At 41.2% G+C, this 288,358-nt stretch overlaps 3 protein-coding genes and 1 pseudogene across 5 annotated transcripts in view; all 4 read left to right on the forward strand.

Annotated features, from left to right (window-relative positions):
* Positions 1-1,547: 1,547 nt before the first annotated feature.
* On the forward strand, positions 1,548-137,838 carry VAT1L (vesicle amine transport 1 like). The gene is made up of 9 exons (XM_016136928.2): positions 1,548-1,884; positions 24,040-24,169; positions 28,197-28,412; positions 61,821-61,963; positions 71,065-71,168; positions 73,320-73,375; positions 76,973-77,167; positions 133,463-133,546; positions 135,261-137,838. The coding sequence occupies exons 1-9, from the start codon at positions 1,655-1,657 to the stop codon at positions 135,357-135,359; spliced, it is 1,257 nt and encodes a 418-aa protein (XP_015992414.1). The 5' UTR covers positions 1,548-1,654; the 3' UTR covers positions 135,360-137,838.
* A 15,470-nt stretch (positions 137,839-153,308) lies between these two features.
* On the forward strand, positions 153,309-153,427 carry LOC118611934 (annotated as a pseudogene).
* Positions 153,428-164,779: 11,352 nt separating this feature from the next.
* CLEC3A (C-type lectin domain family 3 member A) lies at positions 164,780-171,508 on the forward strand. Its single transcript, XM_016136920.2, has 3 exons — positions 164,780-164,894; positions 169,301-169,384; positions 171,117-171,508. Exons 1-3 carry the CDS (start codon positions 164,780-164,782, stop codon positions 171,506-171,508), a joined length of 591 nt encoding a protein of 196 aa, XP_015992406.1.
* Positions 171,509-207,053: 35,545 nt separating this feature from the next.
* WWOX (WW domain containing oxidoreductase) overlaps positions 207,054-288,358 on the forward strand; it is an 887,845-nt gene continuing 806,540 nt past the window's right edge. For 2 of the 3 annotated variants that reach the window (XM_036232114.1, XM_016136929.2), the window contains exons 1-5: positions 207,054-207,462; positions 213,230-213,294; positions 214,137-214,194; positions 215,797-215,975; positions 254,390-254,496. In XM_036232114.1, the coding sequence (XP_036088007.1) occupies positions 207,356-207,462; positions 213,230-213,294; positions 214,137-214,194; positions 215,797-215,975; positions 254,390-254,496 (516 nt within the window). In that variant the 5' untranslated portion in view covers positions 207,054-207,355. The remainder of the gene's footprint in view (positions 207,463-213,229; positions 213,295-214,136; positions 214,195-215,796; positions 215,976-254,389; positions 254,497-288,358) is intronic. The other variant, XM_036232115.1, reaches the window with a different exon arrangement.

The following is a 288,358-nucleotide window of genomic DNA, read 5'->3' on the forward strand; positions in this document are numbered from 1 at the left end:
AAGACTTCTCCAACTCCCAGGGTTCCCTCCTCTGGGCTCCCTCAGTAGCATCTGCATTCGGTGACTCATTCTTTCATTCAAAAGCATTTTCTAAGCATATCCTACTATATACCAATCATGTGTTATGCCCTGGGGGGAAACCATGCTGGATAAAAGTAGAAATAGTTCCTGTCATGCAGATCTCATGGGGAAAAGAAACAGACATTATTAGGTAATCAAATTCATGTTTGTTACAAAGTGGCACTAAAGTTTACCTTATAGGATGCTGACCCATCCCGGGGGCTAGAGAGCCTCCCACAGGAATAGTTGCTTGAGTTGAGAGTGAAATAGGAGTTATCACCAGATGAAGGACATGCGTTCCAGGCCTAGGGACAATAGGAGGCAGAAGGGAACAAAATATTCTTTGAGAATTAGAACTTCCAGGTGTTTAAAGCAGAGAGGCACAGAGAACATGGAGAAGAGGCACTTATACCATTCATTACGCCTTGTCTGTTTGTCGACTGTGTCGTCCCTGCCTCATGCTCCCAGAACGATCTCCTCAAAAGTAAGGACCAAAGAGTCATTGAAAGACATACTCACCCCAGCACTCAGCATAATGTAAATTAACACAATTAATGTACCTGCTTCATGAATGAGGGAGCTGAGGCTCAGAAAGGGTGCATGAGTCACCCAAGGTGTCAAGGCTGAAAATGGCTGCACAGTAACTCAAATGTACACCTACTATTCCTCAACTATGTTTTTTATACTGGCACAAGGCACCCACCTCCCCCCCCCCCATCTTTTTTTCAAAATCCTAGTTTTTCTGTGAGCTCTTTTTCAAAGGGCTGGATAATAAAAAATGAAGCAAAAAGGTAGGTACTAGTGTGGGTGTGCACGCGCTGGGGGTGGGTGGGGTGCTGAAACTGTTGGGGAGATAGTGCACAGGACCCTTTTGTGGTACGGGACTCTTTTCTGGAGCCTTTACAATAGGCTGAAATGGTGCAGGTGGTGAGAATTAGCCACCGCAAGATCTTCCTGCTGATGCTGAGGAAAAGAGCACCGAGCTGACCCTGGATGTCCGAGCGAAAAGACTCTAGGTTTGGACTCTTCAGGGCGGTGAGTGGGATCTCTAGCTTCTTGGTTCTAGAACCTCTCCGCCTTTCCAGCCAAGACGGGCGCTTTGGGAAAACAGCCCAATTTCCTTTCAATCCCGTCTGCTCCCGCAGGTCCGTGAGAAAGGAGGCAACCCTGTCGCGGGGAGGCATCCTCCAGGCCCAGACATTTCATCTCTGTCCATTTCAAGGCGCCGAGTGTGCGCCGTATATAACCAAGTACTGCGCCCATAACCGAGGACACAGCAGCCGCTGTGTATGTTTTGTTCACGAATGTTGGGCAAATCTGGGCTCTGAGGCTGCAATCAAGAGCCTGATTTAGGACTTGTTCAGGAACTAGAGTTGAGGCTTCGCTCGGCAGGGAAGAAAGGAGGGGAGCGGGCTGGGGCGTGGCTCTTGTGAGGATTACGGCGGAGGCTTTGGACAGCGGCGCCGCTCGCCGAGGCTGCAGCCATTGCACAGCCCAGCATCCCACATTCAACAGGAGGAACCCGCCGGAGAGGAGCCCCGAGCCCCCAGCGTCGCAGCCGCCGCAGCCCGTGCGCCCCGCGCCCCCGCGCGCCATGGCCAAGGAAGGCGTGGAGAAAGCGGAAGAGACGGAGCAAATGATTGAGAAGGAGGCAGGCAAGGAGCCGGCGGAGGGCGGCGGCGGCGGTTCGCACCGACTCGGGGACGCCCAGGAGATGCGCGCGGTGGTGCTGGCAGGCTTCGGGGGGCTTAACAAGCTGCGGGTCACCAGGAAGGCCATGCCCGAGCCACAGGACGGCGAGCTCAAGATCCGCGTCAAAGCCTGGTCCAGTATCCGCGCCTTTCTCGCTTTCTCCCTCTTTGCGCGCTCGGCGCTCCGGGGGCGGGGGGTGGCAGAACCTCAGAGGCGAGGTTTCCCTGGGTACAGCCGTCGCGGGTGCCCCCCTCCGCGCCCTGACCCGGGTCTCGGGGCTTCCCCGCACCCGCTGCTGCTGATGCTGGGGACGATGCCGAGAGGTGGCCCTCCCTCTCCTCAAGCGGGATCTAGGGGGTGACCGGAGGAGACTGCGCTCTCGGGAAGGGAAGGGAGGGGTGGGTGGTGGCGCCCAGCGCTCAGGGTTTGGAAGATTGCGCTGCGGAAGTAGTCGGTCGGGTAGGACAGCTCAGCTGCCAGTGTGGGGGGCTGATGATAACACGGTTAAAAAATAATAATCGCCGGCTTACTCTGTACCAGCTATCAGTTTTAGTTTTCCGTATGCGATCTTATTTCATACTTCCTGGGACCCAGTGAGTTATTTACTTTCAGTATCCCCTGTTACAGGTGAGAAAACTAGGACTCAAAGAGTGATTTGTTCAACATCAGTCTGCCATCCCTAAGTGGCACGGCCAGGAACTGATCATCTATCTTTTTAACCTCTGTGTGATGTCATGATGGGGCTGGGGATAGGGTGCAGGGCCGGGAAACATCCCTTTTCCAGCTCCCGCAGGCTTTCTTCCCTGTAGCCTGGTTTGGGCAAAGGAACTGGGAAGTAGGAGGCTAGGCACCTAGCTTGGTGAGGGGTGAGGCCAAGGCTGCAGCTCAATCCTTCCTCTTCCCCATTAGCATCTTCTGTTTCTTGGAAGAGGGGAAAAACAAACAAAAAACTGATCGATCTTCTCCAAACTCCTGCTCCCATCTCAGAAGGAGCTCATCAATCTGAGTTGCCGTCTAATCCCCACTGCTCCTGCAGGAATGTCTTCAGACCCACACAGAACTGGGATTCTCCCTTGTGTGTTTAGGCCTTTGAGTGCTGTCACTAAATGGATTATTTCCCTGAAGTTCTTGAGAGGGAGGGCTCACCCAGGAATGTCCATTGGACCCAACACTCTGAGTTCTCTATGCAGCAGTCTGGGAAGCTCCTAAGAGGAACTTGCTGTCAGCACAGTGAGAGGGGCCTATCCCTTCCCATCTTTATGTTTTAAAGCCCCCAACAGACACTGCTCCCTAAGGCAGCAGCCAGCTCACCAGTTCCCACATTAGAGCCCCAAATCTGGAATCTGGGATCCTATCTGAGGCAAGAAAAATGCAAAGGAGATTCTCCTCCCCTTGCTACTTTGAGAGCAGGCGCAGGTTTCATTTGCCAGACTGAAAGGCAGCCCGTGAGAGAAGCAAGCACAGATCGCTGGCTTGTTCTGGGTTTTTGGCTCTCTTTGCATACATGTAGCTGGTCATGCTTGATTCTAAACACTTGGACCTTTCTCTGGGAAATTCAGGGTCAGGGAACAGGCTTTAGCAAGCTGGGGCTACTATACGGTTCTATTTGGTTAACTCCTGCTGAACTGAGCTGATTGATCCCAGAAGGTAGAGCTTACTCATGGATAAATTCCCGATGCCCAGCACAGTACATCCTAAATAAGTTATCACTGAATGAATAAGTTATTGCTGAATGAATGTACTGAGGAAAGACACTTGGAGGGGGATTATTGTGTCATTATTTTTCTTCACTTACCAGAGGAAGAATGTCTGCCTAGTGAAATTAAAGCCATGTACTGATAATTCTCCTTCCTTAACTACCAATGAAAAATATCTTATATGTGCGTGTATAATTTATGACCCTCCATCCAAATTGGGGACTGGGTTCTAGGATGCTGTCAGAGTACATACGGAGAGAGTGAAAATGTTGAAGCTATTTTTTAAAGAAAAGAGCAACATCTGCAGTATAAATAGGTCTGGGTTTTCTAGCTTTATGCTAAGTGCATAAATGATGATAAGGAACTGAAGCATTTTGAAATAATAAATGTTAAGATGAAGGCCAGAAGATCGATTTTCAAAGCCAGACATACAAGCCTATTCTTCATTGGAGATGTATACACCCCCCCCCCCCCGCCCCCACACACACACAGACTCACTCACTCACTCACTTACTCAGTCACTCACTCACTCACTGTGGAATCACTACAGATCCCCCACCTCAGTTGTTCAGAAAGCCAGCCAGGTCTGGGTAAACATTTGGAATACAGTGTTGCAAAGAACCTAGATTGATTTTCATTTAACCAAGCTGGAAGCAGATTTAATTGGTTTTGCAAGGGGGGCCTGGAATAGGTTTGTGAAGATTGCCCGCTGGGCCCATCCTCCTCCACTGGGCTGGGATTGGCTAGTCAAAGATGCCCATTGATTGAGTTTAGCCTTGAGAGCCAGGATGACTCATTCTGTATTTTTATGAATCAGTTGATGGTCTCCTAGATAAAAGTCCATCTTGTATCTGCTCTCTATTTTTAATGGAAACCTTTAATCATCAAAGAGGACATGCTCTTGGGAATAAAGCATAGTCTATCTGAACTAGTTTATTCAGACCTAGAATGAAGGTCCAAGTTGATTACTCTATACATTTTATGAAAATGGAAGAGAAGAGGTGGGGGAAATACATATTTTTTCTCATTTACACTCTTTCATTTATGAGATAGGTATTACGTATGGTAGAACAAATTGAGGTTTGGAGATGTTGAGTAATTTACCAAAAACACCACATAGATAGTAGAGTTAGAATTTGAATCCTGGTCTGTCTTTCTTTAAGGCTCTGTTGTTTTCCTTTTATTTTGTTTTGTCTTCCTCCGTGGAAAGACAGAAGAAACGTGATTTAACTCTCTAGACCTTTAACGTGTAAGCTTGCTTTCCTTTTTTTCTTGAATGAATATGGCGTGGCTCCTTCGATCATTTTATGTCTGTCTTAAGGGAACATTCTATGGCTGTTCCCAGAGTAATATGGCTTCCCCCCACCTCTTCTCTATACATTTATGAAACTTGGACCTTCATTCCAGGTCTGAATAATACTAGTTCAGATGGACTATGCTTTATTCCTAAGAAAAGAGCATGTCTTCTTTGATGGCACCATAGTCACATGCTCAAAAAGAATCACCTTGGGGAGTGCAGAGCGGGAAGGATAGCAGAGTTGTCTAAGTTATTACAAGAACATCAGCTTCAACAGGGAACCTATTTTATCAACCATTCATTGAACGATTTACATAGCAAGTGATTTAAGTGGCCAAGGAGAAGTGTGCACAAGCTTTGGGGAAAGGTGGACCTGGATGGAAGCCCAAACTTTCTATCTGTGTAACAACAGTGGACATCTCTCTTAATTTCTTCAAGCTTTCTGTGCCTCAACTGCAAAATGAGGATAATAAGATGAACCTCATGTTGTTGAGAGGATCAGATATAAGAAAGAGACTGGCCCACTGTCGGCACTAAATAAATAGTAGCTATTGTGACTGTCGTCAGTTTTGTTGTCACGTCTATACCTATGTGACATATTTTTTTTGGCAGCTTGATAAATTGAGGCTATCATTCTAATCATATATGTAATTAGGCAATATCATGTCATAGCTGCTTAATGATTAACGATGAGACATTCCTAGACATGAGTCCCAGCTCTGCCACTTGCTCGCTAGCTGGTTGTCTTAGGTCTGGTCCCTGGAAGTGAGCCTGAGACAGGGATGCTTTTTTTAAGTGGTCGATTGAGGGTGCTTTCAAGAGAATAGGAGCAAGAGAAGAGGGCTGGGGTAGGGGTAGAAACCAAATAAGGATTTGGTTTTAGCTGGATCCCACCAGGAGTTCTGGAGCAAGAATTGTACCAGAGTCAGTCTAACCCCGAAGCAGTAGGGAAAGCCTTTTGTGCTCCTGTACTCCTCTCCCCATCCCCGCAGCCTTCAGCAGTTAGCTATGGGCTGTGGGCTACTTCCTGAGTTGGGGCATGGAACCTCTCAAACAGAGGCGGCTTCTGCTGGCCTGAGGGCGATTCCCTTGGAAGTGGAAGCAGGGAAGGGGACTGCTCTGAACCAGGAGCAGTCAGCATTCCCAGCAGTTGGGGGATGGGCGCACTGCCCAAGAGGTGGGGTGAGGCACACTAGTTGACCTTGAACATGTTGCTTACGCCTCTAAGCTTCCTGGTCTATGAAATGGAGATAATAATAGCCGCCTCTCTTTATAGCATATAATGGAGTTTAAATGAGATACAGTGCATAAAGATCTTTTCGATGATCAGTAAATGACAGCTATTATTATTTAAACTATTATTTTTGGTTTCCATAGACACTTTCTATAGTTTTTCATTCGAACTGGAACTCTTTTAAAAGGGATGCCAAAATAATCATTCTGGGACAACAGGAACAAACAGGAACTGTTTTAGCCAAACCAGGTCCATGGGCCCCCTTAACTGATAAGGATCAAATCTATGCCTTTTCTGTCAGCAGTCTTGTCACAGTGGAGCTTCTCTTGAGCAGGAGCTGGTAGGATTTGAGGCTGAGGATCTCCAGGCTGGACTGCAGGAATGTATTTAAGTGGCCATTAACAAGCCTTGTCTGGTTTGTGGCTCAAATTGGCTTGCAGTGCAAAGGCACTAATGGATTGGGGACATTTATTTCCCAGACTGATTTATAGTGAGAGGCTGCATGAAACTGCTGGAATGAGACCAATTGGATGAAAAATGGTTTCAGCCAGTCGTGGCTCCATTGGCTGATCTGAAAATAGGCCGAGGGCAGGCCACACTAGAGGAAAGCCAACAGGTTGATGGGATCCTATATATCACAAGAGTAAAGTATATTGGAGAGGGAGAGGGAACTAACATCTATCGAATGCCTGTTGTGAGCCAAGAGCTGAGTTGCCTAATCTATACTCTTGGTTTCATTTTATCCTAATGTCAATTCAACAAGACCAATATTACTATGTCCATTTTAAAGATGGGGAATGACATTCAGACATGTCAAGATAGCAAACTGCAAAGTGAAAGAGCAGTGTGATGATCCAAGTTCTGCCTTGTTCCCGGGTTCTTTATATTTAGGAGTCAGAAAATCAGAGAGACACAGTGACAAAGGTATGAGAGAGAGAGAGAGAGAGAGAGAGAGAGAGAGAGAGAGAGAGAGAGAGAGAGAGAGAGAGAGAAACACAGAGAGAGAAACCAAGAGACACAGACAGGCAGACAGACACAAAGACTGGAATCAGGAATACAGAGAGAGACATGAATGCATTCGGCTGATTTGAAGTATCACTGATGAGACTCAAAATTGCACAGTGCTGTCTTGCCCCCCGCAAATTGGCCATTATGTTTCTGCACCACATTCATTTTGCTGTCATTTCCGAGTTATGGGATGCTTTGGGGATCCACCTAGGATCAAAATGCTATCACTTCTGGACCAGAATATTCATGCTAATTAAACACAATTGTCACTCCTTGGATCCATCCACTCAAGACATCTGAGTCCTTCCTCTGCCCCTTTGCCTCAGTTGGGCCATTGCTACACTGGCAACTGGAGTGCAGGATGTCCCAAAATAATACTACATTAAATTGTCACTGACAAGGTCAATCCAAAGGAATATGACCAATAATGATCTTCCCTGTTTATCAAATAAACAAATGAAGTGCATGAGGTTAAGTGACACAGATGTTTCTAAAATTGAGAAATTGCTTGGAGGGTGTCTGATACCCAAGCCAGGAGCCACTCTGGCACAGAGATCAGGATAAAGTGTTCTGAATCACTCTGAGTTGGATGGAGATACCAGGATTTGACAGGAAAGGATGACACGGCGCTGAGTCACATTGGGCCCCATTTGGTGATGAGAAGATGCCGATGCTACCTCAGGGGTCTTTCTTATTCATTGAAGTCTGCAGTTTCCCATTAACTGTGTTCTCCTTGGTGAGGGCTGGGGATAGTGATCATGTCTGCTCTTCAACCACTGATGGAATGAACTTCTTGTGTCCCCACAATTTGAGGAAGAAAGGAAGCCCAGAATCAGTGATTCTTGTATGTCATAGAAAAAGGAGGTACAGAAATCTTAAAGAACATCTGACACATAGTAGATTCTCATAAGCAGCAGCTTGATCTTAATTATACAGACAGTAGTCAGAAATCGAGGGCAGGTGGCTCATGATGGGCAAAGAGAATGATGACTGATGATCATGCTCACCCTGCCCTCCAGGGGCAGCATCTTGGTAGCAACAAAGCCTAATACCCTTGTCTGCTTTTCATCTGACCCTCACAAACACATGAGGTTATCATCCTTACTTCCTAAGAGGGGACACTAGATGAGAGGAAGAGGAAAGATTGAGAAGCTACAACATATCTGAATGCTTCTACCTCACTATGGCGGAGTGATCTTAAGCAACTAACACTCTCTACTTGTGTACATCCCCACCTTGGTAATAATACCCACTTCTTGGTATTGTAAAGACTAACTGAGAGTCTGTGGAAGTCCTGACTGTTCCTTGAATATAGTGGGCACTCAATAAAGGCTATTTTCCTTCCTAAGTCACTTGGGCTGTAAAAGACAGACTTGGGCCTGATGCCATACTCTTGTTCCTTGTCCTACTACCAAACTACATTGTCCTGCTATCCTCCCACTAATTTACATAAGATGCTGGCTTTTGAATCTCATGCCCAGGGTTGGTAATGGATTTGAACGGATCTCTTGCCATACAAGCCCTCTGCATTCCACCCATGAGTGGCAGCAGAGATTTCTTTGGTAGCTGGGTGTGCGTAGACTATCCAGGCTCTAGAGTCTGGTTAGCTCTCATTCAAAGGAACCAAAATCCATGATCTTTTGGCATATTACTGACATTGAACATGGGCAACAGAGCTCACCCAGGCACGGGGAAATAGCACCCTATGATCCCAAGTGCCTGGTGCTTCTCATTTTTAATAGGGATCTTTTTTGGCATCTTGGCATTTATCATAGAAGAAAAAGTTTAATTAGAAGCAAGAAGAGACTCTTCGTAGGAAAGGTCAGTGGGAGTGTAATTTCAAATTAGTTTGATTCCTCCGTATGTGATCTCACACAGAAAATCAGTTGGAGCCATGGCATTAAAATGAGCAAATTTAATGTGTGAAGGCCCAGGAGACAAAATAGATACTCCAGTGAAAGGGGCTGTTTCACCTTTGAATGTGATAGTCTCTTGATGAGAGCATGCAGTGAGCTTCTCTCTTCAATCTCCTTCTGTTAGTGACCCTTGGCCCCTTAGCCAAGCCTCATCCCCAGTTACGAACATGCTGTCCAGTGCCTTCCCAAACAGAACGCCCTTGACAAGTAAAACATTGGGTCTTCTTACTCCTGATTTCTCTAAATGTCCCCAGAGCCCAGTGTGGAATAATTATCTTCTGTGAGAGGAACGATAATGAGTGATTTCATGGACTGACACTGACGATACACTCAAACTGGGTGGGAAGCAGTATGCTTTTCTTGGTTATAAAATAGTTAGGGTTGGAAGTGAAACAGACCTGGATTCAAATCTTGGATCTGATAGTTTTAGCAATCTCTATAACCTTAGGAAAAGGATTTAGTCTTTTGCAACTTCAGCTTGCTCATCTGTAACATGGGTATAATAATAATATCTATGGGGCAAATTTTTTATGCCTGAGAATAAAATAATGCATTTAAAGTACCTAGTAATGATGTTGCACATTTAATATTTGTTGAATGAATGAAATCTTTGTCAGATAATATATGTTTAATATATATTATGAGGATGCAAAGAAATAGGACATTAGAAAGATGCTCCATACGTCATAAAGTTTGGTCAATGGGGTCCTTATTCAGACTCCATATGTCTCCCCCAAAGAGTGTAAGACCTTAATATCAAAAGTAACACAGATAGGATGTGCCACCATGTTGCGACATGAGCAAGATCCAGATGAATTTCTGAAAAAAACAAGAGGAAACAAAAGCAAAATGCATTGTGCTCCAACTGTGTGCCAGAAACTGGGCTAAGCTTAAAGATCTTCAAAAGGAAGATCAATTACTTCTGCCCTGATTCTCTTTATTTCAGCCATGCCAACCATCATGATGAATTTTTCCTTGGATGTCTAGGCTCTCCCTTTCCATTCCCTTCCACCTTTTATCTATTCTCTTCCATGAGTTACCTTTAGGTGCCCCTGCTGAAATAAGCTTCCTTCTGGATACTCTGAAAGATGGAGTCCTTTTGCTCCAGCTGCCTGGCTCAAACTTAGCAGGTCCCAGTTCGAAGAGAACTGTGTTCTCCCAATTATCATATATCAAATAAGAAATCTGATTGTCCCTTTGCGTATCACATACCGGTCCCTAGTTATCTCTCGATCCCCTTCCCCCTCTCCCTTCTTTCTCTCCAAGAGAATGAAGTGCTATGACTGGCCGAACGTGTATCTCATGCCTTGCTGCCCTGACCTGGAATAATGGGGCATCATCATGATTGATGGCCCTACCAGAAATGCATGAAGGTGTGTGTGTGAGTGTGAGTGTGTGTGTGTGTGTGTGTGTGTGTGTGTGTGTGTGTGTGTTGGGTGGGGTAGATATTCCAAAAGGAATGGAGAGCAGTTTCCACAAGACACCAGTAAGAAACATGCTGGATTGATCAAAATGATAGGGTAAGAGACTCTTCTTCACCCAAAAAAGCAAAGAATCAGAGAGCAAACTGGAGAAGGCAGCTCCATTCCCTATCCTGGGACCTTACATTTTTCAGCACAAAGTTATTGAATCATATGAAATAATATATATAATATTTTCAACTTCAAGGATCATCTCCTTTTAAATCTCTGCAATAATCTTGGACATTCCAGAAACTATCTATTATCATTTAACTAATGAACACCAAGCCCAGTGGTTGGTCAACAGTAGGCACTCAATAAATTTTTGGAGGATGAGTGAATATATTATCATATCTTCCCCAAATGCTAGGTGTACATTTCTGCAGAAGTTGCCATTTTACTCATAAATGCGGCTTTCTTCATACAAACAGTGGCCATTCCAAGCTGGTGTGGGTTCAAGCTCCCCTCGGGCATCCCAGCTTTCTCTGACAAGAGGCCTAAATCTCTCCAGCAGGCAGGTCTTTTAGGGGGAGCTTGAAAGAATACCAAAGAAGCTATGTTTTCAGAGGGATTTACCTGCCCTTAACACAATCTGTTCTCTGGAAACTGAAAGTTCATCTCTAATAACTGTTTTCCCTAGGCTGGGAAATGTGGTTCTCTGACTTCTCAGGATGCTCTGTAATTTTCTCCTTATCAGCCTCGGATTGAGTGCTGGAGGCCAGGGCTCTTGGAGAGAACCAACTGCTGCTGCTTCTAATGACTGCTATTCCAAAAGCACTTACTCCAGCATTCCTGCAATGCTTACCCACCTGGGGACCCCAGGCCCCAGCAGCCTGGATAGTAAAATAATATTTAACTAAACTAAACTTACTGTGGTAATCATTTTGCAATATCTGCATATATCAGATCCTTATGTTGTACACTTTAAACTAATACAATGTCAATTATATCTCAATAAATATTTCAAACCATTAGGGGAAAAAATACTTTAAAACAAACAGTATGCCCATGACTCTGTCTCTACCTTTCTTTGTAGGTATCAGGACCCCCAAACCTTACCCTGCAATACCGCCCAATAGTTGCAAGGTTTCCTAGGGGCTGTGGCAGGGGCACTCAGAAACAGTGCTTCTGGTTCCGCCATTGATTTTGACCCTCTCCTATTGCCTTCTCCTGCGCCTCCTACTTTGCACTGAAGCCATAGGTGTGTTTCCCATACCGCGTCCACTCCGGGCGGAGCCCGGCCCTCTCTTCAGCGGTCGCCCCCTTCCACCCAGTATAGGTTACAAAGCAACATGTGCCACCTATATTTAATGTGCTTGATGTTCAGAGTTAATACTAATGACACTGGGTACTAATTATTTATCACCTTCACGGAATACTTTCTGTGTGCCACGAGTAGCGTGTGAAGCGTTTTAGGGGGATTTCTATGATACCAAACATTTTACAGATAAAGAAACAAGATCAAAGAGGTGAGGCAACTTGCTAAAGACCACAGAATTAATAAGGCAAGGAGAGCGGTGATGTGATGTGAGCCAAGGCTCATCTCCCTCCGGGGCCTACGTCTGCACTCATTTTGCACCCACCTTTCACTGCTCTGTCCTAGACACAAGCTCCTGGAGGTGAAGGGTAATCTGAGTAGTGGCAAATACCACATTGAGAATCAAGCCTTCCTCTGGTGTTGCTATAGCCTTCTTCATCCAGGCTTATATTCTGCAACTCACATTTCCCTTAGGATGAGTTTTGTTTGTTTGTTTACTTACCCCCAGAAGACTTATCTACTCTTCATGCAAATAGATACATAGTGGGGCAGCCCCACTGCCTGGAATAGTCTGAATCCCGCAGTGAACTCTGAGGCTTTCAAACTGTACTCTACATAGAACCCTTCCCTTCCTCCCAACACAGGCACACTTGCTTCTTTAAATAGATTCTCCATCAAGTCACAGATTTTCAAAGGTCCCTTGTTTAAGATCAGAAAGAATTGCTTTTCATTTATCTATGCTATGTCTAGCTCAATCAGCTAATGAGGCGCTATTAAACCTACTGTTCCTGTGATTGATTTGAGTGATTTTGTGATTGGATTCTCTTTATCCTCCTGGCTAAACTTGCTAAACTTTTTCTCATCAAGGACCTTGTGACAAGCTCTGACTCAACATTTTGCAGTCAGAACCAGAACCAGGGATGTGTAACACGGCTAGCAATGTGCCCACCTTCTTAAAACAGTGCTTTCACGTTTATCCGCATGCAGATCCTCGAGAACCCTCCCTGTCTGGCCACAGAGGAGGAGGTTTATGCCTCTGGGACTGCTGCTTCATATGAAATAAAGAGCAAAGGCGATTTTCACCCTCTTACCCCCTGGGAGCCTCACCTCAGCTAGCAGCACTTGAGGGAAACTTAACTTCTTCCTGTTGCTCTTTTAATGCTCCTCTTTTCCTATTCTTTTCTTTTTTCTTTTTTCCTTTTGTGTCCTTGATGTAGCTGGTCTGGCTCACTCATGAATAGGAGCCTGACTTCCAACATAATTGAAAAGCACTGTCAAATTCTGTTTGGTCCTTTAGAAAACACCAAAGCTGGATCCATTCATGCGGCAGAGAAAATTTCCTCAAAAACGTTCTCTTCCCGTCTACATCCCCCAGCACCTCCTGTTCCCTCCGCATTTTCTCCCTGTGCTCTTCAAGCTCCCCTGGCCTCCCGATCCCTGCCCTTGCTATCTCTTGTCTTTTACACCTATCTTAGCTCACCTTTCACATCTATTCTTTTTGTTTATCAGGAGTAAATCTTTGCTCTTTACATAACACATACATCAAGCAGGTCTTTGATCTTAGTTTTTTCCCTGACCACTGCTCACAAGGCTGCCAGCCATGCTTGGCTAAGAGATAATTCCCTTTAGCAAAAAGAAAGAAGAACCACTCCTAAGTATTTTACTACTACACTGTCAGTGGAGGAACTATTTTTTTGCGAGATTAGAAAGTGCCCTGTGCTAAGCAGTGAAATTGAAAAATGAATTTTAAGACAAACTCTCTAGAGTTACTCATGGTGTATAGTGAAGCCAGCAGGGTAGTGATTCTGCTACTGCCTCCTTCTCAGGCTAATTAAATTTAAATATTAATAAACTAAGATGAAGAGTTCAGTCCCTCAATCACACTAGCCACAGTTCCAGTGTTTTGTGACTGCGTATGGCTGGCAGCCCCACTTTGGAGCACAAGTACAGAACGTTGCCATCACTGCAGAATGTTCTATTGGACAATGCTGCTTCGTCTTCACCTCATTTTTCCTACTGAAATGACTGTTTTTACTAAACACTGTTTTAATCAGCAGCAATGATTTAGGAGATAGTTGTCATGTTATAGCAAAAATGGACTGTTTCTTTATGGGGACCCTGCCCCTTTGAGTCTCCTGTGAGGAGTCAGTGATCACTTTACACTGTTGGACACTGCCTTTTCCCCTCCGTGGGAAGGCTGGGAGAACCAGAGCAAAGGGCATACCCATTCCTCAGTGATACTTTGCTGTGGAGGCCCCGTGATTCCTGCAAAGTGAGTTAATAACTGCCCTCTCTGTGCAACCCATGGCCCCTGTACTGCCTCCTGTTGGGGAACTGTCATACCATGTAGTCGTTTATTTATTTCTGAACTCCTGGGAAACAAAGATGTCATTGTCACTATTTTAACATTAGCACCGAGCAAAGCCCCAAACCAGGGAGGGTCTGCTGAATTTAAATAGAATTTGAATATTTTACATAACCGATCACTGCCAGGCACCTGTTTGACGGCAATGACTTGGTCAACATCTAGTATGGAGCACAGAGATTTTAACCTTTTCAGTAAACTTCTTAAGAATGAATACCTGCTGTGTACCCAGGAGGGGTCGAGAATAAATAAACAACTCCGGGTTCAAAAATCAGCCAGTTAGTCTTGGTATCAGCAAGAACTTATTCTGAACCCATTTGTGCCATGCTTTTCTGTTTCTGTTGAAAACCAGCTCTTGATATTTAGATTCTCTATATATCTACTTGGCCATTCTGTTCTGTGTTTGAACTACTATCGAAGTGTGTTTTGAATGCTAATTTGGATGTATGATCTCAATATATTTTCTCTCTCAGAGGGAATAAAACCGACTTGTATAGCTATAGCCCGAGCTGTGGCGCCCTCATCATCAGTCCAGATTTTATGGCTAACGGGATTCAGGTGGGGCAACAGCAAGCATTGTTAATAAGTAAAGTGGTAGATCATGAAAAACATCAAACGTGTAGGAGAACGTCATATGTCTTGTAGAGCTGCAGTGGTCTGTTTAACTAAAATAGTGGTTAGGGTGGCTATGACACAGGTTCTGTGGAGCTGGACACCAAGGGAAACAGTGTCGGGAGAAGAGAGTCTGAGTATCTATAAAACGCTCCTTTCTAGCTCTGATGGAGCACAGGTGACTTCTCTATCCTGCGCTCCATCCAGGACAATTTTGACTGTTCTCAAATCAGAAGTGCCATTTGAGATTTGCATAAAAGGTATCCTTGTTTTAGATGAGTGTTTTTTCCTTGCATAGCAGATTTGTATCAGTCTGTTCTCACGCTTTGAGATAAGAAAATGGAAACGTAAACAAAGAAAAGAATTGGGAGCAAGATTTTCTGACATCAATGCCTATTGTCTTAGGTATTTTCAAGTTATCAGCTGAGATGAACAAACAAAAACGAAAACTTCAGTTCTGAGGAAATGAGAGAAGGACTCAGACATCTGCTTCTTTGTCCCCACTTGGATTCGGAATTAAATGCTCTGATGAACACAGCAGTAGCAAGTCTCCAGAAGAGTAGAGAAAGGCACACACCTTCCTGGGCCCCTCCTGCTTAGAACGAAGCCTCACATTAGCCCTCTTGCTCTTAATTAGAGCAGGCGGAGGCTGCCATGGATGCTGGCCATGGGTATTCGCTTTGACAGTGTTCTCTTGGTATGCAGGTCTCCTCCAGCATTCTGTAATCTGACTTTTCATGAACACATAGAAAGCTTTGAGCTACTATTTCTTCATGAACGTCCCCAAGCAATTTACCAATCCTGCATATATTTTTTAATAACTGAGAATTGTTTATAAGACTATGTAAAAGGCTCTTTTTGCCTTCAGCGTTACTGAGATATGATTGATATATAACATCTTGTAAGTCTAAAGTATACAATGTATTGATTTGATAATTTATAAATTGCAAATTGATTACCACCACAGTGTTAGCTACCACCTTCATCCCATCACATAGTTTCCATTTCTTTTTTTGTGGTAACATTCAAAATCTACTCCTGCATGCATTTTGACAATTCATCTGTCTTTACCCATCCCTTTGTTTTTCAAGTCTCTGTCCCTTCCATGATTCTTTGATCTCTTCGAGTACACCATTTCCCTTTGCTCTTATTCTTTTGGGTCCCAATTTAAAGGCCATATTCTCCTTTTTGCCTTCCCAGCATTAGTTCTCAGATCCCCTTGACCTTTTCTCCTCAGGGACCACTGTGCAAAGGTGCTCCATAAATATCCACCATCATTGACCACTGCTTGGTGACTGTGAGGAAATAAATCCCTGAAAGAGAGATGACACCACCCCTTTTGTAGTGGATAATGGGCACACCACTCAGAAGAGCTTTTTAGGACCCGGGTGCTCATTCTCGCTCTGCTGGGAGCGAGGCTGTTGAGAACTCACGCTCCATCCCTCCTGAGGAATTGCCCTCAGCTGGGACACCTCCTTGCCCAAGTTTGCACACATCCCTCCCCAGGGGCAGCTCTTATCTGATGACTAGCTGATGCAAGGGGACAAAAGCCCCGGCCCCTTGCCTCAGTTCATGATGACTTGAGGAATCAACCTGGCTAGGAGGATTTCCATTGATAAATTGAGTGCTTTTTACTCCTACATCAGTATTCAACTTCTTCCTTTATCAGTTCAGCTTGCCGCACACCCACAGACATGTTGTTCCCTAGACCCCTCCCTAACAGAACTTCTGCATGCAAATCTCAGTCTCAGAGTCTACTTCCCAGGAGACCTGACCTGTGGCACCTTCTTTGTGTGAGGAAGATGATGATAATGGTGATGTGGTGGTGAGGACAATAACAGCTTACTTACACTTATTGAGCACTTACTGTGTGTGAGGTTCTCCATTTTACATGTACTATCACATGCAATCCACACCAACACTCCATAGTTGTTACTATTACATTTAAGAAAAGTGTTACTATTACATTTAAGATAAGACGATTGGAAGTTCAAAGAAGTCAAGCAACACACTTGAGGAGGAGCCAGAAAGCTAAAGCTAAGAATTAAATTCAGCTTTGGTGTTTGCAGAAGACCACTAGAACCATTCTTTGGGAAAACTTTGTTTTTGACTTCATGATTTCCTTGTGCACCTGGTGGCTGTGTGAGCACCTGGCCTATACTTCTGTAAAACCACAGCTTTGAAATGGGCCTTTCTGATTCTATTTCCCCATGGGAATATTGAGCCTCTGCTAACTTGGATAAACAGTACATACTATATGTTCAGTGTATAGCAAGTGTTCAGTGTGACAGATGATTTGAGAAGTCCCCTCCTTGTAACTGGGCAAACCGAGTGATAGTCTCTTGAAAGGAGAGTGAAGCCTCTGGAGTCATGTCACTGGCTTTCATACCTTGGATTTGTGAACCCCTATGTGCCTCGATTTTTTTCTCTGTAAATGTGGGTAATATCATTCATCTCTTAGCATTGTTATGATTGTTATAAAAATTAAATGATATCATCCTACTAAAGCACTTAGCGTGATGCTTGATACATAGTAAGCACACCATTAATGTTATCTATTACAATTACTAGCTGCAAATAATTACCATGTACCATCATTAGAGAAATTAGAATGGGGGTTTCTAAGTGTCTGCCAGCATCCTGGGAGCTCTTCACACAGTCACAGACCCTGTGTGAGAACCCTTCTCAGAAGGGGTCCATCTCTTCTAGGACATTCTTCTTCATGGGTATAGCCGACATTGGGCTACTAGAGCAGTTTTTCTCAATCCTATGGCACATGAGTGTGTGTGCTGGACTGAAAAGACTCTCAAAGCTGGGGCCAGAATGTGCACATAGAGAGAGGAAAAAAAAGGAATAAAATAAACACCATGATAATTCTGACATGCATCCAGAAAATTGATTCTACTAGAGGCTCAGTCAGGCTGCACCCCATGTGGTCAGCAATTACTACTATGAGGGGAGGGGAATTAACTGCCATTGTACACAAGGAGTCCTATGGTCTTTACTGAGTACTTGTTACACATGAGTTCAAAGTATCTTAGAGATATTTCATAGAATCATAAGAGCTCATGATTTAAAGAAACTTAAAACATGTCAGCTAGTCCTGTGTTTTAAATTCCCCCCATGGCATCTTTCATGGTCTTTATAAATACTCTAGTAACCATGAATGTGTCAGCTTATCCAATATTTTTATCAGCAATTTGGACATAGAAGTCAATGGCCTGATAATTACATTTTCAGAGAATACAAATGCAGAAGTAAGAGCCAAATTTTTGGATGAAAATAATTAAGATCCAAGAAAGAGCCAGGCAATTTGGAATGATGAATCTAATCTAATAAGACCATAGATATGACCACATTTAACAAGAGTAAATAACATCCTTTGGACTAGGATCAAAAAATTCAAATGCCTTAGAGGATAAGAGGGCTTTTCATTTTGCTATCTATTTAATAATCATATATTAATTTTTGTCTTGCCTGATTCCAAAAAGAAGTTGAAATAGTGTTTTTAAAAAAATGATACAGCAGCGGTTCTCTAAGTGTTCCCCAGACCACCATCAACAGCATCACCTGGAACCTTGTTAGAAATGTAGTCTTGGACCTCACCCCAGACCTACTGAGTTAGGAACTCAGGGATGGAGCCCAAAATATCTGTGTTTTAACAAGCCCTCCTGAAAATTCTGATGCACTATAAAGTTTGAGAATCACTGTAATAGAATTTAAGATTTAAAAAAATGGAAACTCCAGTGCATTCAGAAAATTAAGAGGAAGATATGTGTTAGGATAACACAGAGAATGAATGACTAAAGCCCTGCAGTTTTGAGAGCGAGGTGGTACAAATTTGGCTCAAAACTTCCTAATAGCCAATGTCAAGAAAGAAATATAATCAGCTTATACACTGTACCGGGCCTGTAAGATTCCTCTGTCTTCATGAAGAAGCAAAAATACATTGTAACAAAGAATATGCTTAACAATATCCCTTCGGCAAGTAATGGGTTTCTGAAGGTTTTTTTTTTTTTTTTTTTTTTTTGGCCATTTATCTCTTAATTGAACCAGTGATGGGGCAGCAAGTCTTGGAACTGCTGTTGAGTGTGAGATCAAAATATGTGATGGAGCTGTATTCATCTGCATCAACAAAGAAGAAGGCACTGGAAGAGGGTAATTTTCCTCACGCTGTTCTTTGTGCAATGGTCTGACAATGGTTTGGATACCCATGGTCAGTGCTGAAGAGGCTGACAACCTGAGGAAGGAACGAGATGGCAAGAGATCTAAAATGAAACATCCCCTTTCATATAAACAACCTCTGCTCTCCTTTCACCTGAAGAATAAAAGACAAGAGACTCTTTTTATCATCTCTTCTTTGCTTTTCTTCTTTGGGTCAGTTTTACCTCAATTTAGAACATTAATAAACTACAGCTGGGCTAGTTCTGTCATCCACTTAGCAATGTCCTTTAAGAAATCATTTGTGTCTTCTTTAATATTATTAGTGTATCCAAAAGAAATTAATAGACCCCCAAACCATGATTTATAGAAGCCTACCATGATTTATAGATAACAGAATGACAGCCTAGCAGTCAAAAATGCAAGCTTGGAAGTCATATGAAAAGGGCCGACATCCCAGTTCTGGTACCTATTTGCAAAAGGTGCTTTATCTTCTCTAAGCCTCACCTTCCTCTTGCATAAAATGGAGATTAAAATGGTCCATACATAATACCTAACATGTAGCATCATCATCATGGGAGATGATGATTCTTGTATACTCCAGCAGACTGACTACTAGAATACTAGTGGAACACAAAATGAAAAGAGCTAAATATCTCAGGAGACTTCACAGGGTTGACATCCATCGCTTAATAGAAAATAAAGTATAGTGGCCAAGCCTAGCTTGCCTCACTTCAGCTTCTAGATAGAATATAAGTATCCCAAGTCAGTGTCTTTTATCAAGAACACCAAGCATCTGTCCCTCCCTACCTAAGCTTTGATTTTGATCATCTTTTCAGCAGAACTCACAGGACAAAGGACCATCAAGTGACCAGAGTATGAGAGCTGGGAGTGCTGCAGAGACTCTGCCAAGGCGCCACAGTTTACTGATGGCAGCGTAGGACCTGGGCCCTGCACCCTGCATCTGTTTCCTTTTGCCCTTTCCTTTTAGTCTTCTTGTTCCTGAATCTTGAAAGCATTGATTTTTAATAACATTTGATTTACTGCATTTGAGATTTCATAATGTCATGGGCCATACAATAAGCAAGGAGTTTGAAGACATTAATTCAAGTCTCAGTTCTGCCAGGTACTAATTGCGTTGTCTTCGACAAATCGGTTCCCTTATCTGAGTCTCAAAGTTCACGTCTATTTAATGGGAATAATAATATCTGCACTTCTTGTCTTTCTGGAATTGTCACAAGGTTTAATGGGATGTATATGAAAGCACACTGTAAACTGCATTATGCTATGCAAATGTGAGAGTGTTATTATTCAAATAAACTGTCCTCAAATTTCCTTATATCTTCTATTATATCCCTCATCCTATGATTTGAGTTTTTCAGAGTTCCTTTCTCAAACCTCTGCCTCCATTTTTTTCAGAAGGCTGTGTCTCGGTAATAACCCTTTAAGACTAGCCTTTGACTAATAATTTAGTATGGGAGGAAAAAATAAGGCTTATTTAGTAAAATTATACCAATCCTGGAGAAAAAAAAATAGGATTACCTAAAAAAACATTATGTGAAGTACTTTCCAGTACTATTTTTTTCAAAGATCTCAAATGTTTAAGAACCACATAAAAATTGGCTAAGAGAGACATCTTAATATCACCTGCTATGTCGGTCTGAGTCATCAGGTAGTCATTTGCCACCCTCCAAAAATTTCTAGGTGAAAATCAAATTACCTTAGAGAATATAGGAAACTATAATTTTGAAGATATATAGCTTGATATGCCCCTGCTCTTTCCTTGTCGTGATGGAAAAGAAAAGTGTTAGACCCAAGTTTAATTAAGTCCATGGCTTAAACCATTCACTGCTTGTGGGGTCTTGGGCAAATAACTTATTGTCTCTAAACAATGTTATTTGTTTTGTCTGAAAAAACAATGAAGTCAATAATGTCAGTCTAGTGGGTGCTTTAGCATTATTAATTACGGTATTTATTTTAGTTTGTATCTTTTGGTTTTCTGCAACCGACACCACACACATAACCCAAACCAAGAGGTCCTATTATAAAGACATGTGAAGTAACAAAACAAAACTCTTGGAAAGGAGAGAGCAGGAGGCACTGGGCCTCACCAAGTGTGGAGACTGGGCCCTCCCATTATTGGTGATTCAGCAGCGAAACTTGTAAGACCTGCCCCTGGTTCAGGCTGTTGTGTTGACTCTACTGCTCTTTGTGTTTTTAATTTGTGATTCCCCTACCGACTGGCTTTTTCACTTATGCTTCCCCAAAGCACAGGTCAACTAGGTCCCTCGATCTCAGTTCTATCTTTTGACATCCTTTCACATACTAAGTTGTTCATTAGCTGCATATTTCCCAGTACACAGTTTTTGAGAAAACATCCAGTTCTAAGACCAGCTCATTTAATTCATGAAAAAGGAAGAGTTTTTTGCTTAAATTATGAATGGTCACCCCTCCAAAATTGAGTCTCCCGGCTGTCAAAGAGATAAAGAGTTATAAACATGGTACCTTGGACACTTGCCTCTTCAGCAAGGATGGTGAGTTAAGTTCCCATAAAGAAGTAGTACGTGCTGTGTGTAATGGCTCGGGTTCTAGAATTTGCTTGAATTCAAATCCTGACTTTGAAGGTGTCTAAAGATGTGAACTTAAGCAAGTTACTTAATCTTGCTGAGTCTCAGTTTCCTCATCTGAAAAATAGCTATGTAGTTATACCTCATAGGAGTATCATTGAATTTTAAATAACAAAAGCAAAGCAGTAAGCATAGTCCCTGCTACAAACTGAACTCTCAGTAAATGCTAACTATAACCATATCAAGAGGAGGCGTGTGGGCAGGCACCATGAAACAGGTCTGGTATAACACATAAAAGTGTCCTATTAACAATCGTTCGCCTCTTCTTTGTGTTGCGATAAACACTGACCCATTCCCCGTCCCCCAGGACATATCTGCTTCATATTTCTTTCCTGAAGATGTATGGTATTTTCCGTAACCCTGGTGAAATCACTGCATGCCTTACTAAGGAAATGGGATGCTACAGGCTTTTGTAAAGTGAGTCTTATCCCTTCTCACTGGAATTGGGTAGGAGGATCTCAGTTTACCATCACTGTGCCCATTCTATGCTGGATGGAGACTGGATGCAGCCCTACTGAGCAGCATAATGAATGATGGAGAGGAAGCCTTCGCCAGCGGCTGGCATGTTTACAGAAGTGTCAAGTAATTTCTTCTGGCATTTCTCCATCACAGTCTTGGGAAATCATAGGTTTTCATGCAAAAGAAAACACAGTGAGCTAAAATATGTGTGAGAGGAGATGCTGTGTTTGATTTGGAACATAGAAATTCCTTTTATTGTTACACAGTGATGTTTTATTTATTTTGTTGTGTTGGAAAATAGCCTATTTCACAGAAATGAAACTTCTATATAGCTGAAGTTTTCCCATTTCAGCTCTGAAACTATTTTTTATCCTTCTTTAATGGGGGTCTTCCCAAAATTTATCACATACTTCTGCCTTCTTAACAGAATTTGAGAATTTAAAGGTTAGCTAACATTTATTGAGTACTTACTATGTATGTAGCAATATTAATTCCTTCCAGAATTCTGTGAGATAGTTACTGTGATAACATCCATTTTACAGATGAGGAGATTGAGACTTAGAGAAGTTAAGTAACTTATCCAAGGTTACACAGGTAGAAATGATGGAATTGGTAGTCTTGTCTGGGTCTTCCCAAGCTCTTTACAACCTGGCCGTGTTATTGGAGAACATTTTGGTTAATGAATGACCCAATAACTATTAACCTCCCAAGTTAGATCTTTGAAAATCTACACATATATTTCAGAAATGTGTGCATTACTCTGAGCATCCCTTGAACACTTTTTAAAAGGAGTTCGTATACAAACTGGCATCACATATTTTTGAGTATTCATATTTCTTCATTCAGCAGATGTTACTTGAGTACTTACTATGTTACTTACTGTGCCCGGCACTCTGGAGGCAAAGAAATATAAGGCACACAACACAGCTGCCTTCGAGGAGGGCATGCATTAGAGGTACTCTAATGGGGCAATATGTAAAACCTGCCTGATTTGTAGTCAAGAAAACCTTGATAAGGTGGTGATTTTTGAAACTATTTTTCAAGGCAGTTATGCTCATCACCAAAATAAATTCTCTATGGATGAGACTGATGAATTGAGACCAGGTATAATTAGCTGCTTCCTTTGCCTTCAAAGATGCCAAGGAAGAAATGGGTAAGCTGTACTTAAGAAGCTGTGGTCAGATGCTAGTGGGCTTTGGGCCAGAACGAGGACTTTGGTTTCCATAACTGAGCCTTTATTGGATCGTGGCTTATGAAAACAGGAAGTATATTAGAACCACACCTGGTGGGGAAAAAAAATACATGTTCAATGGGATGTGTTTTCTCATTTGATTAGTAATTGGGTGTTAAATGCAATTCTCAATTGTAGCTGTTAAAAAATACACATTTTGGAATATTGGTAGCATCATTAGAAGCAAGTATATCATTTTCTAAGGCAATGACTTCGTCATATGTAATAATTTTCTTATTTTGAAAGTAATGTTAGTAGAAAATACCTAATAACTTCTCTCATCCAGAGATAATTAAACATTCCGAAACAAATCCTCATCATTCCCATTGGTTCATGGCTTTGATCTCTTTTCTTCAAGTCATCCTCCTCCCGCTGGACATGATGTTTTCTCTTGATGCCTCATATTCCCCATACGGGGGCTGTTGATGGCACAGAGCTGGTGTAACTTTGTGTGATGATTTAGGTGTGATGATTGTTTTGAGACCTTTTAAATTACATCTTTTCTCTTTCTCATAGATTGGCTAATGGCCATTGTGTCTGGCTGTTTTCCATATATCTTCTTATAATTTCTTCCTAGTGTATTTTTTACCCACGATTAAGTGCTAGAATGGCTAATGATCAGGCTAGTCAATATATGTTTTTAATGTCAGAGTAAGGTTCTGAGAGAGGGAAAAGGGGCTATCTTTCGAATTAGAATGTAAACTCTGCAACTGCTATTTTAACTGCCAGGAAACCATTGCTTGTCAATAGAGATACTTGAGTCTTGTTGTATTGGTGACATTGAGCTAAGTGCCATTACTATTAGGCACACTTTTCCAGAAAGAAAAAAGAAAAAAAAAAAAAAGGAGAGCGGAACAGGGGGAGCCTGAAGGGGAAGGGTAGGGAAGAGAGAAAAAGCCAGGCCAGTGCTTTCTTTTGGATCTCATTTTGAATTTCTCTCTTTTCACATTTGCTGTCCACAGTGGTTTAAACTTCATTGACTTGATGGTGCGACAAGGGAATATCGACAACCCTCCCAAGACTCCCCTGGTACCAGGTTTTGAATGTTCCGGGATTGTTGAAGCTCTGGGGGACAGCGTGAAAGGATACGAGGTAATGTTTGGACTGGAATCCACTGACATAATAAAAATTAGTGAAAATGCTTGAAATAATCTATGACGTACTGTTATTGATGTCTTACTGTTTGGTTTTATTAGCAATGTTTGTATATGATAGGACTTTTCAAATGTTTCATGCCTTTCTCGTACACTGTCTTGAGGCTCTTGACAACAGTCTGGTGACCAGAGGAAATCTTGTCCTCTCCTTTATTCATATTATACAGCGATTAAATAAAAGTATTTGGCCTTGGGTTAATTAATTGTCCATACTTCCTTCTCCCAACAAGGCTTTTGTTTTCCCATCACCAGAGGCTCAAAAATCAATTACAAAACACAAAAGTTGGGGATAAATAGCCTCTGTATCTTATAATTTGATTCCTTTAAATATCTACTTAACTGATGCATCTAGGTGATCACTTATAAACCATTACTTCAGACATTGGCAAAGTGGCATTTTTGAATGAAGCCTAAGGGTAGAGGTATCTGACAATGGGACAAAACTGGCCATTGGTAGATGGACTTGGGAATAGGGCAATGGATATATAAGAAGGGTTATTATGTCATTCTGACTACTTTTTTATTATTTCTCCGAAATAATAAAAAAAAATTAATTGGTGAAAAGATGTATGACTCTTCCCACCAATAAAATGTAAATAAAATAGAATCCATTCTGTGAAAACTGAAAAAACTGTGGGCAAATCAATTGCACAAAATTACGGTAGTTTGGAGTCAGAAAAACCAATGGATATCAAGTAAAAGAGCTCTCGCTTACAAGTACTTCCCCAGGGAGACGTTTGGAGCTAACATTTGAGAATCCACTATAACCAGAAACATGGGCAAGTTATCTTAGTTCAGCCTCACCACAATTCTGTGGTAAAGATTATTATTGTCTCCTTAGAGATGAGGTGCAGAAGGGTTTAGTAATTTTCTGTGAGGTCTAAAAGGTGATAAGTAGTCGTTGCACCTGGATTCAAGTTATTAGAGCCTTTTCTCTCTTTTTAAAATTCTATGATCTTGACTCCTGCTCCCAATCTGCAAATGCAGTACTAAACGCAGGAGGGAAAATCCTATAACATGCAATGCCAAAATGCCCTTGGAGTTGAATTTGAGCTTGCTGCTTAGTCTCAGTATATCTGAGCCTCAGACTCTGAAAATATCAATATGCTCCAAATTCGTTATGGTGAATGTCTGGAAATCTCATCCTACCCATCAGTCTTTCTGTCAGTGGTTTCCAGATAATAGAGAAGAAAAAGTCTGAGAAAGAAGAAATAACTGTACTTTTTTTTTTTCTTTCATATGAGTTCACATTTTCTGTCCCTGGGTAAGCAATATAACCAGAGGCAGCTCGCGCTCGCTCTCTCTCTCTCTCTCTCTCTCTCTCTCTCTCTCTCTCTCTCTCTCTCTCTCTGAAAGTGCTGCATATAAGACACATTTTCTGCTCTTCACTCCTCCATACCATCCCAAAGGACAGGATCATACTGCAAATTGTATTAATCCTGAGCACAGATAAATAACCTATTATTTTAGAATATTAACAGTAGGTAGGGTTGTTGTTGGCTTTGCTTTAAAGGGAGAACTTACTATGCTTGATTATATATATTTTAATTTTACCTATGTATAATCTTTCTTTTGCTAGTTTGCTCTGGTTTGCTTATTGTCACACCTACCTTTCACCTCCCTCTTCTCTCTGGCAACTTTCGGATGCACAAATAAACGAAACCACCTACAATTTTCTAGTCAGGGTGTGATTTTGGAGAAAACCAATACTAATATTCCCTCTATAATTTTGACTTAAGGTTTTCGATCACATTGGAGATGGAATTCCATGCAGCAGCATGCTGAACAACTCTCTTGGTTGATCTATTGCAACAGAGGCTGGACAAATTGTTACCAGAGGCAGAGCCGTAAAGGAATAATTTGGGCTAGTTTCCATCAGTAATTTTTTTCATAATAGAATGAAATAATGAAGTAAATTGGATTATTTTTTAAGTTACCTATCTCTGGACTCTGAGACTGGGGCTGATAAGGATGGCTTAGCTACTTTTTCCATTTTTATAATGAAATGGAAAAGATGGAGCAAAGTTGAATGAGTAGCATGAAGCCTTACTATGATGACACTGACCATCACTGTCCATCAGAGTGGCTGTAATACTCTCTTCACTGCACTCCGTGTTTATACTGGAGGCCACTGGCTACTCTGGGGTACTGAGTCTGTATCTTTGGGTTTTCAAGATTCTATGCAAAAGAGGATGACAGTGTTAGACCTCTGGTCTAAGCCATTGCATTTAAGACAATAGTCCTAGCCAGCATGCATCATTTGGTCTTCAACCCTCCCAGGGATTAAGACACTCACTGCCAGTGGGACAGCCTCTCCTTTCCATCAGTTTCTTCATTAGACGGCTATCCATTCTGCTTCGTGAAATATGAGTCTGTATTTAGCTTTTAATCATTAAATTGTGGATTCCATGAGATCAGGAACCAATCTGTTCTTTTTAGGAGATAACTTGATTGCTCTTTCCTCATTTTACATGCACTGTGCCAAGTGCATTGCATGCATATTATGTTATTTAATCTTCGTAAGGACCCTTTCCTAATATTATACCCATTTTAGAGCTGAGAAAACCGAGACTGAGAGAGTCAAACTAATATTCCCAGACTTGGTAGGTTCCCCTGTTGTACACCCTTAATAACTATATGTCTTCTTTATAGCGCTTACTACAGGCGTAATGAATTAATTATTGGTATCTGGAGTCAGCCTACCTAGCTTCACATCTTGGGCTAGCTGCTCTCTAGCGACATGACATTGAGCAGGTGCTTTAATCTTTGTGTCAATTTAAATGTCCGTAAAATCTATGATCATTTATCTGTAATAGGGGACTCTTACAGAGCCCCTCTCATAGGAGGCTTTTGTTGTTTGTTGAGTAGGGGTAGAATAGAAATGCTAAGGTACAAAGAAATTAAAGAAGTAGAATCAATTTTAAAAATATATATAAACTAAAATGCATACATATATGAAAGCTGTTAATTTATTAAGAATTCACTATGCCTATAGCAATTTGAATATTATATTTGAAAGTATAGTACAAGCCACTAACATACTCAAATAGTGGAATGGTTCCCTTTAATTAGCACTTGGCAGCTCCTACAAGCTGTTAGTATTAGTTCACTTATTTGTATTTACTTTAGTCATGATATACTATAGATATAAAAAAACAAAACCAGCATACTATCATAACCACTCTAAAGGGATGGCTGCTCTTTTTATTTATTTATTTTTATATTTTTGCATAGTGTCTGGATGTAAACTATAAAAAAGAACACACTATTTAGCCATGCCTTAACCAGGGTTTTGTAAAGATTACATGAATTGAAACATGTGATACCCTTAGGACAATGTCTGCCATAGAGTACTCGTGCAATAAATGCCAGCTGTCCTTCACACCTGGTGGCATGCTCCTATTTCACTCTCAGCCTGGTTGCTCTTGTTTAGTCTCCTGCACTTAGATTTATATGGTCCTTCTGCTGCACCAGGTTCACATCCACTGTGACTGGTAATCCAGTGCTAAACTCTGATGCAAATACCACAATGAACTAGCCTGTCAGGGAATTTGTATGGGGTGGCAGAGACCAAACAAGCAGTTTTACTCCTAGCCTTGTCCCTTTAACCTACCTCGTGGCTCAGTTTTCCCCAGCTCCAGAACAGAGAGATTAGATAAGAGCTTAAGTTAGTAAAATGACCCTCTGACACTAACATTCCATAGTGTCTGATGTGATGTACTCTGTATTTATGCTCAGGAAGAGAAATAGAGAACCTGGCTTCCATAGCCCCTGGAAAGTTTTCATAGATGGGCTTCAGAGCATCCACAAATGCCTTAAAATTGGGAGGCAGTGGAGGGTGTGCATATTTGAAGGCCCCCCCCCCCCCCGAGAATCTATAGTTTTCATCAGATTATTATTTGAGAAATCCCTCAAAAAAGGTTATAAAACCTCTACTAACCCATTGCTTCTCTATATCCATCCAGATTGGGGACCGTGTCATGGCATTTGTCAATTACAATGCCTGGGCAGAGGTGGTCTGCACGCCTGTGGAGTTTGTCTACAAGATCCCGGATGACATGAGCTTCTCTGAGGCTGCTGCATTCCCCATGAACTTCGTCACAGCCTACATGATGCTCTTTGAAGTTGCCAACCTCAGAGAAGGGATGTCTGTGCTTGTGCACTCGGCTGGTGGTGGTGTGGTAAGTTGGCTGCTTGTGAGTCCTCTCCCTCGAAATCATTATGGTGAAAGCGGAGGGATGCTCAAGTGACAGTGAGATTCCTATGTAAGAGCTATGTCCATTAGGAGGGATGATCTGTGTGGTTCTGGTGAAACTCACATGGACAGAGGAGCTCATAGAGATGATTGTGTTGGGGATAGGGTGAGCCTCAGGGATGGTTTCTCTGGAGTTTGGGAAGGTCTCCAAGGTGATATGCTAGGACTTAGTGGGTCTTAGAGACAGTTTATGTCACGAAGCATTGTCATTCTTGGTGTTAATCACTATGAGATGTCTCACAGTGCTGTACCACTGTTATCTGAAATGCCAAAATGGTGGATGAGTTACCTTTTCAATAAATTGCCATGGATTCTAGATTGTTCCCATGTTAATGACATACTTATTCACTTGTATTCTGCTTTACTTTCTTGAGTGGGAGAGAGGTAGATGGAGATCGTACTAGCACAATGGGAATTATACATAAACCTAAGTATACTTATAGGGTGGTTGCACATGCAAATATCATCTGTCAGGTATGTTTTTGACAAGGCGGAAAATAATGGAACTAAAAGTTAATGCTCTAGAGTTCAGGGGTGGGAGAAATTTCTTTCAGGGTTTGGATGTATCTCAGAGCCAGTCAGTCACTCAGTACATATTACATGCCTGCCACATAGCAAGCATTATGTACCAGTCACAGTCTACTGGGGTGGGAGTATAACTCTAGTTTTTCTGAGACTGAGAGGTATTACTCATTAATTCAAGTATTTACTGAAAACATACTATATTCTGTACTCTATGGGTTAGATATAAGCAAGAGAATGTCCTGATATACAGTCTGATTTTTGAAAAGTTCTCAGTGTTGCTGATTCTGTGATTCGATGAACTCAGAGACGAACCCTTATGGTTGAGTCTAACTTGGATGTATTTTCACTGGAGGTTATGCTAACATTGATTTTTAAAAACCTTGGCTTCAACATTTCTCAAAACCTTACACAATATAGAGCACATTTCTGTTTTTCCTTCTGAGAAGACGAGCTCACATACAAAAAACAGGAAGGCAAAGAGCTGAAGCTTTAGAAATGCCAAAATAGGAATATCTTCAATCACTTTAGCAAAATTTGCTGATGTCTTTTGATCATGAGTAAAGATATAATAAAAGCTAAATATCCCTTAGAAAAGAAATGGATTCCAGTGCCAGGTAATCTGCTAATGGCAAAGAAGCCATTTAGAATTCTGGCATTATAATCTTAGTTTATTCAGCATCCAAAGCATTAGAGACTTGTTTTCATATTATCAACATAAGCTCCCATCTTTATGATGGTGCTAAACTCAGTTCTGCTGCGAGTCAGTGTTTAAACATTGGCACTGATGATGTTTCCTTTCATGTATTTTTTTTTTTTTCATTTGTTTGTTCCTGGAACAAGGGAGAATGTGTCAGGAGCATGTGTCTCACAAACAAGAAAAAAAGATCTTCAAAACTAAAAAAGTTTTTACCATGTCTTATTCTGGGCTTACAGATATTACAATAAGAACTAAAATGTGAAAAAGATGAAGGAACTTGGGGGGGAAATGAGGGTAGGAAAATAAATTGGCATATATAACACAGGCTATGATGTTCTAAAGCTTTGTTGAGGATGGACAACAATCTTGGCTTAGCTTCCTTATTTTCCAAATAAGACAAAATGACCAGCCATGGAGGTAGTGTTCATTTGATGGAAATAAACCAGTTGCTATTAAGGAAAACCATAATAGTACTAGGTTTTGAGCCCAAGGGAATATTTTTCTGTGGTTTCTCATAAGAAATGTATGAACATACTCAACAAAACTGTTACAGTAAATGCAAATATTACCATAATGTTTTTTCTTATGGTGTACCCCTAATGTACTAACAGTGCCAAAGTAAAGCAAAGTATAGTGAAAGCAAATATTCTGGGGCCAAAAGGATGTGGTTTGGCTTAATCTGAAGCCAGTTTAAAGGTGTGATTACGCATCTCTCAGGTGAGTAGCTCTCCCAACCAAGATTTGATAGGTAGTATGCAGCACTGAATTCAAGGTTACCATCAGAGGAAAGACTTGGCCAAGTTACATATCCATGTATGTGAATACTCAATCAGGCTGGGGTGGAATTGACATTGTCTCACAAAATCTAAGGAAAACCCAGACCGTTCCACCACCGGCAGTGGAAAGGCCAGTGAGTCACCCCCAAGCGGAACTGGATTCCTTCCAAGAAGACAACCAGCCACTGCTCTGTGGTGGGGGAGCTCCGTGGGGGCACTTTCATGTATTATCTTTGTTACCTTGGAGAGGAATGGATGTGCTTCCCACCACGGTTGGGCAAATCTGATAAGTGCTGCCATTAGCTGCAGGGTGCTGTGTCAGGCAGGATAATGACCCCCCACAGAGGTCCACGTCATAATCTTTGGCACCTATAAGCATGATTCCTTACATAGTACAAGGAATTTTGCAAATATGATTAAGGTAAGGACCTTAAAATGGAGAGATTAGCCTGTCTTATCCAGATGAGCCCACTGTAATCACAAGAGTCCCTAGATGGAAGAGGGAGGCAGAAAACTCAGAAAGAGATTTAAACATGCTGCGCTGCTGGATTGACAGTGAATGCAGGCAGCCTTTAGATGCTGGAAGAGGCAAGGAAATGGATTCTTCCAGAAGGAACATAGCCCTGCTAACACCTTGATTTTTGCTGAGTGAGACCCACTTTGGACTTCTGACCTCTAGAACTGTAACATAAATCTGTGGGGTTTTTATTTTTTTTTGAACCATTCACTTTGCGGTAATTTGTTACAGCAGTAACAGGGAGCTAATACAGCCATTTTGTTGGGCTGCCCCATTTTTCACTGTGGAGAGCCCACAGAGGCCTGAAGAAAGCGACGTAGCAAGTAACACGACTAGAATTTATACCCTAATCTGGCTGATTCCCAAACCTATTCTCTTTCCATTCCACAACCTAGAATGTTGGGAGAGCCCAAATCATTCATTCCTTCGTTTATTCATCTGTTAAACAAATATTTATTCAACTTCTGCCCAAAAGACTGTGGCTCAATAATGTTTTCTAACTTGATGTTGAAGAAGTGACAAGAAGATTAAATCTAATTAGAATAAAATTTCCTAAATTGATTTAATATTCTGTGTGCAGTTCTAATGGCACCAAGACTTCCATCCGATTTTTGTCTAAGGCTGGGATGGGGAAATTGCAGACGGAATGTGAGAAATGCCAGCCTAAACAGTAATTTTGAAAGAAACATTGATAAAGCATAGGAAAATAATTTGATTCAAAGCAAGTTTCTTTCTCAATGGAATTGCCCACGTGTCTACACATCTTTGAAGATGTTGTTTTTCTCTGACAATAGCACGACGAAAAGATCTGAAAGGGTAATGCCTCTAATCGAATCTTTCAAACCTAGTTGAAAATGGGCTTACAATCTCTTAAAGGAAAAGTAACAAAATAAGCAACCGGGCGTGGCTCATGTCAGGAACTTCAAGATGAGGGTTGTTCTGCCAATTCCGTTTAACAAGCTGTTGTGACTTTCAGTATCCTGACTGGACATGTGCTCGGTTTTTGAAGAGTAAAATTACGGTTGCTATGTGGTTATTTCCATCTATGTCTGACATTTGATGCTGTCCAGTTTTTAGAGTCTTTTTACCTTTTTCATAATCTCATCTGAACAGAGCAAGTAGCAGCCTGACTTGGGCCACAGATCTTGGAAAGGAAAGCAGAACTTAACTTTCAGACAGAGTTAAATTGCTACCACTCAATTATTAAATTCTATTCATTATGGATGGGGCATTTCCCAGTGCCATACAAATCACTTCAAAGGAGAAACCACAGAAGGGAGGGGTGAAATCTATAAAGGGGGCATCCCGAAGCTCCCCAACCTCATTTATGGGCCTGTGTGCTGATGGTCCTCCCTGAGTGGCTGATTAACCACACATAGTTTTAACACTAACTGTGAGAGCCTGCGGTAAGTAGGAATCCTCAGTGTGTTGGAAGATTTGGATATATTGGATAGTCATTTAATTTCAGCAGAAAAGACACAACCATCTGCAAAATCACTATGAAAGAATACTTTGTGAAAAACAAAAACCATCATTAATCATGAAAGGTACTACTCGTCTACCCAGCAACCTCAGAATCATGGCTATCTCTTCTCCAACATGCGACAAGTCTCCAAATCCTATGACTCACTCCTTTATTCATTCACTGATCTAACACATATGTAGTGAGGGCTTGCTCGGTTTGAGTTAGGCACTAGGTATTCAGTAGAGAATATGTTGGATTTTCTTCTTCCAATGAGAAGTCCTGTAAATCAAAGGTGGGCATACGAACCGAATAATCACATGAATAAAGGCCATGCGCTTTGAAAGGGAGATCCAAGCTAATATGAGTGCTTATATAAGGGACCTGACCTGGGATAGAAGTGAAGGGCATAATCAGGGAGAGCTTTGTTTTCTGGAAGTGGTGTTTTCTGGAAGTGGTGTTTTCTGGAAGTGGTGTTTTCTGGAAGTGGTGTTTTCTGGAAGTGGTGTTTGCACTCCAATTTGAGGCTGTGATAAGCAGGTAAATTGAACCAGAGTGGAAGAGGGGGTGGAGGGAGGGGCAATGGTGAGAAGTGGAGGTGGGGGGTGGGTATTCATGAGGAATGGAACTGGCGGTGGGCATTCATGAAAAGTAGAGATGGGGGTCAGATAGCTTTTCGTATAAAGAAATCCAGACAATAGGACATTTCTTGTATCTTCCTGCCGTTCCCTGTTCCCTCGACGGCTGTTTCACTTCTGGCCTTAGCGCCTCTCCCCCGGATTATTGCAGCACACATTTAACTGGCTTCCTAGCCGTAATTTCCTCTCTCTTAAATCAGATCTTTACTCACAGCCACAGTGGTTTTCCCAACACACCGATCTGCTCTTGCTTATAATTGACAGACTCCCATTGTCAAGAAAAAATTTTCCTTAGCTTCTTGGCACAAATAGCTCTCGTCATCTGGACCTTGTGTCCCTCTCTCTGTCTCTCTGTCTCTCTGTCTGTCTCTCTGTCTCTCTCTCGCTTCTTCTCCATATTCCTTTTATTTCAGTAATACAGAAGTGCTTGCGGTTTCTATAGGGTTGTGGCCAAGATGGCTGCCCACCAAGCCCTTTGTTCTCTTTCCATAGATAGTTGCTGCTGGTAGGTGACTGCCGAGCCAGGGATCACATTTTTAAGCCACTTTCCCTACCCCTTTCTCCTGTGTCTAGCTAGGGTCATGCACCTGAGCTTGAGCCAATGGGGCAAGGGCAGAGGCCATGTGATAGGTATCACTTCCAGGCCTGCCCCTTCTTATGAGATCCTCCATGCTCTCTTTCTCTTCCTAGTTTCCTGGCAGGTGTCAAGGTTAAGCTGGGGAGCACGTGTTAAAGACAGCAGAGCCTACACTCTCCCAGAAACTTTAATAACTGTACTTTCATTCCTTGTCCTGTCCCTGCCTTACTGCCATTTAGACTTTATGTAAGAAAGGAGAAGAAAGAAACTCCTATTATCTTAAGTACTGACATTCCAGGGGTTACCTGTTAAAGCCGCGAGCATTCCCTTTACTTCATGCACAGGGCGTCTGGCATTTCCGCCTCTCTAGGCTGCACCTTCTTCCTCCCTCTGCCCAACTAAGGGTGATGGCTAAGGCAAGGGCCCTGGAGTCCAACAGTCGATGATATATCCAAAGCTACTCAACTTCTAAGTTTCCTCTTCACATAATGGGGAGAGTAACAATACATTTATTCCTCAGAGGGTTTCTATGCACATTAAATGAGCTGATACTTAGGAGGCACTTAACATAGGAGAAGGCATAAAGTGTTAGCTATTATCATTATTATTATTACTTGTGATTTATTCATCTTTTTCTCTCCCCCAACCTATAAGCTCCTCCATCGGAGCAACTGTGTCTTATTCTTTTTGTGCTTGTTTCTTGCCACATAATTAATGCAGTAAACATTTGTGAATCAAACAGCTGTTGCAGGCCATTTTTCTATGCTCTAGAAAAGTTATTTGCTGAGCTAAGGAAGGCCCTGTCATTATATTAATACTGGAAAAAAAAATTATTCTTAGTGATCTTACACAATTTTCATCTATTAAGCAGTCATTGGGGCCTTGCTCATACCCTCCCACATTCTGAATATTCTTACCAGATTCTGTCTGTACCCAGTGTGCACTATTAGTTGAACAAGGCCCCCTCTTCATGGCCCCTGTGGCTGTCTCACGCAGCACCCCCTCCATCATCCCATGGTCCAGCTATGCTCAGTCTGTATCCTTCAGCACCCCAGCTGGCAGGAGCATGCATGAGATCTCAGAGTAGGGAAAAACAAAGACCGACATCAACCAGTATGAAATACTAGCTATATACCAGACTCTTTGCAAACATTTCATCCTTAAATAACCCTTCTCCCATTGGATAATGAGACAGTGAAGAGATTAGACTCTGAATTCTAGAGCGAGACTCCATGAGTTTAATCCCAGCTCCAGCTTCCCAACCTCTCTAAGACTTAATTTCCTCATCTGTAAAGTGGGGTGATATTAGTGCCAGCCTTAGGTGGTACTTGTGAACTTGGAGCATACTTGGCACATGATAAATACCCAGTGAAACTTAGGTATTATAATTTCCAGGTTAAGAGATTCAGGGCTGTTTCCAAGACCGCAAAGTTCATTAGTAGGGAGGTTATATTCGAACCCAAATATCCAGTACCAGGGACTCCTGATCCAGTGTCCTCGACACTACACCACAGCAGTAGCCTCAGAAACATCAGCACCTCCCTCATTTATTCTGTTTGTCCCAACCTGAGCCCCTAGATAAGAGGGATTTCACTATAGCAAGAGTTTGTCATCCCCAGGGGCCTATAACTGTAGGAAACGGAAGCTCTGAAAATTTAAAGAGAACAAAGTGGCTCTATCTTATCCTTCATGAATAATCAAAGGGATAAGGATTAACTATTTCTTGGCATCAACAGGAAGGGCCGTGGCCTGGGGACCCACTGGAATTGTTAAGATCCTTGTTCTCTAACTGTTGACCTCGAGAAACTGGTCTTCACCTTCCTAAATGTCAAAGATACTTCAGAGACATGTCATGTAGCAAGGCCCCACCTCCTTGTTTCTGGAAACCTCTGCTGCTGGCAGCCAGTGCCTGGAGTCCTCGCAAGTCAGAAAAATGCCTTAGGTTGAAAAAACTATATCTAAAAACACTTCTTCCAAGCTATGTCTATGCCTGCAAAAGCCTCGCTTGATCTTTATTCTAGATCCTTTTAAATTCTTTAGAGTAAATCATGACTGGGCCATAGAAACAATCTTTATCATAAACATTATAAAGGTTGAATTTGGCCTCCGAGATAGGATTCATTCATTTAATATTAGTTGAATAAATATTTCAGTCCACAAGGGGATAAGGGCTAAAATAGATTGAGCCCAGTAATTTTCACATACTCTCTATGAGGTAGATACGATTACATCCACACTTTAGTGCAGGGAACTGAGACACAGAGAGGTTAAGTAACTTGCTCCAGGTCACACAGCTATGAAGAGAAAGAGCTGGTATGTGAATTCTCTGAATACAGAGCCATGTTTTTAAATACGGGGCTGTGCTGACTGGTAGGCAGTGCTGAGAGAAGCCTTGCTCTTGCTTAGAGTGAGCTGGAATGGATTCCACACCATGGATTTTGTTGGTGAACTTTTCTTCCCCACATACTGAGGACAACTAGGGATTGCCCAGGAGCTGAGGGAGCCTCAGGATGAGGGGAGGACCTTCCATTAACATGGCTGACTTGAGAAAGGAAAAAGGAAGGGGCCAAAAAGGTAGCATTTAAGCTATGGAGACAGTATGGAACTTAAGGGACCAGATTCTGGAGCCTAGAGCTAGTTTTCATCTTGTTCTCTGGTTTTCAGGTGAGAAACCTTGAACACGTACTTTAACTTCCTTGGACCTTGTTTCTTCATCTGTAAAAATGGGTATAACACCTAGCTCACAGTTTTTATATGGTGCTTTAGAAGAGGGTTCTGTAATGGGCTTAGAATGCTATCTGGCACGAAGAAAACTCATATGTCAGTTGCTATTATTACTATTATTATCATCACATTGTTATTATTATCTGGTTAGAAAATATTACTCAGTGGTACTCTGGCATTCATCGCCAGAATCAAAAGAGCAGCAAATAGGGTAGCCCACTGGTTGCTGGCTGTTGAGACGTGGAGCAGGGAGCAGATGAAGCCAATCTCAGCTCCCTCTGTGTACCTTCCCTGACAGCCGGCTGTTCAATGTCCTTATGTATTAGTGGGGTAGTCACACAAGCCCGTTTCCAAACATCACTTTCCTCAAACACATAAGATATAATTAGACTTTAAGGAAGATTGAGCTCTATAGTTCCAGCCCTTAGATGTGCACCAAACAATCTAAACCCAAGGATTAGTCTTCGCTGAGTTGATATGACCCCAGGGACTCATCCACTTCCCCAGCAGCACACCCTCAAGACTGCAGTTCCTTTTTGGAATATTATTGCTCTTATTAAGGAAAAAATATCAGTTCAGCCAGGAAAGATGAGATGCATAGCAAGAAACAGCCTGTCTGTTCTCACGGGCACCCACCAGGCCATGAGCCCTGGGTACCCCAACCCCCAGGCTGGCCGCTGATGGTGTCCGCCCTGCAGCCCACTCCATGATAAACTCAACAGTATCCCTTGTGATGCTGTCGGTCTCTACCTCCTAGATGAAAACTTCCTTACCTAACACTCTTGTCATTAGCACCCCCTCCTCTAACCCTTTGCCCCTGTCATGATCCTCTTTTTTAAATTCTTAGAGAGTCAGAGAAACAGTTAATACCAGTTGCTAAGCATTCAGTCTTCAGAACAGACTTCTTGGATTTGAATCCTAATTTCCATGACTTATTATTTAGCTGTGCTTTAGCTTCCTCAGGTATATTATGGTTACTATAGTTAGTTAACTCATAGAATTTGGAGGCTTGAGTGAATCAATATTTGTAAAACATTTAAACAATGCCTAACATAGTAAGCACGCAATTAATGTTTTTTTTTTAAGAGTTCTAGTGGGATTTATTAAGATAAATGAATAAAAATAAAGATTTCTATCAACCACCTTTTCTAAACTTTATAAACTCAGCAGACTCTGGTCCATACGTGTGCATACAACATAACGTGTCCCAACAAAAACAGAGCCACACAGAGCCCCACTGGAATATTTACCAATTAGCAGAAAGCCAGTGTTTCCTTTCCCTAAATGTTTTCAAAATTTTGAGTCCCTGCTGTACACTTCTCAGTGAAACTGGTCCCTTGTGGCTAGGGGCATTGAAATTCTATCTCATTTTCATTCGACAAAAAAATCATTATTTTCAAGTGTTAGTTTTGTTTCAAAAAAGGAAGGGTGACTTTATTTTCTCCAGGTGCCCCTCCCCCACAACCTTTGGTTAAAATGCAGTAGCCTTAAAACTCCACCTTACCCTCCCTTGCCCTGCCCAATATTGTCTCCTGGATAATTTAAATACACTTCTGTTGGAATCTGTCAGCTGTGGATGGGCGGAGTCCAGGTGCCAGGCTCGCACCCTCCGACCTCATGAACTGTTATAATCTTTGGACACTTAACTCTTTACCCCAAAGATGAGTTTTTAGATCAGGAAAGCGGATTTTCTTTGTCAGTTTAAAAAAAACGATCTTTAAAGATATAAAGTAGAACTACAAGCTCACCAAAGTCCATTTAAGTTCACCTAAAAGTTGACTAACTTCAGTTCTCACAAGGCCAATATTTTGCCTGACAAAGAGATTTTGCCAGAAATTGACTCCACAATAACAATTTTTAAGATACACAGAATGCTGAAAAAAGTAGCACTTTAAAATAACATGGCTTGATTCCCTAGAATTTATTTCACCGTTATGTTACTCATCTATAAAGTCAGGACCATGGCAGTTTCTGATGAGGTTATGAACTTCCAAAGTGCTTCCAAATTCTTAGTGCAGATACCCTCCTTTTTGGGGTACAGTAATCTCCCTCCCACCCCTATTTAAAAAAAGAAGAAAAAATAAACCAAGTGATCAGAATAAGATGTTTTGATTCCAACCCTTTACTCTCAAAACTTTGTGCCGAGTTGTCTGATTCCAACCCAAGCATGATATTAGCAAACATAAAACACATAGGAAAGGAAAGGTGCTTCTCCCTTATTCCAAAATAAATATTGATAACCAGTTGCCTCTCCCCTATCTCCAGCCTTTGGGGCCAACCCATAGTATGATTCAGGGCCAACTTGAAAATAGTTATAGACATATTTAGGTTTCCTTCTCCCTTATTTCTTCCCTTAAAAGATCACTTTGGAATATATTTGTTCCATTCTGAAGAGAAAAGCAAGAACGTGTCTCCATCGGAATGTATGGGAAGAGAAAGACAAAACAGGCACAGAGGCAGCAATGTGGGTCACAGTCCAAACCCATTACACAGCTATGCAACCACGAGCTCCACCCCGAGCCGGACGTTATTTAAACAGCAAAAATAGGGAATAGTTTTCGTGAGATGAACCACTAGAAAGGTATTATTACCGTTACTTAGTATAAACACCTGATACTGGAAGAACACGAAAACAACTTCCAGTAGTACCAAATACTCCTTATTGTGAGGGGGATTAAAATGAGAAACAGACACTAGGCTTCGCCCTAGTCCTTAGAGCATCTTTCCATTTAGCAATTCCTATTCCAGAGTCAAGCACAAAACTGGGCAGCTGCCCGTACAAGGCTGTCCAACAGTGGGGCCCACACAGTTTAAGTGCCACTTTCTCATCCTTTAAAGTCTGAGCTTTAACAGGGACCCACGAGCATGTGGCACCAACGAGACACAGTCTGAGGATGGCAAAGAGGACGGTGCTGTTTAGTCACCCACATCTCCTGGTGAGATACAACATTGTGTTTATTAGTGTTTCTTGCTTTTCTTGTATAATGAATGTTCTCTTTCATCTTGCCAGATGTGGGGGAGAAAGAGAGCTGCATCAGTACAAGGGAAAGATTTTTTTGGTCAAAAGGTGATGGCTTTTAAATTCCTTCCCCCATCCTTCCCTGGTAAAGACTACTTCCTTAATTAGTGGTTGTATTGGGTAGCCAACAATGGCTGGATAGAGGAACCTATGTGGCTTGAATACCAAATAAATGTGCTTATTCTTTTTTGGGATTTGTACCGTGCAGCTCCTACTACAATGTTTAAGGAGGTGGGGCTATGTCTGATCAGGAGGCACCTGCAGGATTTAGATCCTCAAGAAATTTTGAATGAGTCACAAATAGTTTCTGCTTGGAACTAGACAGAGCCAAAAAAGCAACTTTGAATAACTGATTTCTTTATCCAGATGAGTTGAGCGTGAACGCATATGCAGGACTTATCTTGTAATATTTCAGGGCTAGCGCTGGAATATAGAAATCAAAATACTTTTTATTTTTATTTTTTTAAACCATAGATGCCTTCTGATTGATTTAGCACGCTGGGTTAAAAAGGAATGCAAAACATTTTTTTAAAAAATAGTTTACTGGTTTTTGTTCATCTCACTCCTTTTGTCTGAGGATCAGGAGAAACATTGAGCATGATGGGAGGGGCACATTTAAAGTAAGCCGTTGACTGTAAAGTATTTGCCAGCAATTGACAGTGCAAAAGGGCAACTAATTCTTGTCACTGAGGACAGCAAGCAGCTGTCTGCATCATGAAAGTTAAGGCTGTCAGTGGTGGCCTATTCCTGCAAGTTTGTATATCAAGGTGGGCAGAGGGCAACGCAGTTACACAGGAAGGGATCCACACAAATTAAGCCCCAGAACTGCTAACATTACCGAAGTCTGTCCTGGCGAATACTCTGAAATGCAGATCCATGCTTTATACAGATACTGCTCAGATACTGCCATTCAAATTCCCACACCGAAAGGCAGATAAAATTTTGCCCCTTTTTGCTGAGCTTGAAAGGTTCCTTAAACTTTTAAAAAGACGGGAGAAGCAAAGTCAGAGAGAGCTTCTCAAAAATAACACCTTGAATTATAGGGTTTTGCAGTTTTCTTGCCCCCTCTGGCAGGCCTCCTTCAAAGGTACTAGATGAGGTAGTGTGCCAGCAAACAGTGAATCCCAGACTTCCAGGCCTCTTTTCCAATACAGGGTCTCCATAGAGGTCTGTGTTCGCTGACCTGGATGCAAATTTGACTGACCTGTAAAGCGAGTTCTCTAGTGGGAACAATCACCACTGCTTGCACATCGTCCTTCTTCAGGTCTAGCCGTTCGAGTAAGGGAGTTAGGTGGGCACTGCTCCTGCCTGTTGCATCGTTTGCTGTAGCTAAAATATCCCTACTCGATGAAGCAATAGGAATTTGCTTCCGAATAGGAGATGGCTTTTCCTAGCCCATTTTGAAAATTCCCGTCATTAACTCCTGTTTCAGACAATAACCTTCAAACTCACTTCCTTCTGTGGAGGGCACATCAGAAGTTTTGATTCTTAGATCCTTTGGAGGGACTTGTACAGTCTTTTCACAGTCATTGCCAGGTTTAACAGGGGTGGTCATCCTCTGTGCTTGATGCCGAAGGGCTGTGTTTGTGTTTTTCAGCTGGTTCCTGTACTGCTGAATCTACCGCCCTCCTCTTCCAGGGCCACCACTGGGCTTCACAGGGCCCTTGGCCTGACCATTTTGACTGGATAGACCTATTGTAACAGGGTTCTCTGTTCTGGCCGTGCTCATGATGTATTAATTTTACAGATGTCCCTTTCAAACTTCAAGACTTTTCAAAGTCAATAGAGAAACTGTAATAACAGTTTATTAGGCTCTCTAAAACAAAGAGATAAATACATCTTGCTTGCTGCTGAGTCCTGTGTAAGCACTCGTTAAGTCTCTGAACAGCTAGCCCTCGTGCACCAGATCAACTTTTTAGTTTTTTAAAAAGCTCTCTAACAAGGTTGAGTTTTATATATATATATATCTGAATCCACGCATTTTAATCACTGAGGTCACTTCTGCTTAGCACCCTCGGTCCTTTGTTGATGACTGCAAAGTTCCCAAAATGGAGGAGGCTCCTTCCTTCTCCTTGAAAACCTCCACGCATCCCCACAGACGGCTGGCTGCTGTCTCTTCCGCCCATCCGCAAACCCCCACCCCACTCTGGGGGCCACTGGACCTAGCGCCTGGACCCGCCAGCCCTACCTCCTAATGTAGTGGATGCTGTGATGTGCCATCCAGAACACCCTTCAGGACTGAGGTACTCATGTCTCATTAGCTGCCAGGATTGTTAACTACTGATGATGCATAGCTGTATCCCTCCCTGCTAATCTCCCTCAGGGGAGGAGAGCTGCCTTGCTCAAAGTTTATGTCCCTTGCAGGGGCAGCCGACATCTAAGCACTGTGGGATGCAGGATTACAAAAGCCCAGTTCCTTTGCCTCAGTGGAGACAACTCTGAAGCTCCTTGTGGAACTGGCTAAAGCTTCTCTTGCAACAACTATAGCTCAACTCCTCCTTCTGCCCAATCCTCCTTCCCTCCATCCTTTGCAGATGCTGTTCCCAAGAGTACCCTAGTAAAAACCTTACCTGCAGATTTTCCATGAGAGTCCCTTTGCAGAGAACCTGGCCTATGAGAGTTATTATGATGACCATTATGATTATCAAGAGTCATTTCTGTAATCCATGCAGCTCTGCTTGCCTTCTCAATCTATTTGTTGAATTCCCCAATGATGGCCCTCATTTAGACCTTGGTTCACAGCCTTGTGCTCAGTTAGTTCAGGAAGCTTATCTTCTCCTTTCTGAGACTCCTCCCTGTTGTCTAGAACTCTGCTGAGTGCCCAGAAGAGGCTAATAAATGCTGATGGATTGAGTAAGCGTATAGTCAAGGGAGCTGGTGAATACTCGTTGTTTCCAAAACCATTTCAGTTCCTCATGGTATGAACAAACTCACAACATAAGCCAGTCAAAACAGCAGAACAACTTCACAATATGGCCCAGAGCTGGATCAACTGGGCCCTGGGCTTTAACCTCCTGTGGTGGGATTTGCAGCGGTGTAAAGGAGAAGTAAAGTTCTTCTGCCTCAGCTTAAAGAGGAGAAGCTCAAATAAAAGATTAAAGGGGTATTTCTCATTATTTGGGCAAGTTACTTTATCTCCCAGGACCTCAGTTTCCTCATCTGTATAATGAGGATTAAAGTGTTGATGTGAGTGTTCAGTGAGTTAATTCACATAGAGCAACAGTTTCCAAATTGCGGTCCCTGGACCATCAGCATCACCTGGAAACTTGTTAGAAATGCATGGTCTTGGGCCCCACCCCAGAATTACAGTAAAATCAGAAACTCTGGGGCGGGGCTGATGACCTGTGTTTTAACAAGCCCACCAGGTGACTCTAGAGCACGCTCAAGTTTGAAAACTTCAAGTGATACACAGAACTTAGAACAGAGCCTGAAGTTCGCTAGGAGTTAGATATAACCGTCACTGTGTGGTGGAGCTTTGCAATGTGTGACACACATTAAATGTAGATCTAAGGCATATATTTGTGTTCATTTCCATTCTCTGTAGTAGCACATGCTAGTTTATACTTATTACGGCACAGAAAGTTAGAGTCTTGGAAGTCAGATCAACCTGATTTTGCATCCCAGCTATAGCAACTTACTGGGTGTTCTTAACCAAGTTGCTTATTCTAAGTCTCGATTTCCTCGAGTACAAAATTGACATAATAGCACCATCCTCCTAAGATTGTGCAGTTAACGAGATAATGGGATCCTTAGCACAATGCCAGCTTTGAGTGAGCACACGGTAAATGGTGCCTGTGCTTATGTTCAAATTGTGCCCTATCTCGGAGATAAAAGGTAATAATTACTTTGTCCATGTTTTAGTGTTTGCTAATCAAAGCAGATATGCAACCCAGCTTATTGTGTGGGAAGGAGGGTGAACAAGAATATCCTCATAAAATGTCACCCGTCTGTGTCACACTAGAATGAATGGTTATTTCAAAGTCTCTCAATACCAAACTTGTTAACTCTTCCACTTTTGACCTTCTTGGATGCTCAGCCTCTCTGGCTGTTCACCCAGCTGGTGGAAGCGTTGACTTGTTGCTGGAGCATGACGTCAGTAGTTATAGAGTGCCATGAACATAGTTTAGTGTAAAATGACAAGAAAACCCATAAGAACTATTTGGACACTAAGGCTGCTATTTATCCTTCTTGGTTTTATTTTTTATTTTGTGTCCATAAGATCTGGCAATCATGCCTGCATTTCTCAGCTTGGAGCAGGCATTCAGTTTTGCATGCCAGGAGAAAATAAACGGACAGGCTGTTGACTCACGTAGTAATCTAGTGTAATGGTTAGAGTCGGTCTGGGTATGGCAGATGTGGGCTCAATACCTGATCCTCATTCTCATTTGTAAAATGAGAAAACTAATTTAATGTATATCAAGTAGACAGCACAGGGTCTGGCACATAACACCCACTTAGCTATTTTTAATTCTATTATTGAGAATGATGTTAGACTATCCAGCATGGATTTAAGGAAGCAGATATTCAAATTACATAAGCATGCTTGTTTTTGCTCTTCCTCCTCTCCTATGGGTGTGTGTGTGTGTGTATAACACATATATATATACACATATACATATATATATATATTTATACATGTATGTGTGTGTGTGTGTGTGTGTGTGTGTGTGTGTGTATTTTGCTGTCCATCTTCAGGTTAAATTGGGATTATAATAATTTCAGTCTCAAACCAGAAGCAAGCTACGTGGATTTAAAAGTTAATCATTAAATCAAAGGCCTTATATACAACAATAACATGCTTTTCATGAGTATTTCTAAATGGTCTTATATAATTCTGATATCAGGCAGGAGTGCCCATTTGCATTTCTTCCTTTCTGACCCATTGGACATGACAGATCATCTACCTACTGACTGCAGCATTGGGTCAGTGGAGGGGTAAACTACTACCTCCTGTTCTCTCTCATAAATGTCTGGGCCACATTCAGACTGTCAGGGGTACAGCAATGCGCTGTATGTCAGAGAGCTGACAGAAAGTTCCATCAATCTGGCGGCCCATCTCCTGGACTCCCTGCATTTTAGGGCTCGGGCACCATTGTTCTGACAGGAGAGGAAGGTGGAGGACTTCCTGTGTGATTGGCAGAGCCTGGAGGCTGTTTCCTCTGTCCTGAGCTCACCATGGGGTTGGGATGTAGTGTAAAAATAGGAGTCTCAACTAACGCAAGGAGAAGTCTGGGCTTCACTTTTTCTGAAAGCCAGTGTGGCACCCAAGATTGTATCCATCAGGGGAAGCTACCAAAGGCTTTCAAAATCAAGATGGCTGCTCCTTTCTAAGGGAAAAATTTGAAAACTCTTTCTGCGGCCAGATAAACCCAAGGGTCAGTTGAATAGAGCCATATAGAATTGGGTGCTCACTCGGTGCTTGGCGCTGGACAGTGCCCTGTGAAATGAGGATGGTGAGATACAGTCCTGGCTTTGGGAGGACTCTTGTGTTCCCTGGGGGAGGCTGATAAGCCACTAACTGTGAAGTAGGGTGTGGAGTGTGCAATAATAGGAGCAGTAAGAGTACTCTATCAGAAGAATTCGTAAGATAAATAGTTTTCCAGGTTGCCAAAAAACATGGGACAAAAGCCCAAGGAAAGCATGGAGCCGCAGGTATTGAGCAGGTAGTGATGAGTGTGACAGGTAGGCAAGAATAATTCCTGTAATGTTGGCTTCACCAGACTCTTCTCTCTATCTCCCAGATCCACTAATTGAATTTTATTCTTAACTCTGAATGGATAAATTCAGATTCAAGATAATACTTAGTAGCTATTTAAAACATTTTTTTTAATTGTCAAATTTCAATTTTTCAAATTTTGTAAATTTTATATATATGGTATATATGTATTATATATGTAAAACTAAGCATAGAAGTACATTTTTGCTATTTTTTATAAGTAAGCTGCCAACTACCTTGCACTCCTCATTTCACTTGTACTCACTCGCAACAACCCTATGAGGTATATACTATTATCATCAACCCATTTTGAGATTTAGAAAATTGAGGCTTACTGAAGTGAAGTCAGCTATCCAAGGCCATATGGTTGGCAAAGAAGATGGAGGTAGAATTCACACTCGGATAGCTCTTTCTCAAAACTTGTATTGTAAACCACTAACGCAGGTCAGGAAATGAGGGAGAAGACAGCAGGTACAGCTTTCCCCATCTGCTCACTGCTTCTGCCTACTTGCCTATTTTTGGAGCATCAAAAGGACCTTGCCACAAGCTGTCTTTTTCAGTGGCATACAGGGTCACATTGTCCTCTGAGGAGCCAGGTGGGCAGTAGGAGGGCAGGAGCACAGCTCGTAGTAGATAGAGCAAGGTGGTAGGTATGCACCTGGCTCCCTGCTACTTAGAGGGTGGGCACACTACTCGCGCTTTTCCCAGAGCTCCTACAGAAGCATGCCAGGAGATAAATTCCAGTAGGCTTGCCAGATTTAGCAAGTACAAATTTTATCTGGCAATCGTTACTTCCTAGGGGCCCCCCAGTTCTCCCGCATCTAAACCTTCCAGGGAATTAATTACACTAGTGAGGCTGAAAACCTGGATTTGAAGCAAATAGAAGACATATCCAGTCAGGAATGAATTAAGGAAGGCAAATATTTTAAGCCTCAAGAAAAGCAACTGAAGAGAGCCCTGTTCTTTAGAGCTCATCCCCGTGATGAGAAGATGGCTGCGTGTTCAATGCCAAGATCAGACCTCCCCTTCCCAGGGCTGAGCAAAGGCCAGTCCTACTCCCACCTGTTCGGAGATCTTCCCCAGCCACACCACCCTGCAGCGTGGAGCGATGATAGCGACCTTGAAGCCTGGGGCTATAGAAGAGAACAATAGAGGACACCAGTCTTCCTATGCCAGAAAGTGTATGAGGCGAGTGGTGGACCCTGTTTATTCACCCGACAGACCTTTATTGAGTGCTTACTATGCGCCAGGCAGCATGCTACTACGTGTCTAGAATGCAATGATGAATAAGTGAGACAGATAGGCATACAGCCAAATATCAAACAAATATATATACATATATACCTATTTTTGTATATATAAATAATGCACATGTATATCTGTGTATCTTTTATAAATGTGTATAAATATGTATGTGTATATATTATAAAGGATCAAGGATATATATATATATATATATATATATATATGATCAAGATACTATCACAGAGAATAAACAGGGAGAAAGATGAATTGTAAATTGAATCATCAAAGATGACCTCACTGAGTGGGTGACATTTAAGCAGAGACAAGAAGACAATTATATGAAAAAGCAAGAAAGAAACACATTGCAGGCTTTAGGAAAGAGCAAATACTCCAGGCAGGATGTGCCGATGGTAGTATTTGGAAGGAGATTGTTATTCTTGTCTAATCACAGAGTTGGCTTGCTGAGTTCTAGCCTGTTACCCCTGCTAGGTTCTGTAATCGACACCTAGATGCCCACCCATATACCCATCCCTGAGGTCAGTGCAAACAGTCCAAGTTTAATCCAACAGATTGCTGCAGCTTTTGACCTGAGGTCGTTTTCTGCATCTTGGCCCTTTGTTGGGGCAAGCTGGAAGTGTCCGGGGCTTAATGCCCCAAGAAGCATCCCTCAACTGTGAGTGATAGGAGTCAGGAGATAAACTACCTCAGCTTCCTCACTGGGTGAGAGAATTATGGGGCCTGTTCTACATGGTCTCTCTTACAGGCTTTCTTCCTTCCCTGCCTCACTGCCCCATTTCTTCATCTCACTTCCTGGGGTCAATTCTCAAACAAACTATATGCACACAAATCTATGTTTTAGGGTCTGCTTTTGGGGAAACCCAAACCCTCTGAGCAAGTCATTCACGATCAACCAAAGACTAATGCGAGCATCTCTCCCTGTCGCCTCTTCCCCACCCGTGTTTTTATGTCCAGCCGTGCCTGTCTGTACACCTTCCCCTTGCAACCATGCACTTTCAACCCGACAGACTTTGCTAGCTAGCTCTCTTTATTTCTCTGCCTTCGTCAGACCCCATCTACCCATCCATCCGCCCATACATCCATTAGATATGTATTAATTACCTCCATATGCCAGGCAGGCATTAGTGTACTGTGGTTGTCCACTAGTGTACTTCTTGTCTAGACAGACATTCCTGAGGTCCAAGTAGATCTTAGACATACTGTGCTTCCAGCACATAGTGCAGGGTCCAGGATGGAGAGGATGCTTGGCAACTGTTTGATTATATTAAATTGATGAACTTCACCTGTTCCAGGCAGATACCATCTGTGTAATGATAATGAGGTTCTTAATTACACAGAGGTGGATACATTTATTAACTATGTGAAATTAATACATGAGTTTTTTATCACAAAGTGTGAGTGACATATAGATAGTTTCATTACTTAAAATAGCTTGTAAGCCATTAAGCTATTGACTGTGTTTGATTTCCCAATACAAAATTAGTCTTTAAAGCAGATATGGCCTTCAGCAGGCTCTACTTTACGCCTGTGTGAACCAAAGAGTCTGGAATTCCTGCTTCGCCTCCCAAATCTTCTCTGTAGAACTATATGAAGCCATTTGACCTTGTAATTTCATGTTGGTAGGGTTGTCATGCAAAATACAAGATGCAATGTTATCTATCTACTGGCAATATCTTTTAAAGAAATAATCAGAGGGTTAGTGAAACAGGCAGCCAGTCTGTATGCAAACACTGAGCATCTATGGTTTCTCCTACAATGTGCTAGACACAAAATATGCAGGAACAGATAAAACAGATTTGACTCTGCCTTTTGAAACTTACAAAGATCTCTATATAAAAATGTTCACTAAAATATAGCTTATAACAATATGGCATTCTAATTTCCTATAAGACATGGATTTGTTAAAAGGAATTATAGTATATCCACACAATAGAATATTCCCCCGTCAGTCAAAATGATATTAAAGAATTCATCATGATCCATAAAAATGTTCACAATATAATCCACATGCTCATGATATAAGCTTAGAAAAAAATAATCAGGGTACACAGTGTTACTCTAACTCTGTGGACAATCAAATATTGATATATATATTGGAAAAGTACTGGAACGAATAAGCCAAATTATGTAGAGTATTTACCTCTGAGATATGGCATTGTAGTTGATATTTGTATAGTTGTCTATATTTTCAAAATTTCATTTTTTTCAATTGGCATGAACATGTGTCACTTTCATAATAATACTTTTTAAAAAGAGCTTAGTAGAGATCAGAATAAAATTTTCCACTGCAAAATGCAATATTTTATTCTCTCATCTATCAGAAGAACTTACTAAAATGTTCAGAGTCTGTTCTGTGCTTGGGGAAATAATGGCTTCAGTTTCGCCGAGAGCTTTTTAGGAATAAGGAAGCACACAGAAAACTCTGGAACTTTGAATGGTTTACTTTGAGCTCTTTTGACTGTGACTTATAAATATTTAGTGGCCAAAAGCAGTGGGTGTTGGAGGGAGGAAGGGAGACAAAAGACAAACCATCTACCACTCCCTCTGTCCCCCATGCTTCTGACATATAAATTTGCGGTCCTCAAATTGTGTTGCCCTAATATTGTATCAGCAATGCACCTCAAACCCGGGCAATAATTGAACCATGTGTACAGCTGACTTTTGCTACAACCGAGGACACATCTCCTGCCTGCTCACAGGAGGATGGACATATGAGAGCTCTAAAATGCAGCACAGCACATGACATAACTTGCTGTGAGTAAAAGGAAAAGCTTACACTACAGCTGTTGCCGAAAGGAGATTGCCTATTCCCTGGGCCATGCACGAGATTTGTCTTATATGTACACGTAAAAAGAGCCTAGTCAGGCCACTAAGCAGCTCTAAAATCCAGTGGCAAAACTAAAGGAACAGTAGGGTGACTGTTGTGGCTTTGCACACCGTGAGATGCTGCCATGCTGTGGCTGTGAATGGCAACGTCATCCTCCCCACTTTTTTAGTGTTATTTGGACCTTTTGATTCATTTAAGTGTGCTAATCAAAATTATGTTATACAGGAGCAGGCCGTGAACACAGAAATATCTAGAACTGCTAACACTTAAGTGGTGGGAGATAATCCCACCATGCCACGTTTAAGAGGATTTTTATTCTATAGGCCACTGTCCTCTGGATGTATTTTCATTTGCTAAAGAGAAGAGTTGAAGGGACTGAACATGATCAGGCTGGAAAAAAGAAGATTCTAGATGTGGGAGCAATGTTGGACATATCAATAGAGCAATGATAAGGGGTATAAGATGTACAAGTCTACTGTTTCGTGTGCCATGCCTCCTAGGGGCAAAAGCTACAGGGAGGCTACCCATAGCACAATATGAATAAGACCTTCAGAATAACTAGAGTTGCCCCCACATAGAATGAGCTGACTCGGGACATAATTCTCCATCTCCATCTCATTTGTTTTCTCCTGGAAACATACAGGAGGGAGCTGGGTCAGGCTTCCCGTGTCAGGTAGGAGATGGAGCAGGTGACCCAAGGACATGTGGAGGTCCTAGGTCTCCAAATCGATCCTCTCCATGCTCATCACCTTTCTCCCTTCTTATCCCACTGTGTGTGATCACCTGGTCGGAGATCTTGTAGGACAGACGGAAGAGGAGTCAAAGTTCTCAACCACCATGTGAGCTGGTGTTAGGCAGGATGCCCTGTCCTTTACAGGGTCTCCCCCTTTACTCCTCACAGCCTTCAGGAGAGCACTGTCACCCACACGTGTGTGAAGATGAGCGTTCTGAACGCTCACGTGACTTGCCAAGTTCCAGCTGGCTGGTAAATATAGTCAGGTGCACTCTACAGGGCATCCAGGTCCATAACCTGCCACTTACTATTCCCAGAACAAAGTGTGCACAGGGCACCATGACATACATACATACATTGATTTATGTGCGTGGCACATATATTTTCACTGAATGGAACAATAAATAAACACGTAAAATTTGTGGGACAGTATAAAGGATACCATGAAAGCAATAGGTTGTATCCTTACTGAGATGTATTAAAGAAGGAAAAACTGCCAAGAGATTATTAGTTATTCATTCATTCCCACATTTTATGAAAACCTGTGTATCTGGGGCTGTGATAAAGAGGTGATTAAAGACGAAGTTGGACCTGGTGGTATCGTTCTTTAAGTAAGGGAAATGGCTTGAGTGAAAATATTTAGCATATGTTGCATTGACAAAGAAAGTCAATTAACACTGAATGTTTTTAATATAAAACATCAGGGCAAAGCTTTGGGACATAAGCTGCTCTTTAAAAAGAGCAGGTGTGAGGGTGAAGAGGTAGAAAAGGTCGCAGATCAGGCTAAACATCTCTGTGGGAATTCCCATCTGGAGAGCAGGCCGTTGCACTTCTGTTCCCTACAGGACTGGATAGTTAACGAACTCTCATCTGGAAGCATTTGATGCCACAGCCTTCCAGCTCTGCACCTCCACTTCAGAACCTCAGCTGAAGGATTTGAAGTTGCAGAAAGAGTCCCAATGTCTGATCTCCCACAGCTGGCAGGGAAGAGCAGTGATTTAAGAGCTTGGGTATTTCACACCCAGGGCGGTTGCTTTCAGAGAAGTTGTTGATCATGCCAGAAGGGTGCTGAAACCTAAGTCAGGCTCCTGTTGAGAGGCCTGGTTAATGAGGCACCTTCAACGAAGAGGAACACTCAGATAAAGGAAGGAAGGCCAACTGCTGAGTGGAGAAAACCATGCCCAAGCAAGGGCACTTATTTCCTGCTGTTGCACGTTGGTTTCACAAATGCCTGTGTTCAGGGAGCAGACGATATAGTAGATGGGCAAAGACAAGAGTAGGGCAGCAAGCTTATACTTCCTGAGCCCTCACTTTGTGCTTGATCCTGTGCAGAGCTTTCTCCATGCGTGTCTGTTTAACTCTCATGACAACCCAGTGAGATAAGTGATTTTACCATAACTTTAGAGACCGGGCTGTCAGAATAATCGGGCCACAGCCCTTCAGGTGATGAGTGGGAGATCCAGGGATCAAAACCCAAATCTCACAGATGCCTATACCTTTGCTCTCCTTCCCTGGCCACCCTATTAGTTCCTTTCCTTGATTTAATATTAGGGTGGTCATACCCTGATAAGTAGGGTGATCTAATTTGCCTAGGGAACTTCCAGTTTATACCTGTTGAACAGGCAAAATTAATAATAGCATCCCCCTTCACTCTCAAAGAGTATCCTAATTCAGAGGATAAATTATGTGACCACCCTACCTAACAAGATTTTGGTTAAAATAGATGCATTTATCAAAACCACAGCTCTAAACTGTGGGTACAAATTGTAATTTGGCTGGAAATGTGAGTCCAGCACCCCACTATGCAAATGTAATCATCCAGGAAATTTATCCAGATGCACTGCGTGGAAGGCAGCCAGCCTGGAAGTGGCTCTGACCTACCATGATTTGGAGCCCTGATAAGGGGACTTTGCCATCTGGTGGGCTGGACTACCTCCCTGGCCAGGATTCCAGCCACGTGGTTGCTAGAGTCAAACTCTTGGGCAACATGGGAGTCTGTGGGCTATGAGTTGTCTTGTGGCCATCCATGGTCTCCATCAGTTAGAAACTAGTACTGATGGGAGACAAAGGTGTAGTCTGATCCCCACGAGGGCTGGTAAATAGTTACCACATACAGCTAGGCGAGTTGCACATTGCACAAAATCATTCAACCCCTGGGACAGGTGAAGGATGGTGTTTTATATTCTTCTATGGGATGATTAGTCACGTGTAGCAGAAAAGGAGAAAGAGAGAAGAGATAGGAGAGGGGAGGAAGGGAGAGAAGAAGAATCAAAGCTTAGAGTGAAAGATGGTTGCACAGTGATGTGTGTGAGTTTGGGGGCAAAGCAGGAGATATTAACTCTTCTGGGTATCTCCTGGAAGGCCTCCCAGAAGAGGTGGCTTTGGACAGTGTTAGGGAAGAAATGGCTTGTTGAGCATTTGCTCTGGGTCCTCCCTGGTGAGTCACATCATGTATGTTACCTTGGACTCACACTTGGCCTCATGGCCTAGACACTGTCATCCCTGATGAGGAATCTAAGGCTTGACCAGGTTACGTGGCAGCTCCGATGATGAATCAGGATGGGATTGAGGAGCTTTCCCTTTCTCTTCAGCCTCTGATGCGTCTTATTACTTTTGAATTGTTCTGGTGGCCAATAACAAAGTAGTTGGGTTTGGTAACCAGGAGGCTTAGTTTAATCCCATCATTTCCAGTTGCTTGTACTTAGCCTTTCTGAGTCTCAGTTTCTAACTATTAGCAGGATAACCTTGAATAAAGTCACTGATGTTTCTGAAACTCCATTTCTGCGCCTGAGCCTAAGCCTGATGGGAATATGATGCTGAGAGAGTAAAATTAGATGTGTGTTAAAGTGCCCGGCGCGGCACTTGACAAAGAGTAACTAGCAAGTATGAGCCCTTCCTTCTCTCCGTACAGACTCTAGATGCACTACTGTCCTGTAGCACAGGGCAATGGTTAAGATTGTGGATGCTGAAGCCAGATAACGCAGGTTCAAACCTCGTCTCTGCTATTTACTTACTGTGTGACTTTGTGCAGTTACCCAACTATTCTGTGTCTCAGTTATTTCATCTAAAAAGTTAGGATGAAATAGTACCTACCTCATGGGGTCATGATGCAGGTCTAATGAGTGGGAGTTTTAGAACGTGTAGAGAGCCCTACCTGGCACACAGGAAGCTCTCTGCAGATGAGATTCAATAAATAAACCTACAGTCTTCACTGCTTGCCTCTACTACTGCTTCTTTACTGAGCGACTGTGAAATGAGCTCAACATAGTCTGAGCAGAGGAAGAGGTTTCAATATTCACCCTTGCAGTCAACTGCAGAGCTGTGAGTGGCTGGGAAAACCTGGGGATTCAGCGGCACAGCTGAGGCCCAGGGAGCAGGGAGGCCGAACTTCTCCAAGCATTGAAGCTTCAGACCTTGCAAATGGAGATGGGGTGTTATTTCCTCTTGGATCTCTTACTCACAGGAGGCTAGGTTAGTCTTGCCCTGATCTAGAGGATCTCACTTACTGAACTCATATGCTGATGTCAACTTCAATTAGGAGAAGAGGCCATAACTGATCAAATTAGAAGAGGAAACATTTATAGAGAGCTGGATCTCATCACTGGATGCACATTAGAATTACCCAGGGAATTTATAAAATATACACTAACACTCAGGCTCCACCCTGGTTCTAAATAAAATATCTGATATTAAGATACTCTAAGCATCATGAGGGCCTTAGCATCTAAATCACATGGAGTGAAGTGAGTCCATTAAAAATGATCTACACTAGTGGTTCTCTCTTGATATAGAACCTCAGGTGCCTTAGAATCTCCTGGAAGGCTTGTTAAAAGTCAGGTTATCAGGCTGCATGCCCAGAATTTCTGAGTCTAGTCCATAGGTCTGGGGTGGAGCCAGAGAATCTGCTTTTGTAACAAATCTCCAGGAGATATCGATGCTGCATGTTGAGAAGCACTGATCTACAGAAAAATAAATGAGAAAAAAAAAAAAGATATTGTCTATTTAGTTTTCCCAAAGAACGTGTGTACTGCTTTTTTGGATTAAATAAACAAACAAACAAAAAAACTTTTCCATCCTTAAATCTTAAGCAGTTGAAAAATGCCTTTTCCACTCTCGACTTTTTCTCCTCCTTTTCTCTCTCCTCCCTAGCCATATGCCCCTGAAGCTTCTTGCCATTGACATTCTCAGCACATGTGTGTTACAGGGAGTGTCAAGTGTAGTTCAACAGTTTTGCAGTGACAAGATAAAGACAAAGAAAAGCTGACTGAGTCTCAGTGTGCACTAGGCGTGAATATAGAATATTCTTTGCTGCCTTTGATGGCGGGTCACATGGATCAGCCCACACGGTGGGATTTGAATTTCCTCTCCTTTCAACAATTGACTCAACTAAATTGTTGACAGGCAAATGACAGCACTGAACTAAAAAAGAAAATGTTTTTAACCCTGTGTCTAAATCCCCACATAGGAGTTTATATTGTTGGTAAGAAAAGCATAAATATGGCTCAGGTGGCAGCCAACGTACTAGATTTCATAACATTCAGTTGTCTTTTCTAGTCCAAGTGCCTCAGTGCATTAATGAAGATGAAAAAGTAAACTGACAATTCTTTGGAAGGAAAAAAGCTCACCCCACTATTTCCTCTAGGCATCTTCTGGGTACGTTCACAAGTTCATTCTGCTCATTCTTTTCCATTCTTTGACCACATGAATGGTCTGTGGTTTCCATGAGCTGCTTAAAAGTGAAAACAACATTTGGAAGAGACATACATAATTCTTTTTAAAAAGTGATCTCGGAAATGGTCAACTTAGCAATAGAGGGTTTCATTTTTCACCAGACTTAGGGAAATGAATAAACTTTCATTCTTTGAGGGCTTCTTCAACCAGACTTTCTTTAGCCTAGCTAAAGAACCAGTCAGTCAGTGTGACCTACAAATTGTAGAGCTAGAGAAACCGTAGAGATTAATACCAAGATCTGAGTTTTATCTGGTCTCTCCTGCTAGACGTCCATATAACTTTAGTGCCTGCCTCTCATTTTTTGAACATTTGTGAGAATACAGTGCACCAACATGGCCTTATTCCAGTCGTTCAGTGGTTGGAATTGGGGTTCTCACCCTAATGGTATAGGTGTATAATTGTACTTTTAATAGTATATTTATTTTATTAATACCTGTTGCCTCTATTAGAATGCAAGCTCCAAGATAACAGAGACCATATATGACTTTATTCACCTTTGTATTTTAAGTACCCTTCCTGGTGTACATTCTATTAGAGACATTCATTAAATAGCCCTGTCATGATAGAATGAATGATTCAATGAAGTAATAGAGAGGTTGAGATTCAAAGAATGAGTAGGAATTAGCCAGGAGAAAAGACAGGAGGATTCTGGGCCATGGAAACTGCACATGCAAAGGTCCCGTGGTGAGACAGGGGGTGGCCCTTAGGGAAGACTGTTTCTCTATCTGGTCAAAGCTAGAGTACTGGTATATGATGAGAAGCCAGGCTGGGAAGATAGGTAGTATCTGCATTGTAGATGCCCTTATAGGCCAACCCTTCTGTGTCTCTTAGTTGAATCTCTGATGCTGAATCCTGAAACTCAATGTACCAAAGAGATAATCTATTTAGATTTAGTGGCTGACCAGAATTTCAACTAGGCTCAATCCTAAGTTCAGGACATTTGTAGCTAACAAACAGTATTTACTGAGTACTTAACATAAACCAGTGTACTAAGCCTTCTATGTAGATGTATTTGGTCTTCTAGTCATTTGTCTGCTGCGCCCAGCTTTTCTGTAATAGTGTCTTGCTTTGAACTGCCAGTCTGTTGATAAAAGATTTCAGGCATGCAAAGGAGCTTTCTTGTATCTACTGTCCCCAGATTTCCCATTGTCTGTGGTCTGCTTGAGGGGACAATAGCCCTGGAATTAGGACTGAGCTAGTTGAAATATGTTCACCTGTATGAATCTGAGACAAAGCTATCCAAAGAGTGGATCAATGAAACCTTTCAGGTTGATGCCAAGGGTCCATGGTTTTTCTTTGAGACTTTTCAGTTCTATGTCAGCAACTTGAGTGCTTTGCCAGATGGATAAGAAGACTAACAGCAGAGGAGCCTTGCAGCTAAGTTTGACACCCAGATTTATCATTTTAAAGCCATATAACCTTGGACAAATTCCTTTCCCTCTCTGAATCCTTATTTTCAGGTGTAAAAGGGAAACTCAAATATTCTACGAGTGGTTTAAAGATTTAATGAAGCACTTTAGCACGTTACCTGGCACATGGTGAGACGAAAGGAACGGCAGCTGCGTTATTGCTGTACTGTTCGTCACAGAGGAGAGAAGCAGAGGCTTGCTGTGGAATTCTTACATTCTAAAGAGGGAAAGGAAAGTCAGTTAAAAACGAGTGCATGCATATCTTCATTTACTGCTGTTGCTGGGAGAATGGATTGTCTTGTTCATTTCATGTTCTGGGTCTGCAGGTAAATTGGAAAATCCTTTTTATTGAAAATTCATTTCGTCTTCCCCAAATGTTTATTGAGTCCATGTCATTCGCTAGGCATGTGGGAGAAACAAGGATAAATTAGGTGCTAATCCTGCGCTCACCTTGGGAGTTGGAGAAGGGAGAGTAAGATTTTCTAAAAATGTGAGGGAGAACACCTATCTGGTTAAAAACAGAATTGAGCATTATTTGCTTCAGAAAATCATTGAGGATCTTGCAAAGGGCTTCTCATTGCCTGATTGAATTAATACAGAGCTGAAAGGTGTGTAGCTGGGGAAGGCTGATAATAGATGTGCACTGAATTTGTATTTCCCACCCATTATTATTTGTATAATAACATAAATTATGATCTAACACTTATATATTGTACTAATTATAGTAATTATATGTTATGTATGCATATATAATTATATTAATTATTATATTACAATACTCCCCCCTCCTTATCCACAGAGCATACATTCCAAGACCCTCACCGGATGCCTGAAACTGCAGATAGCATCAAACCCTATATGTATTTTTTGCTAGATGTACATACCTAAGATAAAGTTTAGTTTATAAATTAAAGAGATTAACAACAATAACTAATAATAAAATAGAACAACTACAACAAAATACAAGTTACTTGAACGCAAGCACTGTGACGCTGTGACAATCGATCTGATAACCGAGACGGCAACTAAGTGACTGACAGAGAGGGACCGTGTACAGTGTGGAGATGCTGGACAAAGGGATGGTCCGTGTCCTGGGCGGGACGGCGTGGGATGGTGGGGCCTTTCTTCGTGCTACTCTGAATGGTGCACAATTTTAAAAACAGATTGTTTATTTCTGGAATTTTCCACTTAATATCTTAGAACTACAGTTGACTGCAGGTAACAGAAACCATGGAAAGCAAAACCTCAGATAAGGGGGACTGCTGTGTTAGTATACTAATTGTATATATTATAAATGGAATGTTATGTACTCATTAAGTATGCATGTATATGTGTATATTAATAATTATGTTATATAACATTGATATATTAATGTATTATATATTACATGTACAATACAGTATATGTAATATACTGTATAACATATATAATACATTATATTTTAAGTAATTAAATAATATGTAAGTAATCCAGTTACTTATAGCATTTCATTTTACTACCACATTTCTATTTCTCTTTAAAATGGAAATGATAAAGTTCTGCTTGGGTCAGAGACTAGATATATTGATTAAATCGATGCTTTATTCCCACTCTGCTATACTAAAAATCTGCAAAATGATGAGGGTGCTTCCCCATTACATCAAACTCCTCTAGTTTCTCCTGCATCCATTCAACAAATTTTAGTGAACACCTGCTATGTGCCAGGCTCTGCCCTGAGCGTTGGGGTGCAGAGCCAAACGAGATACAATCTCTGACCTCGTGGAGCTCACAGATGGGTCAGTTAGTAGCTACAGAGGCTGTGGTGGCCGCTGTCCTGGAAGAAAGAACCACGGGTCTATGGTGGCACAAAAAGAGGCGAGGGACTCTGCTTGGGATGCTGGGAAGGGTTTGTAGAAGACAAGATGCCTTAGGGGGAGTGGCTATGATCCGAGGAAGTGGAAGGACTGGCATGATAGGTAAGGGAAAAGCATATGAGAAAATTAGCGCTGAAGCTAAAATAGCATGATACATTTAGGAGCTGGTGGTGGGATAGTAGATATGCTTCTACCACTGACGGAGTAAAAACACTAAGAAAAACAGTAATAGTAGTCACAGTAGTAGCGACAGCAAATATTGATTGCTATTCACTGTTCTAAGCCCTTGGGTACATTATGTCATGTAATCCCACAAAAATTTTAGCATATATATTTATTACAATTTGCATATTAAGACGAGGGACTAAAGGAACTGATATGTTACTCAAGATTGCTCAGCTGATGAGCACAACAGATCAAGGATCTGTCACGTCATGCCCTAGTGGACCCAGTACCTAATCTCTGTAAACCTCAGCTTGTTCCTCAGCAACATAAGGTTAAAGGCTCATTCTGAGAACACCATGGGATGAGGGCTACAGAGCGCCATGCTCATGGCGAATGTCAATCAGTGATGGCTCAAGTTCTGTATACTGTTAGGGGGTGGATATTGGAAAAGTGGAGGGAAACTATGCTAATGATGTTAACTGGGTCAGATCGGGAGGGCTGTCCTTGTGCGATAAAGTAAAAGGTATTCATTTCATTCTGAAAGCCATAATAGGCACTGGGAAGCTTTGAAACAAATAATGAAATGCCCAGTGTTGTGTTTTAGAAAAACCGCTCTGCCCACAGTGTAAAATACATTTGGAAATAGCCAGGCTGGCTAGAAGAGTGTTGTCATAATCTGGGGAAATTATGACAGTGTATGGCCATGGCACCCCGAACAAGCCCGATCCTGTCTGATCTTGGAAACTAAGCAGAGTCGGGCCTGGTTAGTACTTGGATGGGAGACCACCTAGGAAGATCAGATGCTCAATGCGTAAAAAATAAAAAATAGGGGTTTGTAAACTGACAAGGCCCTTGCAATCTGTGAAGTCAACCAAGGGTTGCCTTGCCAAAAGAAAAAAAAAAAGAAGAAGAAGAAATATGACAACCTGGACTAAGAAGTGACAGTCACGAGAGAGGCTGAGTAGAAATAACACATTTGCTGACTCCTTGGATGTGGGAGTGAGGGAGACGAGGAGTCTAGGATAACCCCAGATTCCTGGCTCTAGAGAAGGGTCAATGGTGAGATTCTATCCACTGAAGCAGGAAATGCAGTGAGAGGAGTGTTACGGGTTGACTTATGAACTCCCCCCCTCCAATTTATATGATAAAATCCTACCCCCAACATTTCAGGATGAGCCCTCAATTAGAGGTCAATTCGGGTTAAAATGAGATCGTTAGGGTGGACCCTAATCCAATATGACTTATTTTATTTCTAAAATAAGGGCTAATGTTTTGTTTCTGTATTTATAAGGAGAAATTTGGACACAGTCACACATAGAAGGAAGACCATGTGAAGACACAGGGAAAAGACAGCTGTCTGCAGGCCAGGGAGACAGGCCTGGATCAAATCTGCCCCTCACAGCCAGTAGCAGAAACCAACCCTGCCAACACCTTGATTTCAGACTTCTAGCCTCCGGATCTGCGAAACAATAATTTCTGTTGTTAATCACCCCAGATTGTGGTTACTTTGTTACAACAGTCTTAAATTAATACAGAGAGTAACTCATTTGGAGATGGCCCTGAGTTATGTTTTAGATCAAGTGAGTTTGATGTGTTGTTTTTGAATAGTGAAGTGGAGATGGGTACCAAAATGGTAGTTCAATACACAAGTCTGGGACTCAGTAAAGGGTTTGGGACTAGAGATGGAGATTAAGGTGCGTCAATCATTTCTGACACTCCAGTATCTATAGCACAGTGTGGCTAGTACATAAGAGGAATTTGAAAATTACTTGAGTGGATAAATGTCATATTTGCTTAAGGACAGAAGGCAGGACAGACTACACAGATAGTAGGACTAGTTCTAATCTCCTATCCCAGCAATAACAAGGTTAGATCAAGTCCTGTCAAATTTCAGAACATTGCTACATTGTTTGCCAATGTTTACATTCACTAGTTAGGATAGTCCCCTCATTATTCTCTAAAATCAGGAGATAAAAAAACTTAACCAAATATCAAAGCTATTCTTAGAACGCAAAACGGGGAGCCTGTCTGGAGTCTTAGATTCATACCCACGTTCTGAAATGACCTCCAAGTAATTGAGTGCGTCAGTATTGTGTCTATTTAAGGTAGCAACTTAAAAGTCTGCTTAGCTTAAATGTCAAAATAAGCTGACAACATGATGTAATAGAAAAATGGCAATAACTGGAAATCAGGAGACTTTGCTTCAGACCTGCCTCTGAAGAACTGGGTCACCTTAACCTTCTTGAGTCCCCTTCCCTCATCCATAAAACAGTGATGGGAGGGGGTAATTGGATGATGTCCCAATTCTGACATTCTGATTCTCTCAGTGTCGCCTTTAATTGCAAACGGTAGAAGGATTAAATTTCCACAAATTGACTTGCCAACCTAATTTAGTCCACCAATATGAAGATATGTAAATAAAGTGATAGGCAGAAATTAATATCGCAGATGACTTTGGTGGAATAATTTTCCTCAATAATTTATGCCTCCTAAAGATGACAGTTGGAACACTGGAAAGAGACAGAATGCATCTTATTTACCAGCAAGTCGAGTTTTATTGGAAGGTCTTCAACGCACGTGGTTACAGTATTTTGTCCCATGAGTTAAATTTTTACCATATTGAAAAGGGGTATGGAAAACCATCCATTCCTAACTGCATTTGTGATTTCTCCTGGATCATTTCATACTTAAACCTCATACACTGGCCTTTTTAAAATATGCCTCGACATCTCAACCCTGGATATAATAAGTCACTAAGAGGTAGAAATGATGAAAATTTATCAAATATCAATTAAATGTCAACTTTTGGGCTGGGTGCTTTACCTGTGTTACATATTGCCTCATTTAACACCCCTGTAGCAAATGCTGTTGGCTATATAATCTTTTCTGCTCTCAACTAGACACGCTGAAGGGTTCTTGATTAGAGCTTCTGTCTCACTGTGGCAACGTGCTTGGCCCAAGAGGACATGTATAAGCGTTACTGTTATAGAAACAACCCTCAGCTGGTGTCAGATGGAAATTTGGTAGATAAATATTCCAGCTTCCTCACCATGTGGTTGGGATAACTCTGAAGTATATTCTACACTTGGTCACAGAGTTCTTCAGAGGGATTGAGTTCAAGTTGCCCACAGTGGAGAGTGGCTTGATAACACACTCTTTGTTGGCTGTCTTCTATTTGTCTCGATACCCTGGTATTTCTTGCAATCATACTCCAGATAAAGTACTTACACTCAAATCCTTGCCTCAAGGTCTGCTTCTGGAGGATCCAGACATCCCCCAAAATCCCTATGGAGTAGGTACCATTATCGTTAATTTATAGATGAGAAACCCAAGGCTCAGTATCGTTAAATAACAGTTGTTAAGTCTTGATGCTGGGGTGTTGCTAGCTCACATTGACTTTCTTCTACTCCAGTGGTTCTCAATCAAGGGAGATTTTATCCCCCAGGAGATGTTTTAAGATGTCTAGAAACATTTTCGGTTGACAAACAGGGAGAGGGATGCTACTGGCTCCTCCTAGGTGGTGGCCAGGAAGGCTGCTAAACATCCTGTAAGGCACAGTTCAGCTCCCTACAATAAAGACTAATCCACCCTAAAAATGGTCAACAGTGGCAAGGTTGAGAAATCCTATTCCACAGCAAGACTAGTGGTTAGGTGGTAGCTCTCTTGTGTGACTTGTCTGTTGTATTTATATTTCACTTCCAGGGCCAAGCTGTGGCTCAGCTCTGTTCCACTATCCCCAGTGTGACTGTCTTTGGAACAGCTTCTACTTTCAAGCATGAAGCTATCAAAGACTCCGTGACCCACCTCTTTGACAGAAATGCAGACTATGTGCAAGAAGTGAAAAGGTAAGGCGATGCTCAAAAGAGTGCCCGGTGAGCCCTTGCTCTTCTCTCTAAGAACAGTTGCATTCATGCAGAAGAGGACTAATACTACTAATGATAGTCATAATATTAAACATATATTGGAGGATTAGTATGACTAGCTCTGTGCTAATACTTCACATTTATTAGCTCATTTAATCCTCTCAACAACCCCATTATTATCTCCCTTTTTTTTTTTAAAGAGAATGAAACATAGGAATAAAGCAGTTAAGTAACTTGCAAAGCTAATTGATAAGTTGCAAAGCTGTTATGCTAGCTGCTATAACATTGCCTTAACACAGAGAAGTTTATTTTTTCATTCATTCGCATAACCGCCTAAGGAAATGTGGACTCTCACCTGGGTATGACTGAGAGCCACCCAAGGACCAAAGTGGTAGCATGGTCATATTTGGGTTTTGAACAGTCGCTGGTGGTGTGCAGAGAATGACTGGGAGTTGGGAGGCTGAAGGCAGGGAGATCTGCCTGCTGGCTATTGCAGTAACCTAAGGAGATGTATCGCCTGACCCATATTCCATCTATGGTCCTGAAGCTATTGATTATGCCATGTGCATGTCAATACAGAGAATCAGATGGTAAACCCAGATGCCTGCCATCACGCTCTCAGGTGATTTGTGTGTCTCACCCCTGCTGCTGCCCAGAGCTCAAGTCTAATTCTCAGGCTCTGCTTCATTCGCAGTTCCTGAGGAGATTCAGGCATATCCCAGGGCTAATGTTTTGTTTCTGTATTTTCATTCTCCAGCACTAAATGGTAAGGTATAAAGGAATTAAGTTGTTCAGCTAGCATCATGATAATAGCACCATGATTTTCTCCAAATTATACATTAAGATGGAAAATTGAAGGACTAGAGAATAGGAGATCTGGTTGTTTGAGATGACAGATTTAGACCAAATTAAGTGAAACTTGGGAAGTCTCTCGGAAATGAGAGTCTTCTGATGGTCTGAATTTTCAGAATTGTTTTAAAATTTTGAATGTAGACTTACATATAATTTAAAGTTGTGCCAATATTTCCAGTGGGCTAGATATTGGAAGTTCACTACCTGGTTCTCAGATGTCTAGAGAATGCAGGCATATTTTAAAGACTTCTGGAATCTACCTTTGCATATTTTTATAATTCTCAGGTAGTATTTCCTTCTTTTAACTAGCATCGCTCAAACTGTGGTCTGGAAAATGAACTATCATTATCCCTTCAGCAATCTTTTCTTTCATCCTCTGAATATTTTTGTATGCGTCCTTTCCTTTATTCATACATCAATGTGCTTAATAAATATTGAACATCTGTGATGGGCCATGATAGTGCCAGGGCGGGAGAGCCAGCAAAACCACCTTGAGAGTCAATGTTTTCATGGCATTTGAATCTAGTTGGGGAAGAGGGGACAAAATAAATACTTTAAAAAAATGTGTTGACTTACACTTTTGCTGTATGCTCTGGTGGAGAAATACAAGGTGCTAGAGAACATATTGCAGATGGAAGATCAGACACATCATTAAAGAGGGAAATTCGGGCTGAGAATTGAAAGATGAGGATTTGGTCAAAGAAAGAGCATTTCTGACCAAGGGGAGTAGCATGTGTTAGGGCCCAAAGTCGAAAAGGGCTTTGATAATGTCGCATCTGAAAGGAGATGAGCATGGCTGGAGGCGGGGGGGCTGTGGGAAGTATTGAGAGGAGAGGTCAGGAGGGGCGGCTCTACTAAAAAGTGACTACAGATGACCAGGGAGTTCCTGTCTTCCCCATTTCCCATGCAGCTGCTCCATCCCCTGTCCCCTCTCTGCCCTTAACCTGCTACCTGTAGCTCCTACGATTTCTACTGAATTTTTTTTTTAGATTAAAGGTCAAATTTATTAGGAGATTAAAAGATGTATAATACATGTACTGTAAATACTTCACAGCTGACTTTATTCACAGTCAAGCGTGGAGATGTCAGAAGAGCAGAGGGCAGCAGCTTCCGAGACCTACCTCACCACCACTTCCTTTCAAATGTGACTTCCAACAGTTCCTTATGTTTCTAAGGAGAGACTGGAATTAGACTAAAAACGACTGGGCATCTGCAAGTATATTTATACCCACTGTCCCACTAATCCCACCCTCAGGAAAAGATGAGAAAAGCAACAGGTCCACAGTCGCCTACTGCAGAGCCAAGCACTGCTTCTGATTCACTGTCGGTGCTCAGCATATGTCAACTGGGTGAATTATTGCATTGTCTGTAATAGTGAAAATGCAGAACCAGCCTCCATTATCAACAGAAGGGAAACGGTTCAGTAGATTACACTACGCCCACACGCTTGAGTATTATGCAGCCCCTAAAAAAAAGATAATTATGAAGACTCTGTCACAAAATAAAAAAATACCCGTGGTAGCATATTGAGCGAACAAAGCAGAATGCCAAATTCTATCTACACTGTGATCACAGCTTTGTATAAATTGTCGGCTCATAAGGACATAAAATGAACGGAACTGGAAAAAAATCCGACTGTTAGCATGCAATAGGAGTGGAATGTAGAGTGATTTCTGTTTATTTTTTTGACCATGGATATTATTTGTTACACTATTTGGTGTGTGATAAACTAGAAAAAATTCCTTGAGATGAAAACTCTTTTATAAACCAGTCAATCGGTAAGCTGGTTTTTAACACATTCTCAGCCTTGAGCCAGGCATTGTAAAGAGAATAGGGGGAAATTATTTATCATACAGACCTATCTTTACATCACTTTCTCCTTTGGGAGGAGAGAGATGACTACTTGAAAACAAGTAGAAGAGGTAGAAGCCTTAAATTGTGAGCATCTGACTGTAAGGGCCACAAAAATAAAGAGGAGAGGAAAACCAGAGAGAGCACGAGAAGGGACAGCCCCTAAAGGAGTGCTCGAAAGACAGAACTGACTTCGGGCGGTAGAAGGAGAAGTGGGGAGTCCCAGGCAAAGCGAATGAGCCCGGAGCAAGATGGATAATAGCACCAGGATTTGTTGGTCTCCTCTGACTCTGTTGAGCATTTCAGTTACACCATTTTATGTGTACCTCAAACAATCCTGCAAGGTGAAAATTCCTCACTCACAGATAAAGAAACCGAGACTCAGTAGAAATTAATGAGTCTAATTAGCTGGAAAGAACAAAGAGAACGTGATGAAGAAAGGACTCCTAGAGGTAGTGCTGCTGCTCAGTACACGTGGGAGTCATTAATAGTAAATATTTACTAAGAAGCACACTGTGTGCTAGGCACGGTGCTGGGCACGTAAAATAGCCTTATCCCTCTGTCACAAGCTTGATGGTTAAAGCTATGGCACAGTCACCTGAGAAAAGGGAATTTAGAAAGAGGAGAACTGAGTGGAGAGCCAAGGATCCAAAAGGAAATGAAAGTTACCATCAGGGGGATTTAATTTCTTAGCAAAGTGGAAGGGTTTAAACTCCCAGTAATGGCTCAGTGGGACCTGCCACCACACAAGAGAAATTCTTCACTGATCTATGTGGGTGGGAAGCAGAGAGGCGACATTCACAATAAATGGGTTAGTAAGGAATTAGGGACCAAGAAAGGACAGATAGGTAAGTCTCCGATCAGCAATTCCAAAATTATCTTGCTGCTGAATCTGGCCCTGAGACTCCCTGAGCTGGGGCTATTGGTGTTTGTTTCAAATCTGCAGAGATTTATGACAGGAGAAAGTATACATAGCAATCATAGCATTTGGCCCTCTACCCTCACCCTCTCCACATTTATGTAATTTTGATTATACACGTATGGGCAAGGCAGACACCCCCAGAAATTGGGGACTTAAGAAGTGAGGATGGCCCTGTGCTTCTGAGAAGCTACCTGGCTCTGCTTGTGCTTCTCATGATGATTCCACTTAAGAAGAGCTGCTAGGCTGCTTTTCAGTGTATGGCCGAGGGAGGACCCATCCCTAGGCTACCTGCAGGGCCAGCAGCATTCTAAATAGACCCCACTGAGTCCAGTTCCATTCATTGATTTGCTTGTAATGACTGAATGAGGGATAGTGCTCTTCAATTTTGAAGTCGTCACCTGAAGGAACATTGCTCACCTCAGAAGGAGCAACATCTGCTTAAATGTTTGACTGACATAGCAAAGCGTCCTCACCCATAGGGCCCAAGGAATGACATCTGCCTCTACCCAGCTTCTCTTCCTCAGAATCCATCTCACCTCCACCATTCCACTGACCTGCAAAAAAGATGCAATGACAGCAGGGCGTGGTAAACTTGTGGCTTATTTGACCCTGTGCATGTGCAAACCCTGTCTTACCTGATTCAGATATAGAAATGCCTAGATTGGTGTGGGGAAGAGCAGGCGGCCTGAATATGCAGAAGACCGGCAGTGGCTCCTTCCAGTGTGAAGCCCAGGGAGCAGCCCCTCACTTTGCTGAGGCCCCACTGGGAGCCTGCAAGGCCTAGAAGTGGGAGTGGTAGTCACCCTGGGGCTGGCCAAAGCTCACCCTGCAAAACTCCACTCTGCCTCTGGGTTTCCAGATGCGATGGATCAAACCATTGTTCTCCATTTGCCTGCAGTGGGCCCTGGGGTAAGTCGCCTGGCCTCATTGGGCCTCAGTTTCCTCATCCGTCAAATGGGATAATGATGGTCCCGAGTCACAGGGAAGGCATGAGTTGTCATGAAATGAGACTTAAGAAGTGCTCAGCACTGTTTCTGGCACATAGTAGGTACTCTTGAATGTAAGACATGCTCTGCTAGCAGAGTTAAGGGCATGAAGCTTCTGCTCTAATGGTTTCTGGGCTGGTGGCTCCACCCACCTTGAAGGTTGCTTAGGTTAGCGGTTGGGTTGCAGAGATTTTGCTCAATCTTCCTTTCATGCGATTTTCCCAAATCAAAAGAATTCTCTTTAAGATGAACCATTCTGAAAAAATGATAATAAAAGCTACCATGGACCCAGAGCTTATCGTGAGTCAGGTCCTCTGCTCCGCATGCATCAATGCATACAAGCTTCCCAAAGAACACCAGGGGCAGGTGTTATCACTATCATCCCCCTCTAGGGATGGGGAAACTGAGGCACAGGGGGGTTAAGTAACTCACTTGAGGTCATAAAACAAGTAAGTGGTGGAACTAAATGCTTAACCCTGAGAAGAAATTCACATTCCTAACCCCAGTGCTATGCTCCCTCTGTGCCACCCCCACTCCTGTCTGCTACCCCCAGTTGTCAGTCGTGGCAGCCAGTTTGGGGATCCTTCTGGAAGGAGACAGTGGCCAGGGTCTCTCATTGCAATGGTTGGTGTGCCAAAGCCTCCTTCGTGATTGCCTTGGGTCAGGCTGCCATACTTCTTCCTGCAGAATGCCTTCCCTTCAATACCTGGCCAGTTTCTGGTCATCCGTCAGCACTCGGCAGAGGATCAGCTCTCCCAGCCCCCTGAGTAGCTCTGTTGGAGCTTTAGTGACTCTGTGTTTGGTTCATTTGTTTATAATCTGTCTCCTAGTAGCCCAGGAGCTCCTGGATGGCAGGGATAAACTTGAGCTTGCATCTAGTAAGCATTCAGTGAATGTCCAGTTTCTGGAAATTTAGGGCAATTGTACACACCCGGACCTTGGGCATCTCCTATCATCTAGGATTTAAAAAGCAGCTTGAAAATAGAAATCTCATTGCCTACCTGTATGGAAGAAACATGGTCTAACTCTATTTTACAAGATAAAATTTAAGCCTGAATTCTTCAAAGAGTAAATTAAATTGACTGCTTCACTGAGTTGCTTGCTAAAGCAGTACTTCCATAATTATACTGAACATTTATTAAATCTTAAATTCAGAGTGGTAAAAAGGCCTCAGTGTTGCTGTTAAATGAGACCAACATTTAAATTCTAGCTGTGCTAGTTACATAAGCTTGGGCAAGGCACTGCATCTTCGAGCCTTCATTTCTTCATCAAAAACGTGGAGTTAAAATGCCCGCCTCATAGACTGGTCATGAAGATTAATTATGAAGTGCCTGGGATGGAGTAGAATTAGAAAATGATCCTTTGAAGGAAGCACACGTAGAGAGATATGGAATACCAGTCTAATGTTTTCTTCATTTGTTTCATTTATTCATTTACTTATCCACTTAGTCATTTGTTCATACAATTGGTCAGCATTTCTTGAGAATCACTGTTATGTCCAGCAGGTTGAGAAGGGCTGAGGATGCAACAATTAGCAGCACTAACATGGTCCCTGTGTCATGAGGTTTATATATTTAGTGGAAGAGACAGTCAGTGACTAAGTAAACAAATAAGAAGAAGAATTACAGTCCATGACAGATACTAAGAAATAGCTCTAGTATAGACACTAAATCATAAAGGGAGCTAAAAAGGAGATAATTTGGAGGGGAAGCTGCTATTTCAGGTGGGGTAGTTAGTTACAGCGTCTCTGGGAGGGTCACACGTGGATGAGACCTGAAGTGTAAGAAGGAGCCAGCTCTAAGTAGAGCTGGGGAAAGACTGTTCAAGCAGAAGTTACAGCATGTGGAAAAGCCCTGCAGTAGGGGTTTTAGGAATAGCCAGAAAGTCAGGAGGCCTTGAACAATTAGTGGGAATTGAGGATGGGGAAGTGAGCAGGAGCTTAAAGGTCACTCCTTGCAGTGGGCCTGCCTTGCATTTCTGCAGAGGATACAGCAACAGGCCCAGTTGGGGCAGCTAATACAAGGAGATGTGATTGGCAGGTGGTGGGAGAAAATGTGGACCCACAAGTAGAATATGGATATGAGGAGCATCAGGCAAGACATGAGGATTCTGGGCTGGGCAGGCCCATCAGGAGTGCCCTGGAAGGTGTGCACTGCCTGACATTTGAGATGCTGCTCCTGAGCACCGGTGGGCATTCTGCAGGCAAGGAGAGAGATTTTGGGGAAATAGAGTTCACAGGGAGGACTTGATGGCCCAGGAGGTCTTATAGAAGCAGAGCAGGGTCCAGCTTCCAGAGGAATGAGCAAACTTGGCAGAAAATGGACCTGGTAGAAGTGAGGAAGATAGGAGCATAGTTATCAGCCCACGATGTAAGGCGGAGACCTGATCACCAGGGGTGAGGCACCAGCTTAGAGCCCACCAACAGGGTCTGTATGTGTTAATTCCCTCCTGCCTCTCCAGCCTCATCCTGCAGAGAGCTCCCTCTCATCTTTTCTCCTCCAGCCCTCGCAACTGGCAGTTCCCCAGCCTTCCTGCTCACCTGGCTCCCCCCACCCAGGGGCTTTAGCACATGCTATTCCCTCTTCCTGGAGCACTATTCCCTCCATTCTTCACCCAGCTAACTCTTTCACCCCCCACTCATCACTTTTTCGGGGATGCCTTCTCTGGCATTCCCAACTGGGCAAATCCTTGAATTCAATGGTCTCATAATATCTTTGTGGCACTAGACTCCATTCACTTTCAATTTAATTTTTATTTGTGCAATTATTGGTTAATGCCTGCCTAATGTAAGCTCCAAAAGAGGAGAAACCAAATCTATTTGGGCTCACAACTCTATCCCCCAGTGCCTAGTGCTGATGCTAATAATTAATGAATAAATTAATTACTAATAAAAAAACAAATGCTGGCTTGACTCCTGAGTAACTGGCTTGGACCAGTGGTTCTCAAAGTATGGAGATGGAATCAGCACCATCAGCATCTCCTGGGAACTTGTTAGAAATGCTAATCCTGGGCCCCATCCCCTACTGACTGAATCAGAAGTCAGGGGGAGATAGGGAGAGCAAGTTGTAATCTGTGTTTTAATGAGCCTTCCAAGAGATACTGATGTCCTTAGGTTTGAGATCCGTTGGCCTAATTCCCTAGTTCTGAACTTAGAGGTGGGACTTGAAAAGACATACCTGTGCAGTTAAGGGCTCTATGAGGTAGAAGCTAAGCTGATAATGTTGGATGAGCCTTTGAAATGGGCTGGATGTTGGACTTGACTTGAGAGTTTTGACATGGATACTCATGTGAAGACTCAGCTGGCATGGGGCTGTTGACTTAGTGTCTGAACCCAAGAGATACATGTGAAATTACCTGTTTAATGACACTATGGACACAGCTGTTGACAAGCACGGCAGAGCCTGAACTTTTTGGGGGATGAGGTTGGGGATAGGAAAACTGAGCTATGTGTTAAGAGAAAATGATCCTGCTAACTCACAAATTCAAGAAAATGCTTCTCTGAGCAGAGCAGGGCCCAGCCACAGTTGGGAGCTCTGTGGGCATGAATATCATCTCTACAATCTTCGGAGCCTTCCTGTTCTACAGTTCCCTCCTCCACATATCTTCTACAGTAGAAGCCTGGTAGATGTTTTTAAATGCGTGAGTGAGTGAGTGAGTGAGTGAGTGAGTGAGTGAGTCAACGAATATATAAATAAATGAATAGAAGAAGGGAGCTTCTTCCTAACGGAGTACTGCCTCTCTAGTCTGGAACCGTCCATTGCTGTAGGAATAGCCTCTCTATTTAATCCTTTTCACTCTAAGACTGTGTTTTAGATTGGACCTGGAGATTAGGTGAATAGAAGTTTGCAAGTTAAATTAACATGCCTTTTTATAGCTTTACCGGGGAAGGAGGTGGCGAGGGAAGAAAGCCAATCCCTACAAGACTGGAAGCCCTACGAAGACAGAAACATGTTGGTTTGGTTCACCATTCTGTCTCCAGCACCTTGCACAGAGCTTGGCACATAACTCAAGCTCCACAAATATGAATTGCTGACTGACTGACTTATGGGGTGACTTGTGTGGCTGGCAATGGGCCGAACACCTCGTTTGTCACCTCAATCGATTATCTTGAAAAAAAAAATGCTATTTCCACTTTACAAAGGAGAACAGTAAGGCTCAGAGATGCTGAGCGAGGCAGCTAGATGCAAACCCAGACTGTCTGTAATGTCCATGCTTGTTCTCCTAGTCCAGGCTGGTGCTCAATATCAGCCACCAGGCAGGTTCTTAGCTGCCTCCAACTTTGTGAAATTCTCATAGTTGAACCCAGGAGTAAAAGCCCACCTCCCGGGCTTCAGCCCTATTTGTTGCTCCTCTGAGAGTATTCACTCTTCCTGATTCTGGGAGTTAGCTGTATGACACACAGGAAGGGAAGGAGATCGACAGTTTGGTCCCTGACAGGTTATAGTATTGCCTTTTGTCTCCTCATCATTTAGAATCTCTGCTGAAGGAGTGGACATTGTTTTGGATTGCCTCTGTGGGGACAACACTGGAAAAGGCCTCAGCCTTCTCAAACCACTGGGAACCTACATTTTATATGGTGAGTGATAAATAGTAGCAGGGGACCTGGTACTGACAAGAAGCGCCTCACCCGCTGACAGACAGAGGCTCTGACAAATGAAGTGTGTTGCTGTGTTAGAGTAATGAGATCAGGGTGTTTAATTTCTTAATGTTTATAATATTGATATTGCCATTAGTTGTTTTCGATAAAAGTAACATATATGCCTACTGTCCTGATATTTTCATGAATACTTTTCATTCCAAAAGGGATAAAGCCAAGCCAATGTAGCCACTTAGAGGAGATTCGGCCCTTGGAAAGTGGCACAGATGGAAAATACTAATGGTTTCAAAGGAACTTAAAAAAAAAATAAAGGAATGAAATATCGACAGTAGGATAGAAAGCAGTGGCTAAGATATTGGCGTTTCAAGGGAGGATCTTCAGTTTTGGAGGTGAAATCACAAAGTTCAGACTCTCCTTCCTCTAAACTACTCCTGTCTATCCCGATCAAAACAGAAGCCCTGGGTGGATGGAGCACAGGTCTGCTTCTGCATCTTGAGTTTGGCGAGGTTTATGAAAGACATCTGGGAGCAGGCTTTCTCCAGCAGAGTGAGACCCAGAGCCTCCTTTCCCTCTTTTTCTTTCATAGGTATATAAACTAATTTAACTATTAGTCTCTAGAAAGTAAAAAAAGCATATCTGAAGCCACACTCTAAAGCAGAATAATCCTGGAGTTATCAAACATTTGAGATTTTTGGCACCTTTGTGCTCCATAGGTACAATAGAAAATTGAACTTTAGCTCTGTATAACTACAAAAAAAATACTCATTTCCCTGCGATTAGCTGAGAAACTTATCAAAGAGAGATTTGAGCGGTGTAAATATTCAAGCATCTTTTTGTCATCGTTAGGTCATTATGAAAGCAAGAGAGGGAATGGGCTTTCCATTGCTGGAGGATTTCAGGATTTTTGATAGTCCATTTCAGTATATTTGAAATTCTATTTCAGCATATTTGGAAGTCTTTAGAGGCAGACACATAATTTTTTAAAATTATTACTATTGATAAGAGAAGCTCTGAACAGCGACGTGCAATGTGAGTATATTGGATGTGACGATGTGAGTCAGATGCCGATGGACAGTTTATTCATCCTTACTTATTTGCTGATTCTAATTTTACCCCAGTTCCATTTCATTTTGATGGAATACATCTTGATCATATCACATGTGTCTAATTTATTACACTGATTACTTGATTACTAAGTAGTAGAAGCCAAGTGCCATGATGCTTGGTGGTAGTTACGACAAAATCAGAAGCAGTGATTAACTAATTAACTAACTGCTGACTAGTTTACCCAAGTCAAATAATTACGTTTAAAACACACTTTTTTTTTCATTAAATAACAGTTCTCCCAATTTTGGAGGGGGGACAGGGAAGGAAACATCTTGAAAAGGCCACTCTGTGGCGTCTGAACTGTTAAGAACTCTTGTTCACTGCCTCTGGGAACATCACAAAGGAGTGTTTTCTTTCTGTAAGAGAACCTTAGGGAAACTTTCCCAACTTCATCTCCCATTTTCCTTCTAAATAGCACATATTCCAATTAAGAAGGCTCACTTTCTCACACCGTTTGTCTCAAGTGCTTTGCACTTTTCTGCCCAGACCTCTTTAGAGCCAATGCACTGCTCACACTGTTTCCGTGGCTTCTGAACCTGTTGCACCCTCATCTGCGCCTCTGGACTCCATTTTTCCGTCCATCTAAACTCTAGCTCAGGACAACCTCTCCCTACCACTTACATGTCCGGCCCAGGTTAGAGCCCCAAGACCCTAACCTGCTCAGGAATCAAATTCAAACCATAAAGCAGGCTCACATTGGAGCTCATTCCTCAGTCACGAAGGACAGAACCAAGATATTTCATTTTATTAGGATGTTGGATTATAACACATTTTTGCCACATGCCCAATTTTCCAAAGTAATGAAATGGTCTCCTTGAGAAATGTTGCTTCCTCTTTGACTCAGTGATATTTAGTTAAAATTAAGTCAACCTGACACCATGCACCCCCTCCATTATCCTCATTTTCTCAGGCTCACTCAAACTCTTGACAGTTCTAGACCAAACAACTGCCATTCTTCCATGCATAATACGAGATGTTGATTTTCATTAGCAGTTGCTTGATTTGGGAATCTTTCATTTTCAGGTTCATCCAACATGGTGACTGGAGAGACCAAGAGCTTCTTTAGCTTTGCAAAATCAGTAAGTATCCATGCACATCTAATGTACTATGGTGGTGTGGTGATTTGCATGTCGTGAGCTCTTCCATCTTAAGGACATTGACCTAATAACCTAAACCTTGTTTGTTTTTTGTCTTCATCATTTACCTTCAGGGAAGCCTGTATTCCCACTTTGCTCACTATGCATGGGCAGGACCGTGACTTGGGCTGCTTTTGTCTAAATGAGGCAGAGAGGTGGGAGTGTGAGTGAAACTCCATAAAGCCTTATTTTGATTTCAGCAGAGATTGCATAAGTGCTTTTAATCATTGGTCGAACAGAAACTTAGCATTAGTGCATTTTATTTGCTCCATCAAGAGGCCTGCCTTTTAGTATGGCCACTTACTCACCAGGTTTCTGCAGCTACTTGAGATTTCTGTGTTTTCTTATCCTTTTGAGTTGGAGATACCAATGGAACCTTATAATTTTAGCAAACTCTTGGCCTGATTTTTAGACTTGGGAAAATTTGTGAACCGCTATCTTAGATAATCATGCTCTGAACACAGTGGTTACTTTGTCTGCAAAGGAAAAGCCACAACCCTGGGCATTCACCCCATCATGAATCTACTTGGATCCACCCATTCCCACCCAGTGCTACACTTGCTAGAATTAAACTAATTTGGCCTTGAACTTCGATTTTACCCTCTCTCCCCTCACTCGCTTTGCAAGCATCTTCTGAATCTACTTTTTGTGGCTCTGTGTCAGACACCAGGTATCACAGTGAAAGAGACGGTGCATCTTAGGCCCTTGTGACTTTTACACTCTAATGAGGGAGACAACTGAAACATGTAAAACATATTAATAATGTGATCATAAAGTCATTACAATTCTGAAGGAAATAAAAATAGGGTGCTGAAATACAAAAGGGGAGGATGGGGTAAAGGCATTTTGAATAGGGTGTTCAGGACAAGCTGTGGTAAGAGGTTTAGAATTCATTCTAAGTGTGACTCCACATGCCTCCTAAGTGTCAACACTGGCTGACAAAGGCTTCATTTCCAAACATTCTCTGAATCTGGAATGATTAGTACTTCCTGCTCCATGAGATTAGAATTAAAGGATCTCTGTTTGCATTTGAACTTTAAGGTTCAGGTCAAGGATCATCTCAACTACAGAATAAATAGGGAGCAAGAATGGAGTCTAATGAAGGATGCTGTCTGGAGCATGTCCCCTGAAGATGGTCTTTGTGTTGCTGACAGCTGCTTTGTTGCCGTGGCTGTAATTAATGTGATGCCGACAGCCTGCTGTGGGTAACCAAATTGGTCACAAATTACATACAATTACAAAAAGTATTTTCTCTTTCTTTCTTAAATGCACGATCACAACACACAGTGTTAATGAAATAATTGCAGGGTACCCAGGTTTGGTGAAGCCGCTCACAGAAACACGGCCAGAGTGGAGGTTGAGATTCTCTCACTCAAAACAGGGGTGAGGATTACCAGAATGCTTTACAATTGGAAGTCAAAAATGAAGACTGCTCCCTTTCAGAGACCTGGTCTGATACTGGTTGGTCAGTTAGTAGTAAACTGAAGATAAGACATGCCAAGAAGTGGAATGATCGCTTGGTTCTGGAAGTTTCTAGAAAGGAAATTTTTTTCTGTACATTCATGAAAGGCTTAGAATTTAAAGGCATCTTTGGAATCATACAGGCATTGCTCACTCAGCTACCTTAATTATGTTCCACGTGAAAACTCCCACGGAGCTTGTGCACACTCTTTGTCAAACATGCAGCTTGCTTTTAGAGCATGACACTGATTATAATAGGTGAAGTTAACAGTAGAGAACAGCCTGGCTCTAGTCACTCAAGTGCTATTCACTAAATCAAAACCCTCCCTTCCAACTTAATATGATAGTGAAAAGAGTTTATATTTACAGAGCACCTAGTACATATCAGACACTGAGCTAAACACTTTGTATGTATTAACACATTTATTCCTCACAATGACCCCACGAGGCCCAGTTGGGAAACTGCGTCCAGAGAGGTTAAGTGACTTGCCTAAGTCACACAGCTAGTAAGTGGCAGAACTGGGATTCAAAACGAGGCATTAGAAACTAGGACTCACTTAACCAGAACTGTGCAGCAGTTGTAGATTCAGCAAGCCTTCATTTCACAAATATTTGTTGAGGGACTACAGATACAGTTTCAATCAAATTATCAATCATTTCTGTACCTTTGCTTTTGGGGCAAGTAGCCTGGGGCCAAATACTTGCCTCTCCTGGCAGTGACGCCCAGGCCCTTGGGAAATGTACATTGGTACAGAATTTTGTGCATGAACCTTATCCTGGTGTTTGGCCTGTCTTTCTCATACGTATTTTCCTAACAATACGATTTTCCCACTTTAAAAAAAATTAAAAATTCAAGATCTTTACTCTTTGAATCTCTTTCGTCCTGGAAAGAGGCAGGATGGATGTAAATAAACAGAGCAATAACACAAATATTCTCAGTATTCATAAGTGGCCACCATATTCCTTTTTGCCTTCTCTATTAAACTGATATTAACCATTTAACCTCTCAGAACCCTCCAGAAACTGGAAGTTTGGATTTCTAAATTCTACCTAGCACTAAAGGAAATACAATTAAATCAAAATAAAGCAGTTGGATAACCATGTCTGTAGTTTACTGATGGATTATTTACTTATTTTTATGTCTGATGTGAGGAAACAGCAGACTGGAAAAGAGGCAGCCATAGTTGCCAGTTGTGTGTCTCCCATGGAAGACTTTAGTTCAGGGTTTTTTTAACTTTAGTCATCTTGACATTTTGGGCTGCATAGTTCTTTGTAGCAAGGAGTTGTTCTGTGCACTGTAGGATGTTTAGCAGCATCCCTGGCTTCTACACATTAGAGGCCAGTAGATCCCTCCCCTACAATAAAAATATCCCCAAACATTACCAAATGTCCCCTGGGGACATAAAACTGACTAAATCCCAACACTATGGCTTCATCACTCCGTCATGCTGTTCCTTCCTCCTCTGTGACACTTCCTTACTCTTTATCTGATGCATTTCTACCCACCTCTCCAGCCTTGTCATTATTCCCCACTAGGAAAGCTACTTCTACAGTTAGAGTCATCACCTCCACTGTGACCTTACCACACTTTGTAAAATTCTCTGCCACCCAGTTCCCTTCGCCAGCCCTATCACCACCACCACCACTGTTCACTAAGCCAAGTGCTTTACACTAAATTCTCCCAGGAAAATGTCCAAGATGATATCCTGTCACTGCAGCTGAGTATAAGGAAGCATGGAGAATAGTAGGGAGCAAGTCGTAGAGCCAGGATTCAACTCTAGAGCTTATGATCCTCACCTTATGCCTCAGTGTCCCAGTTCCGTGTGGCCCAGTGGTTGTTCTGTAAGGGGTGTTCTCTCCCACCTTGATCCTGAGCCCTTCTCACGAGCATGCTTCGTTTGCTTCCCCATGGACTTGCAGCAGTGCCTAGCCAAATGGATGCTTAAAAAATCACACCACCAGGGCTATCTCTTGGCCAGCTAGAATCTGGCCCATTGCAGCCCCATTCTCTCTCCCACGATGCTGAGAACATGGCCTGGCACTGAGTCCTTGTAACCTTGGCACCTTTTCTCCTTCTAGTGGTGGCAGGTTGAGAAGGTGAACCCCATCAAGCTGTATGAAGAGAACAAAGTCATCGCGGGATTTTCCCTTTTAAATCTGCTCTTCAAACAGGGCCGTGCAGGGCTCATTCGAGGAGTGGTGGACAAGCTCCTTGAGCTCTACAACCAGAAGAAGATCAAGCCCGTTGTGGACTCCCTTTGGGCCCTGGAGGAGGTAAGAATGGTGATTTCCCCCAGCAAATCATCTCTTCTTTTTAGTGCAGTCAGGTTTGGGCAGCCAGATATAATCTTTGATTAAACGATTTTTCTCCAGGTTTCTTTGTTTTCAATGAGGGTTCTAAAAGTCATTGTCCCATACAGTGCTCTTTGGATGTAAGAAATACGTTAAGTTGCCTAACAGCCTCGCCATACCATTTATACCATGAACCCTTACCAAATAGGCCACCAAATTTTAATGGATGTATATGATTCACCTTGGTTTTAAGAGAGCGTGTATATTGTTGCAGCATCATTTATATTGTCACCTTGTGGGTATGTAAGAGATCAAGGTCGGGGCAAACAATGGCTCAGAGTTGAAATGGTTTGTGTGCTAAGCCCAGATGCTTGGGGCCCCTGCACTGTGTTGTTAGCTGTCACGATGGGCATTGTAATTATTGATGCATTGCTGGATCTACAATTGGACTGAGTGTTTTCATTAATTGATCTGTCAAAAGTTCTACTATTTGAAACCATTCCTTGGTCATGAAAATATTAAGAATCCTGAATGTCACCTTTGAAGACACTGAAGCATGAAATGGTTGTTTTGGTCCAGGCAGGATGTGCTAGGAGGAGGAGGCAAGGTCTAGAAAATCCTTCAGGCAAGGGAAGTTTGGGACGTTTGGGAAACCAGTCTTGATAGCTATCTGTGAAGCGAAAATGAAGAGATGCGGCCTAAGTTTCAGGGGCATTTCACTAAGAAGTCTTCCTAAGTCAGGACGTTTTTAATAACCTTGGCTTCAGGGAGCCGTGAAACCCCTGAGGAATGTTTTTAAATATGTGGGAATGTGTCATTTTTTTGTTGTTGCTTGTTTGTTTTTGCATTTTGCATGAATGAGTACCTTATAGTACGAATACTTTTCTGTACTTTTTGGAGTCATGGACACCTTCGAAAAACTTAACACACACAATGATCTGTGGTCCAGACAGTGGGCGGTCCTCCCGGCTAGAAAGCTGATGCTATTTGCCTAATGGACTAGGTTGGCAAAAAACCTATGGTTTTCCTAAGCACAGAAATCTCTTCTAAAAAGCTTTATGGGATTCATTGTTTAACCAAATAGGATAGGTCCTGGATCTATAGACTATACCTACCTCTCTGATACTGCAGTATCACGAATGGTCTTAAAAAACCCAACTACCAAAACTTTGTTTCTTATGATAAAAGAAATAAACGCTTATTGTAGGAAACTCCTACATCAACCAAAAGCATAAGGAGAAAATAAATTGCAAGTCTATATTCTAGAGATAGATAACATTGTTAACATTTTGGTTTGCTTTCTTCCTGTCTTTTTTCTATTGCAGATACTCGCTGTGATTCAATTTATTGCTAAATCAAATCAGATAATCATTCCTTCTGCTGTGTAATTTCCAAGATGGTTAGCCTATCATTATATTTTTAGAAAATGTTTTTCATTTAATGAGTCAGCCATTTGTATGGTATTCACTGCAGTGTCTCAGTGCAATAGAGTACAGCTAGACTACATGGCTAATGGGTTCTCAGTGGTCAGGGAGGAGAGAAAACTGACAATAGTCAAAACCAGGGACAAGCGATTAACTTGACCATGGGGGGGTGGGGGAAGAGGGCTTATACTTAAACTTGGTGCCCAGAAGAGGTTTAAGCAAAGGCTGAAATCCAAGAGGGATCCATTGGCCCAGTAGTTTCTTATTTTAGTACTTGAAATCAGTCGTTGGTCACAATGGTAACTGAATCACCAAATATGTGTTCATTCACTACTGTGTGCCTAGCACTGTGCAGATGCTGAGGATAGTGGTAAACAGATGGCCAAGTTCCCTGGGTTTCATGGAATTTATATTCAGAGAGGTAGGGAGGGGCAGAAAATACTGAAGTGAACAAAAATAAGCAGGGTATTCACCAATTGTAATAAGTTCATGGAAGGAGTTAAATTAGGGTATGTGTTGGCAAGTAAGTCGAGGGGGAGAAAATTTCCATTGAGCTGTGTTTTTCAACCTCTTTTTCATTATACCCCCATATAAAGAGACATTTTAGACCTTTTTCCTCCAAATAACCTCCCATGAAAATTTAATACCATAGGTATACCATCTATTTATATTTGTCTACCTATCATCTATCTATTTATGTCCTCTATATACATCTGTGTTTTATACATCAAAAGAGTAAGATTTTCTCACCTCTAAGAATCAGTTTTTACCCCTTTGTGGGTAGGATCACTCCCACTGAGAATGCATGCTGTAGAGTGACTTGAGAGAAGGAAGGTTAGGTGTCAGTTGAGCTGGGATATGAAAGAGGCAAAAAAACAAAAACAAACACAAACAAACAAACAAACAAAAACACAACTGGAAGAAGAGCATGCAAGGGAGAGAGACCCTCAAAAGCAAAGGGATAAGGAAAGAAAGATCTTGGTGGACTCAAAGAATGAATATGTGGCCAGTTTCCCTGGACAGTTGTAAGCCATAGAGGGACTGGTACAAGGAAAGGCTGAATACATTAGCAGGGGACAGATAGAAATGTGAGTTTTACTTTAAGTTCCATGGGAAACTGCTAAAAGGTCAGGGTCAGCAGGTGCCACATTATATTCCTAAGGGTATTATCCTCAAGGGAAGAAGCAGAAATTGGTAGACAGGGTCCCAGACTTTAGCTGTGAAAGTCCAATTAAGGAACAGGAAGGGAGCACTGAACTAAGCTCGGCTTTCATCAGAGGGGGTCTGACCAGGCACAGCTGATGCGTGTCAGGCGGCTAGGGGAAAGTGGGGCTCCACATATTCTGGAGCTAAGTCAGGACTGACTCAAGGACCGAGGAGATTGAGGACTGGCAGAGCGAAGGTTCTCAAGACCCTCACTGACTGGAAATGAGCAAGCTAAGGCTGGCAGCAGTGCTTGACTGAGTAATGGATCATATACGAGCAAGTCAGGATTTTATACCGTGTTTTAAAATTCACCCACTTTCTTTTATCTCCTCTCATGGCACTGTAGCCTAAGCTGGACAGCTTCCTGTAAGGAGCTCTTGACCAGCCCCTCACTTCTAACTTGCCCTTCTACAGGGCATTCTTGATCCAGTTGCCTGCGTGAACTTATCATTACCTAACCTAGATGATGTCCATCCTGCTTAAAATCCTCTGTGACATGCCAAGTTACTGGGAATACTAGTCTAAATTCCTTTTCCAGGCCTGTACAGCCCTGCCCAGTCCTAACTCCTGCCCCTCTCATCAATCTCATTCTGTCCACCTTGCCTCCTTTATCCAACCATTAGGGGCATGCATGCCTCTGGTCCTTGAACCCACCCAAGCCTTTCCTGTCTTGGGCTTTTGAACCTGTTGCTTCCTTTATTTTGAACATTCCTCCTCCAGATTTTTAGGGCTACTTCCTTCACATCATTATGCCTCAGCTTAACTCTACTTCCCAAACTACTCCTGAAAGTAGCGACCCACATAGCCACATCTGCCCAGATCATCCTCTCTCCCTTTACTTTTTTGATTTCCTCCATTGTATTTTTACTTACTAAAATTATCTTGTTCATTCAGTTGCCAACTTGCTTAGACTCTTGTATTCCTTTCACTAGAATGTAAACCATAGATGAGAAAAGCCCCTGACCATGCTGTTCTAGGCTCCAGTGTCTGGAATGAAGTAGATAATCAATAAACTAGTAGTATATTAGTGAATTAATGAATTCAGGTACAGAAATACAGCTACTTGGGTATTTCCCATGTTTAACACTATTTTTGAATGAATGAATGATGAACAAGCTATACTAACATAGGATTACTTAAGGGGACTTGGCACAGTTGATGTTTGGCTGAATGATCCTTTGCCATCGGGAGGACTGCCCTGTGCACTGCCACATGTTTAGCAGCATCTCTAGCCTCAACTCACTAGATGCTAGTAGCACTCCCACCACCAGCTGTGGCAATAAAAAACTTCAGATATTCTCAATTGTTCCCTAGGTGGGACAGGAGGGAGGGGTAAAATTGCCCTTAGTTGAGAACCACCACCTTTAAAGAAGCCATATTGGTTAAGACAGTCACCAGAAAAAATTAAGGAATTATAGGTCCCCATAGTGGGGTAGTCATCCATGGAGGGGAGATCGGCATCTGCTGCCTATTTGCCAACAAAAGCATCCGTAGCCACTCATCAGTGACACCCACCAACTTTCTGAGGGTTCTTTTCTGCGATATTTACAGACATCTGTTTAGAGCTCCAGTTAGACCAAACTTGGCTGTTTATCAAGCCCACGCAGCTCTTCTGGGTTTGAAGAGTAGAGCATGCTTATTACTTGCGAATCTCAGAAGGAGAACTATAATGATTTTCCCCCTCCTCCTTGGTAAATGATTTCATGAAATTGCTTTTTCAGGCCAGCGCTATAACTTCATCTCTGGAATAGAAAGCCTATAGGGATTAAAAGAAAATTTTCTTGGGTTCTCGCAGCTCTTAAACTGAAAGATTTAATAATACCAGAGATGATTAGGGTTCCTTTTTAGCCATCTGTCTTTGACTTTATTGTAAATTTAATACACAAAACAGAGTAGATAGGCTGCAGCCTCAGTTTTACCTCCGGATATTAAATGTACAGCTGTGCATTAAGTTGGGAAAAAGTTAACCTCTCTAAACAGCTCAGAGATGGGAAAGGGATGAAAAATACTTTCATTTGTCAACCAAGCAGCAATGATATTACTGAGTGCCTACTGTGTGCTACTCCTATTGTAGGATGTCAAGTCTATAGAAGTGAAAGATCACATGGTCCCTGACCCTTGAGTTTATGATTTAGTTTCTGAGACAACTCTAAGACCTATAAAACAATTAGAGAAAAACTTAGAGTTTAATCATGGGGTGTTGGTTTCAAGTGCAACTGGATTTGACAATGAGAGAAAATGATGTTATGGAAGAATAAATGTTCAGAGATGTTTTGAAGAAGGAAGTGGGGCTTGGTTGGAACTGGAAGGATATACATTCTTCAGATGATGTTGAGGTTAAAAAGCAAAGTATTACAAGCAGGTGGGACGGTGTGAATGAAATCGCAGAAGTAGGAGTGAATATGGAATAGGTGGGGTTGAGAGATCTAAGGTAAACAAAGCAGAGGTTACTGACCGAAGAGGAGAGAAAATAAAGGTGGTTTGGCCTATGGAGTCAAATCTTGGAGGCCTTCGCTGCCAGGCGGAGCAGGTGGAGTCAACGTTCTGAGTGAGGAGACAGCTGTTAGAGAGCATGGCTTAAAGAACATAAGCCGCTTGATCCTTGCAATTCCTAAAGCCCATCCTGGTCCCAAGTATGACACTAGACAGATTCATGCCTGGACTATAGAGTTGTGACCCCTGCTTAAAAATATTTTTTCCCACCTGCCGTTTAATAGTACACAGAGGGCTTGGTTATAAGCTGAGCTGTGTTCCCTTTAAATTTATATGTTGAAATCCTAACCCCCAGTACCTCAGAATATGCTTCTATGTGGAGATGAGCCCTTTAGAGAGGTAATTAAGTTAAAATGAGGCCTTGGGGTAGGTCTTAAACTCACATGACTAGTGTCCTTATAAAAAGAAGAGATGAGGACACACAGAGACACACCGGGGATGTGTGCACAGAGAAAAGACCACGTAAGTAGGCAGTTGCCATGTGCAAGCCCAGGAGAGAGGCCACAGAATGAAACCAACCCTGCCAACACCTTGATCTTGAACTTCTAGCCACCAGAACTGTGGGCAAATAAATTTCTGTTGTTCAAGCCACCCAGTCTGTGGTGTTTTGTTACACCAGCCCTAGCAAACTGATAGAGAGCAGCACGGAGATCTTGGTAATTTTAAAATCTTCTGTTAAAGGCATTGTCTGTAGTATTTTACAATGTTATTTACATAAATGTCTGTGATTCCACTTTCTAATATGGTACCACTAGCCAGCCACATGTGGCTATTTAAATTTAAATTAAGTCCAATTGAAAATTCATTTCCTTTGTTGTACGAGCCACATTTCAAATGGTCAATAGCCACATGCAACTAGTAGCTATCATATTGGATAGTGCAGAGATAGGAGGATGTTCCCATCATTGCAGATATTCTGTTGGAGCTGGTTTATGAGATGATGTCATCCTTCTATTCAAAGGCAGGAAAACTGCCTACCTAGCAATCTGGCATGATTATCTTTTAGTAAATTATATTAATTATGCCCTTCCTTGTATATCTCTCTTTGCCTTGGCTGCAGTGAAGTTCACTGCCCAAATTCAGTCCATTATTTAAGTGCCTCTAATCCCTCATTATGTGTCCACTGCATTTGCCTTCATGTTAATAACTGTGGTTTAATTATATGTGTGTCTTTCATTCTACGCCATCGTAAAACCTATATAGTGGTAGGTATGTCTAAAAGGATAAATGAAGGAAAAATAATGTGAGCTTGAAAGGGACCCTTATCTGTCCCAGAACAAGAGAGTGACTGGATCAAAGGAAGATTGATGTTGAACAGCAACAGGGAGGTTGGAATGACCCAAGAGACATGAGTGGGTGTGGGTGATTGTCATTTTAAAGAAGCTCCAGGCTTTAACTCCAGGAGCATTCTGGGAAGTTAGGAGAGGTTAAAGCCAAGTGTTGGAAACATATGCCCAAACCCAAACTCAGAGGCAAAGGCTCATGGAGAAACCATAGAGAGTCCCATTTAATCACAACATGACAACTGGCTGTCAAGGACCTTCTTTAAAAATGTAGAGGCTCCTTCTGAAGCACAGTTTGGGATAGGGAGAGTATTTTAAAAACAGCAACACCCCCCACCACCAAGCAGGCAATGTGTGTTGTATCATGTGCACATTAGTTTGGAGAATGGACTAGGGGTGGCTGATCTGGCCAGGAGCCCATCACAGATTTTTGACTTGAGTAGGTAAGCCCTTGACTGAAGTAGGGACAGTACAATGGGTGAGAATGAGCAGATCTGAGTCATTGGAAAGGATGTAAATTAGAAAGAAAGGACAAAAGAGAAGCAAGAGTCATAGATGGCCAATAGTCTTTTAACCCGGGAGATCAGGGGTGGGGGTGCCAGCAATATCATTTTGGTTAGCAGTAATAGAAGCTGCTGTGAAGAAATGATAAGCTGAGATGTGAGTTTGGTTTAAGGTTATGGTAGAAATGCAAGTGGAGATGTCCACAGGCCATTCGAACTCAATCACATTGAGGTGAGAGAAGAGGGCTGGATAATTACTACTACTATTGATAGTTCTAGAGGATTTACTATGTGCCAGTCATTGCTCTATGTGTTTTTCATGCATTAACTCATGTATGCATTCCAACAACCTTAAGACCCTGCTAGTATTATCCTCATCTTACAGGTCTCAGAGTCGAGACTTTGAGGAAGTTGTACCTGCCCAGAGTCCCCACTTATCGTTGAATTTAATGGAAATTTGAACCCCAGGGAAATCTAATGTGTAGAAGTTGTTGAAAAAATGACAATGCATAAACTCATTGAATAAAAGAATAAGCAAAAAAATTATATTAGCAAACACTTAGCATAGCATGTGCCATGTACTTTTCCAAGTGCTTTTTATTAATGAACTCATGAATCCCCACAGAGTACTGTAATACAAATAAGGAAATGGACTTATAGAGAGATGAAGTAAGTTGCCCTAGGTCACCCAGCGGGTACATGGCAAAGCTGGCATTAAGACCAGGATAGCCTGACTCTTCTTTACTGCAGAAGGAAGAAGGTTTAGGCCAGCACAGCACCCTAGTATCTCCTGCCCTTCACAGAACAGGTGAAAGATGAGGCATCCACAGACAGGGCAGTGATGAAGGGACCACCAGCTGACAGGTCTCGGTGTCTGCTGCTGCGGACAAGTCAGAAAGCATTGAGAACAACAGCTTTTTGGTTTGGCCTGGGGGTCATTGTTGACCTTTCAGAAAGCCCTTTTAGTAGAATGATGAGGGTTAAAAGTCTGAATGCAGAGGGTCAGGAAAGGAACACATGGGAAGGATAGACTAATGGCCAACGTAAGCCTTCCATTTGGAACAAAAGCCTAGAACGCGGGGCCCCAACTCCAGGGCTGTGGACTAGTATTGGTCTGTGGCCTCTTAGGAACTGGTCTCACGGCAGGAGGTGAGTGTTGAGCGAGTGAGCAAAGCTTCTCTGTATTTGCAACCACTCCCCAGAGTTAGCATCACTGACTCAGCTCCACCTCAGATCATCAGGCATTAGATTCTCATAGGAGCACCAGTCCCTAGTGCCAAAAAGGTTGGGGATTGCTGGCCTAGAAGGTAGCCAGGAGGAGCAGGGTCTGGAGAAAGGCTGATTAGAAAGCAGAATAGTGGTTGTCTAGGGCTGGGAGGCTTGCGGGAGAATTGGAAGGGACTGCTAATTGGTAGGTGTTTCTTTTTGGAGGGATAAAACTGCTCTAAAATTAATGGTGGTGATTGTTGCACAACTCTGTGAATATAGTCAAAATCATTGCATTGTGCACTATAAATGAGTGGATTGTGGTATGCAATTTTATCTCAATAACACTGTTGTACACAGAAAGAGAGGAAGAGATGGGGAGAGCTGGGATGAGAACACTTGAGAAATGGGGGCGGGGGGCGAAGTACAGCTTGGGAGGGCTAGATCTCTGCCTCTTTCCTTACTAATATCCTAGCTGCGTGGCCTTGTAAAGGTATTCGTGCATCCTGGTCCATTCTCCCAGTTTTCGGATGAGGAAACTGAGGCTCCAGAAGCAACTACTTTAGTTGCTTTTTGTCCCTAACCTTCTTTTTTAACTTTACCGCATATCTCCTCTTCTCTCACGTGGAATCCTAGATTTTTCAATTCAACATAATTACCCCTCACCGCAGCCCATGCACACATTCCCAATTTCCACACACATTCTCCCAGCATGCCCAGGTCACTTGTCTTTTCTTCAGGTCAAACATATTAGCATCGTTATGCTCTCAAGTTCTGCTGTGCACCTGCCCTCAACCCTGCTCTGATCTATCCAACCGATCAAATAAATCATGGCTCGGCTCTGGTTCAGCTTACTCGTCTATGATAGACTGAATACTGGCCCCCTCAAGATGTCCATGTCCTAATTCTTGAAATCTTTGAATATACAATCTTACATGAGAAAAGAGACCTTGCAAATGTGATTAAATTAGGACTATGAGATGAGAGGATTATCCTGGATTATTTGAGTAGGCCTGATGTAATCACAAAGGTACTTATACAAGCAAGGCGAGAGAGCCAGAGTTAGAGAAGGTGACTTGATGAAGGAGGCAGAGGGAATGATGAAGGGCCACAAGCCAAGGAATGCAGGCAGCCTCTAGAAGCTGGAGAGGGCAAGGGAACAGATTCTTCAGCCTCCGGAAGGAACTAGCCCTGTTGACACCTTGATTTTAACCCAGAGACCCATTTCAAGCTTCTGACCTGCAGAACTGCAAGAGAATAAATTTGCTTTGTGTTAAGCTACTAATTTTGTGGCAATTTGTTACACCAGCAATTTAAAAATTAATACATCACCCATTCAACAATTATTTGCAGAGGCTGATTTCTGAAGACATCAAACTTGCAAGTGAGAAATCCTGGGTCTGAGCTCAAAGAGCAGCCAGAGTGGCAGAAGTGAACAGCCAGGCAATTACATAAGCAGGAAGTGCAGCCTAAGGATGAGGGCCAGAGGGGGTGTTACCTAGGCATGTGCCATGGCCTAGGCAAAGGCTTGGAAGCTGGGGTGAGAGAGGGAGGTTGGCACATCTAGGCCCAGAAAAAATGGTGCGCCCAGCTGACAACAGAGTGATGGGGAGGCTGGGAAGGAAGGCCTTGCTTGATAGGGAGGGAGAAGAAACAGGGTAAGGTTAAAACTCTCGCCAATTGCTCCACTATACCCAGTACTCTAGAGTCCCTGGACCACTGGTGATTCTTCAGAAACCTGAGTCTCTGTTGCCTCCTTGCCTTTATGCATGCTGTTATCTCCACATATTCGCCTTCCCTCATATTTGTCCTCCTGAAAAATTCCGGCTCACCTTTCAAGACTCAGAGACTATATTGGTTGGCTCCTCTGCAGAAACATCCCTTCATCTGGCCATGACCCAACCCTGGGTTACAAACTCCTAATTTCAGGTCCCACATTCCTGGACAGCTAACTGTGAAATGAAAAAATAATGGTGCCTTCCATCAGTTCCTAAGTGGAGAAATTAAATGGCCTAAGGTACAAAAGGTGCTTGACCTAATGCTGGGCAGATCGTAAGTGGTCACTAGCTTGACAGACAGTAAGCGCCCACTAGCTCTTATTCTTAGAGTGCATTGCAAATGCATCCTCCTCAAAAAACTGAGGTCTTTGGGGTCAGAGCCTCGGCAAGCAAGGAGAACACAAAAGTGCCATGCAAAAATTTTCCTGAGCCTTAAAGCAGGCATTTTCATTAGCCTGCTGTAGCATCTGCCATCCAGGCCCTAACCAGATAATTTCATCTCCACAAGAAACCACAGTGTGTTGCAGGATTAGGTTTATTCACAGCTCAGCGCTCCTTGTTAGAAGTCTGGAAGCTCAGCTCTGAATATATTTCTGTTGTGAAGAAAATGATCGTTTTCATCTTCACGCCTGTCATCTGGCTGAAAATACATCCCAAACTGGATTTCCTTGTGCACTAGAGACAGAATCAGTGCAGGCTGGTCTTGGATGTGTTTTTAAAAGACCCAGGCAACATGCCGCTGCTTCCAAAGGCTGGAAATGTCTGTTTGCTTCTGCTTGGCTTCCAAGTTGTTGGAGAAATCACTTTCTATGTTTTACTGGTGAGGTGGCACCAGAAGGACTGTTTTCCAATACTTTCCAAGGTATCTCTACTGATGTGTTAATCACAGATTCTGACCTATCCATTGGAACGGATCAGAGGGATAGCCGTGTGCTGCAGACCAAGATCATTCGAATACTAAAACATACATTTAAATCAGAGAATGCATGAAAAAGGGCATACCCTGGCAGGTAAACATGCCGTGGATGTTGTCTCCACTTCCGTCTTCTGAAATCCATCACTTTCCTCCACTGAAAATGGGGCTACTCACGTTCCATGTTATTGCAGAGGACCTTATGGTTATCGTACAATCGAGTCCATGTTATAAACTCTAAACCACTCTGCCAATATGAGGCATATTATGATATACAGGAGCAGCTCCAGTCAGATGCCACCGGCATTTGAACAGGAGACCAATACATTGGATTTTTAACCCTCCTCCTTCTTAGCTGTTTGGTCTCTTAACCTTTCCTTCCTCTGAGCCTCCTTTTCCTCACCTATGAAGTTGAAACAACGTACTCTACGTCCCAGAGAGCAGTGATTAGTTTCTTAGGGCTGCTATTAATGAAGTACCCCAGACCGAAAGATTTCAAACAATAGTTTATTGTCTCACAATTCTGAAAGCCAGAAGTCTGAGAGATCAAAGAGGTGGCCGGGTTGGTTCCTTCTGAGAGCTGGCAGAGAAGGATCTGTCCCAGGCCTCTCCCCCAACTTCTGGTGGCTCGCTGGCAATCTTTGATGTTTCTTGAGTTATAGAAGCATCACCCCAGCCTCTGCCTTCATGTTTACATGGAGTTCTCTCTGTGTATCCGTCTATGTCCAAATCTCCTCTCTTGTAAGGACACAGTCGTATTGGATTAGGGACCTCCTTACTCGAGTGTGACCTCATTTTAACTAATTACATCTGCAATGACTCTTCTTCCACATAAAGCCTCATTCTAAGGTTTGGGGGTTAGGACTTCAACATAAGAATTTGCTAGTGGCAGGGGATGGGGAAGGGGAGGACACAGTTCAATCCATAACAATGGGGAGTCAGATAAGATCAAAACAGGAAAATGCTTTGTAAAGGGCTGAAGAGACAAAATTTAGCATAAGGATTAAAAGGGCAGGTTCTGGAATAGTTCAAGCCCTCCTTCCTCTGGTAATAGCTGTGACTCCTCAGAAGGGTTACTTCACTTCTCTAGTCTTCACTTCATCTTTAATGGGGATAATAGCCATACCTACTCTATGGGACTGTTGTGAAAATGAGGTGATAAGGGAAAGCTCAGGACTTGCATGCCCTGCCACTCAGTAAAGTTGGCCTCTGTTGCCGCCTTGGATGGGGTGGGATGCTGGGGCTCTGTGTTTCTATCCCCTTGCAGTTAAACCTCCAGGGCTGTTTTCTCCCACGATCTGCCACCGCCAGGATGCAAACAGACTCACTAGTGCTCCTGCCTTATGCTTTTATTCATTTCCAAAGACATTTGTGGGAGCCGCTTTATGTAACAGAAGCTCTGAGCAGCACAAATGATAAACACATGCTGGTGTTTGGATGCTCCCACCCTCCATCCATCTAGTTGCTTACTAACCACTATCCTGTCTGATTACTAAACTGTTAGCTTGTTTGGGGAGGTGATGCCAGGAAAGTGCCATTCTCCAGTTAGTCATTTAATAAACTCTAAATGAGCAGCAGCGTGTGGAGCCCTGGACAAGTGACAAAGCAACAATACTGGCTAAAGTTTGGTGTTCACACTGAGCCAGGCACTATCCTGAGCACTTCGCATGTACTGGCTCCTCTAGACTGGCAGCAATCCTGTAGGGAGCGATTTCTCCATTTTACAGATGAGGAGACTGAGGCTCAAAGAGAGGGTTAAGGAGCCTGGACAAGGTCACACAGCCAAGAAGCAGTGGAGCCAAACTGGTCTCTTGGGCTGGCTCTTTCTTGAAGCCGTGCTCATAACTAAGGCCTCGACCTTCTCCAGGAGCAGAGATGACTGTCCCAGGGCCTTCACTGAGCTTGCCTCATCTTCCTGATGGCAGGCATCCTGGTTCAGGGAAGAAGACTGGTTTCCAAGACCATGGTTCATCATTCCCTAACTTAGATGATTGCAGACAGGTGACTTTGCATCTCAAGACTTGTTCTGCATCTATAAAATGGGTCCAGTAACCCTTGCTCTTCCTGCCAGTTTTAAAGCCCGTTGCAAGCCATGTGTAAGCTATAAATGGCATGCTGTACAGAAAGGCCTCAGAGTGGGTTCTTAATACAACTTCAGTTTGTTTCTTCCTTTCCATTTCTCTTCCCAAATACGTGTCATTTTCAAAGCTTCCCTAGCACATTCACACACCTTATTTACTGAGTTTGCTCTCAACAGACACCCATTGTGTGAGGATGGGGTCAATGCGATACACACCTCACCCTGATACCTCCTCTGAGACACAAGCCTCTAAGTTATGGCACAAATTCCCTTGACTCCAAGGCCAGTACTTGAGTTTCACCACGTTCCTCTCAGTCTTCCCCTAATGTCTACCAATTATGAACTAGTTGAGTTCTACTTTCACTGCATCTTTATTGCTTGGCAACTGGACATACTCCAAATGATCACCTTTACCATCCAAGCTACTGGATGCAAGGTTGTGCTGGGAACTACAGAGCTGACAGTTCACAGAGGGCACACTCCACCATACACCCTCTATTTGCACAGCATTTTACTTGCCTTGTGGGAATCAGGCATCATAGCAAACCCACAAAAATAATCAGGACAGGTAGCCTGTGTCCATTGTACGGATATTTAAAAAGAGGGACTGAGGTCCTGTATACCGGGTGGTACATCCAGGAATCCAAGCCAGATTTCTTATTCTGGAGTTTTTATATGTTTTTCTGTTTCTATATGTGTGTTTTTGTATGTACTTTGTTTATGTGCTTTTTTTGCCTTTTTACTCAGCATTTTTTTCTTGCAACAAAAAAAAAAATTATAGAAATATCATATAAGCACAATATACGACACTTAGAAAATAGAAAAAAAGGTAAAAGGTGGCCCATAATTATGCCACCCTAAACAAAACTACTGTCACTGTGTTAATGTACCCATTCCTGTCTTTATTCCTATACATATATTTTTTCACCATGGTTATAATTTTAAGTGCCCCAGATCTGCTAGCCTGTGTGAGTGAGCACATCACAAGTATGCTATGATGCATGCTTAAGGAGGGACATGGGTCACGGCCAAATGGAGAAGGTGTTTGATTGAAACCATTAGGAGTTAGGGCTTCAACACAGGAATTTGGGGGCAGGGGGGAACAAACATTCAGTCCATAATACTTCCTAAATTCTCTAGAAAGACTTATATGAACCTTTTTCTTTCTAACTAATACAAGAATTTTAGGTAAAGAAGTATGCTTTCAATATCGTTTGGGCTGCACATGGATTTTTTTTTTTCTTGACTCTTTTTAATTTAAGAAAAATTTTTTTTTCAATTTCCACAAGGTGGCATGAAATAGTTTTCCATACATTCAGAAACCAACTTGCATTTCTTGAGCACCTACTATCTACCAAGCCCAGAGCTAGGCAGGCCCTGGAGAGACAGAAAAGCAAAGCACTCTCAAGGAGAATACCAACTGGTTGGTGGTAAAGTAGACATGAAAACAGGTGATTGACATAGAGTATCGCAAGCTCAGCAGTGGGAGATGTTCACTAGACATGCTGCTGGCAAAGAGGAATTCAACTCCGCCCGAAGGGTCATGTGGTTATGAAAGCCCCTTACACACCATCCTCCACCTGCCAAGGTACTGGGCTTTAGCTTCTATACTTTCTATTGTCAATTTATAAACACAATTGAATGTTTAGGTGCTCTAGATCTTGAAATAATTTTCCTATGGCTAAAGAAAGGTAATGTGCAATGTGTTGGCATGGCTTCATTATCTTTAAAGAAGAATTTGAACCAGAATCAGGAAAGAAAAAGCAATAGCCGAGATGAGATGCCTGCAATTATTCTCATTGTCCTTTTACTCTTTGCCAATATTCTAACCTCATTTTATACATGTAAAAATTGGACAAGGAGGTTTCCTCAGCTTTTCCCTGGAGGAAGCTTCTGAGAGCAAATATGGAGTAGTCCCTGTGACCCCTACTGAGATCATTTTTCTGTGCAGATCGATGTTTATATTGTTTTTCTGCTTCTAGTTTCCACTTGGCTGCCATTTTTAGCGCCCTTGTTGTCCTGTGATTTCAAAGGTTGACTTCCTTTGTTATATTTTCTAGGTTGGCAGGCTTCCCTGCATCATTATTCTCTGTTTATATCATTAGATGCAATTTAGGTTTGTTGTGTTACAGAATCTTCTCTCGATGCTTTGCAAACATGACTCACTGTCTATAACTTTCATCACCTATGTTTGCAGCTTCCTTAAAGTATTTGTAAGCTTATCACAGATCTGCAGTGTTGAGAAACAAGTCTTTTTAAAATAGTCATTAAAAATCATCAATAGCAGTGGCTACTGCTTCTCTCACCGACGTTCCAAACATTTTGCTGGATCTAGGAGGTTCAGGCTTATATTTACTGCAGGGTTAATTTGTTGTTGTTGTTCAAGTTTTCTCTCACCACCATCTACCCCCAACGATGAGTTTTGAATGAACGGGTCTTCTCAGATTTGCTAAACAGTTCTTTAAAGTGTTTCCTTCACTCACTCTTCAAAAAGATCATTGACACCTACTCTGTGCTAGCAGATGTTGTAAGGCAAGGAAAGCAAAGCTGTTTTAGTGTGCATTCTGGAGGGGAAAGGTCTGATGTGGAAATTCATCAATTCCAGTACAAAGTGGTTCCCTTGGGAACAAAGCATGACCAGGTCTGGGGAACCAGACAAGATTTCAAGAGGAGGTAGCATTTGACCTGGTGGTTCTCCATCACTGGACTACTTCCTACTTAGCACTGTGGGACTCACCCCAGACCAGTCATGTGACTGATGGGTGGATGTCAACAGACTCAGAGGATATCTTAGGCTGGGACATTCTCAATGCAGGGCCTGGATACAGGCTTGTATGCAAGAATTAGTTTGAGACATGATCCCAGGGAGGAAAAGTGAAGGGAATAGCATTTAGGAAGTGAAGAAAGGACATGTTGTAAAAGGTTTGCAACTGTATTCTTCCAAGAGCCTGGGGTATTCTAGCAGGTGCCACTCGCAGGAGAAGGGGAGGATAATCTGTCAGGACTGAGTGGACAGGCAAAGTATGCAAGTGTGGAAAGATTCAGAGTCCTAGTGATGTGGGTTCAAATCCCATCTCCTCCACCAAGCATGATCTTGAACAAATGAGTGAATCTCTCTGAGCCTTCATCTTTTTTCCTGCTAAATTTAAATTGGTCGTGGGTGGACTGCATGAGAAAATATAGGTAGAATGTTCAATTATTAGAGATTTAGGAAATGTGTCTCAGAACTGTCTTCCTGGGAAACTAAAGGGGGAAAGATTGTCAGTGACTGTCATTCTCCATTAGTCAAGGTGGCCCCACAGGCACCAACTCCCCAGTACACCTGGGCTGTGCATGCATGTGAGTGGGCTCCCCACTGTCACATCAGGGCCACCTCAGGGTGAAGCAGAGGTGCAGGCAGGGCCCAAGGCCCTGTCATGTTGCATCTGCATGAAGCTGGTCAATGCCTATGTGGTTCCTGAAGGAGGAGCTAGAATATGAAGGGGACTCAGAAGATTTAAAGTGGCATGTAAGAGGTGTCCAATACAGTAGAAATAAAGTTTCTTTAGTGAAATAAGATATGGAGACCTGAAAAGTGGTTACACCTTGCTAGCGGCAGTACAGAAAACTCCCAAATGGAGCTACACACAGTGGTATGCTGGTAAATGTTTTAACAACCAGCCTGGGAAATGAAAACCTTGATATGTCGTAATTGCCAATTTCTGTGACCAGTGTCAAGCTGCCAACACAACATCGCTGAATGCACAGTCGGGAACAGATGTGCACAATCGACTGTCAGATCTAGACCCCTGGGACACATTCCTTGGCCCCCAGTGTTTGGGGTTGGCTGACAATAGGATCATTGGGAGGGCATGTTCTACCAGGTATAGAGCTCACTTTTGCTAGTCTCCTATATGGAGAAACCCTGGCTAAGTACCTGCTTGACCACCTGGTACAATATAACTAACTGAGAAAAACAGTTTCAGAAAATACCAGAATGTTTACTATGAGATTGTATAAAAAAAAAAATTGATATTCAGGGAGACCCTTCCTCAGCAGCCCCAGGTCTCAGGACCATTTCTGCATAAATCTTTAGGCCTCTGTCTAGCTCCCATTTCTTGGATATCCACTCCCCAGGGGAAGTCCCTCCTATGGACCACACCCCCCACCATCCTGTACTTCCAATGCTGAGATACATATTATCTTTTTATGGTCCATAACTCCACACCAAACTTTAAGCTCCCCAAAGGCAGGGGCAGACATTGTTTTTATATTAACAGTTTTATATTACCATCATTTAATTTACTGAAGTTAATTTCCTGAAACCTAATAAATATTAGTTCTCCTCTTCTCTTGCTCAAGGAGGAATACTGAGTAGTGACAAGTACTATTTACCCTTGAGCTGGGCAGTTTCATTGTATGAAAATCAAAAGCCTGCAGCTATGTTTCTCACTATCAGTGATTAAAGAGGGGGCATGCCATCGTTGTTTAGTGTCTGTGTGGAGAGGCTGGTAATTAAAGCATAAAGTAGCAATGAAAGATCGGAGTGTCAGCTCAGACGATAGAAGAGCCATCATAAGGCTCTCCACGATTGTCAGGTGAATAATAGACAATAGAAGCTGTTAGAGTTCAGAAAAAGTGGAGAACACTTGAAGAAGGGTAGGTGGCCATTTTCTGACAGCTATGATTTTTCAGTGGTTTAAAACAAGCAAAGGAGAGTAGAATTGAGAGAAGCAAGAAGGAACAGGAAGATATGGGCAAAGAATGATGATAAATAACAACACTGTATCATCATCATCATCATCATCATCATCATCAACTGAGCAATCACTACAAACTGGGCAGTTTCCTAAGCACTTTACATGCACCATATCTCATTGAATGCTCACAATAACCACACGATGTAGATAGTATTATTTATCCCTATTCCACAAGAAGGAAAATGAAACACAGAGGAGTAAAGTAACTTACTCACAGTCACACAGTAAGACATGGAAAATAAGGCGATCACTTATTTTTAAAGAAGTTTTTTTCTTGATTTAATGTTTAATTAACTTTAAAAAATTGGTAACAGTTCTTTGTCAATAAATCGTATATTTCCTCCAATCCTTAGCTCCTCCTGCATTTCTTTCCCCGCTTCTCTGCAGTAAAGATTGTAAAGATGTCTTGAGCTCCTAAGTGCTAGGCACTCTACCTGTATTTCCCCATGCCATCCACTCACAACCAAAACCACTGGCAGGTAAGGAGATGGAAGCTGAGAGAGATTTAGTAACGTGTCCAAGATTAGACATTTACTCAGTAGTGGATCTGGGATTTGAACCTACATTGCTGGCACACTGGATCTTTTCGCACTTGCATTCTGCCTTTGTCTATCAACCCAGTCCTGTCAGATCTCCCTCCCATCCCTCCTTCTGACAGTGGCTCCTATGAGAACACATCAGGCTCTTGGAAGAATATAGCTGGAAACCATTTATCATGAACATGTCAGCAGCCAAATTGCTAGATCTCTTTTGGAAAACATGAATGACCAATAAGGTGAATTCTATTAGAGCTGGAATAGTCTGCAAACGTTTAAGTTCTTCTCATAAAGAAAACGAGGACCCCCAAAATTCCACTCGATTCCCTAGAACTGCTGTGTGGGCATGAGTAACATTGTTGCCTCAAGGGAAGGGAACGTGAAAAGTAGGGAAACAGCAGGCGCTTTTTTTCTCCTGAAGAGAAATTTCAAAGATTTCCAGATAAAGCTAAACATGGGCTTCTCCCAATATATTTCACAAATATGAATACCAGTGGTTTGGAAACTCTGCATGCAATTTCACTTCTAAGGAATACACTAGGCATTGTCTACTTCCCCCACCTCCACCCTGAGAATCAGTTGTTAAACATTTACCAGCACACCACTGGCTGTGAGCATGATCCTAATACATTAGGAACTTAAAATCTATTTGGGGGGGGGGGCAGTGAGGGCAAACAAATGGCATGTATGAAAGAAGAATTAGGGGATAAGAAAACATATGACAAAGAAGAACACTATTTAATGTGAAGAAATGTTGCGAAAGGCCTGGTGAGTAGATGGGAGGGACCCATGTGGGAGCCCTCCGGGAAGGCCTCGCAGAAGAGCTGGACTCGAACGAAGCCTCGACGGAAGCACAGACCATGATAGTACAGAGGATGGGTCCAAAGAGCACAGCAAGGCTTAGAGGCAGGAGAATATGTTGTTGGTGTTCCCTCATTATATAAATTTCAAGACCAAGCCTATGGGAATGGATGAATGGATGGAGAACTAATGGCAGGTAGGGGTGGAAAAGGTGAGATGGGGCCAGATGGAGGGCCCACAAGCTAGAAGCAGACCCGGAGACAGGGATTCAAGTGCAAGGTATTTATTTGAGATCTAGAACACCCTGCTAGGAGAGGTGGGAAAGTGAGATGGGAAAGGGAAGGCGGTCACTGCATGAGCAAGCCAGCTACACCTGTGGGTAATTGGAGGTTAACCCCATGGAGGAACTATGAACAGCCCTATAAAATGCTCACCACAGAGTAATCTTCCCGAGGGACCAGGGAACAGGAATATTTAAGCATCAGCTGCCGACAGTCATTGGCTGAAAGCTGTTCTAAGAGCAGGAAGCATTAATTCTCTGGCACTCCTGGCCCTCTGCGCGGATAGCATTGGCAGAACATCTTCAGACAAGGAAAGGGGGAGGGGCACTGTGAGATCAGTGAGGACAGTGGTAGCATCTGCTACATCCCTAAATCAGTTTGGGCGAACTCACCAATAGAGATTCACTGTACTTGAGCAAGGAAGCGTCACTGGAAATGCTGCCTCCTTAAGAACATCCCCCGTGATAGGATCTTCTTCATGATGAGTACAGAAGCAAATGCACAGTCTCAGGTTCAGAAGATCAGAGTTCAAGTCCTACCTGTGCCACTTAGCAGCTGTATGACTATGAAACTCAGAAGGCTCTTGTCTCCTCCTCATCTGTGAGATGAGACTATTACTGTGAACGCCATAAGGTAGTTCTGAGGATTAAAAATATATATGAGGGTGTTTTGCACATTGGTATTTTGTTATTATTATCACACGTAGAAATGTCGAAAGAGAAAGAATGTTTTCAAACGAATCTATAGCAGAGGTTTTTTAAACCTATTCCTAAAGGGGTCTTTCTCATGATATAGAATTTTGTCCTTTTTTTTTTTTTTTAAAGGCAGACACATCTTCAAAATGATCTCTGTCGTTTCTCCACTTTGTTGTTGGCATTTTGTGCAAAGAGTGCCCTCTGATTGGTAATGAGTGCACTTATGGTGACATTAGTCATTTTCAAAGTAACAGCCCTGCCCACCGGCAGGAGTTCCAAAAGACATGGCTTTGATAAAAAGTCATCTCTTGTGTATTACTTCAGTGAATCAAAATTTATTATACATACACCGGCACTTGAAGGATTTAAATAAGAGATGTTTATGAGTAATTTGTCTCCTCGGCCTAATGTAGATTCTCATTGTAGCCTGGGAAGCCTCACTTTCACTAACTGAGGGACAATTTGGAAGGGTGATGAGAGAAAAATAAAGGAAGGATTTAAAGGAAGTCTAGGCTCTCCTTCCCAGTAAGCATTAAGACGAAAGATGGAAGGTGGAATTTCTCAGAAGGGGAGAAAAACTGGAAGAGATGAAAAGGGGAAAGTTAAGCCACCTTGAGCTCTAAGATATAGCGGGAGTCCTGCCTTATCCGTGAGGGATACATTACAAGACCCCCGGTGGATGCCTGAAACCATGATAGGACTGAACTCTATGCATACTATGCTTTTACTTATACATACAAATAAACCTATGATAGAGTTTTATTTATAAATCAGGCACAGTAAGAGATTAAGAACAATAATAATAAAATAGAACAATTATAACAATATACTGTAATAATAAGTTATGTGAACGTGGTCTGTCTGTCTGCCGACCTGTCTCTCTCTCTCTCTCTCCCTCCCTCTCTTCATCCCTCTCTCTCAAGATAACTTACTGTATTTTACTCACCTTTGGCTTCTCTTTGGCATAGCTGAATTGCCACTGTCACAACTCTTACACTTTGGGGGCCATTATTAAGTAAAATAAGGGTTACTTGAACAGAAACACTGTGATGCCATGACAGCCGATATGATCATCAAGATGTCTATTAAGTGGCTAATAGGTGGGTAGCATATACAGTGTGGATATACCAGATTAAGCAATGATTCACGTCCCAGGTGCGATGGAGTGGGACTGCGAGAAATTTCATCACACTACCCAGAATGGCACAAAGTTTGAAATTTATGGATCGTTTATTTCTGATATTTTCCATTTAATATTTTCAGACCACTGTTGAACGCAGTAACCAAAACCCCAGAAAGAGAAACCATGGGGGCTGCTGTATCATGTGGAAAGTCAAATCTGTGTTTTATAATTCCAGTGATGTTATCTTTTATCAAAGTATTTCCTTTAACCACACCACCTTTAATACTGGATAATGAAAATTGCTTAAGGGACTCAGTTCCCACAGCAAATTTGACAGAGATAATTAAATTCTTCCCAGTGCAATTCCAAAGATCCTGTTCAACTTGAAATCATTGCAATTAAGAAGGCACTTTTCAATCCAATTCAGAGCACTAATGACATTTTCTTTGGTTTGCCTTGTTTTAGTTTCCATTAACAGTCTACAGATAGGAAAATGAAGGCTCAGAAAGATCGGTATAGGGTGGAGAGAGATTTGAATTCTTTCTGTCTAACCTAAGGGTCCCTCCACTATGCTACTTTGCTTTTTTGGTTTTAATAAATTTTTAAGAATGCAGGAGAGATTATTACCATATAGTGAGGAGTAACGAGGAGGGTGTATGAGTTGTTCTTCCTTTGAGTGAGAGACACATGGGTTGGAAGGATTCCCAAACTTCCCCATCTTCACACATGGGAGAGCCCCAGGAACAGAAATCAACTGAAGCCAGACACTGAAGTATTGAATATATAAGACCCCTTAGATCTAAGCAGCCTCTTTCTGTCATCCTAGGAAACAATCAATTATTTGATGCCCAACTAGTCAGGGAAATAAAGAGCAGAGACATAAGCCTGAATCTTTTTTATCAAAAAGAAACACTTGGAAGAATTTCATGGTTCAGTAGTATATGAATGAAGAGCTATGGGAATGAAAAGCAAAGGCATTAAGGAATTTTCTAACTGGCTCAAGAAACTAGAAGGTTCTCTCACTGCCCTCACACCAGTTGGCACAGTAAGCTGTTTATTCTGTGTTATCTCAGAGGTTAGGAAAAGATGATACAGTGAGCCCAATAAGCTAGTTTATGATTCAGACATTTGAAAATATTCTCATTATGTCCCAATTAACAGGTACAACCATCCACATAGGCAGTGATGGTAGAAATCTCTCCTCCACAGACATGTATTCAAATATACATTTTGTTTGTTCTTTCCTCTAAATTTCTCTTGAATCTAGTCCTATCTCTTTACTCCCACATCCACTGCTATAATTCCACCACCATCATCCTTTAGTTAGACTGCTTCCCTGGCTACATGTCTCTTTGTCTCCTGTCCTCTTGACCCCTGATCTCCTTGTAGCTAGCACTAGGATGCCAGGTCCAAATGCCTGGGGGAGTGTAGATGCTACCCATGGTGCACTTGGGTGACCTGAACTGTAGGGAGGATGAGAAAACCTCCTCTTCCAATTGTTTTTCAATATCCAGCTCCATCCCTGAAAATATAGGCTCAAAATGGGAAGGAAACGCATCAGCCCTCCCAAGCCAATCCTGAGCATGCCTCCCATAGGACAATGAAGAGCATTTCTTAAACTTTCAGGCCACAATCTTCTTGGTATGAGCTTCCAGATGTCCCTTGTCTTCTGTCCTCCCCAGTCTCCTGGGTCATTCCCCTCCCTGATACCCTACAGGGTCATGGCTTCATCCTGAAGTAGCATACCTGCTACTGTGTGTAGTCAAAGAATCCTATTACTTTTCACATTCAACAAAAGGGTCATCTATAAACCTAACACATCTTTCTCTTTCTGACATTGATACTCCTCCAAGATTATAGCTTCAAAATGTTACTATTCTAATAAGGTATCTGTTTCTTTTTAGTTTCTTACTTAGAGGCAACTCTTCTCTCTCTCTCTCTCTCTCTCTCTCTCTCTCTCTCTCTCTCTCTCTCTCTCATGAGTTTAGCATAGCTATTAGTTAAAATTAAGTTCCTTGGAAGTAGATGTTATCCATCATTCCTTCCTACCTAGCTTCTTGTTTATTCAAGAGACTCTTAGCTATATAAATAATGCTGAGTGATTCATGTCACCCTTCACAGTACTGGCTGTGCCAGTGGGGAAGAGGAAGGGCATTGAAACCAAACAGCCACTAATGAAGGGCTAAAGTCCCCTGAGAGCTACTGTGTGTGTGTGTGTGTGTGTGTGTGTGTGTGTGTGTGTGTATGTTTTGGGATGCTTTGCCTGCAACCCCGATGTCCAGAGGGAAACAGAAAGCTCCTGTGCTTCCTGATTTGCAAACCTAGTTGGGCTCTCCGTTGATTGGTGTTGTGCCTAGACCAGAATGCTGTTTTGATTGGAAGAGATACTGGGCTGATTAGTTGAAACAAAACATTCTTCAATTAACAGAAATAGAGTCTGGAATTGGAATGAGAAGTGTTCAGCAACAGCGTTGCCAGGCAGCCTATTTAAAATTATAGGTGGAGATAAGTGGAAATGAAGAACACCCCCCACCCCTTGCTTCACAGGGCGGGAATATGGTGAAGAGTGTTCTTGAGTAAGTTTAAACTGCCTTCTCAGACCCCATATCTTCAAGTGATGGCTCTCATGCAGCATGCATTAAAGTGAGTCTTTATATGAAAAGATGACTGTGGCAGAAAAAGAGAAAGAACTTATAAAATATCTCTTACTATCTAAATCTCCTTGGTGCCTGGATTTGCAGAGCAGGAGTTCAGAAAGCAAGAAGTACCTAGAACTATTAAGACAGGCTCAGCATATCTTATTTATCTAAAAAGCAAACCATGTCCAGACACAATTCTACAAGGAAGGGCAAAGCACAGTTGGGACTGCACAGAGGTGCCGAAAGCACATGCCTGGTCAGACAAAATGTAGTCTGACTCCCGGGGACTTTTACTTTTCACATAATTCTCACCACAGCAAATCTTGGCTGCTTCTCTGAGCTAGTGTGGGGTATGAAGTTTTAAAGGGTGGAGGGAACTTGACGGAGGTGGGTCTAACGATGACTGCCAGAGTGACAGCCAGCAGCCCAGCAACTGGGGGCGGGGGCGGGGGGCGTGGAAAGCCAAGTAGATCTCCAAAAAAGCTGTCCAAAGTTCTTACCAAAATACAGCCATCATTTACAGCAGGAGCGAAACACTCAGAATACCTCATTGGACTGAAAATCCCCACCGAGTTATAGGTCAAGATGTTACCTGGGGACTACAATGATGGCCTTATATTTTATCTCCTAAGACTGGACATCTAAATGTATGTATTAAATACTCCAGCAGACTGAATTTCTAAACACAAATATCCATTTTTCTAGATCAGCAGAGGCAAATAAATTTTAGCTCATATACCAATCTCTTTGGGTTGCCAGTGGCTATCTAGAAATCTGTGCTGGGGGACATTCTGAGGCCAAATCTTATCCTAGAAGAAAGAAGGGCTATTCCCAACAGACGATGATATGCATGTCGAGGGACTTGGGAGGGAAGTGAGGAGTGACAGGATTCCAGCAAGTAAGAGCCCGAGAATACTGTAAATCAAGATCCTTTTGCTCCAGAGCCTCACAGAATTGCTTTAACTGAACTGTGTATTACCTTGCACCAAGAGATACTGCAATAAGAGACACTCTGTCGTGTATCTCATAGGGATACTTGCACTTTATCCACTTCAGAGATTCTCCTTTATGAGGACCCATGAGAGAAAGACATCCTGTGGGAGAGAACTGTTTTCTTTTAAGAAACTGGTTGCTCTCACTGTCTGGGGACCATGAGTCCTGTAATGAATTGCACTTCCTTCTGCAATGTCTGTGGGAGCCAAATGTGCACTCACCTGTAAACCTGTACAGGACCTTCTTATGTGTCTTATTATATACTTTACCTCCTAATATTACCCCTGGCTTAATTTTATGTCCTTATTACTATTTTTCCTTTTGTCCTAATTTGGTCACTTTATTTGAGACTTTCAGGCATTTGTATTTTTCTAAGTCACCTCAAATCCTACCTGAATAAATAACGATCAGGGAATCGTGTTCTCTTTAGAAAAATTTTCACATTAGCACCTATTGAGACAAGTCATTACTATCTGGAAACTTCAAGCACGTGCAACACTGTATTTGAGAAATGAAGAATAACTATGTGTGTGTCTCTGTGTACATGTGTGTGTAAAATACAGGTGGCACTTATGGCTTGGAATTAAAAGGCACAGTATTCAAGCCAAGCTACTCAGAGACTCAGAATTATAGTCATTACCAAGGCCAATTCCATCAAAGCAGCTGAGCCGGACACATTTCAAGTGAACAGACAAAAGGAGCCTAAGTCATTGTTATAAATACATTGCTTATTAATTGCTGCAAAGGAACGTTCTTTTCTTTCCTTGGTCTCAGAATGAAAGGAGATTAATTTCTTATGATGAAAAGATAGGCAGCTGCTGGTGGCTTGTCACAGCTGGGAATGCAATGAAGAGAGAGGTAATTTGGCATGTGCTGGCAAGGACAGGAATTACATAGGGGAGAAACAGGAAAGAAAGACACCTTTCAAATATGGACAAAGTATAAGAAAGGTATTAACATTTGTGGAAGCTCCTACTATGTGCCAGGCACTGTGTTAGGCAGTTTTTAGAAATTCTCGTTAAACGTTCATACCCTAAAATGCTTCTTGTTTGATGGATGAAGATGCTTAAGGATAATCAGCACTCTTTTACTTTTTTGTTGTATGAATTCTTTTAATAAATTTTGGATTTCCAACTGAAGAAGAAGAAGAAGAAAGAGGGAAAAAAGAGGAAGATGTCCCTTTTTCATGCCCACATAGCTACCACAAGGCAAAGCCAGGTCGATTCCTGTCTAGGTTTGTCTGGCTTCCCAACCCATGCAGTTTGCACTGTATCAATGCCCTCAGAGTGTGGTCTGTGAACCTGCTGGGTTGGAATTCCTAGGAGGTTTGTAATGCAGATTCTGGTTGATTTCTATATGCATTAAATCTTGAGGACCATGACACGAAACCTGGTGGCACTATCTTGCCACAGTGGTGGTCTCTGAAAAGTACCCCCACCTCGTGATGCCCTCCCCCAGTGGCAGGCTGTGGAGACTGAAGACCCCCAAGAACTCAGCTTTGGAGGGCAGTTCTGTGGAGAAAGGGAAGCTGTGAGTTTATTTGCCAACAACATCCATTAAAAAGAGCAACCTCGGGGGCTCAGAATATCAGGTCTTCAGATCCTTGTCCCTGGGAGGACTGATTTCAACCAAATCAAGTTGATTTTCTCACATTTTCAGCTCTCTGTTAGGCTTCCGTAGAATCCTTTTGGTATTTTTCGGAACCCAGCCTCCTGCCTGGTCACTGGGCTTTTCCCAGTGGACAAAGACATTCCCCAAAGCCCCTCTTTTGCTCAAAGTTTCCACCCAAGTTGGTAGAGGCAGTTTCTGAAAACAAACTGCCTTTACTGAAAAAAAAGCTCCTGAGAAAACTGTACCAGGACAGGTGCTTTAAGCTGAGTGGCCAGATGCTGGCATGCACGAGACTCATTTGTCAAGCTAGACATCTCTCCACTTGTCCTGATGTCTCCATCCTGGTTTGGGACCCACCTTCCCACTGTCTCTTCCCCCAGCCCAGATGAGGACGTCCGTATATGCAGCTCTGAAACTAGACACGCCAGAAATGGTCGGATCCCCACTGCGTCTTTCCAGCTGTGGGACACTGAGCAGTTGAATCAACTTTTCTGAACCTCATTCTCCATTCGTACATAATACAGATGTCTGCTGGGGACCCTTTTCCCTTTAAAGAGCCATACTGTCTCAGACTTCCAGCCAATCCTGTGGCCTGCAAAAGTCTGAAATTCTTTTTTTCTATATTTGCTATTTCCTTGGAGCTTCTTATCTGGTGGTCCTGTGACTGTGGGCAGAGTCTGTTTCACCTGAGAGAACCCCTTCATCAACCTAGCGCCTTCACCGAGTACCATGATATGCCACCTCCTCCCCCCCTCCCCACTACCATCACACACATCAAGCATATTGAGCTTTAGCAAAAGCTGCTTGAGACTCGGGCACATCAGGGCAGGGGTGGGGATCACCTCAAGGTGCACGCATGAACCCTCGGCTTCCTTTCGGCCTCCACTCATTCCCTCTTCTCTCCAACGCCCCTCAACCCCACCTCCTGAGACCTTCAAATTCTCTTCCCTCTGTCTGGCAAAGTAATTTCTTTTCTCTTAAGACTTGATATTAGCAAACATTTGAGCCCTGAGGCAGGGAAAAGGCCAGCTCATTCTCTGTCCCTTTTTGGTTTTCTCAAAGGATTTCTTTCCAAGCATATGGCCCTTTCCCTTAGAGGAATTCTGGTGCATTAAGTTACCTAATCCCTGCACACTGAAGGTAAATGTATCCTCTCTTAAGGCATTTGAGAGGATAGGTGGTTCTTTACATAGAGTTTCTGGCATAGTGTCTAGATCTCAGGAGGTCCTTATAGTAGCTCCCCCACCACACCAACCAATGCTGACAGCAGGGTGGATGGATTAGGATGAGGCATGAGGTATTCAGGGTGCAAAATGTAAGGAGGTCCTCATTCTCAGATTCAGGTACAACCTTGAGAGCGAGTGCCTCCTTAAATGCTGCCTCACCCTGGTTCTGGCCCTGGTTCCAGCATTGTCTGCCCCTTGTGGTTATTTGAGTCTGACTGGTGTGAATTTGATTCCGTAATTACCAAATACAGTCTGAACTTAATCAAGTTGCTTAAACTTTACCAATTTATAAAATTGTAATGTAATCAAATGAAATGTAAATGGTTTTTGAGAGGAATTAAATGTGTCTATACACGTAGCACACAATTCAGTAAATGCTGCTTTTCTCTGCCCAGAGCTGATACAAGAAAAAAAAAGAGAGAGATGATATCAACGTCCCAGATCCCAGCGTTTTCTTTGTTTCGTTAATAAAATGAACTCAGCAGGAGAAAAGACTAACCCAGAACCACTTGTCACAGTTTCCCTTCTTAAATCAATTTTGCTTTTCCCCAGCACCACGAATGACATAAAAGTCTAGAGGGGAGATGAAAGGAAATTGAGAGTAAAGTAGATTGTGGGCTTGGGGAGTCGTTGCCGGATCACAAGGAGGTGGTGCCGTTTGAGAAATCTTTCAAACAGCATAAAAAGCCAGAAGCATCATCTCTCTTCCATCCCTCCCCTCTTCTTGCTTTGAAAGTCCTTGACCATGAAATTGACTAGATGCTTTATTTGGTCCTTTGATGATCAATAGTATATGTTCATTTGATCCTTTCCTGCTAATGAGCCATCATTTAAAAATAATGGAAAAAACAGAACACTCAAAGATGTTGTAGTTAATAAAGTTCATAGAATTGTGGTCAGATTTTTTTTTTAAATGTCTCAGAATAAAAAATAAAGTTGGAGGCACAGCCCTCTCCAGCCCCACCCTATGCCCATGGGCTTTTCTGACAGCAAATTACTGACCCAGATCTCTTTCCAGAGACGCAGTCATGTAGTCTCCCTATGTGGGGGGACTTCTCTCTCCACATGTGCCCTGGAAAGGGACTCTGGCATCTCAGCCACCCCATCGTGTGGCTGCTCTTGAAGGTATAGATCAGCCAACCACTTCCCCAGGATTTGGAGGACTGTTACGCATTTATGTATTTATATTCTACCTATCTGGATAGCGATATGTAGTATAACAACAACCATTATCTATCGAAAACTTAGTACCCATCGCACAATTAGAAGCGCTTTGCATATAGTGAGTACTGCTACTGTCCTCTTTTACAGATGAAGAAAGAAAGGCTCAGCAAAGGTAAATAACTTGATGAAAGTTGAACAACTAGTTTGGGGTAGGACCCAAAACCACTCAGTCCACCTCTGCAGTCTGCACCTTCAGCCACAGATCTGTGCTCTAGACACACTCATTAATTCACATCAGTTCTGATTTGCGATTTAGAATAAAATTGCCACAGCCATCAAGTTTTCAAAATTATTTTCAAATTCTTGTAATTAGCATTCCTGATCTATGGTACTGCCTCCCTTTTTTCATGGAAATCAAAAGTCCTTTGACATCTATTTCAATCCTTTCTCCTTACCATGAGATGAGTCTTCTTCAAGTAATCAGAATAATAAAGCAAGTTAGTATCTTTGGTATCTGCTTGGCTCAAGAGGAACATTTTCACAGCAGGACTTATTGACCAGGCTGTTTTAATGTAATCGAGTCCAATCAAAGACCCCAGAGCTGGCCTTTTTTTGTGAAGACTTGAGGACAGCAAGACCTGCCTCTGGACTATTTGCTACTTTGAGTTACTCAGTAAGCCATTACCTCTCCTGCCTCCAGACCTTTCAGACAAAAGAGTGTGTGGATAACTCTAAGTGAGCAAAGTTATATAATCACTTAGCGGAGTCTGGCACTTATAGAAACTCAGTAACTTCGATAATCCCACTATTGTTGCTCCTATTATTTCTCTCTATTATTCCGGCAAGGATGGGGGAGAGAACTCAGGGATGGAGCGAGGTTGTCTCTCAGCTTTTAAAACTTCATCATCAAGTGTTGAGACTTTTTATAACACTGTATTATATGTGAGACGAAAGTCATATCCTAATTAACATCTTGAAAACCTCTGTTTGGATGTTACAGCCAACATTTTCCCCTTAAAGAATTTGTACTCTCCCCATGATAGTGACATTTAAAGATAAAGTTATGATCCAGGGAATAAGATTTGACAAGAAGCCCCTCTTAAATGATTTGTTTTGTATTACTCACCAAAATCTATTATAAAAGTAATTGCGTAAAATGTGTTATATTGATAGAGGAGTCAGAAAACATTTAAACCTTCCAGTTTCCTGCACCGCAATGCTCTGGTATTTTCAGACTGCATGATACTGATGTACTTTGAATAATCTTTATTTGAGTTCTGAATTCTCTAGACGGATGGAATAGACATTCTTCTTTGTCTAAAGAAATCCTCCTTCCTCTCCTTCAATAATTAGTCTCTTGGCCCAGCGCTGCCTGAACAATGGGGTACTCTCTCCCAGGCAGGGATCATTAATGAGAAAAAGATCAGCAACATTTTTCTACATCAGTAGAAACAGGAGTTATATGAGCTCTGCGTGTGTGTGTGTTTTTAAGAACATATATTTATATTATTCCCTATGGAGCTTCAAGACATGCTGAATTTCTTTCAGTGTTTAATACTTCATAAATAAAGCCTAAGCAGCAATTCTTAGCTCTAGCAAATCATGGATATGTTCCAAGGAACATTTAAAATATAAAAGTCAATTCCAAATGGAAAAAAAAAAGAGCCCCATTTCCCCAAGTAGTCAGCATATCTCAAACCACTGACATTTGCAGAATGGAGAAGGTGGCAGATAGGGAGTCAGATAAGAACTCTGTGGTGGGACAGAGAGCCCCCAACAGAATGAATTAAAGACCATGCTCACCCTCACTAAGTGCTTTCATAATCACAAGATGACATGATGTAGGTGCTGTAATTACCCCCATTTTATAGTTGAGGAAACGAAACACTTGGAAGTTAAGCAAATTGTCTGAGGAGACCCAGCTGGTCAGTGATAGAACTGGGATCTGAAGTTATCAGAAGGATTCCAAAACCTGTCTTCCAAGCTATCATCCTATGCAGCACAATTCACTCTGCTTCCTGCACGCCCTTCCAGAAATGGCTTTGTATTTCCAAATGAACCTCCAACTCCCATCCATAGCCCATGTTCCTTATCCTTTCTGGAATGAACCACCAATGTGGCCCCCTCTCCCAACCCATATCTCTTATTCTCCTTGGAATAAGCCATCAACATCTCCCCAGCCCTAGGTCCATATTCCTTATCATTTTAAGAATCAACCACCAAATTCTACCCCCAGCCCATATTCTCCGTGTTTCCTGGCCATGCATAGACTGGGTGGCAGCCATTTCTCCACTGTTACAACTACTGGTGTTCTTTGGGGGGCACTTCTCAACTGTTTCCGCACAAGGGCCACTTCCTTCTACCCCATCCACTACAGTAAAGAGGACCAGCAGGAGTTCAGTCTGACCCAGCCCTTTGAATGACTCTCTGAAATGGCAGGCGAGAGAGGTTCCTGAAGAAGTGTCATATAGATGACACCTTGCTGAATCATACTCAACAACACCCCCTTAATCCTGATCCAATGTTCCAGACGGGTCCCAGAGCTCCTGTCTCACTTACATTTCAGGGTGAATTTTCTGACACCCAATAAACCCCTGTGCAAAGCATGGGTCACCTTTTGGTGTCTGGATGATGTTAATCCTAGAGCACCTAAAGCCTTGACTCTTAAGAAAATCCTTCATTCTTTCTCCCAGGAGATGTGCACATCCTCTTGTCTTGCTCAGGTATTGCAGAGTTATCCAAGGGAGCAAGCAGATGAGCACCCTTCTCCTATCCAATGTGTTCATCCTTCTAGAAAGCAGGTAGAGAAAGATGGATGGGGCCGATCTCCTGACACTTCATTCTCTCTGGCTTGGCCTTGACCCAATCTAAGATATAATATGCAACATAATTTATTGAGTGCTTATGATGTCCCAAGCACTGTACTAAGTATCTTAAATTCAATCTCCTTTAAACCTTAAAAATCTAGAGGTAGGTAATGTATTATCCCCATTTTACAAATGAGGCTAAAAAAAATGGCCACTTGCTCAGGACCACACAACCAATCAGTTAGTGGAACTGAAATCCAAATCAAGGTCATTTTACTTCAGAGGCCAACAGCTTAATCCATTTATTAGATTGCCTCCCAGCTCAGAATTATTGCCTTGTCAGAACATTTTTCTATTGAAGGAGGTGAGTGGGCATTAAGTAGCTTAGCTTCATACAAAATGACATCAGCAAACACATAATGACAGAATGTTGGAAGTGAAAGATCCTGGGTGTTAACTGTTTTAATAGCTCCTTTTTTTTTTTTTAATAGGTAAGGAACCCAAGGGCTAGAGAGAGGAAATAACTTGGCCAAGACCTCACATTTTTCCTCTAGGAAAAAAACAACAGACTATATTGAATTAACTTTTATATCAGATTTTCCAATGTGCATGCCATAAGGCCCGTGAGATGTTAAAAGGTAGATGAGAAAAGGGAGAGAGAAGGGTCCTGGGGTCAAACACTATATTTGCTGGCGTATAAAATCCACCAATTATAGGAGACATATCCCAATTTCAGAAAATTTGTGCAAAATAGCACTTTTAATCATGCTTTTTGGAAAGTGACTTCATAGAGGGGAAAAAACTTGTGCATGTAAATGCAGAATGTTGTGCAGTGCAATCACAGTTGGAAATCATGAAGTCTAGATAAATCTCTGAGGAGATATGAAAATGGCATAACTAGAAGAAATGTATTGGTCTTAGTGAATGCTGGCACATGGTAGGATTAGTAATAACATATTTAAGTTCAAAATATTAAGGAGAAAATCCAAATTCTACACCTAAGCAACTACGTGGATTTTAACTTGCTATTTTTGATAAGAAAATGCTGGTCTAATGGGAAAAAAATGTATCTTGACTGTGCTGTTTTTACACTGCTTGTTTTTCCATGAAGGGAGTCATCGTACATTATTTTGTCTTGCATTTTTATTTATTTCTGTATACCTGGGCATTTAGCGGAAGGTAGTTTTTGGATTCTTATTCTTTTGCAAGGCGAGAAAAGGAAATGCAGGAAATGTATAAGCTTGAAGTAAACTACATTTAAGAACCGCTAGATTAGACAAAGTTCAACAGATTTCTTTACTGCAAGACTTCTTATCAGTAGAGTATATTGCACTGTCCTACTTACTTGACTGTGAAAACACTTTTCTTTGTAGCTCACTTAATAAAACTTCCTGAGGCATGAATGTTCCGTGGAACACAGTTTGAAAAACTAACTCCTTTACAAACATATAACTATGTCTCTGCCATCAGATTATCAAATCCCAGCAGTGCGATAGTTTAAATTTGGAGGAAGAGCAGGACAGTGCTTCACCATTTAGAACCTATGGAAATTGAGAGTGCCAGGGAAAGAATGCTGCCTCCCACCAATGTGGCAATCCCTGAGGTATCTCCAGTCATTATTTTTGCAGGCCCTAGCAACCCCAGGCTTCTCTCTTTCTTCTCTGCCCACAGACCTGCATTTTTGTTTGCCGCCATGAATCCACAGACATCCAAAGGAAAAACAAAAAGACAGTCTTTCTTAAGCAAGAGTATAGAGGTAGCACAGAAGAGAATGAATGTTAAGACTCAAGCCTGCTAGAACTCTACACAGAGGGACAATGCAGTGGGATTCCAAAGACTTGGAGAATATTCTCGCACACAATCTCATTGGCTAAAAGTCGTCACATGGTCCCACCTAAATGCAAGGAGGCTGGGAAATGTAGTATTCTTGAGTGTCCAGGAAAAAGAGGAGAACCAGATATGGGGAGCACAAGTGTTTCTACCAGAAGCCCCTAAGTTCTTGATAATTATAATGACCAAAAGAAGAAAAGAAAATTAATGTGATAGAATACTTCAGGTATCACATCTTGCCATTTCATTTCTTTATCTCATTTGAACTTATAGTAAAACCTGCAACATATCTTTATTTTTATTTTCAACTAGCTCGGAATGGTTGAGTAATTTGCCTAAGGTCCTTCAGCTAATAAGTGATAAAGCCAGAATTGAACTCACATCTGCCCAACAGTCAAAGCCATACTTACCTTACAGGGGTGTTGTGAGGAGTGATTAAATTAGAAATACATTTACTCCTTCAAACGTCAAACATCTACATGTAACATTCACTATTCAGGATGTGGGGTATTTGGCAGACCCTACTCTCATAGAGCTTAAACTCATGTTGGGATAAAATAATAAACAAGAAAATAACCAAAAGAATTCAGTTAATGACACATTCTAGAAAGAAAAATTAAGTAAGCTAAAGGGATGGAATGAGAGGGGGCATGAGGAGGGCACTACTTCAGATAGGGGAGACAGGGAGATTCTGAAGAAGTGATTTCTGAACAGAAACCTGAAGGACTAAGAAAGTAGTCTTAAGCAGAGCGGGAGGAAGAGGGGGACTAGCAAGTGCAAAGGCCCTGAGGTGGGAATGGCTGGGAACATTTGAAGAAAATGGCAATAAAGCAAATATGGCTGGAGCAAGAGAGTGAGTGAGGAGTGCTATGGTCTGAGGATTTGTGCCTCCCCCAATTCATGTGTTGAAACCTAACTCCCAGGTAATGGCAGTGGTGGGGGGTGAGGGGGTGGAGGGGGTGGGTGGCTTTAGGAGGTGATTTAGGTCGTGAGGGCAGAGCCTTTATATAAGAGGTCCTGAGAAGCTCTCTTACCCCTTCCATCACGTGAGGACACATTGAGAAGGATCTGAACCAAAAAACATGCTCTCACTACACACCAAATCTGTCAGCACCATGATCTCACCAACCTTCAGAATTGTGAGAAATAAATTCCTGTTATTTATATGCTGCTTAGTCTATGGTATTTGTTATAGAGGCTCAAAAAGACTAAGACAGGGAAGAAACAGTAGATGAAGTCAGAGAAGCAGGCAGACGGTACATAACCTGCGGTTGAAGGTGGAGGGAGCGTGGTAAAAACCCTGGGAATTTTCTAACTATGTTACAAAGAAAGCCATTGGAGTGCTTTTGAGCAGTAGGTTAACATGGTTTGATGTTTTTAAAAGTCTTTCTGGTTTCTTTATGCAGAATAGATTATTCTGAGGGAAGAGTAGAAGTAGGGAGAGTAATTAGGAGGCTGGTGAAGTCATTCAGACAAAACATGATGGTAACCTGGATTACAGTGGTCAAAAAGAGTTTAAACATGGTCAGATTCAGGATATATTTTGAATGTTGAGCCAACCAGATTTATTGGTGGATTGAATATAAAAATTGGAGGGAAAAAGGGAATCAAAAACAAAACAAAAACAAAAATCCCTCTAATTTTTGGCCTGAAAAACCAGATGAATGGTGGTTATAGATAGAATAGTAGCCCCTCGAACATATCTATGCTATAATCCCTGGAAACTATGAATATGTTATTTTACATGACGAAAGGGTCTTCACTGATGTGATTAAGGATCTAGGGAGTTTCCTAGATGAACCAGGTGGGCCCAATGTAATCACGAGTCCTTAGATGAGGGAGCAGGAAGGTCGGAGTCAGAGACAGGGATTTGAAGATGCTTCTAGCTTTGAAGATGGAGGGAGGGGCCACTAGCCAAGAATACAGGGGAATCCAATAAAACAGATTCTACTCTAGAACATCCAAAAGGAACACGGTGCTGCTGATATCCTGATATCCCAGTGAAACCACTGGACTCTGACATGCAGAACTATAATAAATCTGTGTCGTTTTAAGCCACTAAGTTTGTGGTAATCAGTTACAGGAGCAAGAGGAAGCTAATGTGGAACAGTGCTTTAAAAACTGCGAAACACTAAATAGTAACCATCACGGAAAACTAAAAATTACAGCAAAGGAAACAGAGGGAGCCAGGATGGGTTTATTGTTTGACCCTAAAATACAAACGTACTTAATTATGTGGTATCTTAGAGTTTCCAAACCAAGCAGAAGGTGTCAATTTATGGCAGGTCCTGCATCAGATGATGGTGTCGTAAGGCTGAGTAAGAGGTAGGGCCAGGTTTTGTGGACAAACTCTGCAGGCCTGGAAAGAATTTCATGGCAGCATAAGGGACCTACCTTTCATTTTACCTCTAAAGGGGACTCCGATCTAGTTTTTTGTTTTAATAGAGGTAAAAATGCCTCATGATGTTGAGTTCTTTCATGGCCCAGAAAATGTTTCTTCATGCAGGTCTTTTCTCTTTCATACTTCTATCTCGCCTAATCTAGTTTATTCCACTTAGTTCTGACTTTCATGTGAAATGTGGAAAATGATTCACAGAGTATATGGCATCTCTGAAAAAATAATAGAAGATTCATTTGAAGAGTAAAATTTTTTTCAGTTGTATAAATTTGTCTCTTCATCTCATCTAATCTGATTCTAACGTGATAATTGAGATTTTTATGGAGTGCAATTAAGAAATGTCATTACTGCTTATTATAGATAATGAAATAAATTGCTGGTGCAGGTAAGAGAATTGATATTCTACAGAAGTGCAACTCTTTGGGAAATCAGAGGTGAACAGCCTCTTTGGGGCACCAGGATTTATTTTAACACCTTCCAATCATCAGGGACTAGTACCCCATAGTCCTTCCACTGTCCATTCAATGATGTTTAGGAGAAAATCCTACCCTTCCTCCAAATCTCAGAGAGAGAGAGACAGACAGACAGAGATAGTGGGAGAGAGAGAAAATGGAGATCAGAAAGGGAAGTGAGAAATGTGGGAAAGAGATTCAGACTTCCTGGACTGTGTCTCCAGCCATTGCTGAAAACAGAGCTGCTCAGTAAAACCAGTACTGGCTGTAAAGCTAAGCTGACGGGAATTTGAAACCCAGCTCTGACATAAACTTCCTGCGTGACCACGGACAAGACATCGAACCCCTCTGAGCTTCAGTTTTTCAATCCATCAAATTGGAGTAATAACACCAGGTTACAGGGCTGTTGAGAATTCTGATGCAATAATGTATCTAAGGTGCCTGGCCCTGTCTAAAACATAGTAGAAGCCTAATAAATTTTTATTTCATTCTTCGGAGCATCCTGCTTCTCTCTCTTCTTGACACCCCCTGATTTTTCTCTTCTAAGAGTCCGTGACATATGCCTGGGTGAGGTGAAAGCGATTAGGAAGAGAGTGGGAAGCATGATAAGGTTGTAGGGAGATCAAAGCACTGATAACTTTTCTTATAAATTCCATGGACTGACTGGGGAAAGATCTGATGAGGACAGGGGGAGATTCTAAACCTGTGGACATTCCTGGTTATCTTAATATATTGAGACTTAAGGTTAAAATGCTTCTGTGGCCATATTTCCTCCTCACTAAAACCTTTTGGAGCAATATGGATCCTAATTTATAGCTGAAGAAACCGAGGCTCAGAGTGTCTTTATAACTTGCCTAGGATTACCAAGTTCAGTAAGAGGAAACGGAATCTTCACAAGTCGCTATACGGGCAGCTCTTTCTGCCACATTGCATCTGCCTCCCACCTTCATGTAAATGCAACAGCAAAGAGAAGGAGCCAGGTCCTGACACCAGGACAAAGACCTGTTTGACAAGGCGGATTGGCTCTCTAGTTGGGTCTCTGAAAAGAGGCGGCAAGCTGAACTTTAAACCAACAGAAGAGGCTGTAAAGCCAGAGTTTTAAAGAGAGTTGACAATTACCCAAGGGAACATGCCCAAAGACTTGAGATAAAAGTTTAGTCTTCTGAAGGAAAATGCTAAGTCATTGGAAGTTTAGAAACTGGGAAAATGTGCAATTCTAAAAAAAAAAACAGCATTGCTCTGAACAGATAAGATGGTTGGTTATTTATTTCACCACCAAGTCTATTTGACGCTGGTTTCGGGTCCTGGAAAAGCCACTGATAATGGAAGTGGGTCTTAACCCATCCAGAGAGGGGACCATAGCTTGGCTCATGTCTCCCCTTGGCAGGTCCATTCAGCTTCCTGCCACCACCTGGGAAGGATGCCTCTAAGAGCATGAATGGCAGAATCTGTCCTATGAGCAGTAGCCACTGTTGCTTGCTTCCTCTCGCTGGGTTTCTTTAAGGGTGGACCCCCTGGGGCCAATTCCTGGGCCCCACCTCTGATTCAGTGATATAGAAATATTTGGAAATGGGTCCAGGATCTTCTATTTTTTTTTTAATGCTCCCCCAGTGACCCTTATTCCTACTGCAAGCTGGGAACCTCTGCTGTAAGCCCCTAACTTGTGTTTCTCTCTCCATTGACTACTGGATCCTGATTTAGCAGATACTTACTGAAATCTACCTATTTGCCAATCTCTATTTTAGACATTTGAGCTACATCTGTACATTAAACTTACAAAAAAAGAAAAAAATCTCTAGAACTTACATTCTACTGTGTGGGGGTAGGTAAGTGGGGGAGGAAAATTGTAAGCAGTAAACATAATGAATAAGTAAATTGTTTTTCACTTTACGTTAGGAGGTGATTGATGCTAAGGGGAAAAAAAGAGTAAAGTGGGAATGTGAATATGTGGATGGGAGAAGGGTGAGTTGGCTCAGGTGCATCCCTGGATCCTTTTCCCACTCTTGAAGTGAGGCTTCAGGCCCCTGCACCTGCAGCCACCAGAACTGCTCAGAGCTGGGCTTCCTGCTTCCTACTGTGAGCTGCTTCCTCCCCTGAGAGCTTTGCTGTCCCTTATGGTTCCTGTGGGCTCCACTCACAGAGGACAGTGGGTTAACCCTCTCATTGCTGACTAGAATTTGTCACCACCTCTCTAAGTTAACTCTGGGGAAGTACCTGTCTGTACCTCTCTGTAGGACTGGGCACTTCCCAGTTCTCTGAAATGTTGGGAGGACTGGAGATTTCTCTGAGCAATACTCAGTGAGCTCCTGGAGCCAGCTCCTGAGAGCCTTTGTGACTGACGTTACATTGTAGCTTAAAATCAGCTTTGGTGAAGAGTAGTTGCACCAAGAAATCAGCAAGTGCTACAAATCAGTGCCCCTGACTCCCCAAACACATACCTAGAGATTCAAAACAAATATGTTATTACACATTTAGCATCCCATCAATGGTAACACTTATGTGCCAGATATAGCCACCCAGAAACTTAATTCCAAAGACCCATGGTTTCACCTGCATCAGGTGACCTGAGTGTGATCCCTCTCATGTTTTCTGGCTAATTGCTGACCAAACAGTTTGAGATTCTGGACCAAAAGGCTTGGAATAAAATGGACAGTGGTGATGTGAGAGAATATAAAGAGTGAAAAATTCCTGCCCTCGATTTATTGTCTTATATCTTGTTTTTTGTTTGTTTACTTGTTTCCTAATAGTCATTACACACTCAGAAATTGATGAGTTTCCAGGGTATTATAAATTCCAAACATTTAGCAGAGTCAGCACTAAAATAGCTCATTAAAGGGTATGTATGGGTTGGAAAGAAGGATTGTCAGTAATGCTTTATATACAATAATCAATTATAGCAAATTTCTCAACAGTGGTTTCTATTACTCTTCTTTAAGGTGTAATAATGAAAATGAGATTATCAGACTTAAGGATATTACTTGATGCAACTCAAGTTTTTCCACACAAATTCTCCAAGGCAGGAAAAAGGGAATGGAAATCCCCAGAAGTCTAAGGCTATAGCCTAAAGATGTTTAAACAAGTTTAAATTGGCATGGAAACCTTAGTGAATGTTTTAGCAACCATATCTTGGGGTGTGAGAAGCTCTCATCTGTAGCATTTGCCAATTTACATGCTGTAGAGATTCCCACCATGGCCATTTTCAATCTACCATGTGCTCTCAAGTGACTTGATAAGTTGCTGAAAATTTAACCATTGATTCTCATGAGCTAGCACAAGCCGAGTCCAACGCACTGCTGACTTCGGCTTTGAGAGTTAACATGAATTTTGCATTCAATGATACATCATGCTTAATTTCAAAATAATAATGGTTTTCTCTCTGCCTTCGAACCTTTTAGCATCATCTAGTATCGTTTTTCCTGAGGTGAGCTCTACTCTCATGTGTGGTGACGATGGGTAGGGCATGAACATAGAACAGCCTCGCATTGAATCACCTAGTGGGCAAGGTATTTTCTTTGCATTTCTCTCTGGATCCTCCTGACTATGCCAAGAGTAAAGTCTAAGGGGTGTTAATGTGATTTAACGCCTCTAGAATACTTGTTACTCTCCCTTTTTAACAAAAAGGGAGCAGGCCTCAGGTTCAAGTCTTCAAGCAAGCAATGGTATCGAGCTATACTGTAATAAAATTGTTTCTTTTTTATTTTAATTACTATGTTTAGCTTTTTATGGAGAATGATGCTGACTTTTCTCCATTTATGGAAGTAGCACAGTTTTCTTTTAAACATGTTACTAAACATGATACTGGTATGTAGGAGGTAACTGGATGCAGTTGAGAATCTTGGGAAGATGAGATCCAGCCCCCGTTAGGTGTGTTTGCAGGGCCCTCTGGGAGCAGGAAGGCCCCGAGGCAGCCTGGTTGCATTAGCGGTTGATTCCCTTTCTTTGGGATCTCCTTCTCCCATTTGTCTAAATCAAAGAGATTTAGATTCAAGCAGTGGTGTGCTGTTATATGCTAATTTGCAGCCAGTTGCCAGCTTTCATGATATAAACATCCCTACCATGGCTGATTTCAAGCAATCCACATGACATTACTGAACAAAGGATTGGGAAGAAATGCATGCGATCAGCTTGTGTGAGCCCATAGGAGCTATCTCCAGCATGTCTCTGGATTTAACCACCACTTATAGTGGGTTTTGGATTATGCAAGGCACTTCCTCATGCCATCTCATGCCAGCCCCCCAACTTGTAGTTGCTGATAATTATTATCACCACTTTGCTTACATGCCAAGCCTAAGCTCATACAATCGCTAAGTAACCGAGTTGGGGTTTGTCCCTGTGGGCACTCAACTCCACCACTGGGGCATCGTCGTCAGGCATCCCTGCAGGTGCCTCATGCCCCAGCATACGGAGCGAAGCTCACTTTCTTCCACCCCTGGAGCCCTGGAATGCTTTTTGTGGCACTTGAAGCTCTGCTCATCTTGCCTCTTGTCCATCTTGCCTTATCTCTCTTGATATACATCTGCCAACCCAAATCCATCCATGTAAGCACTCAAGGAAAAAAAAAAATCTTTTATCCACCAGGTTTTTCATAAGGTCCTTGTTCAGCCCTCAGAAAGCCTCGGTCATGTCCCTACTGTTAAAGTTCACTTTCACTCTGGCTATGACTCCAATAAGGTAAAGAGGAAGAGAACACTTATTACTTATTGAGTTCCTGTTATACGCCTGGCTTTGTGCTTGTGGCTTGACCCCACTATCTCATTTTTTTCTTACAATCATTCCATGTGGTAGGCATTATTATGCCATTTTAAGGTGAGAAACAGGCTCTGAGAGGTTGAGTGACCAATGAAAGTTCACCCAGTTTGGAAGTGATGAGGCCGGATTTGGAGCTCCAGCACCCACTATGTCTCTAGCAAACTAGCTCTGCCCCAGAGCCCAGCACAGGCTCAAACATGCTACATTCAGGCATAGTCTTCTGTGGCAGGGGACAGGGCAGAAGGGTCTTCTGTGGCAGGGGACAGGGCAGAAGGGCAGTAGAGGAAGTCAAGTGACCTCATAAGGCCAGGCCTTCCAGTGGCTCCAGGACTCCCACTGACAAAGCTATTCCCAGGATTTATTGAGCTGGATCCCTCTGGAAAGTGTACATTATCCTGGAGTATTAAAGGGACTCCAATTTCCATCCTGAAAGGGAATGGCTATAATAAACCTTACGCTCCCCTGGCAGAGTTAGGGGCCATCTTCTTGGGATTGCAACAGTACTTTCTTCCTCTCCCCACAATAGCCTTCCACCACACTTTCTCCTCATGACTGGCTCCCCTGTGCTATTCAAAGACACTTCCCAGCAAGGCAGCCCCATGGAGCAGCACCTAGTTTCTAGAAGAGCAAAACCAATTACTCAGAGCACAAAATGTTTTTACCTCTTCGATCACAAGCTACAATAGACACTCTGATACATAGTGAACAACACTCCTTCCATAGCGATTCAAAGATGTTTTTGTTTGGTTGGTTGATTATTTTGTTTGGGTGATTATTATTTGAAATGGATGGACACACCTTGAACTTTCTCACTGCCTCGTATAGAGATTCTGAGCATCTATATACCACTTACTTATCCTTTTCGTGAATCTTTTTAAGCACCTGCTCTGTACTGGGTCCAGTGTTAAGTGTCAGAAGTGAAATATTTACATGACATTCTTTGCCACGCTTAGGTGACAGGGCCACTGTGCTGTGGGAGGAGAAGGGAAGCAGGCTCTAAAGTCACAGGGACACTAGCTGAGTTTGAATCCCAGCTGGGCTGCCTTCTAGCTGTCTAACATCAGGAAAGTTACTCAGGCTCTCTTAGCTTTAGGTTTCTCATCCTTAAAAGATTCAGTGATGCCCCATAGTTCTCAGGTTTGTGAGGAGCACTAAGTAACTACATGCCTGTGATAGAACAGATTTTAAGTGCCCAGGTTCCCACTTTAAGTCTTAGTTCTTCCACCTTTTTAGCCGTGTGACCTTGAGCCTATTAAGTTCTAGGATCCTCAGTTTCCTCATCTGTAAAGTAGTAACAATGTACCTGCCATGGACAAAGTTGTGAAGATTAAAGAAGGTGATGGTGGCTAACCAGTTAGCTGGTTACTGCTGACATGCTGCCATTATTTCATAAACATAACCATTATCATTATTACTTTTACTATTATATGGCCTACAGTAATCAGAGCTCAAACAGCTATTTTCGTCCACATTATTATTCTGGATCTATTTCAGTTTCTTAAATAGCTGTGGGTGGCTGAGAGGCACGTATCCCTGCCTCTTCTTTGTGCCAAGACTGCAGGCAGATGAGCAGTGGGAAAGGAAAACAATCCATGCAGATGGGACCTGCAGGGGCGCGGGTTTTTATCATCCCACCTGCACACGTACAGAGGTAAACTGAACATACTTCCATGCTTTCTTCATCCATGGGATAATTTCTTTAAAACCGGCCTGGAATCCCAAGTAATGAAGAATGACGAGGCTAATGGCAGACTCCGTGTGGCACACAGGGGTGTGTGCTGGGTGTTCCTACAGAGTATCTGGGTTGAGCCAAAGTCCATTCAGAGTGCTCAGTGACAAAACCATTCTAAAGCTAACAGACCTAGTCCACCAAAGATGCCAAATCATTTGGTTTTGCAACTCCTGCAATGCCTAGAATTGCTCTGACACATAGAAGAGCCCATCCTCCCCCACCCCCACCCCCCGTCCCAAAAAAACAAAGTGGAATAAGTGGCTTGTGGAACCTGTGCTTGATGAGACCATCAACTCATTCACTTAGAAACGGCCAATTCCCGACTGCAGCATCCACTTTTAAATTAGGAAATCTTCCAATAGGGAAAATGACACATGCTCAATAGACACATTTAAGAATATTCCCCTTCAAAGGAAAAAGAAGAAGAAGAAGAAAAAATCTATATTCCCATCACCCAGCAATAACTCTTCCGTACATTTTGTTAGTTTTTTTTTCCCCAATATTTTCTCTTTGTGCATTTTCGGGTTATGTTTTGGTTTTCTTTTATTTGGGAGTTTGACATTTTGTGAAAATTGCAATCACACCATGTAAAAAATTTTGCAGACTCTTTTTTTCCTCTTATAGACTCATAAGCATTTCAAGCTATCATAGCCACATAACACTGCAACAGATGAGATTATCAGAGTTTACTCAACAGTTCCCGTGTTCCTAGACAGCTATATTATTTTTTATTTTTATTATTATAGCTGTAACAAACATTTTGGATATAGAGCTTATGTTCTTATTATTCCAGATAATATAAGATTTTTTCCATTAGGATGTATATTCCCCAAAGTATAATTATTAGGTTAGAGAATTTTAAAGATTTTGCAACATTTTTTAAAGGCTCTGAGAACATTCTCTACACTACTTGTTGTGGATATGACATCAGTGTTGTATTAGTGAATTGCCACCCACCTCCCCAACCTCTACCAAACTCTTTGTCTGTTATGGAGACCTTCCCAGATCCACTCTTTTTCATGGCTCCAGGGGGTCTGACTATTATCCAAGGCTGCCCCTCAGAGATCAGTTCAGTGTGCACACCCGGGGAGCCCCACTTTGGAACAAGGGTGGCCCAGCCATTCTGCATCCTGTTCGCTGCCAGTCAGCTGAGGCAATAAGCCCCTGAGCAGGAATGAGAAGTTGCTGGAAGACAACATCTCCTTCATCCACGTACTTTCCCCCCCAATGAGTCCTTTTTTTTTGTCTTGTTGCCATGGCAACACAACCTCAAGACAGTAGATATTAGCCTTGGTACTTAGAGGAAAAAACTCGGCTGACAGACAAGCAAGAAAGATGCAGAAAAGAAAAGGTTAGTCCCATGATTCCCCTCTGTGTCTCAGCAAATGGGCAGAGATAATTAAAAAATTAGACTTCAGAGTCACACAGACACCCTCATAAGAAAGGTTCCAGGGCTAGCCAGGTCATCTGTTTCCAGTGCTAATTAAAATGGATGAAGATAAATCAAATTACCTCAGCTCTCATCTCTGCTTAATGGAGAATCTTTCAAAACACGCCATTTTAGAGAATCTTTCCACTCTTTTGAAGAATCACATGGCTTCCAAACAGCCTGAAATGATCTTAAAGGAGAGGTGGGATTTTACAGCATACATCGATGTCCCACCTTCGAATCTTCTCAGTTCCACTCACCAGGGTCCCTAATTCCCAATTCTCATTGGTCTCCCGGTCTCTCCTCCTCCATTACTACCTCATCCATCTTCCTGAAACACAGGACTGATTATGTCCAAGCGAAGACCTCTCCTAGCTCCCTAGTCCTCACAGGAGAAACCCCCGCCCACAAAGCTGGGCACACAGTCCCCCCCAGGGCGCCTGGTGCCTCCTCCCTCCCTCATTCTTCTTAGTTCCCCGGATGAGCCGTTTATTCACGTTCAGGACTCTGTTCTCGTCTTACTCTGTTCTCGTCTTCAGTACATACATTTTCTCTTCCTGGAAAATGCCACCCTTACTCTTAAAAACCCAGCACAAATGCCATTTTTCTCTAAATTGAGTCATTTCCTCCCCCTGGGTTCACACGCCTCGTCTTTCATACCTAGAATATAGCTCTTCCCACACTCTGTTGTAATTATTGACTGTTTCAGCGGCCTCCCTACCTTAGCAGGGCTGTGTACATGCATCTCCCTGAACACTGCCTGGTGCATGGTAGGTGTTCAATACTAAAAGTTGTTACCTTTGCAAAGCTGGTTTTTTTTTTTTTTTTTTTTTTTTTTTTGTTTTAAAAAAATACATTTTTCTGTCTGAGGAGATGAGAATAACACCTTGAACTTCCCTAGCACCAAGATGCTAAGGAATCCAAACCTCTCCTTTGTAACATTATCATCAAACATATACTGGGGTCCCAGCAAAGATGTAATAGTTAGGTATTTGGGTGCTAAAATTGTTGTTATGGCTGTTGTTTGGGGAACAAAGCTCAAGGTTCACATTTTATAAACTTTTTGGAAAATTCCAAACATATTCAAAAGTAGCAATAATAGAATACTGATGTTCCCTCTGCCCCCCCCCCGCCCCCCGCCTCATACCTATCAACCCATTTTCTACAGTGATTCGCATCTGACCAATTTTGTTTCTTTTGTTGCCTACCCTCCCCCACTACTTTTCTGGCGCATTTTAAGGCAAATCCCTACATAATATCATTTCATCTGTCAATATTTCATAAACAGTCAAGGTTAAAACCCCAGCTCTTCTAGAAATCTACTCGGTAGGTTAATTAACCTCCCTGATCCTCGTGTTCTATACATGTAAAAAGAGAACGAGTATGACACAGCCATCGTTGGAGTGTAAGGAACAATAGACTATTCTTTAAAAAAATCCTTGACACTTAGTACGTGCCCAGCTCATGTGCTAAACGGTCAGTGTTAGCCACTGAATCACTATTATTATCATTATCATTACTAAATTTATAGCACAGTCTCAAACATTACAGTCTCTTGCAACATGAAAGATATACGACTGTATCAATCAGTTATCATGGCTCCAGAAGCAGAAAGAGGGCAGAGTGATGTGTGAAAAGACTGGAAACTTAAAGACCAAATAGGAGGCTGGAGAAATCATCCTGGAGGGAGGTGATGGGGCCTTGTGCTAGGCAGGGACCAAGGGTGGAAACGACATGGGAGGAGATAAGACAACACACACAAGGATTGCTGGCCACCACCAGAAGCTGGGAGAGAAACATGGACAAGATTCTCCCTCAGAGCTGACACCTCGACTTCGGACTTCTATCCTCTAGAACTGTGTAAGAAATTCCTGTTCTTTTAAGCCACCCAGTTTGAAATAACTTGTTTCAGTGGCCCTAGAAAACAAATACACTACCCAAACATTACAATGCGTTTATAATTTTTTAAATGAAAAGAATCATTAGTTTAGATGTATACTATGTGTGATTTTTCGAGGTATTATTTCCAGGTTCTTGTCCATATGCAAATAACTATTTACTTGGTCGTAGTTAGAGTCAAATACAGTTTTATTTCTGGACTTTTGTTTTCACTTGACAGAACACTAATTTGTTTCTTAATTCAAGGGTGTACATCTCCACTAGCCATTGGGTCATACTAGATCCCACTGTTTCCTTCCTCAAAATAAAACAGGCCCTTCCCACCACTTCTCCAGCATACAACTGATTTCTAATTTTTCTGCTGAGATCACAGTAAGATTGGCTCATTACACCATGGTTCATGGGTTGCCCATGTAACCCACCGATTCTAACTTATGTATACACATCCTATGACCCCACCACCACAAAGGTCATCCCCTTGAACCATAGACAGATGAAACTCAGCTGCTGGGTGATTAGAGGGGCCATAGAGACACACCGAATAGGTTTATCTAATGCTTAAGCAATATCTTGCAGGGTTCTTGATGCACTGAGCAGAAATTAAGTTGCTTGATTTCTGCACAGGTATGCAGACCCAAAGCTGGGATCTGATTTTTTCTCAGTTGCCCTAAGTTTGGAGGGACTCTCTTCCACTTTCCGACATGCAATAATATTTAAGCTAAGTGATAAAGTGGACCTCTCCAGGTATTAAAACATGGAACACCAGCCTAGCCTCTCAGGGAATCTGCATCAGCCGAGCAGGGGCTCGTCTTTCCTGTTCCTCGCTGTGAGTCAGCCACCCCCAGTGCCTGCTTTATGGTGGGCAGCCAGTACTTTGTTAAATGAAGCACCAGTTAAGTTCAAGGGTCTACATGTTCAGAGCTCCTGTGTCACTGTCTCGACAAATAGGGGTAGGGTGAGTCTGGCATGTCCCTTTTTAAAAGCCATGTTTTATGATTTTGACGCAGGCAGCTGAGAAAGCTTAATCTAACCAGGAGTGTTTTGAGGTCAGAGACCACATTGTGTTCTGTTGCTGAGGACCTACCATGTGCCATGCCATCTACTCAGTCCTGGGAATAGAACAGAGCCCAACCTCCTATGGGCACGTCCCTATTCAAGGCGCCACATGAGTACTGAGATGAGGCAGGTACCTGCTCTTGAAGAGCCCACAGATGGAGACGGGAATTTGTTCCCATCAAACCATTAGTCTCAAGTGGAGGCAATTTTGCCCCTAGGAAAAATTTGGCAATGTCTGGAAGCATTTCTGTTCGTCACACTATGTAATTGGCATCTAGTGAGTAAAGGCCAGAGATGCTGCTAACCATCCTGTAACACACAGGACAGGCCCCTACAACCAAGAATTATGTGACCCAAATTCCTAAGTTGAGAAACTATTCAGGACAGAATGGAGTAAGTGTCGTAACCAGGGAAGAAGCAAGGTGCATATGAAAGCACAGAGGAAATCACGGGTCACTGCGTCTACAATGCAAGCGCCCAGAGCCCCATAGCCTGCTTTCCTCTCTCCTGCTCCTTCCCACTCTCGAACACCTGGCAACAGTGCCCTCAGCCCTAGAGTCACACAGAGCATGGTGTGAAGCCTGGCTTCCACGTGTTTCACTGTTTAACCTTGAGCAAGCCATCTCACCGCGCAAACCTCAGTTTCATCCCAGCTCTCCTCCACGAGCCACAAGGACTCGAAAAGAAAAGGGAGAATATTTTTATGTACTTTTGACTGACAGTCTGACAAACTCCCACTTACCTCACAGGGTTGGTGCAGCGCAATGAGATCATGCATATGAAGTATTTCGCCCTGTGACAGCACCTGCTAAGTATTCGTCATGTGTCAGCTGCTGTGATGATAATGAACAATATCCCCTACCACCCCTCCTTCATCCTTTCAATTGACCTGATTTTTAGGTTCAGCTTTTTCCTTGAGACTCTCAGCTTCTCCTAATACAACTTAAGTGTGGTGGTGACTCTCATATGACTACAGTCCTAGGCCCTCTCATACCCTTCCCTTTAAGTAGAAGGATCCACAAGAAATTCCCCTTCAGTCAAACTGGTAGATAACTAGCTTTCTATAGGAGTGCCGTGCAGGCAAACACCTCCATACAAACACAAACGCTCTTTTATTTCTGCTCCTTGCTTTAGTCCATTCCACAGGTTCCAGATTTTTCGTCCCAAACATATCTCTAATTCTGCACCCTAGGCACCCTGGCTCATGGCTAAATTATAGCAATGTCTTGATGACATCGTCAACATACCTCAATTCCCTTAGGCACTAATAATGCCTCAGACACCTGCAAACAAGCCCTTTGTCCCCAAGCCTCTGACTTCTAAACTGCACTTCCCTAAATGTCAGCCAGTCTGGCTGTCATCCTTTTGAGAAGACAGCTACCCATCTGAGGACTTTCAAGACTTTGAAGGGTCTTTGGGCTCCTTATGGCTCTAACTCTTTTCCACAAACCCTCATGTTTGGCAATTCCAGGGGAAACCTTTAGGGAGCATGGAAAAGTAGAATTCTTAATCTGTGAATAAATAAAACCAGTCGTATCTGGAAGCAAGGTAGTTACGCCATGAATAAGGAACTAGAATACTCCAAGCAGAAGAAATATAGAGTATCTGTTCCCAGGTGAAGGATTTTTATAAATGATTGGAAGCAAGAACCAGTCGGAATTATATTTGGTAAGCTCTGCCATATTGTGCGGAATTTCGGGAGCAGCAGGAGCTCAGGTATTTTTTCCTCCCTGTCTAGCACACTCAAGATGCTTAAGCAACTCAGGAGGACTTTCAAAGAGTAACTCATCATCACCACCCTCAGGGCCCTGTGGTCATCAGTGACTCATTGTCTGAGTAGAGTACTATTTCCTTAGATTATTTATTTGTCCTTCTATTTGGCTGACCGACAAGCTTCTACATGACCTTCAAGTCTTAGATTAAAAGTTACTTCCTCTCCATAGTTTTCCCTGGTTTCCATCCTTCTCCCATCCAAATTACTTCTTTTGTACCCCATCACAATTCAAATGTCTCTCTTAAAGATTATACAACAGATATTTCTGTGCAAAAAACAGAAATCACATTATGCACCTTTTATCCTCCTCCTGAGGCCTCAACTCACATATTGGAATAAACATTCGTTGAATGTCCACTTAATTCTATTTAACCATCCAAATACAACACTGAGGAACATTCAAATATTGGAGATGATTCACGTTTTTTCTTTTTTCATCTTTTGTTTTAGTTCAAAATGCAGTAGGATAAAAATACATAGTTTGGCTTGATTATGGATTGCAGATTTCTGCAGAACATTCTGGCTTTTGGTTCAATGTTTAATTCATTTGAACCCCTCATGACCATGATATATATAGATTTGATCAAGAGACTCTGTGTCATCCAAGTACTCAGGGGAAAAGGACCAGTTAGTTACTCCATCCAGATTCTCCTGTTTTGCTTTTTGCCTTCTCTTCTTCCTCATTCTCAGACTGTTCCTTACCTCTTCTGGACCAGTGTTTCTACTAATAGCCCCTTAAAGAATCCTCTTGGAGCATCCCCATTGGCTGTCCTGTGGCCAAGTAGGTACTTATGATAGCTACTTAACGTTTCTCTTCCTTTAAAAACAATAGACATCCTTTTACAGGCCAGGACTAAGGTTTAGCAATAAAGGTGACAAGGGTGTAATATTTAAGGAGGTGCTCACTCTCACGTGCTGACCCAGCACTTGCCCAACTTTGAACTTTGCACCCTGGCCACCTCTCTTGCCTCATCTTACTCCACGCCCTGCATTATTGCAAAGCCCCCATATGTAACTGGTCCAAAAAGAACTTGAGTGTTTACATCTTTTCTTTGCCTCCCCAGTGGGTAAGTCCGTGGCCCCTGCCATTTTACTTTTTCGATTACTCTCTTCCATCTAGGTCAAAGCCTCGGGGGCTCACTCACTGTAGACTCCTGAAGCTACCGACAGAACACAGAAATTCCAGATTCCAGGTCTACTTGCAATGAATGTGTGACTTTTCCACACCCAATTTGGATTTTACACAGTCCAAAAGATGGCCATTGCTAATATCAGTAATCTTCCACAGATGACTTTGGTGGATGTGCTTCTTAATTATAGTATTACTCATTTCTTATTTTCAAATCTTTTAATTTATCATGTAATAGGCACAGCGATGCATGGAATCATCCATCTTTATTTTATTCCTATTTTAGGTGGCTAGGCTCATTACTATTCATAGAACAAGCCAAATGCTTTGATTATTAAGTGGTGTCATTTGTACCCTAATGACTTGGTGCCTTGCACGCCAATTCAAAAGGAAATTGAATATTATGAAACATTAAATGAGACCCCAAACAAAGGGTAAGCCCTGTTAACTCTCATTACCCAAATGTGAAGGAACCGACCCTTCGGTTAGAAGGTGACTGGAGGATATTCTAGATTTGTATGCTCCGTTGTGGGCAACTTCATCTTTGGAAGCTCTTTGGAATATAGAATAAAGGTCCCAGCAAACTTTCCCAGCATCTTGCTCCATATTCACATTTGCTTTTTGTCCTCCCGCCAACTGGCCTCTTTTCAGTCTCTCCTTTTGTATTCTGTTCCTTGGGATGGTCCTCTCTCTCTTCTTGCTTTAGTTGCATCCTACTCAAACTTTAAATCCCAGCTTAATGATCAGTTCTTTAGAGAAGCCCTCCCTAATTCCCAACCAGGTCAAATTCCCATCCACGTTCTCATAACATCATCTTAGAATTATCAGGGGGCAACCTTACATTTATATGAGACATTCTTGATTGATTAAGTCTGTCTCTCCTATAGGACCATAAACTTCATGAGGGCAGGGGATGTTATAGGTCTTTGCTAACCGTTGTTTTCCGGGGCTTCTAGAAACTACACCTCTTCCAGGTCCATTGCAGACAGAAATAAGAATGATCATTAACTACTGCTCCTCCTCAAACATGGTCTGAGCCAATTATATTTTCCCTGTGGGTCATGCTTGAATGCCATCTTGACTGCCAATGGATTTTGTTGAAGCCTGACCCATGGTACAGGACCAACACTGAGGTGTTTCGATCCATTGGGCTAAATAAATGAATTAGGAACACATTTTTAATATAGTAAAATTCTTCTTATTAGGATTAACCTATTTAATCAGTGAGACTGTGATTCCCATTACTCTACACACAGCTCCTGGAACAGGACTGTGGCACTGTTGAACGAGTGACTTACTGAATGAATGAATGGAATAGCTGTTATCACTTAACATATTAAGACGGTGAGGGACAAAGAGATGAAGAGACTTGCTGGGATGACGTCACCGAGTCGAAGCGGAGTCCAGGACTCGGTGATAGCCTTACTGCCTCCTGCCATTGTCCACCTGAGATGGTGTTCGGGTCGCCTCCCAGGGACAAGAAGTGCCAGAAAAGTTGCGGGTGGCCTCTGTACTCGGAATCTTGGCATCTTGAGATGTTTAAATGACACGATAAATTTCCTTCTGCTGTCTGGAAGGAAACCAAGTCCAGTAAAGAGGGCCTGCACATGCGCTGAATCTGGAGCTCTGGAAAATACAGCTACTGAGCCCAGAGCTGGCCAGTCATGCAGTTGGCAGTGGTGTGTCAGGCAAGGCGTGGGGGACCATGACCCTGACTTTGTACAGGCTCTACTGGGCCACCCAGGCAGCACTGAGCAGGCCGCCAAGAGATAGCTCTGGGACGTGGGATAGACGGGATCGAAACCTCTGGATATCGCTCAGCCACATGGCATCTCGTTCTCTCCGCATATCCACTTGCTCGCTCATTCATTCTGCAGTCTCTTATATGCCAGACACTCCTTCGCACCAGGATCCCCAAGGTGGGTGCCACTGTCCTGCCCATCTAGCTCTGCACTCTCCAAAATGGTAGACATGAGCCACACGCAACCACGAGGCTCCTGAAGTGCGGCCACTTTGAATTGAGTCATGCTGTTAGTGTAAAATACACCCAAGATTCCAAATACTCGGTACAAAAAGGAATATAAAATATCTCATTAATACTTTATCGTATTGAGCATATATCGAAATGGTATTTTTGATAGATTTGTTTAAGAAATATATTATTAAAATTACTTTCACCAGTTTTTTTAAACTTTTTTTTGTTTTTTTTAACATTTTTTAATGTGACAAATTAGAGAAAATTTTAGTTACATCCGTGGCAGGGCACTGGTTCAGAGACTGCAACGTAGAGAGCTGGAGGGTAGGAGTAACATTACCAGCTGGCCCCAGGTGCTAAGGGGAGCCCAAAGGAGACTTGGCCCAGACTGCCAGGGACGGGAGAGAGGGGAGCAGAGCAGCTCCCTAGAAGAGTTCGCACCGAACCTGACAGCCACGAGACAATCTGACTTAGCCCCAGGACCAGGGCACTCCAGGAAGGAGCCCAGTCTCTACAGAGGTGCAGTGTCGAAAGACTCAGTGAACTTCAGACATGTCTCCAGTGGCAGGAGAGAGAGGCGGGGGAGCGGAAGGGGAAGCAATGAAACCAGGAAGGGCAAGAGACATCGGCTCCTAACAATTGAGTCCAATGCTGTTCAGCAGAATTATAATGCGAGCCACATGAGAAGGTTTCAATTTTAGAGTAGCCACATTCAGAAAAGTAAAACATAGGTAAAATTAACTTTAGCAGTAAGTTTTCAACACGTACTCAGTGCCAACAGTTCTTAATGACATAGTTTGCTTTCTCTTTTCTGATTACCAAGTCTTTGAAATCGGGTAGATATTTCACAGCTCGTGCTAGCTGCATTTCAACTGCTCAGCGCCATGTGTGGCTAGTGGCTACTGCAGCAGACAAAGCAGGTCTGCTAGGCTTTTGCGTGGGAGGAGGTTTTAAGCAGACGTGTGTGCCTTAGAAAAATCTCCCCGGTAGCCCTGAGAGAGACGAGCAGGCTTCCTGAGGCAGTCGCCACCATCTTCTGAGTGCTGTCACCTACTGGAGCACCTCAGTTTGTGAACTGGTAACTTGGGAACAAATTTTTTTTTTTTTTTTGCAAACTTGGTCCCATGCTGGTGTTATTTGAGGGCAGTTCCGGGGTACAGACCGGAGAGCCTTGTCCTAGAGTTTGTCCAGAGTCCTGAAAAGCAGAGGCTGCTCTCTGTTCTCAGTTCTCATGTCATTCTAACCGCCGTTCAGAGGATGACCTGGGGACAGACTCCTCAGATTTTCACCTTTGGGGTTCTCGTCTGTGAAACTGTAATGCCAAAACTCCCCTCAAAGGCTTGGTGTGCGGTTAAAATGAAGGAACATATGTAAAATGCCTCACACTGTGCCTGATAAAGAATTGATTAAAAAATGGTAGTTTCTTTCCTTCTAAGTGATCGTCAAAAGGATTCCTTCACGTCTCTAAGAGCAGCTCTGAGGTTATAAAGTCAAACAGCAGGACTTGAGGGCAGACTGCCTCAGTCATCTCTTGGAAAGACTCCTAACCCTTTCTCCATCCCACACCAAGTACTTCAAGGAGCAGGTTCATTTCAGAAAGAAATGTCTTAAGAATATGCAGATTAGAGCCAGCCCTGCAGGGGACATTTTTTCTAGCATCACAATAAGTTTTAACTGGTAAGGAAATAGCTTTTCTGTTTCCCTGGGCTCTATCTTATTAGAGAAAGAGCTTAAAATTCGTTCCTAATCTCCAAGGAGTTTCCAGGTGTTTAATGACTTTCCAAGGTAATAAAAGCTGAATTCTGGGAAACCATTAAGTGAGTTGTCACCTACCACCTTCCTCTGACTTTGAGAATCAAAGGAAGCAACACGATCTGGGTGGAATCGGGAAAAACATTGGTTTTGAAGTCTGACAACCTGAGTTTAAACCACAATTCTATTGTTGATAGCCATAGAATCTTTCAATAAATTGTTCATACCTTTGATCATCAAGGTACTTATCTGTAAAATGGGTGTAACATATATGTTGCAAGGTAAGAATTATGTATGCAAGGTAAGAATATATTAATTTATTACTACATAACAATCTACTCTCAAAACTTATTGCCTTAAAACAATATTTAGGACCTTACAGTCTGTGGGCAAGGAACCTGGACAAGGCTTAGCTGGGTTCTTTGGTTCAGGATGTCACCCAAGGCTACTATAATTGAGGTGTCAGGCAGGGCTGTGGTCTCATGTCAAGGTGTAACTAGGGAAGGATCTGCTTGATTGGTTTCTGGCAAGATCTAGTTCCTCAAGTCCTTTATGACAGAGGGTGTTGGCTCCTCACTGGCTTTTGGCCAGGGTCCTCCCTCAGTTCCTTGCCATGTGGGCCTCTCCATAGGGCAGCTTAGAACATGACAGCTTGTGTCATCAGAGCGAGAAGGCAAGAAGAGTCAGAGAAAGAGAGTGACTGCGAGACAGAAGTCATCATCTTTTATAACCTAGTCTCAGAAGTGACATCTCATCACTTTTGCTGTGTTCTGCTGGTTAGAAGCAAGTCACTAGGTCTAGCCCATGTCTATAGGGAGAGAGTTGCACATGGGCGTGATTGCCAAGGAGCGAGGATAGTTGGGAGCCTTTTTAGAAGCTGTCTGCCATGATATTTCAAGATTTCCAGTATAGTATCCATAAATGTTCTGACTAAATATGAAAGCCCTTTGAAAAGCAACATTTACCACAAAAATAGAAGAAATCTACGGGATTTCTTCAGGGTCAGGAAATTTAGCAATCATATGACACCACCAGTCTATAAAAGAGGTTGATTCTAACCAATGCTAGGTTATCTAATGACTTCATTTAAAGATATATTTAATTTATATGAAATGTGGATTCGATAACATGTTATCAAATAATGTTTGCACACTGCAGTTAAAATGGACTCATTTCCCCTACAATGACGTTTTATCATATATCTGAATCCCTTTCTAGTAATTTTAGGATGTTCTGTTTTTAGGGGGACATGCATCTTGACTTCCTCTTCTAAAGACAGTATAAAGGCATGCGATCCTGCTTTACGTTCTTTAAAATTAGCACTTTAACAGCTACATAACATTTCCATTCAGTAGGTAAATGTAAAAACCATGGTTTCCGTAACTGCTCCCTTATCCTGCGACATGTATGTCGCTTTGGTGTTTTGGCATTAAAAGCAATACTGTAATTGAGTTTCCTTTGTGCGGCAAGTTTTTTTCCCCCATAATTTGAATTATGTCTTTAGGATAAAGTCTCAGAAGAGCAATTAGAATACACACATTTTAATGGTTCTGTCAAGTTTTTATCCAAATGAGAAAACGGCTTTGGTTTTCATATAAGCAAACACTGCTTCATCAGCTCCAGACTAAGCTCCTCAAAGGCAGACACCCTAGCTTAGTTTTTAGTTGTTTTTATTTTTTTAAACTGTAGCATTTAGCCTACAAGTAACATCTAATGAGTATTGTGGACCGAATGAACAAAAATATTTAAAAATCTGAGACTTTAGGAAAAATATTTAGTCTAGGTCTACCGACGCTCCTTTTTTAATCAAGAGATTTTTCATTTCCATTTAGAAATCACTAAGAGATGTGGAGGACATAGGATGCCAAGCCCTGGCCTCTCTTTTGTCCTTTCCTCATTTCATTTAATCCTCACAGCGCCCCCTACTGTTCTTTCCCCACACAGCAGCAGACTGAAATGCTCAAAGCATGTATCTATCAGATTATGTCACGCCCTTGCTTTTATAAAAGGGTTCCAGGAGACATCTGTTGGCCCCTATCATTTGGGGGTGGGAGGAAGGAAGTCCTCTTTTCTGGGAAAATATTTCCTTAGGTGGAGACAACATTTCCACCCAATACCAGGAATGATGGTAATTTTCTTAAATGTAGTTCAGCCTGGGTAATGAGTCATTTTAGCCAAATTAGGAGTCGGAATGATATAGCATTCAGGTAAGCAGGGCACAAATAACCCTCAGAAATTATTTTATTGGTCAACATTTACTCTGGCTGATGCACCTTGTCGTTCTGCAGCAAGTAACTCTTTGAACTCCACAATACTCCTCCCCGTGACACCACCCTTTTTTAAAAGAAATTTTATTTTACTTATTTCTGGAGCTATCATCCTCCTTTTTTAGACCCAGGAGAGCAAGTTGCTTGTACAGATCAGAGTGTATAACACAACCAGAATTTTTTTGCACTCAATGTCCAAAACCATCTCAGGTTTAGCCACTAAACTTAAACCACAGCTCCCCCTAGTGGGAATCTGGTGTTTTGGCTTTCCCAGGCCTTTCTTGGGCCCACGTCTCACCTAACCTGGGCTCCTATTTTGATCCCTGTCTCTCAGGTCAAGGAGGCCATGCAGCGGATTCACGACCGAGGAAATATTGGCAAATTAATTCTGGATGTAGAGAAGACCCCAACTCCACTGGTGAGTCAAAAAGCAGAGGAATCTGGTCAATTCAACACAAGAGGGTCTCATTGGGTGAAGGCACAGGTGGGGCAGAGGGAAATGCAGGCAGCTCGTGGGGTGGCCGAGGAGGCCAGAGGTAAACAAACGGTTGTGTAAATGAGGGAGTAGTGATAAACTGGGATACATGTGGAGAAAGAAAGGAAAATGCTTCAGTGAGAGCATTTCAAGAGCAATCTGAGAGCAGCCAGAAAAGGACAGAAACAGCCTCTCTCTATTCTAAGTCCTCTCTCTTGGCTGCTACAAGTAGGAGGGATTCCTAGTAAAATCTAATAAATTCACATTCATACACTCAACAGATTCATGTTCACTGCTTCCAAGATGCCTCCTGATGATTCCACTGATTTCGTTTTCTTTTATCAGGATAAAACCCTCATGCCCAGAGATCTCACCAGGAGTGAAGCATGTCAAACTGACACCACAAATGCTCTTGCAAGGGCCACTTGAGGGGGGCCATGTAATGTGGCGGTCAACACATAGACCGTCACCAGACTGCATGGGTCAAAGCCCAGCTCTGAGCCCCTGCGTGTGACCTGGGCTATTACTTTGCCACTCCAGCTTCGGTCCCCCTTTCTGAAAATTGGAGATTGACAAATTTTCACAAGTCAATTTAGAATGATATGCACAAAATATTTCTCATACACACTAAGTTCCAAAAAGAGGTTTAACAAAGAAAATACTTAGGAAGTTTTTTTGTTTTCTCATATGTTTAGTCTTAGAACTGCATCAGTCTTTTACAAAAGAGGAAGAACTACAATTTCTTACATGTCTTAGTCTGAAGTGTGTATTTTTAAAAATGTTTACTTGGTTTTTATAACCATAATGTAGTTCAGGTGTACGTAATGGCCATTTCACTCAGTGAAGAACAGTTTAATGAGAGGGCATTTTACAATGTGCAATTGATGGATAATGATATGGAGATAGTTTATTAAATGCTTACTAAGTTCCAGGATTGTGCCAGCAAATGTTTGAAGGCAAATGAGGGGACCAGGTTAAGGAGAAAAAAAATGGCCGAGATCTTGGGTCTTCTGTGCACCTATGTTATGTTCTTTAAACACGTGACCAAGTCTGTTTCAGTTTCATCAGTATAAGGCAGACATGTCTAGAGACATCCTGGATGGTATTCTAGCCAAATAGCTGGCACTGGCTTCCCACCTGTCTCCATCACAAATGAAGTCCTGCTGGCCCCACAGGCTGGTAGGAAGGCCTGTTTGACCATGGGGGTGGGGGGAGGGAGCCTTTCTCATCAGAGCAGGAGCTGAAGAGTTCATGGAGACAGCTCAAAGCCTGCCTTGGCAGGCCATTGTCCTTGTTCCTGAATCTCAGGCGCACTTTTACCCTGAGACCTGAAGAAACAAAAAAGGTGATGGAGAAGGGCCAACTCAGATCTGTGGTATTTGGAGCTTCTCTTTGATGGGTGGAGGCTACAGCCAACCTGAAGGGAAGGCTAGGCTCAAAGGACTCAACCCCCAAATTCCAAGTACTTGCACTCAAATCCTTATCTCAGTGTCTGCTTCTTAAGGGGGCCTAACATAAGACAGCTACCTTCCTGGGGAAGAAAGCAACCCTAGCTCTTGACCCTTAAAGAAGTCCTTCTAAGTGGTATCATCGGATGCTCAGAGAAGTTGGGGATAAGGTTGCAATGCCTTCTCACAAGTCCTTCGTTGAATTACAGATGGCCAATGACAGCACAGAGACCAGTGAGGCAGGAGAAGAGGAGGAGGACCACGAGGGAGACAGCGAGAACAAGGAGAGGATGCCCTTTATCCAGTAACCCAGAACCCAGGCAGAAGAATGAAGGAAGGTCATTGGCAGAAGAGGAGCCAGCTGAGGAAGTTCTTCTGTGCCCCAGTGAACAATGCTGTAGTCCAGTGCGTGTCGTGTTTGTCTGCAGTCAGCTGAGCTAAAAAGCTGTTGATCACTGTTGTTTTTTGAGATTAAGTGCCAATCCCATTCCATGCAGTATTATGTCCCTCCCCCGTCTGTGTATTACACTCTCCCCTCTCCCCTGTTTCAAAACCATCTATATTTGGGTCCTTGACAGTTCTAGAACAGCCTTGAAAATTAATACAAACCCACAGGCCCAGTGCCTAAGAGATCAGACATGGCAAAGACAGGTTTGGATTGAAAGGTGTTATCACAGAGCACTATCCAGATCCTAGAATTCTTCAGGCCAATGATACTTTTTGCTGCCAGCCACGCATGTTCTGATAACACTTGCCAATCTGGCTGGTAGAAAGAGGGTAGGCCAGGAGATGTTTTTATGAGCCCATAAATTTAGTATCTCTCCAAACTGTAACTTTCCCTCTCCCCCTTTAAGAAGCAACTTCCTTACATTCATCCAGTTGTTTCACAGTCAAAAGGTTGAACTACTACTCTCCTCTCACCCTCTGATGTTTGATCTCTTCACTGGTTAATTTCCATAAACACAGGGAGATGGATGTGAATGTTTCAGGGTAGAAGATGGGTCAACAGCATGAGTTTGAGGACCAGCCACAGAGATTTCTCCTCTGAAACAGTATATCACAAGCAAAATGCTCTCCCCGTCACAACCTACTTGGGATATGTATTTTATTTTCATGTTAAAAAAACTCATCCCATGTGAGACTGTCTCAGAACTCATTCCTGAGACTTGCCTGTGTTTGCACACTGGCTATTGGCATTCCCAATTTTGCTATATTCATTTCCTAGTAGTGAGCAGCCACCTTTATTATGGATCCCCCAAGGAAGACCTCCCTGATAGACCATATTTGGAAAAAAAAAAAAATCAGTGAGTATCTTTTCACTTGCCAAAGCATGTTCCAACACGTAACAAATTCTAGCCACACCAAGGTTGATGTTCAGTATCAGATGCCAAATGTGCAGTTCCTCTCCTCCGAAATGTAAAATTATGGTGCAGACTGTGCAGATGGGGAACTGGGGACCCAACTACTTGGTTGCACACCCTTGTCTGATTTTCCTACTCCTAAACTTCTAAGAAAGCTCACCCCCAACCCCACCCCACATGGCGTGGCTTGAGGCAAGGAGTTCCCCTGCAGGAAGAGAAAGAGGCTCGATGTCTCCATGAGGAGGGCCTCCTTTCCTCCTCCCAGTCCTTTTGCCCAAAGGGTTGACTCCAAACCAAGCTGGAGACACAAGAAACCCACGCAATCAGCACCCCAGCTCACTTTCCATTCTGGAAGACATTGGAAGGTTCCCACATTGCCCAGTCTCTCCACCAGTGAGCCTCAGGGAAGACCCAACTCTTCCCCCCAAATGATGGCAGTGAATGCATTTCATCAATTACCTATTTTATTTCCAAAGTCCTTTTGTAACGAATGTCACCTCATTAGTCATGTTCTTTTTTTCCCTATCCTAAGCTTGTGATGATGACTTATTTATGCCAAATATTTATCTGAAAGGGGTTTCTCCTCATTGTGAATGTTATGTGTACAATAATGAAGGTGAGCAAGGGTGCTGCCATGTGAGGCGCAGAGGGATGAGAGGGTCTCAGAGAAGACACCAACATCTTCTCTTCCTACTTTAGGACCCACCAGTATTCTAGGTCTGGGCCACTTAGAGAGACAATGTAGAGGTTTTATTCCACCAACTCCTTTGCCGAATGAAGAATTATTGGTCATGTTTCTCCCATAACCAAGCTGACAATGATGTCCTAAGAACCACTCCTCAAGTGATACTACTGGTGAGCTGAACAGAAATGGCACGTTCTAGGGCTAGAGGAGCAAAGAGCCACTGGCCACATCAGGGCTCTCTCTCCTCTGCCAGGTGAGTGGGAATTCTGCATTGAGAATCCAGATGGCCTTCACTATGTCCAGAGGAGACACAAAAAGTCACTCCTCCCCAAATCTGTTTTTTTTTTCAACAAGTGAGGTTAATACAGTAATCACAAATAATGCCAGTTAATTGTGGAAAACAATTTTCATTTTCTCAGAATACAGAATGAGAAGAAAAAACTAGAATTTGACCAATAAAATCAATTTATGCCATGAAAAAGAGAAAAAACATCAAAATTAACCAATTAATGCCCTCTCATCATAAGTATCTCCTTTCCCATCACACAACTGTTTTTTTGGAAGGAAGTGTAAAGAACGTCCCAGTTTGCCTTAAAGGAACTGTGAAGGCTTCTCTGTAATTTAAGCTTGATTGGAGTGAACTGAAACATTGTCTAATGTATCTGTGGCTTTAGAGCTTTTGTTATATTGTGCCTACAAAGCAAATTATGTTTACATAAAATGTATAAATAAAGTATTCAGCATAGCATAACCTTGCCTGGCATCAGTTACTCCACATAAATAGTTGTTAGAAAAGCAGCCCCCCTACTGAAATGTAAGGGTGACTAAAAAAGAAAATTTTTTTTAAAAAACATGTGATAGAAGACTCTTTAGATGAGAAACTGAATACTACATGGAAAAACAGGGTTTGAGATTAGACAAGTCCTTAAGAAGACATTCATGTTCCCTCAAGCAAGAAAATAAAACCACTAAATAAAAGAACTACCAAATACATTATATATTAATAATGGTAACAAAAACAAGAATTATAATGACATTTATAAGGTATCTGCCATTTGCTGTTAAAAAAGCTATGTATGTATTAATTTGCTTACCTTCCAAACAGCCCTGAAAGGTAGTGTTTATCATTACACCCATATTATAGGTAATAAGATTGAACAAAGCATAGGGAGGTTTGTCACTTGCCTATGATCACATAGCTATTAACTGATTGAGCCAGGATCTTTGAACCAAGCCAGAACTGCTGCTCTTACTGCCCTGTCATGCTCTCTTGGCTTACATAAGGTTAAATACAATGCATTTCAAAAGACCATTTGTTGGACACCAACAACTCTTCAGGGATTCTTTCCTTTGATTTCAAGGAAATGTCTGTAAATTTGTTTTGCTTTGCAGCAAATAATATGCATATCAAGAAACTTTTTTTTCTGGCCCTCAGTTGAAGTATTCGGCGAAGTACTGATTTTAAAACTCATGCATCTCAACCATTTTCATTTTTGTGATCTAATAGCCTCAAGGTTATCAAAGGGATATATAAAAGTAAACCTCTAAGGGCTAAGAGTTCACAAAAGAGGAATTTGTGATTAGGGAGGCTTTACTGTATTTACCATATTTCTCAGTAGAAAGAAAAAAATAGAGCTAGTTCTATGTTACTAAAATGCCGTATATATAAACCTGAATTTACAAAGTAGAAAAGTTAATTACCTTGTCAGTGAAATTCTTACAAAGTCACTGCACAAAGGGTTTTCTCACGTTTTCATTTAATGCTCAAGCACTCCATGTAGCCCTCAAGGCCTCATAGCCAGCAACGAAAACTAGAGTCTAAACTAAAATCTACTCATAACTGAGAGTAGGGAAGAAGCCCGGCAGTTGGAAGTTTTTTTTTCCAGCGGTGTGGGTGGGGTTAGTAATGGAGGTTCAGCTTCCTCAAGCCGTTTACAGCACAGTGAGAGTGGAACAGTGCCGCTGACATGCGTGTTCCGAGGAGGCGGAATGGAGCGGGAGGCACGCATGACGGAGGCAGCGCTGGGCTCGCTGGGCTTGGAATGCCAACTTGATAATTTTAGATTTCCATGGAAAGGAAGAGGGATGTGCGATGGTGCGACATTAAAACGTGAGGTGTGGAGGCAATTGCTAAGAGCAAATGCAGGGTTTGCTAGAGAGGAGGATATGAGAGGAGACTAAACGTGGTCTGGAGTTAGATAACAAGTACCGTGACCCTCCGCCCCGGTTCGGGTCCTCCAGAATCAGACATTGAAGCAAGGATTTGAATGCCAGCCGTACTGGGAAATGATCCCAGGAAGCACAGATGGGGGAAGGAAAATGTGAAACAGGAAAAGGGAGGAGGCAATTCGGGGTGTGTTGATGAGCAGGTTACCACCGCGGAAGACCACAGACAGGCCGCACATTTGTTGCACTTGAAAGATGAGGAAGTTGTATTTATCCATCAATTCTCATGCATCACTGGTTAAGGACTACTCCCAACAAGTGTGTTGATTCCCTGGCACTTCTGCCCTCCTCCTTGTGCGAATCAAGCACATTGCTGCAGCCAGACAATGCCCTCCGCAGACAGCCACAAGGAGCCATTGGATTCCACGTATAAGCGAAACCATATGGTATTTGTCTTTCTCTGCCTGACTTATTTAACTTAATATAATATCCTCTAGGTCCATCCATGTTGTCACGAATAGTAAGATTCTATGCTTTTTTTTTTATGGCCAAGTAATATTCCAGTATGTTACTGAGTATATATGCACTATACCCTCTTTATCCAATTATCTATTGATGAACATTTAGGTTGCTTCCATATCTTGGCTACGGGGTGTATGGAAGCAGTGAGGAGATATGCAGCAAGTGCCCACAGCTTCTACTATAACTCTTCCAGGGAATTTACTTCTTATTCTGAAGTTAAAGGGGGAAGCTTTTGAGGATTTCCACAAACGATGCTCCAGTTTATTTACCACACCCTGACTCCAGCTATCCCATTAACTCTCACCACTCCTTTTCTGCTTTTGTTTTGTCCCTTGACTTAAAGAGGACAATTTCTGCTCAGAAGAGACAGCCACAATGCCTCTCCATCTCACCATGATAGCTTACTTCATTAGGATCTTCCTGCCAGATTTCAGGTCTATTCTTCATTTGGGGCCAGAAGACCTGGGGGCTCAATGTTACATACGACCACATGTTTATTCAACAAGTTTGTAATGCATATTTACTGGGTGTGGGACCTTGTTCAGGGTTCTAGAAATAAAAAGAAAATGAGACCTTTCCTCAAGAAATTTACAGTCGAGAACTGTGCTATCCAATGAAAATACATATGAGCCACATACAAAGTTAAATGTTCTTGTAGTCACATTAAAAAAATGATGAGAAATAAGGAAATTTAATTATAATAATATTTTATATAACACAATATACACAAAATATTATTTCAACATAGAGTTAACATAAAGGTGATTAAGAGATATTTTACATTCTATGTTTCATACTAAGACTTCAAAATCTAGAGTGCATCTCAGTTTGGACCAGGTACATTTCAAATGCTCAATAGCATTTGTGAGGAGTGGCTTCTATTCTGGGTAGAGAGGTCTAGAGGAAAGAAAGAACTGGATACCAATCTATGCAACATGACTGCTACAAGGCAATGTTAGAGGGCAGAGGGCATAGTGAAAAGGGGCCAACTCTGTGATGGAAAGGGACGGTGAAGACAGCATACGTGGAGAAAGCGATGCTTGAGTGAAGTCTTTTAAGATGAGTGGTGTTGTTCATGAGAGTAAAGTCCTTAAAGCACACAGCACACAGCATGGAGCCTGGCACAGAGTAAGCACTCAATAAATATGAGCTTCTCTTCTTATTCCCATTTGCCAGTGCTGGAAAGAATGGGAAACTTAGGAAGTACTCAGTAGCTTTCCTACTTTTTTCTTTCTTTCTTTTTTTAACAACAGAGAATACATATAAGTCTCAATATTTTCTTCCAAATTTGTTTGTGGGAGAAAAAATAAGTTGTTATGGGCTGAATGTTTGTGTGCCCCACTGCATTCATAAGTTGAAACCCCACCACCCACCATGTGATTATATTAGGAGGTGGGCCGTTTAGAAGAAATCGGGACTAGATGAGGTCTAATAGAATTGGTGCCTGTATAAGAGTCATGAGGAAGTTTACATCCTCTCTTTCTCTGTTGTGTGAGGATACGATAAGTTGATACAACCCAGAAGAAGGCCTTCTTGAGAATTCAATCATGCTGATACTCAAATCTTGGACTTCTAGATTCCAGACTATGAAGAATACATTTCTGTTGTTTATAAGCCACTCAGTCTATGATACTTTGTTAGAGCAGCCTGGACTGTCTAAGATATAAGTGTTTTTTTGCATTCTCCGCCAGGAGCAGAATGAGCAGAGTTCCTATTACCAGCCAAGCTAAGATGTTGGAAAATATGTCCCATGAGTTATTCCGATTGGCACCCACATATCCAAATAAAGGAGTGACTCAGGAGCAACTAAAACCTCACATGCCACATGTGCCCATGTTTCCAAGACATGTGCAGCGATTAAGAGCATAAGCCTTGGAATCTCGCAAATCAGCAATCAAATTTAGGCCAATTGCTTGGCATCTGAGCTTTTCCTTACGAAAATAGAGATGATCATTTTGTCTATTTCCTAGAATTGTTATGAAGATCAAATGTAACAATGTGTGTGTAACCAGATTGGAACCACGGCCCACAATTTCTAGTCTGGAAACCAGATGGTGACTGCTTTCAAAACGAGTTTTTTTTTTTTTTTCATTCATTCAACAAACAGTGATCAAATACCTAGTGTGTTCCTGACACAGCATTTTTAGTGTCTTAGCAAGAAAAATAAGAAATACATGGCCTCTACCATCAAGGGACTTACAGTTTAATGATGTGATAACAATAATCTTTATTTCTTGTGCAAACAGCAGTTTATCTGTAGAGCCTGCCTTGGAACTGAGAGCTTGTATGTTTGGAACAGTAAAGAGTGGTATAATTGATGAAAACTGTTCATGAGGTGTGAGTGAGGAGCGCTGTCTAGGAGAAATAACTATCTTTAGGCACATCAGTGAGGAAGCACAAGGTAGGTTCGTGGAATGGTCCATTGAGCTATCGCACGTATCAAGAGAAGAGGCAAAAGATTAAGAAGACTGGGTTGTAGGAATCTATGAATGTCCCTTGCGGGTTTCTAGATTTTGTAATAAAGCCAAGGGATTAATCAAGGAGCTAGTGGAGAATGTTCCCAAGTAAGAGAAGACTATGGGAAATATTCCTGCAAATCAACTTCACCATTTTACTTAGTCTAGTTTTTGGAGGCAGAACAGATAGGTGGTCAACAATGGAATAATAGTTTGTCTAATACCCCAAAATCCATTCATAGTCTATTTGGTTATGAGTTAAGGTGACTAAATGGCATGAGTGAAAGGAAAGGAACCCCTCTCCTTTTCAGGAGTGGTGAAAAAAGAGGGATTGGTGATGCAGGCTTTTCCTGGGGAGCTGGATGCTTGTGCTTCGGAGGTCCCCGGAAAATAAATCGCTACCTATCAGGGCTGAGAGTCAAAACTAACATGATGCTACCAGGCAAGGGCTTGCTGCCTGATGCACCTATGAGCTAATTTGATGGTACCATCTTCTGAGAAAAGAAAAAAAAAATTTACTGCAAATTCAACTGGCAAGGAGACAGGAGGCAAAGCTCAAATCTGTCCCCCAGATCTAGGGGTCGGGCAAGATTTAAGGGGTTTCAGCACCAGATCTTCCTGGATATTGGACCGTTCACCTCTGGAAGATTTTTGGCATCCAGATTCTGGTTACATTCTGGTCCTTTGGTTCTATGGGGTGGTGGGGAGCAGTTAAGGGTCCACAAGTGTTACTAGTAAGTGTTATATCCAAGGTTTAAAGTTTGGTTCTGGGTTTTGTTAGAATAGGGCCAGTTTGAGTTGGTTCTGTGGTTACAATAGGACAATGGCCCACGTGGCATGCTCACAAACACTCATAAAGACTGAAATCATTTTTTTTAAAAATGCGCTAGCTTAGAGTTCTGAGATTTCCATAGAGTGAAATTGAATCAAGATAAACCACAAAAACAAAACTAACATTTACTGAGGATTTGCTCTTTGCCAGGAATTTTACACATGCCCTTGCTGAGCCAAACCAATATCTTGAAAGGTAGATATCATCCCGACTTACAGATTAAGATCCTAAATTTCAGAGATATTAGGTGGCCTGCCCATGGTTACCCAGTTAAAAAGTAAAGGAATCCTGTCTAGAACCCAAGACTCCGTTTGGCAGAAAGATTTCTTCTTCCCAGCAGCTGGGAAAGGTGGGGACCCAAAGTCCCAAATTAATATCTTCCTGGCCAGGTGGTCACTCCTGCTCTCTCTCCACTTCCTCCTACCCCCCAAGAACTTTCTCTCCACCAGCTCTGGTGTAAATCAAGGTGCTCTCAGGAAAGCTCTGATTAGCCCAGCTTGGGTCACATGTCCATTCTAAACCAATCATTGAAGCAGAGGGATGCCTATTATGACTGGCTAGCCTGGATCATGTGACTACCCCGTGACTGGTCCTGGTAGGAACTGGCAACCTGATTGACAACCCTAGAGAACCACATGAAATGACAGAGGGATAGATCCCTCATAGGAAGGAATGATAGACAGTTAAAACTGTGTTCACTATGCCTACAGTATGCTGAGCACTCAGAGAGCACCAGATAACTATTTTCAGCCCTGGTAGCAGTCACCACTGATGCCCCACTAATACTGTCTTGGTTCACCAGAGTTTGCCTATACCTGTAAATAGTTGCTGGTATGCTGACAGCTTCCCACTTCAATCACCTGCATTTGTTTTTCTTCTTCTGTGCTTGTAGGCTTACTCCAGCACTGTACATGAAGGTACCCCAGAATTACAGTGGTGAGTAGTGAGGGTAATACCCCTAGGGGCAGCCTCAACCATGGAGGATGGGAGCCAGTGGATAAATACTCAGATTCCCTTTTGTCTGGTGTCATGACTCTGAGGCATGCTCCATATAGTCCTACAAGGGTCCCTTGGCGAGGTCAAACCTAAATTGCCCACAGTGCTAACTCATCAAGCATGTCCTTATTGGCTTCCTTCCTTCTTTTTTCCTTCCTTCCTTATCACATTCTCCCCTCTACACACAGACACACACACACACACACACACACACACACACACACACACACACACGCCTGCTTCTCAGCATGACCTTCCAAATAAACTACCTGAATCCAATTACTTATCTTGGAGGTTACTTTGGGAGAACCCAGATGAAAAATTGCATTTTTTTTTGTGCGTATTAACTTGCCAAATACTCATAACAACCCTATAAGCTTTGTCACCATTTAACTGATGACAAAATGAAGCTCATAGAAGTTAAATAAAATGCCTAAAACTATATATAGCAACTGAGATTCCAGAATCTACCAGAGAAATCAAGTTAAGCACTCTCTAATGCCCAAGTCACCAAAAACACACAATACCACTTAACAAGTTAGAAATGTTATTTAAAAGCTAAGCTAGTGCCAATTAAAATGACTTCTGGGGTGAGCAACACTCAGTTTTTTAAAAAGCCTGCCCAGGGAGTAAGAAGGGATTATTGATGTTTTCCTGACTCTGGAGAATTCTATCCAAAGCCAGCTGGAGGGAGCCCATCAGCCCTGATGAGTTAAAGGGCTGTGCTGTGAAAGGGAATCAGATCAACGCACATAATCACAATACATGTGATCTCTTCATTCTTTGCAAAAACAAGCATAAATACCTATTTATGAAGTCCAGGCTAATGCTCAGGTTGACTGCTGATGTTAAGAACTGGTCGGACTATTGTCTTTGTTTAGAGGCAGATCTGGATATCCCAACAGTCCTTTGAGATTAATCAACCAGCAAGTCAGGAAGCCAGTGCATCATCAAACTGACAGAGTATTTAATTATTAACTAGATGAATTAAGGCTATATCAAAGCTTCCATTCTCACTCAGAATTAATTGGTTTGTCTATCTACCACCTACCTACTTAACTATCTATTTGTCTGTCTGTCTATCATCCGTCTATCTCTGCTACGGTAAATATTATTAAAGAGATTAAATTCAATTCTACAAATATTTACTAAGCTTTGACTCTGTGCACGACCCTGTTTTATGTGCAATAAAGGATTCAGAGATAACTATGGCCTGATCACTGCTGGCAAAGAGCACACTGTCTGTAAGACAGTGAAACTGGGACACCAATCATCTAGCAGCCTAAAAGGGAGAAATGCATGGGGCTCTATGGTGCAAAATTGGGAGAGGCATCATTTGGGCAAAGTATAAAACAGTCACTATGGATTGGAAGTGGGGTGGACACTCAAGGTGCTGCTTGTCAAGAATTGACTATACCCTACTTACAGTTCAGTGGTCAAAGAAGGACTCCAAAGATGGATGGGCTGAGTTTGAATCCTGACTCTTACAGTTACCAGCTGTGTGACCTTGAACAAGTTGTTTCATCTCTGGCTTTTGTTACTGCCTCTGTAAAAAGGGATAACTTTAAAATGTTATTGGTAATGCTAAATATTAAATGATTCAATAAATGTAAAAATGTTTAAATGAATGCCTAACATATAATAAGCACTTAAAACGGTTAGGTGTTTTGTCAATCGCACCTGATTTTCCTTCAGAGAATGACCCCACACATGGTATATTGGGTTGGGGATCCTGTGAATAAAAGAGCTCTACTTTCCTCAGGCCAAATAGGACTCATGACCCACGGAAGCCAAAATGGATGTTCTCCTACTAATCTGAATCTTAAGAGGGGTAATGCAAACACGGGAAAAGAAGTGGAGACATTGCATCTTGATGGTGGTACCCAGATCCCAAAAGCTGCCCGTGTGTCTACTTTTTCCCTCGATCTGCAGTCTTGTCTTGGATTCTGTGAGCAACCCATACATATAGCTTAAGTTAGCCAGGCCTGATTTCTATTGCACGCAACTGAAGAATGAATGTTACCTGACAGAAAGAGGGCTTTTGAACTAGGGCTTGAATAACTTGGTAGGGTTGTTACCAGGATAGTTCATCTTCCTAGTTGTGCCCACATATACAGAACGTTTATTTCCCAAAGGCAAGATTATTATCGCACATCAGGAAGAAGAGGCAGTGCAAGAGACAGAGTGTGCCTGCCAAAATATAGGCATTTTGAAAACATTCTAAGTTTTTAATTGGGACACAACAGTCATATATTTGACATATAAAAACACAGAGCCACCATAACCACAATAGATACAAGAGCAGAGTATATTGCAAATTCAGAGGAACTTTAGGCCAGTTTCTTGTTAATAAAAAAGAGATTAGCAGGTCTTAGAAAGATTTTAAAAGACATACCAACACCAAATTAAAACCGTCTCTTGGAAACCACGATCAGGATTTAAAGAAAACTAAAAAGGGAACAGGCAACCCAGGTTCATTAACATATGTGCCCCAGCGGTACCAGTACCAGACTCTAGGGCAACCTGCTCTCGAGAAAACAAGGCTTGTAGAGGCTTTGATCTGTTTAACAGCTGGAAGCCGGGAGCAGGAGGTGAGGGGCGAGGGGCGGAGGGAGGCCAGGGTGTCTGACTTCACAGAGAGTGCCTGGCCAAGAAGACGTGGCAGTGCACATAATTTAACACCCAGGTTTCCTCTGTAAGAAATCCACTTTGCTCACAACAGTTTTGAAACAGATCTCACTTCTGGGTGGTGACAATATTTTCTACAGCCAGCCATTTCTATTTAAATGCTGGCTGAAGCCAACTTCAACAATGAATCATCGACAGAGTGTTCGTTTCCTCCACACCAGGAAACTCAGATGGAAAGACAAACCATCTGTCGGCCGTTTCTGCAGCCCATTCGAGCTGCCAAGCACCTGCAGTCCCAAAATTGAGATAGAATTCTCCAAATGGCCCCACCAAATGGTCTCGGCAGTTTGAAAGGACTGCATTTTAGTAGTGTGGGAGAGTGCTGGAAAGGAAACCACAGCCATGCACATCGAATGTTTAATGGTGGTGGTGGGAAGAACATTAGGGATTCCCAATACCGTCCCCAGTAATATTTACTTATCACTCACCACAAGGCAGGACCCCATTAAACACCCTGCAGGAATTATTTCATTTAATCCTCTTACTATATGCTCTCATTTTACAGATGAAGAAACTGAGGTGAGGAGAAGTTACATGACATGCCTTGGTTCCATGGCCAGCTGTGTGATGCCAGGATTCAGACCCCAGCCATCTGCTTCCAGAATCCATGCACTCAACCAAATGCCACTAAGCTGAGCTGCCTCATAGAAAACAGAAGAGACCCTGAGCTGGTGGGTTGCCAGACAAAATACAGGACGCCCAGTGAAACTTGAATTTCAGACAAACAATAAATTTGTAGTGTAAGTATGTCCTAAATATTGCAGGAGACATACTAAAACATTATTTCTTGTTCTTCTGATATTCAAACGTAACTGGGCATCCATCCTGGGTTTTGATTGGCTAATCTGAAAACCTTTTACTTAGTAGGACCCAAACCCACAACTCCTGGCTCAGAAGACACGTGGCTTAACCATTAGGCCATGGGCTCGATTACATCAATGGGATCTAGATCTTCTGGAATCTTTCACAAAGGTTGACATGCCCAGTCCTCTCTGGTCATTTCAGAACTTTATGGGGGTGGTAGGGTGGTGGTATACGAGCTCTAGATAGATGCCGAAGAATCCCACTGGCAATCATTCTAAAGAACTAAGGTGTGTCTGTAGACTGAGCCTGCAGTACTGGCTCTGGTGAGTGAGACAGAGAAACCTGAACCTTCAGTGTCAAAGCCCCGGACCAAGCTTTGTCCCCTGTGTGACGTTGCTGTCCCCTCCTGATCTCATATGCAGAATGAGAGCCCCTGGTCTAGGTGGGTTGGGGGTTCCCAAAATGCAGTCTCCGGGCCACCTGCACCAGAATCATGCAGAGAATCTACCTTTTTGAAAAGGTAGATTCTTGGTTCCCATCGCAGACTAACTGAACCTGAAATTTTAGAAGAAGAGTCAGGAAAACTGTGTTTTAATAAGGTCTCTTGTGGATTCTGATGCACCTTGAAGTGCAGGAGCAGCTGGACTCATGAACCTTGAAAACATTACGCTCATTTAAAGCAGCCAAAGACAAAAGGCCGTGTATTATATAATTCCATCGATAGAAAATGTCCAGAATGGAAAAAGCTGTAAAGACAGCAAGTAGATTAGGGTATCGGGGGCAGGAGGGAATGGGGCATGGCTGCTCAGTGGGTGTGGAGTTTCCTCTTGGGGTGATGAGAATGTTCTGGAATTGATAGTGATAGGATACCCGGCCTTGTGGATATACTAAAAACCTGAATCATATACTTTAAAATGACAAAGTTTATGACATGTGAATAATATCTCAATTTAGAAATATACTAATACACTGAAAATAGTAATGGGGAAAAAAAAAACAATTAGATTAGATAACCCTAGACCAGGGTTCCCCAGAGTGTGCCCCCAGAATTCTCTGATAAAAGCTTCCATGGGAACTAAATATTAGAATCTGTCCTCTAGAAGGTCACAAGCACCTACTAGCAGAAAGGCACTATCATTAAAAGAAGAAAATCTTTATTCTAGCAATTCTTACACTTCCCTTCATCCTGAGGAACATTAGACTAAATATTCATGAAATGGCCATATGTAGTAGATAGATGTGTGTGTGTATCCACCTACGTGTGTGTGTAATATATATATATATTACACACATGCACACACACACACCATACATATATAGGACTTCGTTTCTGTATTTCTGTATTTCAGGTGTGTGAGACTTTTCAGGTGTGTGTATATATTGGGGGAAGGGCAGGTGAGGAGGCAGAAAAAGAGGGAGGAGGGCTTGCCACTTTTGTTTCTGAGACTGTTAATATGTTTAAAGAATTTAAGAATGCTAAATTTACAAAAATATACAGATCTAGAGTACATGAACTTTTTTCAATTCTCTCTGTGATGATGGAAATAAGTTCATCTAAACACGAGGCCTTTTGTGAAAGAGGCCTCCTTGCTCCATCCCCATTCTCCACGACAAGCCTTAGACCAGAAGGACGTTCAAGGCTCCTCAGGGAAGGCCCTCAGTCAGGTGCCCCATCCCACTCAGGGACACTGGGCACCCGAGCTTCGTCTTGGCATCATCTTCTAGCCACTCAGTGGTCAAAGATACGCTGCTGATTTATCCTAACTCTCCACTCAACTCTCATTCACTGGTTCAGCAAACCTCTGTCAAGCATCTACGGTGTTGCCAGGCATTTTTCTGGGCTATCGAAGTAAATAAGACTCTGTTTATAGAGCTAGAAGGAAGCCTACTCACCGTTTAGGTAAGTCAGCTCATTCCCAATGGTGACTGAGGCCTGGGGGCTGAAGGGACTTACACAGGCCCCACATCAACTACTCTGACAACTTATCTCAAATATTCTTTCCTCCACAAAATGGGATGGAGGAAAGGAAGGTGTAACTCCAAATCACCTGTGGGATTTTTTAAAAGTGCACTTGTCCAGGGGCCTACTCCTAGAGTTTCATATTCAGAAAGTCTAAGATGGGTTCTCTCATGGTAAATATATATTTTACCCCAAAGTCTTATGGCCAGGGAAAGAGCCTTTTAATGGAGGGGTTCCCCCATGGGCTGAGGACTAGTACTGGTTGGTGGCCTGTTAGAAACCAGGCTGCAGAGCAGGAGGTGAGTGGTGGGAGAGCATCTGTATTTGCAGCTGCTCCCCAGCACTAGCATCACCACCTCAGCTCTACCTCAGATCATTAAGCATTAGATTCTCATAGCAGCAATGGTCCCTGGTGCCAAAAAGGTTGGGGTCCATTTCTTTAATGTGATCCTGGACTTCTATCACCTACAAAATAGTTGTATCAGTTGGGATTCTCTGTTGCCAAGAATTCAAACTACCTTAAGGGGGAAAAAAAAAAACAACAAAAATCTGGGAAATAGGGAGCATTTCATTGGCTTATAGAATTTACAAGCTCCAAGTTTATGAGATTATGAGCTCTAAGAAGGCAGGAGTCACATATCTTTTTTATTTCAGCATCCCACAGTGTGGTCCATAGTGCCTGGTACTGTGGCGGACACACTCATTGGTGACCCCTGATGAGTCACACCCTTGTGAAATCCCTTCCCCTTGAGTGGGGGGCAGAACTTCTGACTTGTTTCTAACCAGCGGCATATTGCAAACATGATGACAGCATTCCCTAAATTATGTTACATTGTGTAAGACTCTACAAACCAAAGAAAGAGATTCTCCGTTTCCAGCTTTGAGGAAGTAAGTTACCATGTTCTGAGAGTCTGGGAGTAAGCCGCATGGTGGCTAGGAGCTGAGGGTGGCCTCTAGGAGCTAAGAGTAGCTGCTGGCTGGCAACCAGCATTAAAATGGGGTCTCAGTCATACAGCTACAAGGAAGCAATTTCTGTCAACAATCTGAACGAGTGGGGAAGATTGTTCCGCAGTAAGGCCTCTGGCTGAGAACATAGCCCAGATGATGCCTTGATTACAGTCCCATGAGACCCTGAGAAGTGGACCAGCTAAGTCCAGATTCCTGACTCACAAAAACTGAGATAATAAACTTGCGTTGATAATAAACACACCTCTAAGTTTGTGGTAATTTGTTGCACAGCCATAGGAAACAAAGAGTATTCAATAAAAGTTTGCTGAAAAGTGGAGAGATGAGAAAAGGAAGTAGAAAGGGAAGAAAATGGGAGACAGAAACAGTAAGTAGGCAAGTCTGCTCAGGAAGATATTTGGCTTTAACACAACTGAATCCAGAACCTAAAAACATGTCAGTAAGACTGTTTCATTCTCCCTCACGCGCGTGTGTGTGTGAGGTGGAGGGCGGGTGGAGTAGACAGGATGTGAATCTTTGGCTGCCGGTGACTATCTCTTTAGTAATTTCAGAAGGGGGGCAACCAAGCCTTGCTGATAGTTCTGGTAGGTAGGCCCCAGAGAAGACTCTGGTCTGACCAGGTTGGTCATATCTGGTTTACTTGTATCCTCCCTGGAACACTGGAATGAGAGCTGCTCCTCTCCACCCAAACTACAGAGGATATGTTTCTCACAGCAGAAGTTTTGTAACTAGAAGGCAATAAACACACTGGATAGAAAAAAAATGCTGTATGTGTTCATCGTGGGGAATAATAAACTATATCTCACAGGTAATTGTGAGCATCCACTGAGAATGCATGTAATAGTCCTCAAAATAGTAGATACCAGAGGTTTTTGTCTGTGTGGTTTACTATTGTATCTTTGCACCTGGGACACTTCCGGGCACAGAATCAGGGCTGATATTTGGCAAATGGACAGGCCTGAAAGAGTGATATAGACAGGGGCCATATTCCAGTCAAAACTAATCAGTAGTCTTCCCCATTCATGGCCCGGCAAACTAGGTCTGACACATGTCATCTTCTCACCCCTATCTAATCTCCTTGAGTTGACAAGCCTTGCGGGAAATGCCATTACTATTCCAGAGGAAGCAGTCGGGAGCATAAATCCTAAGTTATGAATATGAGCCGCAATTGTATCACTAAACTCAAGCCCTGTTTCCAGGAGAGTTCGATTAATATTTAATCAAGCCTTGTCAGTTATATAAAGTAAAGGGTAAATGCAAATCCCCCGCCATGGGACCTCTCGTTTATAGTGGAACGCTGCATTTGCTAAACATACATCTTGCTTTATTAAACAGTTATGCCCAACGAGTCAATTGAACATCCCTGGGACAGATATACAAATAAAAGTCAGCGGAATACTGGAAATTTTACTTTTTGCAATGTTTTACAAGGATTTCTATTGATGAGAAATAGCAAAACAGAATAAGAGGGGCAGTGGGAGAGGAGAATAAAGTTCTTGGAGTCTCACGTGCCAGACTTTGCATCCTTAAGTATGAATCATAAGATGTGCAGTCTAGCAAGAGATACAGGCATCATTGAATAACAAACTACCCAAATTACAGCAATTCCCATTCCAAAAAGAAAGTACTCAAAGCTTCACACCCCCAAAGTTCTGACATAGTCAGAGACGTCCTTCCTGATGGGGTGGAAATCTGAAAAGTAAATAGGATTTGGGCAGGTAAAGAGTTTGCAGCAGACCCTATTGGTTATCTACCCAAAAGTCATCCACTTTCCCCTTTTCCTTGCTAACAGAACCCCTGTTTTTGTTCAAGTATCTGGTAATGTACCTGTCACCTCAGGGAATGCAGGTCTAGGTCTTCTGGAACCCAATTCCGTCCATTGAAACATTAAGGAGAAATCCGCTAGGGAACCTCTGAGGGCATGTTTCCTCCATGATTAAAAGGAGGCATATGAGGACCATCTTTCTGTCCCCAAAAGCCTCTAGTTCAGTGTTCCAAAGTGATGCCGTGAAGATGCAATGCCTGGAGCTATTGCAACCACCATATAACTGAGGGGAAAGCCTAGAGAATTGCAAAGATGACTGAACTGATACCAAATGTTGAACTGTTGAGCCCACGCTAGAATATCTCCCTCTAGATTTCTTATTATGTGAGAAAATACCCTCCCATTTGTTCAAGATGATGTTACTTATAGCAGAACACACCCCTAACTGATTAAAATTCATACCATGACTGTCAGGATTTACAAAGGATTTTTATATCTATTACTAGGTAACAAACCTCATCAAAGCTTAGGGGCCTTAAATAACAACGATTTCATTGACTCACAATTCTGTGGGTCTAATGCCATGTAACAAATACCACAAAATTTAGCAACTCAAAATAAGTATAGATTTATTCTTTTACACAGGTTTTGTGAATCAGTAATTTGAGAGTGGGTTAGTTGGGTGGCTTTGGCTCAGAGTGGGCTTCTTCCTAGGGCTGGCTGCATATCTTTATGATACAGCAGCTGGCTTCTCCAAGAACAAGAAATCTGAGAGGGAGAAGTGAAAGCTGTAATGTCTTTTACAATCTAATCTTGAATGACACATACTACCATTTCCCCAATATCCTATCAGTGGCACAGGCCAGTCCTGCTCATAAGAGGAGACTACTCAATTACATGAACACCAACAAGTGAGGACCAGTCATTCGGAGCTATCTTGAAGACTGGCCTCTACCATCCAAACTTTAAATCTATTATCAGACAAGGTTCGACCAGAGAAGTCAAACCATTAGGAGATAAACACGTGTGCATACACATACACATATTAAAGAGTTTATCTATGGCCATGCCACCCCGAACAAGCCCGATCCTTTCTGATCTCGGAAGCTAAGCAGGGTTGGGTCTGGTTAGTACTTGGATGGGAGACCACCTAGGAAGACCAGGTGCTGTAGGTGTAAATAATAAAAAATAAGAGATTGTAAGCTGACAAGGTCCTTGCAATCTGTGAGGTCAAACAAGGGTTGCCTCACCTAAAAAAATTAAATAAATAAAATAAAGAGTTTATTACAGGGGTTTGACCCGATGCAATTGTGGAAACCGCTTAAACAGTCTCTGTAAGGCTGTGGTCTTCATGTCTGAGGTTGGAGCTTAGAGTCCACAGGACTGGCTGTGGGGAAAGGAAGATGGAAATAAAGTGGAAGAGAAAGAGGACAAGCTAGAAGCTGTGAACATGAGCCAGAACGCTCACTGATCTCTCACTAGCCCCTACTTCGACGACGTGGTTTTGTAGGGAAAGGTGGTGCCTCACTGTAATCTAAAACATATTGGAAAATTCTGGGAAACACCGTTGAGGCATGCGGAGTTGACATTTTCCGAAGCCACTGTAGTGGCTTACCCCTTAAAGAAGTAGGGCAGGGCAAAAAGAAGCTTCAGGGGTACTGAAAATGTTCTGCTTATGTTATCTAGGTACTAGTTGCACAGCAATACTTAAATTCTATGAAGAATCAGAAAGTTGAATGCTTAGAATTTGGGCATGTTTCTGTATGTGTGTTATACTTCAATAAAATGTTTACATTAAAAACATTGGTATGTGTTTTATGCAGAAGATTTAGGAAACAACAACAACAACAACAACAAAAACAATCTGAGCACCTAATATTATCATTATTGCTATTTTGACTAACCCCTAATCAGTAAGGATACTCATATACCCCAACCCACAAGTTCTATTTTATAACTGTTTCCACCCACACTCCTTTAGAAATACCCCACAGGCATTTTCCATGTCAAGCAATATTTTTTACAGCAGAATTTTAATGATGGCATAGAAGATTAATTAACAGTAGATTCATACCTCTCAAGTAATCCTCTTTCAATTTTTGGTTATTAAAAATAATTATTTTGCTTGCTCCTTCTAAGCTATTATCAATAGACCCAACCCAGGACTATTTGCTCCTTTATTTCCAATGAGGGATACTAAGGCAAATACTAGGTTTTCAACAATGATCTCAGCTATCTGGTATATATTTTGGAGGATGGCCTAGTCTCCTTGGGCAGAAATAAATTATACAAGGGAGCGGGCGTGGTGAATGTGGGTCTTTCAGAGACATCAGGCTGTCTCCCGGACTTCATGTCTCCACACCCAAGCAGCCAGGCTCTGGGAATATTTCCTGTCTGGTTTCCACTGGAAGGAACCCTTCATCAAAAAACAGTATCCAGTGAAAACTGGATGGCTCTTTGCTCATCAGAGGAAAGCAGAAACTGAAAAAGACTCCAGAGATGAAAATTAGACATTTATAAAACACTGACTCCTTCACTGTTTACCAGACATTCAAAATGGATGTACTAGCGGTTTTCTGAAGGAAAAGAAAAGTTGGTTCATATTCTAATACCCTAAAGGCTTTTGCCTCTGAGAAAAACAGCAGTGTTTTCTAGACACCAGCACAACCCTCCGTTAAGCTGGCTGTCTTGCTCCCTAACCTGAAGGACCTCACCATACTGCTAAGATATAAAACTGTAATCTGCCTCTTTCATATTTTTTCCTCATGGGAAAATGGCATAGAGTTATATATGAGTTATGTATTATGATGACATTTGGGGCATTATTGGATGATATTGTGGTCAGAGAGCGCAGAAATGCCTGAATCCTGCCTTGGCCCACCAGCGCCCCTCCTCCATGACCAAGGGACAATGATGCGTGAACACGAGGATCGACTTGGCTAGTACAGAGCCTGTGTCTCAAACTCCACTACAAAGCATTTCACAGAGTACTGGGCTGGAACACAGGACGTTGCCCCCAATTTAGAAGCTTCTGTATCTTTCTTAGCCCAGACCCACATCTCAGGACCTTACCACCCATCCATTCAGTGGATCTTACATATTACAGAGGAGCCAAGAGATGAGAAGGAATGCTTATTGGAAGAGGCAAAGAGAAATCTGTCCATTTCCACGTGGAACTCTTTTAAGAATCAGTGAGAGAGACTCTGCCTGCTGGTCGACATGGCCCAAACTGTGTCCGGAAACTGACCCAATCTGATCATTAGCCTCTCCTCCTGGGGAGGAGGCATGCTAAGACCTTCTCTGCTTTCCCATCAAATATAATTAGCAATATGTATTAAGAACCTTAAAATATTCATCTTCTTTGCTCTAGTCATATTATTATTTATTAATGCTTAACTTGCTAAGGACTAAACAATGTTTTAAATGCTTCATAAATATTAATTTATTTAAGCCTCACAATACCCTTATACTTTAAGTACCACTATTATCTCCTATTTTATAGATGAAGGAATGGAGAGGGCAGGACTGAGAGAACTGTCCATGATTCAAGAGCTGATGACAAAGGCTTACATTTGATTCTAAGTAATCCAGACTCTAGTCTGTGTTGTTAAGCATTACACTGTGCTACTTTGCATTAAACCCACTTATAGAACGGTATGACATAAGAAAATAATCTAGGGTACAGAAAAAAAAAAGATTAACACACAAAGATGTTCATCTCATTTTTATTTATAAAGGAAAACTTGGAAATTAGTTAAAAATGGGAGAAACTCAGTAAAGTAAGGTATATGAAATATTACATATCCATTAAAACAATGTGTAATAACTTAGATTGTTGGCAGGCTAACAGGTATAGACCCATGGCTGCTGCAGACCTACCCAAGGCTTCCACATGATACAGAGAGCAGAGTTTCTCTCTATCATAGTAGAGAAGAATCAGGACACCAGGCTCCAAGCAGAGGTTCTAGACAACTCGCTAAACAGACAATTAGTCCCACCCTAACAGACAAAAACCTCAACCCAGGGTTAGAATCACTCAACATTCCCATCTATTTAATAAGCATTGTTAGCATTTGCCATTGGACAGGCACTGTTGCAAGCTATTATGTATCCTCACTAATTTCATCTCTACCTAGGAGGTTAGTACTGCTGTTTTACCTTTTCCTATGGGATAGGAGACACTGCAGAAACTGCACACAGCTGAGAAGTCATAAAGCCATAACTCAAACCAAGGTAGTCTTAGTCTAGTCTTCGGCCATAACCACCACCCCACACAGCCACTTCAGCACAGAGCCTGTGGTGGGGGCCACCTTCTGCCCATCCACCTGTGGGCATGGATGTGTGTGGCCTAGTGGCCAGCACATTCCTGCATTGAGTGTGAGGTACATGCAAGATTGTGGGTCTGGACATGGGACTGTAGGGAATGGGTAATAGCAGAGACTGGGACAAAAGACTGCGGAGGGACAGAGTCCCCTGTCCCCCTGTGCACCTGCACACACCCTTCCCCTCTGCCCCTAACATATAAGTAGAGACATGTATGTAGGGGCAGGAAGCATGTGAGAAAATTCTCTAACTTCCAATTTTACTGAGAACTTAAAACCACTCTTTAAAAAGTCTATTACATTTAACTTTTTAATCTCTACTTACTATTTTCCTCACTACCATCTGACTTCCATGTCTAATACATTATAGAAATTGCTTGAAGTCATTTTCTAACTCCCAAGACCAATATTTATTTTAGTCTTTTTCCTATTTTACTTCTTTGACCTCCTTGCCAGTTCTGTCTTCTCCTACCTCCCTAAGAACTTTAATCTTTGGTTCAAAAAAGTGTTTTGAATGTAAAACATTAAATATAAAAGGAAATCCAGTTTTTCTCTACCATCGAATCCCTTCTCTGTCATCACCCATCCCTTAAATATCTGGATTTGTTCGAGTCTCTTCTTTTTTCCATAAAAGTATCCTGGCTACATCCCCATCATCAGTTCCCCCCTATTAATATACTATTGATTCTCTATAAACAAATTACTGATTCACTCATTTGGCTTATTTTCCTACCTGATTTAAGTATCCAGCTATGATTCCCTATCATCAGCTAGTCAAATCCAGCTGAGTGTCCCAACTTGTCCAATATCAAACTTATGTCAGTCCCTCCATCTTCCCCATCTGCAGCTTCTCTTCCTCTTTATTAGTCTCAGATTCAAAAGAAATACAAGTATGTAATAACTTGTACATAAACTATTTGGTTCTTTTCCCTATTCTTTATGAGAAACAGATATCACGGACACAATTTCCTTGGTTTATCCATTAAGGACAATTTCTTCAGTCTCCCCATTCAGGGTTTCTGTCTCAGGAAACACTTGATGGAAAGGTGACCAAAAGACAGTCCTTTTTTATGCCATCTCAACCAAAGGAATAGCTCAACTGTTTATTTGAGCCTAAGGAAGGGGAACACAAGATAACTTTAGTTCTGTCACTAAATTTTCACCAGTAAAATGGTCATGGGTTTAAAGTTGGAAAATTAGTTAAAACCCAGAAAGGCAGGCTTTCTCCATGGCTCACTCTGCAACCTGCAGTCATCTCGCTCCCAGCGCAGACAGAGTCTGCAAGCCTCTGGACTCAGAGGAAGAACAAGGACCTCACTGTTGTCACCTGAAGGTCGAAAACTCTTTTCACTGAGTCCAACCTTGACAGACCCACAGAGAGGAATTATGAAGGTTTTCCACTGCGGGCTGCCCTTGCTCTCGGTGGAGGGAAGGTGAATACTGACTTATTTGTATTCTTGGGCTATCTTGGCAGCAGGAACAGGCAACACTTACAATAAATTTGAAACACCAGTACATCTTAAAAAAAAAAAAAAAGACCAACGGAATGTTTGTCTTCCTTAAAAAATGCACTGTTCACTGCACTGAGTACTTGGAGGATGGGGCAAAGAGGAAACCCAAGTGGGGTAGGCAGGGTGCCTGAGAGGAACAGATTCATGGTAAAGTTGTTAGGAGCTGGGACATTATTATAATAATGACTGTGATAATGATGATTAATTTGTTAACAGTAAGTCCATATGTGAAGTACCTCTTCTGTATGAGCCATGAGCCACCATATTGCTTGTTTTTAGGGTATCTTTTTAATCTTCCCAATAATATTGGCAGATAGTCATTATGAGTTCCAGTTTATAGGAATGTGAGGCTCGGAGAGGGTAATAAATTTACTCAAATCACATAGCTGGCAAATGAAAGAGCCACGATTCAACCTCAGGTCTGTGTGATGTCATTTGCGCCATTTCCACTACTGCATATTGCTGTTGGAAGTAAGGACTTAAGTGAGGTATCAGACCGTTTGAGCCAAGGATGTAGTGGCTTCGGCCTTTGTCTAAGAGGCCCTATGAGAAGGCAGGGTGGGGTGGAGCCAGAAGATTACTTGGCCCCAGAAGTGGGGAGCAGGGGGAGGGGGAGAGCTGGTTCTAGATGAGATCACACACTAGAAACAAGCCCAGGGAAGTAACTGCCACAGCCCTAAAACAGAAGCAGAGGGTACTCAGGCAGAGGCTGCTGTACCTAACATCAGGAAAAACCCAAAGAAATCAGAACAACGATGGAAATAGTGCAAACAGGACAAGTCAGACTTAGCAGCGTAAGGGGGAATTCGTGAATTAAACTGGGGGATGTAATATTTCCTTACAAGGTGCCAAGAAAGAAAGTCGGTCACAACATGAAGGGGAAGACATGGGAGAGAAGGAGAGTAAGGCAGAACTTTCTAGCAATAGAACTGGCTGCCTTGCTGGGTAGTGAATTCTCCATGATGAGAAGTGTTCAAAAGAGAGATTTGTCTCCCCTAAACTTTGGATTCCATTGTTCCAATCCCACCATGATGATTTTACCAGAAATATTTGCACTGACCTCCTATGTAAGACCATAAAGCCCCAAATCTCCTTTACCACCAGATGAGCCTCACACCTCAACTGAGTTCTGATGCAGGGGACCCAAGTTTGACTCACACTTAGAAGCTGGGGATTCTAAGTAGAGTCACTTCACTCTCTAAGGCTAGGTCTCATCTGCTATATAACAGGGATAACAATGCCCTTCTTATTGGATTTGGATGACTAATCCAATAAATAGTTAGGATGGCATTCATTAAATCTAAATTACTTCTCTCTTTATACCAAATCCTCATAGTTGAACCATCTCATGTAATACACGTTTATTAACTGTTCATTAGACATTAGTCATTCTGTTAGGCACTAAAACTGTGCTATACAATATGGCAACCACTAGCCACTGTTGAACGGGGCTGGTCTAGCAAATCAGAAAAGAACAAGATCCATGCTCAAGGTAAAAAAACTGTGGAGAGATAAAGATAAAATAAGTGTAAAATGTTTAGAAGTTCTACGATAGGAGTATGTTCAGTGTAGGTACAAATGAGAGCAAATCCGTAGGGTTAGGATCAGGGCAAAGGTGAGTCTGAGGACCTTATACAGCTGTGATGCTTCACAATGGTAGTGAGGGAAGCCCAAGCTCCCTTTGATTGCTCACCTACTGTGACAAGAGGTGATTTGAGCATTTTACACACATGCTTTAAGTATTTGAACCATTCTGCAAGATAGATGAAGACATCCAGTTTCAGAGAGATGATGAAGCCTGACCATTGTCACACAACTTACAAGTAACAGACCTGAAATTTTAACCTTAAGCTATTGGAATCTCTGTTCTTTACCTATATGTAACACTGCCACATTTTAGCAGAATCTCTGAACCTAAAACTTGTCCATAGGCTTCTCTTCAAGTGCCCTGACACTGTTGCCAGTCACAGCTACAAGTAATAGCCCTAAGAAGAAATGAGGCAATTCGCGCATATACCATCATCAATCTTTCCTCCAACCATTGAAATTGTGCTTGTGCTATATTCAAGTTCAGTTCTATCACTCCCCCTAAATGTTGCCTTTGAACTGCTGAACACACTCTCCAAACATCAGCCTGAGTATTAACAGACAAACAACAATGAAGCCAGATGGACTTGTTAGAATGCGACATTGGAAAACAGCTTAGAGCAACTTTAAAATAGCAACCGGTAGAATAAACACATTGCTTGCACAGGATGGTCAGGGGATGTGCTGTAAACAGCAATTTATTAAAGAAAGTAAAATCCTGCTGACAGTTTTTAGATCCTCACCAAAACACTTTTTGACTAAAGGCAATATTTTCATAGTTCCTATTCCCTGGCTATAAATGTGTGCTTCTTCTTAAATAGCCCTTTCAGAAGCCCAGGTCCAGCCCAGGAGATGAGCTGGTGACATCACCCTGCTGCACAAAAACGGGACTGTTTAGCTTCCAAAAAATCTAGGTAAGTTCTGCCTTACCCAGGGACAAGGTGGGGAAGGGGCACCCATCTCCATTATCTCTGATGCGTGTGTAACTCTTGATGTGATCTTTTTCAGATCACTCTAATTTTTATCCTATCGAGGTTTTGGGGGTGGAGTATCACTCAAAGTGAGGGAGGCCGTGTCTGATGTCAACTGGCATTTGGGACAGGGACAAAAATACTTCAGGATATTCTCAGATCCAACTCCACCCCCTGATCCCCATCCCTCCTCCTCTTCTTGTAGCCAGTCCTGCAGCCTTTTAGTTTCCATTGGTTTTATCTGAAGGAGGATGAACTGGGCTTGGAATCTCTGCAGGAAGAAGAGAAGTTACAGGAAAGGTCCCATCCCTGCCTGGCCTCAGGGCCAAGCACCTGGAAGACACTCAGAGCCTCCCCAGTGCTGAGAGTGATGGTTTCTTAGCAGGACTCCAGGTGTTGTTACACCGAGTGACCCTCAGTCACCTCACTCTTCTGTGAGTTGAGTTGAGTTGTTGTTTCCTTAGTCAAAAGCTTTTTGCTGGAGCCTCAGAGCAGACTTGGGAAGGGAGAGAAGCAAAAGTAAAACTGTCCAGCCATGTGTTAGTAAAATCTTACTGAACAGATTCTGTGTACCAAGGGCTGTGTCAACATGCAGAGCTGAGCTAACCCGACACAGCCCCTGCCCTCCAGGAGCTTACAGCCTAACCAGAGAGACTGACATTCAGCAAGAAAGTCAGTTGAGTAAATAACTTTTTAAATGAGTACCCAATTGTGATCAGGAAGGACTGCAAAGGAAGCAGGGTGCACTGATGGAGACAACAGAGCAAGACCTTTCTAAATTATGCAGCTAGGGAAGGTAGGCCTGGGAAGGTGACCTTTGACGACAGACCTGGAGGACAAGAGAGAGGGAGTCGGTCATATACAAAATGACGTTAATCTGGACATACACCATGAGTTCAAGTTGGGGAAGGGGTGCGGTCAAGTAGTAGAGAAAAAGCATGTGGAAAGTACAGTGGAGGTGGAAGGACAGAGTGAAATAGTATAGTATAAAGTTGGTAAAAGTTCTCTACAACCAGAGGAAGTTACCGGGAATAACCAGGTAAGGTCTCGCCAAGTAAGAGGGCCTCGGAAACCACGGTAAAAAGTCTGGGCTTCGTTTTAAGGACAATGGAAAGATTTGGAGGGTTTTAAGTAGGAGAATGATATTCACATTACTGATGTATGGAGCATTCATTTGGGTTGGGCAGGAGCTAGGGTGAGATGGGTTAAGACAAGAGCTCTCGGCAGCTTAGGATGGGCTGATGGGATCAGAAAGGAACGGTGTAAGTGGAGGTAGAAACCACAACACTTGCTGTTGACAAAATCATGAGGAGAGGCAGTGGGTAAAGGCCCTGGGGCTCAGAGAGGACTCTCTGGTTTGGAGTAGATGGTGGAGACATTAACTGAGACAAGAAAGACTCAAGGAGAATGGAGCCTTTAAAAAAAAAAGAAAAACTATAGGACATTAATGGGGGAGGAATCCAGAATTAACTTTAACCATCATGAGCTTTAAAGGGCTTTGAAACATCCAACTGAAAGTGTCACATGGCAATGGGAAATGAGTCTGAAAAGGTGATATAAGTTGAGAGGTAGGTATGAGAAAGTCCCACACAGAATCTGAAATCACGAGAAGGAATAAAATTGTCTAGGGAGAGAGTGTAGGAGATTAGAGCAGCCAGGAGAGAGTCTGAAGAATACCAGGCAGAAGGTGTGGAAGAGGTGATCCTCAGATATTTCATTAGAACAGAAAGTGTGGGCTTCAGTGAAACTATTCTGTACACTGCTGTAATTGTGGATATATGACATTATATTTTTATTTACCAAAACCCATAGAGCTACACAACAGAAAAAGTGAGCCCACGTGTAAACTATAGACTTTAGTTAATAATAATATATCAATATTCCTTCATCAATTATAACAAATATTATAAGATGTTAATAATAATTGGAGAAATTGGGGGTGGGGTGGGCTGGATGGGGAGAAGGGGTATAGAGGTGCCCTCTCTACTTTCTGCTCGACTATTCTGTAAATCTAAAAATAAAGTCTATTAATTTTAAAAGAAAAAAAAGGAAAAAGAAAAAAAGACATGGGCTTCAAGATCTGGCTAAAAAGAAACAAATGAGAAAAGTGTCAGAGGCTTTCTTGGAAAGGAAAAAGAGCTTAAAACAATATAGATTTATTTTAAAGGAAAAAAAGAGGACACCTTGTTCTTATGAGTCTAGTTTGAACACAGCATAGATCAAAGATCCAAAAGAAATCATTAGTTTCCTATCAGTATTCTGGAACTTGAAATCTCTTCTCAGAGCAAAGGATTTGAGAAGCTGGCAAAAAGCATTTTTGATCAATTACAAGATCAATTATAAAATAGTGATCACTTTTCTTATTCAAATCAAAGCACATTTTTCACAGCCCAGGTTAAAAGAGGGGTGTTCTGGGGTCAATCAAAACCAGATTTTAATTTCTACTCCTACCCTTGGGATCTGAGCGACACTGAACAAATCCACTTAACTTTTCTGAGGTTCTGTCTCAATCATCTATAAAACTGAGAGAATACTTATCCCACAGGCTTGCAGTGATGACTAAAAAAGTCTGGCATTCCATAAATTGTACATACTGTTATAATCGATGGTAAGGGTATTACAGATATTACCATTACTGTTATTATTATTAAGCACTGGACGTTGTGTTAAATGCTTATAACCATTATCTCATTTAATATTTGCAACAACCCTATAATGTCAGCATTTCTAGGAGGAAGAGACGCAAAGAAGTTCAGTGACTGAGCAAGATCACACAGCCGATAAATGAAGGAAAGTAGAATGTGAATCCAGCTCAGCTTGTTTTCATTTTTTTAAAATTTCACACTTACATTGATCTATTATGTCAGACTATCCTACATCAGTGGACTTATTCTGGTGTCAATATATGGGTAGGTTACAACGTGGCTTTAGCAGAAAGAAAATGAAGTTGGGTTAGACTGTGGCTTTCCTTAGATTCAGAAGGAATGATTTACCCCTTGATTCTTCCCTTCAGACCTTCCGAAACCTGCCAGCCCTGCCCTCCATCTGCACCTGGTCATTCGGATAACAATGTGGATGGAGTCAGTCTGTAGAGGCCTTTCCCCTAGGTCTAACTCACTCCATCTTGGTCACGCCTGTATGGAAGTCCCTTGGTTTCGATACGAAAGCCTATTTGGCCTCCAGTACTTGTGCTTAAAGCCCATTGTTAAGATAAGAATAATTACACCGAGTCTACATTGTATTTTTGCTATTTCTATATTTCACTTGAAAGTGCCATTTAAGTGTTTGGGGTAGTTTCAAGGAAAAAAGTGTTAGTTGGTAGGGATTCCCCATAAGATAACTATTGTTGATATTTTACATTAATCCTTATGGAAATAATTCACTATCTTAATTTTCTTTTCACTTTAAGAATATAATTCTTGATGAATCCACAAACCCCTACTAAAGGGAGGCTTTGTACTTTATCATGGACTATCCACTTCAGCCATTTTCATTACTCCCTGTAAGCAAATCATTCCCAAGTTCCACTTGGACTGTGTAGACACACAAGTGGGTGTAGAAACACAAGTGGTGATGTGTGTGTGTGTGTGTGTGTGTGTGCGCGCGCGCACACACACACACTCATACACATGCAATAACTTTCCTGTTTTGGGATGGGGTATTTTTTGGTCATTTTTTTCCCCTGAAAACTAAATTAAAAACATTTCCCAGGACATTAAGTGAAGTCCAGAGCTCTAAATGAAAAACTAAAATATGGGGGTGGGGGTGGGGGAGGCTTCACAGAGACATCAAGCGTGCTGAATTAAAAAAAAAAATTTTTTTTTAAAGGAAAGCAGGCAAAATCCTTTGCTCTTTAGTTAACTTTAATATACTCTGAAAAGGCAGGCCAACTAGGAAATATAGCAGAAAGCTTAAAAATGAAAAGTCTAGCACGAGGAATGCGAACAAGAGGCCACCTTATGCTGTGGCCAGCAGTCATTCAAACATTTCGTCAGCAGGATTGCAGCCAACCTTCCCAGCTCACTTTTATAAAGCTGGCCCTTGGCATTCAAGAGCAAGATGTGGCTGTGCAGTCTACTTGTTCATAGCTACTTCAGAGGAGTTGGCAACGTGGCCATCAAGCTTGCCCGAGAGCCATGGCAAAGAGTGGACTTGTAATTTATGTCCTGGTTATCACGCTGCTCCTGGAGCAGACCACCAGCATCACATCCAAATTCAAAGCCAGGAAGCACAGCAAACGTCGAGTGAAAGGTAAAGGGGCTTCTCAGTCCAGCAAAATGCTAGGTTTGCTGAGCGTGGGGAGGGGCTGGACAATGTTCATTTTCAAACTCCTCCAGGAGAGACTGTCCCTGATGGCAGTGCAATGCCATCATATGGCATTTCAGGAGACTGAGTCACCTCTTAATTCTCTAGAGAGTTTGATATTTAAAAGAATCATGTAATAGGATTTTTTTCTTTTTTACAGGGGGAAAAATGCTCTTGTAATATAAAAAAATTCTATATTGTATATTCTTTATCAAGTGAGGTTAGATACGTAGAATATTCTTTAGAGTCACCTGGATACCAGAGGGCATCTGGTATTGTGAATGAGGGGTCAAGCAGAACATACTGATTAGTAGAATATACTGTTTTACTCAGAGATTGTGTAACTCTATTCAAAGCTAATTGTAAAATAACTATAATCTTATCAAAAGTACAGTAGAGGATAGAGCTACTGGTAATTGTGACTTCTATTTTGTAACTGGTTATCATGTAGCTATATTTTTATATCCCTTGCAATACAAGGACAGTCTATACTATATATTTAAGCTTTTACATGTCATAGAAAAATTGAACCTCTCTTTAACTTAAAAATATTTTCACATGCAAAGTCATATAATGTTTGAAGGCATTTTAATGCAAAACTGACTACAAGCAATCTCAAAGTTTAGGTGGCTTAAATTAAGAGGTAGAAAAACATTGCAAAGAAAAAAGATGATAACGATTTATTTGTTATGTGCTGAAACTAATACAAAAGGAAAAAAACATCAAGAAAGACACAAGGTAATATTTTATTTTATCCTCTGAGTCATTTTCAAGTCAAGATATTTCAAAGTAAATATTATGACACTATTCCTTATTAATTTCACTTCATTTATTAGTAACAAAACACACAAAAAATACCAACAAGTTTAGCTCTGATTTGACACAACACAGATGGCTGGTAGTTAGAAAGGGGGCTTATCTTGTGTCATGTTTTGACGATTATAAACTTCCCTTTTCTAGGGGAATTCGTTTATACAGTTTAGGTCTGATGCAAGGTTTCTTAAGTGGAATCTTTTGTCCTTGTAAAATATTATGCTGCCTTGTTACCTCTTTTAATGAGAGGTTAAAACATTTCTCATGTGTAGATAAAGTATATTGCTGAAGATGAGGGTAAGGAAAGGAAGAGAGAGAAGGTCCTGGGTGATGTGGCATATTTTTGTTGCCAGGATTTCTTCACCACTGTGAGGGAGTGGTGACTACCCAGCAGAAATGTGGGGAGGGGTATGAATGGGAATGTGTTTGGTGCTGTGAGGTTGTTTCTAAAGTAATTGCAATTCAAGTCATAGAGAGCTATCCCCTGACACAGCCCTCCATCTCTCTCTCCTTCTCTCTCTCTCTCCCTCTCTTTCTCTCTCCCTCTCTCTCTCTCTCCCCATTTCTCTCTCTCTCTCTCTCTCTCTCTCTCTCTCTCTCTCTCTCTCTCTCTCTCTCTCACACACACACACACACACACACACACACACTTTTTTTTAACTTACTGGATACATATCTTAAGTATCCTCCTCCCAAATCAGTTTTTGCTAATTTTTGCCATTAGGACCAAAAAAGCAGATGCTACAGTAAGTGAAGTAGTAAGCCTAGACTTAGAGAACTGTTCTTTCCCCACTCTCTCACACACTTAAAATATTTTAAGTACCTTTGAATACTTTATGAAACCTAAAGTGAAAGCCATTTTCTCTTTCTCAATCCTTTCCACAGAATTACTCACTATTAACTATTGGGAGATAATATTCCCAGAGCTTTTTAAATGCACATTTAAAATCAATATTTGTTTAACAAAACAAGAATTAGTGATACAAGGTACTTGGCAAACAAATTAATTTACTTCACCTATCAAATCTTGGATAGATAGCAACACAAGGTATACCTCAGTCTTTTTAATAGCTGTACGATATTTCACTGTGTTGCTGGGACTGACTTAATCCATTCTCTCTTGGTGTTCTTTTAAGTGGTTTCTAATCTAACTTTTTCTGATGCAGTGCCTCAGTGAACTGCTTTGTATACCTATACACATGCTCCTCAACTTACAGTGGGGTTGCATCCTGACAAATTGATCATAAATTTAAAATATTATAAGTCGAAAATGCATTTAATACATCTAGTTTACCAAACATTACGGCTTCGCCTAGCCTACCTTAAATATGCTTAGAGCACAAGTCCCCCAAACTGGCAACGCAGTGCAGCATAGGGGCCTGACTGGGAGCTGCAGCTCACAGCCACTGCCCAACGCCATGAGAGAGTATGGTACCACGTATCACTTGTTTGGGAAAAGATCAAAATCCAAAAGTGAAAGTACAGTTTCTACTTAAGGAGTATCTATTGGACCCCATGCTAGCATATTATGATACATTTCTAGAAGCAAAACTACATGTTAATCACTTTCCAGTTGTCTCCCAAAATGCTAGCATCAATTTATGCTCCCATCTTCAGTGCACAAAACTGCCCATTTCCACACACATGACCACCCAACATCAAACTATCCATTTAAGCAGGCCAATCTATCTAAAAGAAAAAAAAAAAACTTTTTAAAAATGTGCATTTCTTTGATTATTGATGAGGCTGAGGTATTCTTCATATATTTACTGGTCATTTCTTCAGGAAATTATTTTTGAATTTCTATACTATACCTACTTTTAGAGAACACGAGCAAATGAAAAGAAGCCTTTTTTTAAAACTCAAAATGGCAATTGAGTGATTTAGCCTCAAATGCAAGATTTCCCTGTCGCTTGCTTAATCGATATCAAAAAATTATGTGCTACAGTAATGAACTTTTTTTCACTGTGAAATAGTCATTTTCTATATTAATTATAGACAAATACATCCACATTTGTCATAAAAGACAGAAACAGAAGCCAAGCCGCTTGGATAATGACGTCCATAATGACATCCCAGGAGCCTAAGATTAATTCATGTGTCTTGATGTTAATCACAATGTTTATGGCTTCCTTGGGGAGGTCACTTATTTAAATAGAATGAAGCAGGAATCTGAGAGGGATAGGAGATGACATTTATAGAGTTGACAATTTGTAACTTGGAAGCAAATCTTCAGGTTTATAAGTCTGGCCCCTAAAAGCAGATGGCTTTACATTATGAATACAACCTTATATTTATTCTGGAATGAACAGTCCCATTGAGGAAATCCTTGGGTTATTGTATTTCTGAACTGATGCTTTGAGAACAGACATGCAATATCAAGTGAAAAAGAGGCGGAAGCCACCCCTGGACATCCACGAAGGCCTTTTCCTAACCCAAATGTGGAAGCACCTGGCTTGCAAAGGATATGTTTAAGGGGATGGAGAATTAGAATGTTTGGCTTTGAGACTGTCCTGAAAAATCCAGGACAAAACCTAGATTCTCTATATGACATTCTCACGAAGAGACAGCTGGGGACAGTTCATAACAAATTTTAAGCATCTTTTCTGTTGAAGGCCACATGTTAGGGACAGAACAGGTAAAGGCAATCACTGCGCAGAAATAGACAGGAGGGATGGGAAGCGAACAGAATTGGAGTCAGTGAAATTTAAATCCCGACTCTGTACCTTAGTAGCTGAGTGAACTTCTACAGGTTAATTCAGCTTTTCATGCCTCTATTTCTTCTTCTATGAAATGGGAATGGAGATGGTGTCTAACTCATAGGAATATTGAAAGAATTAGGCTTCTGGTACATTGTGCATGGTGGCTCTTAATACTTTTTATTTTTATTATTTATTATAATTTATTATTATTCCTGCCTTTGAAGAGCTTACAAACTCTTTATTCATTATACAAACATTATGAGCATCTATTATGTGTCAAGCATTGTGTTACCATGGATAACCAGACAGATAAAATTAAGTAAAATAATTATAAATTGGAGAAAGTGCTTTGAAGAAAAATAAAGATTTAAAGAAAGAGATTAGCCAGTGGGATGATAACATAGAGAGAATAATCAGAAAAGTTTTGTCAGAAGAGGAGATGCTTAAATTTAATAGGGAAATAGGCAAGAACATTTCAGGAAGAAGTAACCCAAAAGAAAGTGTTCTGAGATGAGATGGGCCGCCGCTGGAGGGATGCATCTGAAAGTCAGCAAGTCTGAAGCCTGATGGAGGGGGAGTCCCACGGGTGGGGCTGGAGTGATAGACGGGAGCCCCATTTCACAAAAGAAACTTCTGGCATTAATTACCCCCAAGAAACCCTTGTGAATCCTCCTGGCCAACTTATTTTCATGCATCAGGTTTCATGTACATGGGGCTCAATTTCATCAAAACCATCCTTACCTTGGATTCTGGATTCCAAAGCTTTATTTTCTTTTGCTTTATTTCAATGACATGTGTTTTGTTCTTCCTATCCTACCCACCCTAAAATATCCCCAGAAAAGGATGGAGATCTGAAGACTCAAGTTGAAAAGCTCTGGAGAGAAGTCAATGCCCTGAAGGAAATGCAGGCCCTGCAGACAGGTAAGACTCCGAGTCGCTGATGCCTTGTCTCCAAAGAAAGACAAAAAGAAATTGTGATTTACCAGCAATTTGAACTACATTTAGAGTACACATCAAGTTCTAGGTGGTGTCTTTTTTGAAAGAGACATTGACAAACCAAAGATGTGCCCAAGAGAAAGGATCCGAAAGCTGAGGAGACGATTTTTTGAAGAAATCTCAGCCTGATTTTCCACTCCCTTCTACATATGGGTGGCAAAGAAATAAAAATAGGCATTTCAATGATATATTTTAAAAGTCTGTTCATTATTTTTCTCTTATAGACAATGAAAAAGAATTGAAGCAAGTATTAACTAGCTTAAATAATTAGCATTTATTAAATGTTCACTAAGTGCCATTGGGAGATATGCTGTGATTCAAATAAACACAGGGTCACAGGACTCATTCTGGCCACACACACACACATCAAATATCCATGGAAGGACATTGGTTAGAACTACAGCTTGCCAACAGAGGGCAGTAACTGGCATTCTTCTTCTCTGGAGTAGAGCTCCCAGCAGCCTTTGCAGCTGTTCATACTATTATTTAGGAACCGCTCTCCTTGGCTCCCAGGGATGAGAGACACACTGGGTCAGCTAAGGAACAGCCCAGGCTTGTAAGGCTCATACCCTCAGGAACCAATATTCTCTTAACAACCCCAAAAACAGAGCTCCAAGGGTCCCACTAGACACCTGTCAAATTACAAGAGTTGCAGCCTTCAGGGAAGACTGAAATTATGGTTTTCTATCAAGTATTTATAATTCCCAGACCAGTAGTATGTTACCAATTCAAGGTCATTTTAACCATAAGCAATGTTATCTAATAATAGGTAATATAATCCCTTTATCAGGTTTCTAAGGGAACAGAATTACATCTTAAAGAAAAGTCAAATGCACATGCAGAAGGGGAAAGAGTTTTGTGAACTCTTTACCCACAGTCAGGCACTATAAATATTTTATAAACATTAACACATTAATCCACTAACAATTTATGAGATACAGGCCCTTATGATTATCATCATTTTACAGCTGAGAAAACTGAGGCACAGAAAAATTAGGTAATTTTTCTAAAGTTTGCACAGCTAGTAAATGTCAGAGACTGATTCTCCAAAGCGCTGCCCTAAAACTATCTTTATGTTTGGTTTATCCTGGATAACCTAAACAATATCACCAAAGCTAAATTATCTGCATAAGAAAAGCACTGTCTCTTCACATGCAAACGTATCCTTTTGTTTGTTTTTAATAATCATGAAATGCCATTCCAATTCCAAATGTCCCAAGAAAATTCAGCACATCATGGAGCTACACCAAACTAATAAGCATGTGTATATCGAAGCAACATGAGGCTAAAGGCCATGTTTTGAGGGTGAGACAGACTGGGTATGTATAGCTGTGATCTTATATGCTATGTGAGTTACATTTTTATATGTTAAGTTGTTACCAGTAACAACTGTAAGCCTCAATATCCTTATATGTAAAGAAGGGAGTAATAAAATCTCACTTCATGGGATTGTTGTGATTGTTCTATGAGTTCATTTAAGCAAAGTGCTTGGCACCTTGTCTGACACATATAACATTAACACTCCAGTAAATGTTAAGTCATCATTATCACCACACATAATTCATTCCACAAATATGTATTGCTATTTGCCAGGTTCAGTAATGGATGTATTACACTCAGAAAGCATTTTAATAGGTCAAATTTCACATTTTTACAGTCTGTCTCCGAGGGACAAAAGTTCACAAGAAATGCTATCTTGCCTCGGAAAGCTTGAAGCACTTCCATGAAGCCAACGAAGACTGCATTTCAAAGGGAGGGACCCTGGTTGTCCCCAGAAACTCCGATGAAATCAATGCTCTTCGAGACTATGGTAAAAGGAGCCTGCCAGGTGTCAATGACTTTTGGCTGGGCATCAATGACATGGTCACGGAAGGCAAGTTTGTTGATGTCAATGGAGTGGCCCTCTCCTTCCTCAACTGGGACCGTGCACAACCTAATGGTGGCAAGAGGGAAAACTGTGCCCTGTTCTCCCAGTCATCTCAGGGAAAATGGAGTGACGAGGTCTGTCGTAGTAGCAAGAGGTATATATGTGAGTTTATCATCCCTTAACAGACCCTTCTCAAACACATCCTCCAAGGAGGATCAGTCATGACTTAAAGGCTGATGGTTCCCCAAAATAAGTCAAATTGTCCATAGGAATACAAGAGTCAGCCAATTTTGCTACTATATTTCATTGTGATTTTGCCCTCCGCAGAGTATGGAGGATCATAAAATAACGATCCAGCTATGTGCACACTGTTAAAGTGGCTTCTTCAAATGAACTATCAAATCCTTCTCTTTCCCAATCTCTCTCACTTATATAAATCAGGTCTGTGTTTAAAATACAATAGCCAGAAATGCATCCTTCTCTAGAAAGTTTAGTATATACTTGATTGATGAGAATTCTCTAAATTAGAAATTTTAGGTGCTATATAATTCAAAAACCTTTAGTCTGAAACTCAATGTGTTCCATCCTGTTCATAGCACCTTGTTCGCTCATTGCCTGTTTATTGAGCTGCTGCATCTCCTGGTGGGACTTATATCTTATCTGCCACATCAGAACAGGAATGTCTCAGATTCTGATTAACTCTTTTTTCTTCAAGACCCCTTTCCCATACACATACCTTATTTTTGTGTAGGGATGGTGGGGGTGGTAGTGAAGTTTCCAAGTTGAGACCTGGAAGGAAATTATAAGGTAGCATGTTTGGTCAATTTCCACTCCAAGCATTACCTTACGATTTCCAATACGAATGAGTAACCCTAATGCAGAACAAGAGCAGCAGATTGTATGAGAAAAAGAAAAATGTCTATGTTTCTCTTGCTTTTGCATCCTTACTCTCCTTTATGAACTTGAAGGTGCTCATTATATGTTAATTTCTTTTTTTTTACATACTTTATATAGTTACATATATTTCAATACTCATATATTTATGTCCATTAGGGGCAATTTATCTTTGGAGGTTGAAAATTGGATTTAAATAATACTAATTTGGTGTTACACATCTATGTAATTTTTTATTCTGCCAAATGCTATTCCCATTACTTGTTTAATTAAATTGTATAAAATAACTTTATAGTTTAATGTGACATTACAAAGTTTAGGCTTGAGGGAAATGAGCTTTTTAAAGACAAACAATTCTAAGTATATTCTGTTCTTCAAATACCTTTTTTTCCCTTCAAATTTTTAATGTGTTTATGAACAATATTCTTCTCTACAAACTTTAACTAAATGTGCTTGGATAAGTTTTAGTTCTTTTCATTGTACAATAATAAAGCCTGAATATTGATCAATGGGGCTGTATTTGGATTTTAATTAGTTATTCCAACTATGTTGGTTTATATCAAACTTGGCACAATTTGGGGGGTAAACACCCTGGATTGATTAAACTGGTGATTTACATGTTCTAAGAAAATAAATTTACCTGACAATAAAGAGGTAAAGTTTCAGGGGCAGAAAGGAAATTTAAAAAGAAAATTGTACCTACAATTGTATTTGGTTGACCCTGGCTAACTCTCTACTCCAACACAACTATAATCTCCTAAAAAATTATGATAATAATATTAGTAGAGACTAATGGTAGTCTATTCTCATCATATTCCAGGTACTGTGCTCAATTTCATACAATTATTAATCTCCAGAATAACTCTGAGAATTAGGCACTAGTCTTATTTCATAGAAGAATAAACTGAAGAGAGAGATGTGGCAACTTGCCCTAAATCTCATGCCAGGAAGTAGTGGAGTTGTGACCAGAACCCAACAATTCGCTTGGATCCTAGACCCATAGCAACTAACTATACGGGAGCTATGACAAGGTCAAGCCTGTTCAGTAGGCAATGAAAGTAGACTCTAACCTATTTCCCTAATTCCCGCATCTGGGGTAATAATTTGGGAAAATGGCTGATCTTAATACAGCATATTTGGTCTGAGGTTGCTTCAAAAGGGCTAAATAAAGACAACCATGCCTCACACAAGTCAGTGTCAGAGTTCGGGTCCCTAGAAGATGGAATTAGATAAGATCATCCTCTCCCAAGCATCCCAAACAGAAAGCTCAAGAGAAGAAGCTCGATTCGAAGGAATAGATGAAGATTAGTGAGGGGAAAATCAAGAAGAGCTAGTGAGACAAAGAAAAAATGGATGGGAGACACAAGAGGCCTGCAAGAAGTAGATTAAGAAGTTACTTGGCTGGCCCAGGGTCAAACTCATGACCTTGATTTTATTATTTAGCCAATTGACCAAAAGTCACACCCACAAGGTTCACTAATCTAAACTTCCCTTTGGTCTATCTTGCCTGTTGGTCACTATTTAACAAACAATTGGTCTTTAAGCAAGAATGATAATTAGCTTCTAATTTTTAAGCCAACTTTTCTGTCTTCATGAAAGCTGCTTGGACCATAAGAGTGGAGAAGCATCCTGAAGCCTGGTGGAAAAAGAGTCATGAGCAATTAGCAATGTTTGCCACAAGTTCATGGTAGAAAGTCCTTAACATTTATACTACATAATTGTCATCATTACAGTAAACACCTGGCTTCCTGTAGATACCAATTATATTCAAAGTCCACTGTCAAGGCCCTATAAGCCTTACCAGGAAACTGACTCTGAGCTCTAAAGCAGTGCTTCTTAAACGTTGTTTGTGTTTACAAACCACCTGGAACCTTGTTAAACTGAAGATCCTGTAGGTCTAGGCTGAGGCCCCAGCTTCTGCATTTCTAAATCCTTCCAGTGGAAGCCAACAGTACTAGACCATGCGCCACAGTCTAATAACAAGTAACTTGCCCAGGGACAGTCTCTGATGGATTCCAGCAATTTTGCTTCTCTTTAACTCAAAAGTCAAGGGTAGGATCTACAATTCATCTGAGTGAAGAACAATACTGAGAAAAATTTTTCTGCCTATCACAGGTGCTTCCATCTATACTGTTAAATGAGGTACAAAGTAAAAATCAATTAGTTAAAGGAAACATCAATAAGAGAGACTCAAATTAGTGATTTGAAAGATGATTTATTGCAAGGCTCAATGGCTTTTTTCTCTTCCCTAGTATTGTTGAATAGCATTTTTTTAAACTAAAAATAAAGATATATAAAGATATAGTCTTTCCTGCTCTCAGATTAGTGAAAGCTTTCATATCTTCACCAAATAAAGTATGTCTAATGAGTGAAGAAGCTCACAAATTTAGCTAGTCAAGTAGTTAATTCAATCTGATGTAAGATATTCATAGGATACCTCCTAACTATAAAGCACCAGGCCAGGTAACATGAAGTGACAGAAAGTTATGGTTCCTACACTCAAGGATATGACAATCTAGCACATGGTAGAGCAAGACTAACCATTGAAGTCTAAAAACAAATATTATATATTAAGTAGATTTACAGATCATTTCTATCTAGTTTTATCTAAACTGATGCCTACAAAATAGACAATGATTTAAATTCCTTCAAAGAAATGTCAAATTGAATATACATACAGAAATAATCAAAAACACTTGCACACACTCTAGCAAGTACAGTTGACACTTCTACTCCTAGTGTGAATGGTTCAGGGAGGCAAACATAACCCAAGAAAAGTCAATCAGAATCCTCTTAGGTGGTTGCCACCTGATTCTTCCCTTCCAGATGGATGCAATGTACAGAATGAAATAAAACAGAGGTAAACAGTGGTGACGAATGATGGGGCAAGGAGGGAGTGTGCATGCTCTGAGAGTGAGCGAGTGAGTGGGGGGGGGGGCAGGTGCAGGCACTCGTGAGTATGCAAATATGTGTATGTTTTCACATAATGCTGAATTTGTCATTCTTAAGGCCCTGGTTTCTATTTTTATGAGCTACTTCATCATCCCTTCAAGTTACACAAGATATGTTTTTCATTTGAACTAGTCTGAGTTTGCATATTGGCCAGGATAGGCTATGCTATGACCTCATGGAACTTCTATCTAGATAGGCAAAACATACAATAAAAGTCAAAGAAATAAACCAGATCATTTCTAAAAATATGAAAAAATGTCAAAATGTTGCCATGAAAAAATGATATAACATAATGAGAATGGCAAAAGAAGAAAATAAAACAAGGAGATGAGAGATGGTGTGACCAGGAGAAGCAATGTTAGATGATCAACTCTTTTAATATGGCCCCCTCTCTTTTGAAAGAGAGAAGAGAACATAAAAGATAGTGATCATATAAAATACCAGGACAGGAGTCCAAGAAAGAGAGACCCTGAAAAAAGTGACTTATCCAGAATCACCTAGAAAGCCAAGGACAGGGTAGAGACTAGAATTCAAGTTCCTGTCTCCCAATTTAGAGCCCAAAACACACCAGCCCAGCTCAAGGTCAGGAAAGGTCAAGAGACTTGGAGTCAGAGGACCCAGACTTCATACTTACTATGTGCATGATTTCAGGTAAGAATAAACTTTTGGGCCCCCACTTCCTCATCTAACAGTGGAAATGACAGATCATCCACAGAACTATGAGTTGAAACTGGAAAATGGAATTTATGAACAAACACTCTAGATATGACATCTTTAAAAAAAGTTTTGTTCCATTATAAACCCAAAACATCTTACTACAGAAAAATTGAAAGAGTAGAAAAAATGTTTTAGACGTTATCATTCACCTGGGTCCTTTTCATCATTTATCCAATTAATATTTATTGAGCATATGTATCTAATTTTTGAGCTGTGTCTAATTCTACCACCCACACAAAGTTGTAGAGGTTACATCATTAGGCAAAGTTATATTCTATTTTATTTTACTTATAAAAATAACCACTCGTCTAGCTTTTTCGTGATGTATTTTTCATGGTTTTACAATAGTCCATTGTGTTATTCATTGAGCACACATATAATTGCAATTTTTTGAATGCTTTTATGATTGGAATTTTACTTGAACATATAAATATAAACGTTTAGTATTTAAATAAATGGAAATTTTGTTTTTCATTTTTCTTCTATAAATGCTGTAATTAATGTCTTTGGGGTTTTCTTTTCTTTTTGACTTCAGATTTTTCTCTCCTGTTAAGATAGATTTCCAGAAGTGGAATTATTGAATCAAAGGGTAAGAATAACTTTGGATACTTTGCTTCATGGTGCTACACTGCCTTCCAAAAGGATTGTGCAAATTGAAGAGTCAGGATGCCCTACAATGCCACTAACTTTGGAGTCAGTCAGTCCTGGGTTGAAATACCAGTACTTGGGCTCACTAGCTTTGTGACCTGGAACCCATCATTTTCTCAATGTGTAAATAAACCAATAAAAGTAAAACAATCTCATAAGAGGGTTCATAATATTCATAATGTCTACCTCGGAAAATTGTTAGGATTAAAAACGGTTAAATATTTGTTTGGTAATAGTCAATTTGACAAATATTAAATATCCAAGTAAGCTAAGAATAAGGCTAGATTGGTGTTAGGAAGGGGGTACTTGTAAAAAGCCTCAAGGGCAGCAGGTAACACTATTATAACATTTTGTATAATCATTTGGGTTACATAAATTTAAGCTGTGGTAACAACTGAAAATATAATGAAGAACAAAAACGGAAGGAGACTAGCATTAAATAGAAAGTCAACCAAAAGAACATATAATTACAAACCACAACAAACGTATTTTAAATAAAATAGGGGATGTAACAAATGATTTTATGTCTCAGGTAAGGACATCAAAAGGACAGACTCCAAGGGTGACTAGACTCTTTAGCTCAATGAAGGTGCATACTTATCAGCAACCACTTCTGGAACTTTCTCTGTGTTTAGTTCCTCTCCCACTCACATTCCTAAGAACCCTGAGGGCGTCAACAAGATAGGTGGTATGTTGAGGCCAGAGGAATGGGGCCCTGCTGGAAGGAGTGGCTGAAGCACAGGATCCCCAAGGACCAGGTCTGAGGAAAGAGGCTAGGGGGCTGGTTGCTGGGACTTCATGGCTAGATGGGGCAGAGGCGCTGGTGCTGCATGGAGCACTGGGAATTTTGTTGGCCTTAATGCTGCTGCTGGTGGTCAAGGCGGCAATGCACGGGCTGTGGCTTCGGCGAGCCTGCACTACAGTTCTGGATGTAGGTCTTGTGGGGCTGGCTGTGGCGCTTGTCGCTGTCCGCTCAAGCCGGGTGCTGAAGGTGACCATGCAGGGTGCATGCTCGCAGGCCCGATGCTGAGGCGCCCACAGCAGACTGCACTAGATTCCTTTAGCGTCTGCTTCCTCCTGCTTATAGGAGTGGACTTCAACAACATGGAGGGCTGCTAGCGCAATGGCCACTTTTTCACTCGGATTCTCGTCTTCCAGGAGCACCTGCTCAGCTTCCAAAAGAGTGGCCTGGCTTCTGCCTTCTTCTGGGCAACAAGATGAGGTGGGGTCTGGGAAAATAGACTGTCCCCTGTTTTAGCCTCTCGAACCCCAACACTAGCTGACCACAGGACAACTAATGGATATGACTGTCTTGCATCCCTGCCTGGTAATGGCAAAGCTAGAGTTATGGAGTTATGGAACCAACTTGCTTTGACAGGAGAAAAGTAATTCACAGGCCAATTTGGTTTCCTCACCTGTAAAAGGCACGTAATATTTGAGAACATCTAGAAAATGGAATAATACTCCCACTTCATTACAGTTTTTTGGTGACGATTTCATGAGTCATTGTGAGTAGAAGGGCATTGCACAGTCTGTTGCTCATAGGATATGCTCAGAAAATGAAAATTATCATCAGCTGCAAACTGATTTCTAAGAATGACTCATGTTTTTAGAAGCAACTGATGGAAAATTAAATATCAGGTGGCTCTGAGAAAAGAAAAATTTCTAGAGTGCTCAAGGAACAATGAGAGAAGATTAAAATGACAGTTATTTCCCAAGGTGTGGATTTAGCTAGAATGAGCAATCTAAATCAGCCCTAGAGTTTCCCTTTGAAGAGTGAACACTCTCAATTTTACAATTTGTTGTCTTTTATTATCATTTTTTTAAAAGTTAAGCTGCCATTTAACCTTATAACATTGTGGCTTATTCATTTATAAAAACTTACATGGCATGATAAGCATGATTCAAAAAAAGTTTTTCTGTGTCTCGCTGTGTGATAACTCAAATTTATCTAGGGATTTTTGTACATATTTTTATCTCACAATAACCATATGATGTGGGTTTTTACTATGTAATTTTAGCAATGAGGAAATTAAAGCTCAAAGAGATTAAGTAGTTTTTTTAGGGCTACAAAGGTTGGAAGTTGCAGAGCCAGGATTAGAATTCATACCTGGAATGCTCCAGGGCCAGAGTTCTTTCTAATACCCCATGCTACACTCCCTTCCGGTGGCATATTACAGATTAAAGTTAAAAGTAATATGTGGCTACATTATCTAATTAATCTATCAGCACTATTAACATGTACTATTACATTTATGTCAAAAAATCCAGAGAGCAGGCTCTTGAGGTCAAACACCCAGAGGAAATCAAGTACCACAGGAGTAACTTGTATAACAGGGTCATGCAATCTATAGCTATAACTGACAGATGTTTCACAGTAATCAAAAACAAAACAAACTATGGTCAAATTAAATGCACAAATCATCTTGTCCACATATCACAAGTATTTATTAAGTTTACAACATATCAGGCAGTATTCTAGATTTTTAGGCATATAGCCTTTAATAAACACATATGATTGAAAGGGGGTGTGTTAAATTGATAATAGCTGGGTGGTAGGATTTTATGGGTGAATTTTATTTTCTTCCCTCTTTTACTTTTTTTACACACTTTCTAAAATGAGCATATATTACTTTTAAATTCAGAAAAATGTTTTATAGATGTAAGTGGACTTCTGTGAACCAACTTCTTTTGATACTTTGGTGCTTGTCAAACAGAATTACCTCCACTGACTCACTTGAGAGCTTAATATTTCAGTAACCATATCCATAGATTTAGGTTACAGACTACTTTGTAGGAAAAATAGAGACATTTTTAATAGCTAGAGTGTGTCTACCAACTCAGAGAAAAAGGGTGGGTGGGGGAAAGAAAGAAATAAAGAGAAAAATAATCATGTGAAGTAGAGACCAAGTCTTAAGAACTTTTTCGTTTGCAAGTAACATGGATGCAGTACCCAGAGATCAACTTTCAGCCTAAGTTATAACATAGAGTGGATCGTGACTTGCAGGATCAACCTCAGAAAAGTGGAGCTAAAAGCAATTCTCACATGTACAAATTTTGTAGAGAAATTTAGACCAGAAGCAAAACAATGTCATACTTTCCTCCTTTTATTTCTTTCAAATATTTTCCACCAAGTTACTTTTGCCTAGCAATCTGTACAAGACCACAAAAGAATAAGAGCTCAGTTAAAAAAATTTAAGTGAAGAAGATATGGAAGGAAAACTTAAAAATTCAAAAATTTCTTTCACTGAATTCAAAAACTACCAGAGAAGAACTGGCCTTAATCAAAGACAAAGGAAGACATTCATGGCAAATAATGTCTTTGCAACTTCAGAGAGAGGAAATCCTCTTTTGCATTTAATTTACACTTTCCCAGCTATCTTTGAAGCTCTTCCCTCCTCCAGTACACTATGGAAGGCATCTGTTCCTTTTCTGTATTTTAAAGTACTGAGTGTTTATATTGTGTTAGCCTCTTAAAGGCCTTTTTTTTTTTTTTGCTGAGAAAGTGTGTGTGGGTCTTAAATGGGATGAGATCTCTGTAGGATCAGTAATGCAGAAAATATGAGACATTTAAGTTGCTCTTTGCTAGTGGAAAAAACAAAGCTGATGGTCAGGTTAAGATTGATATGTTAGCAATAACCCAATGACAGCAAAGATTGTGCTGGGGACATAAATGTCTCTTTACAAATGCCAAGGGCATAGGCAGACATTCTATGAGCTCTGTGGACATTTATTCAAGCATATCTGACTCACTTGATCTAGATCTTTTGGTATTTGTTGGCAATTTTCTATGTTAAGAAAATACATTTTTTTTTAATGAGATGAACTTTAGAGTGGTCAAAGTTCTAACAACTAATTAAAATTAGCAGCCCTGAATAAATGAATAAGCCCCAACAAGCTAGAGAGAGAAGTTATCTCAACTTGGCAGCTCTCTAAATAAAAGAGCTGTGTCTTTCGGCAATAAAATTTATTGTCTGAACTGCCTGGAAATAAAAGATTTTTGTGGTTAAGCAATTGTTGAGTTGTTGATTCAGAGAGAATAATCATTTCTGACATCAGATCCAATGCACCAAAATGATTAAGGCTTTAAGGTCAGTTACATACAGGTAGAAATCAAGCTTCTTTTACTTAAAAAGTTAACTAGAAAACTTGTCTGAGTTATCTGAGGCATGTTAACTTCTACAAGGCTCATTTCTCATCTGTAGGTATAAATTAAAATAGTAATTGCCTCTCTGGGTTATTGTGAGAATTGAATAAGACAATGTTCATAGGATCCTTAGCAGATGTCTATAAGTGTGCAATGAATGCTAGCTATTCTTGTTCTTTGTGTCAACCTATGAGCACATTTTCCCAAACATAGAGAAGACACCCTCCCCACCCCACCCAATTCCCATCTCCACTCAAGCATCTGCAAGATTCTTCAGTGGGGCCAACATAAAAGCCAGGCCCCCTACAGAACATTCTCAGGTGCCCTGTAGCCAGATTCTCAGATTCTCTATCCTATGTTCCCACCTGCTATGACAGACATTGGAAAGTATCCTGATGTAGAGAAAAAAAATAGCAATTAGTCAACTTGAGTTCACATACAGGCTCTACCAATGACTCGTGGCCAGATGAGCTAAGGCAAATTTCTTAATTTCTCAGATACTCAATGTCCTTCTCTAAAAATTGGATATATTTATAAAGGATTAATGCTCAAAGGAATATTGTTGAAGATTAAGTGGTATGAGGTGTATGGATCTGTCAAGTACAGTGCTCAGCACAAAGTGGATGCTAAGTTAGCACTGGTTTACTTCCTAACACTGAGTTTGGGGCAGCCCCATTCTGAGGGCTCCCTATCCAGATCACATGCGGTTGGTGTGCTTCTAGTATAATCTCATAAGTGGAAATATATGCAGAAGGTAGTAATTTTATTTCCACATGCATAACATGTGTACTTATTACATAACAAATAGTCATGCAAGTATAGAGTGCTAGGCTTGAAAGCCTAGGACTAAAAGTGCATCATGGACAGAAAGATGCTTTGGGCATGTGCCAACATATGAATACAGGCTGAGAAGGGGATGGGGAAGGGGTACTTTGATTATTAAGTTCTCTAAGTGGCATTCATAGTCAGTCCCTTTCTGTCAGCTTCAGTTTCCTTCCTAGAAAAAAAGGAGAGAATCTAGAGTATTTTTTCCAGACTTTTGTCTCTGAAAATTCTGCCATGCTGGTCAGAGATAACCTTTCCTTTCAAAGTAGAAAAAATGGACCAGTGGGAAGGGAAAAGACGAGAGCTCCTGTATCAGACCTCTCTTCCCTCCTTCATCCTCCTTGGGTATTTCTCTCCCTGAGATAGAAACAGTTCCTTGCTCCCATGTTTGAAGTTAAAAGAAATTTCTAGGGTCTTCCTTGACCATTCAGAAAGTTCCTTTAGAAGGGAATGGAGAAGACCCTTATTGTATAAACAAGAAGAACAAAGTATCCATGCTATTTGCTAAATATATCTCACCTCTTAGTTTCTAGGTGACCGAGGTAAGTTCTTCAAGTTCCCTGAGCTTTAGTTGTCTGGTTAAAAAAAAGGCAGTTGAAGGAATGGACAATTGTAACCTTATTGTGTTGAAAGGTAAATAGAATAATGGGTGCTTTTAAGACCTGACACAAAGAAAATGCTCAGTAACGTTCACATCCCTTTCTTCAATATTAAGCCTCAAAGGGTCTGTAGGCCTATTGAGATTATAGATACCTTTCATTTTTTATAACCCATAGAACTTGTATAATACGTTATAGAAATATTTGTAGGATGGATTCAAACACAAATGGCTATTTTGAAACAAGGGAAAAGCTCTCAGCACAATGCCAGACTCTCCAATGAGCAGAAAAGAACAAAGTTAGGTCACTGAGGTATGATCCAATTGCCAGATGCGTGATATTATTATGATGGCTCAAGTTTTCCATTTTGTCATTTATGTGACACAGCAGAGTCCCATGATTGATATTAAGTGTCAACCTAGGCCCACTTCTTTTAGAAAAATCAGATAGAAACCAAGAAGTGGACATGAGTGACAAAAGAAGAAAAAGAGAATAGTCGCTTTTTAAAAAAATTAATGGGTCCCCTATTTTTGTGGTAGTTACAAAGCCCATCAAGGAGGCATGAGTTCTCCTCCCATAAAATGCATGTATGCCTATATACAAACCACTTCACACACATTTTCAGGGGCCCTGTAAGCTCTACAGAATCTTTAGAACCTTCTATTTCAATTCATTTAAATTTGAAGTCTAAAGTTTGTGGCCATTATCAGATATTTGTCCACCCATTATGGACTTCTGGCAAAATATATGCAAATAGTTCAATTGCATTGATTTTGGAGACTCAGCTGTGCCCTGAAAACAACATAAAGCTCCCAGAGTACCAGATTTGTATGCTTGCACTGCAGACAATCTGGGAATAAGTCTTTGTTAAACTGCTCAGAAGACTGCATTTTACAGCTTAAATTGCTGGGGAAGAGACTGTTTACAGACCCCTCTCCTGGTAGTGAGGTGAGCTGCAGAGTCAGGGAGGGCCATCAGAAAGTCTTGACCTCTGTGAGCCCAGACCTCCAAGACAGAGTCCACACATCTCATTAAGCAGAATTAAAAAGGGAAAGCTTTAGTCTCCATTTCACAGAGTTTGCTTCTAAAACTCTAGATCCTTGGGGCTCCAGTAAGATTTCTTCCCCAGAGCCTTGCGGTAAGATACTTTAAAAGGCATAAGTCTGATGCTGGCAGTAAGTTTACCTGCAGATATAATTATGGCATATCTTAGTCTATTCGAGTTGCTATAACAAAATACCATGTAAATCAGGTGGCTTATAAACAGCAGAAATGTATAGTTCACAATTCTGGAGGCTGGCAGTCCAAGACCAAAGTGCCAGTATTAATAGGGTTCTGGTGCAAGCACTCTTCTAGACTGCAGACTGGTGATTTCTTGGTGTATCCTCACATAGTGGAAGGAGCTAGTGAACTCTCTGGGGTCTCTGTTCATGAAGGCTCTCTCTTTATGACTCAATCACCTCCAAAAGGCCTGATCTCTTAATACCATCACCTTAGGGGCTAGGATTTCAACATATGGATTTTGAGGGGATACAAATATTCGGCCCAAGGCAAGAATGTTTTAGATAATTTCCATACTGACTGAATTTCTGCAAATAAGTTAATTTAATATGAGTGTTAAGAGTGAAGAGTCTGGAGTGAGGCTGATGGGGCTCAGATGTTAGCCTTTGTCATTTACTATCTGCATGACCTAGGATGAGTGATAACTTCTTTATAGTAGAAGCTGTGTTTCAACCAGATCCCCCTTATAGGCTGGCTGCAGGTACTCATTCTCCCCGTTGCCGGAAGTGTTCGCTCCTGGTTGCTCACGGATGAGTCCCTCCTGAGGAATAGTCCTTGACTGAAGGAAGCTACTTCATCGGAGGTTATGCATACCCCTGGGCAGCCCACAGTGATGACGAGAGACAAAGACCTGGCCCCTTGTCCTATTTCTGGGCTTTGCTGAGGGGCCATCCAAGCTTCAGCTCTTCCCATGAGATCAGCCAAGATCACCTCTGTTGTAACTGGATCCCACTTCAACTTCTCCCTTCTCCCAACAAGCCTCCTTCCTGCCTTCCAGGTGTTGACCCTGAAGATACTCCTCAATAAACTTTCCACATGAAAATCTTGTCTCTGAACCTATTTCTCGGGAAAACTAACATGACTTTCTAAAAGCCTCACTGTCCTTATCTGTAAAATGGGTATGCTAACTGCACCTACATTATAGGGTTCTTTGAGGATATGATGAGGTAATACCAATAAAGGGCTTAGCACAGGGTCTGACAACAGGGTGAGCCCTTCCAGAATCCCCAAGTTGATCTAGAGAATCAATGCAATCAGGATTAACAGCCAAGCTGTCTCCTTGGCAGAAGAAGAAAGACACAAGACATATAGAAATTGACTAGCTGGTCCGAACATTCACATGGAAATGCAGGGAACCAGAATAGCCAAAACAATCTTTAAAAAAAAAAAAAAAGAACAAAATTGTGAAACTCACATATCCCAACTGCAAAAGTTGCTAAAAAGGAAGATTAATCAAGATAGTTGTGATACTGACAGAAGGATAGACATAGATTAATACAAGTGAGAGTCCAGAAATATATTAATATATTTATGGGCAATTTATTTTTGACAAGGGTGACAATATCATTCGATGGGGAAAAAAATAGTCTTTTCAATAAATGATGCTGGGACAGCTGGATAGCTACATGGAATAGAATCAGTCTGGAAGCTTTCCTCACACCATGCACCAAAATTAACTCAAAATGGATACGAAATCTAAATGTAAGAGCTAAATCAATTAAGTTCTTAGAAGAAAACATAACTGTTATTCTCTGTGACTTTAGATTTGGCAGTGGTTCAAGCAACATAAACAAGTTGATAAGCTGGATTTTATCAAAATTAAAACGTCTGTGCTTCACAGGACACATTGGTTGAGAAGACAACCAATGGAGTGACATAAAATATTTTCAAATTGTATATCTGATAAGGGATTTGTATCTGCAATATATAAAGAACTCTTTACAAATCAACAATAAAAAGACAATCCAATTTAAAATTGGGCAAAAATGATGTTCTGCTTTGACAATTATTTCTGCACATGAGTCACCTAACTTCTCAGGTTTGAGGGCAGACACTGTGTGTCACTCTTTTCTGCATCTCCAGCACCCACCAAAGGAGTGGCAAAAAGCATTGGCTTTGAAGTTGGAGGCTTAAGTTCAATTATGAATCTGACGCTTAACTAGCTCTTTGATACTGGACAAGTCACCCCTCTTCTCTAATCCTCATTTATCTCACCTACAAAATGGGCCTAATAATAATAATACCATCCTCACAGAATTGTTGAGGCTGAATGCAAGCACACATGTAAAACTCTCAACATGATGTCTACATATAATACATAGTTCCTAAATTGTAGCTGTAATTCTAGGAGTCAATGATATTATTGTGAAGAATAACATTAGTGTTAATAATAGTAGCAGTAACAACAAATAGAATAGAAAGTTTGCATATCACTGCCTCAGTTCAACAACAGAAAACATCCACATCATTTGTCATATCAACACATGCTCTGTTCATCATCAGCCCATCTTTATGTCTTAGTTTATAGATGACTTTATGAGGATGCTAGTAGTGTCAGACTGATCCCAAATCATTGGAGTGGCTAATGGATCCAATGAGGAGACTTGCTTTGTGCTGGACTTCAGTCTATACTACGTGGTGGAATCCTGTAATGCTTAGGGGGCTAATGCTGCCATCACAAGACTGGACCAGAGACAGGTAAGCTGTGGAGGGTCTTTAACATTCTGTTTCTCCCACTCACACCATACTAAGCCAGAAGGTTGATTACGAGCTCATTTATGGTCCACAGATAAGTTTGTTTTGCCTCTGGAATCTTGTTCACAAAGAATACTCAACCAGTGGCTTCCAAGATATCTCACCCAGGTAATCTTCCTACCTGACTGAATAATGGCAATTTCACAGCCTGAATCTTCAGCATGGAGGGTTAAAGACTGTGACTTCTCTAATCAATTTGTGCTAATGATGCAATGAACATGACTTAACATCAACTCAGAATGCTCGATCTTTTGGAAAAACACTGAACATCTCAGATAAAATCAGTCAGAGGATCCACTGCCCTCTCTTTTAGGAACTGATTGATCATCTTACACACATTAGGTAGTAGCTGAACTGATTCAAGCTGAGAGACGGTGTGTACATCAGCATTCAAAACCAGGATAAAAAGAGAGTCAACAATTCATTGTAAGAAATGAATTACTTGGGACCGTCTGCCTTATCTGAAGGTCTCTATTTCGAAGCCTCACTTTCCAAGCCTCACAGGTGTCTAGGTATCATTGAGTTTACATAGTCCAGGGAGGATGGTGTGGGGGGCAGGGAGCATCAGTCTAGCTTTCACACTTATCTTAATAAAAGTCCTTGAGACAATTGTTTGGAGGTCTCAGTCACCTCAAACAAAAGCACCTTAGTAATTAGGCTTCCTTTGGCCTCTAGAAAAATGAAACATTAAGGAATCAGCAATATTTTAAAGAAAAATTTGTAAAAGAAATGACAATCATTCTCATCAGTTCAGTCAATCTCATATTATTAATTCTTGTTCTCTTTGAATCTAGTTTTTTTTCTGTCACTCTGGAAATTCTCACCCAGTTCAGTTTTATGATCTTACACTTATCAGAAACCTATATTCTAGAGTACTTGTCCAAAGATGAAGCAAAAGCATTTGAGTACAACAATAGCTATACTTGACAAAAAGACCTTAAAAAATAGCCATGGTTAAGAATCTGATGAGAGAATTCATTTGATAAATAAATGTAGTTATTTCTATGGGATACAATAATTTATGATAACAATTGGACAATGAGAGTATTGATAAATTTCTAGAAACTTTAAGTAATTTCTAGAATACCTAAATTAGTAACATGTACATTCATGACAAGCTAAGGTTTCTCATTACTTCTTACTTGACAATTCTTCTCATGTAATTTAACATACCAAATAAACCTAATTAGTTTAACATCCCTCTTCTGCAAGGTGAGAAAAAAATCCCTTGAGATTTCCAGGGGACCCTCTGGGAAATATCAAATTTACTTTGGGGTCAAAAAGACTCCTTTTAGAATTTGATTTGAGGAATTTGTCAAAATGTCAAAAGGTTTGAACACATGACTACATAAAATCTCAGATCATTATGAAATAATAGTTATCTTTTTCACTAAAGTGACAATAGAAGATTTTAAAAGAAGATACAGAAGGTTGCATATAGTCGTGAACAAAACTTAGCTCTTTCAATATTGAGAAGACTGGGTTTTCTTAAATAACCATAACCTGATAAAGACATGAAGGACAGTAATTTTGGTAAGACACTAAATCTTTGCTTTCCAAGTAGATTACCCAAAAGGTAAAAAAAAAAAAAAAAAAAAGGAAAAAACCTTTTACAATCTCTTAAAAACAGAGCAAGTAAATAATGCCCTTTTAGCAGAGAGAGAACCAAATTGCATCAGTTTATTTTTGATATTTAAACTCATTCTTTAAAAATTTAAATAAATCCACTCTAATTTTAGTCAGCTCGGCCACATGTAAAATTTCTTTTCCAGGATTCCTTTTCCACAAATTTCTACAACATATTTTAGATTCATTCAGCTTTTGTCCTATGTGTTTTTCTTTTTCTTTTTCTCATTCTGGAAAAGTCAGTCATTCTACTTTCCTAATCTACTTTTCATACACAGTTGTTTCCTGCCATCCTTATTATTTACAGTTTTAATTACATTATATTGAATAACATTCTTAGCCCTCAAAATCTTTTATTCCTAGTGAAAACCAAGAAGTAAGCAATTATGGACTGTCTCTTACACTAATATTCTGTGAATTGACACATTTATAAATACATTTAACAATTTCTAGAAGTATATTCTTCTTCATAGTAAAAATTTCAGTGTGGCACAAAACATGTTTATTAACAACCCAAATATTTTTAGCTTCTTTGTAAAAGGTAAACCTACATCTAGTAATTAGTGTTTCAGTATTTGGTCTTATTTGGATATGATCTAGATATTCAATGAATATCTGTCATTTAACTTACCTCCTTATAACTTTAAGATTTCAAGTTACCAAAATATTCTGGAAACTAATTTCAAGTAGGCATACCGTAAAGCTTGTAATCATTATAGAAAAGTTTATTTATATACTTTTATTTTAATGACATTTAATTTACTTGTTTTTAACAACTATGTTTAGCTTGCTCAAGAAAATTTCATGAGACATTAAACAGATAAACATCATCTCAAGTTATCTATCTGCCTACAAATTCTGTAACAGAGATAACATAATCTTATTTACTATAGTTAGAATATAAGTATTATATTTAATGTGAACAACCCTAAAGACATGCCTGTTTAAATTAAACCAACAAACTTAAACTAGCTTTTCACATGAACTTGAAAAACATTTGAGTTAGTTTCTGTATTTCTGAGAGCATATTTGATTAATATAAATGCTGTCTGGAAGCCAATTAAATAGAGCTCTTTACAAATTAGTTTTGGCCATACCATTCAGAGGTAAAAAAATATCACATATCTATAACACACACACATGAAATACATAAACATATTGACAGACGCAGAAATTTTATGGCTTTTGTTTTAAAATTTTAGCCATGAGACAAAATTCACTAGTTTATGAGAACAGTTGGATCCAAATTGTGTTTCTGGCAGATAAAATAAGATAAGCTTATCTGCTCAGATGGCTAAAGATTTTACTAATATTTGTAGGAAAGACTTTTAACATTTTTCATTCACCTAATTACAAAATAGATTTTTTTTTTTCTGATAAAAATTACCTCTTTGAAGTTTGCATTTCGAGACCCAGCTCTACCTAGAGACCACATAGAGCATTTACATCTCCTGGGCACAGAGAAAGGATGCAAATTTCTCCAAGAAGGATTTTTATTTCGAAAATCCAGATCTTTTACAGTATCTGCAAGCCTTTTGAGATGTATAGGGGAATTTTTGAAATTGGTAAAAGACATAAGTGAATTTTGAGTTGTTTCTAGAACTGCATTTTTGTTCTTCTAATGACTATATTTGTAAGGTAAGTATGATTGTTTTAATTCCTCACATAATTGGGTTGCGACCTGAATAGTATCAAGATGCTAACCCAGTCATCCAACCATGTTAATCTCAATTTGCTTCTTTATATCAGGGAGATCTTCAACTCAGATGAAAATCAAAAGATTCCTATGTTCTAGATTTAGAGCCTTTTTTTTTTTTCATTCTTTTGAAATATAAATCTTCTCACAAAACTTCAAAATGTTTTTCTGTCACTCTGGATACACACTTTTATTTTAGTTTAGGGGGAAGGGCTTTAAAAAAAGTTTCTGTAAGGATCCAAATATCAGCTTCTAATTTAGCCAACTACTGACTGAGGAGGAACAGACTACACCACCCCAGGATGTGCCACATTGGCATGTGGATGATTTTGAGTTGAAGACAATCCCAGCAGACTCAGAAAGAGCTTTCAACCTTCCCCTTCACTGCTTAAAAGAATTTAGATAGGGAACCTATACCACTAGGAAGAGAACTTTTTCTAGAGAATACTTTTTATAACAGAAAGATTTATCTGCATGGTGGCAAATATCTGTTTACCAAACATTCACTCTTCTCATCTTCTTGGGAATTTCTTCCCTCTCTTTGAAACCCTAGGCCCCTATCCTCTTCTTAGCTAAGAGTGGTATATAAGTCTCAATTACTAGACTTCTGGGGAGTCTTATCTTATTTGGAATGGGAGTGGGTTTCTTATATACAAAATTTGTTTTTATCCTGTTAATCTTTTTTATGTCAATTTAATTATTAGATCAGACAAAGAATCTGGAAGAGAATAAGGGAAAAGTTTTCTGGTCCTGCATGATCATAGAGCTACTCTTAAAAAAAATCCTTTTAAATACCTTATCAGGTTTCAGCTGGGGCAAACAATCAACATTCCTGGCAGTTCTGTATAACTCCAAGGACAAATGGGGGGTCCTCAAAGAGGACACAAAAAAATACTGTCCTCCCAAGACAGAGAGCCACTCCCAGAGACAGCCAAAAGGGAGAAAGACAAACAATTCCCTTGAGAACTGGCAGCAGTTGGTAGGACCCTAGCTGTAAATGGGATGCATACTTTTGCCTCCCAGTTCCAATAGGACGGTTGCCCAGCCAGTTTCTCAGGACACAAAACGAGACAAACAGGAAGGCAAAAGCTGTTCCTAGGAAACAAAAGATCAATAACCAATGTTTTTTTCCCTGCCAATCTGAATTTGAAAAGAAAGGGGAAAGTGACGTTTTAACTTCCTCTCTTGACCAGGCACCACAGACAGAGATCTGAAAGAGCTGACTTTAGTTAAAATTCTTACCTTTCCCAGCTTCTGCCAATTTTCCCAGGATGCCATTTGCAGTCTCCAGAGTGGGGACTTTGAGGGAAGTATTCCAGCAGGTCTCGTCCTAGTCACCAGAAACTGTAGAGGAGGACGATTAATTTTTCCTCTACCCTTTTTAGTGAGTGCCTGGCTAAGATTCATTTTCTCTAGGGCATCTTCATAAATGCATAAGCTTATCTAAGATTATTAAAAGTTCTCCAATGAGGTCACTGTAATTCAAGATTACCTCTGGTAAGGTTAACCTGTTTGTTCAACTTTAAAATACAGTTCTATTCATCTGAGGTCTCACACTGGACCTGGTACAATTTCTAAGTCATACCTGGTCCAACCCCAGATCCAGTGGTCCAGTTTCTAAGTTAGATCTGGTCTGACTCTGGACCTGGTCCTGTTTCTAAGTTAGACCAAGTCTGATTTTTAAGTCAGACTCAGTCTGACTCCTCCAGTTTCTGGACCCAGTCCAGAAAAAGAAATGCTCAAATAAAGTCTGCAAGACCACAACGCAAAGCTCAGAGCTGGGAGCCAGGACCCAAGAAGACCTTGTCTAGCACCCCCAGAGGCAATGAGAAAGCAGAGTGCTCAAGGGGCTCTGCTGGTAGCTTCTCCTCGTTGCTCATTACTCCTGGGGGCTGTCAGGGGTCTCTTTTGGTTTCTTCTGACGGCAGAACTGTTAAAAGATAAACGGAGGCATATTAAAAATTTCAAGAGTTTATTTGAGCAAAAATAAATTCAAATCAGGCCTCACCAAACCAGAAATGGTTAGGAGCACCCCATACACAGGGGCTCTTTTATAGAGAAAAAGCAGAAGAAAGGTAAGCGAATTATTGATTAGCTATAGCTTAAAGCCTAGTTGGCTATTTGTGATTAGTTGTCTTCAGCGTTTTGTCTTTTGTAACCTTGAAGCACTCACAGGCCTAGCTAGATTTTGGTTTGCTTTTGTAGACTGCCCCAGAATGAGAGTCACCTCAGTCTAATGGCCTTTTGTTTAATTTAACACCAGTAAATATAAGTGTTTCCAATTCTGTGAGTCATTTAGTGAATACTAAATCTGGAAGGGGGTCGTGGGAACCCCCAAATCGTTAGTTGGTCAGAAAGAACTGTGGGTAGCCTGGCCGCCCCATTTGTGGCTGGTGTCTGAAGTGGGGGCAGTCTTGTGGGAGTGAACCCTTAAGCTGTGGGGTCTGTGTGAATTCTGGGTGGGCAGTGTCAGAATCAAATTGAATTGTTGGGCACCTAGTGTTGCTGGAGTGTCAATTGCTGTTGGAACAAACCTGAGAAAATTCTAAAAGCCGTGAAAGCAACTCGGCCCTTTTCCCCCTCCTCCAGCTACACTGTTTCCTCTCCGGAACTGTAACTTAACTCTCCTCTTGGGCTTAGGAGTTTCCTTTTCTCCCCAGGGACTCAGGAGAAGTGGCATTCAAGACTGTGTGTGGCTGACCGCACAGGCTGAGTTCTCTGAGCTTTACTTATTTTACAGGAAAAATAGTCTGTTTCTAGCTTCACCTTTGCAATGGAAAAGCGATGACTTGCTAAACTGATACAACCCCAAGTAGAGAGAGAATTTGGGCGTGAGCGACATGTTTCTTCCCGTTTCTTGCTGGTTCTTGAGGTTGTTGTGGCCCACATTCTGTGCAGAGCCAGCCAGGGAGGGGACTTATCAGCTGCCATAGAGAGTGAGACCCAGAAACTCTAGAAAACCCCAGCAGGGGCTCTTCTGGGGGTGGGGGGTGGGGTGGCAGGCCCACTCCTTCAGCATTAAGCTGCTCTGAGGACACCCAGGGTTGCTCGAATTTTTTCAGCCCCGATTCTGTATCACCAACCAATGGGCCTGGCAGCCCCTGGAGCCAGACTGGTTCTAGTGTCCAGTTCCTTCGAGTCAGATCCCACTCCTGTTCCTTTCCCAGTGGATCCACACTTAGGAATTGGGTGGCTTTTCCTTTATTTAAAACCTCAAATCACAAAGGGTCTGATTATATTCCCGTCCTCAAACAATAGGAGCTACTCTGTCCTTCCAGAAGAGTTGTGTTTCTAAAGCAACCAGAGGCAATATGTCAACAAACGGGTGTGGCCATGTCCTAGTAAAATAATTTTTACAAAAATAGGCAGCCAACAGATTTGACCTGCAGACTGTAGATTGCCAACCTCAAATTTACAGGTAAGCTGCTCAAATGACCACGTATGTACCATTCTGATTATTATTAGGGCACATCCGGGGCCCTGCTTTTAATTAATTTAACATGCTGTGTGTTGGTCATAAAGTACCACTCAGTTAAAAGTCTACATATTTACTAAACTCTGTTTTTTTCCCCATCCCAATATTACTGTTCGCTCTATTACATAATTTGTACATTGGACAAAAAAAAAAAAAAAAGATAGTTACTTCCTTACTGGCTATTTGAGTTTATTGGCATAGTAGCTCTAATATGACAAATAAAAAAGGCTATTGGTTATTCTTAATGGTTGTCTTCATTCTACTAAGCAGGTTTTATGAATGCATACTTAGAACTGTCAAAAACCATTGGTTATCACATCAATGTGACAGGTTTCCATTAGGGATAACTGCATTTTAAAATTCTGTTCTATGTAATTTCAGAGTATATGCTTTTATAAAAATGTCTCTTAAAGCAAGCCAAGGCATTCCTCAAAATTTTGGGACCTTCCTCTGTACAAAAATCACTTAAACATTTAACGAATTCCTAGCTAAATCAAGGGGCTTGCAGAACAAGACACTTCAGCCCTTCGCAAGCTGGACACATCCTTTGAGTTGTGATGATTCTGTTGCTTTTTTTTTGCCAGGGTGAGCTAGTGCTTGTGTACTTCTAATGAATATTGTAGAAATTAAATGAGAGCATGATCAAGAAAACAGGTACATAATAGTCATTTGATAAATGCTTGTTTGAAGCAGAGGGTAAATAGGAAGGAGAACTAGTCTTGGTTTCAGAAGCTACCAATTATGGTACTGGGCCTGCCACAAATTCACTGAATGGCTTGGGGCAAATTGCATCTTTCTTGGTCTCAATTTCCTCATCCTTCAAATGGGCAAACAGGACCAGATCTCTGAAACTCCTTAGACACCTCTGTTTTAGCAATATATTCAAATTCTCAGGTGACCCCCTTTTATTACCTACCAAACATCATCTGCAAACAGTGTTTCTCAACTACGTTTTCATTATTACCCTCCTAAGGAGTCTTTTTAGACATTTTTCCCCCCTGAATGCAATTACCCTTCCCTGCCATGTAAGCTTCCCCCAGTTTTTCCCCATGGTAATGTCTTAAATAACTGTAGTACAATTTCAAAACCACAAAACTGAATAATGATCAACTTTGGGTTGCGATGCCAAAAAACATACAAATTTAAAAATGTTTTCAGACTTCACATTCTCAATTTGCCAGACACTATCTCACAAAGACAACTAAGCCTGATTTCTGCCTTTGAAGTCTTATGAGGTGTCCATAGTTCAGAGAAAAATGTCGCTTATGTATAATAGCTCTCCCCTATCCTCAGGGAATATGTTCTAAGCCTCCCAGTGGATGCCGGAAGCTGTGGATAGTAGCAAATCTATATATACCATGTTTTTTCCCCTATATATACATACCTATTATAACGTTCGATGTATAAATTAGGCATAGTAAGAGACAACAATAATTAATAATAAAACAATTATAACATGATACTGTAATAAAGGTTCTGTAAACATGCGCTCTCTCTCTCCCTCTCAAAATATCTTATTGAACTGCACTCACCTTTTCACTTAAAGGAGGCACTTTTTGGCTTCTCTTTGGCATATCCAAATTGCCAGAGTTACTACTCTTGTGCTTTAGAGCCATTATTAAGTAAAATAAGGGTTTCTTGAATATAAGCACCGCAATCTCCGTAATCAAGATGGCTGCTAAGTAACTAACGTGCGAGTGGGGAGCGTGTACAGCGTGGAGACGCAGGAGACGCGTGGCGATGCATGTTCTGCATGGGACGGAGCCACAGATCACGCGAGATTTCATCACACTACTCAGAAAGGCGCGAGATTTCATGACGCTACTCGGAATGCCTGCAAGATTTCATCACACTGCCGAGAGGACGGCTCCGGAATTTCATCATGCTACTCAGGACGGTACGGAATTTCATGTGGCTACCCAGAAAAGCGCACAATTTAAAATTTATGAATTGTTTATTTCTGGAATTTTCCATTTGGTATATTTCGACCGCTGCCAACTGAAGTTTACTGAAACCCAGGAAAGCAAAACCATGGATGAAGGGAGACTGCAGAACTATTGGCATAGGAGAAATGAATGAGTGGAGGCAAATGGTAGCCTTAATAACATCTCCTTATTCTTTCATTCAAAAACATTTAATGGGCCTTTATTATGTTCAAGGAGCTGTAAGGGGAACAAGTTTCTTAAAAAATATCTAGAGTGATTCCAGGTAATGTCCATATATACTCTGCCCTCAGAGAGGTGGAACATCATTTCTACTTCTTAGCTGTGGGCTGTGTACAGTGATGTCCTTCCGGAGAGGAAGGTATGGAAAGATGAGAGGGGAAAGTAACTCTATGGTAGAGAAATGAGATAAACAGCCAATTCAAGTCAACATCAGTAGTGATAAGTCATGGTGAGAGTATATACCCTTCATATGATATGATGAGAATGGCACTTTGTTTCTGTGATCTTTTTCTCAAACATTCATATCCCCAGAGTAATCATGAGAAAGATATCAGAGAAATCCTAATAAGGGACATCCCACAAAATACCTGATCAGCACACTTCAAAAAAGTCAAGGCCATCAAAAACAAGGTGTCCCATTGTTTTACATTTAGCATCATATCATAAAGAATTATCTATGTTTCTAGAGACTCTTAATGGTCATCATTTTTAACATACTAGGGGGCCTTATTATCCCAAGATCATTTAATGCCAAAGTGAGGACTTAAGTAAAACTGTGTTATAAATGGAGAGGAAACTGGAGCTATAAATAAGTTTATTTTACATAATATTTATCCAGTGTAGGCCATAATAGAAACTTTGCTGAATCTTAGAATAAAAAATGAATCAAAAGTTAATTTTTGGAGAAAGGGGATGGTAATTTTTTTTTCTGAAAAATTGTGTGGTAACACTAAATACCTTGCTCATCACAATTGACCTAAACATTAGGAACATAAAGAAGGTCTCATTGGCAAAAACAATATTCAAGAACTTTATGAATTTTTAACAGTGGAATAGTCTTTTTCCAGCTCCTTCATCCAAATATATTTTTAAAGTGCCCATCATCATTCTTTATCCAACTCAATTGTTAACTGGTGTACTTCTGTGATTTCATTTGCTTGCAATTGAAGCGGTTCTCTGAAATCATATTGATTTTATGAAAGCCCATCCTTTTGGAAAAATTTGCAATTCTGCATTGTAATCAATTTACATTAATTACATTGGCAGATGTTCGCTCTCAGTCAGACCAATCAGAAAGGTATCGGGTAGGATAAATTAGAACTTCTGTTAATGAGGAAGAGCTAATAAAGGGTATTTATAGGTGCTGAATTCATTATTGAATAATTTCGTATCATAATTTTTTCTTTGGATTTACTTTTCTCCCTTGTCTGCACATTGTATTTTGATGCCAATATTTCTTCTAATATTTTCTTCCTGTTAATGTACAATGAAGAGGGAGGAGGTGACAGGCATTCTTGGAGGCCTAGAAAACTTCTCTTTCTGGCATCAGCACCACACAGGCACACACATCCCCGCTTCCTTCCTCACTAATGCAGTTGGGATTATGTTTAGGGGTAGATGGAATTGGGCCCTCCCCTAGCCTCAGAGAGAATCTCCTTTGGTCTGATTCAATAATCAGAGTGCCATTTCTCTTGCAAATGATCAGCGCAGGAATGGGCGTGTGACACAGGTCTGGCCAGTGAGGGTGTCTTGGAAGATTTTCCTCTTTCTTGAACAGGGGCACAAGAAAGGGACATTCCCTTTTTCTGCCTCTGGATGTTATCTTCTCACCTTACAGTGGTGGCAGCAATCTTGGAACCAGGGCAAGAAGAGAAGCCAGTGCTCTGAAGTAGAACAGACGAACAAATAGATAAAAAGAACCTGGAAACACTCTAAATCAGACATTCTGGTTGCAAGAGATATTTTCCCTCTGTCTTTATATGCAGCTTCTAGTGTGATTAATTGGATCAATTCTAGATTCATTAATTGGATCTGAGAGTATCTCATGTGATGAAATATTGGCACCATTTTAACTTCTCTTCAGAGAGTAGCCACTTATTTGCTCAGCAAGTATTTACTAAGCATCTATTATGTGCCAGATAGTATACTAAGCTCAGTGATGATTAAAACATGTTTCCTGCCTAATGTCACTAAAATTCTGTTGGATGAAACAGACATTAAATGATTAACTCACCTAAATAACATTTTTTATTCAAGATAAGTGCTATAAAGAGATATATAGGGTGTCAAGTGAACTATAACAAAGCTCGAGAGCTGAGAAGTTTTCCAAAAGGAACCTATATTTGTGCTGAGCCTTGAGTGACTAGACTCAGGTCTTAACTAGAGCTAGGAGGAGTGGGGGTCATGTATGAAGACATTTAGATGGCTGTAAACCACTATGGTTACAGGGCACTATGGTTGCGTGGCAGCCGCTGAGTTTGGAGAGAAGCAAGTGGGATGAGCCAAGTCATACAGGCTGCCATGGGTCATATTTAGGCTTTCAGTCCCATTCATCTGCTCCTCATCCTGCTACATACTATTTACTGTTGATCACTAAAAAGGCTACAATAGGAGAAACAGTCCTTGACTTGCAGATGGCCATGATAAATCAGACTCTGGTTACTCAAGATAATTAAAAGGTATCTGGAGCATCAGTGGTGTCAGAAGCTAAAAATTTATTCCACTTGGTCATATTCTACTGAAATGTGCTGTGTTTGACTCTTGCAAGGTCTTCCAAAGCCAGTGAAACTTCAAGTCTAGCATGTGGGATGATTGGATGCCAATCTGGAGAGGCAGACTGCATGCATTAAGAGACCATCTTCCCAGGCCATCTTGGTTTCCATCAGAGGAGTGAGTGAGTGTGAATCCCTATAAGGATAGCCATTCCAAAGTGGCCCCAACCAGAAGAACGCTGATTGATAAATGTATCTCAACAGTGTCATCTAAGATGTAGGTGCTCTTCTCTTCATCTGTCCTGCTAGCTTTAGTTTGTCAGCACTGTCTCCACCATGCTTCCTAGATGGCTGTCTCAGTTCTCAGCATCACATCTTTATACTACAGAGTTCCAAGTAGAATATAATTTCTCTTTTCCAAATCTCATTTTTTCCAGGAAGGAAAATCTTCCCAGAAGCTTCCAGAAGTCTTTCCCTAACATCTAATTGTCTGGAACTGACTGGGTCATATGCTTATCCACTGACCAATTACTGACAAAGAGAATGGGTTGCTTTGATTGACTTGGATGATGGGGTTTGAATTCCTGGGGTGGTGCACATTGCTGCTGGTTGAATGCTCATATTAGCAAGTAGGAAAGAAAAAGTTGTCCATAGCTATCTCAGAGTCTTCACTAGCATTGATCTTAATTCACCGGTGGAAACTTTTAACCAAGAAGTCCCCTTTACTTGCCAACAGAAGCCACTATCTCTCCCCAAAGATCCTGAGGCCAATATCTCTTGTAGAATATATTTTCAGGTTATCCACAAATTTCTTTTTTCCTTCTTGCTTTAGCTCTTGGTGCTATAACAAAGAGATGTCTTCTTTATTGGGTGTGGTGAGTTCCATTCCCCCCCACCCTCCCACCAGTAATGTCTGTAGGTGTCTACCAGAGAAAATTTCTCAAACCCATCACCTCAAAATCTAATGGGCATATGAAACATATCTCCCAGCTAATCTATCTATAAAATCTTGAAAACTCTGGGCCAAATTGATTTGTATATAAGAGGAGTTAATTTAGGTGACCTCCTCATCTAGGGTCTGCCAAAGAAAGCCTTAGATAGATTAAATCATTCCCAATATACAATCTGAATTTAATAAAAACCAATTTACCATTATTTTTTGTGTGATGTGATAATAGAGAAACTTTCCTGGGATGGGAGTGAAATCGTTGTGTGCAGGATGCAGTAAGGCAGGTACAACAAATTTATCTTTCTCAGATTATAAATTCCTTAAAGGCAGAGACCCCATCTTAAGGGCCAGTTTAACATTGTGATTAAGAGTAGGGGCTGGTTTCAAAGGCAAGTTTTATCACTTACTGTGTGATCTTTGAAAAGTTGCTTACCTTCTCTGTGTCTCAGCTCATTTCAGAAATAAGTATTAAGAAAAGGAGTGCAAACTTGATAGGGTTGTTCTTTCATAGGAAGGACAGTCAGAAACAAACAATTTGATTTATACTAAATTTACAAAAAAATCTTAATCTCTTTTGCATATGGAGCATTTGGGCAGTGTGACAAACCTCAGGAGTATGTTTTTAAATGCTTAGAATAAAATACACATGATGTCAAAGAAAACTAATAGAATTAAAAGTTATCAAAATATTTTCAAAAATTTGCAATATAGAATGTGTACTTAGTATTTTCTTTATTATTAATCCTTTGTCTTTACAAACTACATTTTAAATAACTGCTTAATCATCACTTCCACTCTCCACAAGCACCGATTGTGAGAAATTTAGTTTCCTGGCTTATGAAAATCATGCTGAAGAAATATTTTTGTCAGCCCGTGTGATGGATTTCCTTAAGCAGAGACCCAGGTTCTCAAGTCTCTTGCCTTCTTCTTATTGATAATAAAGACTACCTTTCACCCAGCATTCAACACCTACAAGATGGACATAGAGCCCCGTGTGAGGGACACCTTGATGTCTCGAGTACAGTGTGGCAGAAAGCTGTTTGAGATGCTCTCCCACAGGTGGGCGGGCCACCACCACCTATGTCTAGAAGGCAGGGCTGGCACTGTGGAGAAAGAAGCAGCTCAAGCACTTGACTTTGACACAGGTGAGCTGCTATACGGGGTAGGTTTGAGATTTTGTTTAGAATGTTCCCCTGAGTATGGAAGGGGAGGGGAAGGGGAGGTTGGAGGGAGTAGGGACATAAGTAAGACAAGCAGGGTCAAGGGGCTGCCTGTCTACCTGGGCACATTATAAATTCCTCAAGGTCAGGGACCATGTCTTTAGAGGCAATGTGACATCGCGGTACAAGCTGAGTACTACTGAAAAAAAGTTAAGATCCTTACACAAGCACCCACTGGGACTAGGAGGTGAAATGAAGGTTCAAGTGCAGTTCTGTCAGACTGTAGAAGTCATGGCACCTTCACCATCCCTAACAACTCTCTCTCTCTTCCCCTCCCTCTCCCCACCTCTTGCTCGTTCACACGCTCTCTCTCTCTCTCTCTCTCTCTCTCTCTCTCTCACACACACACACACACACACACACACACACACACCCCACACCCCAGTGAGAAAGAGACCTAGTCCATCTCTCTGATTTTTATTGTAACAATTCAATTGTAGTTTCAAGTACCTAGCCCATAAGAAAATAAGATATCAGGGGAATGACTTTTTTGGGTGGGATTCATTTTGTTTCTGCTAGGTCAACAAAACATGCTTTGTTGCCTGGAGGAACTGTCAGGCTGGTTAAATCCCCTGTTACTATAAATATCCTCTTGATTTATGAAAACATACTAAATGTGTGTTGATTTGGATTAGTGGAGCTACAAAATATATACATGTCATGGGTTCTTTTTTCAATTTGCATTTTAGTGTGGCCTTTAGATATGAGCACTAGATAAAGCATTTGAAATAATAACAATAGCAGTAACAATGAGAGAGAAACAGTAATGATTGTTGAATGCCTGCTTTGTATTAGGCATTACTCTGGGAACTCTCCATTCATTACACTATTTAATTTTTGCAAAAATATTATAAGGTGGACTTCTGATTAAAGAAAGTAGACTGGAAATGTACATTTACAGCCATTTTCTCTTGAAAGCTCATTAAAATAACAGAAAGCAGTACTTTTTATTTTGTTTTAGTAATTAATTATATAAGGACATAGAGAGCAGGACAAAAGACTATAGAAAGAGCATTTTGGAACTTGGAAAGCAAAAGAAACATGTGTGCTATAACTTCTTGGATTAGGTTTGGCTCAAGTGGCAGAACGCCCAGCTTAATAGGTTTGTTTCTCTCATATAAATATGGAATTGGGGAGTACAGACTAGGCATGAGAGTTCCATGAAGTTGTCAGGGACCTAGCCTCTGCAGCTTTCTTCACTTCCCTGGGTGGTGACCTTCATCCCAAGGTCCAACAAAGCTGCTTGAGCTCCATGCCTCACATCAACTTTCCAGCTGGTAGGAGGAAAGGTGGGCGAGACAGGCATGCACCTCACTTTAAAGACACTTCTCTTTTAGGTTTTTATGACATGTCTTTCCCCCAAGATGTCAATCTCTATTAGGGATAGATGGTATCTAAATTTAATATTTATATTTATGATTGACCAGAGCCTGTAAACTAACATTTTTTAAACAAATGCTATACCTGAAATTTCCTCAACTCTGGAGTCTGAAATACCCAGCACTGTGCTAAGCACCTAATAAGAATGTGGGCTCCAGGATTACCTGTGGGAATAACCACATCCATGTAATTTTATTGCCTTAGTCTTGCATGCTCGTCAGCATGATGGAAAGGGTGGCTATATATCAGTGGCTGAAGTATGAAATGCGATGCTATATATAAACCTGGGACAGCATGAGTATTCCTCTAAATGTCGATCTCTTTTCATCCCTTCACCCTTCTGGGGGGTCCCTAGGAGTACAGCACTTAGGCGAAGTGCAACAAAGACTGTTTGGGAACAGTATTTTACAATTTACAAGTTCACGGCCATATCTATATTGCTATAGTGGAGAGTCAGAGAAAACCAAGTTCTAGTGCAGCACTGCCACTTCTCTGATTCGGTTTCACGTCTCTGGGCTTAAATTTCCTCATCTGTAAAGTGGGGATAATAATTGTACCTACCTCATAGGGTAGCTGATAGAATTACATAATTCCTAGTAAGTGCTTACCCCAGTGCTTGCAACATAGTAAGTGTTGAGACATTTTATTATTTAGTGGGGACCATCAGCCCTAGTATATGAAAAACTGCGGTTCAGGGAACCCACAATTACTATATTAATAACTCATAATAGCAATAATCATTGAATGAGACTTTATGGTGTGCCTTATCTCATGAAATCTTTACATCACCCCCAAGAGGCAAGCATTAACATTACCCCCACTTTTCTGATGGGGAAACTGAGGTCTAATGCAATTACCCTCATGTTGAGATGTGGAAGGGGAAAACAATGACCACCAATCCATTGATGTTTAATGGGCTTTGAGTAATGTTTACCTGGGCAAAGGTCTATGCCGAACTTCATACTTAATACTAAGGACTCTGAGATGAGTGGAGTTGGGCATGGAGCTTAATCTTTTAGTTCTTACAGACAAGGAGAAGATGGCAAGACATAACCAGGTAATTTCAAAATAACATACTAAATGCTATGATACAGGGAAGTATATGATTCTTATGTGAAGACAAAAGGAGGGTGTTGTTAATTATCATAATTAGTTATTGCTGCTTAACAGATCGCCCTAAACTTAAAACGATAAATATTTATGATCTCACACAGCTTCTGAGGGTCAGGGATTCAGGAGCGGCTTAGCAGGATGGCTCTGGTTCAGGGTCTCTCATGATGGCACGTCAAGGTATCAGTCAAGACTGCAGGCACCTGAAGGTTCGATCAGGCCTGAGAATCTGCTTCTCTCTTCTATAGAGTGAGGCTAATAATACTCACCCCTATGAGCTTGTCACAGTGGTGTATGTGATAATGCTTGCAAAATGCTTTGTATAATTATGCATATGCTTTAAGAACAGATCTAAAATTGGAGTTGTGCTTCTTGGGTGATTTTTTAAGTTTTTACAGGCCTAATCAAGTTTTAATCACCAAGAATAACAATGATAATAGCTAGCATTTATTTAAAGATATTACCTTTAATAATAACAGCTAGTTTTATTAATAATAACTAGCTTTGTGCCTGGCACTGTGCTGAATGCTTTGTGGTCATCACTTCTTGTCTTTTTCCTTTCTTTCCATCATTTCCTCCACACCTTTCTGATACATTTACATGTGCACATCTGGCTGGATCTGGGGTGACTGCAGGGCCTGGAGTCTTTGGGAGAATTCATTTGTAAGATTGTGACAGCCATGGATCAGAGTGAAATCCTGGAAGCTTTGGCTGCTAAAATAAGATACTCTAAACAGGTAGTGGAAAAACTTTAAGCAAATGGACTTCTTACAACAATTTTACAAGCCTGCAGGAACACACTGCCCCCTGGAGGGTGACTCTTCTCCCCACAGGACAGAAAGGATCCAGGAATGAAGTTAGGCTGTAATAGAATTTTGCGAATGTTGGCAACTCAGCAATTATACATTAAAGCTACCTTGAAGCTTGAGATTTTAAAATATACATTAAACAAATGAAATTTTGAAACTTAAGGTTCTGATTTTCCAAAGTTACGGCAATGGACGTGATGAGCTTACCAGGGGAGAGTTCCTCCTTGTGGCCCAGGAGAAAATAAACATTACTATTTAGTCCTGAGGAATTTCATACTAAAATAAAATCACTCTCCTAATGCTTAAGGGAATCAACTTTTCTCTCTTTAAAGCAAACAGAACAGAGGTTATCAGTAACCATACCTAGGTGTGTGTATGGGGAGAGGTTAATATGGGCATTCATTGTACTCTTCTCTCAACTTTTCTGGATGTTTGAAATACATCTTTCACAATAAAACATGTTGAGAAAAAGGAAAAATAACAGATCATCAGAAAATAAAAATGGAACAGGTTTAATCTCATAGAAAATAAAAGAACAGTACTTTAAGTGGAATATATTTAGCTTTATAAAAAATCACTTCTTTTACTTTATTTTTCTTACCTTCCCATGGAGGAATGAAAACCCCTGGATAGTCACTTGAGGACCAGCACTGGGGACCCCCTTTTCTAAAAAGGCAGCACATGGGCAGTTGGTTAAGAGAATGAGTTTGGCACCAGTACCCTTGTTAGGACTTTAATCCGAGGCCCTGAGGGCTCTTGCTCTATGAGTGACTTTGGGCAAATTACTTGAATTTATTGTGCCTCAGTTTCCTCATCATTAAAAATTGGGCCGATAATAATAGAATAAGAAAAGTTAAGTGATTTGGTCACTGTCACACATAGCTTGTAAGTGACATTAACTGAGTTTAGTCGCAAAGAAAAATTACAGGAAACTTTCCCACTGAAACATTCCCTTATCTCTTCATACCTATAGGTCTTGGTTCAAACTTCTCTTAGAAGCCTCAAGCTATAGTTCTTTGTGTGTCTCTTGATCTGATCCTAATTGACTTGTTCCTAATTATAGGGGGTGTTTCATTTTTGTTTATTTTTCTCAGAGACATAGCATAATTTTTTTTCACTCATTGTGTGTTTGAGTGAATAAGTGAAATATAAATATACCTTCTTAGGTAAGGCCAGGAGAGAGTTTTTTCCCTTAAGAATCCTATTTAATATTCTTCCTTAATGGTTACCTCACATGAGAAGTTTATCAGAACCAGGAAACTTCCCAAACTCATTAGCGTATTGAGTTTGGCACCAAAACATGAGGCTTAAAGTCTCAAGGAATAGTGACTTAAAGTATGTTTTGCAGAATTGTTGAGGTATTTGTGTATACGATGAAAAGGGAAATGACAATCATCGTGGTAATGATAATGAACTACAGAAATGTGGTTCTAGGATTGTTACACTAGACCTTGTGCCCACTGCATGAGTAACACCAAATTGCTTTAAGCAAAACAAACAAACAAACAAACAACAACAAAAAAAACCTCATCAATCTTATATTCGTAAATTGTCAGTTATAGCAGAAGTGATCAATTAAAAAATAAAAGACGGTTTAGGTGCAGAAATCCTTGTCAGGAATTGGGCTTTAGTCTTTTAAAATGTGGGCAGATAGGGCCATCTGGTGTGCAGCTGTATTATCACACATTGAAAAAAAATGGGAACCTCACTAGTAATCAGTGTGATTCAGTTGGCTTTACAAAAACAAACCATTCTTTAGCCTTTCTTAGGGTTACATGTTGAAGACCTGGGCTCATTCCAAAACTTAACGTTCCTCAAACTTATTGTAATCTTACAAATGAAACAGGGCTTGCCCTCTGAATGATCCTGTAAGACCCAAGTCGAAGACATGTGCAAGCTAAAGGCCACGGGCACAGAAACTATGAGTAAATAGAGGAAGCCAGTGCAAGAAAGCAGAAAAATGTAGCTCCTGAGCCAGAAGAAGGGAACAAGAGACCATGAAACCTACAAGAGAAAAATAATGGCCTGTGGGCTCCCTCATAGCATTCTAATTTAGCTCATGTGCACCCTGATCATAAACTTTTGAATGAGTCTGTTGTTTGCAGTCAAATAAGCATGACTAAAAGAATATCAATTTAGGCCCTTGAGTCCTTGAGCCTTTTGAGCTGCTCTTCTTTAGTGCAAGCCCGCTTCCGCACCTGGAAGTGTATGGTCACTTCTAATAAAGTTATTCTTTTCAGCTGTAGGAAAAAAAAAAAAGAATATTAGTTTGAGTGAACCCAAAGGACATAAATCGTAAAATCCAGCATTCCTTCTCAAGTCCTCAAGTCCCTAAATATCTTACTTCTGATAAAGGCCACAGACAAGGCCTAGGAAGAGAGGAATAAAATGAGGTTGTTAAAACCATTTGGGACCATTATTGGTGTCTGGGCCACCCAGTAGACTTCTGTCAGTTCATGTCTCTCTCCTGTGGATGGAATAGGAATTGGAGAGGCAGATGCTCTAAGGCAATGCTAGAAAACTTGGCGATCAGAACCAGCAGTGTCTGAGGACCACCTTGTAAATCTTTGGCCAAAAATGGGCTCTTAAATGCCTTAAATAAATCTCAGCATTTGATTCACAAATTAGTAATTTCCTGACTGTAAGTGTAGAGCAGTGGTTCTCAACTGAGGGCACAACTGGAGACATTTTTGGTTGTATGGCTGTGGGAAGGGAGACACTACTTGCATCTAGCAGACCTGGTAGGGACCAGAGATGTGGCTAAATAGCCTACAATGCACAAGACAGTCCCCCCATAATAAAGAATTTCCTGGCCCCAAATGTCAGCAGTGCTGAGGCTGAAAAACCCTGGAGCCCATGGCAAGGGAAGCAAAGAGGGAATTATTAAAGAGGTAGAAAAAGTAGAGGGTTGGTCCAAAAGTTGAGAATTCTACCTATGGGACCACTACCTTGTTTGGGGAAGATACTGTACTATAATGCTACCTTTGTGCCAAGTCACAGGCAACAGGTGCCAGTAGAGGCTCTGGTGAGGGCAATCCAAGCTAGAAATCTAAGCAGTCAGTCTTTGAGAATCTGAACAGAGGCGGAGATAATGATTGGAGAAACTGAGGCTAATCAGTTCGACTCCCATTCACCCTCTCCCCAACATCAGGAGACTTTGTGACCTAATTTCCTATTCAAATCTATCGAAGGAATAAATTAGTTTAGGTGGCAGGGACACAGGATTAAATTGGGGTGAGCAGAAGAGCAGCAAATTAACGGTAGTTTATTTAAATGCACATAGATTTAGAAAGAGTGGTCAATAGGTCTTAAATGGGATCATGGGCCTGTTAAAATTAAAACATGCTTCATTAAGTTAACTTTTGGTTTTTCAAAGAAAAGTGAGTCTTTTTCCTAAAGAGAATGCAGAGCAGGAATCCCAAAGAATATCACTTTCAGGACTTGAAGAAGACAAAAAGCAACACAGTTTTTTCTGTTTTTTGTTTGTTTATTTGTTTTTGTCACAGGACATTATAGGATACTGGTAGGTGCTTTGAGTGAACTTAAGAGGATCAACTTTGTAAATATGGAATTTGTTTCAAGCTAGGTTTATTTATAGAGGATCAAACCTAAGGAATAACATTCATTCGTTTATTCATTTCATTTAATAAACTTGTATGTCTAGGCATTTTTCTAAGTGCTAGCAATAGAAAAAGGAATAAGATGTGGTACTCTGTCAGTTTAGTCAGGTATATGCAGATAAATAATTGCTAAATGTTAGCCCTTTATAATCAAAAGAGCCATGCTGTGGCTAGAAGAGACTTCTGCAAGACTGGGTAACCAGGTGAGGGACTTTGCATTTTTCAACTTCTCTAAATTTTACAATGCTGTGTTTACACACATAAGAAAGTTTGTGGATTGGCCTGCGTGATGGAAAGCCCCGGAAGGTTTCTGAACAGTAATGTTCACTTTTCATAATGCCCTAAGACAAGGAGAGGCTAAAACTCATAAAACCAGCATCTGCATCCTTCCTTTTTGCGCCACTGTCTACTCCGGGTGGGCCTGGACTGCATTTCCCAGGATGCACAATTGCAAGAGCTCCTGTAGGATTGGTTAGAATAATGCAGACGTGATTACGGGTCGCCCAGCAACGGGCGGAGTTCTGGACTCTGACTGGATGCCCACACCTCTTCTCTAAGGATGGGAGGATAAAGTTCAGCTCCATCTTCACAACCACGGAGCACTCGCCGGATTTTACTTCTAACCGAGCGGCCGTGCCATCTTCTCGGCGTTTTCACCGCTCTTCTTCTCAGGCTCCGCCCCTTTTACGCTGGCAGCGGCGTAAACTCCGGAAACTGGATTACAGCTACTGAGTCGAATGAGCGCCTCTGGGCGCGGCAGTGCGCAGGCGCGAGCGTTTCGGTTCCCGACGCGCGCGGTGCTCAGTTGAAGAGGGAGTGAGTTCCTGGGCGCCGAGACGCGGCAGCGGTCGACCGTGCAAGTGGGTGACCGAGCGCCTCCTCTGCCGCCATGGCAGCCCTTCGCTACGCGGGCCTCGACGACACGGACAGCGAGGACGAGTTGCCCCTGGGCTGGGAGCAGAGAACCACCAAGGACGGCTGGGTTTACTATGCCAAGTAAGAGGGCCACAGGGGGGCCGCCGTGCCTGGGACACACCTGGAGTAGGACGCAACTGGAAGCTGACGGTCTGATGTACCCGGAACACTGCGCTGCCCTCGAGCACACCTGCGCGGGGAGGGGCGCGAACCCGCGCTCCAGCTTGGAGAGGGCGGGGGGAATGGCAGTGATGTAAAGAGCTTCGGGTGGAAGACTTCCAGGGTCCTGAGGCGGGCCCAGACCCCGGCTTTGGGCCTTGAGTCAGGCCAGGGTCACCTGGCAGCGCTCAGGAGCGCCATCTGCTGCTGAGGAGGCAGCGCTACTTGGTTCAATAATGGCAATGGGGCCTTCTCCCCTTATCTCCCAAAAACCATAAAAAAAAAAATGCAGATGCCCAGCTCCCTCTTTAGGAGTATGGGATGGGGATCTAGAAGTATGGATTTTTAACCAGTGTCTTAATATAGTTATGTATATTTGTATGTTTATACGTATATACATATCTATAGCTCAAATAGCTTCATTATGGTTTCCCGGGAAAGTTTTGGAAACACTCGCAGACCCTCTCTCCTATTACTTAGTGTTTGACCTTGGGCCGTTGAAAGAACTCTCAGTCACAGTTTTATCATCTGTAAAATGGGTTGGCATGAGAGTCTTAGTTCAGGCAGTGTACATAAAGTGCTTAGCGCAGGTTCAGGAAATACTCTGTGCTCAATAACTTAGCATTTCAGCTGTTTTCTGCAGCTTTCACAGCACCAACTTAGGCCTGATATTAGAATAATGTGGGGACTGTTTTAAATACAGATTTTAGGTCTCCACAGAGCTTTCGAGGTGAGGCAGGCTATTAACTTCGAGAAACATGGATATAAAAGTATGATTTTCAACATTTGGAAAACTTAAAAAATATTTTTGGTTCCACCTTCAGAGATTCTCATTTAATTGGTTTGCCCTCCCCTTCCCCATTGGTATGTTGTAAAATCTTCCCAGATTATGAACCATTGCTGTCTTTGGTGGCTTGATATAAAGAGAAAACAGCAAAATAAGAAAGAACTTGCTGAGTTCATTCATGCAAGACACATTGGGATCTTATGTGCCAGGCTCTTTCCTGGGTGATGGTTATACCGAGATAAATAAGATCGAGTTGTCACCCTTAATGAGTGCCCAGTCTTATAGGGCAGAGTGACATGCATTGAGGTAGTCCCACTGAAGTGTGTGTAGTGAGCAGCAGTCTATTTAGAAGGAATGTATGGCTAGGTCGGCACCTCAGGTGAGATGACCTGGTCAAGTTGGCACCTAAGCTGTGCCGTAGGGTACAAGTAGAAGTGGGGGCCGGAAGGCAGCCCAGGTAGAGGAAACAAAATTAGAACCCCTGGCATAGTATGTGTGGTGGAGCAGGAATGTGAAGATTGAGTCAGGGGAGGAAGGACCCAGATTATGGGGGCCCTTTCATGTGCCATGGGGAAGCTGGGGCTCTGTCATCAGGACCCATGGTCCACTGAAGGATTAGAGCCAGATGGTGACCTGGGGTTTGTGTATTTAGAAAGGTAATTTCTGCACTGGAGAATTGAAAGAACAATTCTAGCAGCAGGAAGCCATTAGGCTGTTGCAGGACTCCAGGCAGTTCCTGAATGGGCACTTGCTGTTCCCTTTGCATGAAGGATCCTTTCATCCCTTAGAGCTGAGCTTAAATGCACTTCCCAAGAGACCTCTTGTATCCCACCCATGCACCCTCCTCTAAGCACCTTGTTATCTGCCTTGTGGAACTTAGCCTTATCTGTAGTTACTTAGCAATACTCTTCCCTGATTGCTCTCTGTCTTCCTCCCTAGGTTGTAAACTGCATGTGGCATGGGCCTTTTCTTGCTCACCTCTGCATCCCCATGCTTAGTACCATAAGATAAATCTTTGTGGAATGAGTAAATTAATTCATCTAGTCAGAGTTTACTGTGGGCTTCTGTGGGCAGGTGGCATAGCAGCCCCTGACAATGCAAAGAGGCACACGACCTGCTTCTTGCACACCCCTCCTCCTCCTGCACTGTGTGGGGCCTGTCCTTGTTCTGGCCACTTACCCCAGAGGCTCTCTGGCTTCCCTTCAGGTTTGCCTGGAGCCTTGTGTTAGGTCTGGAGGCTCCCTTGCATGTATTCACCCTGCCTTTTCCGTATGTCTTGTCCTATGTTGGCTGACCTTTCCCACCTGCTTCCTTCCTACATGGCGTCTAGTGTCTAGCCTTTTTCTTTCATGAAATAAGATCTGTACACACCAGCCAACTCCTCTGAGAGCTTCTTAGGAGCCCAGGGGATGCAGTGGCACATATGTGTTCTCCAAAAAGCCAAGCCCTCCCCGCCCCAGCCTCTACTATTGTTTTAGGTCTCAGACTAGCCTTTTTGGCCACGTTGTTTACACTGACTATGGTGACAAGGCTTGTCTGGCTCCCAGTTGCAGAGTACCTCTTTCCAGACCCTCTTTCCAGTTCCACCAGCCCTCTAAACTTTGACTCTCAGGGCCGAAGGATGCATCTGACAAACCCTAACCATGGGTTCCCAGCAGTCCCCTTGATCTTTCCTGACCTATAAGCATCATGGCTTATCTTTTCCCTCCTAAATCTGGAAGGGTCACTTGTCCTTGTCTTTGGGTTTGGGAACCTTTGCTAATGGACTATCAAAATGCCCTTTTTTACTAGTAGTTCCTGTATCCAAAAGGTCTTCCTCCCCACTGCAGCAGGGCCATACCTGAGAGCAGAGGCCGCAGCCCCGGTGAGACCTCCAAGGTCTTGTGGTCCCTTACAGCCCCTCTTGTTTTGCAAGTTCTGTTGTTCCCCTGTGATTTCCCACATGCCCCATGGTGCACTTATAGGCCTTAAAGCACACATATATGGCTTCAGGGCCACCAGGCTGGGCTTCTGGGGAGGGCATTTTCTGCCACCGAGGGCAGACCTGTTACCAGAGAGAGCTGGTGGGCCTTCCTCACCTCCCTGGCACAGTCCAGAGCAGCTCCTCTGCCTAACCCAGGAGGTAGGGATAGATGGTTAAGGTCGCAGTGCCGGGGGCTATCACTGCAATCATCTGGGTCTGCCACCCCTATAACCCTTTTCTTCTGAAGCTCAGGCCTCTTGGTAGCCAGGGAGCTAGGCAGCTTTGCCCTGTGGGGAGATGGTACCCCCGTCCACAGGACTGGTTGTCCTCATGGGCAGCTTGGGGTCTCCCAGTTAACTTAAACTATGCTTTAAAAAAACCTTAGAAGTGCACACTTTAAAGTGATATCCATGTAATGTGGTATGAATTTAATTTTGATTCCTTTAGCTTAAATTAAGATCATTGTTAATTATCTTTAAATGACAAAAAGCTTATTAAAAGAAAAGAGAAAATATAAGAGGGCTTCTATATAAGAGGAAATAAGATAACTTTGGGGACATGTGTTCATTAAAAAGTCATTTTAGGTTACAATTAAAAAGAACACCTTTTAATTAACTTTTCTATGTAAGCATTAATTTAAAATAATACTACTTTGTGAAAGGCGTGGTTCTTAGTTCTTCATGCATTAACTCATTCAGTCTTCTTTAACCTCAAGAAGTAGGTGCTACTATTGCCCCCATTTTACTCATGGGGAAACTGAGGCACAAGGAGGTTGAACACCTTCAAGGGCATGTGACTGGTGAGTGGAAGAGCCAGAAAACATGGGCACGGGGCTCTGGAATCCTCGTGATAATTTACAGCTCTCTTCACCTCAGTTGGGCCTCGGGGTCCTTTCACAGGATCACTGTGCTCTATAGGAGAAGGCCGGCAATGTCTGGAGCCACTTTCCTTTGACACAGCTACAGGGAGTGGCATATTGTCATCTAGTGTGTGGGGACCGGGAAAACTGCCAATCATCTAACCATGCACAGGACGGCCCTCACACCAAAGAACCATCCTGCCCTGCGTGGCAGCAGTGTAAGAAACCCCTTAGGCATTTGCTGTCAAAGTGAAAAACATGACATAACAGTGTTTATTATTTTGTTTAATGTTTTTCGGGATAGGAAAAAAAATGTTCTGAGTGAATTTTCCTTTGGAAAGCACTTATTCCATGTGTTCACATTTGAGCGCCTGCTATAAGCCAAGTGCAGGGCTGAGTATCTGAGGGGTCATCTGGGTGCAGGCCAGGGATGTCCTTTCCTTACCACACCTGCTGTAGAGTGGCAGCATTCCACTCCTGGGAGGTCACTTGATTGATTCTTGAGGGCAGACTTTTTAGAGCTGGGTTCCAAGCTCATTTGATGCGTGCCTGTGGGATGCACACTACTTAAAATGTTAGGCAAAGGAAGATGTAATCACATCTGTCAATTTACCTGAAGATGCACGAGCCAAGGCAAAGCAGAGAGCAAGGAAGTTTATGTTGTTGCCAGTGTTTGGTTTCTCTGATTGCTCTTCCCTTCAGATCGCAAGAAGCAGGAGCTGTGTCAGTGAGGGGCAGGTTATTGTTACTGGGAGTACTTCTCTGTGCAAGTAGGATTTGATAGCGTTCAGTATACAAATAGGAGTTGGTTCTTGCTACTGATACCCTATGCTTATACAATAATTTAATCATTCACCAATTACTGTCACAGGTATGGTGTCTCTTGTCTTTCCACCAGCTCCTTGAGGTGGGTGTGTGGCCAGGGAGGTTGGCTGACTGAATACAGGTCTTCTGCCTCCTGAGTCCAGTGTCTACTCTGTCCCTGCACCACCACTAAGAGTTTACAAAATTAGACTAGAAGCCAGCAGTTCCTGAAAAGGCCTTGCTTGCGACTCATAAAATTTTGCAGCAAATTCATGCTGTTTATTTATTCTCTTTAAAATAATTGATAGGGAAGGAATATTCAAACTTTATCATCTAGATATCAGCGATTAAGTATTATTTTCTATTTTGGCCTGGGTATGTGAACTTTCAGGAAATTCATCCTCTTTGATTGTCTCTTGCAACATCCAACTTTTTTCCTGATTGAGTAATTTTATGTTTTCCTTGATACTTTATCACCGTTGACAGATGTCTCTTGTCTGTTACTGGCTCACAATTTTAATTATAATTTTGCATGCTCAGAGATGAAATGCTAAGTTTGACACAGAAAATAGCTTAGTTTGTATATTTGATCAAAATAATAGCTAGTACTTTTGAGGGCTTCTCATATGCCAGGTACTATGGTCAATCCTTTGTATAGAGTATCCTCATAAGCCTCCCTTGAGATCAGTGCGAGGATTATTTCTGTTTAGCGGATGAGGAAATCGAGGCCCCGAGGTTGAGTAACTTGACCAAAGGCACACAGCTAGGTGACTATAGGGCTGTCTTCCTGCATTCTCAATCATCTCTCAAGATCAGTTAGGAATCAGTAGTTGAAAAACACTTTGAAGTTATACATCTGTGGAAAGAAGAAACACTGAAAAAGATTACTAATATATCTCAATGGTATCTAAATATCAGCATTATGAATCAGATTGAAGTTTGTCAGTCTGGGAATAAAACGATAGATTTTATTCCAGGATATTTTGAGTGATTCAGCGAGTTTCCTAAAGTTTACCCAGGACCAAGGTTCCAGTCTTCTTTCTGCAACCCTGTCCATCTTATGAAGGCAGGCTCTCAGGAAATTTCCACAGACTGCTGCTGCTTCTGACCCAAAGAATTCGACCTGATGCAAACAGTAACAATTATGTTCTACTTCTTTCTGAATGTCTGACTTTACTACTCTTGAGAAAGAATATTATTTGGGAGAGAAAAACATTTAATGGATTAATTTTTTAGAAGTGTAACTTATTGTTTTGTGGATTTTTTTTTTTAATAGTCACACTGAGGAGAAGACTCAATGGGAACATCCGAAAACTGGAAAAAGAAAACGAATAGCAGGAGGTTTGTATTTCGTTGTCCTAAAACAAAGAACCTGTATTTAAAGCATTAATTAGATAGGAATAATATCACTGTCATTCTGGAAAGGCTCTTTAGTAGGGAACCGTCAAGGGACTGGAGGAGCTTTAGGGATTTTGTAGAAGAAGGTGATGCAATCTTGGGTGGAGTGGTGAGGATGTTTTTGGTCTTTAAAAAGTATTAAATAATAGAGGGCTTTGACTCAGAGTTTTTTAGATTTTTCTGTAATTGCATTCTTCTTAAACTTATTGTTGGTTCCTATCATGGAATTAAATATACCAGTGTTCAATGGAATTCCATCAGGATTGCCATGATTTATGGGTACTTTTGAGCAAGTGTGACCTACAGAATAGAAGTTTATATAAGAAGGTCCCTGTCCTTGATGGTTAGGGGGAGAGAGAATATGTACCCCGGAAGAAAAATGAAACTTCTATAATACTGTATAAGAGGCATCACAAGTCAGTATACAAATGGTGTTGGTAAAGATACATTCTGTGAATTCTTTCAAGGGAGAATCTATGTTGATTGGAACAACCAGTAAGGTTTTCATCAAAAGCAGGAGTTGAGTGGAATGTTTAAGAATGATCAAGAATAAAAGAGAATTTTATTTTCGAGCAAGAGGCAGGAATGTGGAGTCTGGTTGGGATAATGAGTCTTCAGAAACTGCCACATGACCTAAATGTTGCAAAGCGATGGCTGTTGTTCTGGTGGGATAGGCTTACGGGCCGGGGCTAAAAGGGCATGGCACCTCTCCTGACCAGGGGGACTGGGCTCAGTTCACCCCACTGCTGCTGTGTGTAGACCTGTCAGTCTTTCCTGTGTTTCAGATTTGCCATATGGATGGGAACAAGAAACTGATGAGAACGGACAAGTGTATTTTGTTGAGTAAGTGTCTACATAGAAACTATTTTCAGCCATTTTGGTTTTTAATATGTTTTAATATAAAAGTAATATTCGTTGAAGAAAAATATGACGGCATATAACTGTAATCTTATCTGTTTTTGCATTTATTCTTCCGGTCTATTTTCTACATATACATGTTTCTTAAAAAGACAGGAATATACTGTATAAACTGTTTAGGAGCTTGTTTTTTTCCACATGATGTCTTCATGAGCATTTTCTCATATACTTATATATTTTTCAAGAAGGTGATGTTTTATTGGCTATAGAGAATGATTATGTACAGATATACCATGCTTTATCAAATTACCTATTGGGCACTGATGTTGTTAAATTCCTATTATTGGGTGTTTTTGTAAATGTTTTGAGTATCTTTGTCTGTAAAACTATGCTTAGAGTAATTTCTGATACCACCTGTGTAGTACACAGTGTGAGCCAGGCATGATTCTTGTCACCTTATACCTGTAGTGTTAGTTCATTCAATCCTCACAGCGCCCCATGGGAGGCAACCTGGCCCTTGGCTGGTTATCTTGCCTCCCTGGCCTGTTAGAATGGTGCGCTGGCAAATGGTTAACAACAGCTCTCTAGGGGAAAAAGCCCAGATTTGTTTCCATGCTGTAAATACTTTCACCACAGCCTGTTCCAAGCTCCCAAGGCGATGTCATTGAGGAGCTAGGCTCTTGCAACCCAGCGTGAACTGGCTCCAGCACAGCACTGACCTGTCATCTCTGTATGACATGAGTCAAAATGCTGGCTGCTGTGGTTATGATTAAAATGAAGTGAGATTATTCTTGGGTCTTAGTATCTATAGGATGAGGAATATAGATTTAAAACTATAAGTAATTTTATACACGCATATACACATTACACATGAAATCTCATCTCTATTTCTAGAGAGTTCTTAATAATTTTTAAGATATTTTGAGGTCTTTTTCTCAAATCTCAAGAATACATTTAAAATGTAAATAATAAATTCTGTTACAATAGGGAGTAACCTATGAATCCGTATGGACCAGTATATTTTAATATTGTTTCTACAAGATTTAGATTAACTCTCAATCAAAACTAGAGTGCATGTAGAAGGTATGAGTAGTCTTAAAATGAAAATCATTAGAATTTTAGCAGTTTTCCAGTTTCATATTTACTGTTAAGGCTCTTTATCATTTTGAATTTTCTGCTTCTCTACCAATCTTCTTAGGCTCTTGCACAGGGCCAAGAGGTTTAATTGAAATCTACTGAAAATAAAGTGACAGATTTTATAGCCACATTGACATGAATTTAAAACAAACTCAAAGCCTTCTCTTTTGAGATCTAAGGATGCAAGGCAATACTTACTGTACATTGCAGTGTATTTTATAGGCAATTCTGAAGGAAAGGAGTTGATGATGATCTTTCCAGGCAGGGATGTAATCTTTCTTAAGGCCAGAAGATAGACTAAACGGACTTCATTTCTTTCTGGGGTTAAGAATATGCCTTTTTAGTACATGAAAAATGGGGTTTGCCTCGCCTAAACTATGACATTATCTCATGTTTATAAATGTTTATGTTCACTGCTGTCAGTTTACTGCTTTCTCCTTTTCTTTGTAGCCACATAAATAAAAGAACCACCTATTTGGACCCAAGACTGGCATTTACTGTGGATGATAATCCTACAAAGCCAACCACCAGACAGAGATACGATGGCAGCACCACAGCCATGGAAATTCTCCAGGGGCGGGATTTCACTGGCAAAGTGGTCGTGGTTACTGGAGCTAATTCAGGAATAGGTAGGCCATTAACTTAAAATTTTTTTATTATATTTTGTGACTGCTATAATGAAATCTGGTATAGTGATTCTCTAATTTAAAAATATATTTATAACCTTTTCAGCTATCGTTTAGTTAAGATCCTGCTCTCTTTTAAAACCCCAGTGTTATCATGGAAGGCTATGGAGGGACTGACTTTGAATTCCCTGAAAAGATAACAGTCAGCAAAAGATCGTGGGTGTTTTGGTTTTCTGGGATCAGAGACAACAGCTTCTGTCTATGAGTTTCTGACCTGGTCTGTGTGGTGTACGGACATATTCCAGTTACCTAGGTTATTCAAACTGAAATTGATTGGTAATGGAATATTGGGGAATAACAGTGTATCATGGTTTTGGAACAAAGGATACTGCAGGTTTTAGTTAGTCACTGAGAATATTTTCCTTTGGGTAAAGGATCTTATTTCTTTATAAAGTTGGAAAATTACTCTTTGCTTTAATTTCTAAATTAATATTCTTAATTGCTAGTGATTAACCATAGTGACCATCTTGGGGTATATGGCTCGAGGGGTTGTTCTTTCTTCAACATCATGGGCTGTTAAAGAAACAGTGGGAAAGCAGGTGCTTGTGCAGTAACTCTATACGATTTTATTATTTTTTTTGTTTTGGTCCATTTACATCAATATCCGAATCTGTAAGAACCAACTGCTTTGAGTAAGTATATGCTTCTTCAGATTCATTTATGGACACACAAAATGGAATTGCGTTTGGCTGTCTTCTGGCACGTTCTCTGTTCTGTCGACTGCTCCCAGTTCCTCAGTGCGCCTCCCTTGGTGGCCTTCTCTTCCGTAAGCTTTGCCTCCTCTTTTGTGCATAGCTTGTCCTCTTTTCTTTCCCTTTCTTCATTTTTGGTGACCCCTTCTTGAACCTCCAGAAACACTCCCTAGCATCATCAGCTCAAGTATAGGAGGTGAAAACACATTCTTAGAGGATTAATTATTGTATAAGGTATAACATCTAACATGCTGCAGTCCCAGAGCAGAACTTATAACTATACTTGTCTGTGAAGGCAAAGAAGCAAGTGGAATTTTTTTTTTTTTTGTAAAAATTGAAAGGGGTTTATTTAAAATCAGCTCTCAGACCTCATCCTGGTCTCAGAATATGTTCAGCCCACTTCCAATTTTCTGAACTTCTGTTTTGGGGTAAATTCTCTATAATCATTGTTGATACTCAAAATTGATGACACTAATGTTAAAAATAATGGCTAGATCTCAGTCATCCAGGAAACAATATGTTGTATTGATTGCATTGACTACTGTTATGTGAGGGTGTTGATCAATACAGTGTAGAAAAACTAAGAAAAAATAAGGACTTGAGGACTTAAGTAAAATATCACTTTTTATTTAACTCCCAGTTAACCAGAAAATTAAAAGATCTCATTCCCTTAATCTTCTGGTTAGATTGGTTTTTCTTAGTAAGATATGTGACTACCAATGATTTTCTGCATAAGTGTTTATTCTTTGCTCTGACATCAGATAACAGACCTTTGGATATGGCTAATGCACTCTTGAGGATTTGCAACATCAGGCTTATGACATTGTAATCCAGTACTAATAGAGTTGCAGAATACACAAGGAACTGTGTTGAGTGAGATATTTAATCATGATTAGGAAGGAGCACGGGATTCTGAAGCATGGAGGATAAATGCATTGTTGATCAGAATGGACCTGGAACCTCTTTGAGGAAAGCTCCAAACTCTGTGCCTCTTCACAGCTCCCACTTCTCCTTGAGGACTTTTCCTTCTTGATGTCCATAATCCATTTTGTGGACACTGCAAGTAGGTGTCTGTGGCCCAGTCAGATATGGTGGCAAATCATAAAGCTCAGGATGAAAGGGACGTCGGGGAAGGTCTTAGGGAGGCCAGCTCTTTCTATTCAAACACCCCCTGCTATTTCCCCAGCTCGAACCTTCCCTCAGAAATTGCCTTTAGCACTGTCACATCACCCCATTTTCCCTCTCCACTCTTCAGAAGCATAAATCTAGTTGAGTGCTGAAGATTTTTATTCCAAATTTTTGAAATAATATCGTACTGAACATTCCAGGCAGTCAAATCCTTGCAAATAACTTTCGCTCTGCAGCAGTGGTATCAGGCTTAAAGAAAAGAGCCTGAAGATAGGCACATGGCTTTTTGTCATAACTAAGTTAGCTTTTATGTCCTGCGTGGCTGCCTTAGAAAGGGTCTTTGCCCAAGTAGGCTGTGGCTTCTAGATAAAGTCCTCCCTTCTACTGCACTGTGAAATACACCAATTTATAAATTGCTATCACCACTCTATTTCTGCCCATTTCAAAATTAAATGGCTGAATGCAGAGTGAATCAGGCATCTTCAGCTCCAAGACTTCTGGGCATTCAAAAGTCATCTTCTATCAAAGCTTTGATGGTGTTGGTGTTCACTTTCCTTTTGCCACTCAGGGAAGCCCGTTTTCTATGTATTAGCTGTTCATTCTTTAGCCTTATGAATTTGGGCTGAAACAAAACATAGCAGTATTTATTTGAGAGTGACGACTCCATGACTAAAAACATAGGTAATCTAATTTTCTTTACAGAGAATGTACAAATCTGGTATTTCCAGTGATTTATTTTTAAATTCTCCACAAGGCACTGCTTTGTTGAAATTGTTATTGGTGAGGCTTTTGTGGAAGGGGATGGTCAGGTGATGAGAGAGGACACCTTTCCTTGATGACATTTGTTTTTTACTAGGACATTGTCTCTAAGCAGATTTTTATCTTGTCTTCCTCTCCTGGTTGTAAGTGATATAGATGCTGTATTTTGTATTTTTGTTATTTGATTTACTAAGACAGTTTGGAGGGACTCGTGATTAATTCAACTCAAAAAGATCAGGGTAATTTTGGTAGAAGGAGGACTCTGAGGAAATGTCAGAATAAAGCATTATGAGTTCATGAAGTCTTTTATGCTTAAAAGATTATAGCCAGATATCACTGTTGACTGGATTCAGCTGTCTAGATTGGTGGTTGGCAAACTACAGCCCATGGGCTAAATCTAACCCGCTGCCCGATTTTGTAAGTAAACTTTCATTAGAACACAGCCATGCCCATTTAGTTCTATTTTGTCTGTGACTGTTTCTGTGTTACTAGCAGAATTGAGTAATTATAGCAGAGACCATATGGCCTGCAAAGCCTAAAATATTTCCTATCTGGCTCTTTACAGAAAAAGTTTGTCAGTCCCTGCATTAGATGATCCAGTCCCTTTCAAAGTAGGATCACCCCAGCATTCTCTAAATTGGACACAATTAGATAAAATTTAGATAATTGGATGTCCTCAGGCCACAGGAATATTATCGCAACACATCATGTATAACTACTGGGGACGTCCTACCAATATTCTGCACCCCTTGCCTCACCTCTGTTCCCCCCATTTTTAGGGAGCTGCAAGCATTAGGATGTTGCCTCCTCAGAAACTAACACTCTTCTCTCCTTGACCTTTGTTTAGCCAGCGTTCTGAATCCGAAGACCTTTGTAGATTGAAAGCTGTAGCTTGTGGACCTCTCTGTGTGGAGATCAGCATCTCAGTATCCAGGGGGAAGTCATCTCTTCACCCAAAGCTTCTACTAGCAGACCAAGAGGCCCGGAATCCCACAGTCCCGACTGCTAACCAGTAGAGGCAAGGGAGGAATTCATTTCTGTTGGTGGTCAACATAGCACTGAGCAGGAAGAGGCAGGTGTTTTCACGACTATCTGGAGTTAGGGGCTTATTGGCCCTGATTTGGTAAAAATGAATGGAAATGGCTTCAACATGGTGATCATTAAATACAAATCTTATTATGAAGTCTCAGGAGAGGGAATTTTTTAAGCTGGGGAATTTTCCATTATGGAAGATTTCATAGCTTATCTAGATTCAGCCTGTCAGTGAAGGTAGTTTGGCTCTGCAAATAAATAGTTCAGTATAAAATGCTGCCTTCTTGAATCTGAGGGCTGCCATGTGCTCATCAAAGGCAAGATCTTTCTCATGGGTTAATTGAATGCCTAAATGGGGGGGCAGCACCTACCGTCTTCAGTTTCTTGTTAGTGGAACTTTTGTTGGAACTCAACGCAGATCACTTCCATGAGCAGACCGATTTATAGTCGTCATATTTAAGGAGTGAAATCCAGGTTTTTACAAACTTTCACTTTGAAACTATTAACAGTTATGAGCAAATTAGATACTTTCAGTCTAATGTTCATTGGTAATGATGATAAAACTTTCTTCTTTCAATCTTAAAACAGTAGTGGATAAAATTTAATTTTTTAATCCCTTTCAGAGTTTAGTCAGGATAAAAAGTTTCTTTCATCTTTTGAAACTTCGTAATGTTGGGCTGCATTAAATGTAACTTTAAATCTGGAATAGCTTGGGCTGGTTTTGGTTTTTGAGCCAGATGATTCATTAACAAAAACAGAACTTTTTTTTTTCTCCCTGAACACGTACAAGCTAGCCACCTTGGTATATACCAGAAAAATACGTTTTAGAAATGACACTTCAATTTTCTGTTAATATTCGTGTTATATAATCACTTCCCTGAGGTTTATTACGGGGATTCTAATAATGTGTGTGTGTATATATGTGTGTGTATATATATATGTGCATGTTTGTGTGTATGCTTATATACACACACACATTTAAATATCAAAATTTATATATTTTGAGATGTAGAAAGTACATGGTCAGGCTATCAAAGTCACCCCTAAATTTGTTCCCCTTGAAACAAATGAAGGTACCAGATTTTCATGCAGGAATCCCAGAATGTTATAGTATAATTTTAAAATTGGTGGTTTTGGCTTAGGGAGCTCATTTTTTGGAGCTCGGGGTCTTGTTCCTAAATCATGTGTCGCAATTACAGTGTGAAGTATAGGTGCCATATTTTTATCCTACAAATCATCACCATGAAGAATTCATATCTGGTGTAAATTCTACAGTTGTACAGTAATACAAGAAAATTACTTTCCTTCATTTAGAAAAATGTATTTATAACATTTTAAAGCCACACTTCACAATTATGAACTAGTTTCCTTCACACCTAGTGTTACTGAATTTTGCCTTCGAGACTAAACCATGCTGTTGACTTTGTTTTCAGTTATTGTAAAAGATCCAATAAATCTGAGGCCATAAGCTAACTTTTAGTCATTTTCACAGTCAAACTTATTTATATGAGATCATTACACTTGGGATCTTGAAATGCCTGATTACAATTTCCTTTCCATTGTCAACAAGACTTAAAGTAGTGGAATCTTGGCATTTGTCTTTTAAGAACCCAATGCTCAATAAGTAGAAGAAAAAATTCTGAAATAATCTAACCTTTTGGGAATTTAAACTCCCATTTTAAATTAAAAACATTTGTGAACACTTATGCAAAACATTCCTATATATAAGTAAAATGATTTTGAAATTATTTTCTGAGAAACTATTGAGATTTTTTGAAAATATTGGAAAAAGTCCTTATGGGATATTACATAGAAATTGGGAATTAGTACCTTATGAAAATACATTTAATATTCTTAGACATTGAATATACACGATTAGAGTATTTGAGAAGTTATATGTTTCTAAAGGAAGAGACCAATTAAAATATCCTAATGAGCCTCATTTCATAATTTTCATATATGAAAACATTAAAAAATATTAATAAGTTATATTTATAGAATGATGTATAAATAATATATGTATATATACACCTGATCTCAACTGAAACTTTTTGGTCTCATGAACTCAGGTGAATTTCATATTTGTATGTAGGTTTACATTTTAATTTATTTGTTATCATTCCAGCATAACAGATGAGGGTTATATAAGCTATTGTTCAATGACAAAATGGTTCAAAATCATAACTTGAAGAGAATATTTAAAAATATGATTTCTACCCTAAATTGAAATTACAAGAATTTAATAAGGTTTGAACATTTGGAAATTATTTTATTTAATACCCAGTTTCACTAATTTGGTCTCTTGCTTTGATGTAGTACAGTGACATAGTAATTGTTAATGAAAGAAAGGATTCTACGTATTTTCTGTCAATTAACCTAAAATAGAAATCTTTATCTATATTTTTTCTCCACTAGAGGGCTCTGTTGCCCTTCGATAGACTGACACAAAAGCAGTAGCATCTCTAGTTTTCCTCCTCTCAGCTGGTCTTGCTTTCATTTTTGTTAAATAACGCCTTTTACTTTTCTAGTACTTCTTGGTGAAAGAGTTCAAATTGAAGACTGTTTCTAGTGTCATATTTGTTTCTTTTTCTCTCCCCGCCTTTTTTTTTTTTTTTTTGTATGAGATGCCAAGAATGAAGTGATCCATTTAATAAAAAGGTTCATTGTATTCAGGGAGCAGTCCGTTCTGCCAAATTACACAAGGGCATGTGTTTTCATGACATTATTGGTTTTGAGCATGCTGGCCTATCAATAATGATTTTATTTCTAAGTGGAAATTGTAATATTTAAATATTAATGCCTCTATTTAAGGTTCATTTAGAATGCCTTGATGATGATATACTTTTTTCTAAGAAAATAGTTTCCCTGCTGCTGACACTCTAGCCTTACTCAGTATTATATAATTTATTGTAATTAGGTTATTTATTAATGATATGTTCTTATATTAGAAGAAAATGTGTCCTTTTGGGCTTAGCATAAGTTTCTTAAATGAGGCCATATTGAACCAAATACTTAATATAAAGCAAATAGCTAGTACTCTGTGCATACAGGATCTTAAGGAGGGTAATTTTTATTTTGGCTCTATAACTAAAGTTTGAGACAGTCCATTAATTGCATGCTTCAGTTCTCAAACAGAAATTTGGCCCAGAAAAGAAAATGCTTTGGCTTTATAACACGGCTTATTTTCAGCTTTTAAATGGGGACAAACTGAATGCACTATACCATATTACATACTTTCATTTATATTCTTTTTCTCAGCAGCTTACTTTTTCTCTTTTGAAAATGAAAGGGCCTGAAAGCATTGTGAATATACTTGTAAGATTGTAAAACTGTTTCACCAGAGTTAAGATATTTTGGCCATTCCTTTGCTGATGCGTTCATTGTTTATCAAATAAAAATTGTTAAAACTAGATGGCTATTCTTCGAATTATTACAGATTTTATACTAAAAGGCATGCTGAAAGTTGAAAGTCACTTATGTAGTACTATGTGGCCCATGTCCTTTCTTGCACTCTTTGTAGCATAATCACAAACTGTTCATATGAGTCCTGAACCTTTTCCAGAATAACATTTGGGGGTCAATAGAAAGGCCTTCTTGCAAAGAGCTCTTCTATTTAGGTTCTGGTAGATTGATCAAACACAAATTCTAAAAGCTTGAGTTTCCTGCCTAAATATATTATCTTCCTGAGGCCCTACTGACTGAGCTACCCAAACTTAAATGTATTATCTTCCTTTAGCTTAATAACACTGCACTTCATGAAGTGCTAGTCATTACACAAGCCTAAAGACTTGTTTGACATGATTTGAATCTGATTGTTTCAAATCTGTGAGTTATTTGTTTACCAGGCTGTGCTGCTTTGTTTTCCGGATTCTTCTTAGAAGCCATGTTCAGATTGTGCGGTCTCTGAAAGCAAATTGAGATTTCCTCACTAGTCTTTTGAGAGGAGATGTAAGGTTGTGTGCATGTTCGAAGGAAAGAGAGAGAGAGAAAAAGAGAAGAGGGAAGGGAGAAGGAGACTTTATGTGTATGAGATAGGGCAGGGGGAGGAAACTCATTTTAGTGTTTTAATATTTTTCCCTAGGTTGGGAACTGGGTTGACTAGCAAGGTGGATAGAGCTAGGACGTTTATACGAACAAATTATATCATGTAAATAGGAACAGAATTAGAATCAAAGAAGTTTCTTGTGTAGTTGTCTGGAAACTGATTTAAAACTAATAAAACATTTTTCATTTTCATCTCTACCTTTAAAATGTGCTTCGTTATTCCAGATTAGAATTTATTGATCACCGTAAGATTGCCTTGTATTGATGGCCCTTTAGAATTTATAAAGGTTCCATATACATTGTCTTATTTCTCACTCAGCACAACCTCAGTGCTCACAGCTCTCTTGAGATAGTGTCCGAATGAAAGCACAGAAAGGTGAGGAAACTTGCGGGAGATCCCGCCGCTCTTGAGCAGGGAGTGCCTGCAGCAATAGAGCAGAGAACTGCGCGTGGGGCCCTCTCCATTCTACTTGTTGCCTTCTCGTTCCGAGGAATAGTACGCAGTCCTGACCAAGCCCTTCCCATGCAGCTCATTCAGTCTGTGTGAAATCAGAGAATTTAACACATTTATGAAAGCCTGCTCTGTGCCAGGCCGTGTGCTGGGCGTGGTGTCTGTCGGGAAGACCTAGGCAGAGAAGATCTCAACTGCTGGGCAGTCACGGGTTAGCACACTGACACTTTCTCTACCCAGTTCCCTTTTGGTGTTACTGTAACATTGGTGTTAGGTGTTGGGGAAGAATTACAGTGGAACAGGAGCCAGCATTTGTCAAATTCATGTTTATGCCAGGTGTTAGGCTGGATTAGCATTACATGCCTTCTTATTGAAGTAATTTAAAATTATTCATTATTGTTATAAAACATGATTTCCTTATGGAAAACTTAGAAAATGCAGATAGGCAAACATAAAAATAAATGCTGATAAATAAAAAAAGAAATCACTCACCAGCCAGAAATAATATTTAGCATATATGAGTCTAAGCGTTTTTCCTTTGTTTTGTAATTTTTCTATTTGACTGTGGTTCGTGAGCATCTCTCCCTGCTGTTAAATATTCTACATCTTAAGTGGTTGAATAGTATTTTATATTGTTCTAACCATTCTCCTAGTGGAACATTTGGTTTGATTTCATCTTTTTGATAGCTATAGAATGGGGATGAACATTTTGTAATTAAATGTTTTTACCCATTCATGACTGTTATGTAGTTTTATTTTCTGGAAGTAGAATTGCTGAATCAAGGGTTTTGTTCCTAAACTTAATATCCTGATTTGTTTTGTCAGAACACACCCCTGGAAGCCTGTACCAATTGAATGCCCATTTGCCGTACATCCTTGCCAACCCTGGCAATTAAAATTTTAAAAAGTATCACTTTAATTTTCATGTCTCTATTAGTAAGATTGATCAGCTCTTCATATATTCGGCCATTTGTGTTTACTCTTTTATGAATTGCCTTTTCATTTTACATGCGTGACTATTGGATATGTATTGATTGCTAATTGATTGCTTGATTCATGTAGTATAATTTAATTTTCAAAATGTTCCTTTCTCTTAGAAGTTAATTTATCTCAAAGTGTCTATTTAAGTGCACATTTAATCTCGCGATCAAGAGGATATTCATGGGAAGGAATTTGGCCTAACTCCACAGTCTGCTTCACTAAAAATTTTCAAGCATATGTCTTATCTGTCACACCAGCTACACCTCAAATCATGGGTACTGCTGTTTAATACCTGCATTTAAGGGGGGAGCACCCCAGCAAACGCAGTGTTGGCCAGCTTACGGTGGTGTCTGAGCCCCAGGATAACACGATAGGCAACACTTGGTTGTTTTGGTTCGGCAGATTTCCCCCACATCTTCTATTAATGACAGAAACAACTCTTCAGAGCTCTTCTACGCATTATCTCATTTCATGAGCCTGGCTCTTGCGTGGTGAAATTGTACCACTGCTGAAAATAGCTCTGCTGACAGTCAGGGGAAGCTTGAAAGGTGGCGGGTTTCTATCTGGAGAGGCAGCAGGGTGCAGGAGAAGGAGTACTGACTTCAGGAAGCAGACGTGACCTAGTTTCACAACCCGGCATAACCACGTCCCATCTGAGTGACTGGGGGCAGGTTACTTTCCTCCTCTGAACTCTCGTTCCTGGTCTATGAAACGTGGACAGTTTTCCTACTTTGCAAAAGTGGGAACTCCAGAGTGCCCAGGGAGTTGACTGCTCAACATTGCAGGCACTTACTAAACTGTAGTCATTTCAGGAATGGGCGGTGAGGATATCTAGTTACTGAAATGAGTTTGATATTTTCCTAGCTTCCTGGTTCTTGGATCCTCAAATGGCTGCCATAATATCTGTGTTTGTCCTAAAATGACCTTTTGTAAGTAGCTGTTTTAGGCATTGACTTGTCTTTAGTATTAGTGGAAACATTTTAGATATTTTTTGGTTGGAGATCAGATAGTAGCTTCATTCACAAAAAAGAATCAATAAAAAAAAAGTACAGGGTTGTTACCGTCAAGAAAGAAAAAAAAAATACATTAAACTTGGTGGTGGGGGGCAAGGAAGGAAAACCGTAAATGAATGCATCAGGATATTTTTATTAATGAGTTTGGCATCAGCACATATTCTCGAGTTTGTAATGGTTTATAAGGCCACCAGGTATATTAAGTAAAAATGTCCAACTTTGCTGTCCCATGTGTTAGATTATACTGAAGAATGTGTCTTTGATGAATAGAATTTTATCAGCACTTAAAATGGTCAAGATGGAGTAGAAAATAATATTGAATGTCAACTGTAATTGAAAAATAAAAAAAAGAAAAAAATGTATAATGAGTTTTATTTGAGATTATTGGGACATGTTAGGCAAAGGACTGGCCTATGAGACAGGTTGTCATTAACTGACGTGACCCAAAGCAAGTCATTTAACTTGTTTTGAGCCTTTCCTCATTTGTGAAATTAAGAGAATAATACTTCCTGTCACTTACTATTTTGTAAGGATCAACTACACACAATGTGCAGATGCAGTAATGGAGAGAGTGCTGTATGATTGCTTGCAGTTGGGGAAAAATAACCTAACAGTTGTCAGAAAGAAGAATCCTACAGTGGGAGGCTTTAGATTTGGAAGAAGATGGAGGAGAGTGGAAGAGAGTCATTTAATTTCTTAATGGCCTGGGTAAAATAGGATCTCTACATTTTTATGCCGTTCCATCCAGAGTTCAGAAAAGCGACCAGACATCAAGTAACTTCATTGTGCATTGGGCAGTGATTTGGTGGTGATGATTAAAAAATCTTTACAATGCCGTTCCATCCGGAGTTGACAGGCTATGACTCTAGCTAGAAATTGAAGAGCAGAAACTTTTGGAGGCAGAAACAGCCTCAGGTTGTAGTTGTTTTGGGGTTTCATAGGTGCAAATGTCGGTTCTTGGACAGTACATTTTCTTCCTGGTTGCCTTAAGTTTCCTCCAGTCAGGCCCTTACCTCTGCTTTCGATGCAGAGCTAATACAAATGTAAACAGAAAGAATAAACTGGGGGCTGCTTGATTTTATGACATTAACAAAATTGCCAGCAACATCTTGATTCTGGAAACTGTTTTCCTGGTGATCACACGAAGCAAAAGAATGAAAATAATCAATCTCTTTCAAATGAAGAGAGTCTGCTGTGTCAGCCGCCAATGGCTGTAAGGAGGAAATCTCAAAACTTTTTGCATCTTTCACTATAACGTCTTCTGACTGCCTTCAGTTTTTCTGCATGGCTGTGTCGTGCAGCAGGGCGGCCATGGCTTCTAAATTCAGCAGCCGAATTCAGTTTAAGAAGCTTCCATCAGCTGAGAGGTCGTCATTGCATTCCAACTGGCATTAAGAAAAAAAAAATGCCAATTACCACATTATCTATTAGTGAAGGAAGTTTCAGTTCTAAGTTCATGTACAGTTACCAGATACAGAGCGCTGTAACAGATCCATACTGGGAAACGTCTCAGGGAGCAGGGGCAGAGTTTTGGCAATAGTTACCATTTTTTCAGCCTGAATAGGTGACTTGGGAGCTGTGGTCTCTGTTCACGAGGGCCTTTTTTCTACCACGTCTAGCAATTGTATCTTGCCAGGTATTTCTCTTTTATGGCCTGTTGGCCTGACCAGGGAGCAAGAGGAAACCAGGAGTGTGTGCACGTTATTATCCTGGAACTCTTAGATGTACCCCAGTGCACACATGGGCATCTAATGTTCACATGTTCCTTACACGTTCACTTATTTATTAAGACAACACAGATTTATTCATTTATGCTTCAGCAGTCAGAAGTCCAAAATCAGTTTTGTTGGAACTCACGAAGTCAGGATGTTGGCAGGGTTGGCTCCTTTAATCGCTGTGTGGGGGTGGTGGGGGGAGGGGGAATCAATTTCCTTGCCCGTTTCGAAGCTTCTAGTGGCCATCTGTGTGTTGTGGCTCGTGTTCCCTTCCTGTACCTTTGAAGCACATCCCTCACTTTCTGCTTCCACCATCACATCACCTTCTCGTTTAGTCAAATCTCCCCCTTAGAAGGAGCCCTGTGCGCTTCCATCGAGGGCCCACCTGCACAGTCCAGGATAATTCCCGCTTCTCAAGACCCTCATCGTAATCACATCTGCACAGTCCTTTTTTATAGGGTGACATTCATAGGTTCCAAAAATTAAGATGTGGGCCTGCCCCAGGGACCAATCTTCAGCCTAAGATGGAAGGTGATGGATTATCTCTAAGAACTCTTTCATTGGTAGCATCAAAGACTTCTTCTGTCTGTACTCTACCTCTTCCCTTCCTAATTGGTTCTTTGGGCTGGGTGAGTTTGTCTGGAAAAAGTCTGGTTTAGCGTGCCTCAATGTTCTGAATTTGGGAGCAGCTCTTTCAATGCCTCATTTCCGCCAATTTGAGTTTGAAGCGGGATTATATATACACATCTGGAACTTTCAGCGTATTGCTGCTGAGTAACGTGGTGCCATGTGATAATGGTTAAGGGCGGGGGACATTTTCATGCTTGCTCATTCCCCTTGCCATTTGGTCAGGAAGAGAGCTTCCCAATCAGGACAGAGGTAAACTGGGTTCTGTAGCCTAGGTCTAGCCCCCGGATGGTTTGTTTGGCCCACATAATAGTGGGTGATAGTATTTTTTGTTTTGGTTTAGTACTTGCCATTGTATTAAAATCAGGATATTTTACTTAAAAGTAATCTTGATTTCTGAGTCTTGAAAATCCAGAAGAACTGGGAACACTGGGTCCCCGTGCCCACCAAGGGGAGTTACACTGACACTTAGTCACGCTGGCCGCTGCGGGCTGTTTCCTTGCAGACAGGCCAGAGTACTTGCCCTGACCACGTCCTCGCTATTATGTGCCCCGGGCCTTTCGGAGACTTGAGTTTAGAGCCCCGGTTTAAGGTCTGCAGTGAGGGCTGTGTGGAGAGACTGGACTGGCTGGCTCACAGCCACAGCCTCGCCCTTTATTCGGTCATTTGTGCAGTCAGCAAACATTTACTGACTACTGAGTTCTAGGTGCCAGCCAGGATCCCTGGCGTTATGGAGCTGCATACACACTAACCAAAATATTAGCAACTTGATCTTTGTGTTTCTAGAAAACATTTAAATTTATATTCTTTATAGTATAATTTTTTTAAAACCATACATTCCCCTGTATACATGTATGCCTCTGAGTAGTTTTTAATTATTTCTGTATTTTTCTATTTGTATTTAAAAGTATACAATACTAAAGCCCTCCCCTCCCCAATTCTTGGGAGAATAGGATTACCAAATATGTTCTTGTAAATTAAGAAGTTTTGCTATCTCAACTGATGCTTTTTTTTTTTTTTTGTCTTACTATTAGTCTCTGACTTTTCTTAAGCTTCATTTGCACTTACACGTCTTCTGAGTGACCATAAGGGAAGGCAAAACCTGCAGTAGGCACCGGGTGAGTGAGAAACCACTGTCACTGGAAGAGGAATGTGTGGAGTTGCTAACTTATATTACAGTTCCATTGTTTGCCTTGTGGTAATAGGCATGCAGCTGTATTATGATTTTTTTTTTAAGTTTATGCTGTCTTTTGATGTTCATGCTCACAGTCTAAGCAGTCATGTGCTGTTCAGATAGTACGTGCAAAAAATTAATGGTCAGTTTGAGTGGCACACTTACTCTTTTTTTTTTTTTTTTTTTTGTCTTGTGGACAGATTTCTTTTACGGTTCTGGCTGGCTTTTCTGTAGCCAGCGTCTGTGCTTTGCTCCGGGTTTTGACTTAGCCCTGGAGCTCTCGGCTCTTCTTTCCTCACGCTGCCGACGGTAGAGCTGAGCTTTGCTAATGCTGGTTATTAATCTGACAGTGTATACCAGCGAGGTTTCATAATTGCCATAATTCTTCTTTGCTCCATTCCGTTTCCCAGCTCCTCAAACGAGTGGCAATACTTGAACATGAGCTAGAGAATTACAGTTTAAACTTCTGATTTTACATTCTGTTGAGCTGCAGGGAAAGTAGTAACATTTTTGGATACTGTTTGAATCTACAAAGTCCAAGCAAACTTTTCATTACCTATTATGTAAAAATTAAAAATTAGCTAATTTTCAGAATTTTTCAATTTTCGCAGGGCACACTCAGTCTTTAAGGAGTAGTGGCTTCTAGATTTCATATTTTAGTTATCATAAAACTTGGTCTTGTTTGAATTGAAGAATTTAATAATGTTTAACTTATTAAAGGATACTTTTTAAAAAGACTCTAAATATCACGTGTTCTGTTTAAACTGTCCACAGAGAAGAACCTGAAAGTGAAATAAATTTGAACAGTCCCCAGAAGAAGAAATGCTGAAGGCTTTGAAAGAATATAAAAGTTGAGTGGCCGAAGCTTCTGGACTATGCCTCATAGGAGGCTGATCATAGGGACACCAGCTTATAAAAGCAAGGGGTATACTTGGAAGTCTCAGCTGAGCTGAGCTGGGAAGGGAACGAAGCATTACGGAGTCGTCTCATGTAGAAATAAGTGACTCCAAGTGCACGGTCAATGGAACGCTTCCATCCTCCTAGCAGATTTTGTGGGTCTTGCACCAGTATCAGGGAGCCATACGTGCTTTCTTAAATGTTCCTTGACTGTTTTCTTTCAGAATGGCTTCATAGTGTATAGCTCTGTGTGTGTGTGTTTTCGTATTAGTGGGCAGAATGCACTCTTGTGACAAATAAGAAACAGCAAACATAGTTAATGTTGACTTTCCTATTTGTGTAAATATTGATATTGGATTTCAACATCAACATGCTAGCAGGATGGCTTTCTTTTTAAGCCCGTGTTAGGAAACTATCTGCTAGTATTGATAGCATTTCTTGATAGTTATCACAAGTCTTTATTTAGAAATTTAACCCCATTGTTAATCCTGGGCATTGGAGTAAATGATAGCATGGACGTTTCAAAGACTGCATTTTCTGTGCACACTTTTCTTATAATGCCTGCTGAATTTTACCTGTCCTCTAGGTCTTTAGGGAACCGTTAAACCCTCTTTCCTCAATATCTTAACCTTTTTTTCACCATGACAATTGGTATGAGATTTTTCTTTTTCATTACTTCTGTTCTTCAAAGCACATCTCTGGCTCACGTCTTTATTCTCTGTTTAGCTTTATATTTTACTTTAATCTTTCTGTACATCAGTATCTGTCATCATGGTATTTAAGCTCTTGGAAGAATCTGGCAGTTGCTAACTTTTTGATAAAATAAAGCACTCCACTGTTGTAATGTTTTGCTCATGTTAAGTTAAAAATTCACATTATTTGGCTAAGGTTGTGATGATTTAGGCACTGTTTGTAATTAATAGCAGGGAATATTTTCCTTCTTGTTAAGAGGGTAACTTTGGTTTTAGAAAGCTCGATCATGTTTCTTCTCCATGGTAGATGTGAAAAGAACCAGGAAAGCATGAGGATGTTTATAATGTTGTCATACAGGGATCCCACTCTGCAGATGAATGCAAGAGAGGAAATTCAGAAGAAAGCATTAGGCTAAAACAAGAAATTGTTTTTTGGTGACATACACTGCTGATAGCATAGAGAGAGTGGAAGAGGGCTGACGGATGCACAAATAAGAGAGAAAAGGTGTTGTCTGCACCTCGAAATGTCCAAACGCTGTGACAGGGCAGATGCTGCAGTACAGACAAACCTGGCTGCACTGTTCTCTGTAGATGAAGACATGTCCTGGCTGAGAGCAGAGGGTGCAGACTTTACCCGTAGGCTCCCCTCCTGGGGTGGAGAGAAAACCCACCCATGGGCAACAACGAGGGAATAGTTATTTACCCAGCAGAGTATTAACAATTACAGATCAGCATCTGAAATGTGAAACCTGACGTCTAATATTTAGTTCAGAGCATGATGCTAGCCTGCTTCACTGTGGTCGACTGAACGCAAGAAAATTTCTTTCTGAGAAGGGTAGGCTTTAGCTACCTTGAAAATGAACATCCGAGATAGAGTTTGAGTTTCTTTTAGAAGCATCGAAGAGCAAAGTGCAGTAGAGAGAGATTAGATTTTCAACTATGCAGTTGCTCAAGTTTTGTTCTCCCAATAAAGGGAGTTTTGTTAATTATGTTCAAATGTTAGAGGACAGCTTTGTTAACTTCTTTACATTTGATGATAGGAGATTCTTCCATTCTAGGCACTAAGATTTCTTTATTCCATCCATGCCCTTGATCTAAACCAGGCTTTCTTTTTCTCTCCACTAAATTTTTCAGTTGTCAGTAGGCTAAAAGAATAATTAAAATGAAAGTATTACTGAAAAAACATTTCCACTATGACTGACCCCCAAATCTAATGTGAAGGAAAATGACATTTGTAGGTATGTCTGTCTGATTCCCTTCCCACTTGATGTGAATTCTTTTAGGAGTTGAACATATAAGTACATGTGCATTGATGTGACTTTTGAGATCTCTAGACTAGAGAATTCACCTTTGTAACTGAAATTTATTCAGCATGCAAAGAGGGGTAGATGATTATTTTATATATGCCTGTATTGAATGATGAGTAGGTGTGATAACTACATATAAAATTATATTAAAATCCAAGAGGTGCTTTTATGAGGCAGCCTGGAAATGGCATCCGATTTTCTTATGGCTTTTTCATGTCCATTTTGATGAATCTATTTATTACTTCTATAATGAGTAGTACACATGGTTGGTTAGCCAAGTTATTGAACTTTATCAACCTTGGCTGAAATTCACAATGCGTGCCAAACTTGTTGTAACATGTAAGAAATTACATCTGGGCTAAAAGGTTCAATAATGATTACTCTTATAATGGAATCTTTTACAAAGCATGGGATTTCAGGATATGCCTATGCTTTTTAAAAATTATAGTGATACAATGAAACAAGGAATAACATATAGCTGAAAAAAAAAAGTATTCTCCTGTAGTATACATTACAATTTATAATAGGCTTATTCAACCCCTAGGACATAGTGAAAAAGCATCTTGTTTCCTGGGTGTGTATTTTGGTGTTCACTGTCACATCTCTCTTAGACCTCACTGGTCTTAATTGTGTAACTTCTGAACCCTTTTGGGTTGACGGGACAAAACCTAATAATGTGTTGTTAAATCATATCCGTTTATAGCAATAGAATTGTGAGTAGAGATTGGGCCATTAGCACCGAGAGGGTGTTGGGGCTCAAAGGGGCCAGTAAATAACTTTCCCCTTCCAAGTTATGAGCTGATTGAGAAATAAGACAAATAATAAGGCACATGGAGACTAGGACATCATCCTAATGACTGATTAAGTCGGTATTGGAGAATACGGTTTATATGTGTGAGATGGTGGGCTTTCTAATCCTGAACACCAGAATTAGACAGGGTAATGGATCAGTGCTGGGTCCCTCCAAACCTCCCTGAGGGCAGAGCCTACTTCTGAAGAGTGCACCACACAGCAGAGCAGCAGAGGATGTGCTGTCAGGAAGAGGAGGGAAAGGCAGGCTGTGTGTGACCTGTTCTCAGTGGCAGATTTCCTAATCACCTTAAGTCCTGCCTTCTCCCAAGGAATAAATGAGGGGAAGTGGGTGGGGCCAGGGGTCAGGGGTCAGGGACAGAAACACAGATGGAAGTTCCTTCACCTGAAAGACACATCTGAATGAGAAAGCTGCCTTCCTCACCCCCCCAGCAATAAACCACTAGTGTGGTTAAAATGGTTAAGCTTTGAGAAAATTAGACTGCAACATAAATGTGTATCTACTATTAGTACCCAGTTTCCTGGATTGTGAGTCCTCACTCTTTTCTTGGATAACGAAACACACCTTTTTTTTTTTTTTTTTTTTTTTTTTACACTTTGATACTTTCCAATTTGCTAACTCTGGGACCTTGGACTCTATCCTTAATCCCTGAGTGTCAGTTTCCTCATCTATGAAGTAGGTACCATGACTCCAGCCTCACAGAGTCGTGAGAATTCAAAGAAATAAAACGAAGCACCACACATGATGTCTGTCACTGAGCGTTGTTCACCAGGAGTTGCCTTATCTATTGTTTCATGTCTAAGACTAAGTTTTCAGTTTATTTATATTTCTATTTTATTTTATTTTATTTTATTTATTAACTTTTTAAAATGCAAATTCATTTTCTTTTAATTTTTTATCGTTGACAATTTTATATGGATGCCAACACAGAGGGAGTTCTGTTTTTTTCTTAAGAGGTAGAAAGGAACTGGTTTAAGATACACCTTTCTATGAAATAGGGGAAAAAAATCACTAGAGTTTTAAATCTGAGACAGATCCAGAATTGTCCCAGTCTCTATTCCACTTTGGGTGTTGAATAAATATTTGACTTCCATTCGTCTGCCCTTTGGTACTGTACAAAATTGCCAATGGGCAGCAGAGGGATTTATGCAAAGCCATGGTTTTGTGTGCTCCAAGTGGACAGTATCACTTTTAACGAAACAGACTATAGCAGATTTGTCTACCCCCCACCCCTCATGTCCATTGAGCCCTAAACCTTTCCCATCATGAATGAGCATCATGAACAAAGAGGAAGTGAAAAGCACGGAGCAGGTCAGTGTGAAAGAGAGAGGGCGTCACGGTCAAGGGAAGTGGGAACTCTTTTTGGACAGACCAGCTCTACAAACGGCTGAAATGATGACCGTTGTCCAGAAGGTGGTGGCTGGACCACCGTCTCCGGGAGAGCTGATGGCAGTGCCCTGGAAGAGTTGGACAGCACAGCCCACAGCAACGCCACCCCCTCTGATAGCACCACACCGCAGGAGCCAACCCCGCTTTGCTGATGATACACTATGCCTTTTAATTACTCTGTCTTCGATGAAATACTTCTTTTTAATTTCACTAAATTTACTTCTCATATTAACACCCGTACTTGCCAATGGACGTCTACAACATGCAGCTTAGTGTTTTTTATTTTATTTTTTTTTATGGCACTTCATTAGAACTCAGTTGAGCATTAGGGATGTGCGTGATTCAGTTAGCTCAAAATAAGGGCGTGAAAACCAAAGAGAGGAAGCCGAGCCTGGCGCATTCCAGCGGCGGCCAAGAGCACATTCCTTACGGATGTGAGGCTCCCTGCCTTTGACCTGGCAGAACAAGGAGCAGTTAAGAAAAAAGTAAATGTTTCTGGGTTTAATTGAACTTTTACAAGAAATAAAGATATGGTAAGAATCCATATCTCTTGATTGAGTATTTTTCGAAATAATTTTTTCCCCCCTGTATGTTAATGAAACACATTTGGGGGAGCCCACTCTGAGAAGCCAGCAGGCATCTGCCTGACTTAAGTAGCAATCACCCAACTGCCACGGACCGTAATCAAGCTTGTGAAAACCATGTGCTCCACGCTGCGGGAGAGCAAGAGTAACGTGCTTAATGTGCCTCTCCACCGACGTGAAGGGGAGCACAGGGGGAAGACGGGGCTTCTGAATTGTGATCATCATTTGCCATCTCGATTACCTACAGCTGCTCGGAGAAGTGTCTACCATGCCGTTTCCTGCAACACTTAACGTTTGCAAAAAATAATGCCTCTGATGTAGGCAACCTCTGATGTTCATACCTTTTGTTGGTTGAATCTTTCATGGTTTGTTCTAAGGAAAGGTAAACAGGCCCAGTGATCAGACCATGTTGAGAATATAGTGTTCATTTGTGGATGGAGCACAGACAAGCTAAGGGCTGGCAAAGTCATCAAATTATGTCCCAGGAGCACACATTATTCAGTGGCGGAAGAAAAGGTCTACATAAATTAGTTCCTGCAATAGCTATCCAGGAGAGAGAAAACCTGGCTTACGTCAAGGGACAGCACTGGGACCAATGGACAGAATTCTGCAAGAAAGCAGCATTCTGCTGATTAGGATGGAGGGGAAAAACTTTTGTAATGATTCAAGTTTTCTAAAAACGAAGGTAGTAACTTTTAAAAGGTTTCTGTCTTAGCTTGGGGACCCCAAAAGCAGATCCTGAGACAAAGGCTTATTTGTAGATAATATGGGATGGAGTTTCAGAGAACACAAGTGAACTATGGTAGATTCCATAAGGAAGGAGGGAAAGGCAATGCCAGGATGTGTTACTGAGCTGATCAGTGCTATGGGTCACTAGTGCTCAGTACCAAGGGACCGTCTGAGGAGCTTTATGAAATGCATCTCAGAGCTGCCTGCCTGCTGAATGGAATGGGAATGTGTTTATTCATTGTTTTCCATCGGTATCAGGCCAGGTGGCCCCACAGGTATAAATGCCTCAGCATTTTGGGTTGCGTGAGTATGAATCCCAAGCAGGTTTCTGCAGGTATCCCATGCTGCAGTGTCAGAGAAACCATGGTAGGAATGGAGGGATCCACACTGCAGCCCCAGGCGAGGCCATCCAACTGCATTTGTGTGAAGTTGGTTGAAAGCTGTGTGGACCTAGTGGTTGCAGCAGTACCTGGAATAAGGTGTGACTGGGAGAATGTGAAGTGTGTACGAGAGGTACCCAAAACAGTCCACCCCTTGCACCATTACTCAGCTCTCTTGTGTCCAGATAAGAACAGTCCATTACTTAAAGGTCCCCCTAAAGGTTAAAAGACTCTCTGTCAGGAATATAAAACAGTGCTAATTTGTGATGAATTCCGGAGCTCTCATCCACTGTTGTAGAAGTTTGCTCAGGTTGCCATAACGAAGTACCACAAACTCAGTGACTTAAGCAGAAATTTATTGTTCCCAAGCTTTGAAGGCTAGAAGTATAAAATCAAGGTGTTGTTGGGGCCATGCTCCCTCTGAAACCTGTAGGAGAAGGATCCTTCCTTGTCGTTTCCAGCTTCCGGAAGGCTCAGATTTTTCTTGGCTAGTGGAGCACAATACCAGCCTCCTCCTCTGTCTTCACATGGTGTACTTCTTAAGTCTCTTCATATTGTCTTCCTTCCACGTGTGTCTGTCTGTGTCCCAACTTTCCCTTTTTATAGGAACACAAATCACGTTGGATAAGAGCCCACACTAATAATTTAATTTTGACTACTTCTGTAAAGACCCTATTTCTAAATAAAGTCACGTCCTGAGGTCCTCTGGGAATTAGGACTTCAGTGCATTTTGTAGGGTGACACAATTCAACCCATAAGAACCAGGCTGTAAAAGAGACATTGCTTTATATTATTGATGCTACCCAGACGAATAGCAGTCATGCAACAAGTCCTTCTTTTAACAAACACTTATCGAGTGTCTATTGTGTACCTAGCACTGTTCTAGGACCTGGGGGCACAGCAGCGAACCAGATATTCTTATTCCTCTGGGGATTACTTTCTTATGACTAATGATTTTTGGAAGTAGTTGTTCTTTTGTCCTGTTTTTGTTACCCATTAGGAGCCAAGTGGGGAACTGCCCGCTTTCTCGTAATGGAACGGGCTTCCTTGAACAAATGCATTGCTGGTCACAGAGGTGTTTAAGCATAGTGTGGGGGCTGCTCATTGAGGATACTGCGGAGGAAAATTAAGTGCTGAGCAGGTTAAGGCCCTCTTCTGACACTGAGATGGTAGGATTGCATGGATGGATTTGCTCTGAGACTATTAAGTATACAATATTTGACTTCTTTCTCTTTATCTTTCAGAGGAACAAACAAAATGTTTTCACAGATTTCTGCTTAGAAAAAAAATCCAGGCCACTGAATTTTAACTTTTTTATTTATTTTTATTATTATTTTTTATTCTATACTCCTTTGAGAATTTCACAAAACCTCTGGCCCCTTTCCACAGGGGGAAATAAATGTATTCATAGCCAAGCATTTGTGTGTAATGTGTAGTTTTGGGGTGGGGAGAAGGCTGGTCCATGGACACTGAATTAAGAAATCCTAATATTTTTCAGGAACTGTAATCATTAGTAGCAGTTAAATATATGTACTTGCTATAGAGAATCCTCTCATAAGAAAAATCATTGAATTGAATAGAATGAGAAAAAAATATGCTTAGAGATGTTGATGTTAACTTTTTATTGTAATGGTCACTTTTCTGATAGCAATTTATCAGCATGTAATTATTAAAGTGTTATTGACTTCAGAATTACCCTTCGCTAAACAATGGAAATTTCCTAAAGAACTGGCAGGTAATGAAAAAAATATTCAGTAACTGACAGCCTGTCATAGTTGAATCTAAAACCTAGGGGCAAAAATACATATATTCTATGTAGTTTCCATTTCTAGACCCTGGATTTCTAAATTCTTTCTTATAAAATTTTAAATTTCTTTTTTTTTCCCCCAAGATGCAACCCTCTAATTACTGATTTCCTTCTCTTTATAATCTCTTAATAGGTCTAATTTTCATAGCGAAGATAATTATCAAAATTTCTTTTTTGGTGGTCAGTTAATGTAATTAATTTATGAAAACTAGAAAGGTTTGATATTAGAATTAGCTGAACAACCAAGACCTGACATTTCATGTCTTATTCATGGAAGGTACATGGTAAATGTTTATGGACATCGATTCAGGCTTTGCAACACTTCCAACAGCTTTTAAAAGTGTAATAGTTACTGCCTCTGTGGAAATAGAAATTACTCAAATATTACGTGATGAAAAACTAATGTTAGTTTAGTTAAAACAAAACTGTGTAGCAGTGTGTTATAGCCACAGGAACTCCTCAGCCAAATGTTAAGTAAATGTAATGAAAACATTTGTAAAAACATTATCATGCTCCAAAAGAACTAGTAACGCCAGTTATCCCGGAGTAGCTGAATATTCAAAGACACTTGGGTCGTCAGTTTGACAACGGTTTTGTGGTATCTTGATGATACTTCGCTGTGGATGTGATCACTTACCTGGAGCCCGAGAAAAGCATCATTTTGCTCAAGTGTTTGTTGCATGTAGACCATTGCTTGAAGTCACGATCATGGGGGAATCACTTTAAGCGAATGCTTTTCCTTGATGCACAATATTGTACTATTTTCCACGGGAAGACAGAATCGATACTGTTGACTATAATAGAGATTTGCATTTTTCTAATTTGTTATTTAGGCTGATCTGAGCAAAGATGTTTAAATTTCCATTTACTTAAACAAGATGGAGTTCTTGCTATGCTGAAGGAATATTTTTAGCTTGGTAATTTACTCAGAAACTGCCTTATTCAATATTTGATGTTAAATTTGAACTAAAACACATAGCATCATATGACATGAGTCCTTACATTAACATTTTGTTGGACTGGAAACAGAATCAACACATTAGTCATCTTAATTCATTTAAGTTGGCTTTCTCTAGAATTCTGGAATCCAAAAACAACACATTTGTCAATTTTACACACAAAGGGAGAGGCAGGATGTAGTTTATAGTTAAATATCCAACTTTGCAATGAAAAGCCAATGCAGTTATAGTAACTTGAATGAAATTCAGGGTGAAACAAACAGTGTAATTAGATTTTGATGCAAATTGAATGCTTAAAAAATTTGTTTTATATTTGTTTTAATGAGATTCTCTTTATAGATGCTTTTACAGAATCTTCTAAACTGTCTAAAATTAAATTTTCTTTGGTTGTTATATACAGGGGTTCTGGACTTGGCTGTTATAACTATTCACATTTTCTTTCATAGAAAATCTACAGTTTAGAGTCACCTTCATGTCCTTCCATGTTTTGTTCATATTTGACTTGAGGTCAGCTTAGAATTGAATGTTAAAAGTGCATCGTCTATTCCAGGGCTCGGCAAACTAGACAGTGCATGGGTCAAATCCAACCTTCCTGTGCCTATTTTTGTAAATAAAGTTTTATTGAAACTCAGTGACATCTATTCATTTACTTATTATCTGTGGTTGCTTTCATGTCATTTTAAAATAGCAGAATTGAGTAGTTATGACAGAGGCCACATGGCCTGCAAAGCTCATAATATTTAATATCTAATCTTTTACAGAAAATGTTTGCCAACCCCTTGCTTATTCTATCAATACATGTTTCTCATATAAGGATTCCTCTGATAAAATTTCAGAGTTTTTAAGAAAACAAAGCTCACCTGTCTTAAATAATTGATATATTTTTTTCATTTAATAAAAAGGGCACCGTAGAGTATGCTATTTCCTATACCTTGGTTGCCAGGAAGCTTAGAACTAACATTTAAATGCTCAAGTAAGTAACCAGCTTACTTCAGATTCCTGGTGGATCAGTTTTTTTTTTGTTTTTCCATAATATGGGTACATATTTTCACTTAAAAAAAATCAACATTTCGAAATATGTCACATATAATAAAACTCATACGTTTTAATTATGCACATGGATGACTTTCGACATATATATATACCCAGGTAAACTACCACCCCAATCAAAATATAGAATATTTACATCTCTACAGAAATTTTCCTCTTGACTTTTTTTTTTCCCTCAGGCAATTTGTCAGTCTCCTCCCTACTCTCCACCTCTTATCCCAGGCAACTGCTGATTTTCATGTTATTTTAAATTCCTGTGTTGTATGTGGGTGTGTATTGGATATTGCTTTAAGTACATTTTGGAAAGAGTTGGGGCACCAGTTATTAATTCTTGAATAGCATAGCTACTACAGAAGCTAAGGTTCATTTACTCTATTTAGCCTCCTGTTAAGAGTTTTAGATTTTCAAAGGAGAATTTGAGGTGGAAAGCATTTTAGCTACCATTGTAAACTAGTGTATTGAGAACTTGCTACTTGCCCAGAGCTCTGCAAGTAGATGGCTGTCTTCATGTTTACACGGTGCTGTCCCCATATGTATGCTGTGTCTATATTTCCCCTTTTACAAGGACAGCAGTCATATTGTATTGGGGCCCACCCTAAAGACCTCACTATAACTTGATTACCTCTGCAAAGACCCTCTCTCCAAGGAAGGTCACGTTCTGAGGTCCTGGGGCTTAGGACTTCAACATAGAAATTTTGAAGCAGGGGACACGAATCAACCCAGAATAGTCAACATTCTTCTCAAGGCTCAAAGGCTGACAGAAAGAGGCAGGGGCAGGAGTCTAACCCAAGTCTGTCTGACTCCAAAGAGGGACACTTACAGGGCGGTGCTAGGAAGAGGAGATGTGGCAAAGGGGAGCCAACGTCCACTTTGCTAAGGAGGAAGCTGTAAGGGACTTCACAGGGCCAGGATCTAGAGTCCAGGCTGTGCCCTCCCAGTTCACTAGCTGTATGACCTCTGCTTTTCTGAGCCTCAGTTTTCTAATCTTCACAGTAAGGGACCATAGCATCATCTGCCCATGGTGTCAAGGGTTAAATGGGACTGTGATGCAAAAGTAGTGTGTCTGTGTGAAGCGCCAGACAGTGTGTGTCGTAGAGAGAATCTTGCTTTTGAACAAGCATCCGAGGCCCCGGAAGAGTTTATTAAAACACAGGTTGCAGGGCCCAATAGATTCCCTGATTCAGCAGAGGCGAGACAAAGCCTGACAATGTGCATTTCTAACGAGTTCCCAGGGGAGGCTGCTGCCGCCTGTGCAGGTACCACCGTTTGAGTAGCAAGAAACTAGAGCTCTCATTTGCAATATGTTTTCCAATTTTCTTAAGAGAAACTCCAAAGAGAAGTTAGATTTCCTACAGAAGTCTCATCTACTCCATCTCAATTATTTGCTGCTTTTAAGGATGACAGAAATCCTTTGATTTTACTTTCTGGCGGTTGAAGAGGCTTAGGGGACATTGCCTTTTCTCCTTTTAGACCGAGCTGATCTGGTCAAAAGCACCAATATATTAGTCTGCTCAGGTTACTATAACAAACTACCATAGACTGGGCAGCGTAAACAACAGGAGTTTATTTCTCAGTTGTGGAGACTGGCAGCTTAAAATCAAGGTCTCTGCCGGTTTGCTTTCTCCCAAGGCATCTCTCTTTGCCTGGCAGGTTCTTGCTGTGTCCTCCCATGGTCTTTCCTCTGTGTGCACATATTCCTGTGTCTCTCCTCTTAGAAGGACACAAATCCCATTGGATTAGGGCCCCACCTTTATGGCCTCATTTAACATTAACCGACTCCTTAAAGGTCCTACCTTAGAAACCGTCATGTCAGGGGTTAGGGCTCAACGTATGAATTTATAGAGGACACGATTCAGTGCATAACAATCAGTAGGACCTCTGATCCACTTTTCCTCCAAGAAATACCTTAAATTTCACGCTTATTTCCTTTTCCGTATCTATCTCAAAACAATGAAGAAAATCTAGTGTACCTTGTCCTAATAGAGCCTCTAAACCATTATGTGCTTGAGGGGCAGGCTGTAGGCTTGAACCAAATGAAAAATATAGTTGAGCATGCTTCCTCAAGCCGTCTAATCTAGGAAGGAGAATCTCCATTAGACTCTCCTGTGGCTCTTCCCCTATTGCATAGGCTCCCACTGCTGGAAGCCGAGACCCCTCCAGGCGCACAGTTTGAACTAAACTCTGTGCAAGCTGGAGTCCTCTGTCAGGGCCTGAATGCCTTCCCCAACTCTGAGCACTCTCTGTCCTCTTTGAATTGAAGTTAAGCCTAATCCCTAATGGAGCATATTACCTATGTGGGGCTCCTATGGGGCCCTCTTGGCCCAGAGGCAGCAGCTGCATGAGGAGAGCCAAACACAAATTTACAGCTGGCTGAGTCTCCAGGAGTCAGGCAAAATTAGCCCCAGCTGGAACGCTGTCTGCACATCTGACATTCATGCCAAGCAGGTGCCTGATCATGGCCGATGGTTAGATCACACGTTTCCTGAGAGGTAAAGATTTTAAAATTGGTATGTTTCACCAATCCCTCATCGTGGTGTTCCAAAACAAAATGTTATCAGCCTAAAAACTAAACTCTTCTTCCCCTTGCCTTCTTCTGAGCGAGTCTGATTTCGTTTAGGCAAGATCTTCTCAGGTAGCTTAAAAAAGTGATGGAGAATTTCTTTTGCAAATTGTCGGTCCCTTAGGCACTGTAAGCACAGAGTGTGTTAGATCAAAGCCTCAGACTAGTCATGACTGCTTGTGCTTTGTTCTGTGGACCCTGGCTTGTGGCAGGAGGGGAAAGTCAGCGCTGCTGGTGCCTTCCACCCAGGACTGGCTGTGGACTGTTTGACTCTTGCAAGAGAACTCACCAGAAGCAGAAATCAATGGCTTCCTTGATGATGATGTTGTTTTTGCAGTTTTTTAGAGAACTGTAGTTGCTCACTAAATATTTCTTCAGTTGGATTGGAAAAAGATGGTTTAGATTCCATTAATGCATTCTATAGGGATGATAACTAACAATAAATTAAATACTGAGCTTATTTTTTAAATGTCTATGATACAGATGTTTAATACCTTACATAGGAAAAATATAAGGTAGGATTGTAATTGGTGAGATTTTTGTTAATTATGAATGGATAAATGTGACATTTTGTTTGGAAAAGTCAATTTCTAATTATGCAAAAATCTCATAATTTTACAATCAGTGTTATGTGTCTTTATCATGACACAAATGGGTATTACTCTAATGATTATGAAACTAAATCTTATTAAAAGTGATGTAAATAGTTCTCTAGATGAAATCGAGTTGTAGGAGCTTCCCTGTAATCCATGATTCTTCCTTCCCTCCCTCCTTCCATCGCCCCTTTCTCTCTCCCTTCCTTCCTTCTTCCACTCATTAACCCAAATGTCATAGGTGCATTACTATTTCTGTTTACATATGAAGAAACTGAGGTATAGAGGGTTTAGATGACTTACCTAAGCTAATAAAAAGCCTGGTTTTGAACCCAGGTTTCCAAGTTACAAGCCCAAACTTTTCTTTTAATTAAAAATTTTATTATTGTGTAAAATTTTATTTAGTTTTATAAAAAATACATTTTCAGGTTGAATTGAGATGGTGTCAGCGTTTGTTTTAAAAAAGCAGAGCGACAACAGGAATACACATCGCCAAGCCACAGTTAGACTTTATAAAACTTAAAGCGATTATATTAAAGATATTACATAAAAGAGTGACTGGGTTATATAGATTATCAGGGATACTTTTTTCTTAATGACTGCAAGGTAAGGCTTATTCTTCAATGAGGTATTTTCTCATTTAACTCAATTTGCTTTAAAGACCTCTACGTGTTGTCTCCTTATTGTACATTTTGCGCAAATCTTCCATTTTAGTTGTTATTGCTTCCTACCCAATCTCAGGAAAGGTCCAGATACCAATTTCGTTACTGAATAAGGAGTTGTCGGAGTCACTGATTTTAGGACAGGGTATGGCGGAGCCGGAGAGCACAGTGTTAATGGAACTCTCTGCCTCGCGTCTAGCTTCGAAGACCGAATTTCAGTCCTACTTCTGAGAAGCTGCATCTTAATAGGTTGTAAGTGACGGTGAATGAAAGTCAGTTTGGACAATTTTAAAGTGAACCTCAGAAAACTGCCGAATTTTCCCAGCTTGGTGTTTTGAGTACCTTCACATGACTTTGGGAGCATAAAGAATTTAATCTTTTTCAAGAGGCAAAGGAATATATGAGTGTCGAGGTTGTTGAAAAAATTAAAGGAGGCTTGAATTAGAAAGGCATTTATGTTGCCAGCAGTGAGGATGCAGGATGGAGCAGGCTTTTCATTCCTAGAAGTGCTGGATGGAATGAAGGGTTTTTTTTTCTTTTATTTTGAAGCATTCCTTCCTAACGATTTCTTAATTGAAAGAAGTGGAAAAACATTGAGACAGGCTGATTGTGGCTTCTAGTGACAATTAAGAAAGTAAGAGAAAGGGATCTTTTGGGGGGGCAAGTATGGGAGCAGGACCTTCGTGGCTGCCCCTGTTTGCTCTAAATCATAAAGAGGCCCATCTTGAGCAGATGACAGAGTAGCGGAGGCCGCAGTCCTGAAAGGAAATCCTGGCCCAGCTGTGAAAACAATGAACCACTCAGTAACATAATACAAGCATGCTTGCAGATTCAGAGTTGGGTTCTCTTCTCCTCTTGAAGTGGCTGTAAATTAATCCATCAAAGTGAAAAAAGGTCTAACTTCAGGGTAAATCTTTCCACTTCTAAAAACCAGAAATGCTTTGGTTCTCTTAGTAGATATTGCTGTGAGTGCGGAATTATGAGGTGGCACCACGCGTGTGTGTGTGTGTGTGTGTGTGTGTGTGTGCATGTGTGTGCGTGCAGATGCGAGTGTGTGTGTGTGCGGGAGAGAGAGAGAGAGAGAGAGAGAGAGAGAGAGAGAGAGAGATTGAGAGAGAGAGATTGAGATTTGTTAGTTATAACGCTTGCTCTCTATCAACCTGAGTCAAATAGCGTGTACTGGGTTTGAAATTGTAGAGCCATTATAGTCTTTCCTTTATTAATGCCAGTGAGTGAAAGAAGCTGCGTCTTGTTGAGAGACTTTAAAAGACACAGTGGTCTCCGTGTCCAACAAGCTGGATTTTTAACGTTTTTGACCGAGAAGCCTTTATTTTTGTTTCTTCTATTTCATCCTGTTTTAATTTTTCTTCTGAAGGCTCCGTGCCAAGTTTATAAAAATGCCATATATACTTTGTTTAAAAAAATCCAATGTGGCATGACTTTCTTCTTATTGGGGTGTGGGTGGGTCTTTATCTTCGACTTTAATAAAGGAAGTCTTCTAAAGTTTGGCCCTAAAGTCTTTTAAAAACTCAAGAAAAATTTAAGCAAAATCTGGAATGGCTATGGTGTTAAGATTGTCCCACGTAAAATGTCTTATTGGTTGAAATTATAGAGGCAAGGTTAAATGAAGATGGTACTTTTAAGTTATTGACCTTGGAGAATGTGGAGAGAAACTTAATTTTTGTGGATTACTTATTCCATCTCCTAAGGCTTACACAGAGAAACATTTGTAAAAACAAAGAATGGTGTTAATTCTGAGCCCCGCGATGAAATATTAAATGAGAGAGAAGACAGTTTGAGTATGTGTCGCAGTTTGGGGATGGATTCCATAAACTAAGTACATTTATGTAATAAAGTAGCCGAAGAGCCTTAAATTCTTTGCATCGACATGATGGGCAGAAAGAGGTGTTGGTCTGCTGTTGACATCTAAGTCCATGCATTTGGGCCATTTCTGTCTTTTTCAGAAGAACAACTGCTTAGTAAGTTTAGTTTAAATTATACAAATGGCAAAAAATGTAAACACACCTCATAAGAATCACAAAGAACATATGTCAAATTCTATGAGTCACATTCAACAGAGACAGTTAGCAGGCTGTTGGGCTGGTGAGCGGTGTTCCAAGTTGGTTTTCCTGCCCTGACGGGACTCCCAGTCTGTGCTCTTAACCCTGCATGGGGAGCGTGCTGCTTTGTGGACTGGACGGTGTCCACCTGCTTCGAACTCAGGCCATACCACTCGGGGATCCTCTTCCTTTTTTGCCCTCTGATCCTGTGAGTCCCTTAACCTCTGGTATTGTTTGTTTTCTCATATAGGATATAATGACAATGACATTTCATAACGCTTTTGCAAGGTGTGCCTTAGATTAGATAATGTATTTCGTAAAGCACCTGGCATAGTGCCCAGCACATAATAACCCCTCCACGCCCTCCAACTTAAAATCTTTCAAAGGTCTTCCCTGAAAATCAGGATGCTCAGAAAATGTATTGTTTGAAATAGGTTTAGGAATGGGTTTCTCTCTTTCAGTTCCCGCTTGTCTGTATTAACATTTATAAAGGCCTGTAAATTATCCGCTAGATATCATTCTTGTTTTATTTTTAGTTTCCTTCTATAACAGGCATACGTGCATGTGGTAAAAACTGAAATAGCATAGATGTTCTCAAATGCACAGTAAGTCTTTCTTGCTCCTGACCAACGGCTCTCTCGCCGAAGTAATAAGTATTAATGCAAATTAAGCACATGCCTTCCCTACTTTCATATGTCAACGGCGAGATCATAGGTGTATGCTAGTCTGTGCTTTGATATTTTTTCTTAATTAATGTAACTTGGAGATGTCTTCTTGTGTCTCCATCTCGTTTCACCGTGTTCTTTTTAACTGCAGCACAGTGGTCTATGCGTGTCATGTGATTTATTTTACCTCATCAGTGGGCATTCGGGTTGATTCCGGGTTTTTGGCTGTTACAAACAATGCTTGTTGAATATTCTTCTCATGTTTTTGCTCACGTGGGCAAATATATTTGTAGGATGAATTTCTGGATGTGGAATAGCTGGGTCAAGGGCATGCCCCCAATGTACAATTTGATAGAGAGAGCCCAGCTGCCCCCCACCCCACACAGACGTTGAGCCATTTGAATTCCACTCCCCTCCCCGCTCCCGTTAATGTATGCGGTTGCCTGGTTCCCTGCTCCCTTACCTACACAGACACTGCTCAACCGAGTTGCCCTTACAGACCCTCTCTTCTTTGGGCCTGCCTAGGACCATGTTAATTGTAATCTCTGGGCATTTTTCTCACCGTGATTCTTAACACCATGGAATCTGCATTGTCATTGGCAGGTCGAATGCGAACGTATTCAGCCAGCTCAGTGGCAGCACCAGTAGGCGGCCTGGGGTCAGGCGTGCCTCTTGAGAGATCCCAGGCAGTCACTCGGAATTTATTATATAGGTTCACAAAACATTATGGCCTCGGTATTAAACTGCCCAAAGCATGTAAACACAGCCAGGTGATATTTCAAAAAGATAATCTACATGAACCAACCATTTCCTGCTTCCATATTCTCATCTCTTGAATTGGTATCATTTTTCGGTAAAATTTATATTTGTGGTACTTGTTGCCAGCTATATATAACACATATTTAAAAGCAAGGCTGGTTATGACTTATTTTCCTTTGAGAAACCTGTGTAGTTTTATAATTTCTTAAGAGACGGCAGCTGTGGTTAATGTTTAGTGAAAACAGTTCCTAGCTCTTTGGAACTCAGAATTATGTAATTAAAATGGTGTGAAAGGTAAATGTGATATTTAGGTAATTAAAGTAACAACAGAAAGAGCAATATGGATTATCTGATTACTGTACTTGTGGCATTGACAATTGGGGTGAATGTATGTCTTAGAACTTCATCTGAAGTGCCCTAGGAAAGTTAGATTTTAGTATCATGGTCAATGTCATGTGACCGTTTCATTTACATTAATCTGATCAGTTTGGAAAGTATAGTCTTTGTACGTGGAGTAGAATGTAGGAGAAACTTGCATCCTTTAAGCTTGTGGTTTATTAACACAAAAATTGTCCCCAACTTTGAATTGTCCCCAAATCTAACTTAAGATGAAAGACATTAAGCTTATCTTTTTGCTATATATACATGACAGTGGATCTCCAGGGAGGGAGATGACTTGTGCTAGAATATTCTGCAACTTGTTGGTTGGTTCCTAAAGATTACTTTAGCGGTCCATCCTGGTGAGAGTGGGGGGAATTGCCATCTCTGTGGCCTTTTAATTGTGTACAGTTACAAGTAACATTTGTCTCCAGTGTTTCGCAATTATAAATTAATAATAACAGCCCATTAGAAATTATGGGTGTTGTAAGCCCCAACTCCTCTGGGCATCTTAATAAAAATGATAATGAAAACCATAATTTACAGTAAATGGGGACACTGCCCAAGTAAATCCACAATATGGAGAAAATTAAAAAACTCAACCAGGAGGAACCTTCATAACATTGGGGAAAGAGATGGCCATGTTTTCAGTTCCTGTTTCAGTGAGAGTGTTGTCGGTGAGTATAGGGACGGGATTCCCAGCCTGACGTTCTTTGTGCCCGGGAAACCTGTGATTCTGCCCTGTTCGTCCAACTTAGCAGCACCCCTCGCTGGATGTGGCCACCATTCCATCCTCCCCACCGCCCACTCCTCCCTTTGTACTCCCTGTCTGGGTAAACCTATTCCCGGCCTCCCCCATGGCCTAGCTGGCATCCTTGGAGACCCTGGATACACCGTCAAACTTAGACTCAGGCACTCATGAGGCTTGGCGGGTTTTTGCTTCCCAAACGGTTCTCCTTAGCCGTTTGGCGTAAAGGGGTACCTCATCCCCTGCGGGCTGGTCACAAGGTTTCAGTGTCTTCAGCCAGTCCGTCTTCTGCATGGCCACCAGAGATATCTGAAGTGGATAAAATAATAATAACCCGTAGTTCTGCCCCCTGCCCAAATTCTTTCACATGCTCCCTGCCACCTGCAAAAGATTCTCACGGTTTTAGCTTGGTGAACAGGGTTTCACCTCCCATCGCCTTCCCTATTCCTCATTCACTTAGGGCCTTCACCAGTTCTTGGTCTTGTTTTGCCATGCGCCCTGCCTTTTTGGCTTCTCTGGTTCATTTTCACGTCCTTTGGTCCCAGAGTAATTCTCTGTCCAGAGATCCTGCTACCATGCAGTTGGGAAATGGTGGGTAAAGGAGCTTGCATCGAAAATTCAAATTTCTGCAGATCCCTGAGTCCTTACCCTTGTGTTTGTGTGTGCAGGGCTGAGTGCCACTGCAAGGTCTTCCAAGGTGTAGCGAGCATCCTGATCTTCCCGTGCTTGACAGCAATAGAGTTGACTCGGCTTAAATAAAATCTCAAGCAGGCTCATGTGAAATGTTCTTCGAGATTTGGCAGTTCAGATATGAACATTCTGATTGAGGCAGTTTTGTGGCAAGGCCTGAGCCATGTTCTCTAGCAGGAGTCTTCTTCAGATAATGTGCATCTGAGTATCATATGTGTACCTGCGATGGCCTGGCAGGTACACCGGCAGCTTGGGTGGTGACCATGGCCAGCAGGAGGGCACAAACTCCACGTCTAGCCTGCAGCAGCAAGGGCGATTGGGGACCCAGTGTGATCTGATTGTAAGCTTTTTCAGAGAAATTGGACTTCTGCTTTTGGATATGTAAGCTCCCTGATTCTTTTTTAATGCTGGCAACTGATTCACATTAGGAAGGAAGGAAAAGAGGAAGGGAGGGAGGGAGGGAAACAATGTGTGGGCCAAACAAAATAGGTCTGCAGGCTTGATTTATCCTGTAATCTCCAGTTTTTTTAACCTCTATTCTGGAGAATGAAAACTAGTGTAAGATAAGCACGTTTTTAAATTTTTGGGAGGTAAGTCTTTTTAAAAAAATTTTTTTTTTATGGTACTTTAACCGAATGCAAAATTTACTACCCAAGACAGGGAGACAGTAAATCTTCGAGGGGACTTAGTTTTCCCGATCAGATCAGATGTACCAAGGGCTAGAAAACGGATTCTGCCCATTGTTTTAAAATATCTTCTTTTATTTTCTTTCTATTATAGTTTTAAATATTCTTCTGAACATACTCTCGCCACCTCCGTGCAGTTAAGCTGGTTCAATTTAAACATTGTCACGGAGCTAACTTTTTATAAGATGAATCAGGTTATTAAATTTAGTAAACCATTGCCTTCATTATTTTGCACAAACTTTGGCACTGTGCAGAAGTGGCTCAGCATTACTACATTTAGTTAATTAAACCGGTTCTAGCTGTGGCATTACGGGAGTGAGGGATGCTATTCTTCAGGGCTTTTCCAAGACTTTAAACAGTAGGTAGCATTATTAAACTTTTTTTTTCTAATTTTTTTTTTTTTTTTGTAAAACTCCACACTCTAGAGATATGGTTTACTATAAAAATGTTATTGTCCTTCCTGTTGAACTATCAGCCTTTGAAATATCCATGCTTTGTTTTTGCTCCAAAAGCGATCATAAAGGATAAGGAAATAGAGTTGTCCGTTGCAGCTTTGAGAAGTGGACTCACAATGGGTAATGCATCGCTTAGGTAAAGGAAGATGTAAGAGCCACACTGTAATTTTACATGACACAGGGACAGATGGCTTAACTATAACCACAGTCAGGAATTATCTAATGGAAAGTGAGCACAAACTTCTGTCCACAGCCTGTTGCTGCCATCATGTTAGATGCATTCTTTTTAGTAATAAAAACTCCTTTGCCGTAGATTATTTTGTCAAGTGAGTTATTATGACTTAACAGGTTTGTTTGGGAAAATAAATTTTGATAGAGAAAGGGCACCCTCCCCCAACCCCCCCCCCCCCAGATTTCTAGGTAGTGTCATTCAAAACTGTAGTGAGCAGTATCTTTGCAAGATTGTAATAGTTATTCATTAGAAAGGAAGTTAGAGGGTCATCGATATTGTTTGAAACAATTTGGATTGTTTTAAAATACTCCAGCTTGTTAACAGTCCGTAAGAACCATTTGTTCCTTTGGCAGATACTTATTGAATCTTTACCGAATGTTAGTCCCATGGGACATGGAGATGAAGAAAGCACAGACTCTGAGGCACGTACAGCTAACCTGGCAAAGGGGACAAGTAAAGTCCTGCCCGGCACGCATTGTACTGATGCTGTCTCAGTCCCTTAGAAACATGGTTGCTGACGAATGACGAAGCATTACGCCCACCATGTCCCCCATCCCCTTGCATCATTTTCTTCTTCTACTCTGATGTAATGTGATGAAAAATATGCCTGATGATTGCTGTGGCCTGGGAATTTTGTAGGGACACAGAGTCTATCATTTTCAGCGAGGTCTGGGTGTGTGAAGTCCTGGGATTGCAAGTGAGGTCGTTTTTGGCCACTTGATGTAACCTCTGTTTGGCCGTCAGTGTTTCATTAGCCTGATTGATGTAGCACATCGGTCAGCAAGATTTCATCTCATATCTGTTGCCATCTAGTTTGGGAACAGCTGGGCTGCAAAACCTGTTTTTTAACTTCTCTCTCTTTTACCAAATGGTGTAGGTACTTTTGCTCACTGGTGATAAAGGGTGAAGTTGACATTATGGATCAAAATGAGTAAATTTCAATTATTATCTTGAAGATATGACTTCAACCACCTTGTACTACATATACTTAAGAGGAAACAAATAGATTTAGGTGTTAAATATTTCAGATTTAAACTTCTTTGTGCATTATTTTAACATCAGATTCAAGTATAGGAGATTATCCCTAGATAATGGTAAATGAATATTTTGGGATACAGAAGTTAGCATAATCTGAAAAATAACTCCGGTTATTCCAGCAATGAAGTTCAAGAGTATTTCAGAGCCAGTATTTAGACAAATGGAATGGTGCATCTTGTAGCTATTGTCTTTAAAATTCTGGTTGGAAAGTGGGTACAAACTTCTGTCCACAGCCTGTTGCTGCCATCACGTTAGATGCATTCTTTTTAGTAATAAATGTTAAAGCCAGTCAGCTCTTTGGTTGCTGTTAGGAGCAGATCTAGGAGAGAGTTTTAACTTTTCAGTCATAATGACTGTGCCGTATATGGTAGGTCATACAAAGCATAGAGGAGGCACAGGACTTTATAGGATTCCGAAAGAACTAGGAAAAAACATTTGTTTTCTGTATACTATGGTTATGTTAGGCTCTTAGTGTTTGTTTACTACTTATTCTCCTTTTTAAGAAAAGATAACTGAGTTTCTGATGGGTTAAAGGCATAGCCTTATGTCTCACAGCTTATAAATAGTTAGAGCTGCTATGAACATAAGTATTCCTGGTGGATGGGAACTTACCATTATGAAATATTCAACTTTTTCTCTTATACTACTTCATATGATTCATGTTTACATGATATATTCTTTCCTATTCTTTTAACTTTTTTATTTTTATGTTTAAGGATACAAAACTTAACACACAGACTTTTGTAAGGAGCATAGTGTGTGTGTTTTATCCAGGCTGATGATCTTTGTCTTTGATTGCTTATTTTTTTTTTGGACCCAGTGGGTTGTATCCTGGAGCAGGAACCGTGGGACCTGGACTCTGCTTTCAAATGTGTCTCTTATTGGCTGAGTGGCCTAGAGCAATTTCTTCTGCTTAATCTTTTCTCTCTCTTTTTCTCTCTCTGTGTCTTTATGTATGTGTGTGTGTGTGTGTGTGTGTGTGTGTGTGTGTGTGCGCGCGCGCGTATGAATATATATGATAAGGAGCTTTACCAAAGAAATATATTAATAATATTAAGCAAAATTAATTGCATACTATGTATAAGATCCTACTCCAATTAACCTCTTTTATTCATCATAGCCTCTTGTGACATGTGTTATCATTAACTCTATTTTATTATCATGTTTTCATTTCCATCCCTCCTACCCTCTTTCCTTTGGCAACCATCTTCTTGCTCTCTATGAGTCTGTTTCCGTTTTGCTTTATTCATTTATTTTGTTTTGACTTCAGTGTTTAGTTCATTTATATTTAATGTAATTACAGATACCTTTGGGGTTAAATATACCCCCGTATTATTGGCTTTCTACTTATCTTTCTGTTTGTTATTCTACTTCTCCTTTCTATTAAGTTGTTAAATATGTGCTAGTTTACTATTCTCTTAGAGGTAATTGTAGAGATTACAATCTGCATCTTTGACTTCTTAAGGTCCAGTATAAATTAATACTTTACCACTTCATGAACAATGCAAGGGTCTTAGAACACTTTAATCTCATTTACTCAGCTCTTAGGTTATGTATTATCATCATCAACATAGTAATTCTCACTATATATCCTAAAATTCACAAACTATTACTATTATCATTTAGATTTTTTCATCTATTTACCGTTTATATTACTCTTTGCTACTTTCTACATCTCCGTATTTCTACCTCGGGTCATTTTCCTTCTGCCCAAAGAACATCTTTTAGAATTTCCTTTGGTGATATAGACTCTTGGCTTTTATTAGTTTAAAATTTTTTTTCACCTTTATTTTTGAAGGCTATTTTCACTAGGTGTAAAAGCACCAAATGCTGGCTCACCTGTACAGGCCTTTCGACCTTTCCAGATTTTGGCCCCCTGATTTCTCAGTCATAGCATCTCCACGGTGCCTCGGAAGAGCCATGTGTGCCCACACATGCAGGTGTGTTGTTCTGTCCGGCTTTTCTAATCATTCTCGGTGAGAAGGTGGGTCTAAGACACCTAGATCGCCAGCACTCGAAGCAGAGTGCTGGATGCGGAAGTGCCGGGAGCGTTTAGCACAGTGCAGAGCACGGCGTCAAGAGCTTAACAGATGTTGTTTGTTTTACTTTCCAGGTGTGTTTTCTCTTAATAGACTGTAAACTCTTTGAGGGAAGTGACCCTGTATTAAGTCTTTTTATGTTTTTATTTATATTGAGCACAGGATCTGGTTCTTATTAAGAGCAATGGTTAAATGGCCAACAATGCCGTGAGCTTTCCTGTGGCTGAGCCTTCACCTTTGAAATCACTGTGCTCCTGGGGCAGGTTTACTCAGTCTCAATACTTTGACATTTTGGGCCAGGTGACTTTTTGCTGGGGGGACTGCCCTATGCATTATAGGATATTTTGTAGCATCCCTGGCCTTTGCCTACTAGATGCCAAAGGCATGCCACTGCCAATGTAGCCACTGAAAATGTCTCTAGACATCTGCAACTGTCTCCTCCTAGGGTACAAAGTTTCCTATGGTTGAGAACCACTAGGGATTATATGTGTGGTACTAAATAAAGGCCATTCTGCATGACTCAGTGTTTCGTATTTGTGTTTCCTAATGTTGACTTTCTTTTAAACCATAGGGTTTGAAACCGCTAAGTCTTTTGCCCTCCATGGTGCTCACGTGATCCTGGCCTGTAGGAATATGACAAGAGCCAATGAAGCCGTGTCACGCATTTTAGGAGAATGGGTAAGCAAGCACTTGACTGTTTTATTTACTTTTTTAAATTGTCAAATACACAAGCTGGGATAAACACATGGAGGTTTAGTACAGAGTATAAAGTTTATTGCTCTTGGAATAATATTTTCTTTATTTTTAAAGCTGTATTTACTTTGTTTACTTTATGAATGAGAAGGACAAGCAAGCCCGTTATTATCTACACATTTGTTTATAGTTCATTGCCATGTCATTTGCTTTATTAGTCAGAGGTTTGAGAATGTTTACTCATTTAGCTCAATAAGAAAAATAAAATGTGGTTAACACCCCCGAATGCAACTGAGAAGTTGTTATGCTTATGGTTTTTGGTTCAGAAAGGAGCAGGCTTTAACCCTATCTCTGGTTTTTCCTTTTTTGCTTTTCTCTCTCTGTGTAGATGTTCATGTTGATATATCTATTTACAAAACATTTACTGAGGGATGCAGTGCTTTTAGGGCTAAGGATATATAGCTTCAGACAAAACAAAATCCCTTCCCTCATAGGCTTACCTTCCAGGTAGGAGAAACATACCATAAAGGAATGACTGCATTTAGCATTTAATATAATGTCAGGTGGTTATAAATACAGTGAAGGATAATACAGCAGAGTAAGGGGTGAGGCGTGACAGTGTGGACTTTTTCAGACTGGGTGGTCAACAGAGACCCCTCTAAAATTGTGACATTTGATCTGAGGCCTGAACGAAGTATAGAAGTAAGCCATGCCAACGTCACGGGAAATAGTTTCTAAGCAATGGGAAGAGCGTGTGCAAAGGCACAGAGGTAGGAACGTGCCTGGAAGAATCAAGGCTCAGCAGGGGGCTAGTGTAGCTGGAGCCAAGTTGTGGGGAGGGGGCTGCGGAGCAGCTTCGAGCGTGTCACGTAGGGTCTTAGAGACAGAGGCAAAGAAGACATTAGAGGATGTGGGCCAAAAGTAATAAAGCCAATTGATTTTTCACCATGATCACTAGGCTTTGGCATGAAGTATATACCGTGTTCATTCATTCTCTTGTCGTCTATTCATGTATTCATGCAGTGGCCCGTCATAGGTACTGGGGTCTACTATTAAGGGAGGACAGATGTTGCCACTGTCTTTGTAGAACTTTCTGCTTAGAGTGGAAGACAGATTTAATCGAAGAAACATAAACATCAGTGTAAACTTGGAATAATGGTAGGCGGTGCCATGAAGTACGTGGTCCTCTAAAATGGCGAATAATGCCAGGGAGGTAGGGGACGTTCAGAGTCCCTGAGAAAGAGCTGACTGAGCTGAGTTTTCAAGAGAGACTAGAGGGAAGGTGGGAGAAAGGTCATGCCAGGCGGAGAGAATGGCCTGTGCGCTGGCCCTGAGAGGAAGCAGTGGAGGAGGAGCTGACAGTCACGTGGCTGGAAGCGGAAAGTGAAGGGGGCTCGATCATTCTTGCCACGATGGTCTCCATTTTCTGAAAACTGCGGAAGAATTTTCGCCATCTGAAGAAATAGACCATGGATTGTTTCAGGGAATGTCTGGGGTTCTGGACTGAAAATTTGTGGAAGTCAAGAAAAGGAAGATTTGTTTCTGCTTTTTTAAGCAAAATTTCAAATTTAGTATATTTCAAATGAACCCTTGTCTCGATCTCACTGGATTCTTTATTTAAGTGAAAACACAAAATAGGGCCCAATTTTTCTGGTTATCTTAGCATCGCTAACAACAAATTTAAAATCACTAATTATCTCTAGTAGGTGGTATGGTAGTAATTTTTAGAACTGTATAAAGAGAATAAATGGTAATATATACATATAGTTTTAATCTTCATAAAAATGAGAAGATATAAAATAAAAAGTGAAAGTCTCTCCCAATTCTTTTCTTGGAAGGTAAATGTTATTAACCATTTCTTCCATATTCTTCCAAAAAAAGTTTGTATATACTTGCAAACACACACATACTGTTATATACTTTGATCTTTTTCACTTAATACCATAGATCTTTTCTTATCAGTGCGTATAGATCTACCTCATTGTTTTTTAACTGCTGTATAATATTCCATCACTTACTTAATTCTCTAGTCTATTCAACTGATCTCCCCTTTTTGGTGGACATTTGGGTGTTTTCATTGTTTCTCTATTCCAAGTGATGTTCTCTGAAAGTTCAGTCCCTTATATTTTCAGCCAAAATTGGGCATAAACTATGGTACAGTGAGCATTCTCAATAGACACTTTTGTAAGTACACCCATAGGGCAGAATCTTAGCAGTAGACTCACTGCATCAAAGGGGATATGTATTTAAAGTTTCAATAGCAGTTTTCCCACTGTTATCTAGCAGTGTCGTACCAATTTCTATCCACACTGTCAATGCAGAACACGAACTAGCACCGGAGAGTGTCAGACTCATAAGATTTTACCCATTGATGCTATATTTAAACTAGAAAAATCAAATTCCATCAACCCTAGTGATACCGTAATGATCATACTGTGCAATGATATTAATTTTTAGGCCAGTCTTGGAAGATAATGCTAAAACGCAACTATTTATGTATTGACAAAACTGCCTTCCTTTTTTTCTTGTTTATAACATTAAATTCATCTATATGTATCCCCTTATAACTATTGCTTGACTCTTAAAGGCAGACATTTCTGGATCTACCCTACTCAGCTGTAGGACTGACTCTGGCAAGTCTCTCAGTCTATTTGGTGCTCAGTTTTCTCATCTCCAACAAAGAAGGTTGAATGGGACGATCTCAAAGACCCACTGTTTCGTTTTCCTTTCTTGCATTTTAAGCCACAATTTGGTCCCTGTGAGTCAGTTTAATTCTACCATACCAGCAAATCACGCTCCCAGAGAAAGAATTACCCAAACGTATTCTCTGTCAGGATCCTGAGCAAAGGAAAGGGGAACAAACACTAAACTCATTCTCACATGGCATTTCAAATGTCTCAGTTTTTATAGTTTATAGACTGAAGATGCTTCACCCTTTTATCGTCGCTCATCTGTTTGCCTGTCCTCTGTGAGCCCCACTGTACCATGTTTCCTGTCCCTCCCAGATTTGGCACCAAAAGCCGTTATTACTGTTGCACGTCTTTGCACTATGAACACAGTGCTGTCTGTGTGAGACCCTCCTTGGTGATCCGTGTTCAGCTGGGATTTCACTTGCCCATCCTCGATACGTGCTGGTCGGCTTCCCTTCAGGCCCTTCCTTACCTCATGTCTGTGCAGGGATTTTATCCGGCACATCATTAAATACCACCTTCTTACGTTTCTCAAGGTCAATCTGATCAACTCCAGTTTTCCCAGCTGCTAGCCAGCTTGAGGGCCTTTATGCTTTTTCTGGGATGAACCCTATCAGTGTTAGAACTGGGAAGATACTGCAACATATTGGTGCCTCCCAGGAGATTCTCAAAATGATCCAAAGTTTTTTGTTGCAGCAAAAGCTCACTCAGAAGTCTTTGGGCCGTTTGGCTCAGGTTTGGCTCGCACGTGCCAAGGCTCCATGGGCAATCTTGGCTCGGCTCAGGAGGCAGCGTTCATGCTTTCTTCCCCACCTTGCTCTTCCCTGCCTGGCCTTCCCTTCCTGCCTTCACTGTACGTTCCAGAATGCTCTGTGTCAGAACACTCCAGTCCGCCTTCATGGCAGTAGAATGTTGCTCTTATACCCTCCGTGAGGCAGCCGACAAGCACCACTTATGTGTCTCTGTCACGTGCCGTGTCCTGGGCAAGGCGCTTTACATCCCTCATTCAGAAGGATGTCAGAACCTGGCTTTCTCCATTTTACAGAAAGCCAGTGCAGGGCTCAACGGGTGAAGGGACTCGCCCAGGGTCGCGCAGCTGGTGAGTGCAGAGGCAGGCTCCTGGCGTGTCCATCGGTCCTCCAAACCCAGAGTCCATCGACTCCACCCCATGGCCTGGCCGTTCTGTCACATCCAGCATCATGCACGTTCCTTACCTTTTAGGCGTTGCTTTCTAATTCACGAAATGCTATTTGAGTGATTAATTTCAGGATTAATCACTTCATATTTCTCAGACTAAGCTACTCTGATCTACTTTATTGTCCCAAGCAATTCATTTCCATTCAAGATATCCTGTATAGAGTTCTCAAACCACTTTTGAGGTGATCCAGCTATTTAGTAAAACGTAACTTGCATGGAAACACATTGTATATGGAATTATATTGAATCCGTATATAACTACTACTACTGCTACTACTACTAATGATTTCGTGGAAAAATGCCCCCCTGCTGAGATGTATTAGATGCTCCAAACTTAAAAAATAAGAAAATAATTGAAAACAATTAAAATTGGATAACATGGACAGTGCAGAAGTAAACCACCCTCTTAAAAGGCCAATCCATTTAGCATAATTTAAAAAGGAGGGAGGATCATATTTAAATAAAGCATCTCCGGAAATGGGGTTCGTGCCTTTGCTGTTAAGCAGCCCACCCTCCGAGGATGTGGCCTGCCTCATTCACATCCTTAAATGGATTACAGACTAGTGTCCCTCATCTCGAAGGCAGTCACCTAGTATTTTTCTGATTATTCCAAGGAGCACACATGGCTGGCTGAGTAGGAAGTTTATAAGTTCATCTTCTCATTCTCAGGAGAGGGCAGATTCTCTTTTGTTTAGTAGCACTGTCTGCCAGGGTGTCATGTGAATTCTGAGTCCCAGACACTGATAGGTGTGTCTGAATCCCTGCAGTGCTGTGCTGTGGTTTTCGCTTTCCTCCACTCAATAAGTATTTATCAGAGTGGGGTTTTGCTGGTGTTTTTAATGGATATCTGCCATGTCCCACTCTCCATATGAGATATGATGATCTCTTAGGGCCATTGTATATAAAGAACAGTAGTTGATTAGGTATCAAAATGCACTTTATAAACAGCCACAGCAAGACCCCACATCCCAACACAGGGCTCTTGTAAGGCCTAAGTGGGACTTCCACTTCCTCCTTTCTCTCACCTTATTATAGTTTCTAGGTTTTAGATTTCTAAAGCTGGAGATTTAAACGTTGCAGTCCTGGGGAGGAAGGAGGACGAATAGAGCTGGATATGGCCTAAGTGGATATGGCCGGTAACTGGGGCAGTGTGGGCATTGGAAGGGGAAGGGATTGTTTCGACTATCCAGCCTGCCTCATGTGTGTCAGATAAAGAAAGAGTGACTTACTAGGTCTGCTTATCAGGTGAAAAGTGAAACAGAAAGTGTAAAAGAACTCACATAAGTGGCTGCCTATTTGTGAAATCCGGGGTCCAGTGAGTACTCTGAAGCTCTGGCATCTTCTGGGGATTGAGATAACCAATGAGCTGGGCAGAAGTGGGCCAGTGTGGCAAGAGGAGCTGATGGCCCTTCCTGAGAATTATGAGACCCACTCTTGATGCCTCAGAATGCCTCTTGGACCCATTTCCGTCATAAGGAAGGAGTGGCCCAAGTATGTTTTGTTTGGTGAGAAGGTCTGGTCTCTGAGGAAAACTCCCAGCCCGAGCTTTTTCTAACCTGTCTTTTTATTTGTCCTTGACTTTAAATCATCCTAGAGCCTGCTTAGGATGACATACCATCGGCCAGGGGAGTACAATGGAGAGATCCGATTCAGCCGTTCTCCTCTTCTCATGGGTATCTATCTGAGATTCCCAAGAGCTCCAGAAAAGGAAGGCTGGGTGGTCTTCAAGGTGCCTCCTGGGCAGATGTCCCTTGCAGGGACTGGCGTCGGGGGAGCAAATCATCTTCAGTTGATAACAACTGCTATAAAATATGCTGCATTATAATAGTGAAGATTAGAAGCAGATACAACCTCTGAACTTGGGCAAGTTTCTTAACTTCCCTAAACCTTAGTTTATTTATCTGTGAAATCTAAATACTAATATCTATGCCAGGAGATATAGGTGGCTGTGATTATTAAATGCATTGACTGTACATTTATTTAACATATTTCTGGGAATAGACTAAGTGTTCAATTAAATGTCAGCTGCTACTATTAATAACAATAATAATAATAATAATAATAATAATAATAATGATTTCTTATTCATCTTATTCATGAAAGTATAAAACAATGCTTTCTTTTAACACTTCAAGTAGTTGAAAGAGGAGCTGTAGGGAGGATGTTTATCAGCATGATTCAAATGGAGTTGTAATAAATTATTTTTTTGTCTTCATATGTCTGGACTCCTACATTTTAATAGATGTGTATTTAGTTTGTTGATTAGTATTTTCCAGTGGAGCTCATATTAGCACTCAACTGTCATTTGAAAAGCCATCTTAATTATTTATGTGATTGCTTTTTCCTTTGTATTTACAAAGAAATACAGTTTGCATATATTTAAAAAGATGATTAAGGAATCAGTCATCAGGAACAGCAAGCAATGGTTTATATCAAAATGGTTATTGAGAAAGCAGGAAGATGAGCGGTAAAAAGAAGAGATTTATTAGTCAGAGGTAATGGAATATGCATATGTTAAGGAGAGCACATGCTCTGTTGATTGTAGCCACATAGTTTGATGCTGGAGAGATTGAAGTGTTGTAATTATTCTAGTTTCAATAGAGTTGATACCAGGTTTATTTATCTAGCTGCATGAAGGCATGTGAAAAGCTCACAGTGTTATGTCATACTGCAGCTTCATTGATAAACGTTGGGAATAATGATTTTAATATTATTTCCAGATGTGGAGTACTAGGTGCCACGGGATGTATTAGGCATGTAGGTTCAACACTTTGGTGTGCTTTTAACAGATAGGAACACCCCGTGTTTTCATAACATGATATTAAGGAGTGATGGACTAGGATGTTGAGTACTAAATTACTTGCACTTTTAAGAACCATTGGTGAAATCCAGTTACCTTTAGGCTTCCTCAAATCCACTCAGTAACTTTATGATCTGGTATAACTTAGATGTCTGTGGGAATTTTCCACAATCTCCTTTGATAATACAAGCTTAAATCTTGTAATTTGCCTTTGTAGATCGAAGGCCTGAGGTGCGATGCCTTCTTTTATGTGATATGTGCAACTGTAGGGGAGGCGTGCAGCACGTGATGCGGAGTAATTTACAAGCCTTATGCCTGTCTAAGCTGGTGACTTATCTTGGAAAAGATGATCGCTATTCAATGCATCACAAGTTATAGGGCTCATCCCATTGTTTTGAATGATCTTCAGCTAACAAAAATATAAAAACTATTCATATTATTAATAGTTATAGATTATTGGGAAAAGTTCATCCTAACTCAGCCGCTGGATTTGTTCCTCATTTCTTTGCTTTAAAAATTGTTTTTATGTATAGTATTGGATTTTCAACAAATAAAGTATGATATAAACAAGTCTGTGAACCAGCAAGAACTATATAAACCACTTGCTTAAATCAATAAGCACACATACAGACAAAAGTAAAGATAAACTTCAAGAACTCTACCTTGGGACATTTTTGTTTAAAAGAGTGTCATATTACCATCACCTGCAGTGGAGTTGGGTATTTGTAACTATCTCTGCAACAGGCACTATGCTGACCATTAAGCAATGAAATATTTATTATGTTATATGTTAAACCCATTTTGCCGATGAAGTGGTAGAGGCTGGAAGAGGCGAAAAGGCTTGCCTGAGCTCACACCCCTGGGAGCTATGTGGTAGATCCAGGATTTGAAGCTATATTGAAGCCTGACCCGAAAGCCATCTTGTTACTCGAACTGATATTCCTAGTGTGTGTTGTACCAGGAGACTGGCCTCTCTTTTTTCAAGGACTAAGCCAAGGATTATATTCAGAGAGATTTGTGTGCTTATGTATGAATGTTTCTCTGTTCATGATATGAGGGCACCTGTGGTTCCCTAGGAAGGAGAGCTGCATGGGTGGGTGGCTTTTGTAAACTAGTGGAGTTGAAACTCACCAAAGGAAGCTCTTTCCTTCCCAGACTTCAATTTCAAATGGTCTGTAGTATATTTACTGTTGTATTTAAGTTGGCTGTTTGACCTTTCTTGTCACAGGCACAGGAAAGATTCTTTATCAGATATAAATTATTCATCCCCCTCATAGACATAATTGGTTGCTAAAATATTCTGAGTTTCCTCTGTCTCCAGAATTCCCAAAACTTGCGCTGGTACTTACCCTCTAAGTTTTCCATTTCATTTCTCATTGTGAAAATTTTGCATCCACCCAGTCCTGAGTGTCAGTCATTGTTCTTTACTCACTGTCTCTGTGCGTTCGTTCTTTTTTGTTTTTTGTTTTTTGTTTTTTTTTTCTCTCGCCACTACTTGGAGTCTTGAACGGAATCTTTCAAACTTTATATTCGTTGTAACCTTTATATAATGAGAGCTGTGATTAACCACGGAGTTTTTGAGAGTGAAAGTTAAGCATAGGTGGCTAGCTCCGAACCATCACTCCCAATCATGTGAAACCCAAAGCAGATGCATCCTTTCATTACTATGGGGTCCCCTGAGTTCTTATTAAGCAATTTTGACATAGTTTGAAGAGACGGATTTTATCTTCAGATAGTGTTCAGCCAATGGCTGAAGGCCCGCTTCTGGCCACTAGGCATTTAGGCTCCATCATTTAAGAGAGAAAAATATGCTAGAGACTATTTTTCATATTTATTAGGGAGCATTTATGGAAAATCTCAGACGTAGCAGGTATTAGATGAAACAGAAGAGATACTCCTCATGCCAATAAAACCTTGTACATAAGGACAAATAGAGATGCAACTGTAGATAATGCAGCCAGTCTCAGAATGGGGCAGCGTACACTGCAATAGGTTACAGTTTATTTTAAGTATATATTTAAAATAGACTTAATAAAGTTTTAATTTATGGGGAGGTAGCCCAGTGAAGTCAAGGGAGCCCAAGCTTTGGAGCCATACAGACCTGGGATTGAATCCTGTTTTCAGAGTGTGTCCCTGGGTATCCCTGGACAAATTCGGTCATCTCTTTAAACCTTAATTTATTTACCTGCAGAATGGCTCTCAGGATCATCACAAGAACCAAGTGAGGTAACACACATGATGCTTTGTACAGAACCTAGCGTGTAGTGAAGACTCAGAAAACGGCAGCTTCGGGAGAGGGCGGATGTATTTAACAGAGATCCCTGAAATAGACTTTCAGAAATCTTCTTGGAAAATGTTTCTTCTCCCTCTTCTCCTCCTTCCTCCTCCTCCTCCTTCTTGTAGCCAAGCCTATTTTCATCTTCCCATCAGTGTATTAGTTAATACTGAGAAGAGCTGAGGTAAGGAGCAGGGGGCTCCTCCGTAAGGAGCAGAGAGGTGACCATGTCCCTGTGCTTGTGTCCTGGTATGGAGATGGCTGGCCTTTTGTAGAGGCTGGACTTAGTGCAGGAAAGAAGTGAAGCCAATAGACCCAGTTCTGTGTTCCCAGGTGGCTCATCTGGAAGTAGTCCCTGCCCCTTAGTCAAGTGAGGGATGCAGATACAACTAGATTTCGAAGACCCTAACAAAGGAGAAGACTTACAAGTAGCTGTGGGGATTTTGAAATCCATCTACAAATTTTTTGATACTCCTTCCTTTAAAAAGTGGAGCCTAATTCTCTTCCCCTTGCGTGTGGGCTTGACTTAGTGACACTCCTAATGAATAGAATGTGGCAGAAATGGTGGAGTGTGACTCACAGGAAAGGTCTTAAAAGGCATGCTGCTGTCTTGGATCACTTATTCAGGGAAGCCAGCTGCCATGTTGTGAGGACACTCAAGTGTCCCTCACATGGAGAGGTCCGTGTGACAAGGAACTGAGGCCTCCAGCCAAAAGCCCCCTGCCTGAGCCCTCTTGGAATCTTGCAGCCTAGTCAAGTCTGTAGATGACTCAGGCTGACAGATTAACAGAAACCTTATGAGAGATCGCAAGTCAGGACCACTCAGAATTCCTGATCTGTAGAAACTTGGTGAGATACGACATGCTTACTGTTTAACCAGTATACTTTAGGGACGTTCATTCCATAGCAATGCAAAACAAGCACAGGGGTCATGGCCTCAAGGGGAGAAGGATCTGTGCGGGGAAACTCGACAGTGAGTTAAAAGAACAAGACGTGAGGACTCACTCAGTGAGTGCCTCTAAATGCAAGGAATCTTACGTTTTTAGGGTTGCTCCAGTTATCCCGGTCCCCTTGTCTGACCTCTTTCCAATGTGCAGACCATTTATACAGTCCCCCAGGACAGAGATCATCTGATTTTGGCTTGAACTCTTTCAGGGAGGTGCAAGCCCCTCCCTCCCAAAGCAGCTCATCCTATTTCTGCACATCTCTTAATTAGAACATTCTCCTTCGAATTGAAGGCAAACTCTTCCTTTGAGCCTCTTCTACCCACTGGCCTTGGTTCTGCCCTCCGTGTTCTACTGGGCAACCTTCTCATCAGAGCCCAACTAATACTCACATCTCTCACATTCCCTAAATAATAAATCCAAAGTTATTGAAGACATCACGTTACTAAAGGTTGGCAGTGAGGCTGGCATTCTCATTCCTTTGCACTCTCTGTCCCTCTTTTACTATTGGACTTGGGGATGCGCGTGGCAAGGCGCGGCAGCTGGGAAGAACCCCATCTGCTTCAGATCCTTCAGCAGGTGGCAGACGCGGAGCCCAGACCCACTCCGCCTTCCCTGGAGTTAATGAATCAGTGTGAATGAAGAGCACCGTCTCCCTTTACATGACTGAAGAACACTGCACTCATTTACCCGGCCATTCTCGTATTCTAATTGTTCCAGCTACGATGTGATCTGTTCACTGGGTAGCTGGGAGAAACTTCAATGCATCTTTGTAATGGCTTTGTTGTTGTTTATTGAGAGGGACTAATTAACTTTGATTATTGCACTAATATTATGGCACTTTGACAGCCCTTCAGATTTATGACTCTGGGAAAATAAACAAATGAAATGCAGGTGCTGGAGCAGAAAGAATAAGTTATTACTGAACTTTAATTACTTGGAATGTGTAGCCAGGAGAGAATTAGTTGATGAATTACAGGCTGCTTAAAATCTACACCAAATTGTAAGCAATATGAAGATGAAAATGAAAAGAGGGGCTGGGAGGGTGCTATTTTTAAGGTCGGACAGGGTAGGACACATGTGCAGTGGTCTCAGGAGTGTTTCATTGGTTAATCCTGATGGTTTCCAGTCCCGCAGAAACTTACACAGCGCTCCTCAAAGTGTGGTCCCCGACCTGCCTGTCAGCATCACTGGGGAACTTGTTAGAAATGCAAATTCTCGGGCCCGACTGACACCTACTGGATCAGTGTTTCTGGAAGGAAGGCCCAATAAGGGCCTGGGTTTTGCAGTCCCTCCAGGAGATTCCGATACATGCGAAAGTCGAGAAGCACCACTCTGCAGTTCTCATGCTGATTGATTTTTTATACATATGAAAGGGCAGGTACAGATTTTTATCTTTACTTTTAAAAATCAAATGTCCTCACAACCTAGCTCACCGATTAGCTCAAAGATTTTCAGACTATTTAAAAAAATGGTACAGACATTTATTCAGTATGCACCAGGTATGGTGGGTAATAATATAAGACAGTTTAGAATATTGTCATTACCCTCAAGGACTTGACAAGTGAGGTGATACCTCTCAACTGTACCCTTGCCAGAACCCGGCGAGCATGGTAAGAGTGGTGCTCCTACCACTCGTGAAAGATGCTTCCCCCGTGTGCTTCGAAGCAGGGTCCTCGAAGGAGGGGATGTTGGCAGATGACAGTCAGCCCAGACCACAAGGGCACATTCCTGGGGAAGAAAGGGCATGAGCAGAGCATGTCCCGGGAACGGGGGATGAGTCAGATTTGGATGTGATGTGGGGGAGGAGGCCAGAAGTTGCCATTCAAAGCCAGATCGGATCCCATTCTCTTAGGAGAATGGGCTTTAGTCTCTGGACTAAAGCAGATGCTGGAGAAGCTGAGTAAGGGTGACGCAGTCCACATGCGGTGATGCAGAAAGGTAGATGCTCAGGCTGAATCAGAGGAAGGGGGCATGGACGCGGGGAGGCACCACTAGCTGCTAATGCGGCAGCTATGAGCTGGAAAGGATGAGAAGGATGCTGAATATACTTGCTCATTTCCTAACATTCAAGGAATGCTTTTAAGCGTATCAATTGAGTCCCAAAGGATAAAAATAATTATCCCTCCCAATGTTTCCTGCTCTGAAAACCTTTACAAAGTTTTTTGAGGAAATATTCCTCACTCTTAGAAGCTCTGTGAGAATAGAGAGAAACATGTTTACTTAGCTGCGACCTTTTCTTAGGAATGGAGTGTTCAAACTGAGCAATATTGAGAGGCAAAGGAGGGGCTTTTAACAATTGTACCAGGACAGCAGGCGTAAATAAGGAGAAAGACTAGGAAGTCTGAGCAACCTACCCACTGTGAGCAGTTATCCCGATAATCCAACTAAGCTACACCTGAGTGGCCAGCACTGCTAGACTCAATACCAAAGGGGTCGGGCCTGGCTACTGATGGAGCGATTTGAGCCTCACACTGGCCTTAGCCTCTACGGTTCTTGAGGTTTCCTGTTAGCATTTTACCTTGGAAGAGACCGCTCTTTTCATTCCCACAAAAGCTTGGCCACCCTTTAGCCCAAGATTGTCTCCATTAGACAGTCGCAGATGTAGCCGTGACTGTAGGTCTTTGGTGACCAAGCAGGATGCAAAGTTTTTCTTCCAAACCCTTCCTTTTCTGTCATTAATCCTACCATCTGGAATCTTCTGGGTCCCCCTCTTTTAATGATGGGTACTTGAGGAAGAGGAACACATTTCAATGTTAGACTGAGCCAGACCCTTTCACGATGTAAATCTACCTGGAATGCCAAAAGAAGTACATAGTGGTCATTTTAGAATTGCCTTCTGTTTGAGATGGTTCACGGCTTGTCTGATCTATGCGTGCAGATAACTGAGACCTGATTAAGTGTTTATTTTCAGCTCTGGATAAGTTTGCATCACTGGTGGAAATTCCAGGATACTTTGAAGTGATGTTGCTGGCCATTGTCATGTTGTAGGCTTTAGCCACTGTTTATGGCATCCTTTGCAGATCTGCCATCACAGATGGAATTTGGAAGACATCAAATAAAAGTGGAAATAATTCTATATTCCTTAAAAGTATGTGTTGAAAGTAAAGTTCTTTTTAGTCAGATATGACCCTTTAGATTTTGCAGAACTCTTTTAGCTCTACTTTTGGGAGGTACGGTGAAGATGTGAGCCACTTTATGCAAGAATGATATAATTAGAAATGCAGAAATGAATTAAGGAAGTTGTCTTTTTAGGGAAAGTTATGAAAGTTATACCCAGATCACATTTGGGTATACTGTGGTTATCAAATGGTAGATTTTAGAACAGGAAAGGACTCCTGAGATTAACCGGTTTAACTCCCCCACTTGAAAAGGATAGGAGAGCAGGCTCAGAGGGTCAGTGACCTGTCACCTATTACTTAGGCAGTTATGCTTTCGTTTGAGATAAATTATCATGCTGCTCATTTGTTTATGGCGAAAAAGTGTATGTTTGTGTATTTATTTTTAAAAAGAACAGAATTGCCTATAAGACAGGCATGAAAACACCCAACACTTAATGCTCAATAGGATGACTTATTTAATTCTTCTTATTTTTATGATAATAATAATAATGGAAGCTAGCATTGTGGGCTGCCACTTTAAATGTCTTAATTCGGTTTATCTTTACGACAGCCCTACGAGGTAGCTAATATTATGAATCTTATTTTCGGTTGAAGATTTGAGGCACAGAGAAGTATAGGACCTTGTCCAGGCTCACACAGCATATAAGCCGCAGAGATTAATTGCTGTAGGAGGACAGAAGACTCGCCTGTTGTATTCCTCTTGGTGTTTCCACAGTGCGCACAGAGTCCCTGGTCAGTAGGAGGCATTTAGAAAATAGTATTTGTTGAATGAGTGACAGAGGACACAACAAGGTTGACAGTTGAGCCTAAGGCGTTATCCGGGCAGCAGTATCTGTCACTGTGGGAAAGGACAGCTTGATTAGTTGGTTTTTGGAAATCAGACCAGCAGAAGGGACCAGATTATTTTCTGAAGGACTGAGACATGTAAATTGATTTTCATGCTGGTGCTCCTGGAGTGCCCCAAACTCTTCAACTACCTTCTACTTGTGAAAGGAGGGCTCGTTTTTGGGACATGGTGTCAAGCGTAGCATGTTCCAGTTCATTGAAAGTTACTGCTTCTGATTTGGGAACTCTCAGTTAATTAGCTGTTTTAGACATCCTGGAGAAGTGGGATTTGGCTACAATAAGGATTGGACTCTATGTCAACTCGATTTTCGAGGACAGAAAAATGGATCATTTACGTAGAAAGATCATCTCAAAAGGTAGAACCCAGGAGCAGAGGGGAATACATGGAAAGGCTAGTGGATGGATCCAGGAGACTTCTGGCTTTTACTTGAGAGTGTGTGTAATCGAGAGAGAGAAGGTTGATCAGAAATCAGTAGAAACCTGCTCATTCCTATTACTTAGGTTCAAAAACCTGCTTGGGCTGGCTCTGATCCTAAGGTCCTTCTGCCCTTTCAGTTAATAAGTAATTGTCCTGAAGCCTGTCAAGATTCCAAGATAAATGTATGCTGAAAGTGAAAGGAGAGAGAGGGAGGGAGGGAGAGAGAGAGAAGAAAGAGAGGAAGGGAGGAAGGGAGAGCGGGGGAGAGAGGAAAAGAAAGAGAAAGAGAAAGAGAAAGAGAAAGAGAAAGAGAAAGAGAAAGTGAAAGAGAGAGAGAAAGAGAGAGAGAAAGAGAGAGAGAGAGCTCTCTCCAGAGTGTTTTTATGGAGCTTTGTAGTGCCGGCCTCTGCACCATGGGTTTGATCGCTGTTTTCAGTGTTCTCTGATCATTTCTTGCTCAGAAAGGAGGAAATTAGAATTGTTGAGCTATGATTTGTTTTAATCAGAAAGAAATTGTCTAACATAAATCTCCTCATGAGTGCTGGAAAAGCCCTAAAGCGGCTTGGAAAAAAAATATCAATACTTTGCAAAGGAGGAATGATTGTTCCAATTCGTGGCTTAATTGACTTTAAGCCTTAATGAAAGTCAGGCCAGAGAGGACTGCACACACTTTGTGTCTGGGATCAACAGAGAAATCTATGTGGGGAGAGGAAGAATTTAGGGTGGTGGTTTGGTTCTTTGCTATTGGCGCAATTTTCTAATTGAGTGGGGTCTACCTAATACCAGATAGCATTTCGTTTGTTTTTTTTTTTTTTCTATGAAGAGAGTAAATTCTTTTTCTGACAAGCCCAATACTTTATTTTAAATTACAGCGTTTCCTGTCGGAAGTATTCATTTACGTTAGGTAATCATTCCCCTAGTGAAATTTCACTATACACTTAAAAGATAGTGCGTCTTTTAAATTTATAAGTGGAAAAACTGAGGCTATATACTTTATTTAAGATGAGTAAATAGCCTACCAGGTCCACGTGATGGGTGCTGGAAACGGTTCCTTCAGCATCAGGGAGCCCCTGTTCTGCTCGAGGCCCCTTTTTGGGGAGGGATGCCAAAACTTGCTTGGGTTTGAATCCTGTTTCTGCTACTTAAACCAGGCGACTTTCACTTCTTGTTGCCTCAGTTTCCTTATCTGTAATGTGGGGATGATAATAATACCTGAATTATAGGTTTGTGTAGATTAACTTAAGTCCTGCACATAAAATGCTTAGAATGGTACCTGGGTACCTAATATGTACCATAAAAGTGCTAGCAAAGATAAATAATTTTGAGTGAGTGCGGTGGGGGGTGCGGTGTGATCCGGCCCTTGCCCATTTGCCCAACTTCATCTCTGATCATTTTCTTCTTTCTTCCAACTACATATCAAACTCATTGCTTTTCCCAAACCCTTCAGTGTCTCTGTGTCTCGGCCCAGAATATCTCCTCTTCTTGGAAGGGCCTCAGCCAAGCTTGTCCCTCTATGCAATGCCTCTGTATCTTGTGAACTTCTGTCCATAGGTATCTTTCCCACAAAGCTTTCCTGGATTGCTCTTCCGTCTCTCCTGCCCACCTTCCTTCTATTCCTTCAGCAAATAGTTAGAAACCTTTTTCTTTGAGTCAGGTACTAATGATGTGGCAGTGACTAAGAAAGCAAAGATTCCTGCCTCCAAGGAGCTTATAATCCATGTTTTGGTTTTTCAATATACATCATCAGAATGCTGATGCGTTGTGTCAGGTATCCCGCTAAGCATATGGGAATACATTGTCCTTGTCCTCAAGGCGGCTAGATGTAGCAAAAGATGTATAAATTAACAACAATAATAATGATATCAACACTATACTAGGTGTGTATATTGCGTGTGGGTGGGGAGGGGGAGAGCAAGATCTGGTTTATGGCCCAAGCTCAGCAATACCTGAGTGGGAACAGATGCAATGCCTGTGTTTCTCATCTCTTTTGGATGGCATAGGACCAGTTGGTGAGAAATATGAAGGTTTCTCTTTGACTCCAGCCACCTAGTTAGTGGTTATGAGTACAGCTTTTGGAATCAGCCCATCCTACGTTGGAGTCTTGGTTCTGCCATCCTCTAGCAGTGTGTGGTTTCAGCCAAGTGCCTTCCATGTGCCTCTCTTGATCTAACCAAGGAAAATGAGTATATTGCATCCCTACCTCATAGGATACTTGTCAGGAATAAATGAGAACAGTGCCCGGCTCGTGCTCAGTAGCACCTGCCAAATGCTGCTTGCCGCACTGAAAGCTCCTGATGTTACTTCTCTGCGCCTTGCATGTCTTGAGTTCTAACCCGTCCAGGCGCTCCGACCTTCCCCTTTTTCTGCCAAAGACTCCTGCCCACGAGGGGTCGGCCTCCCTGGTGCAAGTCAGAGCCTCCACTGGGTAGATTTGCTTCATGCTCAAACAAAGCTTCCTCCCTGTGGTATTGGACTTTGTAGGACACTGACAGTTTCCAGAAACCTCTGGTCCGTGAGCCAATTTGGAGAAAATTGAATCATTCTCCATGCCTCTCGGCTCGCATCCTAAAAGGCTGCACAAGCACTTTGGGCAGGCTTCAGCAACTTCACATCAAGGACTCCATCACAGCTCCGAAATGAAAGCATCCCCCGTTGCTCTCTGCGTGTGAAGCTGGAGTCTGTGCTTGGCACAGACCTCGGCGGCAGCAATAACACTTCCTCTCACCATATCGTAAGGTCCTACAGAAGGCAGAAGCCACTTAACATGCTCAGTGCTTCTCCCCGTGAGGATTAAAAAAAAAAGTAGGAGCTGTCAGGATCCCAAATGTTCAGATGCGCTTCCAGCTCGAGGTAGGATAGGTCTTTGGAAGTCTGCGGAGAAGTGGTTTCCCATTCAAATTTGTCGGGCTGGGCTGGGAGAGGCTAGGCTGTGGTCTAATATAGCGATTCACTGCATGGTTTCTTATCTTGTCAGAGAAAATGACCTCATAGCACTGTGTTCACCTTCTCAGCGAGGATCTTTCTGTAGAAACAGTCTGACTATGGTTACTGACAATTGTAAGGATTTTATGATTTGTGGAGCATTTATATGTGAAAGAAAATGGATGAATTAAAAATATTGAACAGTTTAGCTGGCACCCATATAGATGAATTGTTGAGATCTATTTTTCCCCCCTTCATACTATAAACATATGGCATGAATTTTCTGCTCTCATTACAGATGCTGAGAGAAGGCAAAGACAAATATTTATATTACATTCATGTTTTACAGCAAAAACACTGTTCGGTTTGTTTATACAGTTCCACTGTTACAGTTTTTATGGTTGGTAATGAAACCACTGTAAAACCAAGCCTGGGTTATATAGCAGATGTGATAAGCCCTAATATTCAGGGAGATAGCCTGGATGGAATAGTTGGTATCACATGTATGGACTCAACAATTGAATTATGTGTCAGGACAGGCTAAGCTATGCTGTAATAACAAACAACCTCGGAATCTCTGGGGCTTAAAATAACCAAGGTTTATTTCTGAGAGAAAGGCTTGCTGGCTTGTGCACTGGCTCTGCAAGCTTGTGCTCAGAAGGGATGTTGCCACATCTGCTCTTGTTCTTTGGCTAAAGCAAATCTCCTGGCCACGTGCAACTGCAAGGGGCAGGAGGCTGCAAACAAGCCACCGTGTGTGTAGAAGAAGGTGGAGAACGGGAAAATCAGAAAACAGCCTGAGAGACTTTCTTCTGCAGTTACTTCAAGCCTGTTTGTAGTTATTTAACTGATATTCTTTTTTTTTTTAATGCAACTTTGAAACAGAAGGGAACAGCAAAGGCATCAAAGACCTCCCTGCCCTCCATGCCCCAAATCTTTAAAATTGATGAGACTCTGTCTTCATTTTATGATGATCTGGGTAGATAGGATTCAGAGCTGTCCCCACGAATACTTTACAATGCAGAAAAGTCTTCAAAGCCACAAAACTTTTTCAAGTTGAGCTGTGTGTTTTGCTGTTTTTTTTTCTTTTTTTAAGTTTGCATCTGGAAGCTCGTCAGTAGACTGCTCTACTTTTAGATATATTACCCTCAAGTGGTGTGTACCGCCTCTGTGAAGTAGGCATAAAATGCTGGAGACAAGTGTTCATCCAAAGGAAATAAAAACGTGTAATTATGAAAACAGTTCAGAGTGACTTTTAACAGCAATGTAAAGGTGGTTTCTGGAGCTGAGCTGCCCCATCTGCTAGCCACTGCCACGTGTGGCAGTCGAATGCTGAAGTGACTTATGGATCTGTAAATGTGAAATAAAAATACCTATCAGATTTCGAAGACAGCATAAAAATGTATAATATTTTATTAATATTTTATAATGATATCATGCCGAGATATTTTAGATATGGTGGGTTAAATAAAACATTATTAAAATTAATTTCACCTGTTTCTTTTTACCTTTCTTTGATGTGGATACTAGAAAATTTAAATTACACATGTGACAATGCATTATTATTTTTAAACAGCATTGATCTAAAGGGTAAGCATCAGGGGAAAAAAAGGTATAATTTGGCATCTTTGTCACAAAACCATAATTGCTAGAACTCACAGTTTAACCTGACAGTTTGTATCCTGTGATTTGTTAGAATTTTCTACTTTATGTTAATCTTTGTAAAACCTTATTATTTCAAGGTAATTTTGGACTCTCATAGAAGTTGCCAATAGTAGGGATTTCCCGAGTACCCTTCACTCAGCTTCTCCTAATAATAACACCTTATGTAAGCCTAGTACAATGACCAAATCTAGAAAATTGACGTTATTACAATACTGTTAAACTAAACTACAAATTTTATTCCTATTTCACCAGTTTTTACATGTGTCCATTTGTGTGTGTATGTGTGTATTGTTCTATGAAATGTTCTCACATATGTGGGTTTGTGTAACCACTATCACATCCTACATACAGAAACTATCCTTTCTCCCAACAAAAACACACCTTTTGCCTAAATGTTTATTTTTTCAGTTACTTCTTGAGCAGGGCTATTACTGCAGGTAAAACCTCTAGGCAATTTGGTAGCAAAATTTCCACTTGCCTGCCTGTCCTACCTTAGCACGTGGCTGAGTTATGCTAGTCATTGCAAGAGGAGCTGGGCAGACACAAAGAAGAAAAGCCTGCACCAGAGAACTCAGTTGCTGGGGTGTTGCAGAGTAGTTTCCTAGAGATGAGGAACGGCATCGTAGAGATTGGTGCCTTGACCTGCCAAAGAAGAATGTGGCACAGGATCTATTTCCTAGTCTCGAGACCTCATCTGTTGTCCTTCCCTTTACCTTGACTTCAGCAGAGTAAAAATGACTCATATCACATTAGAAGACAATTCCTTTTTCACCCGGTTTTAAAGTAGAAAGGAATTCTGTCCCCCTCAATAGAAATTTTGTGTGACCCATACAAGTCAGGAGTTCTGTGAAATGTTTACTGGATCCAACTCAAATTTTCAGATTTTCGCTCCCCCCACCCCGCCCCCACACACACACACAAGGAAGAACATCAGAAATTGTATTCGGAAATTTTAGAACTACTTAATATTCTTAGTTTTAGAAAGCTTTTTTAAATAATAAGGTAAACTAGATATTTGTTTCTATGGCTATTAAAAGTAGTCTTTCTTGATATGGCTATTTGTGACCTAGGACTTCTGTTTCTCGTTGTTAAGATGGAGGACAGTTCATCATACTTTTTAACATGCAAGGAGGCCATGGAGAAGCACCTGTCTGCATTTTCTCCAGGCTGCACAACCCAGGGACCGGAGCGTTATGTGATCAATATCCATCATGACCCTTTCCGTTTTACTCCATCCTTTTTAAATATATTGCCTAAAAGCAAACACAGTATTCTTTGGTTTAACTTTCCTTGAACAAAACAGGAAGATTATGTCACCAGTTCTACAGGCCGTACATCAGTATAGCATGTTGTACATTTTATGAAACCACAAGTACGTTTTGCCTTTTCTCCTCCTAAATGATGGAAACTTGTTTGCAGTGCTTATTTTCCACCTTAGGATCTTTGTGACTTTGGAAATCTTAAAACAAACGAAAAAGCGAATAGTAATTTTAAACATAAAATCAGTGGCTATTAGAGTATCATGTGATCATGGACAAGAAACCTAATTTCCCTGAGCATCAGTTTCCATGTGTATAAGTTGAAGAGAATAAAAATTATGCATATCATATGATTTCTTGCACCGATATTTGAACATCTAGTATTTGGTGTCGTGTGAGGCATATGAATAACATTCACGAAGCTTGAGTTTTGTCCACATGATTGTTGTGTAATTGTAATAAAAACAGATAAAGCCTCTCAGCGTAGGACCTGGCACATGAGTACTCAATGAACGAGTATGTTTCAGTTCTTTCCTTCTGTTTGTTGAGGGAATGAGTGGATGAATGAATGAACTCGAATTCTCCAGTCTCAATTAGTTTGCTGCTTGGAGGTTGGAAGAAACCCTAAATAACCATAATAAAGCCTGCAGAACCAAATCAGAAAATGAACGACATATGGAAGCTAGATAAATTTTGTTATTTCCCTTCTTATTCCATTTTTTCTTCAAAGTCTTTATTCTTACATAAACTAAAGTGATTGGATTAAAGAGATTTCTTGGTAGATGTGGGTGGGTTTTAGAGATTTAAATGACATGGTGGGTGTTTTTCCAGGCATTTAAGACCTCCTAAGACTTCCATTTCCATTAAGCATTATGGATACCTTCCAAGAATTTAATTAATATAACATCTCTTCATTCATTGTAATTCCTCGCCAGGGTTATGAGAACTTGGGAGTGTTTAGTTTCTTATTCAGTTGATTAAAAGGTACTTCCTATGGTTTTCCAACTAGCTATTTTCCATGGAATTTAGTAGTCATCAATGAATATTAAATCAATACAGTTCGAATGATCAAAGGGGTGAGACGAGCTTTCAGTTGAACATAGAAGAGTAGTTCACTTGCCTCAGATGGGAAAAATGATGTCATGAGGCTACAAATTGAAGAAAGAGGGTCATATGTGAAAAATCTCAGAAGAGTAGGAGTTTTATTTTGAAAATTTAAGGAACTAATATTAGAAAAAGCTAATAGCAAATTATACTTTAAGGGGTGGGCACTAAACTATGGGCCATTATGACATGATCCAGGCAGAAAAGTCATTGGCTTATATGACAGTATCAATAGATCTATGGGTGTGAAGATCCCTAATGGGCATGGGGTAGCTGGAAGGACATGCTGTTTGAAATTATATAAATGATTTCCACTGGAGAAAATGGAACCTACATATGATGAAGTAAGGCACATCTTCTGTTCTGATTCCATGCTTGGCTAACCATAAATATTAGGTTAGAGTCTGCTAAAACTATTGAAGAGGAGTGGGGAGAAGGGGGAGTGTCAGAGAAGGAGAGCAGAGTGAGGGGGCAGGGAGAATTTGGAGAGGCAGGTGGAGGTGAGGTCAATACCAGAGTTCCCGATGTTTCTTTACGCTGGTATTTGATCCAAGCTATGGCTTGGAGGAAGCAGTTCATCTGTAGGATGGAGTTCCAATAGGTGGGTTTGGGGCTGAGCCAAGCCAGAAACAGGAGGAAGCTTGAATTCTTAGAACTAGGAATAGGTAGGTTCCAGAGGCAAATTGTGACAGGTTAATAGGCAGAGTCATCAGGGCTTCAGCTCCCCTGTGCAGTCTTGGCCTCCCAGGAACCTGTGCCTATGGTGGCCTAGCCCTCACAGATTTGCTCTTCACTACTGCTTATCGGCAGTCATAGACACTTTGGCTGTTCCGATGACGTAACCCAGGGGTTACCCCTGTCTCTGTCCTCTTCTTTATTGTGCAAGTTCATGAGCGGTGTGAAAGACTGTGTGTCTTTGCAGGAGTCGTGGCTCATTTGTTCATCTTCAAGGGCAATCGAAGAGGGTTATAAGCAGAGCCATACACAGGGCATATAAAATTGGGACGATAGCCTCTAAATATAGTTTTTGAGAAAAAGAAGGGCTCAAAGAGTTAGTGGACAGCCAGCGGCTGACATAATAAAACTAAACCCCTCTTACTTTTTTTTTAAGGAGCTTCCTGTCCACCCATACCTTCCCCACTGTGGCTCTTGTTTTGTGCGGCTCCTCTTCCCATCTCTTTACTAACACCTCCATTCTGGGGACTGTGGGAATGAAAGGGGTCAGTAGTAATTTGCACGAACTAGTTTGGGCCAATGATGGTCCATCACACCCTAGCAGAAGTAGTCCATTCAAGATAGGGAACTTGGCTTAAAGCCAAACTAGTCAATGGAGAGGATGCTCTCTTGTCTGTGGGACTGGGAGCTAGAATGATGTTTGCATAGGCTGCTAGCAGACATGTTTCCTGCTACCGGGAGACTTAATAAGAAAGGCGAAGGCAAGCTGAAATGAGAGAGAGAGCAAAAGAATTCCTTTGGCCAGCTTCACCCCTGCGCTTGTCATATTACAGAGCTGATAAATCCCGCTTTGTGCCTGAGATAATGTTGGCTGGGTTTTTGTCACTTGCAACCAAATCCATCCTATCTGATACACCTGGTGACTCTTTGGCTATGCCTATTGGGTACTCTTACTCTCATCTCACGCTAGCTGCTGCTCATACCATTCCAGTCAATTCTATTCTACAAACCGGCTGGGAGGAGGAGTTGGGCCCCATGAAGAGTGGTTTGGCTCAGGTCCTGCCTCTTTTCAGGGGCTGGAACTACAGGTGGAAAGCATGTTGGTTCCTGGAGTCAAAATCCCCTGGTTTGAATCCCAGCTCTGTTTCTCAGAGGATGTCCAACCCGGGTCAGTTAATTAATCTCTCAGAAGCCACAACATAGGGTTGTGAAGTGACTGTGCTAAGGAATAGAGTGCCTTCCATGTCTCAGGTTCAGTGTGCTGTAGTTCCCAGGACTCTGTCCCCCCAAATCCCACTTATTGGTATTTATTTGGAACCCAGGCCATCAGAAATCTGATAACTACATGGCTTTCTCAAGGGCCTTGACTTGAGTGTTTCTCAGATTTTATAGGATATTTGATCCTAGCAGTAACTTTTCTGAGTAGTGGTGGAATGCTTGTGCTTGGAAATTTTTTAATTAATCTTTTTTTGGTTATATTGAATGTATGACACCACCTATTAAAATTCAATAAGGAATGGATCAGGAATTATTTGGAGAATAACAGAGATGAGGCTATTCATTTATTTTTGGGGGCAAATAAATAAACCTCTATTTTAGTTTTTTTTCTTCATACATAAAGATGGATACAAATAGGCCCCGTATTCCAGATTTTTGTAAGGAAATATGTGAGTGTAATATAATCACCTCGTAATGTTATTGGTTTCTGTTGTTGATGTTGTTTTCCAACTGGTGACTATTCATTATTTTGAAGCTCTTATTATAGATAATGGTTAATATATTCTTTTCCTTATCCATTTTGTGATGTCAACTATTTAAAAAACTTTTATTAATTCTTTGAGAATTTATTTATTACAGAGATAGTGCTGTTACAGTTGAATGTTTTGAATTACGTAACTTATGTAAAAAACACAGCCATGACTTGAATTCTGCAGTGAAAATTTTCTTAATTAACTTGCAAGAGTAATGTATTAGTTAGCTTTCGCTGCAGTAAAAAGCAGCCCCACACTCTCAACTGTTTACAAAAACAAGTATGTATTTCTTTGCTTATGACACATGAGGGCTGGAGGTTGGCTGTGATTTCTGCTGTCTTAGCTGGGCTTTCTTGGGCTTCCCTGGGCTGTTTCTTGTGGCTTCCTTTTCAAAGACCTGGGATGCAGGAGAAATCACTCAGAATGTGCTGTTCTCATGACAGAAGGCAAACGTGCAAGGGACTTCTGTTCAGACATTGATGTACCTCATGTCTGCCATGTCTTGTGGTCAAGACCAACAACATCAGTGAGTCAGGAGAGTATATTTCACCTACACGAAAGCATGGCAAAGGCAAGGAGGGAACAATAATTGTGAACAAATACAGTCTACTAAAGATGGTTTTCTTAATATAGATACCATTTATCTTTCAGTAAAATAATACTTCACAGGTTTATTTAATCTTTTACTTTAAGTGTCTAAATCAGTTAAAACCACAAATATACAAGTCAAAAAAAAAAAAAAAAGGTACATCTGAAAGAGTAAGAAAAATATTAACCAGTCTTTTTTCTGAGAATTGAGCTAGAGGTCTTTGCAGTGACCAGTCACCTCATTAACCTAGGACGAATGGCACAAGTAGGAAATTCTAGCTCAGAGTCCTCAAAAGAGGCATCCAGATTTATGGCCAATCCCAGCCTTACCTAATCGCGGCTGTTTTCCCTCTAGATGCCTTAGTCAATCAGTAATTAATTTGAAATCCAAAGTTTCATTAAGTGTTATTGAGTTCCCTCACGCTGACGTTTGTAGTGCTATATTTCTTTAAAATCACAAACCATTTTTCATACTGTCGTTTGCATATTTTAACAGAAAAGATTGCAGTTCTTTTGACCTAGTTTTCTGGATATATTTACTTGAATGTCATAAACTTATTATCCTTCCCTTCCACTTCATTGCTTTTCTGCTTTTCTCAAGTATTTTGAAATCATATTTAAAACATCATTACAGCCTCTGAAGTCTATCTAAAGTATAAATAAATTCTGCCGGGTGGAGATTTTCAAGACAATACCAAGTAGAGCTGGTCTTATTTCGGTCTGGTCTTATATAGCTGCGGTACTGTCATACAGCCTATGAAAAATATGTTTGGGGTGTTTAGAGGACGGGAGTGACAACGTGTCAACAGCATATGGAATTTGCACGAATACAGACGCTTAAATGAAGAGGAGCAGTGTCATCGAAAAATGATTTTGTTGTAATTTTTAGAGGGCTAGGTGAATGAGTGTGAAGACATACCTTTTAAAGACCGAATTTATTTTTTAAAAACAGTATAATGCCCCTTTCAAGCCAGGGGGCTTTGTTACATCGGTCTTCTGCAGACAGGCCTTCTAGCTGCTTAATGGGTGACATGTTTGCTTTTTAAGTAAAAAAAAGATAAGATTTTGATCAAGAACCCAAATTTCTAGCTTCTCTTTATTGGAAGACTTGGCAATAATTAGCAGGTACTGAGTAGCAGCTGCATTTTTATAGACAGACCCGGCACCCGCCACCCCGCATACCCTATTCCTTCGAGGGTTACTCCTGCCTGCTTGAACCCTCACCCCTGATTCTTTTAAACTCTTCTCTTATTCTTAGCACTTACAATGTGCTGAGATTTTATTTAATTTTCTCATGTGGTATATTTATTGCTGCTTGACTGCCTCCCCCCAACAGAATGTGAGTTCTGATGTAGAACACAATTTTGCCCATAGTAGTAGGCCCTTCAGAAAGTTATTGAAAGAATCAATGCATGGAGTTATCACCTGGCTGACGTCTGCGCTTGCAGCTTCTCTTCTGCCTTCTGCGAAGGACCCCCACCCCACGTGGCTCTCCAGAAAGCCGTTCCGTGGCACAGTACCTTGCTCGGCATATGCTGGCAGTTCCTCCTGCAGAGCCCCGCCCACCCATCCTTCCGACGACCTTTACTCTCTTTCTCCTTGAGCGGTATGCTGCATGTGAGACTTTTCGCGCTATGCACAGACTGACCTGAATCTGATCCTTCACTAAACCAGACGGGGGCGTGGTGGGGGCGGGAAGGGAGGGGAGGCCTGCATGTGACACCTTGATCACTCAGACCATGAGCTCCTTGAGGGGTGGAGATGCGACTTTTCATCTCCGTGACCCAACTCCCGGCTCACCTCCCCGCTGGCTAGTAGGTGATGATTAAATGGCCTCTGAATAAATTTAGGTCCCTCAGCTGCTGAATGGTCCTGACCCTCACCACCTTCTAGAAATTTCTACATGTAACAGTTGGGCAAGAAATGAGAAAGAGTGAATTCCACTCCAAATTAGCTTTTGAATTCGTTTCCTCACTCCTTATTTCTCAAGCCCGGGAATGAAAGATGTAAGGTAAGAAAAGGTGAAATTATTGTTCTGCCATTCTGGTTTTGTTTTGTTAGGGGAGAGCACACATGTGCCTTGTCTCAGAGGCCCCCACTCTAACCCCTTTGTTTTATCAAGGGCGCTTTTTGGCAGGTGATGATCATGCGGAGTTTACTGTGAGTGCGTAGAAAATCTTATAATATGATACCTTTCCCCCCAAAAAAGTTTAACTAGATGATTGTACCCTTTAGCCATATCTACAATTAATCTGAATGTATTGTAAGCTAGTTAAAATATTTCATTAATGAAAAAGGTAGGCCTAGCTTATGGTAAATACACTACTAAGTATTTATAGTACATTTCATATTTTACATGATTTCCTTTATAATTCTGCTTATCTTTTCATTCTAATTCCCTGAAGGACATATAAAAGAACCCCTAAAGAGAGTAATTACTGCTGTAGTCTTTAACCAAGGCTCCTTTTGCAAAGAGAAATCTGAGCTGCTTTTTAAAGAAGGCTGTTTTTAAATAAAAATGCAAATAAGCTACTTTGTAACCACATTAATTACCCACCTAGCCTCTTATTACCATGTTTGTATTGTTTGCAAATACTATTTACAGTCGTGTGGAAATTAACATTACTGGTCCTGAGGAAAGATGGTGGTGGAGAGGTTGTGCTTTGGAACCAATTAGGGCGAACCTTGTCTCCACCGAGGCTCTGGGGAAAAAACACAGCCTTGCGATGTCAAATAATAGCATTAGCTCTGACTGCATAGGCAGAGTGCTGTAATTATATTATTGGCCCTATTTTGCTTCTGCAATGAATTTCATTGCCGGCATTGTAAAATCAGCAGGCAGCAAAGTTTCTTCTAATGATTTAATGTACTCTCTGATCATTTCGGACAAAAGTCATGGTAGGATCCAGAAGGCAATTTCATCACCCCCACTGACTGCTGCCTGGGTTGAACATTTAAAGTGAAGGCAAAACATGATTCTGATCTCCTTGTTATCCTAGTGAATCCTTCCCTCATGGAAGAGAAAACTACTTGAGTAATATATCACGTTGAGCACAAGGAAAAGCTGATACTGCGTAGCATGTGAGAGGACCAGCCCTGTCCCAGACATCTTGCCATCGGCCTCCATTAGTCACCATTCCTAGTGCCTCCGTGATCTGAGATGTCATCTCCTGCTCACAGAAAGGAGACTGAGGTTCCAGCTACAACATAAACACCCCATGGGGCAGGTACCACAACAGAGATTAAATTCGTCCCTCCTTCAAAACATGTGTAACATATGTGATGCAGTTATTTTGAGCTTTGTATTTTGTGATTTTTTTTTTTTTTTTGGATTTTACATCAAAATATCTTTTGGATTGAATGAATACCTTTCATGTGCTTTGAAGTTAACTTGAATCTGAGCTTAATAAATGTTACTATGAAACATTAGTCCTACGCTTTTAGGAAGCTTCTGTGGTGGAAAACTGTGTTCTTCTGGCATTCATCCACGGAGAAAGGGAGAGAAGGGAAATTTTAAGTCTCTATCATATGCCAAATGTTTACAGGTGTTATCTAATTTAATCCTTTAGGAACACTAGGAGATGGATGTCACTGTCCCCATTTAACATATAAGGGAAAAGACAGTGAGAGGAGAGAAGCCACTTGCCCAAGGCAACACTGCTGAGTCCCGGGCAGAAGCAGAATTTGAAAACAGAACCTATACATTTTAACTAAACATAGCAAATTGATGTCGTAGATTCTTCCTCTTTCACCATACCAGTGATTCTCCTTTTCTTAACTTTCTCCTCTTTCCTTTTCTTTTTACAGTAAATTTGTAGTAATTGCAGAACAGAAGGCAATTATCACTCCTTTGCCTAAAACTTTAGTTTATGAACCACAGTCTCCTCGCAGCAGCGCTTGCCAATCTTCTGATCTCTGTAGGTCCTCACGCTGCAGGCTGACGTTCTGAAGCCCCCTCTCCTTCCTGGGCAGGCGCTTGTGGGGGCCTCAGTCCAGGCTAACCCCGCGGGGCAGCCGCTTCCAGACTAATTGCCACAGCTTGTATTTTCATGTGGGGAGTTCTCACCATTCCAAGAAAGCTCCCCTCGCAGAACCTGGGAACCAGATTCTTACCAGAGGGATGAAAATATCTCCTCCTCCCCAAATCCTTCCCCATCCCTCCACACGCAAAAAGGTAAAGGTCATATCTGCAGTCATTAGGGGGAAAAATCAAATTGTTCGGAAGGACTCATAGCAGCAAAGATAGCCTCTTACGCTACCAGCCTCTCACCCTCCACTTTTGTCTGGTCGCTCATTTGTTTGGCAGATATTGACCGAGAATGGGTTCTGCACCCGATGCTTTTTTGATGCTGATCTGTAAGGCTGGGCAAAGGCAACCACTTTCAGCAACTGCTGTTTTTGATGCTTTTTGGTGGCTGCCTCCTGTATCTTAATGGTATGCTTCAGCTGCCCTTTTTTGATCTAACAATTTCAGGAACTTGCACATGAGTTTGCTGTTATGGATGTGGATTTAGTTCAACTTATACCACCTTCCACAGTTATATTTACCTTCTCCCAGTATGTTTGCAAGTTCGTTTTGTGTGTTTATATATTTATATTGTATATTTTGTACATTTTTTATCCTATACATACACGTGTGTGTGTGTGTGTGTGCGTGTGCATGCACGCACGTGTGTGTCTGTGTATTTTTGTTTTCTACTCTGGACAATGCTCTCACCCCTCCTCCTTGTTGGATGAGGCTGCTGGTGCCCTTGCCAGCTATTTAGATCTCTAGTTTGTCATGGTTAATAACATATACATCTCATTCTATAACCATAAGGAAACCTCTTGTGCATATTCTATGGATTGATTTTAAAGATGAGAAGCAATACATATTTACATCGTTAAAGCCATATAAATATTTCTTACCCAAGGGCCAGTTAATATTCCTGCATTGCATTTCCTCACCTAGGGGTTTTTGTCGTGACCCTTGGAAAACGAACCTAGTCTTCACATGGGTTCTCCTTTTCTGTCCTCTACCAGCTGCTATCTTAGGGCATGTTCTTAGTTTAATAGAGGCAGGAAAGATGCAGTTTCTGAATCTCCTAGTGCCACTCACTTGATATTTTGAGTCTGATGAGTCAGTGAGAGTACAGTCTAAGTTATGTACACCAGCCATCCACTCCTGCCCCTCCACCCCCATCCCCAAGTTCTGTCTAGGGGTGTCTTGCTTAGCGCCTGATTTCCAGACCCAAAGATCTCTCTTCTCTCTTGATAAAATCAAGCAGCTGATGGCATTTATATATGTAGATATTAAGGATAAATGACTCATTGACAGACTAAGCAGCCTGTTGGATGGAATCATCAATGGCATGAGGGAAGAAACGCTAATAGATGCAGGAAGTGCCATTTCCTAGTAGGAAAAAATATTGTTTATAGACCTACAAAGGCAGCGGCTTCAAAAGTCACCAATAACACGGTAGCCAACATAGAACCTATTTTTTAAGCCTGTTGGGATAGCAAAGAAGGACATACATAATGCATGACTTAGTATCTCCTCTTTTAATTTATTGTCACCAAGAGACTTCTAAGGCTAGACATTTAGTCAGTGGTAGAACTAGAAAGATGGATAGCAGTATTTGCTGTTCGTTGGCTCAGCCCCTGACTGTTCTTCCTTTACACGTAGTAGGCATTTAAAAAATTCCTCTCCAACCTTCTGAGTTCCTTCCGTTTCACGTGACTCAGTGCTAAATTTAGCTGGGTTTGATGTCATTCCTTTCACTTGGCTGACACACCTTTCTTTAAGTGACTTTCTGTATAGGTTGCAGCATTCATGCTCAAACTAATACTGAGAAAAAAAGAGAGAGAGGAAGAAAAAGAGAGAGAGAAAGAAAGCAAAGGAGTAAAAACAAAGGTTTGGTCAGGGAACTTGACCTCTCTGAGCCTCAGTTTCCCCCTGTGTAAAATAGGGTTCTTAACAGCTACTTTGCAGGCTGAAGCGAGGGCTCGAGGTGGTATTGCCGTAGCACTTAGGAGAGTGTCCATTATATTGTAGATTACAAAGTCGTTGTTGTTGCCATTTTTAATGCTATACTCACATTCCGGGGAGCTTGGTTTCTCGGGCGACTGCGGGAGGTTCGCCCTCACTTGATGTTTTTTCAGTTAATCCAAGGACTGGGAGATTGGACTTGAATGTTCAAAGCCAGAGGCGAGCTTTGTTATCTGTAAGGGCTGGATTAATTTTAAAGTGTGATGGTCTTTGCTCAAGGTGAGCCTGTCTTTTACTTAAAGCATCACCATCGAGGGCCTGCCCCTTCCAGTTGGGGCATTTTGCTCGTGCTCATTCCTCATCTGTCCTGCTGGAGGGGAAAACAGACGTCACTCCCAAATTCATTTCAGGCTATTAAAATTCATTCTGTTTTTATTTGCGAGTGGCTGAGTATATAGCAGACTGCAAACAGAAGAAAAGCTTACAATTAAGAGGCAAATATTTACTTCTGTCTTCCAAATAGAGACAGTAACACTATGCTCTCACTGAAGCAGTTAGAGGGAAAATTGGGCAGAAAACAGGATGATGGTTTCTAGTTTTTAATTATGCCCTCTTAAACCCCCTTGTACAGAGGGGACTGTATCCAAATAAGTAGTGAAACACTGAAATAAAATGTTTTTTTTTTTTTTTTTGTCATAAGGTATTAAAACGTATCCACCAATTTGGCAGTATCTTTCCTTTCTTCCACAACTACTGAAGTAGGGAAGGGATTTCAACTAAGAACCAAAATGTTTCTCTGTGAAGACAATTATTTTTTTTGAGAGGAAGATTATATTTTAGCATCATTATATGGGGAACACGGAAAAGGCTGAGGTTGCAAAGTACATGCAAGTTTACAAGAATATTGAAAGTATGAGAACATACTAGTGATCTGAGCTGGATTATTCTAAAGATCAAAGTGTTAATAGCTAAGAGATAAAATGACAAATATTTGGTAAGGCCAAATCACTCTTATATATTAATGGCAGGTTGACAAAAATGCAAGAGAGAAGTAGGTATTAATATTTTTCTAACACAGTTTGGTTCCTTTTGGAACAGGATCCCGGTCTAGCCATATGTGCCAGGCTATGCGTGTGGAATTATTTCTGAATCACTATTAAGTTCATCTGTATATACTCTCCACCCCATTCACTGGGTATCTTTTCCATGTATTTTTCATTACTTTTTTTCAATTTATTCTTTCTCCTTTTCCTCACTCAATTCTTCACACTTGACCTTCTCTTTCATTTCCTAAACTGTTGCTAGCCATCCTGGTCTAGCAGTCTGGCCAAAAACTTGATCCGGGATCACTTTTGACATGGTTCCTGGACAGACTCAAATCTTTAGAGTCCTCTTCTCTAGCCCTCTCTACTTTGACTTTAGCATCCAGTTGGTCACCCAGATCCATTATCTAATTTTCTCTAATATTCTAATTTTGCTGCAGCTTCTTCACTGGATCCGTGCTAGTATGCTTATAACACTCACAACCACAGTGCTAGGTGAATCTTCCTTGGGAAAGCTCTTTAAAACTCCATGGTGGTTCCTCATTTTATAGTATAAAAATGCCAAACTTCTTAGGGTGTTTTAGACTCTAAAAATGTTTCAGTTAATCTCTTCTCTTCTTCCACTGATCATCTTTTGATACACTCATGCGGTGGTGAAATTTGAAATTTGAAATACTGGCAATTCAATGGATGGATGGGAGGATGGGAGGGTGGAGGTTTCCGACCCCAGCCTGTTGTTCCGCCTTCCCATCTTTTTCCATTGGTATCCTTTGACTTTGAATATCTCAGCTATTCCACAGAGTCTTCATCACCCCATCTTCCATCCGCATCGCTGAGAATAACCTCTCCGTGTTCTGAACTTCCATAGTCTTTATGTCTCAGTAAAGAGGTAATGTTATTGAAAACAGCAGAGTGCCAGAGCAATGATCTCCAGCATGATGCATGCTCTGGCCTCTTGAAATATAATCATGGACATATGACAATGCCTCTTTCTTCTTCCTAGCGCAAATCAATATAGATCATCTACCCATAACATCATACCACAGCATTCGTATAGAATATTTTCTATATGTTATCTATAGTTCTCATGGTGTTGGTTCATTTGTTCATAAATTTGTTTTTTCAGCCATCTACCATGTATCCCTAAAATGTATTGGGTGCCAACAATTTCAGGATACTGTGCTGGAGATACAGAGATACAGGGGGAAGTGTGGGGTCTTGTGGAAGCACACAGGAAGGGTACCAGTATTAGTTACCTATTACTATATAATAAATTATCTCAAAAGATACCTTCAGAGTACACATTTATTATCTCATGGAGTTTCTGTGGGTCAGGAATTGTGGGGTGGCTTTTTCTAGGTGGTTTTGGTATGAGCTGTCTCGTGAGGTTATGATTGAGATGTCATCTGAAGACTTGACTGGAGCCGTAGGGTTCGTCTCCAGGATGGTGCACCTATATGGCTGTTGGCTAGAGGCCTGAGTTCCTTCCCATGTGGGCCTCTACCTAGGGCTACTAGATAGTCCTTACAACATGTCAGCTGGATTTTTCTGGAGTAACTGTTCCAAGAGTGAGAGAGCAAGGTGGAAGCCACAGTGTTATTTATACCCCAGTCTCAGAAGTCGCCTGCTTTCACTTCTGCCACATTCAGATCGTTAGGCAGGAATCACCTAGTTCAGTCCACACTGAAGGGAATGGGAATATGGCTCCACCTCTTGAGAGGAGGATTGTCAAAGAATGAGACTGATTTGAAAACCGCCACTATGTTTAATCCAATTGGTCAGTGGGAGAGGGAGTCAGAAAAGACTAGGTAAGTTTTGGCTGAATTTTGAAGAATTATTAGGAGTTAGCAAAGAAAAGAAAAGCAAAGAAGGACATTGTAGTCAGAGAGTGTCCCTTGGGCAAAGGTCTGGGAACTGAAGGGAGCAAAAGCACATCTGGGAAGACTGTGAGTCTTTAGTACAGATGGAGTGTAGGGAGAGAACGAAAGTGTGATGGGAGATGAAGGTAGACAGCAAAATGGGGGTGTATCACAGAGAACCTTATAACCTTGCCCAGGGCGTTTGGGTTTCATCATGAGGGCAAGGGGGAGGATGGTTATTAATTAAACAACATCTTTCCTCTCCCCAGGGAGCATGTAGGGGGTTGATTCTGGCAGTATTTGGAACCTGGCCTGTTGAAGTCTGATACAGGAGTCCTTTGTAGTTATCTAGCAGGAAACATTTGAAGGCTTGTGGGAGGCAAGGGGAATGAGGATGGAAAGGAAAGGATGACTTTGAGATAGGTGGGCCGTGGGATGGCAGAAGAGGGAAGGGAAGAGATCTAGGCTGCTTCAGGTGATTCTTGGGTTGCTGCGCTTTTTATTGAAATAGGGGGCGCAGGAGGAGGAGGAAGGTGAAGAAGGGAGGAGAAGAGAAACGCATCAGTTTGGGTCCTGTTGAGCTGGAGGCGCTTGTGGAGAAGTCACTCGGAGCAGTGGGGTCTGAGGCTTGGCAGAGGGTATGAACAGGGCTGCAAGCTGCCTCCCCTTTCTACTGTCTCACATCCCACAGGTTCTAGGAGAAAGTCCACATCCTAAAGAC

Source organism: Rousettus aegyptiacus, unplaced genomic scaffold (assembly GCF_014176215.1).
Source record: "Rousettus aegyptiacus isolate mRouAeg1 unplaced genomic scaffold, mRouAeg1.p scaffold_m13_p_14, whole genome shotgun sequence".
In the NCBI taxonomy this organism is placed as follows: Eukaryota; Metazoa; Chordata; class Mammalia; order Chiroptera; family Pteropodidae; genus Rousettus; species Rousettus aegyptiacus.

Coding starts and splice junctions, on each gene's coding strand:
- CLEC3A (XM_016136920.2), top strand. CDS start 164,780: ATGGCAAAGAGTGGACTTGTAATTTATGTCCTGGTTATCACGCTGCTC. Junction 164,895..169,300: donor CAGCAAACGTCGAGTGAAAG/GTAAAGGGGCTT, acceptor AAATATCCCCAG/AAAAGGATGGAGATCTGAAG. Junction 169,385..171,116: donor AATGCAGGCCCTGCAGACAG/GTAAGACTCCGA, acceptor ACATTTTTACAG/TCTGTCTCCGAGGGACAAAA.
- VAT1L (XM_016136928.2), top strand. CDS start 1,655: ATGGCCAAGGAAGGCGTGGAGAAAGCGGAAGAGACGGAGCAAATGATT. Junction 73,376..76,972: donor TCTTTAGCTTTGCAAAATCA/GTAAGTATCCAT, acceptor TTCTCCTTCTAG/TGGTGGCAGGTTGAGAAGGT. Junction 133,547..135,260: donor AGAAGACCCCAACTCCACTG/GTGAGTCAAAAA, acceptor GTTGAATTACAG/ATGGCCAATGACAGCACAGA.